Here is a 288,358-nt window from a genome sequence, read left to right as displayed (position 1 = left end):
ACAAGTGGTCTAATTTATTAAGACGTTGAGAGGAGCCCAAGATGAGGAGCTCTGTCTTTTCATCATTGAGACAAAGTTCGTGTTGGGCCATCCAAGCCTGGATTACCAAATATGCATCATTCAGTGCCTTGGTATCCACAAGGTGGTCACCTGTGATGGGGATGAGCATCTGGGTGTCATCAGCATAATTAGTGTAAGAGACACCCAGATAATCAAGAATATCAAAGAGTGTTTTGGTGAACACATTGTAGAGTGTAAATGACACACACGAGCCTTGAGGGACCCCACATTTGATAGGGGCAGGGTCAGAGGCTGCTGATGGGGAGAAAGCCCTCATTTGTCTGTTGCTGAGAAAGGAGCTGATCCACGCAGTGGCTGAATTGGAGAAGTAGGCAGCAGAGCGGAGGTGCTGGAACAGGATTTTGTGATTGACCAGATCGAAGGCTGCAGATAGGTCTAGGAGTAGTAGCAAGGCTAATATCCCATTATCTTTCAGGACTTTGATTTGAGTTTTCAAATCAATCAGAGACGTTTCGGTCCCATGCCTGGGATGGAAGCCAGATTGTCTTAGACCAAGGAGGTTGTTAAGTTAGAAATAGTCTTGGATCTGCAGGTAGGCCGCACAATCAAGTATTTTGAGCATGAACGGGACAGTTGTGATGGGCCTGTAATTAGTTGGAATACTCGGGTCTAAAGAAGGTTTTTTTTTTAACAATGGGATCACCCAAGCATCTTTGAGGCTATCGGGAACAATACCTATTTTAAAGAAGGAGTTGATAAAGGACATTATAAAAGGGGCAAGGTCATGGGCCGATTCCTTGATGATGGAGGCAGGGCAGGAATCACCTTGGCAATTGGAAGGTTTAATTCTATTGATGATAACTTCCACTTCGGCAATGGTGAGTGGAGAGAAGGCAAACGGTTTGATCTTAGGTGAAGGCAAGGGAAGAGTCATTATAGGAGTGGGCTGACGATTATCCAGCTTCAGTCCATTTTGTTTATCTTTAATTTCAGCTTGGAGGGAAGAGATTTTATTCAGTAAGGCAGTTTGGATATTTGCGCACCAATTGCTATCTTTACTACAGGTGTCAGGAGGTGTGGCAGGAGATTCAAGTTCCTTTAGGATCTTGAATAGTTCTTTGGTATTCGAATCTGCTTGCATGATGCAATTATTAAAAGACTCTTTTTTGGCTTGGTAGATGGCTTCTTTGTAGTTAAGGGTGGCTAGGATGAGGCCATCCTTGTGAGCATCTGACTGATGGCTTCTCCAATGATTTTTGGTGCAGCGTTTAGCTTTGCAGAGCACTGCGGTGTAAACCAAGAGTTAAGGTGCGCATGAGGTTTAGGCTTTCTCACTTTAATGGGGCGATAGAATTTAAAGCTAACAACATCGCTTGGTTATAAGTGTCTGCTAGGATGGTAGGATCAGAGCAGGAGTATGTGACCTTGTTAAGTGAGGGGAGTAAAAGAGGGAGTAATTTCTCTTTAGTTATGTCTTTTTGTTTCTAGTAGGGAGGGCTGGAGACATTCTAGGAAGAGGGTGTGAGGCTGTTTCAATCTGAACGGTGATGATATGGTGGTCTGACCATAAGCAGGGTGCATTAGATAGTACATTGATGTTGCAATTGGTATCGGCTAGCCAGTCAAGTGTCCTTCCTTTAATGTGGGTCGGTTCTAGGATGTGCTGAGTGAATCCAAAGTCGGTTAGGGTATTTGCAAGGTCAATGGCGGTAGGGTCATTGAGGTCACAGAATCCCAAATTGAGGTCTCCTAGGAGAATGATTTGTGAGTTAGTTTTGGATTTATCCAGTAATAAGGTAGAGATCTCATCCGCGAAAGAGAAAGCTGGGCCGGGTGGTCTATAAATAAGGTGTAAGGTGGCGGTTTGGTTGGGTGTTAGAGGTAGCTTGACTGAGAGTAATTCCGCAGAATCCAAATTTACATTAGGTACAACTCTTAGGCCAAGTGAGTTTTTGTGGATGAAGGCAATTCCACCCCCTCTAGATAAAGCTGTGTTACGATCGCAGCGTGAAATACTGTGATCTGGAGGTATGGATAGCGATAGTGTAGGTCCAGATGTTGCATGTATCCAAGTCTTGGATATAGCAATAAAGTCAAGATTTTGGGCTGTGATAAGGTCAACAATGTCTAGTGCGTGGGCAGTGACCGATCTGGCATTGATAAGTGCTCCTTTAATCTGAGCAACTTTGTCAGTTGGGTCTGCAGTTTTGGGGTTGTTGATGGTGCTAGGAGTGCATATGGTACGGGGGCTAAGACTGGAAGAGGGGGGTTGGTCATGGTGTGGACAAAAGAGTTAGAGAGCCTGATAGCGTTATAGAACCTAGATCCTAATCTCTTGTTTCTAATCTGGGTGGCACAAGGTTGATTCAGTGTGGTTTTTTTGTGAAGTGTTCTAGCCAGAGAGCAGGGTCATTAAGGTACTGGTTATTGGAGGCATCGTTATGATTGTACTCATTAGCCACTAGCTGGCGGCAACCCATAGTGTGGCAGGATGGAAGCCGTAGCTGATAGTGAGAAGTGGATTGGTGATGCGTATGTGAGAGGCCTGTCCGAAATGGACAGGAGTGAGAGCGGTAGATGGACATAGGTTAATAAGATGCAAGAATGCATAATAGGACGTAGTGTAGTACATGAACCTGGAGAGCCAGAGGACAGCGCATACATCAGAGTCACAACTTAGCGATACTAAAGCTAAAACAGGTGCTGACAACTGTATGCATTTATTAGGTATCAGTAGTGTCCACAATCGAGCTGAGGGTATAGAAAGATGTGCTAGCCAAGATACAACCCAACACAGGCTGGTATAAATTACTAGATATGCTAAAACAGTGGAAACAGGGCGGTTAGGGTACCAAGGCAGTCAATATCTTTGCCACAATAGCCGTAGACTCCAGAATGGTGTTACAAATAAGCTACAACAAGGCGGAAGGTGACAGAGCAGATTACATTGCAGTGACAAAGCACACAAGGCGAAATACAATATCTGATACTAACTGCAGTGACAGACTCAAAGGACACAAAATCAAGGCTAAATACAGGGTCAAATGCAGAATGTAGTATTAAGGGAACTAGGGCTAAATACTGTGTCAGAAGGTAAAAGCAGTGACAATGCACACAACGCTGAGTACAGTGTCTGGTGCTGACTGCAGTGACAGGAACAACGGACATAATATCAGGGCTCAGTACAGAGTCAATGCTAAAAACAATGGCTACGGTGCACAGGGATAAAGTATGGTGCAGCTGCTTAAGCATTGTCATTGTTGAGGTGGGAGAGAGGCAAAGGCAATGGCGGCATTGCAGAATGTGATAAACTAAGCATGACAACAGGGCACATTGCAGGCTAAGCAGGGTAAATAGGGCAGATGCAGCCATTTAAAGACTTATAAGCATGTTACAGATGCAGAAGAGACATTGCAGGTCATGTATACTGCATAATACAATAGGATATTATATAATGCAAACATAACCAGGTAGGTAAGGGCAATTGTCCAGAATCAATGATGAACAAAATGCACCGGCGCGGTGCACACCATGGAGGTAACAAGGGGTAGGTGGGCTAGTTTCTTGGTGTGGGGGAACTGCAGGGTCAAGGGCAAGCTTACCGGGGTGTGGGCAGGGTCCTTGCCCCTGGCCTTGGTCGCCTCCGGACAGGCCTCAGACAGGAAAAGATCCTTAAGGTGAGGATCCTTTGGATGAGGGCCGGCGTTCGCCTGCCGACGCGTGATAAGCCTTCTGTAGGTGGAGATGGCCAAAGGGGGCTCTCATGAACGTTATGTGGTCACCTTCTGAGCAGAGAGTAGGTTGGCGGCCATGTTAGATCAGGAACACCTTGTGTGTTCTAATGGTGGTTCGGTAAAAGCGCTCGAAATGTGGTTTGCAGCTTGAATTTCAGCAAAATATGGAACTTGCGCAGCTCGCATGCAATTGTGGCGTTAGATGAAGCGCTTTTCGGTAGACACTTCTCTATATTTGCAATTTAATGATTATTACTTTATGTGCACTTAACATATATATTTTTTTAACAGACCATACAAACATTGAAAATAATACACCAAAAGAGACATTAAAAATGGACATACTTATGGAAAATTTCAATCTTTTGAAACATTTTGTGGAGGACCACATAAAAGAAAATATTAAATATCATTGTCCCACATGCACCTGTTCCCCCTCTCCATGTCCCAGTCAACTATCCCCAAACCCTTAACACCAAGGAAAACGTTTTGATTAGACTTCCATCCCTTCATCCCCTCCCACCCATCCTCTCCAAACCCCTAATTCCCCTGTATTTGTGTCAGTTTCTGCTTCCCAGTCTCTTTCATAAATTGTATATCTGTAAATAATAAAAAAATATTATGTGTGTTTTAATTCAGTCCTTTTTGTCTTATTTTGTTTAAAAAGGCATTTAAGGTGTCCGTGGACAGCATGCCTGTCCGGGATGTCCATAATTAGCAAAATGGGGGTGTCCTAAGGACACTATACCTGTCCGTACTGTCCGCAAGCAAACCGGACTGTTCTTAGAACATGAGCGGTGTCCGGGATGTACGTAATTAACCAAAATGTGTCCTAAGGACACTATACCTGTTAGTACTATCCACAAGCAAGATGGAAGTGTTCTTAGAACACATTCAGTGTCTGCAATGTCCGTAATTAACCAAAATGCAGGTGTCCTAAGGAAAATATAACTGTCCGTACTGTCCGCAAGCAAGATGGAACTGTTCTTAGAACACACCAGGTGTCTGGAATGTCCGTAATTAACCAAAATGGAGGTGTCCTACGGACACTATACCTGTCCGTACTGTCTGCAAGCAACATAGAACTGTTCTTAGAACACAGCAGGTGTCCGGAATGTTTGCAATTAACCCAAATGGGAGTGTTCTAAGGACACTATACCTGTCCGTACTATCTGCAGAACACCTACGCACATTCGCACCACACCCATAAGTCCCATGAACATTGCACCTTTCCGTAACTGTCCGTCTCACTTGTGTCGCAATTTAAATTAGTTTGAGGACGCGAAGACTGTCCCTAGAACATCTGCGCGCACCGCACAACCGTTCCTGTGCATTTGGTGTCCTGCGGATACCCGTTCCCTTCGTGGACGTCTTCCCAATGTCATCATGTGACCGCACCCACGCTGAGCGTGTGTCCTGATTTGCAGACACTGTCTGGATCCCCGAACATTTTAAAAGTAATTTTTCAGACAATCCATGTATTTTACAGTAAATATTCACCATTGTACATGTCCCAGACAATGACCCTGGCTTTCTATGTACTTTTTGAGCCTTTTTCGGGTGTTCGATCTGTCCGCAGACTGCCCGGCTGTCTGCGGAGCGCGCACCAGCACTCCTATAAAAGGCCTCACCCCAGAGCTGATCTTCATTGTGCTTCTGTCTATTGCAGATTGACATGTGTTGCCTTTGCTGCTCTTACTGAGATTTTCGTATCAACCCTGATGGCATCCGTGGCTGCTGTTGCTACATCTGCCTCAGCACCACCCCAAACCCCTCCACCACCTCCCTAAGGGCCTGCAGAAGGGAACAGGCGTGAGGATGTAGAGGAGGAAGATGAAGAGGTTGACGAGGATGAGGCAGTGGAAGTCCTTACTACCAGTACTTGCTGTGAGTCTTGAGTGTGGTGGTTGTTTACCATTCATGGTGACGTACCAAAAGCATGTGCATACAATGGTGCTGAGTCGTGGGAGGCCTGGTTCATACAGCTTTGGTACAACATCCATGAAGCGACACCTAAGGTTGTTCCACGGTGGGGCCATTCACAACATTCTACCTTGTGATCAACGTAGTAGGTTGAGTTCCTCTACCACATCCTCCGTTTCTGCTCTTGTCACCTCAAGAGACACTCCTGTGGGACAGCGCATCCCTCCAGCTGCCTCACAGGCCATTCACTATGCTGTTGACCCTTACCTTTTGAGGTTCACAATATTGTGTATGTACTACAACCCAGTACTCTGCAGAGGGGAGAATCTTCGAGGTGTTTTTGAGACTGGGTCAAGGAGCACCAGAAGGTCTGCTAGCTACCTAAATAAGGACCGCCCTACATCTTCCTCTCTCCGCCTGCCCTTTCTTATCCTCGTGGTTGGTTTCCCTTCCTTACCCTCCTTTCCCCTCCTCTCCTAGTGTGTTGTGTGTAAAAAAACAAAAAAATATAAAACAACAAAAATCCCCCCCCCCCAAAAAGGCTCTTTTGAGAGCTGCCTTTCACAGTTTAAAAATAGAAGAGGCAAATAAATGGAGCAGGGCCCTGTGCAGTATTTACAAGTCAGCAGAGACTCCGTGGACATTTATTTTTGGGAGTGCTGCCCTAGCAAAAATCATTGCACTTTTCTCTGTGAGGAAGTGGTGGCTCTGAAAAGAGCCTTTTGGTGGTGTTTTATTGTGTTTGAAAATCTTGAAATGGTCAACACCTACTGCAAAATGGATGGCTGTAATTCCAAAAAAGGTTGCAATGCATTTTGTACATTTCTCAGAAAAATCTGATTGCCAGCATAAATAAGATGACTCCATCTCTGCGAAAAATGTATGTGCTACGAAACATAATATTTTAATTGTGAAAAGAGGACATGCCAACATCTCTTAGAAAAGCACAAACAGCCTTATTGACATTGCGCCTCGCTTTCTCCATTTGTGGACCAAATGAAGAAGAATGCAGCCACATTTGTCTCTGCGCAATACGAGAAAAAAATACTTGGGAATTTGGAAACATGTCCATGACCTTCCCAAGTCCTTCTTTCATTGCAAATTGCAAAGAAATTCCAGACACAGGTCCTAAACCGTTCCCTCCACAATGAATTATAATTATGTCTGGATGATGCTGTGTTTCCAAAGTAGCACAGAGAGGTACCAAGTCCAGCCACTTCATTCCAAGCACTCCATGCCAGTGGACTTCCACATGAGGGAATCCAATATCTTCAGCTACTCCACAACATTCTTCCTGCACCTCCAACCAATGTATCCATGAGTCTTCCAAAATCCAGATAATCTGTTTTCTGAAACACACAGCCATAGCTATCTGTTCTTCTCTCAGGAAAAATACTTTCTGACAAACTCTCTCCTTACACAACACACCCAGTAAAGTTTACTGACCAATCCCTTGTTCTGCTCATTTTCATTTGCATGCTTCTCCACCCCAAAATCCCCATATGTAATATGTGATGTCCGCGGACTACAGCCATGTTGGCTCTGAAAAGAGCCTTTGTTTGGTTTTTTGCAGATGCTTGACAGACACCTGCTATTTTGTATATTTTTTTTCTATTTTTTTCTTACTTTACTCCTAAAATCTTCACATAACCTTCTCCAAAGCAACCCTTACATTCCAAAACAGATTGGCATTTCCCATAAAAGATAAGTAAATGCCATATTCTTTAAAATAAACAGTATTACTGGAATCAATATTCTCATTATTACAGAAGAACATATCAGCTCTAAGCATGAAAGTACACATGCCTCAGTTGATTGCACACCTAGCACTGTTTTGCTGAGGACAAAAAACAGAACTATTGTCCAATATTGCCCTAGGTACTAATCCAGAAAAAAATACTTTGGCATTTGGAAGGTTGTTCATTATTGCTTGAACCAAGTGTCCCAAATCTGCCAAAAAAGTAGGGCACTGACACAGGCCAAATGGAAAGCACCATAGTGCAAAACTACCATATGGAGACTGTTCATCCTGCCCATATCTTCACAAACTTGTACAATTCCCTATACATTGCAATCAGGCACAGTGCTCCACACCACCTCCACTCCTTTAACATCAAAATTGTTTGCCACATGCCTGCATTGATCATACTGCTGTAAACCATGCACAAACATATCTCCAAGCACCAACACCCTGACTTACTCCACCTCTGCCTTATTCACTAGACACAGGCTCTTTCAACACAAATGCACAACCTCAACATCTGATTGGCTGATCCCTACAGTCCCCTTTCCATGCTGGATTTGCTGGAAAACCCTGGAAAACCCTGGATGTGGCACGCCCTGTCCACAGGCACGCTGTGTCCGCGGACCGCATAACTCTTAGACAGCCCTTCTACACATTCCACATCTTTCTCTGTGCCATTTGCTCATTGGATACAGCTAAGCAGTCACACAACCATCCACCAATCACATCCAAGACCTCTTCATCTAACTCCATCCTCAGAGTTCAGCACTTCAAATGTACTGTTGATCACTCTGAGTACAAGTCTCATATCATTGGAAAGCACCTACAAACTACTGTACAATTCTCCAAGGATTTTACTAACAGCTGCATACATAGCCACATGCATGAATACAAACTACAGGTATGCATATTTTCTGCACAGCACATGTACAACTCTATGAATGCATATAAACAGAGTAACTGCCACTTAAACTGTATAACCTATAAAATGAACTTACTGTCATTTTTCCCATCTGCTATAATCAACTGTCACTTCCAAACCTGCCTGCTATCTAATTCTGTTTTACACACACAGCTGTCTAAAAAATTATAATATTAGAAGATGGGAGAAATAACAGTATAATTGTAGAAAAACACTTAGTAGTGTGTTATAAAATTACAAACAACCAGGATAAGGTTATGCATCTTCATACACTCAGACAGATAGCTCCCACACCTTCACAAATGCATACATTCCATGCGTTTCGATACAGTTTCTGCCATTTACCTTATAAAAATTGCAACATAAGTATATCATTATTTCTTCTTTCCCCTAACATTCAATAACGCAGCCTTAAGAAACCAATTGAGTTTCATACACTTAGTATTCTACTCATTTACAAAGCATGTTGAACTAACATATGGTAAGTAAATTATAAAGGCTTCACATAGTCAAAGGAAACTGAATGCACACACTATGTTCAGATATCAAACAAGAATACTACTACAAAAACATACAAATCAACCTCTAAATTAACATCAGTGCTCTAAACACACAAAATTACTAACTTCTTTCTTTTACAATTGCCGTGAAGACCACTCTCCGGAAAAGCAGCAGCATCTGAAGTACAAACAACAACTCAGAAGAAACCTGCTCATTCCACACAAAAAGACTAAGTACAATACTACCATAATATTCTTACTGTTACTCAAACACACTGTGGGGTTGATTCATGGAATTTGTGCGCCAAAGAACAGAGATTTGTGCACCATTCTGCCCACAAATCCCCATTTGTTAAACAGGGATTAGCAGGCAGAATGGCGCACAAATCCCCGTTTTTCAGCGCACAAATAACATAACTCAGCCCCTAGAATGTTAGTATTACAGAACAAAGAACTGTTTTAATTCTATACCATTAGATTTAGTATTAGTGCTTCTCCTCACCACTAGCTTACTTTCTACTGTCATCTGAACCCCAGTATAGAAACACACGAAAAAAGAATAGCCTTCCCAACTAGTTGTAGCTGCCCAATGCACAATCACACACCACCACATACATCCTTACCATCATACTCAGACACTCATGCACACAGCACACATACATTGCAGAACAGCCCAACCCATACCTTCTTTTTTTTCAAAAGACCCCAAAGAATGCCTACCAAAAAGCAAGTCCGTAGAAAGCAACGCAGAAGTAGAGCAAATTAAAATAAAAGTGTCCAAAATAAGTATCCATCTCTAGCAGAATTTGGACAAAAAGTTAAAACAAAACAGCTAATACAGTCATTACGCGAAACAAAATAAGCTTTCAGTACAGAAACTTTGCCTCCGCTATCAAAATGTAAAACGAAACAGTAAGTGATTAACAAGAATTCAGCTACCACTACTGCTAACACTGATCCTATAAATCTTGATTTAGTGGCAAGTAACAATTCCCAAAAAAGTATTTTAGCAAAAATGTTCCTCCACAGAGTCCTTCAGAATCTTATAAAAACAGGAGACAAATCATGCACAACCCTTAAAACCTACCGTAGAAAATAAATCTTAGAAGCTTTGATAGACAGTGCAATCCTTCTCAAAAGGAAGTTATTTATTTTAGTGTTAAACAGAATTAAACCACTAACAAAACTAACTACTAAATTACAAAAAAAACTTCTCAATAAACGGAGTGCCAACAAAAATAACTTCTTAAATATCTGTGGAGGTGAATAGAGTCACACCATGAGCACATAATCATATTTAAATGAAGAAGCATACAAACACAAGCAAACAAACACAATTGCAATACGTAGCAGTGGACGAGGGTATGAAAAACTTAATAATACCGTAATGCAACAATTAATACTGCTTACAAAGATATCCCCAGAAAACACAGTATCACCTCTCCATTTGACTGAACCAGAACGTCCAGTATACAAATGGCCAAGCACGTCAATGTGTAACATTGACAAAAATTCTTTCAAATCTTTACGCCGGTTCCTCAATCAGTATGTGAAAGGCAAAGACAAAATCAAAATGAAACTACTACAAAATATGGATTCCTGTCCAGTGTGCAAATACACAGGATTACAAGGACATTTATTAGCCTGCATTTCAGGACCTATTTGCAAAAGCACCTTCTATCATATCAAAATTATATCAACACATCATTCAAATATAAGAAATCTAGTCTATAAACTGTACTATACTAAAATTCCTGCTTCAGCACTACCCAATTTAAATAACAATCTTCTACATGGTACCGCTAAAGACCTACTCGAAGAAATAGAGCATATCCAGAGAAAATATGTTGGAAGTGAAAGCCACTTACAAAATGCATAACTTTACAACAGACTAGCAACAATTGTACAGAAGGCAACCTTCTACTACACACATACAAAAAAGAAATACTAAAAGTACATCCGCTGAAGTACCAAAGCATGTGTGTGTGTGTGTGTGTGTGTTGCTGCAGAAATTTTTATAAAAGTAACACACAAATTATTGTAGACATAACATACAAAATAGAAGACAATGAAGATCCAAATGGTTTGAATTAGCTCTCTACCTTATACCAGAAAACAAATACTAAATAACTGACCCCTTAATACTTTGCAGTTACTGCACTACAAAACTAGACAACAACCAAATTCCTTCACGTGCTATCACAAATCACTTGGAATTATTCCCACTAGCAAAACCCCGGCAACAACTCAATTAATTTGAGAGCATCATAATTCAAACAGTGCACCCATTTCAAGCAATAATACACCTTCAACCAAAACAGCAAAATTGCCTCCCTCTGAATTAGTGAAAGGCATTCATGGCAAAGTAGTTTATTTACCATTAGATCTTAACGAAAATGTGCACATTCTGGGAGTGCAATGTCCAATAGAGCAATCTTTAATTGTCTTAGTAAATGGTGTACCTACAAAAGACAAAAGAATTTGGCAACAACTCGTAGACTTACATAAAGTTAAACAAACCATGCAATATCTAAAAGACAATAATGAATACTACAAAGAAATGAATATTGAAGAAAACTTGAGGGAAACCACTGAAATACTTCAAGAGTTACCAGAAACTGGTCAATTTGAACTTCTAGATCCTGCTACAGTATCCAATATTTTAGACCATTATACAATTCATCCATTACACTCTAATGACACCATAGATGATGCACTACAAACGTACCAAATGCAACAAACCAAAGGATCACCAATCAGCATATGGGAAAAAGTATAGAAGCACGTGCTTTTCCTCTACTCTTTCCTACTGGGAAAGGAGAAAGGTATGATGAGATAACATTCAGATAACAGCATCAGAATACCACTTGTTAAGAATGTATTCTGAAGATCCCAGATTTAGACAAAATGTGGAATACATATTCCACCTACTCTTTGAAAGTGAACTAACAACTCTATGTTACAGAGTTGCACACACATTGAAATCAAGTACCCATTTTCAAAATATGTCAGCTATGCAATTACCACAAAAAGTGCAAGAAAAAGATGAGGTTTTACAATTAAGCATTACAAATCTGTTAGCAAACATGCAAGGTACTAAAGAGTACTGGTTCTGACGTCACAGAGATGTATGTTTTATGATAAGAAACCTTGGCCCACCCACTTGGCTTGTTGCATTAAGTTGTGCAGAATATGCATGGGAAGATTTACATGATTTCCTATGCATATCAAACAAAAACAAAACAAACATAGATATACTAACACCTGGAAAACTTTGCTCTCTAGATCCTGTTAATGTTTCAAGCTATTTCCATCATCGCTTCATTGCTATGCTACACTTTATGTGTAACAAAACTTTTCCTCCCCTCGGAGAAGTGCACCACTTCTTTTGGAGAAAAGTATACCAAGCCAGAGAAGCACCACATATTCACATGCTTTTATGGATTAAAGATGCTCCTAAATTCGTTCAAGACAGTGATGCCACTGTTTTACAGTTTACAGAAAAATATGTCACTTGTGAAATTCCATCAGAAACATCAAATAGTGATCTTCATGCACAAATTGTACAATTTCAATGACACAAATGTGGGTAATATTGTCGTCGCAAACAAAAAAACAAAGGGAATTACTACACCAAATGCTGCTTTGGTTTCCCTAGACCAGTTACAGAAACAGGTGAAGTGAACAGCTTCATGTCTTCAGTTAGACATAGTGTTAAAGGTGAATCACCTAAGAACACATATTACATAAAAGGAACAGAAGAAGCAAAATATATCAATGATTACAATGCAATCATTGCCCTCTTAGGGAATGCAAACATAGATGTGCAGTACATTGCAGAAAATTCCACTGCAGTTGCACAATATGTTACAGCCTACTTAACCAAAGCAGAAAAAACAGAGCTTCAAGACCTCTGGAATGACCTATCATCGGACAAAACACTGGGCCTCATTACGACCCTGGCGCTAATGGGTTAACGGCGCCGTGGGTCTGTTGCCGTAAAAGGCTGCGGCACCGTTAACCCATTAGCGCCTAATTACGAGCCGTTAAAGTAGGGACCCGCAAAGGGACCTTCGCAGTAAGTATGGTACCGTAATTTGCGGTACCGTACTTAGCGTCTCCGCCATTCCCATTATGCCCTATGTGGCAAAAATGGGAATGGGGAAGGGCCATGGGGAAATGGGGAAATACTGCCCCGCCAACCTTGGAATGGGGCGGTATTTCCCCATTTCACCATGGCGGACACGTTACGATACCGGCACCAACCATGATGTTAATAGCGCCATGGTTTAGCGCCGGTATCATAATGAGGGCCACTGTCTCAGAAATTGTAAAGCTTAGGCATAAAAATGCTCTCACATAGAGAATGTGGCTGCTATGAAGCTGCAGATCGTTTAACCGGTACTGCTTTGTATGGAAAATCTGAAAATATAGTATGGCTAAGTCTATACCACATAGCCCAAAACTTCACATATAAAAATAATATAAAACCCAATGAAAATAAAGGTAGATACAGAGTGACAAATTGTGAAGAGAGCTTAGTGAAACTTACCAAAAAAAGCTTAATTAATCATATCAATTGCCATTAAAAACTCCTCAACATAAAGAACTATATTACATGTCCCTGCTACAACATTTTAAACCATGGAGAAAAGAAGAAGAGATACTAGATATCTATGACTCCTATGAAGACACTTTCAAAGTAAGTGAAAGCACTATAACAAATGTAAACTTCATACAGTACAAAACAATGTTGCACAATGAACAGCAACATGAAGAAGAACTCCAGGCCCAACTACATAAGGCCACTCCTGACAGTAGTCAACCTTCTGTAACAGGAAGCCAAGAACCACTAGGACAGCCACTAATAGCAAATGAGGCAGAATTAGCTATGACAGAAGTAGAAAACACCATGTGTCACTATGAAGATGATGCAGAAGACTTAACTATACTATAATCAAAACTGAACAAAGAGCAGCGTACCATTTTTCAAGAAGTTACAAAAGAAATTGCACATGGTGTACAACATGAAAATAAAGAATGTACCTGCCAAAATTACAAACCTATACTACTATACGTTAGTGGTGAAGCTAATTCAGGCAAAACATTCTTAATCAAAATCATCAGCAAGTTCCTTCAACAATTGACAAACATCAAACTGTCAGCTGTGTAACTGCCCCCACAGGTTTAGCTGCCTACAGCATAGGCGGTGTCACTTTATACTGATTACTACTCCTTCCAGCAAAACAAATTAGAATATTACAAACTTTCTACAGAAGCTGCAACAGAACTACGCAGAGTGTTAAAACAAATGAAATTGCTAGTAAAAGATGAAGTGAGCATGCTCTCCAACCTAATGTTGGATTTGATTCACCTCAGATTACAAGAAGTGCTCAAAACAAACTACGAAGAGCTCTTTGGAGGAAACACATTATTGTTTTTGGAGATCTTCTTCAATTAACACCAGTGAAAGGTGAACCTATTTTTAAAACCTTAGGACACAACACATGCGCCAGTATGCAGACCTCACATGCACCAACATTAAAAAAAATATTAGAGTTGGTGTACTATCTCAAGAAGCACAAGCAATATTAAAATCCCGGCACATCCATACACTTTATGGCCATAACTCATGTGCTACTGATGTCATGGAAAAATGAGCACACAAAAATGTTAATTGTATGTCCTTGATGCCAACTCTTGCAAGCTGTTCCAAATTCAATGAAACAATGTTGAAAAAAGAAATGCAACCAATATATGAAATTTGCTCCACAGACAAACTGGACGTACATGGTATGACACTACTCATGTGTCAACAAGCCACAACAAGACTAAATACCTTAGAAAACTCTATCTCCAACACAGCTGGTTTATAGAGAATATTAAAATTATCTTTAAACTGTAGAGTAATGCTTAAACGTAACCTTGACGTGGAGCAAGGACTAGTTAATGGAGCACTTGGTACAGTTGTTGGCTTTCAAACATACCCACGTGACAACAACATTCAGTTTGTCAATATTCTCTTTGACAAACTATCAGAAGTAAAAAAGGATAGGATGCTCAACAGCTCGATTCCTTCTTTTCAAAGAAATGTATGTACGCAGAGAACAATTTTCTATAGCATACGCAGTCACCATTCACAAATCACAATGTATTACCCTAGATAAAACATTGATAGATATTGGGAACACAGTCTTTAGGCATGAGCTACGTAGCACTATCAAGCTTACATACACTTGACAGTCTATTTCTAATCAACTTTGATGCAAGTAAAGTAAACGCTGATATTCCTTGCATTTTAGAAAACAATAGACTACGTTCACTATACACCCCCATCTAAAAACAAAAAGCAAAACGTTGTAAAAGAAAACTATTTCAAACAGAAATGCAACAGATCTCATTGCAAATCCTCCAAAGAGAATAAAATAAGCTAATACTTCATCAATTACTACAACCAAAGAAGAATGTACTACTCAAAGTAACTCAGGTACTTCTTCAAAGAAGCAACACACACTCCGAAGAAATGACTTGGACACAGAACTACCTGGTCCATTCAAATTTTCAAATATAACGGGTGTAAATTGCTACGCAAATGTAGCAATAAATATTCTATTTCAATTGCCACCAATTGTTGACAACATTTACTTACAGAGTACAGACCAATTGTGTTTGCGAATGTTAGTCCTTCATAGAAATACAAGCAACAATCCTGACAACACATATAGTGTTCATGGAATAAGACAAGAATTAGACTTCTGTGCTGGAATGGTGAAATTCACTATAAACTCACAAGAAGATTCACAAGAATTCCTAATGTATTTACTACAAGTACTGGAAAACAAAAACATACCTATAAATGAAATTTTCCAGATTTCATACATGCACTCTGTGCAACAATATGGCACAGGAACAAATCCTTAATGAACATTTTGTGTATTTATCCATACCTAACTTTGAATCCATTTCATTTCAGCAACTTGTACAAAATGCAAACCATGGCAGATTATGTACTACCTGCAATTCAGATAATCGCTCCACCTTACAAATACAAACAAATAGTAAATACGTAATACTAATGCTTTTACGTTACAATGCAGATGGTACCAAAAACAACTGCAAGCTGACTTGATTCACACATCTTGAAGTATCACTTGGTAAGAAAACCTTCACAACAATAGGTATAATCTACCATGCAGGAGCCACAACCAATGCAGGTCTCTATACTGCATATATAAAAAAGAATTGTGAATGGTTCGAATGGAATGATAGTACCATTACTCTAAAGCAAAGATTACCTGCAAATCTCATAAAGACTTATTTAATATTCTTAAAACCAAAATTTAATAACTAATCTGTGTATAAACATTAATAAAACTTCAATTAGAAAACAGTTAGAATACGCCAACAGGTATCTAACTGCCCCAAGATTTTGCAACAACCAAATTGATAAATCAATACCACTAAAATATAATAAGAAATAAACAGTTAGAATACGCCAACAGGTATCTTACTGCCCCAAGATTTTGCAACAACCAAACACATAAATCAATACCACCAATAACTAATCTGTGCATAAACATTAATAAAACTTCAATTAGAAAACTATAAACAGCTACAATACGCCAACAGGTATCTAACTGCCCAAAGATTCTGCAACAACCAAACAGATAAATCAATTCCACTAAATTATAAGAAGAAATAAACTGTTATAATACGCCAACATGTATCTAACTGCCCCAAGAATCTGCAACAACCCAACAGATAGTTTAGCAAAGTGAGAGTATAAATAGAAAACTATAACCAGTGACAAGTCGACAACAAGTATCTACCAATATGCAACAAGCCAACAGATAGAACATTAGCCTGAAAAAACAAGTAAACACTGAAAACAAAGAAAGAAACGTACTGTACAATAACAAAAAAAAGTTTTTTTTTAATCCAACATGGATTTTTTTTTCTCCACAGACCCAATGATTTAAGCAACAAACACAGAAACTGAGCAAATTGCACAGTACAATGGTTTGTAAACTACTAAATATGAGGGTTGAAATAAAGCAGAAATGTCTATTATTCAATGTAATAAGTCTTTATAAACTACCTACACTAACATGATCTTTTCCTTTATCACAGAAATTGAAAAAGAATATATTTGCTCCAGTTAACCACGTCATGAAAAAAAATAAAAATCAAACAGTAAGTATATTATAATAAATACAACTCATAAATACTGTGAACCAAACATCTAACCATACACCACAATACAAAATGTTTACTTCCATGGATATGTTATACTGCAGTGATTGTCACCAAACTCTACAATCTTAATGACATGATGTAGCCAAATATTCACATACAAACTATACAAATCAAACAGTACCCAAACTGTAGTTTTGCAAATATTTGATAGATATTGGATTATATGGGTGTGATCTATGGGTGTGATATGCTGCGGTGGTTGTGGCCATGCACCCAAACATGAATGAGATTTGTGATGGCATCTTTGATGTCAAGGGTGTTAGTCTTTGCAGTGCACACTAGTGGTACGAGTAATGGTTGCTTAGTTTACCATAATTGTCGAATTTCAGGGTTTTTCGGTTTTACCTGTAACCATAACGCCCCTGTAAAAACACTTTCCATTGAATTTCATTTGTTTTTGCTAGTGCAACTTAACCATAACGTCTCTTTAACAATGTTTTTGTTAGTGAATTTCATAGGTTTTTAGTAGGGCACTGAAAGCAGATCGTTCCTTTAGAATTGAGTTTTCTGCAAAGAGGATAGGTATTTGGTACAGCAACATAACCATAACGTCCAGTTAACAATGGTTTGTTACTGATTCCTTGGCTGCCCTCATGATCAACGTGTGGAAAGGGCAAATTGTCTGGTGTATGTATCCATGTGTGCTACCCCGTCCTTTTCTCTTTAGTGTTGGTGTATCGTAGCAATTACAGATGTACATAGTAATTGGTGTTTAGTGTGTCAGTAGGCTCTCTTTTTGTATTAACAGTGCATGATAAATCTGTGCTGCACACTAATGGCCGAGATGACTAGAGATGAGCAATATATACATTTCCTAGGGTGACTGCACCTGGTTGGCGTATGTGCAATCACACTGCGAGTATCCGTAGGACTCCATTAGTGACCGCATCTTTGAAAGCCCTTTTAAGTAGTTGTGGAAGCGCACGTGTTTCTGCATATGTCATCCACTGTATGCCGGTAACACCGCCCCTGTCGTCAGCACTATGGTTTCATGCAGAAGGCTACCACTTTTTAAAAAACTGCTGCCGACTTCGTGGTAGGCTCTGCAAACTTACGAATGTGTGGCTAAAGCACTCCTAACTGTATAACGGCCACTGCTAAACAAGGAACAGCAACCTGCAGTGTGACATGGGCTTGTTAAATGTTGCATTGCTTTGATTTATCTGCTGCTTGCCTTTCCATGACCCGGGAAACACATACATTTTGTCTGCACTCAGCAGTGTGACGGAAAGTATCAAGAGGTTGCTTGCCGGTAGTACAGGTGAAGCAAACATGTAACTGGAAGTGGGACAGTTTTTTGTAAGTCTGCAAATTGACAAAGCTGGTGCACCTTCCTCACGCACATACTAGTGCATGTAAAGGCAAGTAAGGAAACAGCAGAATATGCAGAGCACAAACAATCATAGTGGTGGTTACAAACGCGCTGTTGCTGCATGGGTCGCACACAATAAATGGCTTACTGCTGCATGTAATGAAGCTCTGTTTTGCGTAGTTTTAAAAATTCTTGTATTCCTCAATGTATGTATATCCGTGATTGCTACCCCAAACACTAATGGCGTAGAATAAACTGTTTGTAGTGCATACCACAACACAAGGGACCAATGGGCAGGCTACCGCCCTTCCGACAATTACGTAGGGTACTTTCATGTATAGCATTTGCCACATTTGCTCCGGACAACAAGAGGAGGACTCCTGTAGGGCAGCAGATTGTAAAACAACCTTTGCAAACCATATGCCATGCTACAGACCCTTACTCGCAAAGGGCATTGAATTGTCCATATACTGAAACGCGCTACTGTGCAGAGGGAAGGTACTTGGAAGTGCGTGGGAAATGCTCTTATGGGAGCATTACAATGACTGCCGCCTATGTAGGTGTGGGCCACCCAGTAATTCCATCTCCTGGCACGTCCACTATAACATCCATACAGGTGCTGCCACTTTTGTACCTGACCTTTCCTGCCATTCCATCTGTGGCGTGTGTGAGAACACCATAATAAATGAAAATGAACTGGGAAAGGAAAAATGGTAAATAAAGAAAGCACCTGTCACAGATCACCAAACTGAATTGGAAATGAGTGCATGCAGGGCAGGAGGCGTGGCAGTGTGGTAAACACTGTAGTTCAATCAGTTAAAAGGTAGTCGCTGTACAAAGAGGTTTTTTTACATGTTGCTGAGTGTGTTCAAGAGAGTCTGTGTGCAACAAGTACTACAAAAAAATATCACTACTTTCAAGAAGGGCACCAAGCCAATTTAGATGAGGTGTGCAGACATCGGGATGGCAGGCATAGTAAGATGAACTTTATCGCTGGGGAAAAGTATTCGTACTGTCAAACATCATATTCCCAGGGCCAAGTATGCCATAGGCGCATGTCGAACAAAGGCACAAATATACTTCTTTGCAATGTACCACTCTGTCTGCATTCACTGAACCAATAGGAAATGATGCTGCCACATCAGTGGCTGCATGATGCAATAGAAACTTATGCAAGATATCAGAAACAAACGCATGAACCGGACAAGTGCCTCCTTCATCGCAAACGGCTCTGAAAGTCGTGTAACATGTTATGCAATTTTCCCTCTACAATGAACAACAGTAATGTCGGCATGATTGCGTGTCACCAAAGAGTCACACAGAGAAACCAAAATCAGGCACTTCATTGTAGGTACTCCAGAGCACTATACATGCACATTAGAGATTGCAAAGTTATTATCCACCGCACAGTGTTTTCCATTTACTTTCAGTCAATGTATGTCGGAATCCTGTAAAACCTGCACACTGTGCCTTGTGAAACACACAACCATAACCACACCCTCTGCATTTCTGTCGACAAATACACTGTGTAGCACAGTCCATCCGTTCACACCACACCCACAAACTGTATTGCCCAATCCCATAGCCTATGCAGGCCCATTTCTACGGCCATCATCTTCAAAAGGGGCATATGTTACACGTGCCGCCCTGCAACTATCACAATATTCACAGACTGTTCATGCTGTGCACGTGTGGGAGTGGGTGAATAACTTTCATCCAGGGGAGTAGACGTTCTTAGCTGTGGTAGCTCTTAAAAGAACCTTTGGGCGGGGGGAGGGGGTGTTGTGTGCTTATCTTTTTTTAAAGGTGCTTCCCTAGAAACACTTTTTTTGCGATTTTCATACGTAAATGTGTGTTTTCAACGTCAGCTCACATTCTTACAATAGGGTATTCAGTGCAGTTTGTAGATTGTGAAACGTTTCATTGCCACTGTGCGACAAAGACATGCCATTTGCCTAGAAAAGGTGTATGTATCGCAAACCAATGTTCTCATTCTCACAGGAGAACATCCCAGCAGCACTCAAGAAGTCACACATGCTTCTGTTGATGAGACTCCTTCCAACCTCTGGCTGGCAACCAAAATCATTGGAATACTTCCACACTATTCTCGGGGGTGGACATAAGAAAAGCGCCTTGGCAGTAGGAAAAATGCACTGCACTGCTTTCATCATAATCTTCAGTTGACTAAACACACGGGAACAAGGCATGTAACCCAAAAAGAAGGTTCCAAAGTGCACGATCACAAAATGTACAGTTGCCGAAGAGGCCATGCATCGAAATTCTACAAGCAGTCCACCAACACAGCACGATTCAACACTACACCACAAAGCGTACATTCCCTCCAAACCAAAATGGCCAGTCAAGTCTTCTTGGAGGGCATACGTCACAGATCTTCCACAAAGCCATCACCCACGATGAAAACTGTGCGTCCTGCCATGTTTGCCAGGTGCAGTACACAAAGTAATTGAAAAATTGAATGCTGCCATTTCCTGTGAGGCACGCCCAGAACTCCTGATTGGCCAAAGGCCATAGTCCTATTCCCATTGGCCAACATGGTAAGAAGTGCAAAATGTGCCAGGTGCCTTTCACCAATAACCGCAAGGTACATGCCCTGGGAAAGCAGGAAGAATCCTTCTCCCTATTGGTGCTGTTTCCTGTGACATACACCCTGATCACCTAATTGGCCAAAGGCCATAGTCCCATTTCCATTGGCCAGCGTGCTGAGTACCGCAGAATGTGGCACATGCTTTTCCCAAGTACCACGAGAGCCGCGCCCCAGTAAAGAAGGAGGAGTACTTCGTCCTATTGGCCCGCTTTCTTGTGACGCACACTGAGCACCACCTGATAGGACAATCGCTACAGTCCCATTTCCATAGGCCAGCATGGTGAGAAGCAATGAATGTGGCACATGCGGTTCCCCAAATAAATCGAGGGCCCGTCCGAGTGAAGCAGGAGTCCCTCTTCATATTGCCACACACCCTACGTATCTGATTGGACAATCCCCACAGTTCCATTTTTGTGGCCGCTACCCACAAAATCCCTGGATGTGGCTTTTGTGTCTGCGTGCGGGTGTGGGGGAATAACTTGCAACCAGGGTAGGGGGACTTTGTGGTAAGGGGCGACACTTAAAACAAGCTTCTTGGGTTTTTTCTGTTTTGATGCTTGTACAGAAACACTTTTTTGCTTTTTATTAGCTTTTGTGTTTTCTTGTGCTCACAAATTTTACAGTAAACTCTTCATTCACTGCATCCTGTAAATGAGTAAATATAACTGCATAGCAAATGGGAGACAACAAAATGCAATTTTCTTGGAAAAACGCTGCATTTCCACAACTAATGATGTCATTGTTGCAGAAGAGCTTTTCATGAGAGGCCAAAATAGTAGACATGTTTCTGTTGATGAGACACCTTCCTACGTCTGGCTCGGAACAACATCCATGAGCTGGGGCATACTCTTTGTGGTTTTTTCGATGCAAAAAGCACCTTGCCGGTGGGGAAAACCGTCTGCACAACATCCAGCAATCTCCTCAGTCTACATAACAAATCTAAGCAAGCCAGCTAACCCATATGCATACCGCCGTAATGGATGACAATAACATCTACTACTGGAAAACTGGTGAAGTCTTTGCAAAGTGCATGCATATCGCTGAAATTGCACTCATACACAGCGTTCCACAATGCGTCCACTCCTTCCAAATCACAATTGCCATCAAAGTGTCTTTGCAGGGCATACTTGTGCAGATCTATGACAAAGGGATCACCTAGAGTCAACACAATGCATTTCGCCATGTCAGCCACCTCAGTATAAAGTACAACAGTTTCACCTCCCCTTCCTGTTAACCACACCCACAATACTTGATTGGCTACTCCCCACACTGCCATGGTAATTGGGCAAGGTGGTGTAAAGGGCAGATTTCGGCATGTGCGCCTCGCAAAGTAGCGCAAGGGCCGTACCCCTGTAAGGCTGGAGCAGTCCTTCTTCCCTTTGCACTATCTTCTCTGCAGCTCCACTTCATTGGGTTGCACAGTAAGTAGGTGCACACGCATCCACCATTTGCATCAAAGCTGCCATCATCCAACACTTTCACTCCTGTAGAACACTTGAAATGTGCCGCTACACATTTACAGTATTCCATTCCATTCCATTCCAAAGCACAAACACTACAAAGTTCAATGAAAGTATGCATGATTTCTCCATCCGCACACATCCACATAGACACCCAGGATGTGGCACGTGTAATCATGAAAGTACTGTGTAATCCACTACCTTTTTATGATAGTGAGTGTGGGCTAAACAATATCAAACTTGGTACGGGATGCAGTCTTCCAGCATACATGTAAAAAGGTTTTTTTATGTGTGTGCGAACACGTTTTTTGGTATTTTCTCTTTATATGCGTTCCTGTTAGCCTCTCCTCACATTTTTACCACATTCCGTTCAATGCTTCTTGTGCAGTGTAAAAGAAAATGGCATTGCCAATGGTGCTAAAATAAATGCCATTTCTACGGAACCACTGCATATTTTGCGACCTCATGATCTCATAGTGGGTGGAGAACATGCCAGCAGTCTGCATAAACTCAGACATAATTCTGTTTATAGCACACCTTCCGAACCTCTGGCTGGGGACAAATTACACCTTCATGGACCCATACTCCTCTTGGCAGTATGCATGAGAAAAGGATCTTGGCAGTAGGAAAAATAAGCATCACTGCGGCTATCAACCTCTTCCGGTGACAGATTAATTGTCCACATGTCTTGTACCCCAAATGTAGACCTCCATAGTGCAGCACAACAAAGTCAACATTCGCGACAGACGCCAAATATCAGCACAGACGAACCATCCTGCCGAAACTGCAGTCACTATGACAGGCCCAGAAAGCGTCCACTCCTTCCAACCCAAAATTACCAGCAGCACCTCTTTGCACACAACACCTGTGCAGATGGCGCACAAAGGTATCACTGACGATAAGCAATGTGCATCTCTCCATCTCGACCACCCTGACGACACATTATTGGGAGGAAATGGTACCGCCTCTTCCTGTCATACAAACCCTAAACTCCTATTGGCCTATTTCCCACAATTCCATTTGCCTTTCCACCCTGCTCATAATGGCAGGATGTGCATGAGCGCTTTGCCATATACAATGAGGGCCACGGCCCAGTACAACTCACACAGTATTTCTTCCCATTACACGGTCACTTTTTGCAGCACTTCCCCGTTGTGTACAGCCAAGTTTTCAAACACACATGCACCATTCACATACAAACCCTCTACATTGCACACTGTCATTTCTGTACACCACTCCATATTTACCGTTAAACACTCTCAGTATACGTTCTGTTTGATTGCAAAGCCCCTTCAACAGAAACTTCTGCTAAATAATGCACAATTGCAGCAACAAAAAGATCTTAAGACGCACACAGCACACCTTTGACCATGCACACACCATTGCAGCCCTTTCCACACTCACCACAACACTATACATCCAAGCAAGCAACCATGTGGGCACCTAACATTATGCACAAATGTAACATACAGTATAGCACTTCTACCCAACACGCCCACACCATAAAACACCCATTCACAAACACGTGTCTCACTCTTCAGAATCCACAAACATACCACAGCCTGCACCACCCCTACACATTGACATTCACAAAGTATTGTGCACTGCCAACCTACCCACATTCTGTTTGCAACACTGGCATATAACAGGTTAAATGTGCTCCACAACCATTTCTTACATGACACCTCCCTCTAACCTATGCACAATAAAAAATGAATTACTGCCGTCGGTGTCCTCAAGGCCTAGGCTCTTGAGTGCATGGCTTACGGCCTACGGCCTTCGGCCATGCACCCAATAGTCTAGGCCTTGAACACACCAACAGCAATGTAATGCCACCATGCATGTCACTGTGTCAGCAAGTATGCCAATCCACATGCACACCACTGCCACCAGCACTCCTACCCAACCTGTACACCACCAAGGTGCTATGCAGCAACAAATGGCAACAGTTAACATAACGCCCATGTGGGCAGCTAACATTATCCACAAATGTAAAATACGTAGGTAGTGGCACTTCACCCCAACTCCCCCACACCATAAAACACACATTCACGCAAACAGGGTGCAATTACCAGAATCCACAAACATACCACAGCCTCAACCACCCCTAGGCACTACCATTCACAAAGTAGTGTGTCACTGGAAACATCTGCACAACAGCTTCACAACATGTGGCCTACTTCAATAAATCTACACACAGCAGAGTAACCAACCACATATAGGCTGCACTTCAACCACACTCATTTCCATAATCATATTACGTACACACTGTACCCTGAAGCCACACTACACAACTTCTCACTGCACCATCTCCTGCTGTGCACCAACTACTTTAGTATTTTGCAACTATCACCACAACCATGGAATGCACAATACACACTTTGCAACTCACTTGTGGTGCTGTAGCACGTCATCAATGTGGTTGACACCCATTCTGCTAAGATCACCACCCTGTGCCGCATGCACTGTCAAACCTGCATTGCTCCGCTGGGTATGCTCCTTCCACACATTCCCCACACCATAATGAAACCATGCATGTCAGCATGTCACCAACTACACATACGCACCACTGCTACCAGCACTCCTAACCAACCTCCACACCGCAATGGACATGCACAGCATTACAAGCACCAGTTACCATAATGTATAAACATCACCCCTATGCCCTTTCATTCACATACTATTTTCTTACCCACTTTCACTGAGAAAGTGGTGTGTCACAATATGTTTAAAATATTGCCCATACTGCAAGCATTGTGCACCCAGCACACTATCCAAGCACATATAAGCTGCCCTTCAACCATACCCTCTACCATACTGACAGTATGAAAACACTACACCCATTGCCCACATTGCAATCACTTTTTACTGCAACATCTCCAACCACAGTGCACTGCCATGGAGCTATGCAGCAACACATTGCAACAGTTACCATAATGTACAAACAAAACACTCTCTCCTGCCTCCCTGTGCACTTTCAATCACATACTATGGGCGTACCCACTTCCATTCATTGCAACACTGGCCCTACTGCAACCAATCTGCACACACCACACTATGCAAGCACCACACTCAACTGAATGCAGAGTGAAACATGTGTTCCTGCATTGAGTATGTTGCAGCCCTATGCTCTTCAGTGCATGCCCTACACTTTACGGTCTGTGGCCTTGAGCCATGCACCAAATAGCATACTCCTACAAGAGACCCACCACACCTTCATTCCACCATGCATGCCACCATGTGACCAAATATTGCATTCCATATGCAGCGCACAACCACCCGTGCTCCCATCCAACCTATGTCATGTGCAATTCAGCCCCCTCCTGCAATTGACCCTCCACCACTCACCATGAAAAGAGGTTGCCGCTAACAGCTTGCAGCAGAAGCTATGGGGCCATTACGACAGCTGCCTCCAAACACCATACAAGGTACTCGCCTACATATGTCACATGAACCACTTCTCACACCCCCACCCATTCCCGTTCCCCACCCGTTCCCTCCCTTATTGTCGCCAACATATTTCCCAGAACCTTCCACCGCTGCACTGTCCTCCAATACACCATGGCATCTTTCCCAAAAAAATGTTGATGCACACCACGCTTCCCTCCAGATAACCACCGGCCGCGTCCAAACTTCTTGCGAGCCAATGACACTGCTGTCCATGGAGTGAACAGGGAAATTGGTCTGAGGAGCAGACCCAGATATCACTATTTTTTTTAAATTGCTGGTTGGATTTCCACCAAACACACAAAAGCATGCTTTCTGACCCAAGCCCCCACTCCTGCCGCAAATTTGGTGAAAATCTGCCCAGTCGTCTGGCCTGTAGCCATGTGCAAAGCTTTTCCCCATTCAGTCTATGGAGACCCCCTATAACTCTGCCCCCCCACACGAAACCTCTTTCAGAGCCGGCCATATACTTTTTTTCCAAAGTTTGGTGAGGATTCGTCCAGGGGGAACAAAGTTATAAGCCGCTGAAAAAGTACTCTTCCTATGATTTTAGCAACATATATATATATATATATATATATATATATATATATATATATATATATATATATATATATATATATATATATATATATATTACATGGCCACGGTAGTGGCCATGTAGTTATGGTTAAGTTGCTGTTTCCATAGGAAGAGCACTTTTTGGGTGGCTTATAACTTCGCTCTCCCTGGACGGATCCTCAGCAAACTTTGCAAAAAAGTATGTGGGTCACTCTGAATTTTTTGCAAAGTTTGGTGAGGATTCGTCCAGGGGGGGCAAAGTTATAGGGGGGGTCCCAAAACTTTTTTTTTCCCATAGACTGAATGGGAACAAAATTTTGCTGGCACCTACAGCCCAAACCGCTGGACGGATTTCCACCAAATTTGGACCAGGAGCAGCTGCTTGGTCCCGAAAGCGTGCTTTTGCAAATTTGGTAAAAAGCCGTCCAGTAGTTTTTTTTAAAATGACCAAAAAGTAGGTCAAAAAAAATTAGTGATATCTGTGTTCGGTTCGCGGACGCACTTCCCTGTTCGCTCCGCGGACAGTGTCCTGATTGGCCAATCGTCTTGCGTGATGTTCGCGGACATGCAACGTGTTCACTGATTGGACGGCGTGGAGCGTGAAGCGCGTCAGATTTTACGGTAGCGCCCGCCATCTTGGATTCGCGGACGTCCGCGGACAGCGTGGTGAAACTTTGTTCAAAATGTGTATTTTGTAGAGTGTGTTGGTGTGTAGGAGTGTTTGGGGAGGGTGGGAGTGTATGAGATAGGATGAAAGTTGTGTTTTTTTATGTGTTAAACGTTCTTTTTGTGTTCGATTTGTTTGTGGACATCACGGGTGTTCTGAAATGTTCTAAATAAAATGACTGGGGGGTGTTCTAAGGGCTCAATATGTGTCCGTTTTGTTCGCAAGCAAAGTGAAACTGTTCTAAGAACACTCGCGGTGTCTGGGGGGTGTTCGTAGGGGGTGTCCTGAGGACGCTGTCCGTATTGTTCTCTGTCAAGTTGAATGTTTTCTAAGAACACCCGCGGTGTCCTGAAATGTTCGCAAATAAAAAAAAAAAATGGGGGTGTTCTGAAGACGTTTTTGAGAACACTCCCGGTGTCCTGAAATGTTCGTAGGGGGTGTCCTGAGGACGCTGTCCGTATTGTTCTCTGTCAGGTTGAATGTGTTCTAAAATCACCCGCGGTGTCCTGAAATGTTTGCAAATAAACAAAATGGGGGTGTTCTGAAGATGCGTCTAAGAACACTTGCGGTGTCCGGGGAGTGTTCGTAGGGGGTGTCCTGAGGACGCTGTCCGTATTGTTCTCTGTCAAGTTGAATGTGTCCTAAGAACACTCGCGGTGTCCTGAAATGTTCGCAAATAAACAAAATGGGGGTGTTCTGAAGACGCTTCTAAGAACACTCGCGGTGTCCGGGGAGTGTTCGTAGGGGGTGTCCTGAGGACGCTGTCCGTATTGTTCTCTGTCAAGTTGAATGTGTCCTAAGAACACTCGCGGTGTCCTGAAATGTTCGCAAATAAACAAGATGGTGGTGTTCTGAAGACGCTTCTAAGAACACTCCCGGTGTCCTGGAATGTTCGTAGGGGGTGTCCTGAGGACGCTGTCCGTATTGTTCTCTGTCAAGTTGAATGTGTTCTAAGAACACCCGCGGTGTCCTGAAATGTTCGCAAATAAACAAAATGGGGGTGTTCTGAAGACGCTTCTAAGAACACTCGCGGTGTCCGGGGAGTGTTCGTAGGGGGTGTCCTGAGAACGCAGTCTGTATTGTTCTCTGTCAAGTTGAATGTGTCCTAAGAACACTCGCGATGTCCTGAAATGTTCGCAAATAAACAAGATGGTGGTGTTCTGAAGAAGCTTCTAAGAACACTCCTGGTGTCTGGAATGTTCGTAGGGGGTGTACTGAGGACGCTGTCCGTATTGTTCTCTGTCAAGTTGAATGTGTCCTAAGAACACTCGCAGTGTCCCGAAATGTTCGCAAAAAAAACAAGATGGTGGTGTTCTGAAGACGCTTCTAAGAACACTCGCGGTGTCTGGGGAGTGTTCGTAGGGGGTGTCCTGAGGACGCTGTCCGTATTGTTCTCTGTGAAGTTGAATGTGTTCTAAGAACACCCACGGTGTCCTGAAATGTTCGCAAATAAACAAAATGGGGGTGTTCTGAAGACGTTTTTGAGAACACTCCCAGTATCCTGGAATGTTCGTAGGGGGTGTCCTTAGGACGGTGTCCGTATTGTTCATTGTTAAGTTGAAAGTGTTCTAAGAACTATCGCGTTGTTCTGAAATGTGCGTAGGGGGTGTCCTGAAAACGGTGTCCGTATTGTTCGCTGGCAAGTTCAAAGTGTTCTAAGAACACTCACATTGTTCGCGGACATTAAAAGTTTCCCATAGATCATAGTTGAAATGTTTGACTCTATGGATGTGATATGCTGCGGTGGTTGTCGCCAGGGCATAGAGTCTTGGGTGCATGGCCATTTGGCCATGCACCCAAGACTCTATGCCCTGGCGACAACCACCGCAGCATATAACATTCATATTTGCTTATAACTTTGGGTGAAAAACAAATGTATAAGGAACAAAGGTATTAGATACTATGGATGTGATATGCTGCTATGGTTGTCCTTATTATTGTATACTTACTGTTTGGTCTAGTAATGGGAGTCCATGTTTTTCTTCTTCATTTCTGTGATAAAAGAAAATAGCATGTTAATATTAGTATTTTGTAATGACTTATTACATTGTATAAGCAATATACTTTTATTTTTTTTCGACCCTCATATTTAGTAGAGTACAAAACAGAGTACTGTGCAATTTGCTCAGTTTCTGTATTTGTTGCTAAAATCATTGGGTCTGTGGGAGAAAAAAAAATACATGTTGGATTAAAAAAAAAACCCTTTTTCTGTTATGCTACAATTTATTTGTTTGTTTGTTTTCAGTGTTCACTTGTTGTTTCTGGCTAATGCTTTATACTTTGCTTTGTTGTATTTTTTTTTGAGCAGTAACAGATTCTTCATTTGTTTTGATATTATAAAATTTTGGAGCAGTTAGATACCAATTGGCGTATTCTAACTGTCTATCTTTTTAATATATTTTAGTGGTTTTGATTTATCTATTTGGATATTGTTAAATTTTGGGACAGTTAGATACCAATTGGCGTATTCTAACTGTGTATTTTTTGGCCTAATTTAGTGGTATTCATTTATCTGATTAGTTGTTGTAGAATCTTTGAGCTGTTAGATAGCTTTTGGAGTATTCTAACAGTTTATATTATTTTAACACAAATTTATAATTTTGGGACAGTTAGATACCAATTGGCGTATTCTAACTGTGTATTTTTAGGTCTAATTTAGTGGTATTCATTTATCTGATTAGTTGTTGTAGAATCTTTGAGCAGTTAGATAGCTTTTGGAGTATTCTAACAGTTTATATTTTTTTAACACAAATTTACTTAAAGGTTTAAATACAGTTTATTTATCAAATTTTGGTTTTAAGAACATCAAATAAGCGTTTGTAAGATTTGCTGGTAATCTCTGCTTTAGAGTAATGGTATTATCATTACATTCAAACCATCCACATTTCTTTTTTATATATGCAGTGTAGTGCCCTGAATTGGTTGTGGCTCCTGCGTGGTAGATTATACCTATTGTTGTGAAGGTTTTCTTACCAAGTGATATTTGACCATGTGTGAATCCAGTCAGCTTGCAGTTGTTTTTGGTACCATCTGCATTGTAATGTAGAAGCATTAGTATTACGTATTTACTATGTGTTTGTATTACTAACGTGGAGCGATTATCTGAATTGCAGGTAGAGCATAATCTACCATGGTTTGCATTTTGTACAAGTTGCTGAAATGGAATGGATTCACAATTTGGTATTGATATATATATGAAGCGTTCATTGGGGATTTCTTCTTGTGTCACATTGTTGCAGAGAGTGCATGTATGTTTCCACATGTATGAAATCTGAAAGATTTCATTTATAGGTATGTTTTTGTTTTCCAGTACTTGTAGTAAGTACATTAGAAATTCTTGTGGATCTTCCTGTGAGTTTATAGTGAATTTCACCATTCCAGCACAGTAGTCCAATTGTCGTCTTATTCCAAAAACACTATATGTGTTGTCAGGATTGTTTGCTGCATTTCTGTGAAGTACTAACATTTGCAAACACAATGGTGTACTGTGTAAGTAAATGTTGTCAACAATTGGTGGTAATTGAAATAGAAAATTCATTGCTACATTTGCATAGCAACTTACACCAACTATATTTGAGAATTTAAATGGTCCAGGTAGTTCTGTATCTAACTGCTTTTTTTGGAGTTTGTCTTCCTTCTTTAAAGAAGTACCTGGTTTACTTTCTCTAATTGATTCTTTTTTGTTTGTGGTACTTGATGAAGTATTAGTTTCTTTTACTCTCTTTGGAGGATTTGCAGTGACGTCCTGTTACATTTCTGTTTGATTTAGTTTTCTTTTACGTTTTAGTTTTTGTGGAACAGAATATGTGTTTAGATGGGGAGTGTATAGTGAGCGAAGTCTATTATATTCTAAAATGCAAGGAATATCAGCGTTTACTTTACTTGCATCAAAGTTGATTAGAAATAGACCGTCAAGTGTACATAAGCATGATAGTGCTACGTAGCGCATGCCTACTTTAAAGACTGTGTTACCAATATCTATCATTGCTTTGTCTAGGGTAAGACCTTGTGATTTATGAATCGTGACTGCGTATGCAAGAGTTAGAGAAAATTGTTATCTGCGTACATACATATCTTTGAAGAGAAGGAATCTAGCTGTTGAGCGTCCTATCCGTTTTACTTCTGAAAGTTTGTCAAAGAGTATATTGACAAACTGAATTTTGTTGTCAAGTGGGTATGTTTGAAAGCCAACAACTGTACCCAGTGCTCCATTAACTAGTCCTTGGTCCACGTCAAGGTTACGTTTACGCATTACTCTGCAATTTAAGGATAATTTTAACATCTTTTCTAAGCCTGCTGTGTTTGAGATTGATTTTTCTAAATTATTTAGTCTTGTTGTGGCTTGGTCACACATGGGTAGTGTCATACCATGTACATCTAGTTTGTCTGTGGCGCTAATTTCCATTATTGGTTGCATTTCTTTACTTAACATTATTTCATTGAATTTGAGACAGCTTGCAAGAGTTGGCATTAAGGCCATACAATTGACATTTTTGTGGGCTAATTGTTCCATAACATCTGTAGCACATGCATTATCGCCATAAAGTGCATTAATGTGCTGGGTTTTCAATGTTGCTTCTGCTTCTTTAGAAAGTATACCAACTCTCAAACTTTTTAAAATGTTGCCATTAGTTAGATCTGCAGATTGGTGCATGTTTTCTGTTAATTCTCTGTATTGGAAATGTTGCCAAAGGTTGACATTTCCAAGGCTGCCAACAGTTTTACGGCAGAGTTTGTGCCCTAATGTCTTAAAAATAGGTTCACCTTTTACTGGTGTTAATTGAAGCAGATCTCCAAAAACAATAATGTGTTTTCCTGCCTGCAAAGAGCTCTTCATAGTCTGTTTTGAGTACTTCTTGTAATCTGAGGTGAATCAAAGCTAACATCAGGTTGGAGACCATGCTCACTTCATCTATTAGTAGCATTTTCATTTGTTTCAATACTCTGCGTAATTCCATTGCAGCTTCTGCAGAAAGTTTGTAATAGTCTAATTTGTTCTGGTGTTCTACTGGTAATAGTAGTAATCGGTGTAATGTAACACCACCTATGTTGTAGGCAGCTAAACCTGTGGGGGCAGTGACAACAGCTGACAGTTTATTGTTTGTCAATTGTTGAAGGAACTTACTAATGATTTTGATTATGAATGTTTTGCCAGAACCAGCTTCACCACTGACGTACAGTAGTATAGGTTTATAATTATGGCAGGAACATTCTTTATTTTCATGTTTTACACATTGTGCAATTTGTTTTGTTACTTCTTGAAAAATGCTACTTTTCTCATTGTTTAGTTTTGATTGTGGTATAGTTAAGTCTTCCTTATCTTCATACTGACACATGGTGTTTTCTACTTCTATCATAGCTAATGCTGCCTCATTTGTTATTAGTGGTTCTCCCAGTGGTTCTTGGCTTCCTGTTACAGAAGGTTGACTACTGTCAGGATTATCCTTATCTAGTTGGGCTTGGAGTTCTTCTTCATGTTGCTGTTCATTGTGCAACATTGTTTTGTACTGTGTAAAGTTTACATCAGTTATAGTGCTTTCATTTGCTTTGAAAGCATCCTCATACGAGTCATAGTTATCTAGTAATTGTTCTTCTTTTCTCCATGGTTTGAAGAGTTGTAGCAGGGACATGTAATATACTTCTTTATGTTGAGGAGTCTTCAATGACAATTTGATATGATTAATTAAATTTGGTTTAGTGAGTTTAACTAAGCTGCCTTCACAGTCTGTCACTCTATATTTACCTATTTTTTCATCAGGTTTCATATTATTTTTGTATGTGTAGTTTTGGGCTATTTGGTATAGACACATGTTTTCCAAAGTATTACTTCTGTTTGGGTAGTATGTATCCAATACATTGTTTTTTAAAATGTCTTGGCTGTTTGGATCATGTTTGGCTATTGTTTCTATATCTTCATATGATTTTAGAACTCTTTTTCTAGATTTAGCTGGACCAAGACTTAGCCATACCATATTTTCAGATTTACCATACAATGAAGTACCAGTTAAACGATCAGCTGCTTCATAAGATCCACATTCTCTATGGGTGTGCCCAAGCTGTATAATTTCTGAGATACTGTTTTATCTGATGACAGGTCATTCCAGAGGTCTTGGAGCTCTGTCTTTTCTGCTTTAGTTAAGTGTGCTGTGACATACGTGCAACTGCAGTAGAATTGTCTGCAATGTACTGCACATCTATGTTTCCATTCCATAAGTGGGCAATGATTGCATTATAATCATTGATATATTTTTCTTCTTTTCTTTTTATGTGATATGTATTTTTAGGTGACTTACCTTTAACACTATGTCTAACTGAAGACATGAGGTTGTTTACTTGACCTGTATTTGTAACTGGTCTAGGGAAACCAAATCGGCATTTGGTGTAGTATTTGCCTTTGTTTTTGTATTTGCGACAACAATATTTTCCACATTTGTGTCTTTGAAATTGTAAAATTTGTGCATGAAGATCACTATTTGTGGCTTCTGATGGAATTTCACAAGTGACATATTTTTTCAATAAACTGTAAAACAGTGGCATCACTGTCTTGACCAAATTTAGGAGCATCTTTAATCCATAAAAGCATGTGGATATGTGGTGCTCCTCTGGCTTGGTATTCTTTTCTCCAAAAGAGGTGTTGCACTTCTCCAAGGGGAGGAACAGTTTTATTACAAATAAAATATAGCATAGCAATGAAGCGATGGTGAAAATATCTTGAAACATTAACAGGATCCAAAGAACAATGTTCTCCAGGTGTTAGAATATCTATGTTTGTTTTGTTTTTATTTGATATGCGTAGGAAATCATGTAAATCTTCCCATGCATATTCTGCACAACTTAATGTAACAAACCAAGTGGGTGGGCCAAGGTTTCTGATCATACAACGTACATCTCCATGATGTCGAAACCAGTACTCTTTAGTACCACGCATATTTGCTAATAGATTTGTAATATTTGATTGTAAAACCTCATCCTTTTGTTGCACTTTCTCTAATAATTGTGTAGCTGTCATATTTTGAAAGTGTGATCCTGATTTTAATATGTGTGCAACTCCGTAACATAAAGTTGCTAGTTCACTTTCAAAGAGTAGGTGGAATATGTATTCCACATTTTGTCTAAATCTGGGATCTTCAGAATACATCCGTAATGAGCGGTATTCTGAAGCTGTTATTTGAATAGGTCTATCATCATACCTTCCTCCTTTGCCAGTAGGAAAGAGTAGAGGAAAAGCACGTGCTTCTATACTTGTTTCCCATATACTGATTGGCGATCCTTTTGTTTGACGCATTTGGTAAGTTTCCAGTACATCTTGTACGGTGTCATTACAGTGCAAAGGATGAATTGTATAATGGTCTAAAGTATTTGATATTGTAGCAGGATCTAGTAGCTCAAATTGACGAGCTTCTTGTGTTTCTTGAATTATTTCAGTTGTATCTTTCAAGTTTTCTTCAATATTAATTTCTTTGTAATATTCATTATTCTCTTTAAGATATTGGAAGGCTTGTCTAACTTTATATAAATCTACCAGCTGTTGCCATATTTTTTTGTCTTTTGTAGGTACTCCATTTACTAATATAATTAAAGATTGCTGCATTGGACGTTGCACTCCTAGAGTATGCACATTTTCTTTTAGATTTAATGGTAAATAAACTACTTCTCCACGAATGCCTTTTACCAATTCAGAGGGAGGTAATTTTGCTGTTTTTGGTTGAAGGCATATTATTGCTTGAAATGGGTGTACTGTTTGAATTATGATGCTCTCATATAAATTAAGTTGTTGTAGAGGTTTTGGTACTGGGTATAATTCCAAATTATTTGTGATAGAACGTGAAGGAGTTTGGTTGTTGTCAAGTTTTGTAGTGCAATAACTGCAAAGTAATAAGGGCTCAGTTATTTCATATTTGTTTTCTGCTACAAGGTAGAGAGCTAATTCAAACCATTTAGAATCTTCATTGTCTTCTATGTTGTATGATAGGTCCACAGTTTTTGTGTTACTTTTATAAAAAATTCTACGGCAACATACACATACATGGTTTGGTACTTCAGCTGATGTACTTTTAAATTTTAGTATTTCTTTTTTGTATGTGTTTAGCAAAAGGTTGCCATGTGTAGAATTGTTGCTTAATTGGTTTAAAGCTATTTCATTCTGTAAATGGCTTTCACTTCCAAAATATTTTTTCTGGATATAGTGAATTTCTTCAAGTAGGTCTTTTGCTGTACCATGTAGAAGGATGTTATTTAACTTTGCTAGTGCTAAAGCAGGTCTTTTAGCATAGTACAGTTTATATACTAGATTTCTTATAGTTGAATGATGTGTTGATATCCTTTTGATATCATGGAAAGTGGTTTTACAAGTAGGTCCTGTAATGCAGGCCAATGAATGTCCTTGTAGTCCTGTGTACTTGCGCACTGGACAGGTATCTATATTTTGCAGTAATTTAATTTTGATTTTGTCTTTGCTTTTTACATATTTATTGAGGAATTGGCGTAAACATTTAAAACATTGTTTGGGAATGTTACACATTGACGTGCATGGCCATTTTGTACACTAGACATTCTGATTCAGTTGAATGGAGGGGTAATTCTAAGTTTTTAGGGCATATTTTTGTAAGAAGTACTTCTTGTTCCATTATGGTATTATTGACTTTTTCATAACCTCGACCACTGCTATGTATGGCAATTGTATTCGTTTGCTTTTGTTTGTATGCTTCTTCATTAAAATATGGTTCTGTGCTTGTAGTGTGATTCCATTCACCTCCGCTGATACTTAAGAAGTTCTTTCTGTTGATATGTTGCTTATTGAGAAGTCTTTTTTGTAATTTAGTTATTAGTTTTGTTAGTGGTTTCATTTTGTTTAACAGTAAAATAAATACATTTCTTTTGAGAAGAATTGCACTGTCCATCAATGCTTCTAAGATTAATTTCCTACGATAGGTTTTAAGCTTGAACCTGATTTCTCTCCTGTTTTTATAAGATTTTGAAGGACTTTGTGACGGTATATTTTGGCTAAAATACTTTTCTTGGTATGCTTACTTTGCACTATATTAAAATTTAAAGAAGTAGTTGTATCTGTACTGATAGCTGATTTTCTGTTAATTGTTTTTTGGTTTGTTTTACATTTTGATAGAGGAAGCGAAGTTGTTGTACTTGAAACTTCTTGTGTTTCACTAAATGATTGTATTAGCTGTTTTGTTTCAACTTTTTTTTACAAATTCTGCTAGAGATGGATGCTTATGTTGGACACCTTTATTTTCATTTGCTCTACTTTTGCGTTGCTTTCCACGGACTTGACTTTTGGTAGGCATTCTTTAGGGTCTGTTGAAAAAAATAAAGAAGATATGGGTTGGGGTGTTCTGGAAGGTATGTGTGCTGTGTGCATGAGTGTTTGAGTAAGATGATAAAGATGTATGTAATGGTGTGTGATTGTGCATTGGGAACTAAAACTAGTAGGGATAGGTATTCTTGAATTTATGTGTTACTAAACTGGGGTTCAGATGACAAATAAAAAGTAAGCTAGTGGTGTGGAAAAGTACAAATAGTAAATCTAATGTATACAATTAAAACAGTTGTTTGTTCTATAATATGAAAATTTTAGTGGTTCAGTTGGGTAATTTGTGTGTCCAAAAATAGAAATTTGTGGGCCATTCTGGCTGTAAATCGCTGTTTAAGACATGGACATTTTTGGACAAAATGGTACAAAATCTCTATTTTTAGAAACCGAAATAGCTCGTATTAATGTTATAGTATATTTGATTAATAATATAAATATTATGGTGATATTTTACTTACTTTTTAGTTTTTCTTTCTTCTTCGAATTCGGCTGCTTCTTTTCAGGAAACTGGTCTTCACTGCAATTGTAAAAGCTTCAAATTAGTAACTTTGTTTGTATATAGCACTGTTTTTAATTTAGATATTGATTTTTTTAATTGAAATCCTCAGTGCCTTCTGTAAAACCATTAAACTAATTTATTTACATAAGATACATTGCATCAGTTCAGTACATATGATATGTTCTTAATGAACAAATTGTATTGAATTACTAACTGTAGCAAAAAAAAAATATCTTTACTATGTCTTGTGAAATGTATAATATATTAGTGATTACCACTATTTCTGTAAGTAAACTGTCCTAGGTAATAGCGCCTCAGTGTCATGTCTAATTTAAAGTAATTAAGTAAATAAATAAAAACAAAAAATAGGAAATTGTATAAGTATTTTTATAAAGGTTTAAACATAGATTGTGTTTGCATGCAATTTTGTTTGAATATATGTAGTCTATATATTTAATTTAAAAAATGTTAGTTTAATATGATTTGAGTGTGTGTGTATAAAGAAAGTAAATAGTATAAAGGTTTATAAGTGATAGTTGATTTTAGGAAATTGAAAAAAGTACAGTAAATTCATTTTACAGATTTTACAAGGTAAAAGTCTGTTTGAAAATGTGTTCATCTACTATACAGAAAATATGCATACCTGAAGTTTGTGTTCATGCATATGGATATGCATGGAGCTGCAAGTAGAAATCTTCAAGACTTGTACAGTATTTCTGGTAGATGATGCTTGCCAATGATATGACACTTGTACTCAGAGAGATTCAGAGTACATTTGCAGTGCTGATCTATGATGATGCAGTTAGATGTAGAGGTCTTGAATGTGATTGGTGCATGGTCATGTGATTTTTGAGGTACATCCAATGAGGGAATGGCAGAGAGAGTGTAGTGGAAATAGTAGAAGGGCTGTTCATGTTACGATATGTCCGCGGACATGGCGGTAGTTCGCGGACATCGGGAGTTACATCCGGGGATTTTTGGGTTCAGAAGTCATGCAAATGAGAATAAGCACTGAAAGGGATTGGTCAGGAAAGTTTGGTGGGTGTGTTGTGCCAGGAGAGATTTTCTCAGATACTATTTTTGCTGAGAGAACAAAAGATAGCTATGGCTGTGTGTTTCAGAAAACAGATTGTTTGGATTTTAGGAGATTCGTGGATACATTGGTTGAAGGTGCATGCAGAAAGCTGTGGAGTAGCTGTAGATCTTAGATTCCCACATGTGGAAGTACACTGGCATGGAGTACGTGGAATGAAGTGGTTGGACTTGCTACCTCTCTGTGCTACTTTGGAGACAGAGCAACATCCAGACATAATTGTAATTCATTGTGGAGGGAACAGTTTGGGACATGTGACTGGAATATTTTTGCAATTTGCTATGAAAGAAGGACTTAGGAAGGTTATGGACATGTTTCCTAATTCTCAAGTGATATTTTCACAGATTGCGCAGAGACAAATGTGGCTTTGTTCTTCTTCATTTGGTCCACAAATGGAAAAAGCAAGGCGCAATGTTAATAAGGCTGTTTGTGCCTTTCTAAGAGATTTTGGCATGTCTTCTTTTCACAATGAAAATATTATGTTTTGTAGTACATACATTTTTCGCAGAGATGTAGTCCATCTTACTTATGCTGGCAATCAGATTTTTCTGAGAAATGTACAAAATGCATTGCAACCTTTTATGGAATTACAACAACGATTTTGAAGTAGATGTTAAGCATTTACAATTTTTGACTTACAAACACCACCCAAAGGCTCTTTTCAGAGCCACCACTTCTTTCCAGAGAAAATTACAATGTTTGTGATGGAGTAGCAACCCAATTTTTTTAATGTTTGCAATCTGTCTGTGGACTTCTAAAAAATACAAAGAGTGCTGCTTCATTTATTTTCACTTCTATTTTTTAACTGGGAAAGGCGGCTCTGAAAAGAGCCTTATGTTTTTTGGATTTTTGTAATTTTGTATTTTTTTTGGTTTTTCAGACACAACACACTAGGAGAGGAGGGTAAAGGAGGGTAAAGGGGGGGACACCAACCACAGGGATAAGAAAGGGCGAGCTGAGAGAGGAAGATGTAGAGTGGGTTTTATTTGGGTAGTGAGCAGGTCTTCTCGTGCTCTGAGACAATAGTCTCAAAAGCACTCCGAAGTCGCTCCCCCCTGCAGAGTACTGTGTCACAGTACATACATACAACTGTGACCCTCGAAAGGTAAGGGTCATCAGCATTCTGTATGGCCTGTGAGGCAGCTTGAGGAAGACGCTGTCCCACAGAGGTGGTCCTTGTGGTGACAGGATCAGAAACAGAGGATGAAGTAGAGGAAATCAACCTGCTACGTTCTTCGCAAGGTACAACCCTGCGAATAGCCCCAGAGTGAAATGACCTCAGGTGTCGCTTCATAGTAGTTGTCCCAAAGCTGTACTTACCGTGCTTCCCGCGACTGAGTATCATTTTGCACTCATTGCAGGTATCACGGTTCGCACGAGCCTTAGGAACATTACCATGAATGGTAAACAACCGCCACACCCAAGACTCACGCATAGTGCGGGTAGTAGGGTTTTCCTCTACCTCATTCTCATCATCCTCTTCTTCCTCCTCCGCATCCTCACTCCTGTTCCCCTCTTCAGGCCCTTGGGGAGGTGGTGGTGGTGGAACGGGGTGGGGGTGGTGCTGAAGCAGGTGCAGCACCAAGTGGCAGTTCAGCAGCCAAGGATGCCATCTCGATGATGGTGTAGTATGCAGGTGGCAGCAAAAATCACTGTGTTCTGAAGAATAGCCAGAAACACAATGGGAATAAGCTCTTGGGTGTGGTCTTTTATAGGGGTGCTTGTGCGCGGTCCGCGGACATGCGCACTGTCCACGGACAGATCGAACACAAAAAAAGGATCGGAAAGTTTCAAAAGGTATATAGAAACTCAAGATTGCTATGTGGGACTTGTGCCATGGTGAGATTTTATTGAAAAATATTATGGATTAACTGAAAATGTACTTTTAAATTGTTCGGGGACACGAACAGTGTCCGCATTTCAGGACACACGATGAGCGTGGGCGCGGTCATATGATCCGTTTGCGAACTAGTCCGCGAAGGAAGCGCCTGTCCGCAGGACACCAAGTGCACGGAGATTGGTTAGCGCATGCGCATTGATGTCCTACGGACACTGTTCGGGTTCTGAAGTAATTAAAAGTGTGTCGCACGTGAAACGAACATTTCAGGACACCGCGTGTGTTCTTAGAACAGTTTAAACTTGGTAGCGAACAGTAAGGACAGATATAGTGTTCTTCAGGACACGTGTAATTTCATTTATGTACGAACATTTCAGGACACCAATTGTGTTCTTAGAACAGTTTCAATTGGGTAGCGAACACTACGAACAGGTATAGTGTTCTTCAGGACACCTCCATTTTTGTTTACGTACGAACATTTCAGGACACCAATAGCGTTCTTAGAACAGTTTGAACTTGCTAGCGAACAGTACCGGACAGCTATAGTGTTCTTTAGGACACTTTAATTTTAGTTTGTTTACGGACAATTCAGGACACCGCGTGTGTTCTTAGTACAGTTTCATGTTGCTAGCGAACACTACAAACAGTTGTACTGTTGTTCAGGACACATCATTTTCGTTTATTTACGAACATTTCAGGACACCAATTGTGTTCTTAGGACAGTTTTAAGTTGATAGCGAACATTACGGACAGATATAGTGTTCTTTAGAACACTTTAATTTTTGTTTCTTTACGAACATTTCAGGACACCACGTGTGTTCTTAGAACAGTTTCAACTTGCTAGCGAACAGTACGAACAGGTGTGGTGTTCTTCAGGACACCTCCATTTTCGTTTATGTACGAACATTTCAGAACACTCGCACTGTCCGCGGACACTTTTATTGTTTTTTTTAAAAAAAAACGGAAACTATTCACAATATAATATAAAAATTAAACTTTATTTAACATATAGTAATAATTTATGACAGAGAAGGTGAGGCAGAAACAGAAACAAAAACAGGAGAATGTGGGGTTTCAACATGATTGGTATTAGGTGAAGAAGGGATGGAAATCTCATCAAAACGTTTTGGATTATGGAGAGGGTTTGGGGATAATTGACTGGGATATGGTGAGGAGGGACAAGTACATGTGGGTCAATGGTACGAGGTTTTTGGTTTGAAATGATTTTCTACAAAGGTTTTAAATTATTAAAATTAGCCAACAATACATCCATTTTTTCTTCTATATTGTGAAGACTGTTATCCATAACAGGGTTTTCTGAAGTTTTTTCTATTTTGGTATGCTCTGTACAAAAAAATAATATATATGTTAAATGTATATAAAAAAATAATAAATACATGGTTTATATTATAAAGTGTTTACCATTAGTTTCACTATCTTGTGACATTTCTTCATGTGGGAAATTGTCCTCTATCCATTCCAGAGTACTAGACATTTCTGTGATAAAAAAAAAAAGATAATATATTTTTTAATCTAATACAGAAAGTTTATAAATATATGAGTAAAATGAAGTACACTTACTATTTCTGGTAAGATAAGTCCTATGTATTCAGTGGGTCTGGTCTTGTTCTCAGTTCTGTTGTGTCTATGAGGTAATTATGTTGGAAGCCAATTTATCTTCTTGTGGTATATTCCATTTCAGAACATATTGTATTTAAATGAATGGTTAGTGTGTTACATATATGGGTTACATTTCTTATGTATTACTATATATAATGTGTTTGTGTGCTGCTTTTTGAATTTGTTAAATGTTCCTATATTATGATATAACAATCAAACATACCCCACCACTCCCCCCACAGTTTTTAGGTAGTGGTACTGTTCTCCGAACATGTCCGCGAACATTAAATAAGTTTGCGGATATCAAGTTCATAAGAAGAGATCTAGTCAGTTCCATATGACATGTATATAAAGTCAAAGTCATTATTGTTAATGAAATTCAGTGAAAAAACTTTGTTAAAGGGACGTTATGGTTCCAAGTAAAACCGAAAAACCCTTGAAATACGCCAGTTATGGTAAGCTAAGCAACCATAACTCGCGCCACCACCGTGCACTGCTAAGACTAACACCCAGGACATCAAAGATGACATCATAGGCGTGAGTCTTGGGTGTGGCGGTTATTTACCATTCATGGTAATGTTCCTAAGGCTCGTGCGAACCGTGTTACCTGCAATCAGTGCAAAATGATACTCAGTCGTGGGAAGCACGGTAAGTACAGCTTTGGGACCACTACTATGAAGTGACACCTGAGGCCATTTCACTCTGGGGCTATTCGCAGGGTTGTACCTTGCGAAGAACTTAGCAGGTTGATATCCTCTACTTCATCCTCTGTTTCTGATCCTGTCACCACAAGGACCACCTCTGTGGGGCAGCGTCTTCCTCAAGCTGCCTCACAGGCCATACAGAATGCTGATGACCCTTACCTTTCGAGGGTCACAGTTGTATGTATGTACTGTGACACAGTACTCTGCAGGGGGGAGCGACTTCGTAGTGCTTTTGAGACTATCGTCTCAGAGCACGAGAAGACCTGCTCACTACCCAAATAGAACCCACTCTACATCTTCCTCTCTCAGCTCGCCTTTTCTTATCCCTGTGGTTGGTGCCCCCCCCCTTTACCTTCCTTTCCCCTCCTCTCCTAGTGTGTCATGTATAAAAAACCAAAAAAAATACAAAATATCAAAAATCCAAAAAAAATAAGGCTCTTTTCAGAGCCGCCTTTCACAGTTAAAAAATAGAAGTGAAAATAAATGAAGCAGGGCCCTTTGTATTTTTTAGAAGTCCGCGGACAGTTCGTGAACATTTAAAAAAAATTGGGTTGCTACCCCATCACAAACATTGCAATTTTCTCTGGGAAGAGGTGGTGGCTCTGAAAAGAGCCTTTGGATGGTGTTTGTAAGTCAAAAATTATAAATGCTTAACACCTACTTCAAAATGGTTGTTGTAATTCCAAAAAAGGTCACAATGCATTTTGTACATTTCTCAGAAAAATCTGATTGCCAGCATAAGTAAGATGGACTCCATCTCTGCGAAAAATGTATATACTACGAAACATAATATTTTCATTGTGAAAAGAAGACATGCCAAAATCTCTTAGAAAGGCACAAACAGCCTTATTAACATTGCGCCTTGCTTTTTCCATTTGTGGACCAAATGAAGAAGAACGAAGCCACATTTGTCTCTGCGCAATCCGTGAAAATATCACTTGAGAATTAGCAAACATGTCCATAAACTTCCCAAGTCCTTCTTTCATTGCAAATTGCAAAAAAATTCCAGTCACATGTCCTAAACTGTTCCCTCCACAATGAATTACAATTATGTCTGTATGTTGCTCGGTCTCCAAAGTAGCACAGAGAGGTAGCAAGTCAAACCACTTAATTCCACATACTCCATGCAAGTGTACTTCCACATGTGGGAATCCAAGATCTACAGCTACTCCACAGCTTTCTGCATGCACCTTCAACCAATGTATCCACAAATCTCCCAAAATCCAAACAATCTGTTTTCTGAAACACACAGCCATAGCTATCTTTTGTTCTCTCAGCAAAAAGAGTATCTGAGAAACTCTCTCCTGGCACAACACACCCACTATACTTTCCTGACCAATCCCTTTCAGTGCTTATTCTCATTTGCATGACTTCTGAACCCAAAAATTCCCGGATGTAACTCTCGATGTCCGCGAACTACCGCCATGTCCGCGGACATATCGTAACATGAACAGCTCTTCTACCATTTCCACTTCACTCTCTCTGCCATTCCCTCATTGGATGTAGCTAAAAAATCTCATGACCATGCACCAATCACATTCAAGACCTCTAGATCTAACTGCATCATCATAGATCAGCACTGCAAATGTACTGTGAATCTCTCTGTGTACAAGTGTCATATCATTGGCAAGCACCATCTACCAGAAATACTGTACAAGTCTCCAAGATTTCTACTTGCAGCTCCATGCATATCCATATGCATGAACACAAACTTCCTGTATGCATGTTTTCTGTACAGTAGATGAACACATTTTCAAACAGACTTTTAGCTTGTGTAATCTGTAAAATTAATTTACTGTATTTTTTTCAATATCATAAAATCAACTATCACTTATAAACCTTTATACTATTTACTTTCTTTATACACACACACTCAAATCATGTTAAACTAACATTTTTTAAATGAAATATATGTAGACTACATATATTCAAACAAAATTGCATGCAAGCACAATCTATGTTTAAATCTTTAAAAAAATACTTATACAATTTCATATTTTTTTGTTTTTATTTATTTATTTACTTAATTACTTTAATTTAGACATGACATTGGGGCGCTATTACCTAGAACAGCTTACTTACAGAAATAGTGGTATTCACTGGTATATTATAAATTTCACAAGACATAGTAAAGATATTTATTTTTGGTACAGTTAGTCATTCAATGCAATTTTTTCATTAAGAACATATCATATGTACTGAACTGATGCAATGTATCTTATGTAAATAAATTAGTTTAATGGTTTTAAAGAAGGCACTGAGGATTTCAATTAAAAAAATCAATATCTAAATTAAAAACAGCGCTATATACAAACAAAGTTACTAATTTGAAACTTTTACAATTGCAGTGAAGACCAGTCTACTGAAAAGAAGCAGCCGGATTCGAAGAACAAAGTAGAACTAAGAAGTTACCTGTTAATTTAAGAAAAAAAGTAAGTAGAATATCACCATAATATTTGTATTATTAATCAAACATACTATAACATTAATACAAGCTATTTTGGTGCCTAAAAATAGAGATTGTGTACCATTTTGTCCAAAAATCTCCATGTCTTAAACAGCGATTTACAGCCAGAATGGCCCACAAATTCCTATTTTTGGACACACAAATTACCCAACTGAACCGCTACAATTTTCATATTATAGAACAAACAACTGTTTTAATTGGATAGATTAGATTTACTATTTGTGCTTTTCCAGACCACTAGCTTACTTTTTTTTTGTCATCTGAACCCCAGTTTAGTAACACATAAATTCAAGAATACCTATCCCTACTAGTTGTAGTTCCCAATGCACAATCACACACCATTACATACATCTTTATCATCTACTCAAACACTCATGCACACAGCACAGATACATTCCAGAACACCCTAACCCATATCTTCTTTATTTTTTTCAACAGACCCAAAAGAATGCCTACCAAAAGTCAAGTCCGTAGAAAGCAACGCAAACATAGAGCAAATGAAAATAAAAGTGTCCAACATAAGCATCCATCTCTAGCAGAATTTGTAAATAAAGTTGAAACAAAACAGCTAATACAGTCATTTAGTGAAACACAAGAAGTTTCAAGTACAAAAACGTTGCCTCCTCTATCAAAATGTAAAACAAACCAAAAAACAATTAACAGAAAATCAGCTATCACTACAGATAAAACTGCTTCTTCAAATTTTAATATAGTGCAAAGTAAGCATACCAAGAAAAGTATTTTAGCCAAAATGTACCGTCACAAAGTCCTTCAAAATCTTATAAAAACAGGAGAGAAATCAGGTTCAATGCTTAAAACCTATCGTAGGAAATTAATCTTAGAAGCGTTGATGGACAGTGCAATTCTTCTGAAAAGAAAGTTATTTATTTTACTGTTAAACAAAATGAAACCACTAACAAAACTAATAACTAAATTACAAAAAAGACTTCTCAATAAGCGAAATGTCAACAGAAAGAACTTCTTAAGTATCTGCGGAGGTGAATGGAATCACACTACGAGCACAGAACCATATTTTAATGAAAAAGCGTACAAACAAAAGCAAACAAATAAAATTGCCATACATAGCAGTGGTCGAAGTTATGAAAAAGTGAATAATACCATAATGGAACAATTAGTACTCCTTACAAAAATATGCCCTGAAAACTTAGAATTACCCCTCCATTCAACTGAATCAGAACGTCCAGTGTACAAATGGCCATGCACGTCAATGTGTAACATTCCCAAACAATGTTTCAAATCTTTACGCCAATTCCTCAATAAATATGTAAAAAGCAAAGACAAAATCAAAATTAAATTACTGCAAAATATGGATACCTGTCCAGTGCGCAAGTACACAGGACTACAAGGACATTCATTGGCCTGCATTACAGGACCTACTTGTAAAACCATTTTCCATGATATCAAAAGGATATCAAAACATCATTCAACTATAAGAAATCTAGTCTATAAACTGTACTATGCTAAAAGTCCTGCTTTAGCACTAGCAAAGTTCAATAACATCCTTCTACATGGTACAGCAAAAGACCTACTTGAAGAAATTCACTATATCCAGAAAAAATATTTTGGAAGTGAAAGCCATTTACAGAATGAAATAGCTTTAAATCAATTAAGCAACAATTTTATACATGGCAACTTTTTGCTAAACTCATACAAAAAAGAAATACTAAACTTTAAAAGTACATCAGCTGAAGTACCAAACCATGTATGTGTATGTTGCCGTAGAACTTTTTATAAAAGTAACACAAAAACTGTGGACCTATCATACAAAATAGAAGACAATGAAGATTCTAAATGGTTTGAATTAGCTCTCTACCTTGTAGCAGAAAATAAATACGAAATAACTGAGCCCTTAATACTTTGCAGTTACTGCACTACAAAACTTGACAACAACCAAACTCCTTCATGTGCTATCACAAATAATTTGGAATTATACCCAGTACCAAAACCCCTACAACAACTTAATTTATATGAGAGCATCATAATTCAAACAGTACACCCATTTCAAGCAATAATACGCCTTCAACCAAAAACAGCAAAATTACCTCCCTCTGAATTGGTAAAAGGCGTTTGTGGAAAAGTAGTTTATTTACCATTAGATCTAAAAGAAAATGTGCATACTCTAGGAGTGCAACGTCCAATGCAGCAATCTTTAATTATCTTAGAAAATGGAGTACCTAAAAAAAAAAAAATATGGCAACAGCTGGTAGATTTATATAAAGTTAGACAAGCCTTCCAATATCTTAAAGAGAATAATGAATATTACAAAGAAATTAATATTGAAGAAAACTTGAAAGATACAACTGAAATAATTCAAGCAACACAAGAAGCTGGTCAATTTGAGCTACTAGATCCTGCTACAATATCAAATACTTTAGACCATTATACAATTCATCCTTTGCACTGTAATGACACCGTAGAAGATGTACTGGAAACTTACCAAATGCGTCAAACAAAAGGATCGCCAATCAGCATATGGGAAAAAAGTATAGAAGCACGTGCTTTTCCTCTACTCTTTCCTACTGGCAAAGGAGGAAGGTATGATGATAGACCTATTCAAATATCCGCTTCAGAATACCGCTCATTATGTATTCTGAAGATCCCAGGTTTAGACAAAATGTGGAATACATATTCCACCTACTCTTTGAAAGTGAACCAGCAACTGTATGTTACGGAGTTGCACACATATTAAAATCAGCATCACACTTTCAAAATATGACAGCTACACAATTATTAGAAAAAGTGCAACAAAAGCATGAGGTTTTACAATGAAATATTACAAATCTATTAGCAAATATGCGTGGAACTAAAGAGTACTGGTTTCGACGTCATGGAGATGTACGTTGTATGATCAGAAACCTTGGCCCACCCACTTGCTTTGTTACATTAAGTTGTGCAAAATATGCATGGGAAGATTTACATGATTTCCTACGCATATCAAATAAAAACAAAACAAACATAGATATACTAACACCTGGAGAACTTTGTTCTTTGGATCCTGTTAATGTTTCAAGATATTTTCACCATCGCTTCATTGCTATGCAACATTTTATTTGTAATAAAACTGTTCCTCCCCTTGGAGAAGTGCAACACTTCTTTTGGAGAAAAGAATACCAAGCCAGAGGAGCACCACATATCCACATGCTTTTATGGATTAAAGATGCTCCTAAATTTGGTCATGACAGTGATGCCACTGTTTTACAGTTTATTGAAAAATATGTCACTTGTGAAATTCCATCAGAAGAAATAAATAGTGATCTTCATGCACAAATTTGACAATTTCAAAGAGACAAATGTGGAAAATATTGTCGTCACAAATACAAAAACAAAGGGAAATACTACACCAAATGCCGATTTGGTTTCCCTAGACCAGTTACAAATGCAGGTCAAGTGAACAACCTCATGTCTTAAGTTAGACATAGTGTTAAAGGTAAGTCACCTAAAAATACATGTTACATAAAAAGAAAAGAAGAAGACAAATATATCAATGATTATAATGCAATCATTGCCCACTTATGGAATGCAAACATAGATGTGCAGTACATTGCAGACAATTCTACTGCAGTTGCACGATATGTCACAGCATACTTAACTAAAGCAGAAAAGACAGAGCTCCAAGACCTCTGGAATGACCTGTCATCAGATAAAACAGTATCTCAGAAATTATACAGCTTGGCATAAAAATGCTCACCCATAGAGAATGTGGATCATATGAAGCAGCTGATCGTTTAACTGGTATTGCATTGTATGGTAAATCTGAAAATATAGTATGGCTAAGTCTTGGTCCAGCTAAATCTAGAAAAAGAGTTCTAAAATCATATGAAGATATAGAAACAATAGCCAAACATGATCCCAACAGCCAAGACATTTTAAAAAACAATTTAATGGACACATACTACCCAAACAGAAGTAATACTTTGGAAAACATGTGTCTATACCACATAGCCCAAAACTACACATACAAAAATAATATGAAACCTGATGAAAAAAAAGGTAAATATAGAGTAACAAACTGTGAAGGCAGCTTAGTTAAACTCACTAAACCAAATGTAATTAATCATATCAAATTGTCATTAAAGACTCCTCAACATAAAGAAGTATATTACATGTCCCTGCTACAACTCTTCAAACCATGGAGAAAAGAAGAACAATTACTAGATAACTATGACTCATATGAGGATGCTTTCAAAGCAAATGAAAGCACTATAACTGATGTAAACTTTACACAGTACAAAACAATGTTGCACAATGAACAGCAACACGAAGAAGAACTTCAAGCCCCACTAGATAAGGACATTCCTAACAGTAGTCAACCTTCTGTAACAGGAAGCCAAGAACCACTGGGAGAACCACTAATAATAAATGAGGCAGAATTAGCTATGATAGAAGTAGAAAACACCATGGGGGTAATTCATAGAATTCAGTGCACAAGTGGCGCACGCGTGTGGCGCACAGTGTTCGCGTGCGAATCCCTGCCCCAGCCGCGTGCGCTAAAATCCATTTCCGCGCACAGCGTATTCATGGATTCCAGCCACCAAAACCAGCCGTGGCGCACAGTGGCGCAGCGACCCTGCAGCAGCGCCAGTTACGCCCCCAAGAACGCCTCTCGCGCAGGGAAAAGCCATCAATATACCCAATCCAGCGCAAAGGGCTGCGCTAACCCTGTACTAGCACGGCAAGTGGGCTACGTGTATCACTGGGGTGCGCGGGAAGTACCTCACGCGATTGGCCCCGTGCGAGCAGGGTACGCGTATTTCAGGGGTGCGCGGGAAGTTCCACACGCGATTTCCGTAGGGTACGCGTATCTCAGGGGTGCGCAGGAATTTCCACACGCGATTGGGCCCGTGCGAGCAGGGTACGCGTATCTCAGGGGTGCGCAGGAAGTGCCACAGGCGATTTCAGCAGGGTACGTGTATTTCAGGGGTGCGCGGGAATTTCCACACACGATTGGGGGTACGCGTATCTCAGGGGTGCGCACGAAGTGCCACACGCGATTTCAGCAGGGTACGTGTATTTCAGGGGTGCGGGGGAATTTCCACACGCGATTGGTGGTACGCGTATCTCAGGGGTGTGCGGGAAGTGCCACACGCGATTTCCGCAGGGTACGCATATCTCAAGGGTGCGCGGGAATTTCCACATGTGATTGGGCCCGTGCGAGCAGGGTACGCGTATCTCAGGGGTGCGCAGGAAGTGCCACACGCGATTTCAGCAGGGTACGTGTTTTCCAGGGGTTGCGCGGGAAGTTCCACACGCGATTCCATCAGGGTACGTGTATTACAGTGGTGCGCAGGGAGCACCACACGTGAATTGCACGTGTGGGTCCTCCCAGGTGTTCCCTCTACACCCTCCACGGCACCTGCAGGTGGCTCACACCACAGGGGCCAACCCTGCACATGTCCTGCAGGCACACCATCCACCATGGCCATGACCTCCAGCCAACCCACATGTCAACTTGCACTACTGCCTACCAACGCATGTCCCCCTGCACCCCCAGTCACCAGGGACAGCCTCCACCAGGCCCCCACCCATGTCTCCCACCACCCCCACCCCCCAGCAGTGCAGGTGCACCCACCACCAGGCCCCCACCCATGTCTCCCAGCACCCCCACCCCCCAGCCACCAGGGGCAGCCTCCACCAGGCCCCACCCATGTCTCCCAGCACCCCCACCCCCCAGCACTGTGGGGTACCTGCCAGCAGGCCCCCACCCATGTCCAACTCATGTTCCCCACCACCCCCACCCCCCAGCACCGTGGGGCACCTGCCAGCAGGCCCCCACCCATGTCCAACTCATGTTCCCCACCACCCCCAGCCCCCAGCACTGTGGGGCACCTGCCAGCAGGCCCCCACCCATGTCCAACGCATGTTCCCCACCACCCCCACCCCCCAGCAGTGCAGGGGCAGCCACCACCAGGCCCCCACCCATGTCTCCTAGCACCCCCACCCCCCAGCCACCAGGGGCAGCCTCCACCAGGCCCCCACCCATGTCTCCCACCACCCCCACCCCCCCAGTCACCAGGGACAGCCTCCACCAGGCCCCCACCCATGTCTCCCACCACCCCCACCCCCCAGCAGTGCAGGTGCACCCACCACCAGGCCCCCACCCATGTCTCCCAGCACCCCCACCCCCCAGCCACCAGGGGCAGCCTCCACCAGGCCCCACCCATGTCTCCCAGCACCCCCACCCCCCAGCACTGTGGGGTACCTGCCAGCAGGCCCCCACCCATGTCCAACTCATGTTCCCCACCACCCCCACCCCCCAGCACCGTGGGGCACCTGCCAGCAGGCCCCCACCCATGTCCAACTCATGTTCCCCACCACCCCCAGCCCCCAGCACTGTGGGGCACCTGCCAGCAGGCCCCCACCCATGTCCAACGCATGTTCCCCACCACCCCCACCCCCCAGCAGTGCAGGGGCAGCCACCACCAGGCCCCCACCCATGTCTCCTAGCACCCCCACCCCCCAGCCACCAGGGGCAGCCTCCACCAGGCCCCCACCCATGTCTCCCACCACCCCCACCCCCCCAGTCACCAGGGGCAGCCTCCACCAGGCCCCCACCCATGTCTCCCACCACCCCCACCCCCCAGCAGTGCAGGGGCACCCACCACCAGGCCCCCACCCATGTCTCCCAGCACCCCCACCCCCCAGCCACAAGGGGCAGCCTCCACCAGGCCCCACCCATGTCTCCCAGCACCCCCACCCCCCAGCACTGTGGGGCACCTGCCAGCAGGCCCCCACCCATGTCCAACTCATGTTCCCCACCACCCCCACCCCCCAGCACCGTGGGGCACCTGCCAGCAGGCCCCCACCCATGTCCAACTCATGTTCCTCACCACCCCCACCCCCCAGCACTGTAGGGCACCTGCCAGCAGGCCCCCACCCATGTCCAGCTCATGTTCCCCACCACCCCCACCCCCCAGCCACCAGGGGCAGCCTCCACCAGGCCCCCACCCATGTCTCCCAGCACCCCCACCCCCCCAGTCACCAGGGGCAGCCTCCACCAGGCCCCCACCCATGTCTCCCACCACCCCCACCCCCGACAGTCACCAGGGGCAGCCTCCACCAGGCCCCCACCCATGTCTCCCATCACCCCCACCCCCCCAGTCACCAGGGGCAGCCTTCACCAGGCCCCCACCTATGTCTCCCACCACCCCCACCCCCCAGCAGTGCAGGGGCAGCCTCCACCAGGCCCCCACCCATGTCTCACACCACCCCCACCCCCCAGCCACCAGGGGCAGCCTCCAAAAGGCCCCCACCCATGTCTCCCACCACCCCCACCCCCAGTCACCAGGGGCAGCCTCCACCAGGCCCCCACCCATGTCTCCCACCACCCCCACCCCCCAGCAGTGCAGGGGCACCCACCACCAGGCCCCCACCCATGTCTCCCACCACCCCCACCCCCCAGCAGTGCAGGGGCAGCCTCCACCAGGCCCCCACCCATGTCTCCCAGCACCCCCACACCCCAGCACTGTGGGGCACCTGCCAGCAGGCCCCCACCCATGTCCAACTCATGTTCCCCAACACCCCCACCCCCCAGCACTGTGGGGCACCTGCCAGCAGGCCCCACCCATGTCCAACGCATGTTCCCCACCACCCCCACCCCCCAGCAGTGCAGGGGCAGCCACCACCAGGCCCCCACCCATGTCTCACACCACCCCCACCCCCAGCCACCAGGGGCAGCCTCCACCAGGCCCCCACCCATGTCTCCCACCACCCCCACCCCCCCAGTCACCAGGGGCAGCCTCCACCAGGCCCCCACCCATGTCTCCCACCACCCCACCCCCCCAGACACTAGGGGCAGCCTCCACCAGGCCCCCACCCATCTCTCCCACCACCCCCACCCCCCCAGTCACCAGGGGCAGCCTCCACCAGGCCCCCACCCATGTCTCCCACCACCCCCACCCCCCAGCAGTGCAGGGGCAGCCTCCACCAGGCCCCCACCCATGTCTCACACCACCCCCACCCCCCAGCCACCAGGGGCAGCCTCCACCAGGCCCCCACCCATGTCTCCCACCACCCCCACCCCCAGTCACCAGGGGCAGCCTCCACCAGGTCCCCACCCATGTCTCCCACCATCCCCACCCCCCAGCAGTGCAGGGGCACCCACCACCAGGCCCCCACCCATGTCTCCCACCACCCCCACCCCCCAGCAGTGCAGGGACAGCCTCTACCAGGCCCCCACCCATGTCTCCCAGCACCCCCACCCCCCAGCACTGTGGGGCACCTGCCAGCAGGCCCCCACCCATGTCCAACTCATGTTCCCCACCACCCCCACCCCCCAGCACTGTGGGGCACCTGCCAGCAGGCCCAACCCAGGTCCAACGCATGTTCCCCACCACCCCCACCCCCCAGCAGTGCAGGGGGAGCCACCACCAGGCCCCCACCCATGTCTCACACCACCCCCACCCCCCAGCCACCAGGGGCAGCCTCCACCAGGCCCCCACCCATGTCTCCCACCACCCCCACCCCCCCAGTCACCAGGGGCAGCCTCCACCAGGCCCCCACCCATGTCTCCCACCACCCCCACCCCTCCAGTCACCAGGGGCAGCCTCCACCAGGCCCCCACCCATGTCTCCCACAACCCCCACCCCCCCAGTCACCAGGGGCAGCCTCCACCAGGCCCCCACCCATGTCTCCCACCACCCCCACCCCCCAGCAGTGCAGGGGCACCCACCACCAGGCCCCCACCCATGTCTCCCAGCACCCCCACCCCCAGCCACCAGGGGCAGCCTCCACCAGGCCCCCACCCATGTCTCCCAGCACCCCCACCCCCCCAGTCACCAGGGGCAGCCTCCACCAGGCCCCCACCCATGTCTCCCACCACCCCCACCCCCCCAGTCACCAGGGGCAGCCTCCACCAGACCCCCACCCATGTCTCCCACCACCCCCACCCCCCAGCAGTGCAGGGGCAGCCTCCACCAGGCCCCCACCCATGTCTCACACCACCCCCACCCCCCAGCCACCATGGGCAGCCTCCACCAGGCCCCCACCCATGTCTCCCAGCACCCCCACCCCCAGCACTGTGGGGCACCTGCTAGCAGGCCCCCACCCATGTCCAACTCATGTTCCCCACCACCCCCACCCCCCAGCACCGTGGGGCACCTGCCAGCAGGCCCCCACCCATGTCCAACTCATGTTCCTCACCACCCCTACCCCCCAGCACTGTGGGGCACCTGCCAGCAGGCCCCCACCCATGTCCAGCTCATGTTCCCCACCACCCCCACCCCCCAGCACTGTGGGGCACCTGCCAGCAGGCCCCCACCCATGCCCAGCGCATGTTCCCCACCACCCCCACCCCCCAGCAGTGCAGGGGCAGCCACCACCAGGCCCCCACCCATGTCTCCCAGCACCCCCACCCCCAGCCACCAGGGGCAGCCTCCACCAGGCCCCCACCCATGTCTCCCAGCACCCCCACCCCCCAGTCACCAGGGGCAGCCTCCACCAGGCCCCCACCCATGTCTCCCACCACCCCCACCCCCCAATCACCAGGGGCAGCCTCCACCAGGCCCCCACCCATGTCTCCCACCACCCCCACCCCCCCAGTCACCAGGGGCAGCCTCCAGCAGGCCCCCACCCATGTCTCCCACCAGCCCCACCCCCCAGCAGTGCAGGGGCAGCCTCCACCAGGCCCCCACCAATGTCTCACACCACCCCCACCCCCCAGCCACCAGGGGCAGCCTCCACCAGGCCCCCACCCATGTCTCCCACCACCCCCACCCCCAGTCACCAGGGGCAGCCTCCACCAGGCCCCCACCCATGTCTCCCACCACCCCCACCCCCCAGCAGTGCAGGGGCACCCACCACCAGGCCCCCACCCATGTCGAAAGCACCACCTCCACCCCCCAGCAGTGCAGGGGCAGCCTCCACCAGGCCCCCACCCATGTCTCCCAGCACCCCCACACCCCAGCACTGTGGGGCACCTGCCAGCAGGCCCCCACCCATGTCCAACTCATGTTCCCCAACACCCCCACCCCCCAGCACTGTGGGGCACCTTCCAGCAGGCCCCACCCATGTCTAATGCATGTTCCCCACCACCCCCACCCCCCAGCAGTGCAGGGGCAGCCACCACCAGGCCCCCACCCATGTCTCACACCACCCCCACCCCCAGCCACCAGGGGCAGCCTCCACCAGGCCCCCACCCATGTCTCCCACCACCCCCACCCCCCCAGTCACCAGGGGCAGCCTCCACCAGGCCCCCACCCATGTCTCCCACCACCCCACCCCCCCAGACACCAGGGGCAGCCTCCACCAGGGCCCCACCCATCTCTCCCACCACCCCCACCCCCCCAGTCACCAGGGGCAGCCTCCACCAGGCCCCCACCCATGTCTCCCACCACCCCCACCCCCCAGCAGTGCAGGGGCAGCCTCCACCAGGCCCCCACCCATGTCTCACACCACCCCCACCCCCCAGCCACCAGGGGCAGCCTCCACCAGGCCCCCACCCATGTCTCCCACCACCCCCACCCCCCAGTCACCAGGGGCAGCCTCCACCAGGTCCCCACCCATGTCTCCCACCACCCCCACCCCCCAGCAGTGCAGGGGCACCCACCACCAGGCCCCCACCCATGTCTCCCAACACCCCCACCCCCCAGCAGTGCAGGGGCAGCCTCTACCAGGCCCCCACCCATGTCTCCCAGCATCCCCACCCCCCAGCACTGTGAGGCACCTGCCAGCAGGCCCCCACCCATGTCCAACTCATGTTCCCCACGCCCCCCCCACCCCCCAGCACTGTGGGGCACCTGCCAGCAGGCCCCACCCATGTCCAACGCATGTTCCCCACCACCCCCACCCCCCAGCAGTGCAGGGGCAGCCACCACCAGGCCCCCACCCATGTCTCACACCACCCCCACCCCCCAGCCACCAGGGGCAGCCTCCACCAGGCCCCCACCCATGTCTCCCACCACCCCCACCCTCCCAGTCACCAGGGGCAGCCTCCACCAGGCCCCCACCCATGTCTCCCACCACCCCCACCCCTCCAGTCACAAGGGGCAGCCTCCACCAGGCCCCCACCCATGTCTCCCAGCACCCCCACCCCCCCCAGTCACCAGGGGCAGCCTCCACCGGGCCCCCACCCATGTCTCCCACCACCCCCACCCCCCCAGTCACCAGGGGCAGCCTCCACCAGACCCCCACCCATGTCTCCCAATTAACCCCCACCCACCAGCAGTGTAGGGGCAGCCTCCACCAGGCCCCCACCCATGTCTCACACCACCCCCACCCCCCAGCCACCAGGGGCAGCCTCCACCAGGCCCCCACCCATGTCTCCCACCACCCCCACCCCCCAGTCACCAGGGGCAGCCTCCACCAGGCCCCCACCCATGTCTCCCACCACCCCCACCCCCCAGCAGTGCAGGGGCACCCACCACCAGGCCCCCACCCATGTCTCCCACCACCCCCACCCCCTTGCAGTGCAGGGGCAGCCTCCACCAGGCCCCCACCCATGTCTCCCAGCACCCCCACTCCCCAGCACTGGGGGGCACCTGCCAGCAGGCCCCCACCCATGTCTCCCAGCACCCCCACCCCCCCAGTCACCACGAGCAGCCTCCACCAGGCTCCCACCCATGTCTCCCACCACCCCCACCCCCCAGTCACCAGGGGCAGCCTCCACCAGGCCCCCACCCATGTCTCCCACCACCCACACCCCCCAGCAGTGCAGGGGAAGCCTCCACCAGGCCCCCACCCATGTCTCACACCACCCCCACGCTCCAGCCACCAGGGGCAGCCTCCACCAGGCCCCACCCATGTCTCCCACCACCCCCACCCCCTAGTCACCAGGGGCAGCCTCCACCAGGCCCCCACCCATGTCTCCCAGCACCCCCACCCCCCAGCACTGTGGGGCACCTGCCAGCAGGTCCCCACCCATGTCCATCTGATGTTCCCCACCACCCCCACCCCCCAGCACTGTGGGGGACCTGCCAGCAGGCCCCCACCCATGTCCAACGCATGTTCCCCACCACCCCCACCCCCCAGCAGTGCAGGGGCAGCCACCACCAGGCCCCCACCCATGTCTCCCAGCACCCCCACCCCCAAGCCACCAGGGGCAGTCTCCACCAGGCCCCCACCCATGTCTCCCACCACCCCCACCCCCCCAGTCACCAGGGGCAGCCTCCACCAGGCCCCCACCCATGTCTCCCACCACCCCCACCCCCAGCACTGTGGGGCACCTGCCAGCAGGCCCCACCCATGTCCAACGCATGTTCCCCACCACCCCCACCCCCCAGCAGTGCAGGGGCAGCCTCCACCAGGCCCCCACCCATGTCTCACACCACCCCCACCCCCCAGCCACCAGGGGCAGCCTCCACCAGGCCCCCACCCATGTCTCCCACCACCCCCACCCCCCCAGTCACCAGGGGCAGCCTCCACCAGGCCCCCACCCATGTCTCCCACCACCCCCACCCCCCAGCAGTGCAGGGGCACCCACCACCAGGCCCCCACCCATGTCTCCCACCACCCCCACCCCCCAGCCACCAGGGGCAGCCTCCACCAGGCCCCCACCCATGTCTCCCAGCACCCCCACACCCAGCACTGTGGGGCACCTGTCAGCAGGCCCCCACCCATGTCCAACTCATGTTCCCCACCACCCCCACCCCCCAGCACCGTGGGGCACCTGCCAGCAGGCCCCCACCCATGTCCAACTGATGTTCCCCACCACCCCCACCCCCAGCACTGTGGGGCACCTGCCAGCAGGCCCCCACCCATGTCCAACGCATTTTCCCCACCACCCCCACCGCCCAGCAGTGCAGGGGCAGCCACCACCAGGCCCCCACCCATGTCTCCCAGCACCCCCACCCCCCAGCCACCAGGGGCAGCCTCCACCAGGCCCCCACTCATGTCTCCCACCACCCCCACCACCCCAGTCACCAGGGGCAGCCTCCACCAGGCCCCCACCCATGTCTCCCACCACCCCCACCCCCCAGCAGTGCAGGGGCACCCACCACCAGGCCCCCACCCATGTCTCCCAGCACCCCCACCCCCCAGCACTGTGGGGCACCTGCCAGCAGGCCCCCACCCATGTGCAACTCATGTTCCCCAGCTAACATGTCATCACAATCTAGATCCCTGGTCCCTATGGTCAGCCTCCAAATGCAAAACCTGAGTATTGCATCCACCCACTCATAATTTGCAATTACATCACAGAACACCAATTGCAAGTTCCGAAACAAACACATTTCCCTCACATACACCCAATGGGTGTCAGTGAATCTCAAAACACATATCATGAAATGCATGAAACCAATGAGATACCACACATTGAAGTTCACCAAAAAAAATATGTATTAAAGGAAACATAAATAGAATAAAAAATGAAGAAACAGAAACGTGACTGTACAAAAATGAAAAGAAGCATGTCCGTTAAAAAAAGCAAAACCAAAAATAAAATTCCAAAGTAATGTTGTCCAAAGTCAATGTCCACAAAACAAAATCCAATGGGAAATAAAAAAGAAAGCCATTGCTCCATGGTTAAAAAGTGAAAAAAAAATACAATCCAACTGTGAACTATGTACATGGGAACAAGCCACGGTCCATTATCCCAACAAAATAAAGGAAACCTATCTAACTACACTAACTAATAAAATAAACTATATACAAAAATGTGGCCAATGTCCGAAAGGTCCAAATAAAATAAAAACAAAAATGAAACCTAACACTGCCTACATAACTATGTACAAGGGCAGCGGGCTAGTTTCACGGCTCACTTGTGGATGTCCCGGGCCAGGGCATCATCGAACTCCTCCTCAATGTCCCGGAGGCGGTCCTCCTCAATGGCCCCGAGGGTCCGCAGGGCCGTCGACGTCTCCACCTCCAAACCCCTGCGGATTGCCTCGAGGCACTCGGCCTGCCTCAGGGCCCTCCGCATGGAGTTCTCCGCCCTGACCATTGTGAGCCGTGCCTCTTCCGCCCGCTGCCGCTCCGCATCTATGGCGTGGCCCAACCGCTGCCACACGGAAGACACTCTCTGTCCTGGGTCCTCCTGCCCTCCGGCCGATGCCTGCCCCTCCGATGTTGAAGGCCCAGAGCCTTCATGGCTCCCACCACGTTGCTGCTGCTGCTGTGCCTCTGCCCGTGCACTGCCTCCTGCTGCCTGCACATCCTCCGCCGGCTGGGGTGCAGTCGTAGATGTGGCCACCCCTGCTGGACGTCCGACTCCCGACTGTGGCAGGGATGCCTCCTCCACCAGCCTGGCCGCACCGTCAGAGGCAGCTCCACAGGGCACCCAGGTGACTGATGGGTGGGAAGATGGCACAGAGGACGACTGGCGCGTAGCGGGTCCAGTTGAGGAGGCGGTCGGAGCAAGCCCCATCAGACGGAGGAATTCGGCCTGGGTGACCTGTCCCAGCAGGCTGACGTGGTCAACGAGCCATTCGAGATGACGTGCAGTCTCTTCATGAAAAGACTGCAGGCACCTCGCATGGCCCGTTGACGCAACGCCACACCAGCCAGAACAGGCTCAACCCGGACCTGGGTAGCCACGTCTGCAGGCAGAGGAAGGCCAGTTGACGTGAGCTCATCCCCTGCCTGAAAACGGGTCTGGACATAGGCATCCCTGCTGGTGCAAGATGATGCAGGGACAGGATCAGGGACAGGATTGCACACAGGCACCTCTGCGGCGGCCTGTGCTGCCTCCTGTCCCTGGTCCTGCACTGCACCACTAGTACCAGTGGGATCCCCACCTCCAGACCCCGTCTCTGGTGCTTGCACGGCCTCCTCCTCCACCAAACCCCCCACCAACCTGGATGACTCCGTGCCATCTTCCCCTATTGGGCCCTGTGGGGTCCCAGCTGCCCCTTCTGCTGCCGATGAGTCCAACTCCAACCTCTGCCTCTTGGACCTCCCCCCGGCAGCTGCGGCCTGGGACGCGGCACCGGACTCCTCACTCCCCGACGAGATGACAACATGGGAGGGGAGCCGGGCCTTGCGTCTCCGGCTGGCGGTGGGATCACCGCCGCTGTGCTCCACAGCACCTTCTCCGCCCTCTTCATCAGTTGACGCTGCAGACAGGGAGAAACAAAACACAGGCATCAGGGCACTGTACAATGGACACATACACACATGACAGTTGTACATGAGTGGCATTGGCAAACCTCAGACATGTCATCACAATCCCCAACACACATGTCATTACAACTCGCACACATGAGCCATACCACAGCCATATCGCAACTGCCACCACCATCCATACACATACAACAGCATGAGCAGCCAAAGGTGAGCCAGACATCACATGCAACACAGGAAGTGCACCACACATGTACACACACCATCACACTTGCATGCATGTGTACACCTCTGCCAAGTGTCGCAGTGTTCAGACGGGCATCCATGTCACATCTGCCAATCAGGCTTCCACATACCGCTGTCACATGCATCCATGTTGCATCACTGTTGCACTCTTGTCAAATACACACACATGCACATGTACACAGTGCTGATACATGCAGCCAAAAACAACATACATGCGTGACATCACGGACATGTCTACTTACATACACATTCATCCAAACATGTGTGCCCACACAACTGCATTTGCCATGCAACCCTACACACACAAGCACCATCCATGTCTCACACATTACAGCCCTCGCATGTGTCAGCCCCACGGCCCTGTACACCCCCACCCATACTCGACCCCATACAAACAGATGTGCAACCTGCACACTACTGAATAATCACCACACGCACTGCTCACAATCAGGATGCATGTACACTCACCTCTCGACTCCAGACGGGTCTGCTTCTCAAGGACCTGGACGTGGAGCGCTGGGGATATGCGTTCCAGGACCCTCATCTGTTCTTCCGACAAGTGGCCCCGGCGCCCCTTGGCATCCGCTGCCTTCAAGAGGCGCCGGGCCTTGTTCAGGGTCCTGGACCTGAAGTCCTCCCAGCGCTTCTTGACATGTTGTAAGTCGCGGACTGCCACCCCCTCCGCGTTGATGGCAGTCACGATGTCAGTCCAGATCTGAGTCCGTCCTTCCTTGTCGGCGCGGGAACTTCTGAAGAGGGCATCATACTGCCCCAGGACTTGCTCCACCAGGACACCAACTTCGGTGGCACTGAAGCTGGTGCCCCTCTGCCTCTCTGGCAGGGGGTTGTCAGTGGTCCCAGATGGTGTTTGCCCCGACATGACAACCCCAGAGGCAGGAGTGGGTGGGCAACTGGGTCCTGGGGCTGGGCTGTGGAGCGATGGAATCCCAGTCGGGAGTCTTCGGTTCCAGCAGGGGTGGTCACAGCAACAGCACCCCTGGCTGATGTGCAGGCAGCAAATGGCAGGGCACGTGGGCAGCAGGCAGTCAGGCAGCAGCAGATGGCAGGTGGGAGCGTGCTCGGGGCTCTGTGGGGCAGTAGTTCGGCCTTCTGGGCAGAAGCGTGGTCTTCCGTGTGCTTACGCGTGGCCAGCTTGATACGGAGTGATTTGGCACGTGAAAAATCTGCACGTCAGCGTGTAATTCGAGGAAAGGCCCTTAGCGCGTAAGCGCGTCTGCACACATACGCATTTTCATTGGACAGAAGGCCCCTCAAGCGCAAGCGCCCTGTGACGTGACGCGTACAGACGTGCATGGGCATTTCAGCGCGCGTGAAAAACTGCACGTCCGCGTGTAATACGAGGAAAGGGCCCATGCGCGTAAGCGCGCGTGGAAAACTGCACGTCCGCGTGTAATACGAGGAAAGGCCCTTAGCGCGTATGCACGGCAGCACGCATATGCGATTTCATTGGACCAAAGGCCCTTAGCGCGTGAGCGCGTCTGTGATGTAACGCCCGCAGGTGTTTCCCTCATTGCACGTGATGACAGAACACACGTGGATTTCCACCAATCGCATGTGGAAGTTCCCGGCACCCCGGAACACACGTACCCAGGCTAATCGCGTGTGGAACTTCCCGCGCACCCCGAAACACGCGTACCCAGGCAAGTTGCGTGTACGCTCACTCCCCTCCGATCACACGCGATGACACTCGGACCGTATCCGAATACGGGAAACCCGCGCACGGCAAAAGACGTGCACAGGTGTCAACGCGTCCGCCCACACGAAGGCAGGCGGAGCCGTCCCCGCGCACAGCATAAAAGTGCGCGCAAACAACAAACGCGTATATACAGCTACGATGAATGCCCCATTTGTCGCTGCACTGATCGTGGGACACCGCAGGAGGAGGAGAATAGCCAGGGCATGCATGTTCGCACCACGGACAAGCCTTTTTGGGATGCCTGACGACCAGGTCTATGGCAGGTATAGGTTTCCACCCCATATCACCCTAGACCTGGTCAGGGAGTGGGAAGATGACCTCACATCCCCCACCCTTTGCTCCCAAGCATTGAGCCCCTTGGAGAAGCTGCTCAATGTCCTGCAATTTTTGGCCACTGGGTCATTTCAGTGGACCACTGCCATAGTGGGGGGGGTCTCACAGGCCATGCAGTCACGCTGCCTACACCAGGTACTGGCAATCATGACAGCGCGCCCCTCAGTCCGCAGGCACATATACATGCCCAGAACACCCGCAGAAAGGCAGGCCGTTGTCCTGGATTTTTTCAGGGTGGCACACTTGCCCAAAGTGCTTGGTGCCATAGATTGCACCCATGTGGCCCTACGTCCACCTAGGGCCATTGAGCACATCTACCGAAACCGCAAGCACTGGCATTCCATCAATGTACAGGTGGTATGTGATGCAAAGGGAATCATCACCTCTGTCTATGCAAACTACCCTGGCTCCACCCATGACAGTTTCATATACAGAATGTCCGCCCTGAGCCGGGCCCTGGAAGCTGGGCAGCATGGCGACACATGGCTCCTAGGTCCGTACAAATGCCCTTGCACATGCATGCAAGTCACACACAGACAAATATCCAAACCCTAATAATCTCAACTATTATCACCTCCCCAGGGGACAGTGCCTACCCTCTGAGCAACCACATGATGACGACAATCCGGAACCCCACCACACAACCCCAGGTAAGATACAACGCCGCCCATATTGCAACCAGGGGCATAGTGGAGCGCACATTCGGAGTGCTCAAGTCACGTTTCCGCTCCCTTGACCGCTCTGGTGGGCAACTACTCTATGCACCACCAGTAGTGTGCAGGATCATTGTGGCAGCATGTGTCCTGCACAATGTTGCAACACGGCAGGGCGTCCCGGTGGACATGGTGGTGCCCCCACATCCCCAACCACAGGCACAGGCACTGCCCATGGGAGGGGACAGGGCACGTGGCGAGGAAGCCCGGACCCAGCTTGTGGCCACATTTTTCACCTAAACTCCCACCCCTGCGGAGTGCACACAGGCCTGGCACATACCAGGTGACAATCGATGATGACAAAGAGACAGTCAACTGTCACAACCCTACCACGCTGAGATACTTGCCATGGAAGTGCCACATCATCTGCATCCCTAGCTACTTAAACACAAGCTATCCTGTGTGACCAAAAGGCACACATATGACATATGACATGATATGGGCCATACACAAGTATTCCAAGGCGCAATGAGGCAGGGGGGGGGAACAAGGGAACACAGAGAACGGTACTACTAGGCCAGGTGTCATTGAGATCGTGCAAGTGCAGGGGTAGGGGGAATGGGAAAAGTGCAAGGGGAAGGGTGGGGGGAGTCCAGTACAGGGGAAGTAGCCCAAAATAATAATACATAGGTCGCCTGGTGGCAACTACAAAGGTAAGTGCAGACAAGTGCTGGGAAGGGAGGGCTGTAGGGATAGAGAGACAGTACTGCAGTGCAGGGGTTGCCAGGGAGGCAGTGCAAGTGGAGAGTGGCTGGGCCAGGGACCGAGGTCGGTGAGAGTGGCCCAGTTGCAGCTCCTGTGCAGTTCCAGTGGAGAATTCTGCAAGGGAGAGGCAGACAGTAAGCAGAAGCAAAGAGGAAGGTCTTGAGGTGCTTCCAGAACTGGAGATGGTTGCCCTCAAGTTCAAGTCAGGCCGGAAGTCTGTTCCAGGGGGAGGGCCCTGCTGCGGAGAGAAATCTACCCCCAGCTAGTTGCTCTGAGAAGCGGATGACCCGGACATGCAATGTGTGCATCACACACACCTGCAAAACAGGCCATGGCCATCACTGTCATGTCACTCAAACCCTCCCAAACATCAACATGACATGGCAAGCAATACCCATACACCAATGCAGTAACGATAAGGTACACATTGCTATGTCCTAAATGTACAGTGGCATCGGACACTGCTGCCTGACCCGGAATCAGATGAAATGACAGACCAACAAAATCTCCCACCCAAAATAAGTCATTTCCAAATGCATTACAACAGTCGTAGACGTAACATCACAATGAATGCCTGTCTACATGCACATTATGCATTGCAAAATCAACACTGCAGCTCATGTGTGCAGTGACCTACTCCTGCATCACACTGCTCAGCGCACAGCACAGTGAACAGCCATTGTGTGTGATGCACACCCTGAGCATCACATCTAAGTGACAGACCACGTCAAACATCAAATTAGGCATGTAGTGGATCCATGATCGGTCATAGAACATGTGCTGCCGGGACACAGTGGGCACCAGAAAGCAAACAGTGTACACGTGGATATGCAAGGGTGGGAGTACATGTAGTGCATCAGAGTGCAAGTGTGTGGTTCTGCAAGGACATGCACTCCACATATGCATGTGCACTCAAGTGACCATCAGTGTTCCCTACACATCACATGTGAACATCCACCATGTGTACACCCCAGCATGTCAAACCACAACTATCCCCTCGCACCTGAAAGGAAAACACAACACATGAACAGGCATTGATCAGCAGAACACAACATGTACATAGGATACCACCATTACTATGTCAGAGTTCCCATCACACTGCAGGGCAAGGCAACTATCAACAACAACCCCCCCCTCCCTCACAAATGACCATGACCCACTGAACAACTGCACCTGGGTCATGGAGCCTCCAAACCTCAATTCCACCTGGCCACAGGATCACCTTTACCCTTCGTCACCATCTCCCACCTTGTGTGTAAAAAGATGCCTGAACCCTCAGAATCCACACTCATTTCTAAAATCACAAAATCCAAGGCATAAAAACAAACCCGAACACCCTCCAGTAGATGACTTGACGTAGCAGTACCTCACAAAGGCCAAGTACTACCACAATGATGAAACAACCAAGGTAGCACAGCAAAACAATGTCACGACAGGATGTGAGACATGTGTGGTACATGACATAGGATGATGCACCATGAATGGATGTGTACTGTCACAGGTCCCCTGTACAGGCGCGGGAGTGTCACGAAACAACCACCCCACCATGTCGCGGGTGCCTGCAAGGTCAAACTCACACAGGCCCCTGAGACCCTGGTGGGGAATGAGGTTCAGGGATATGCAGTCGGGACAGGTGTTGACACACTGGATGACTGGAATGAGTGGCAGGAGAGGGGAGGAGGAATGACACATGAAACTAGGGAATGCACGAAAATGTACAACCTGCATGAACACATACACAATCCAAACAAACTTGGACATCTTTGTCATGGCCTTCTGTAGTCCAGGCTCAGGAGTGGTACGAACCAACCACCCCCTCTAGGGTTTTGGCGCCTGCAAGTTCGGGGCTTACACAGGCATCCGCAACCCCAGTGGCGAAAGAGGGTCAGGGAACGTTGCTTGGATAGGCACGGGAAGCAGGAACACCGGTTAGAGGGTACAGGTTTCAAAATTGCATAGGATCACGGGTGATTAGGGAGAAAAAAACATACCAAATTGAACCACACATACATCCATGCATCAGTACACTCCCCAGCAAGCCTATGCAGAGCAGTTCGTAAGAAAAACAACAAGACACTTAGCTCTGGTTTTGAGTGCTGGCCTCCTGCCTGGGCACTCTCAGGTCCGGTTACAGGAGCACTGCAATGCTGCAAAGAGAGCCACAGTCAACAACCTGTACGTGCCAATTACACAAAAACACAAAACCAAACATGCCCCATAGCAACAAACTACTCTACAAACAGACAATCTGTGGTTGATGCTTCGTACCCATATATAACATCACCCCTGTGACGGGTCATACACAGTCAATGCAGTAAGGCAGCCGCTGGTGGTGCGTGGCAAATGGAACACCAATGTGTCACAATTCACACAACATGCAATGTTCCCTGGGTAAGCAGACAGACCCATATAGCAAGCCATGACTACAGAGCAAGTTGCGTACCACCATGACCGAAACAAATTTGGCAGTGCATTTATCATGAAGTACGTGGAAAAGAGACATGCACTGCACCCGAGTATGTCCCTTGCTGTATGTCCCTGTGAGCTGCCCCTTTCCATGTCTCGGAAGGCTACATGGTTGATACAAGTGCCTCAATGGACCTTGGTGTACCGAAGGGTATGTGCCACTGCCCCTGCATGTGTCCCAGACAACCCTACTATCAACAGCCATCAGTCCACAAACACATCTGAGCTGCATTGTGTGCTTCAACACCAATATTCGTCTAAGCTCACCCTCAGTGCTGTGACTAAGCCTGCATGTGAAACTCGCCTGGTGCAAGCTTTGCTGTGTCGTGGCCCCCCTGTGATGCTCACCTTGCCTGGAGTTCCTTGGAACATGTCAGCAGTTCTAGGATGTGGGTCTGCAATCACTGTGCCTCTGCTTGTGCACACATGTGCATGTGGGCACCAACAAACGGGTCCAGAATTCTGTCGTCCAATGGGCCATGTCTGCTGGCAAAGGTGCTCTGGAGGCTCATCCCCCTGCAGAAAGGGCATGAAACACATGATTAATGCTTCAAAGTCATCTGTGTGTGTCTCATCAGGCATCTCATTACTTGACCATGTCAGAGAGTCACATCACAAATCACACCATCAGTCCGTCTTTCACCTCCAAAGTGTGGAACACTATCTACAGCATGAATTGCAACAAGCACATGTACAGGAAAGATATGAAACATACTACACAATGCATAGCAATCAATGTCCACATTAATCATGACACACCCCATCTAGCAAAAGCTGAACAGTGGACAATGACACCTAAATCATCCCCACTAGGGGTGTCAACACAAGTCACACAGCACCAGACATGCCACAGATATGACAGTCCAAAGCCCTTGTGTAAAATGCTGTAACACCGAACCATCCTTGCGAGCCCATGGATAAGGGAGGCAGGAGTGGCATATGTGAGTCAAGGACCCCAAGCAGCAAACACATACACAAGACAACCATGAAGGGCCCAGCTGGAACAGACAGTGGATGCCTTCAAAAGCCACAAAGCACTGCACCGTCACATGAAAGCACAATAGACTAGCAATTTTAAACTAACTCAACTATTAACTAATTACACTAACTATGGGAAACCTACATTACCTATTTAAACTAACTATCAAACAGAAACTTAACTAACTAAACTGAAAGAAAAATCAAATATAGCCACATACGACCCGGGGGGAGGGGAGGCACCCAGTAGGGGGGAGGTACAGGGTGCTGCTCAACATCCACATGCTACGATGCTGAGCCAAAAAAAAAATCCTCCATGGGCTCAACGCCTGCACAGCATGACCTATGTGGGAGATATATGGTCATCCGAGTCTGGCTCATCCTGGAAAGGAGGACGTGGCACAGTAGCCTGGCCACCCCTAGCCGCAGCTTGCCCCTCGTCGGCAGCAAGTCTGCCGGACGGGTGAGCCTGGTTCTGTGTGGCGATGTGACGTAGGTCTGCATGCAGAACCTCACGTGATACACGTGCTTCCTCTTGCAAGGTAGCACGTGTAACACGGAGTTCCTCCTGCAAGGCCTGGCTGGACAACCGCTGCACCTCCCGGCAAGCCTGTAGCTCAGCCGAGATGGTACGCTCAAGCTGTGCAAACCTCTCCTCTGCCTGCTGCCTCTGGGACATCATAAGGACACCCAGAGTAGATCTGAGGGAAGCATACTCCTCCCTCAGGGCATCCATGTGCGCCTCTGCGTGAGCAGCAATTGCTTGACGCAGAGACGACATTTCAGCCTGGCGTGCCCTGTCTGAGGCCGCCATGCCCAGCCTGAGCGAGCGGGCCGTGGACCGTGCCGCCTGCTGCTGGAGAAGCACCTGCCTAGCAGTGGGGAGCACAGATCGGGCCACACGCTCCATGCTCTCAGCGATGTTCTCCATTGCTGCCCCCTGCCGTTCGGAATTGGCAGTCATGTCTTGCTCCCACTCAGTATACAGCGGTTGCACGCGGCAACCGCGTTGCCGGGCTTGACCCCTGCGGGACCCAAGGACCGGGGGTCCTCGCTGTGTTGGCACCGCCTGCGGCTGCACGACTACATGCCCCTGTTGACGTGATGTCCCAGGCACATCAGTGACTGGTGTGGAGGGTGACCCTGCGTCCCGATCCACCACGGGCGGAGGAACCAAGACTGTCTGATCCCTCAGTGCAGGTGTCGCAGACAGAGGAGTGTCCACATCAGAATCACTCACCCCTGACACATGGACTTGATGCTCATCCAACTCAACATGGACGTCAGAGTCGTCATGAAGGCTGGACTCATAGGCAGCCAGAGACAAGATGGACTGCAGCACTTGGGGGTTTTTGTGGCCTACCACCCCACGACCCCCACTAGTGCCGGGTTGATGTGGTGTTACCAACCCTGTGTCTGGCATGACAACACCATCCTCCGCCTCCATTGCGTCATCACCTGAAAAATAGAGAGAAAAAGGTCAATACACATGTCAGAAGCACACGACACACACACACACACCGACAGCAAAGGCATCCGGCAGACATGTGACACACAACATATGACCTGGCATGCATGCTGGGTCTACTTTGAATAGCTTCTGTGATCAGACCTTTTGAAAGGTGGCAGTTTCCATGGAAGTGGGTCTATGCAGTGCAGAAAATGTGTACGCCACTCACTACCTACATGTACAAGCACTACATGGTGTGTGCCAGGAAATGTGAAGGCAGTGCAATGTCAAATTCAGACATCACGTGCATTGTGCATTCAATGTGTACCATGTCTAGAAGCCAAGCATCCCTCCACCCCAGTACCAAAGCAGGGATGCCTAGCATGGTATGAAAAGGCTGACCATACACCTGTGTATTGACAGGCAGTGTTGACTGGCATCAACAGCTTAATGTGATTCAAATTACAACACTGCAAATGATGCTGGGACAGTGGGCAGGACACATGATGGAAACTCCGGAGGCCGCCCACGTGTGAAGAAGACACAACAAGAGTTGGACAGAGTCATTGGCCATTGAACAGGCTGAGGCCTGTGAGCCACACAGATTGTCAGAGCCTAAACATGTGTGCAATGCAGGACTGAGCCACAGTTGACATGGGAAGGCTGATGAGATGGCAGGCAATGTATGTAACCAAGGACTCATATTACAGTGATCATCCAGTCAAGGACACATAGGAGCATGCGTGCAATGCACATGGAGCATGAATGGGCACTCATGTCCCTGTGGGACATCTGACCCATGCACAGTACAAGTGAGATACCCTGCATCGAGTACTAAGGCTGTACCACAAGGCATATGTCTGGCAGATTCTACGCTGGAAGTTAGCATCTACACAGGACACATGAACAAGAAAGTACACATTGGCAAGATCGAAGCAGACCAGTGCAAAGGTGGAACTGGGGTGCAGAGTGGCGGAGGAGGGGCAAGGGAGCATGCCTACATGGAGTCCCGCATGCAGGCAGAGGAGACATGCATGACGGTAGCATTGCATTACTTACACATCAGAACCATGTACACGTCACATGTAGCAGCAATCATGCACAACACATCTCACAAGTGAAACACACACGTCCTCAACAAACACGCATCAACACTCACTGGACTGGGCATCAAAGTCCAGCATCTCTCCCACTCCTTCGACCAATTCAGGTGGTATGAACTCTGCAACGAGAGCCTCATGCGGAGTGAGTTCTTCCTCCTCTGGTGCAGGCCCACCGCCAGTCACCAGAGTCAAGTTGTAATTTGAGGCACGCTTGGCCTTAGTGCTGCGCTTGATGTCATTCCAACGCTTTTTGCACTCCTGCGCCGTGCGCACCTCATGGCCGAATGAACTGACATGTTCCGCAACATGCTTCCAGTGGGTGTCACGTTGGGCAGCCGTAGTCTGACTATTGGCACCCACTAGCATGTCACGGCTGTGGCTCCGCACGTAGTCCACGAGGAAGTCCAGTTCCTGCTTACAGAAAGGCTTCTTCCTCGACGTGCAGGAGGTCGTGGCTGTGTGTGGGGTCCCAGCCTGTGCTGCAGGTGCAACCTTCCTCCTCTTGGACTGTGGCGCAGACCCTGGCTGGCTAATGCCGCCCTGACCAGTATGGCCAGTGGGTTCGGTGGACTGAGCCAAGGGAGTGGCAGGTGGAGGGATGACCAAAGGCCTGACTTGTGTCAGTGGCAGCTGGGTGCCCACTAATGGACCCTGCGCAGCAACATCAGCTGTGGCAGGGTCATTGACCGCAACGGTCCTGGTTGGCAGACTCACAACCGGGGTGCTGTTGGGTGCATCTGCCCCTGCACTTGCCAACACCCGGCTGTTCGGGGCAGCAGATGACATGACTGCCCCAGGGACACGTGTCTTGGTCTGAGCAGCCCGGCCTGCCCCTATGGTTTCCCCCCTGGCCTGTTGGAGATCTACCAAGGGCTCTTCAAGTGCCAACGCAGCCTGCGCTGGCAGACCCTGAGCCTGGGTGGCAGTGTCCACAGCTGCACCTGCAGCTACCACTACCCTTGGGCCCGTGGCAGTCGATGGAACGGACTGCCGGGTCATATGGGTGCCAGTGACAGATGCAGGAGCTGCATCCCCCGGAACCATAGGGGGTGGTGGCATGGCTGCACCGACACATGGCACAACATTGTGCTCAAGTGGCGCACCCCTGCCTCTTCCCCCTCTGTGGCTGCCCTGGACACCCTGGAGTCCCCCTACTCCCTGGTCACCACGGCCACGTCCCCGACCACGCCTGCCACGAGGAGTACGCCCAGCTGAGGCGCCCCTCACCTTTGGTGGCCTCCCAACCATGGCACAGATGTAGTAGTGCTGGCACAGATGGAGGGGTGCCAATGGGAGGTGTACACCACAATTGACCTGGGCAATTGGGGTGAAGGGGGTGGGAAGCAAGATGTTAACAGCCCCCTGCACCTGCAAGGCTGTATGTGACCCCGGTGATGTGGTGACGGGTCACGCAACGCTCAGGCTCCCCAAAACTGCAGTAAAACCGTGCACGCAACCCTGCAGCCTACGTGCGTGGATTCACCCTCCCGCAGTACGCGGTGGCACCCAGTAACACGAATAACGCGCACGCGTGGGACACGCAGGCTACTATGACATCGAAAATGCGTGCGATACACAGGGGCACCCGCAGTGGGAAAAAGAGCGTGTGCGACTCACAGTCTGACTAGCGCGATGCAGAAAAACACGCGTAGCCTATACCCCCGCCAAAAGAAGAGATACGTCCTTGATAGCTGTGAAGTTGTGATGGCGCGCGAAACAACAGGAAGCAGCAACACACGTCGGTCTCCACGAAAGGCACGTACAGCGAACTGCTGGGCCCGCTCACCTTTAACCCGTGCTGAGGGAAACGCACGCGCGCGTCACGTCACTTACGCGCATGGGCCCTTTCCTCGTATTACATGCGGACGTGCAGTTTTTCATGCACGCTTAGGCGCATGGGCCCTTTCCTCGTATTACACGCGGATGTGCAGTTTCCATGCGCGCTTACGCGCATGGGCCCTTTCCTCGTATTACACGCGGACGTGCAGTTTTTCACGCGCGCTGAAATGCCCATGCACGTCTGTACGCGTCACGTCACAGGGGCGCTTGCGCTTGAGGGGCCTTCTGTCCAATGAAAATGCGTATGCGTGCAGACGCGCTTACGCGCTAAGGGCCTTTCCTCGAATTACACGCTGACGTGCAAATTTTTCACGTGCCAAATCACTCGGTATCAAGCTGGCCATGCGTAAGCACACGGAAGACCACGCTCCTGCCCAGAAGGCCGAACTACTGCCCCCCAGAGCCCCGAGCACGCTCCCACCTGCCATCTGCTGCTGCCTGACTGCCTGCTGCCCACGTGCCCTGCCATTTGCTGCCTGCACATCAGCCAGGGGTGCTGTTGCTGTGACCACCCCTGCTGGAACCGAAGACTCCCGACTGGGATTCCATCGCTCCACAGCCCAGCCCCACGACCCAGTTGACCACCCACTCCTGCCTTTGGGGTTGTCATGTCGGGGCAAACACCATCTGGGATCACTGACAACCCCCGGACAGAGAGGCAGAGGGGCACCAGCTTCAGTGCCACCGAAGTTGGTGTCCTGGTGGAGCAAGTCCTGGGGCAGTATGATGCCCTCTTCAGAAGTTCCTGCGCCGACAAGGAAGGACGGACTCGGATCTGGACTGACATCGTGACTGCCATCAACGCGGAGGGGGTGGCAGTCCGCGACTTACAACATGTCAAGAAGCGCTGGGAGGACTTCAGGTCCAGGACCCTGAACAAGGCCCGGCGCCTCTTGAAGGCAGCGGATGCCAAGGGGCACCGGGGCCACTTGTCGGAAGAACAACTGAGGGTCCTGGAACGCATATCCCCAGCGCTCCACGTCCAGGTCCTTGAGAAGCAGACCCGTCTGGAGTCGAGCGGTGAGTGTACATGCATCCTGATTGTGAGCAGTGCGTGTGGTGATTATTCAGTAGTGTGCAGGTTGCACATCTGTTTGTATGGGGTCAAGTATGGGTGGGGGTGTACAGGGCCGTGGGGCTGACACATGCGAGGGCTGTAATGTGTGAGACATGGATGGTGCTTGTGTGTGTAGACTTGCATGCCAAATGCAGTTGTGTGGGCACACATGTTTGGATGAATGTGTATGTAAGTAGACATGTCCGTGATGTCACGCATCTATGTTGTTTTTGGCTGCATGTATCAGTACTGTGTACATGTGCATGTGTGTGTATTTGACAAGGGTGCAACAGTGATGCAACATGGATGCATGTGACAGCGGTATGTGGAAGCCTGATTGGCAGATGTGACATGGATGCCCGTCTGAACACTGCGACACTTGGCAGAGGTGTACATTTGCATGCAAGTGTGGTGGTGTGTGTACATGTGTGGCGCACTTCCTGTGTTGCATGTGATGTCTGGCTCACCTTTGGCTGCTCATGCTGTTATATGTGTATGGATGGTGGTGGAAGTTGCGATATGGCTGTGGTATGGCTCATGTGTGCGAGTTGTAATGACATGTGTGTTGGGGATTGTGATGACATGTCTGAGGTTTGCCAATGCCACTCATGTACAACTGTCATGTGTGTATGTGTCCATTGTACAGTGCCCTGATGCCTGTGTTTTGTTTCTCCCTGTCTGCAGCGTCAACTGATGAAGAGGGCGGAGAAGGTGCTGTGGAGCACAGCGGCGGGGATCCCACCGCCAGCCGGAGACGCAAGGCCCGGCTCCCCTCCCATGTTGTCATCTCGTCGGGGAGTGAGGAGTCCGGTGTCACGTCCCAGGCCGCAGCTGCCGGGGGAGGTCCAAGAGGCGGAGGTTGGAGTTGGACTCCTCGGCAGCAGAAGGGGCAGCTGGGACCCCACAGGGCCCAACAGGGGAAGATGGCACGGAGTCATCCAGGTTGGTGGGGGGTTTGTTGGAGGAGGAGGCCGTGCAAGCACAAGAGACGGGGTCTGGAGGTGGGGATCCCACTGGTGCTAGTGGTGCAGTGCAGGACCAGGGACAGGAGGCAGCACAGGCCACCGCAGAGGTGCCTGTGTGCAATCCTGTCCCTGATCCTGTCCCTGCATCATCTTGCACCAGCAGGGATGCCTACGTCCAGACCCGTTTTCAGGCAGGGGATGAGCTCACGTCAACTGGCCTTCCTCTGCCTGCGGACGTGGCTATCCAGGTCCGGGTTGAGCCTGTCCTGGCTGGTGTGGTGTTGCGTCAACGGGCCATGCGAGGTGACCTGCAGTCTTTTCATGAAGAGACTGCAAGTCATCTCGAATGGCTCGTTGACAACGTCAGCCTGCTGGGACAGGTCACCCAGGCCGGATTCCTCCGTCTGATGGGGCTTGCTCCGACCCCCTCCTCAACTGGACCCCCTACGCGCCAGTCGTCCTCTGTGCCATCTTCCCACCCATCAGTCACCTGGGTGCCCTGTGGAGCTGCCTCTGACGGTGCAGCTAGGCTGGTGGAGGAGGCATCCCTGTCACAGTCGGGAGTCAGACGTCCAGCAGGGGTGGCCACATCAACGACTGCACCCCAGCCGGCGGAGGATGTGCAGGCAGCAGGAGGCAGTGCACGGGCAGAGGCACAGCAGCAGCATCAACGTGGTGGGAGCCATGAAGGCTCGGGGCCTTCAACATCGGAGGGGCAGGCATCGGCCGGAGGGCAGGAGGACCCAGGACAGAGAGTGTCTTCCGTGTGGCAGCGGTTGGGCCACGCCATAAATGCGGAGCGGCAGCGGGCAGAAGAGGCACGGCTCACAATGGTCAGGGTGGAGAACTCCATGCGGAGGGCCCTGAGGCGGGCCGAGTGCCTCGAGGCAATCTGCAGGGGTTTGGAGGTGGAGACGTCGACGGCCCTGCGGACCCTCGGGGCCATGGAGGAGGACCGCCTCCGGGACATTGAGGAGGAGTTTGATGATGCCCTGGCACGGGACATCCACAAGTGAGCCGTGAAACTAGCCCGCTGCCCTTGTACATAGTTATGTAGGTAGTGTTAGGTTTCATTTTTGTTTTTATTTTATTTGGACGATTCGGACATTGGCCACATTTTTGTATATAGTTTATTTTATTAGTTAGTGTAGTTAGATAGGTTTCCTTTATTTTGTTGGGATAATGGACCCTGGCTTGTTCCCATGTACATAGTTCACAGTTGGATTGTATTTTTTTTCACTTTTTAACCATGGAGCAATGGCTTTCTTTTTTATTTCCCATTGGATTTTGTTTTGTGAACATTGACTTTGGACAACATTACTTTGGAATTTTATTTTTGGTTTTGCTTTTTTTAACGGACATGCTTCTTTTCATTTTTGTACATTCGCATTTCTGTTTCTTCATTTTTTACTCTATTTATGTTTCCTTTAATACATATTTTTTTTGGTGAACTTCAATGTGTGGTATCTCATTGATTTCATGCATTTCATGATATGTGTTTTGAGATTCACTGACACCCATTGGGTGTATGTGAGGGAAATGTGTTTGTTTCGGAACTTGCAATTGGTGTTCTGTGATGTAATTGCAAATTATGAGTGGGTGGATGCAATACTCGGGTGGGTGTTTTGCATTTGGAGGCTGACCATAGGGACCAGGGATCTAGATTGTGATGACATGTTGGCTGGGGAACATGAGTTGCACATGGGTGGGGGCCTGCTGGCAGGTGCCCCACAGTGCTGGGGGGTGGGGGTGGTGGGGAACATGAGTTGGACATGGGTGGGGGCCTGCTGGCAGGTGCCCCACGGTGCTGGGGGGTGGGGGTGGTGGGGAACATGAGTTGGACATGGGTGGGGGCCTGCTGGCAGGTGCCCCACAGTGCTGGGGGGTGGGGGTGCTGGGAGACATGGGTGGGGGCCTGGTGGAGGCTGCCCCTGGTGGCTGGGGGGTGGGGGTGCTGGGACACATGGGTGGGGGCCTGGTGTTGGGTGCCCCTGCACTGCTGGGGGGTGGGGGTGGTGGGAGACATGGGTGGGGGCCTGGTGGAGGCTGCCCCTGGTGACTGGGGGGTGGGGGTGGTGGGAGACATGGGTGGGGGCCTGGTGGAGGCTGCCCCTGGTGGCTGGGGGGTGGGGGTGGTGTGAGACATGGGTGGGGGCCTGGTGGAGGCTGCACCTGCACTGCTGGGGGGTGGGGGTGGTGGGGAACATGCGTTGGATATGGGTGGGGCCTGCTGGCAGGTGCCCCACAGTGCTGGGGGGTGGGGGTGGTGGGAGACATGGGTGTGGGACTGGTGGAGGCTGCCCCTGGTGACTAGGGGGGGTGGGGGTGCTGGGAGACATGGGTGGGGGCCTGGTGGAGGCTGCCCCTGGTGGCTGGTGGGTGGGGGTGCTGGGAGACATGGGTGGGGGCATGGTGGTGGCTGCCCCTGCACTGCTGGGGGGTGGGGGTGGTGGGGAACATGCATTGGACATGGGTGGGGCCTGCTGGCAGGTGCCCCACAGTGCTGGGGGGTGGGGGTGGTGGGGAACATGAGTTGGACATGGGTGGGGGCTTGCTGGCAGGTGCCCCACAGTGCTGGGGGGTGGGGGTGGTGGGAGACATGGGTGGGGGCCCGGTGGAGGCTGCCCCTGCACTGCTGGGGGTGGGGGGGGTGGGAGACATGGGTGGGGGCCTGGTGGTGGGTGCCCCTGCACTGCTGGGGGGTGGGGTGGTGGGAGACATGGGTGGGGGCCTGGTGGAGGCTGCCCCTGGTGACTGGGGGTGGGGGTGGTGGGAGACATGGGTGGGGGCCTGGTGGAGGCTGCCCCTGGTGGCTGGGGGGTGGGGGTGGTGTGAGACATGGGTGGGGGCCTGGTGGAGGCTGCCCCTGCACTGCTGGGGGGTGGGGGTGGTGGGAGACATGGTTGGGGGCCTGGTGGAGGCTGCCCCTGGTGACTGGGGGGGTGGGGGGTGGTGGGAGACATGGGTGGCGGCTTGGTGGAGGCTGCCCCTGGTGACTGGGGGGGGTGGGGGTGCTAGGAGACATGGTTGGGGGCCTGGTGGAGGCTGCCCCTGGTGGCTGGGGGTTGGGGGTGCTGGGAGACATGGGTAGGGGCCTGGTGGTGGGTGCCCCTTCACTGCTGGGGGGTGGGGGGTGGCTGCCCCTGGTGACTGGGGGGTGGGGGTGCTGGGAGACATGGGTGGGGGCCTGGTGGAGGCTGCCCCTGCACTGCTGGGGGGTGGGGGTGGTGGGGAACATGAGTTGGACATGGGTGGGGGCCTGCTGGCACGTGCCCCACAGTGCTGGGGGGTGGGGGTGGTGGGGAACATGAGTTGGACATGGGTGGGGGCCTGCTGGCAGGTGTCCCACAGTGCTGGGGGGTGGGGGTGGTGGGGAACATGAGTTGGACATGGGTGGGGGCCTGCTGGCAGGTGCCCCACAGTGCTGGGGGGTGGGGTGGTGGGAGACATGGGTGGGGGCCTGGTGGTGGGTGCCCCTGCACTGCTGGGGGGTGGGGGTGGTGGGGAACATGAGTTGGACATGGGTGGGGGCCTGCTGGCAGGTGCCCCACAGTGCTGGGGGGTGGGGGTGGTGGGGAACATGAGTTGGACATGGGTGGGGGCCTGCTGGCAGGTGCCCCACAGTGCTGGGGGGTGGGGGTGGTGGGGAACATGAGTTGGCATGGATGGGGGCCTGCTGGCAGGTGCCCCACAGTGCTGGGGGGTGGGGGTGGTGGGAGACATGGGTGGGGGCCTGGTGGAGGCTGCCCCTGCACTGCTGGGGGGTGGGGGTGGTGGGAGACATGGGTGGGGGCCTGGTGGAGGCTGCCCCTGCACTTCTGGGGGGTGGGGGTGGTGGGAGACATGGGTGGGGGCCTGGTGGAGGCTGCCCCTGGTGGCTGGGTGGTGGGGGTGCTGGGAGACATGGGTGGGGGCCTGGTGGAGGCTGCCCCTGCACTGCTGGGGGGTGGGGGGGTGGGAGACATGGTTGGGGGCCTGGTGGAGGCTGCCCCTGGTGACTGGGGGGGTGGGGGGTGGTGGGAGACATGGGTGGGGGCTTGGTGGAGGCTGCCCCTGGTGACTGGGGGGGTGGGGGTGCTAGGAGACATGGTTGGGGGCCTGGTGGAGGCTGCCCCTGGTGGCTGGGGGTTGGGGGTGCTGGGAGACATGGGTAGGGGCCTGGTGGTGGGTGCCCCTTCACTGCTGGGGGTGGGGGGTGGCTGCCCCTGGTGACTGGGGGGTGGGGGTGCTGGGAGACATGGGTGGGGGCCTGGTGGAGGCTGCCCCTGCACTGCTGGGGGGTGGGGGTGGTGGGGAACATGAGTTGGACATGGGTGGGGGCCTGCTGGCAGGTGCCCCACAGTGCTGGGGGGTGGGGGTGGTGGGGAACATGAGTTGGCATGGAAGGGGGCCTGCTGGCAGGTGCCCCACAGTGCTGGGGGGTGGGGGTGGTGGGAGACATGGGTGGGGGCCTGGTGGAGGCTGCCCCTGCACTGCTGGGGGGTGGGGGTGGTGGGAGACATGGGTGGGGGCCTGGTGGAGGCTGCCCATGCACTTCTGGGGGGTGGGGGTGGTGGGAGACATGGGTGGGGGCCTGGTGGAGGCTGCCCCTGGTGGCTGGGTGGTGGGGGTGCTGGGAGACATGGGTGGGGGCCTGGTGGAGGCTGCCCCTGCACTGCTGGGGGGTGGGGGGGTGGGAGACATGGGTGGGGGCCTGGTGGAGGCTGCCCCTGGGGAGTGGGGGGTGGGGGTGGTGGGAGACATGGGTGGGGGCTTGGTGGAGGCTGCCCCTGGTGGCTGGGGGGTGGGGGTGGTGGGATACATGGGTGGGGCCTGCTGGCAGGTGCCCCACAGTGCTGGGGGTTGGGGGTGGTGGGGAACATGAGTTGGACATGGGTGGGGGCCTGCTGGCAGGTGCCCCACAGTGCTGGGGGGTGGGGGTGGTGGGGAACATGAGTTGGACATGGGTGGGGGCCTGCTGGCAGGTGCCCCACAGTGCTGGGGGGTGGGGGTGGTGGGAGACATGGGTGGGGGCCTGGTGGAGGCTGCCCCTGAACTGCTGGGGGGTGGGGGTGGTGGGAGACATGGGTGGGGGCCTGGTGGAGGCTGCCCCTGCACTGCTGGGGGGTGGGGGTGGTGGGAGACATGGGTGGGGGCCTGGTGGAGGCTGCCCCTGGTGGCTGGGGGGTGGGGGTGCTGGGAGACATGGGTGTGGGCCTGGTGGTGGGTGCCCCTGCACTGCTGGGGGGTGGGGGGGTGGGGAACATGAGTTGGACATGGGTGGGGGCCTGGTGGTGGGTGCCCCTGGTGGCTGGGGGTGCAGGGGGACATGCATTGGTGGGCAGTAGTGCAAGTTGACATGTGGGTTGGCTGGTGGGCATGGCCATGGTGGATGGGGTGCCTGCAGGACATGTGCTGGGTAGGCCCCTGTGGTGTGAGCCACCTGCAGGGGCCGTGGAGGGTGTAGAGGGAACACCGGGAGGACCCACACGTGCAATTCACGTGTGCTGCTCCCGACGCACCCCTGTAATTCACGTACCCTGATGAGATCGCGTGTGGAACTTCCCGCGCACCCCTGGAATACACGTACCCCGCTCAATCGCGTGTGTAACTTCCCGCGTACCCCCGAAATACACGTACCCCGCTCAATCGCGTGTGTAACTTCCCGCGCGCCCCCGAAATACACGTAACCCGCTCAATCGCGTGTGTGACTTCCCGCGCACCCCTGTAATACACGTACCCCGCTCAATCGCGTGTGTGACTTCCCGCGCACCCTCGAAATACACGTACCCTGCTCAATCGCGTGTGTAACTTCCCGCGCGCCCCCGAAATACACGTACCCTGCTCAATCGCGTGTGTAACTTCCCGCGCGCCCCCGAAATACACATACCCCGCTCAATCGCGTGTGTAACTTCCTGCGCACCCCCGAAATACACGTACCCCGCTCAATCGCGTGTGTAACTTCCTGTGCGCCCCCGAAATACACGTTCCCCGCTCAATCGCGTGTGTAACTTCCCGCGCGCCCCCGAAATACACGTACCCCGCTCAATCGCGTGTGTAACTTCCCGCGCGCCCCCAAAATCACGTACCCCGCTTGCACAGGCCCAATTGCTGTATGTTGCCACTTTTGTGATGCGCTGGGACTCTACCGCCTGCCTTCGTGTGGCGGACGTGTTTCAGCTTGTGCGTGTCTTTGGCTGTGCATGGCTTTGCCCTATTTGATTCCATGAATACGTGTGGTTCGAGTGCGTGTGGGCGTTCCGTCTGCTTCCCTGCAGTACATCCCCAGTTACGCCCTTATTTTCGCGCGTTGTGCCCCATTCCGCGTGTTACGCCCCGTGTCCCGCCCACTTTCTGGTATATGCGCCGAGGTTGTGCGCTTTCACTGTGCGCGTCGCGCACGCCTTTCGGGATGTTGCAGTGACTTGTGCGCCATGCACGGGTTTGGCGCACATCCCAAGGTGTACACGCGCAGGGACTTCCATGAATCGCACGTTTTTTTCTGCTTGCGCCTGCTTGCGCCTGCTTGCGCGAAGATTTTCGGCGCACGTTTGTTCCATGAATCGGCCCCCATGTGTCAGTATGAGGATAAAGAAGACTTAACTATGCTACAATCAAAACTAAACAATGAGCAAAGTAGCATTTTTCAAGAAGTAACAAAACAAATTGCACATGGTGTCAAACATGAAAATAAAGAAGGTTCCTGCCATAATTATAAACTTATACTACTGTACGTCAGTGGTGAAGCTGGTTCTGGCAAAACATTCCTAATCAAAATCATTAGTAAGTTCCTTCAACAATTGACAAACAACAAACTGTCAGCTGTTGTCACTTCCCCCACAGGTTTAGCTGCCTACAACACAGGTGGTGTTACATTACACCGATTACTACTATTACCAGTAGAACACCAGAACAAATTAGACTATTACAAACTTTCTGCAGAAGCTGCAATGGAATTACGCAGAGTATTGAAACAAATGAAAATGCTACTAATAGATGAAGTGAGCATGGTCTCCAACCTGATGTTAGCTTTGATTCACCTCAGATTACAAGAAGTACTCAAAACAGACTATGAAGAGCTCTTTGCAGGCAGGAAAACACATTATTGTTTTTGGAGATCTGCTTCAATTAACACCAGTAAAAGGTGAACCTATTTTTAAAACATTAGGGCACAAACTCTGCCGTAAAACTGTTGGCAGCATTGGAAATGTCAACCTTTGGCAACATTTCCAATACAGAGAATTAACAGAAATCATGCGGCAATCTGCAGATCTCACTTATGCCAACATTTTAAAAAGTATCAGAGTTGGTATACTTTCTAAAGAAGCAGAAGCAATATTGAAAACCCGGCACATTAATGCACTTTATGGCGATAATGCATGTGCTACAGATGTTATGGAACAATTAGCCCACAAAAATGTCAATTGTATGGCCTTAATGCCAACTCTTGCAAGCTGTTTCAAATTCAATGAAATCATGCTAAGTAAAGAAATGCAACCAATCATGGAAATTAGCGCCACAGACAAAATAGATGTACATGGTATGACACTAACCATGTATGACCAAGCCACAACAAGACTAAATAGTTTAGAAAAATCAATCTCAAACATAGCAGGCTTAGAAAAGATATTAAAATTATCCTTAAATTGCAGAGTAATGCTTAAACGTAACCTTGACGTGGACCAAGGACTAGTTAATGGAGCACTGGGTACAGTTGTTGGCTTTCAAACATACCCACGCACAAAAAAATTCAGTTTGTCAATATACTCTTTGACAAACTTTCAGAAGTAAAAAGGATAGGACGCTCAACAGCTAGATTCCTTCTCTTCAAAGATATGTATGTACGCAGAGAACAATTTTCTCTAACTCTTGCATACGCAGTCACGATTCATAAATCACAAGGGCCCTCATTACGACCCTTGCGGAAATCAACCGACCGGACCGCCATAGCGTAAATAGCGTTTCCGCCATTGCACGATGGAGCAAAGTGCGGCTCATTCCGACCCATCGGGCACGAGCACCACGCCATGGAGGAAGTGCAAAGTCCGCGATGGCGGAAATGACCCCAAAACGGCCCACACCGCCGCCGTACGGCGCCCTAGGTGCAATACCGCCACCCATCTCAGCAGACACCGCAGTGAGCGCCAACCGGAAAGTACGGTGACCGTAAATATACGGAAACGGAAGTAAAAGCATGGTCCCGGAATGGGAAACATCACGCCGTACACCTATAAAACCACAAAATCCACACAACCATAAAAAATACTACCCTGAGACACATCCCAACCCGTCATCCACCCTAGTGAAACCAAGAAAAATGGGAAAAGTAGCGAAGAAAGCGTGCGACCGCAAGCGGCAGGTCCACTTCTCCCGTGAGGAACTCACGGTGCTCACGGAGACCCTCCAGGAGAATGCTGCCGTCGTCTTCTCCACGCAAATGACCAGGACGGCACTTGCGAACAAGAAGGCCATATGGGCCCTGGTGGCACAGCGTGTAAGTGCGGTGGGGACTGCACCCCGCAACCCACAGCAATGCAGAAAGCGATGGGACGACCTGCGGATACGCCTCCGTAGCATACTTTCTGCCAACCGCAACATTGCCACAGCTACCGGGGGAGGATCGGAATCACCCATCAAGTTGACCCCTGGGAAGAAATCTGTGCCTCCACCATTGGAATGGAGAGCATAGAGGGAGTCGGAGGGATGGAGAAAGGAGTGCAGACATCCGAAGATTCAGGTAGGTGTCCCAAATAAAACAATGCCAAAACCACAATGTCCAATCATGTGAAGTACCACGTGCCCACATAGTGCAACAGGAACACATGTCCAGGAGAACGTCCACATACATAGGCCTGATAGCACACTTTAAAACTCACATCAAATACATAAATAATTAAAAATCCTAAAAACACCCTCTACACGTGCAGCAGGCACACCCTAACTGCAGGCTGCCAAACAACTGCACCCTCACTCCACACACAAATGAAACCACCTCCAAAGCCCCGACCCAAATCACCCTCAGGTACCACCCCAATGCATGTGATACATTGCCATTCCAATTCCCACAGACCCATTAATAACGCTCGCCCTCCTTTACTCCACCACAGGGTCCGATCCAAACGACGAGCTCCAGGACACCCCTACCAGCACACCTGCAAAGAGGGCCAAGACCAACGGCCAAAGACCCTCCACCTCAGCTGCACGCATCAAGACACGGCAGCAGCACAAATCAAGTGACAGCACACAGGAGGGAACTCCAACAGGCACCCCAGCAGCCAGCATGCCCACAACACCACCACCACAGGTCCCCCCAATGGATGCCACAGTAGGCACTGCTTCTGGTGGCAGCAGCACCATAGGTGATACTGCATTAATGGCAGCATGCTCCGACACAGAAAACGGGGATGTCGAAGTTAGATCCATCCATGACCTGTCTCAATCCCCCTGTCTGTTCCATCCCGTACACCATGAGGATACCACGCAGGGGCACCCACAAGACGACGACTGGCCATCCCCCACAAGCCCTGTGGCAAGGCAACATGAGGTGATCAGCCCCTCTGTGACACCACCGCAAATGGCCATGGCCCAGCAGAGGCAACAGTCCCTCGACCAGGTAATCGTGCAACAGCAGCAACTGGCCACGCTCCTCAAGGACCATGCCGATGAATGTGGGGGCACTAAGGCAGACATAGAAACATCAACTGAGACACTTAGGGCAGAAATGGAGAGAAGTACAGAGACACTAAGGGCACAAATGGAGAGTAGCACCGAGAGCCTGAGAGTACAATTGGAGAGAAGCACCGAGAGCCTGAGGGGGGAACTGCATGCGACGTCCAAAGACGTATGTGCCGAACTTGCCGCAGTGCGCCGTGTGCTCACTGAGCTCTCACAAACCCTTAGGGACATGCATGGACGTGAGCAGGCAGAGACATCATCCGTTGCAAGTTCCGTCCAGGGCAGCCCCCAACGTAGATCTGGGAGGAACCTGCGCTCCACAGGCAGGGGTGCCCCTGATACCCGCAGAGGGGGCTTGCAATAGCGACAGCCCACTGACAATGAGCATCTTTGGACACTGGTGTTCGGGGGGGAGGTAGGAGGGTGGAGGGGGTGTGTTGGGCTCACTTGGGTGGCGGGTCGATAGGGTGTTTAACATGATATCACATATGCCATAAACAATGCACGATCATCCAATGAGATGTGTGGACATTGATCTTTGTGTACGAGGCCATTATAGGCGTACAGTCCATATTGTGCATGTTCCAGACACACACAGTGCCACGAGTCCCGTGTCCATGTATCAGCCACCAGGCGTGAGTGCTAGAAGCATGCATCTATGAGATGCTGACGAATGTCACGGCCCTCCTGTGCCTCGCAGACTCCTTGAGGTGCTGCCACATCCCCACCCTCATCATGACCATCATCAGGTGCTTGCAGTTCTGCGTCAGGGGGCATGGGCACATTTCTACGTACGCACATGTTGTGGAGCATGACACATGCCATGACCATCTTGGCAACCTTCACATGGCGGTACAGGAGTGCCCCGCCAGACCCGCTGAGGCAGCGGAAACGAGTCTTCAGTAGGCCGAATGCCTGTTCTATGACTCCTCATGCTGGTCCCGTGGGTTCCGGACTGGTGTGAGGAGCCATCTCTTCAGTGGATACCCGGCATCACCTGTATGTGGACAAGAAAGGAATATTGAGGAATGCCATTGCTACGTACGCACCCCCCCCTTCCTGCCAGGTCATTGCCGCATCACATACCCCACATCATCATGCATGAAATGAGACTCACCGAGTAGCCAGGATCTGTTCCCTGCGTGTCGATCCATGTAGCGTGGTATTGTAGAGTTCCTCAAGACCATAGAATCATGGGTTGATCCAAGGAATCTGGCACAACAATGTGTAATGATCCTGTTGGAGTCACACACCATTTGTACATTCAGGGAATGAAATTGTTTTCGGTTGCGGTACTGGGCCTCCATGGCATGTGGGACGACCAATTCCACATGGGTGCAGTCGATGGCACCAATGCAACCCGGTATGCCGGCAAGTGCATGGAATCCCACTTTTGTGTTGGTAATTTCCTGCTCCGAGCGTGGTAGAGAGATGTAGTCGTCTGCGTGCTTCAGGAGGGCATCGAGCACTTGCAATAGTGTCCGTGAGAACAGTGGCTGTGATATGCCATGCAACTGTCCGACTGTGTGCTGGTAGGTGCCTGTGGCCAGGAAGTGGAGAACAGACACCACCTTCAGTAGGGGTGGGATGGCGGTTGGGCTATCTATCATGCTGACAAGGTCAGCCTGTGTCATGTCCTCAATGGCGGTTATGGTGTCCCGGTCCAAACGGTAGAGGGTGTGGATCTGCTCATCAGTGAGGTTGAACGGATGTGCTCGGAGGCGTGGGATTGCGGGCTGCCTGCGTGGTGGTAGTGGCTGTGCTGGCGGCCCTTGCTGGCCCTGCCTTGGCCTCCTCCTCCTCCTGCGTCTCTGCCGTGCGGCCGGTTGTAGTTGGTGTTCGTCTTCTTCTTGAAGTTGGAGTACTTGCAGTGCTATCAGGTCCCCCAGGGCCAACATGGCTAGTCCTGCCGGTAGCATTTCGGAGTGGGTGTGGTTGTGGGAGGAGACTGGGTGTGCAATTTATGTGTTTTCAGGCTGTATGGCCTCCACCTGTGGTGATTCATTCCACCTGTGCAAGCTGCACCCCCCTTTGGGCGAGCACGTCCCGCACACAACGCTGCAATTCGACGAATGGCATCTTGCTATTGCAATCATGTATTTGTACCCGATGGCAGTGTAACATTGGTTGATATTTTCATTCGGCTATGGTCCCATTGTTTCACATACAATCTTTGCAGTCGCGAACAGACTTGTGAAGGGTCAGTGGAACGTAGTACTCGAGTAACGGTGGACCCTCATGCAACACTGTACCGAGCTTCACCGACGGGCGGGGCGTTCCATTTGTGAGTGAAGGCAGTTGCCATTTTCACACACAGCCGCACTAGATGGATTAATTTGTGGTTTCAAGCGGCCACAGATGCCTTTTTGACGTGATTTTGCAAATGAGGAATTCGAAGGGCGGCGCTTTCGGTTTTCAGCTAGCGGCGAGGAGATGCCTACAGGTCTGACTGCAAATATAACGTTCTATTGTTCAATGTCCTTGGGACAGGGGCCATGGCGAGGATGCAATGATTGATATGAATAGTTTGGGATGCGCAATAGCGACGTGGGCGATGAGGCCGGACGTTCCCAAATACATGTTACTTCACAACACTGGAATAACGGGCTGGGGCACAGTGGATTTTGCAGGCTGCATAACGCACAGACTCAATGGAAATTTCACATGTTATGTGAGTATGGAAACAGGCGTTTTCATTACGGGATGAGGGAATGATGTATGGATGCATGGACAGATGATTTGATACAGAGTTTGCCATGTACAGGGCTTCTTGGAATCTATCCGCCTCCCCTGCGCTATGTGATGCAGGGCTGCCATAGTGGGACCATCGTCTATCTGGCCTTGTTGAGCCCTCCCTTTCTCGACGCGCCTTCAGACACTTGTGTCTATGCACGTTACCAATCCCATCAGATGGATTCTGTTTTAACAGACGCATGCACAGGTACACTCGTTTGTGATAGTGTTTTCACCTCGATATAGATAGTTATGATTCGCAAGTGGTTTTTGGGTGGTGATGATCCTTTGGAGTGGGCTAGCATGCATATGGCTGTGGATTTGATGTGATCATTGAAGTGAGTAATTCAAATGTAGTTCTGATGGCCATACTATTCTTTTTCATTTCATTTGGTTGACAGGTATCTCCTCCCCTTTTGCCACTGCCATCTGTATGCCACTCCTGCAGATGGATTTTACTCCCGACACCTGCTGCTTCGTGTTAATCAGTGGAGCAGCATTACGATCTTATGGGACGATCGCCAATGGGCCACATGCCCTTACGCAGTACTAGTGGCTAGGAGCAACATTTCGGCCTTTCAGCTGGACTAGTGCCTCCCTATTGGGACGGCCCTGCGGTTCTAGGCGCTTCCATGTTGCCTTTTCGTACGGGAATGTAGCCCCTGTGTACCATGAAGGAACAGGGCGTCACACAAGAAGTAGCTGGTCATTTATTGCGGATGCAGCCCACAATAATGAAATATATTTTGGAGTTCATGGCCTAATGGCTGTATGGGCTTGGTGAATTTGTTGTGCATTAAATTTCTATTCTGATATGAACCGTGTAGCGTTCTTCTTTGCGAGTGATGTGGCATATTCCTATTTGGGGAGCGATGTATTGTGAGGAGATCTGCATTGGGTTCCAGCTTCGGAGTATAGTTGCGTGGTACTGTGCTGGGCGCGTTTGCCTACGAAGCCCAGTGAGGTCAGGGATAAGGGCTGCCATTATGACTGTTTTGATGATGTCATGCTCAGGGGCGGGGGATTAGCTTTTGTGTAACAGATGCCGGTCAGCCAGTTGGATTGGTGGAATGATGTGATTATCGGAATATTGCTGGTCACAGGTGCCTGTGTTTGCGTGCGTTTCTTGGTGGGAGACTGAGGTCATGTCCATTTGTATAGCTTCTGTATTCGTGCCATCTGTGCCCTGCAGCTCCCATTGGGCCCTCTTGTTATTCATTTGTTCGTTGGCAGGCATGGATGACTAGTACATTTCACTGGTTGCATTGTGTGACTTCATTGCACCTACGGGGGGTTGTACAATGTGGCCAGGGAGCGGTGTACAAGCACTCAGTAGGGCCGTTTACGGTTGGTTCGCGATGCCGTACTTCTCACCATGGCGGAATGGTACTTTCCGCCGTGCTTGATGGCGTTAGGTGCATGTCCGCTAGGGTCGGAATTCGCGTACCGTTGCGCCATGGTGGTAATTACGGTTTGGCATGGCGCGCGCGCGCGTACTTGGTGCAGTTAGCGTTGGCGTTCACTACGGTGTCGCTAATGGCATCGTACTTTGCGGTGACGGGTCATGATCGCACCGAGCGCTATTCGATGGCGGTATTGCATTTCCGCCATCGTTTTTCGATTTCCGCCAGGGTCGTAATGAGGCCCAAGGTCTTACCCTAGACAAAGCAATGATAGATATTGGTAACACAGTCTTTAAAGAAGGCATGAGCTATGCAGCACTGTCACGCTTACGTACACTTGACGGGCTATTTCTAATCAACTTTGATGCAAGTAAAATAAACTCTGATATTCCTTGCATTTTAGAATACAATAGACTTCGCTCACTATACACCCCCCACCTAAACACATATTCTGTTCCACAAAAAGTAAAACGTTATAAAAGAAAAATAAATCAAACAGAAATGCAACAGGATGTCACTGCAAATCCTCCAAAGAGAGTAAAAGAAACTAATACTTCATCAAGTACCACAAGCAAAAAAGAATCAATTAGGGAAAGTAAACCAAGTACTTCTTTAAAGAAGGAAGACCAACTCCAAAAAAAGCAGTTAGATACAGAACTACTTGGACCATTTAAATTCTCAAATTTAGTTGGTGTAAGTTGCTACGCAAATGTAGCTATGAATATTCTATTTCAATTACCACCAATTGTTGACAACATTTACTTACACAATACAGACCCATTGTGTTTGCAAATGTTAGTACTTCACAGAAATGCAGCGAACAATCCTGACAAACACGTATAGTGTTTTTGGAATAAGACAACAATTGGACTACTGTGCTGGAATGGTGAAATTCACTATAAATTCACAGGAAGATCCACAAGAATTTCTAATGTACTTGCTACAAGTACTGGAATACAAAAACATACCTATAAATTAAATCTTTCAGATTTCATACATGTGGAAACATACATGCACTCTCTGCAACAATGTGACATAAGAAGAAATCCCCAATGAACGCTTCATATATATATCAATACCAAATTGTGAATCCATTCCATTTCAGCGACTTGTACAAAATGCAAACCATGGTAGATTATGCTCTACCTGCAATTCAGATAATCGCTCCACGTTAGTAATACAAACACATAGTAAATACATAATACTAATGCTTCTATGTTACAATGCAGATGGTACCAAAAACAGCTGCAAGCTGACTGGATTCACACATGATCAAATATCACTTGGTAAGAAAACCTTCACAACAATAGGTATAATCTACCACGCAGGAGCCACAACCAATTCAGGGCACTACACTGCATATATAAAAAAGAAATGTGGATGGTTTGAATGTACTGATAGTACCATTACTCTAAAGCAGAGATTACCAGGAAATCTTACAAACGCTTATTTGATGTTCTTAAAACCAAAATTTCATAACTAAACTGTATTTAAACCCTAAGTAAACTTGCGTTAAAAAAATATAAACTGTTAGAATACTCCAAAAGCTATCTAACTGCTCAATGATTCTACAACAACTAATCAGATAAATAAATACCACTAAATTAGACCAAAAAATAGACAGTTAGAATATGCCAATTGGTATCTAACTGCTCCAAACTTTTATAATATCAAAACAAATAAATAATATGTTACTGCTCCAAAAAATACAAGCCAAAGTATAAAGCATTAGCCAGAAACAACAAGTGAACACTGAAAACAAACAAACAAATAAACTGTAGCATAACAGAAAAAGGTTTTTTTTTAATCCAACATGGATTTTTTTTTCTCCCACAGACCCAATGATTTTAGCAACAAATACAGAAACTGAGCAAATTGCACAGTACTCTGATTTGTAATCTACTAAATATGAGGGTCCAAAAAAAAAAAAAGTATATTGATTATACAATGTAATAAGTCATTACAAAATACTAATACTAACATGCTATTTTCTTTTATCACAGAAATGAAGAAGAAAAACATGGACTCCCATTACTAGACCAAACAGTAAGTATACAATAATAAGGACAACCATAGCAGCATATCACATCCATAGTATCTGATACCTTTGTTCCTTATACATTTGTTTTTCACCCAAAGTTATAAGCAAATATGAATGTGACATGCTGCGGTGGTTATTGCCAGGCCCAAGACTCTAAGCCCTGGCAACAACCACCACAGCATATCACATCCATAGAGTCAAACATTTCAACTATGGTCTATGGAAACTTTTAATGTCCGCGGACATTATGAGTGTTCTTAGAACACTTTCAACTTGCCAGCGAATAATACGGACAGTGTTTTCAGGACACCCCCTACGAACATTTCAGAACTACGCGATAGTTCTTTGAACACTTTCAACTTTACAACGAACAATACGGACAGTGTCCTCAGGACACCCCCATTTTGTTTATTTGCGAACATTTCAGGACACTGCAAGTGTTCTTAGAACACATTCAACTTGCCAGCGAACAATACGGACTATGCCTTCAGGACACCCCCTACGAACATTCCAGGACACCGCGAGTGTTCTTAGAAATGTCTTCAGAACACCCCCATTTTGTTTATTTGCGAAAATTTCAGGACACCGTGAGTGTTCTTAGAACACATTCAACTTGACAACGAACAATACGGACAGTGTCCTCAGAACACCCCCATTTCGTTTATTTGCGAACATGTCAGGACACCATGAGTGTTCTAAGAACACATTCAACTTGACAGAGAACAATACGGACAATGTCCTCAGGACACCCCCATTTTGTTTATTTGCGAACATTTCAGGACACTGCGTGTGTTCTTAGAACACATTCAACTTGCCAGTGAACAATACGGACTACGCCTTCAGGACACTCCCTACAAACATTCCAGGACACCGGGAGTGTTCTTAGAATCGTCTTCAGAACACCACCATCTTGTTTATTTGCGAACATTTCAGGACACCGCGAGTGTTCTTAGAACACATTCAACTTGACAACGAACAATACGGACAGTGTCCTCAGAACACCCCCATTTCGTTTATTTGCAAACATTTCTGGACACCATGAGTGTTCTAAGAACACATTCAACTTGACAGAGAACAATACGGACAGCGTCCTCAGGACACCCCCATTTTGTTTATTTGCGAACATTTCAGGACACTGCGAGTGTTCTTAGAACACATTCAACTTGACAGAGAACAATACGGACAGCGTCCTCAGGACACCCCCATTTTGTTTATTTGCGAACATTTCAGGACACCGCGAGTGTTCTTAGAACACATTCAACTTGTTAGCCACAACCCCATTCATATTTGCGAACATTTCAGGACACAGCGAGTGTTCGACAATGTCTTCAGAACACCCCCATTTTGTGTATTTGCGAACAATTCAGGACACCGCGAGTGTTCTTAGAACATATTCAACTTGACAACAAACAATATGGACAGTGTCCTCAGGACACCCCCATTTTCTTAATTTGCGAACATTTCAGGACACTGCGAGTGTTCTTAGAACAGTTTCAGTTTGCTTGCGAACAAAACAGACACATATTGAGTCCTCAGAACACCCCCCATTCAGTTTATTTAGAACATTTCAGAACACCTGTGATGTCCGCAGACAAATCGAACACAAAAAGAACATCTAACACATAAAAAACACAACCTTCTTCCTATCTCATACACTCCCACCCTCCCCAAACACTCCTACACACCAACACACTCTACTAAATACAAATTTTGAACAAAGTTTCACCGCGCTGTCCGCGGACGACCGTGAATCCAAGATGGCGGGCACTACCAAAAATCTGACGCACTTCACGCTCCACGTAGTCCAATCAGCGAACACGTTGCATGTCCGCAAACATCACGTAAGCCGATTGGCCAATCAGGACACTGTCCGCGGAGCGACCAGGGAAGTGTGTCCGCGGACCGAACACAGATATCATTAATTTTTTTTTACCTACTTTTTGGTCATTTTTTAAAAAAACTACTGGACGGATTTTCACCAAATTTGCAAAATCAAGCTTTCGGGACCAAGCCGCTGCTCCAGGTCCAAATTTGGTGAAAATCCGTCCAGCGGTTTGGGCTGTAGACGCGAGCAAACATTTTTTCCCATTCAGTCTATGGGAAAAAAAAAGTTTTGGGACCCACCTATAAATTTGCCCCCCCTGGACGAATCCTCACCAAACTTTGCAAAAGAATTCAGAGTGACCCAAATACTATTTTTGCAAAGTTTGGTGAGGATCCATCCAGGGAGAGCGAAGTTATAAGCCGCCCAAAAAGTGCTCTTCCTATGGAAACAGCAACTTAACCATAACTAGATGTCCACTACCGTGGCCATATAATATATATATATATATATATTCAGTGAAAAAAACTTTTTTAAAGGGACTTTATGGTTAAGTTGCGCTACTAAAACCTATGAAATTCAGTGAAAAATACTTTGTTTAAAGGGATGTTATGGTTCTAAGTAAAACCGAAAACCCCCAGAAATTCACCAGTTATGGTAAGCCAAGCAACCATAACTCGCACCACCACTGTGCACTGCTAAGACTAACACCCAGGACGTCAAAGATGACATCACAAATTTCATTGATGACATCACTGATGACATCACAGTTCTGGTTCCCTCTTTTTTTGTGCATTGACATATGTAGGGCAGGTGGTTTTCTTCATTAACAGCCAGCAACTAAACATGCAAACAGTATTATGTTTGTAGATCTTACCTTTCTCATATGTTGTTACAATGCTTTCCTTAGGGTGCAGGCACATCATATGATATATATACAAAGGAGAAGAATGAAGCCTGAAACACAGCAATCATTTTTGTGCATGAAGTTAATTAGTGAGTTTATGAACACTGTCTGGTAATAGTGTTGTTTTTTTTGCTTACTTTACTTTCCCTGCACATATTCATATTTGTATGTATTGTAGTCTCGTTATGGTTTGGGTGTAGTAGAACAATTATGCAGTAAGGGAGGCATTGTTAGGTACTTATTACATGTTTCACACTATCCAAAACTCACTTACTGAATTTCATAGGTTTTTAGTAGCGCAACTTATCCATAACGTCCCTTTAACAAAGTTTTTTACTGAATTTCATAGGTTTTTATTAGTGCAACTTAACCATAAAGTCACTTTAACACATTTTTTTTACTGAATTTCATAGTTTTTTATTAGTGCACCATAACCATAACGTCCTTTTCAATGGAGGAAGACCACTAGCATTCTAGGTTCTCAAAGTGGGAACCCGGGGTGGTAAAAAAAAGGTTTTTCTTCCCAAACTAGGACGCCGCAGGCAGACGTCCCGGTGTAGGAAGGAAAATCTTTTACCAAGATGGACACCAGGGAAAGGGAAGGCAGGGTGTATAAAGAGAACACAACAGGGCATCGGCGGGGGGTTGGGAAGACCAGGAGAGAGACACGGGGCATGAGCAGGGGGTGGAAAGAATGGAGACACGGGGCATGAGCGGGAAAGAAGGGAGACACGGGGCATGAGCGGGGGGTGGGGGTGAACAGGGGAGAAATGGGCCTTGAGCGGGGGGAAAAGGAGGGAGACAGACACGGAGCATGAGCGGGGGTGGGGGTGAACAGGAGAGACACGGGGCATGAGCGGGGGTAGGGCAAGGAGGGGCCCCCACCCCCGCTCATGCCCTGTGTCTGCCCTGTTCCAACAGTGCAGACATGGGGCATGAGCGGGGGGTGGGGAGGGAAAGAAGGAAGACACGGGGCATGAGCGGGGAGTGGGGTGTGAAAGGAAGAACCGGGGCATGAGCGGGGGGTGGGGGGGAAGAAGGGAGACACGTGGCATGAGCGGGGGTGGAGGAACAAGAGGTCAACAAGGGGCATCATAGGAGGGGGGACAAGAGGAAGACACGGGGCATGAGCGGTGGTGGGGGGCAACAGGAGACAGACACGGGGCATTAGCGGGGGGTGGGGGACGACAGGAGAGAGACACAAAGCATGAGCAGGGTGTGGGGGGCAACAGGAGACAGACACCGGGCATGAGCGGGTAGGTTGGGCCAACAGGAGAGAGACAAGGGGCATGAGCGGGGGTTGGGGAGAACAGGAGACAGACACGGGGCATGAGCGGGGGGTGGGGAGAACAGGAGGCAGACACGGGGCATGAGTGGGGGGTGGGGGGAACAGGAGACAGACACGGGGCATGAGCGGGGGGTGGGGGTGAACAGGGGAGACATGGGCCATGAGCAGGGGAAAAGGAGGGAGACAGACATGGAGCATGAGCGGGGGTGGGGGTGAACAGGAGAGACATGGGGCATGAGCAGGGGTAGGGCAAGTTGGGGCCCCCACCTCCGCTCATGCCCTGTGTCTGCCCTGTTCCAACAGTGCAGACACGAGGCATGAGCGGGGGGTGGGGAGGGAAAGAAAGGAGACACGGGGCATGAGCGGGGGGCAACAGTAGAGAGACACGGGCATGAGCGGGTGGGGGAACAGGAGACAGACACGGGGCATGAGCGGGGGGTGGGGGGTACAGAAGACAGACACGGGCATGAGTGGGGGGCAATAGGAGAGAGATGCGGGGGGTGGGGGGAACAGGAGACAGACACGGGGCATGAGCAGGGGGTGGGGGAAACAACAGAGACAGACATGGGGCATGAGCGGGGGGTGGGGGAACAGGAGACAGAAACGGGGCATGAGTGGGGTGTGGGGGCCAACAGGAGACAGACACAGGGCATGAGCGGGGGGTGGGGGGAACAGGAGACAGACACAGGGCATGAGCAGGGGGTGGGGGCCAACAGGAGACAGACACAGGGCATGAGCGGGGGGTGGGGACAACAGGAGACAGACACGGGGCATGAGCGGGGGTGGAGAGAACAGGAGACAGACACGGGGCATGATCGGGGGGCAGGGGCAACAGGAGACAGACACGGGGCATCAGCGGGGGGTGGGGGGATACAGGAGACAGATACAGGGCATGAGCGGGGGGGAGGGGATAACAGGAGACAGAAACGGGGAATGAGCGGGGGTGGGGGGCAACAGGAGAGAGGCACAGGGCATGAGCAGGGGGTGGGGGGCAACAGGAGACAGACACGGAGCATGAGCGGGGGGTGGGGGGGTACAGGAGACAGACACAGGGCATGGGTGGGGGGCAACAGGAGACAGACACGGGGCACGAGCGGGGGGTAGGGGGCAACAGGAGAGGGAGTCACGGGGCATGAGCGGGTGGGGGGAACAGGTGACAGACACGGGGCATGAGCGGGGGGTGGGGCACAACAGGAGAGAGACACGGGGCATGAGCAGGTGGGGGAACAGGAGACAGACACGGGGCATGAGCGAGGAGTGGTGGGACAGGAGGAAGACACGGGGCATGAGCGGGGGTGAGGGGAACAAGAGGTCAACAAGGGGCATCATAGGAGGGGGGACAAGAGGAAGACACGGGGCATGAGCGGTGGTGGGGGGCAACAGGCGACAGACACAGGGCATGAGCGGGGGGTGGGGGGCAACAGGAGAGAGACACGGGGCATGAGCGCAGGGTGGGGTGCAACAGGAGACAGACACGGGGCATGAGCGGGGGGTGGGAGGAACATGAGACAGACACGGGGCATGAGCGGGGGGTGGGGGGAACAGAAGACAGACACGGGGCAATGCAAAGGTGTTTATAGCAATGCAGTGCTTAATGAAATATTTGCTAAATTATAGTTCTTCCAAAGATCTCTGACATTTTTCTGCAAACATTATAATGACAATCCTGTGTGGATGCTGTGCATGAAAAATAAATGCACATGTGATGTCATCAGTGATGTCATCAATGACATTTGTGATGTCATCTTTGATGTCCTGGGTGTTAGTCTTAGCAGTGCACGGTGGTGGCGCGAGTCATGGTTGCTTAGCTTACCATAACTGGCACATTTCTGCGGTTTTTCAGTTTTACTTGGTACCATAACCTCCCTTTAACAAAGTTTTTTTCACTGAATTTCATAGGTTTTTAGTAGCGTAACTTTACCATAATGTCCCTTTAACAAAGTTTTTTTCACTGAATTTCATAGGTTTTTAGTAGCACAACTTAACCATAACGTCCCTTTAACAAAGTTCTTTTTACTGAATATAGATATAGACAATATAAATGTTATAAATGTTCACTAAGACTCCCTTAGCTTATATACATATCACATAGAAATACTGAACCTCCTGCCCCACTAGTAATTTTGATGCCCGTGGACAGTGCACATGTCTGCGGATGGGCACGATCACCATCAACACTGCAAAAACTCAGGGGGTATCTTACATTATTGTATCATACAATAATAACACCAAACATGTTCAAAAAGCACCACATAAATACATTACATTCAATAATAAATAATTGGAAACTGTATATGTAACGCACCAACCTTCCAATTACATAACATATGCAACATAATGCAATATAGCAAAACAAAATAATTATGCCTCCAACAGAATTACCTCACACAAACTGCACAGCAAAAATCACCAGCACACGTACCCAGCAGTAACACCAAAATTTAGCAACAAACTAGTGAGTAGACAACATTTATTTTATATATTTATAAACTTTTTGTATTAGGGACAGTAAAAACAATATATATATATATATATATTCAGTAAAAAAACGTTCTTAAAGGGACGTTATGGTTCAAAGTAAAACCGAAAATCCCCTGAAATTCGGCAGTTATGGTAAGATAAGCAACCATAACTCGCGCCACCGTGCACTGCTAACACTAACACCCACCCATTTTTATTACTCTACCTTCTCTGTATATGCTCATATTTGTATACATTATACTCACTCTCCTTTCCTTTGGGTGCAGTCACATCATGTGATACACATGCATATGGTAAGTAGCAGCTTTGAAACAGAGCAATCGTTTCTCTGCATAAAGACAATCAGTTAGGTTATGAACTCTTTCTGCTACTACTTCTGCTTTTTTGTTTACTTCACTGTCCCTGTATATACTCATATTTGTATGTGTTGTTGTCTCTTTGTGTTTTGTCTGTAAGAATTATGTAGTAAGTGGGTTTAATTATCTACTTATTACATGTTTCACAGTATGCAAAACTCTAATAAGAAAGCAGTTATCATTTCACTAGTCAACATGGCAAGATTATGAATATGGCACCTTCATCTTGTATGTTGCACACACTGCCTATGTTTCTGCATGAGTAGCTTAGTATACTGGATAGAACTTCATAATAGAATGCTATTTATATCAATGCATTGCTTAATGCACTAATTAGCTCATGATATTTATCCGAATGATCCTTGACAGATTTTGGTCAGCATTATAAGAACCCCTTGTACAGAGTTTTTATGAAAAGTAAATGCACATGTGATGTCATCAATGACATTTGTGATGTCATCTTTGATGTCCTGGATGTTAGTGTTAGCAGTGCACGGTGGCGCGAGTTATGGTTGCTTATCTTACCATAACTGCCGAATTTCAGGGGTTTTTCGGTTTTACTTTGAACCATATCGTCCCTTTAACAAAGTTTTTTCACTGAATTTCATAGGTTTTTAGTAATGCAATTTAACAATAATGTCCCTTTAACAAAGTTTTTTTACTGAATTTCATAGGTTTTTAGTAGCAAAACTTAACCATAACGTCCCTTTAACAAAGTTTTTTTACTGAATTTCATAGGTTTTTAGTAGCGCAACGTAACCAGAACGTCCTTTTCAATGGAGGAAGACCACTAGCATTCTAGGTTCTCAAAGTGGGAACCCGGAGTGGTAAAAAAAAGATTTTTCTTCCCAAACTATGACGCCGCAGGCAGGCGTCCCGGTGTAGGAAGGAAAATCTTTTACCAAGATGGGCACCAGGGAAAGGGAAGGCAGGGTGTATAAAGAGAACACAACAGGGCATCAGCGGGGGGTCGGGAAGACCAGGAGAGAGACACGGGGCATGAGCAGGGGGTGGAAAGAATGGAGACACGGGGCATGAGCGGGAAAGAAGGGAGACACGGGGCATGAGAGGGGGGTGGGGGTGAACAGGGGAGACATGGGCCATGAGCGGCGGGTAAAGGAGGGAGACAGACACGGAGCATGAGCGGGGGTGGGGGTGAACAGGAGAGACACGGGGCATGAGCAGGGGTAGGGCAAGGTGGGGCCCCCACCCCCGCTCATGCCCTGTGTCTGCCCTGTTCCAACAGTGCAGACACGCAGACACGGGGCATAAGCAGGGGGTGGGAAGGGAAAGAAGGGAGACACAGGGCATGAGCGGGGGGTGGGTGGAACAAGAGGTCAACAAGGGGCATCATAGGAGGGGGGGACAAGAGGAAGACACGGGGAATGAGCAGGGGGTGGGAGGGAACAGGAGTAAGACACAGGGCATCAGCGAGGTGTGGGGTGGACAGGAAGAAGACTCAGGGCATGAGCGGGGGTATAGGAACAAGAGGTCAACAAGGGGCATCAACGGAGGGGGGACAAGAGGAAGACACGGGGCATGAGCGGTGGTGGGGGCAACAGGAGACAGACACGGGGCATGAGCGGGGGTTGGGGGGCAACAGGAGAGAGACACAAGGCATGAGCGGGAAAGAAGGGAGACACGGGGCATGAGCGGGGGGTGGGGGTGAACAGGGGAGACATGGGCCATGAGCGGCGGGTAAAGGAGGGAGACAGACACGGAGCATGAGCGGGGGTGGGGGTGAACAGGAGAGACACGGGGCATGAGCAGGGGTAGGGCAAGGTGGGGCCCCCACCCCCGCTCATGCCCTGTGTCTGCCCTGTTCCAACAGTGCAGACACGCAGACACGGGGCATAAGCGGGGGGTGGGAAGGGAAAGAAGGGAGACACAGGGCATGAGCGGGGGGTGGGTGGAACAAGAGGTCAACAAGGGGCATCATAGGAGGGGGGACAAGAGGAAGACACGGGGAATGAGCAGGGGGTGGGAGGGAACAGGAGTAAGACACAGGGCATCAGCGAGGTGTGGGGTGGACAGGAAGAAGACTCAGGGCATGAGCGGGGGTATAGGAACAAGAGGTCAACAAGGGGCATCAACGGAGGGGGGACAAGAGGAAGACACGGGGCATGAGCGGTGGTGGGGGCAACAGGAGACAGACACGGGGCATGAGCGGGGGTTGGGGGGCAACAGGAGAGAGACACAAGGCATGAGCAGGGTGTAGGGGGCAACAGGAGACAGACACAGGGCATGAGCAGGTAGGTGGGGCCAACAGGAGAGAGACACGGGGCATTAGCGGGGGTTGGGGAGAACAGGAGACAGACACGGGGCATCAGCGTGGGGGTGGGGAGAACAGGAGGCAGACACGGGGCATGAGCGGGGGGTGGGGGGAACAGGAGACAGATACGGGGCATGAGCGGGGGTGGGGAGAACAGGAGACAGACACGGGGCATGAGGGGGTGGTGGGGGGCAACAGGAGACAGACACGGGGCATGAGCGGGAGGTGGGGGGCAACAGGAGAGAGACACGGGACATGAGTGGGGGGTGGGGGGGTACAGGAGATAGACATGGGGCATGGGTGGGGGCAACAGGAGACAGACAAGGGGCATGAGCGGGGGGTGGGGGGAACAGAAGACAGACACGGGCATGAGCGGGGGGTGGGGGGCAACAGGAGAGACACGGGGCATGAGCGGGGGGTGGGGGGGTACAAGAGACAGACACGGGGCATGAGCAGGGGGTGGGGGGCAACAGGAGAGAGACATGGGGCATGAGTGGGGGGGCAACAGTAGAGAGACACGGGCATGAGCGGGTAGGGGGAACAGGAGACAGACACGGGGCATGAGCGGGGGGTGGGGGGTACAGGAGACAGACACGGGCATGAGTGGGGGGCAATAGGAGAGAGATACAGGGGGTGGGGGGAACAGGAGACAGACACGGGGCATGAGCAGGGGGTGGGGGAAACAACAGAGACAGACATGGGGCATGAGCGGGGGGTGGGGGAACAGGAGACAGAAACGGGGCATGAGTGGGGTGTGGGGGGCAACAGGAGACAGACACGGGGCATGAGCGGGGGGTGGGGGCCAACAGGAGACAGACACAGGGCATGAGCGAGGGGTGGGGGGAACAAGAGACAGACACGGGGCATGAGCGGGGGGTGGAGAGAACAGGAGACAGACACGGGGCATGATCGGCGGGCGGGGGCAGCAGGAGACAGACATGGGGCATGAGCGGGGGGTGGGGGAACAGGAGACAGACACAGGGCATGAACGGGGCATGGGGGGAACAACAGACACGGGGCATGAGCGGGGGTGGGAGGAACAGTAGACAGACATGGGGCATGAGCGGGGGGTGGGGAGAACAGGAGACAGACACAGGGCATGAGCAGGGGGATGGGGGGGGCAACAAGAGAGAGACACGGGGCATGATCGGGTGGGGGAACAGGAGACAGACACGGGGCATGAGCGGGGGTGGGGTTGAACAGGGGAGACACGGGCCATGAGCGGGGGAAAAGGAGGGAGACAGACATGGAGCATGAGCAGGGGTGAACAGGAGAGACACGGGGCATGAGCGGGGGTAGCGCAAGGTGGGGCAGCCACCCCCGCTCATGCCCCGTGTCTGCCCTTTTCCGACAGTGCAGACACGGGGCATGAGCAGGGGTTGGGAGGGAAAGAAGGGAGACACGGGGCACGAGCGGGGAGTGGGGGGAAGGAAGATATGGGCATGAGCAGGGGGTGGGGGGGAAGAAGGGTGTCACGGGGCATGAGCGGGGGGTGGGTGGAACAAGAGGTCAACAAGGGGCATCATAGGATGGGGGACAAGAGGAAGACACGGGGCATGAGCAGGGGGTGGGAGTGAACAGGAGGAAGACACAGGGCATCAGCGAGGAGTGGGGGGACAGGAAGAAGACACGGGGCATGAGCGGGGGGTGGGGTGAACAAGAGGTCAACAAGGGACATCATAGGAGGGGGGACAAGAGGAAGACACGGGGCATGAGCGGTGGTGGGGGGCAACAGGAGAGAAACACGGGGCATGAGCGGGGGGTGGGGGAAGGGAGAAAGACACACGGGGCATGAGCGGGGGGAGGGAGAGAGACACACGGGGCATGAGCAGGGGGTGGGGGGACGGGGAGAAACACCCGGGACATGAGCATGGGTGGGGGGAGGGACGAGAGACACACGAGGCATGAGCGGGGGTGGGGGGAGGGGAGAGACACGGGGCATGAGTGGGTGGTGGGGTGGAGGGAGAGAGACACACGGGGCAAGAGCGGGGGTGGGGGTGAACAGGGGAGACAAGGGCCATGAGGGTGGGAAAAGGAGGGAGACAGACACGGAGCATGATCGAGGTGGGGGTGAACAGGAGAGACACGGGGCATGAGCGGGGGTAGAGCAAGGTGGGGCCCCCACCCTCGCTCATGCGCCGTGTCTGCCTTGTTCCAACAGGGCAGACACGGGGCATGAGCAGGGGGTGGGGTTGGAAAGAAGGGAGACACAGGGCATGAGCGGGGGTGGGTGGAACAAGAGGTCAACAAGGGGCATCATAGGAGGGGGGACAAGAGGAAGACATGGGGCATGAGCAGGGGGTGCGAGGGAACAGGAGGAAGACACAGGGCATCAGCGAGGAGTGGGGGGACAGGAGGAAGACACGGGGCATGAGCGGGTGGTGGGGGGAACAAGAGGTCATCAAGGGGTATCATAGGAGGGGGGAACAAGAGGAAGACATGAGGCATGAGTGGTGGTGGGGGGCAACAGGAGAGAGACACGGGGCATGAGCGGGGGATGGGGGAGTACAGGAGACAGACACGGGGCATGAGCGGGGGAAGGTGGGAACAGGAGACAGGCACGGGGCATGAGCGGGGTGTGAGGGGAACAGGAGACATGCATGGGGCATGAGCGGGGGGTGGGGGGAACAACATAGAGACACGGGGCATGAGCGGGGGTGGGGGGCAATAGGAGACAGACACGGGGCATGAGCGGGAGGTGGGGCCAACAGGAGAAAGAAACGGGGCATGAGCGGGGGTTGGGGGGCAACAGGAGAGGGAGACACGGGGCATGAGCGGGGGTGGGTGGAACAGAGACAGATACAGGGCATGAGCGGGGGGGTGGGGAGAACAGGAGACAGAAATGGGGCATGAGCGGGGGGTGGGGGGCAACAGGAGAGAGACACGGGACATGAGCAGGGGGTGGGGGGCAACAGGAGACAGACACGGGGCATGAGCGGGGGGTGGGGGGGTACAGGAGAAAGACACAGGGCATGGGTGGGGGCAACAGGAGACAGACACGGGGCACGAGCGGGAGGTGGGGGGCAACAGGAGAGGGAGACACGGAGCATGAGCGGGTGGGGGGAACAGGAGACATACACGGGGCATGAGCGGGAGGTGGGGGGCAACAGGAGAGAAACAGGGCATGAGCGGGGGGTGGGGGGGTACAGGAGACAGACACGGGGCATGAGCAGGGGGTGGGGGGCAACAGGAGACAGACACGGGGCATGAGCGGGAGGTGGGGGGCAACAGGAGAGAAACGGGGCATGAGCGGGGGGTGGGGGGGTACAGGAGACAGACACGGGGCATGAGCAGGGGGTGGGGGGCAACAGGAGAGAGATACAGGGCATGAGCGGGGGGTGGGGAGAACAGGAGACAGAAACGGGGCATGAGCGGGGGGTGGGGGGCAACAGGAGAGAGACACGGGGCATGAGCGGGGGCGGGGGGTACAGGAGACAGACACAGGGCATGGGTGGGGGGCAACAGGAGACAGACACGGGGCACGAGCAGGGGGTGGGGGGCAACAGGAGAGGGAGACACAGGCCATGAGCGGGGGTGGGGGGAACAGGAGACAGATACAGGGCATGAGCGGGGGGGAGGGGAGAACAGGAGACAGAAACGGGGCATGAGCGGGGGGTGGGGGGCAACAGGAGACAGACACGGGGCATGAGAGGGGTGTGTGGGGGTACAGGAGACAGACACAGGGCATGGGTGGGGGGCAACAGGAGACAGACACGAGGCACGAGCAAGGGGTGGGGGGCAACAGGAGAAGGAGACACGGGGCATGAGCGGGTGGGGGGAACAGGAGACAGACACAGGGCATGAGCGGGGGTGGGGCACAACAGGAGAGAGACACGGGGCATGAGCAGGTGGGGGAACAGGAGACAGACACGGGGCATGAGCGAGGAGTGGTGGGACAGGTTGAAGACACGGGGCATGAGCGGGGGGTGGGGGGAACAAGAGGTCAACAAGGGGCATCATAGGAGGGGGGACAAGAGGAAGACACGGGGCATGAGCAGTGGTAGGGGCAACAGGAGAGATACACGGGCATGAGCGGGGTTGGGGGGTACAGGAGACAGACACGGGGCATGAGCAGGGGATGGGGGACAACTGGAGAGAGACAAGGGGCATGAGCGGGGGGTGGGGCACAACAGGAGACAGACACGGGGCATGAGCGGGGGGTGGGGCCAACAGGAGAGAGACACGGGGCATGAGCGGGGGGGCGGGGAGAACAGGAGACAGACATGGGGAATGAGCAGGGGGTGGGGGGTGGGGGGAACAGGAGACAGATACGGGGAATGAGCGGGGGGTAGGGAGAACAGGAGACAGACACGGGGCATGAAAAGGGGAGTGGGGGGCAATAGGAGAAAGACACGGTGCATGAGCGGGGAGTGGGGGGCAACAGGAGAGAGACATGGGGCATGGGTGTGGGGCAACAGGAGACAAACACTGGGCATGAGTGGGGGGGGTACAGGAGACAGACACGGGGCATGAGCAGGGGGTGGGGGGCAACAGGAGAGAGACACGGGGCATGAGCGGGTGGGGGGAACAGGAGACAGACACAGGGCATGAGCGGGGGGCAACAGGAGAGAGACACGGGGCATAAGCAGGTGGGGGAACAGGAGACAGACACGGGGCATGAGCGGGGGGTGGGAGGGTACAGGAGAGAAACGGGGCATGAGCGGGGGCTGGGGGGGTACAGGAGACAGACACGGGGCATGTGCAGGGGGTGGGGGGCAACAGGAGAGACACATGGGGCATGAGCGGGTGGGGGGAACAGGAGACAGGCATGGGGCATCAGCGGGGGGGCAACAGGAGAGAGACACAGGGCATGAGTGGGTGGGGGAACAGGAGACAGACACGGGGCATGAGCGTGGGGTGGGGGGTACAGGAGACAGACACGGGGCATGAGGGGGTTGGGGGAGGGAGAGAGACACACGGGGCATGAGCGGGGGTGGGTGGAGGGAGAGAGACACACGGGGCATGAGCGGGGGGTGGGGGAGGGAGAGAGACACACGGGGTATGAGCGGGGGGTGGGGTGGAGGGAGAGAAATACACGGGGCATGAGCGTGGGTGGGGGGGAGGGAGAGAGACACACGGGGCATGAGCGGGGGTGGGGGGAGGGAGAGAGACACACGCGGCATGAGCAGGGGGTGGGGGAGAGACACACGGGGCATGAGCGGGGGTGGGTGGGAGGGGAGAGACACAGGGCATGAGCGGGGGATGGGGGGAGGGAGAGAGACACACGGGGCATGAGCGGGGGTGGGGGGCAACAGGAGAGAGACATGGGGCATGGGTGTGGGGCAACAGGAGACAAACACTGGGCATGAGTGGGGGGGGTACAGGAGACAGACACGGGGCATGAGCAGGGGGTGGGGGGCAACAGGAGAGAGACACGGGGCATGAGCGGGTGGGGGGAACAGGAGACAGACACAGGGCATGAGCGGGGGGCAACAGGAGAGAGACACGGGGCATAAGCAGGTGGGGGAACAGGAGACAGACACGGGGCATGAGCAGGGGGTGGGAGGGTACAGGAGAGAAACGGGGCATGAGCGGGGGCTGGGGGGGTACAGGAGACAGACACGGGGCATGAGCAGGGGGTGGGGGGCAACAGGAGAGACACATGGGGCATGAGCGGGTGGGGGGAACAGGAGACAGGCATGGGGCATCAGCGGGGGGGCAACAGGAGAGAGACACAGGGCATGAGTGGGTGGGGGAACAGGAGACAGACACGGGGCATGAGCGTGGGGTGGGGGGTACAGGAGACAGACACGGGGCATGAGGGGGTTGGGGGAGGGAGAGAGACACACGGGGCATGAGCGGGGGTGGGTGGAGGGAGAGAGACACACGGGGCATGAGCGGGGGGTGGGGGAGGGAGAGAGACACACGGGGTATGAGCGGGGGGTGGGGTGGAGGGAGAGAAATACACGGGGCATGAGCGTGGGTGGGGGGGAGGGAGAGAGACACACGGGGCATGAGCGGGGGTGGGGGGAGGGAGAGAGACACACGCGGCATGAGCAGGGGGTGGGGGAGAGACACACGGGGCATGAGCGGGGGTGGGTGGGAGGGGAGAGACACAGGGCATGAGCGGGGGATGGGGGGAGGGAGAGAGACACACGGGGCATCAGCGGGGGTGTCGGTGAACAGGGGAGACACGGGCCATGAGGGGGGGAAAAGGAGGGAGACAGACACGGAGCATGAGCGGGGGTGGGGGTGAACAGGAGAGACACGGGGCATGAGCAGGGGTAGGGCAAGGTGGGGCCCCCACCCCCGCTCATGCGCCGTCTCTGCCCTGCTCCAACAGTGCAGACATGGGGCATGAGCGGGGGGTGGGGAGGAAAGAAGGGAGACACGGGGCATGAGCGGGGGGTGGGTGGAACAAGAGGTCAACAAGGGGCATCATAGGAGGGGGGACAAGAGGAAGACACGGGGCATGAGCAGGGGCTGGGAGGGAACAGGAGGAAGACTCAGGGCATCATTGAGGAGTGGGGGGACAGGAGGAAGACACGGGGCATGAGCGGGGGGTGGGGGGAACAAGAGGTCAACAAGGGGCATCATAGGAGGGGGGACAAGAGGAAGACACGGGGCATGAGCGGTGGTGGGGGGCAACAGGAGAGAGACACGGGGCATGAGCAGGGGTGGGGGCGTACAGGAGACAGACATGGGGCATGAACGGGTGGGGGAACAGGAGACAGACACGGGGCATGAGCGGGGGTGGGGAGAACAGGAGACATACACGGGGCATGAACGGGGTTGGGGGCAACAGGAGACAGACACGGGGCATGAGCGGGGTGTGGGGGGAAGATGAGACAGATACGGGGCATAAGCAGGGGGTGGGGGGAACAGGAGTCAGACATGGGGCATGAGCAGGGGGAACAGAAGACAGACACGGGGTATGAGTGGGGGGTGGGGGGAGACAGACACGGGGCATGAGCGGGGGTTGGGGGCAACAGGAGACAGACACGGGGCATGAGTGGGTGGTGGGGAGAACAGGAGACAGACACGTGGCATGAGCGTGGGGTGGGAGGAAGAGGAGACAGATACGGGGCATAAGCAGGGGGTGGGGAGAACAGGAGACAGACACGGGGCATGAGCAGGGGGAACAGAAGACAGACACGGGGCATGAGCGGGGGTGGGGGGAGACAGACATGGGGCATGAGTGAGGGGTGGGGGACAACAAGAGACAGACACAGGGCATGAGCGGGGGGTGGGGGGGAGGGAGATACACTGGGCATGAGCGGGGGGGAGGGAGGGAGACACGGGGCAGGGGGTCGGGGGGAGGGGAGAGACACACGGGCATGAGCAGGGGGTGGGGGGAGGGAGAGAGACACACGGGGCATGAGCGGGGGTGAGGGGAGGTAGAGAGACACACGGGGCATGAGCGGGGGGGAGGGAGAGAGACACACAGGGTATGAGCGGGGGGTGGGGGGAGGGAGAGAAACACACGGGGCATGAGCGTGGGTGGGGGGAGAGAGAGAGACACATGGGGCATGAGCAGGGGTGGAGGGGAGGGAGAGAGACACACGCAGCATGAGCAGGGGTTGGGGGAGAGACAAACGGGGCATGAGCGGGGGTGGGTAGGAGGGGAGAGACACGGGGCATGAGCTGGGGGTGGGGGGAGGGAGAGAGACACATGGGGCATGAGCGGGGGTGGGGTGAACAGGGGAGACACGGACCATGAGGGGGGAAAAGGAGGGAGACAGACACGAAGAATGAGCGGGGGTGGGGGTGAACAGGAGAGACACGGGGCATGAGCAGGGGTAGGGCAAGGTGGGGCCCCCACCCCTGCTCATGCGCCGTGTCTGCCCTTCTCCAACAGTGCAGACACGGGGCATGAGCGGGGGGTGGGGGGGAAAGAAGGGAGACACAGGGCATGAGCAACTTAACAGCAACTTAACCATAACTAGATGGCCACTACCGTGGCCATGTAATATATATATATATATATATATATATATATATATATATTCAGTGAAAAAAACTTTTTTAAAGGGACTTTATGGTTAAGTTGCGCTACTAAAACCTATGAAATTCATTGAAAAATACTTTGTTTAAAGGGACGTTATGGTTCTAAGTAAAACCGAAACCCCCCAGAAATTCACCAGTTATGGTAAGCCAAGCAACCATAACTCGCACCACCACCGTGCACTGCTAAGACTAACACCCAGGACGTCAAAGATGACATCACAAATTTTATTGATGACATCACTGATGACATCACAGTTCTGGTTCCCTCTTTTTTTGTGCATTGACATATGTAGGGCAGGTGGTTTTCTTCATTAACAGCCAGCAACTAAACATGCAAACAGTATTATGTTTGTAGATCTTACCTTTCTCATATGTTCTTACACTGCTTTCCTTAGGGTGCAGGCACATCATATGATATATATACAAAGGAGAAGAACGAAGCCTGAAACACAGCAATCATTTTTGTGCATGAAGTTAATTAGTGAGTTTATGAACACTGTCTGGTAATAGTGTTGTTTTTTTTTGCTTACTTTACTTTCCCTGCACATACTCATATTTGTATGTATTGTAGTCTCGTTATGGTTTGGGTGTAGTAGAACAAGTATGCAGTAAGGGAGGCATTGTTAGGTACTTATTACATGTTTCACACTATCCAAAACTCACTTACTGAATTTCATAGGTTTTTAGTAGCGCAACTTATCCATAACGTCCCTTTAACAAAGTTTTTTACTGAATTTCATAGGTTTTTATTAATGCAACTTAACCATAACGTCCTTTTCAATGGAGGAAGACCACTAGCATTCTAGGTTCTCAAAGTGGGAACCCGGGGTGGTAAAAAAAAGGTTTTTCTTCCTAAACTAGGACGCCGCAGGCAGACGTCCCGGTATAGGAAGGAAAATCTTTTACCAAGATGGACACCAGGGAAAGGGAAGGCAGGGTGTATAAAGAGAACACAACAGGGCATCGGCGGGGGGTTGGGAAGACCAGGAGAGAGACACGGGGCATGAGCAGGGGGTGGAAAGAATGGAGACACGGGGCATGAGCGGGGTGTGGGGAGAACAGGAGACAGACACCGGACATGAGCGGGGGGGTGGGGAGAATAGGAGGCAGACACGGGGCATGAGTGGGGGGTGGGGGGAACAGGAGACAGACACGGGGCATGAGCGGGGGGTGGGGGTGAACAGGGGAGACATGGGCCATGAGCAGGGGAAAAGGAGGGAGACAGACATGGAGCATGAGTGGGGGTGGGGGTGAACAGGAGAGACACGGGGCATGAGCAGGGGTAGGGCAAGTTGGGGCCCCCACCTCCGCTCATGCCCTGTGTCTGCCCTGTTCCAACAGTGCAGACACGAGGCATGAGCAGGGGGTGGGGAGGGAAAGAAGGGAGACACGGGGCATGAGCGGGGAGTGGGAGGAACAAGAGGTCAACAAGGGGCATCATAGGAGGGGGGACAAGAGGAAGACACAGGGCATGAGCGGTGGTGGGGGCAACAGGAGACAGACACAGGGCATGAGCGGTGGTGGGGGCAACAGGAGACAGACACAGGGCATGAGCGGGGGGTGGGGGGCAACAGGAGAGAGACACGAGGCATGAGCGGGGTGTGGGGGGCAACAGGAGACAGACACGGGGCATGAGCAGGTAGGTGGGGCCAACCGGAGAGAGACACGGGGCATGAGCGGGGGTTGGGGAGAACAGGAGACAGACACGGGGCATGAGCGGGGGGGTGGGGAGAACAGGAGGCAGACATGGGGCATGAGCGGGGGGTGGGGGGAACAGGAGACAGATACGGGGCATGAGTTGGGGGGTGGGGGGAACAGGAGACAGACACGGGGCATGAGCGGGGTGGTGGGGGGCAACAGGAGACAGACACAGGGCATGAGCGCAGGGTGGGGGGCAACAGGGGAGAGACACGGGGCATGAGCAGGGGGTGGGGGGTACAGGAGACAGACATGGGGCATGGGTGGGGGCAACAGGAGACAGACAAGGGGCATGAGCGGGGGGTGGGAGGAACAGGAGACAGACACGGGGCATGAGCGGGGGGTGGGGGGAACAGAAGACAGACACGGGGCATGGGGCAATGCAAAGGTGTTTATAGCAATGCAGTGCTTAATGAAATATTTGCTAAATTATAGTTCTTCAAAGATCTCTGACATTGTTCTGCAAACATTATAATGACAATCCTGTGTGGATGCTGTGCATGAAAACTAAATGCACATGTGATGTCATCAGTGATGTCATCAATGACATTTGTGATGTCATCTTTGATGTCCTGGGTGTTAGTCTTAGCAGTGCACGGTGGTGGTGCGAGTCATGGTTGCTTATCTTACCATAACTGGAACATTTCTGGGGTTTTTCGGTTTTACTTGGTACCATAACCTCCCTTTAACAAAGTTTTTTTCACTGAATTTCATAGGTTTTTAGTAGCGCAACTTAACCATAACGTCCCTTTAACAAAGTTCTTTTTACTGAATATAGATATAGACAATATAAATGTTATAAATGTTTACTAAGACTCCCTTAGCTTATATACATATCACATAGAAATACTGAACCTCCTGCCCCACTAGTAATTTTGATGCCCGCGGACAGTGCACATGTCTGCGGATGGGCACGATCACCATCAACACTGCAAAAACTCAGGGGGTATCTTACATTATTGTATCATACAATAATAACACCAAACATGTTCAAAAAGCACCACATAAATACATTACATTCAATAATAAATAAGTGGAAACTGTATATGTAACACACCAACCTTCCAATTACATAACATATGCAACATAATGCAATATATCAAAACAAAATAATTATGCCTCCAACAGAATTACCTCACACAAACTGCACAGCAAAAATCACCAGCACACGTACCCCGCAGTAACACCAAAATTTAGCAACAAACTAGTGAGTAGACAACATTTATTTTATATATTTATAAACTTTCTGTATTAGGTACAGTAAAAACAATATATATATATATATATATATATATATATATATATATATATATTCAGTAAAAAAACTTTGTTAAAGGGACGTGTTATGGTTAAGTTGCGCTACTAAAAACCTATGAAACTCAGTGAAAAAATGTTCTTAAAGGGACGTTATGGTTCAAAGTAAAACCGAAAATCCCCTGAAATTCGGCAGTTATGGTAAGATAAGCAACCATAACTCGCGCCACCGTGCACTGCTAACACTAACACCCACCCATTTTATTACTCTACCTTCTCTGTATATGCTCATATTTGTATACATTATACTCACTCTCCTTTCCTTTGGGTGCAGTCACATCATGTGATACACATACATATGGTAAGTAGCAGCTTTGAAACAGCAATCGTTTCTCTGCATAAAGACAATCAGTTAGTTTATGAACTCTTTCTGCTACTACTTCTGCTTTTTTGTTTACTTCACTGTCCCTGTATATACTCATATTTGTATGTGTTGTTGTCTCTTTGTGTTTTGTCTGTAATAATTATGTATTAGGTGGGTTTAATTATCTACTTATTACATGTTTCACAGTATGCAAAACTCTAATAAGAAAGCAGTTATCATTTCACTAGTCAACACGGAAAGATTATGAATATGGCACCTACAACTTGTATGTTGCACACACTGCCTATGTTTCTGCATGAGTAGCTTAGTATACTGGATAGAACTTCATAATAGAATGCTATTTATATCAATGCATTGCTTAATGCACTAATTAGCTCATGATATTTATCCGTATGATCCTTGACAGTTTTTGGTCAGCATTATAAGAACCCTTGTACAGAGATTTTATGAAAAGTAAATGCACATGTGATGTCATCAGTGATGTCATCAATGACATTTGTGATGTCATCTTTGATGTCCTGGATGTTAGTGTTAGCAGTGCACGGTGGCGCGAGTTATGGTTGCTTATCTTACCATAACTGCCGAATTTCAGGGGTTTTTCGGTTTTACTTTGAACCATAACGTCCCTTTAACAAAGTTTTTTCACTGAATTTCATAGGTTTTTAGTAGTGCAACTTAACCATAACGTCCCTTTAACAAAGTTTTTTTACTGAATTTCATAGGTTTTTAGTAGCGAAACTTAACCATAAAGTCCCTTTAACAAAGTTTTTTTACTGAATTTCATAGGTTTTTAGTAGCACAACTTATCCATAACGTCCCTTTAACAAAGTTTTTTACTGAATTTCATAGGTTTTTATTAGTGCAACTTAACCATAAAGTCACTTTAACACATTTTTTTTTACTGAATTTCATAGTTTTTTATTAGTGCAACGTAACCAGAACGTCCTTTTCAATGGAGGAAGACCACTAGCATTCTAGGTTCTCAAAGTGGGAACCCGGGGTGGTAAAAAAAAGATTTTTCTTCCCAAACTAGGACGCCGCAGGCAGGCGTCCCGGTGTAGGAAGGAAAATCTTTTACCAAGATGGGCACTAGGGAAAGGGAAGGCAGGGTGTATAAAGAGAACACAACAGGGCATCGGCAGGGGGTCGGGAAGACCAGGAGAGAGACACGGGGCACGACCAGGGGGTGGAAAGAATGGAGACACGGGGCATGAGCGGGAAAGAAGGGAGACACGGGGCATGAGCGGGGGGTGGGGGTGAACAGGGGAGACATGGGCCATGAGCGGGGGGAAAAGGAGGGAGACAGACACGGAGCATGAGCGGGGGTGGGGGTGAACAGGAGAGACACGGGGCATGAGCGGGGGTAGGGCAAGGTGGGGCCCCCACCCCCCGCTCATGCCCTGTGTCTGCCCTGTTCCAACAGTGCAGACACGCAGACACGGGGCATGAGCGGGGGTGGGAAGGGAAAGAAGGGAGACACAGGGCATGAGCGGGGGGTGGGTGGAGCAAGAGGTCAACAAGGGGCATCATAGGAGGGGGGACAAGAGGAAGACACGGGGCATGAGCAGGGGGTGGGAGGGAACAGGAGTAAGACACAGGGCATCAGCGAGGAGTGGGGTGGACAGGAGAAAGACTCAGGGCATGAGCGGGGGTGGAGGAACAAGAGGTCAACAAGGGGCATCAACGGAGGGGGGACAAGAGGAAGACACGGGGCATGAGCGGTGGTGGGGGCAACAGGAGACAGACACGGGGCATGAGTGGGGGGTGGGGGGCAACAGGAGAGAGACACAAGGCATGAGCGGGGTGTGGGGGGCAATAGGAGACAGACACAGGGCATGAGCGGGTAGGTGGGGCCAACAGGAGAGAGACACGGGTCATGAGCGGGGGTTGGGGAGAACAGGAGACAGACACGGGGCATGAGCGTGGGGGTGGGGAGAACAGGAGGCAGACATGGGGCATGAGCGGGGGGTGGGGGCGACAGGAGACAGACACGGGGCATGAGCGGGAGGTGGGGGGCCACACGAGAGAGACACGAGGCATGAGTAGGGGGTGGGGGGTACAGGAGATAGACATGGGGCATGGGTGGGGGCAACAGGAGACAGACACGGGGCATGAGCGGGGGGTGAGGGGAACAGGAGACAGACACGGGGCATGAGCGGGGGGTGGGGGGAACAGAAGACAGACACGGGCATGGGCGGGGGGTGGGGGGCAACAGGAGAGACACGGGGCATGAGCGGGGGATGGGGGGGTACAGGAGACAGACACGGGGCATGAGCAGGGGGTGGGGGGCAACAGGAGAGAGACATGGGGCATGAGCGGGGGGGCAACAGTAGAGAGACACGGGCATGAGCGGGTGGGGGGAACAGGAGACAGACACGGGGCATGAGCGGGGGGTGGGGGGTACAGGAGACAGACACGGGCATGAGTGGGGGGCAATAGGAGAGAGATGTGGGGGGTGGGGGGAACAGGAGACAGACACGGGGCATGAGCAGGGGGTGGGGGAAACAGCAGAGACAGACATGGGGCATGAGCGGGGTGTGGGGGAACAGGAGACAGAAACGGGGCATGAGTGGGGTGTGGGGGCCAACAGGAGACAGACACAGGGCATGAGCGGGGGGTGGGGGGAACAGGAGACAGACACAGGGCATGAGCAGGGGGTGGGGGCCAACAGGAGACAGACACAGGGCATGAGCGGGGGGTGGGGAGAACAGGAGACAGACACGGGGCATGAGCGGGGGTGGAGAGAACATGAGACAGACACGGGGCATGATCGGGGGGCGGGGGCAACAGGAGACAGACACGGGGCATCAGCGGGGGGTGGGGGGTTACAGGAGACAGATACAGGGCATGAGCGGGGGGGAGGGGAGAACAGGAGACAGAAACGGGGAATGAGCGGTGAGTGGGGGGCAACAGGAGAGAGGCACAGGGCATGAGCAGGGGGTGGGGGGCAACAGGAGACAGACACGGAGCATGAGCGGGGGGTGGGGGGGTACAGGAGACAGACACAGGGCATGGGTGGGGGGCAACAGGAGACAGACACGGGGCACGAGCGGGGGGTGGGGGGCAACAGGAGAGGGAGTCACGGGGCATGAGCGGGTGGGGGAACAGGAGACAGACACGGGGCATGAGCGGGGGGTGGGGCACAACAGGAGAGAGACACGGGGCATGAGCAGGTGGGGGAACAGGAGACAGACACGGGGCATGAGCGAGGAGTGGTGGGACAGGAGGAAGACACGGGGCATGAGCGGGGGTGAGGGGAACAAGAGGTCAACAAGGGGCATCATAGGAGGGGGGGACAAGAGGAAGACACGGGGCATGAGCGGTGGTGGGGGCAACAGGAGAGATACACGGGCATGAGCGGGGTTGGGGGGTACAGGAGACAGACACGGGGCATGAGCAGGGGGTGGGGGACAACAGGAGAGAGACACGGGGCATGAGCGGGGGGTGGGGCACAACAGGAGACAGACACGGGGCATGAGCAGGGGGTGGGGCCAACAGGAGAGAGACACGGGGCATGAGTGGGGGGGTGGGGAGAACAGGAGACAGACACGGGGAATGAGCGGGGGGTGGGGGGTGGGGGGAACAGGAGACAGATACGGGGAATGAGCGGGGAGTAGGGAGAACAGTAGACAGACACGGGGCATGAGCAGGGGGGTGGGGGGCAATAGGAGACAGACACGGTGCATGAGCGGGGAGTGAGGGGCAACAGGAGAGAGACATGGGGCATGGGTGTGGGGCAACAGGAGACAGACACGGGGCATGAGAGGGGGATGGGGGGGGTACAGGGGACAGACACTGGGCATGAGCGGGTGGGGGGAACAGGAGACAGACACAGGGCATGAGCGGGGGGGCAATAGGAGAGAGACACGGGGCATAAGCAGGTGGGGGAACAGGAGACAGAAACGGGGCATGAGCGGGGGGTGGGGGGGTACAGGAGTAAGACACAGGGCATCAGCGAGGAGTGGGGTGGACAGGAGAAAGACTCGGGGCATGAGCGGGTGTGGGGGAACAGGAGACAGGCACAGGGCATCAGCGGGGGGGCAACAGGAAAGAGACACAGGGCATGAGTGGGTGGGGGGAACAGGAGACAGACACGGGGCATGAGTGTGGGGTGGGGGGGTACAGGAGACAGACACGGGGCATGAGGGGGGTGGGGGAGGGAGAGAGACACACGGGGCATGAGCGGGGGTGGGGGGAGGGAGAGAGACTCACGGGGCATGAGCGGGGGGGGGAGGGAGAGAGACACACGGGGTATGAGCGGGGGTTGGGGGGGAGGGGGAGAAACATACGGGGTGTGAGCGTGGGTGGGGGGGAAGGAGAGAGACACGGGGCATGAGCGGGTGTAGGGCAAGGTGGGGCCCCCACCCCCGCTCATGCGCCGTGTCTGCCCTGCTCCAACAGTGCAGACACGGGGCATGAGCGGGGGCTGGGGGGGAAAGAAGGGAGACACGGGGCATGAGCGGGGGGTGGGTGGAACAAGAGGTCAACAAGGGGCATCATAGGAGGGGGGACAAGAGGAAGACACGGGGCATGAGCAGGGGCTGGGAGGGAACAGGAGGAAGACTCAGGGCATCAGCGAGGAGTGGGCGGGACAGGAGGAAGACACGGGGCATGAGCGGGGGGTGGGGGGAACAAGAGGTCAACAAGGGGCATCATAGGAGGGGGGACAAGAGGAAGACACGGGGCATGAGCGGTGGTGGGGGGCAACAGGAGAGAGACACGGGCATGAGCAGGGGTGGGGGCGTACAGGAGACAGACACGGGGTATGAGCGGGTGGGGGAACAGGAGACAGACACGGGGCATGAGCGGGGGTGGGGGCAACAGGAGACAGACACGGGGCATGAGCGGGGGGTGGGGGGGAAAGAAGGGAGACACGGGGCACGAGCGGGGAGTGGGGGGAAGGAAGATATGGGCATGAGCAGGTGGTGGGGGGAAGAAGGGAGTCACAGGGCATGAGCGGGGGTTGGGTGGAACAAGAGGTCAACAAGGGGCATCATAGGAGGGGGGACAAGAGGAAGACACGGGGCATGAGCAGGGGGTGGAAGTGAACAGGAGGAAGACACAAGAAGACACGGGGCATGAGCGGGAGGTGGGGGGAACAAGAGGTCAACAAGGGGCATCATAGGAGGGGGGACAAGAGGAAGACACGGGGCATGAGCGGTGGTGGGGGGCAACAGGAGAGAAACACTGGGCATGAGCGGGGGGTGGGGGGAGGGAGAAAGACACACGGGGCATGAGCGGGGGGTGGGGGGACAGGGAGTAACACCCGGGACATGAGTATGGGTGAAGGGAGGGAGAGAGACACACGGGGCATGTGCGGGGGTGGGGGGAGGGGAGAGACACGGGGCATGAGTGGGTGGTGGGGTGGAGGGAGAGAGACACACGGGGCAAGAGCGGGGGTGGGGGTGAACAGGGGAGACAAGGGCCATGAGGGGGGAAAAGGAGGGAGACAGGCACGGAGCATGAGCGGGGGTGGGGGTGAACAGGAGAGACACGGGGCATGAGCGGGGGTAGAGCAAGGTGGGGCCCCCACCCCCGCTCATGCGCCGTGTCTGCCCTGCTCCAACAGTGCAGACACGGGGCATGAGCGGGAGGTGGGGGTGGAAAGAAGCGAGACACGGGGCATGAGCGGGGGTGGGTGTGGGTGGAACAAGAGGTCAACAAGGGGCATCATAGGAGGGGGGACAAGAGGAAGACACGGGGCGCGAGCAGGGGGTGCGAGGGAACAGGAGGAAGACACAGGGCATCAGCGAGGAGTGGGGGGACAGGAGGAAGACACGGGGATGAGCGGGTGGTGGGGGGAACAAGAGGTCATCAAGGGGTATCATAGGAGGGGGGAACAAGAGGAAGACATGAGGCATGAGTGGTGGTGGGGGGCAACAGGAGAGAGACACGGGGCATTGAGCGGGGGTGGGGGAGTACAGGAGACAGACACGGGGCATGAGCGGGGGGTGGGGGCAACAGGAGAGAGTCACAGGGCATGAGCGGGGGAAAGGGGGAACAGGAGACAGACACAGGGCATGAGCGGGGTGTGAGGGGAACAGGAGACATGCATGGGGCATGAGCGGGGGTGGGGGGAACAACAGAGAGACACGGGGCATGAGTGGGGGTGGGGGGCAACAGGAGACAGACACGGGGCATGAGCGGGAGGTGGGGCCAACAGGAGACAGACACGGGGCATGAGCGGGGCGGTGGGGAGAACAGGAGACAGACACGGGGCATGAGCGGGGGTGGGGGAACAGGAGACAGATACAGGGCATGAGCGGGGGGTGGGGAGAACAGGAGACAGAAATGGGGCATGAGCGGGGGGTGGGGGGCAACAGGAGAGAGACACGGGGCATGAGCAGGGGGTGGGGTGCAACAGGAGACAGACACGGGGCATGAGGGGTGGGTGGGGGGGCACAGGAGACAGACACAGGGCATGGGTGGGGGGGCAACAGGAGACAGACACGGGGCACGAGCGGGGGTTGGGGGCAACAGGAGAGGGAGACACGGGGCATGAGCGGGGGTGGGTGGAACAGGAGACAGATACAGGGCATGAGCGGGGGGGTGGGGAGAACAGGAGACAGAAACGGGGCACGGTTGGGGGGTGGGGGGCAACAGGAGAGAGACACGGGGCTAGAGCAGGGGGTGGGGGGCAACAGGAGACAGACACGGGGCATGAGCGGGGGGTGGGGGGGTACAGGAGACAGACACAGGGCATGGGTGGGGGGCAACAGGAGACAGACACGGGGCACGAGCGGGGGGTGGGGGGCAACAGGAGAGGGAGACACGGGGCATGAGCGGGTGGGGGGAACAGGAGAGAGACACGGGGCATGAGCGGGGGGTGGGGCACAACAGGAGAGAGACACGGGGCATGAGCAGGTGGGGGAATAGGAGACAGACACGGGGCATGAGCGGGGTGGTGGGGGGCAACAGGAGACAGACACGGGGCATGAGCGGGAGGTGGGGGGCAACAGGAGAGAAACGGGGCATGAGCAGGGGGTGGGGGGCAACAGGAGAGAGATACAGGGCATGAGCAGGGGGTGGGGAGAACAGGAGACAGAAACGGGGCATGAGCGGGGGGTGGGGGGCAACAGGAGAGAGATACAGGGCATGAGCAGGGGGTGGGGAGAACAGGAGACAGAAACGGGGCATGAGCGGGGGGTGGGGGGCAACAGGAGAGAGACACGGGGCATGAGCAGGGGGTGGGGGCAACAGGAGACAGAAACGGGGAATGAGCGGGGGGTGGGGGGCAACAGGAGAGAGGCACAGGGCATGAGCAGGGGGTGGGGGGCAACAGGAGACAGACACGGAGCATGAGCGGGGTGTGGGGGGGTACAGGAGACAGACACAGGACATGGGTGGGGGGCAACAGGAGACAGACACGGGGCACGAGCGGGGGTGGGGGGCAACAGGAGAGGGAGTCACGGGGCATGAGAGGGTGGGGGGAACAGGAGACAGACACGGGGCATGAGCGGGGGGTAGGGCACAACAGGAGAGAGACACGGGGCATGAGCAGGTGGGGGAACAGGAGACAGACACGGGGCGTGAGCGAGGAGTGGTGGGACAGGAGGAAGACACGGGGCATGAGCGGGGGGTGAGGGGAACAAGAGGTCAACAAGGGGCATCATAGGAGGGGGGGACAAGAGGAAGACACGGGGCATGAGCGGTGGTGGGGGCAACAGGAGAGATACACGGGGCATGAGCGGGGGGTGGGGCACAACAGGAGACAGACACGGGGCATGAGCGGGGGGTGGGGCACAACAGGAGACAGACACGGGGCATGAGCAGGGGGTGGGGCCAACAGGAGAGAGACACGGGGCATGAGCGGGGGGGTGGGGAGAACAGGAGACAGACACGGGGAATGAGCGGGGGGTGGGGGGTGGGGGGAACAGGAGACAGATACGGGGAATGAGCGGGGAGTAGGGAGAACAGTAGACAGACACGGGGCATGAGCAGGGGGGTGGGGGGCAATAGGAGACAGACACGGTGCATGAGCGGGGAGTGAGGGGCAACAGGAGAGAGACACGGGGCATGGGTGTGGGGCAACAGGAGACAGACACGGGGCATGAGAGGGGGATGGGGGGGTACAGGGGACAGACACTGGGCATGAGCGGGTGGGGGGAACAGGAGACAGACACAGGGCATGAGCGGGGGGGCAATAGGAGAGAGACACGGGGCATAAGCAGGTGGGGGAACAGGAGACAGAAACGGGGCATGAGCGGGGGGTAGGGGGGTACAGGAGACAGACACGGGGCATGAGCAGGGGGTGGGGGGCAACAGGAGAGAGACACGGGGCATGAGCGGGTGGGGGGAACAGGAGACAGGCACAGGGCATCAGCGGGGGGGCAACAGGAAAGAGACACAGGGCATGAGTGGGTGGGGGGAACAGGAGACAGACACGGGGCATGAGTGTGGGGTGGGGGGGTACAGGAGACAGACACGGGGCATGAGGGGGGTGGGGGAGGGAGAGAGACACACGGGGCATGAGCGGGGGTGGGGGGAGGGAGAGAGACACACGGGGCATGAGCGGGGGTGGGGGGAGGGAGAAAGACACACGGGGTATGAGCGGGGGTTGGGGGAGAGGGAGAAACATACGGGGTGTGAGCGTGGATGGGGGGGAAGGAGAGAGACACGCGGGGCATGAGCGGGGGTGGGGGGGAGGGAGAGAGACACATGCGGCATGAGCAGGGGGTGGGGGAGAGACACACGGGGCATGAGCGGGGGTGGGTGGGAGGGGAGAGACACGGGGCATGAGCGGGGGGTGGGGGAGGGAGAGAGACACACGGGGCATGAGCGGGGGTGGGGGTGAACAGGGGAGACACGGGCCATGAGGGGGGGAAAAGGAGGGAGACAGACACGGAGCATGAGCGGGGGTGGGGGTGAACAGGAGAGACACGGGGCATGAGCGGGTGTAGGGCAAGGTGGGGACCCCACCCCCGCTCATGCGCCGTGTCTGCCCTGCTCCAACAGTGCAGACACGGGGCATGAGCGGGGGTGGGGGGGAAAGAAGGGAGACACGCGGCATGAGCGGGGGGTGGGTGGGAACAGGAGGAAGACTCAGGGCATCAGCGAGGAGTGGGCGGGACAGGAGGAAGACACGGGGCATGAGCGGGGGGTGGGGGGAACAAGAGGTCAACAAGGGGCATCATAGGAGGGGGGACAAGAGGAAGACACGGGGCATGAGCAGGGGCTGGGAGGGAACAGGAGGAAGACTCAGGGCATCAGCGAGGAGTGGGCGGGACAGGAGGAAGACACGGGGCATGAGCGGGGGGTGGGGGGAACAAGAGGTCAACAAGGGGCATCATAGGAGGGGGGACAAGAGGAAGACACGGGCATGAGCGGTGGTGGGGGGCAACAGGAGAGAGACACGGGCATGAGCAGGGGTGGGGCGTACAGGAGACAGACACGGGGTATGAGCGGGTGGGGGAACAGGAGACAGACACGGGGCATGAGCGGGGGTGGGGGCCACAGGAGACAGACACGGGGCATGAGCGGGGGGTGGGGAGAACAGGAGACAGACACGGGGCATGAGCGGGGGGGTGGGGTCAACAGGAGACAGACACGGAGCATGAGCGGGGGGTGGGGGGAAGAAGAGACAGATACGGGGCATAAGCAGGGGGTGGGGAGAACAGGAGTCAGACACGGGGCATGAGAAGGGGGAACAGAAGACAGACACGGGTATGAGTGGGGGGTGGGGGGAGACAGACACGGGGCATGAGCGGGGGTGGGGGGCAACAGGAGACAGACACGGGCATGAGCAGGTGGTGGGGAGAACAGGAGACAGACACGGGGCATGAGCGGGGCGTGGGAGGAAGAGGAGACATATACGGGGCATAAGCAGGGGGTGGGGAGAACAGGAGACAGACACGGGGCATGAGCAGGGGGAACAGAAGACAGACACGGGGCATGAGCGGGGGTGGGGGGAGACAGACATGGGGCATGAGCGAGAGGTGGGGGACAACAGGAGACAGACACGGGGCATGAGCGGGGGGTGGGGGAGAGGGAGAGAGATACACTGGGCATGAGCGGGGGGTGGGGGTGGGAGAGAGACACGGTGCAGGGGGTGGGGGGGAGGGGAGAGACACACGGGGCATGAGCGGGGGGTGGGGGGAGGGAGAGAGACACACGGGGCATGAGCGGGGGTGGGGGAGGGAGAGAGACACACGGGGCATGAGCGGGGGGAGGGAGAGAGACACACGGGGTATGAGCGGGGGGTGGGGGGAGGGAGAGAAACACACGGGGCATGAGCGTGGGTGGGGGGGAGGCCGAGAGACACACGGGGCATGAGCAGGGGTGGGGGGAGAGAGACACACGCGGCATGAGCAGGGGGTGGGGGAGAGACACACGGGGCATGAGCGGGGGTGGGTGGGAGGGGAGAGACACGGGGCATGTGCAGGGGTGGGGGGCAACAGGAGAGAGACACAGGGCATGAGCAGGGGGTGGGGGGCAACAGGAGACAGACACGGGGCATGAGCGGGGGGTGGGGGGGTACAGGAGACAGACACAGGGCATGGGTGGGGGGCAACAGGAGACAGACACGGGGCACGAGCAAGGGGTGGGGGGCAACAGGAGAGGGAGACACGGGGCATGAGCGGTTGGGGGGAACAGGAGACAGACACGGGGCATGAGCGGGGGGTGGGGCACAGCATGAGAGAGACACGGGGCATGAGCAGGTGGGGGAACAGGAGACAGACACGGGGCATGAGCGAGGAGTGGTGGGACAGGAGGAAGACACGGGGCATGAGCGGGGGGTGGGGGGAACAAGAGGTTAGCAAGGGGCATCATAGGAGGGGGGGACAAGAGGAAGACACGGGGCATGAGAGGTGGTGGGGGCAACAGGAGAGATACACGGGCATGAGCGGGGTTGGGGGGGTACAGGAGACAGACACGGGGCATGAGCAGGGGGTGGGGGACAACAGGAGAGAGACACGGGGCATGAGCGGGGGGTGGGGCACAACAGGAGACAGACACGGGGCATGAGCGGGGGGTGGGGCCAACAGGAGAGAGACACGGGGCATGAGCGGGGGTGGGGGGAACAGGAGACAGATACAGGGCATGAGCGGGGGGGAGGGGAGAACAGGAGACAGAAACGGGGAATGAGCGGGGGGTGGGGGGCAACAGGAGAGAGGCACAGGGCATGAGCAGGGGGTGGGGGGCAACAGGAGACAGACACGGAGCATGAGCGGGGGGTGGGGGGGTACAGGAGACAGACACAGGACATGGGTGGGGGGCAACAGGAGACAGACACGGGGCACGAGCGGGGGTGGGGGGCAACAGGAGAGGGAGTCACGGGGCATGAGCGGGTGGGGGGAACAGGAGACAGACACGGGGCATGAGCGGGGGGTAGGGCACAACAGGAGAGAGACACGGGGCATGAGCAGGTGGGGGAACAGGAGACAGACACGGGGCGTGAGCGAGGAGTGGTGGGACAGGAGGAAGACACGGGGCATGAGCGGGGGGTGAGGGGAACAAGAGGTCAACAAGGGGCATCATAGGAGGGGGGACAAGAGGAAGACACGGGGCATGAGCGGTGGTGAGGGCAACAGGAGAGATACACGGGGCATGAGCGGGGGGTGGGGCACCACAGGAGACAGACACGGGGCATGAGCGGGGGGTGGGGCACAACAGGAGACAGACACGGGGCATGAGCAGGGGGTGGGGCCAACAGGAGAGAGACACGGGGCATGAGCGGGGGGGTGGGGAGAACAGGAGACAGACACGGGGAATGAGCGGGGGGTGGGGGGTGGGGGGAACAGGAGACAGATACGGGGAATGAGCGGGGAGTAGGGAGAACAATAGACAGACACGGGGCATGAGCAGGGGGGTGGGGGGCAATAGGAGACAGACACGGTGCATGAGCGGGGAGTGAGGGGCAACAGGAGAGAGACACGGGGCATGGGTGTGGGGCAACAGGAGACAGACACGGGGCATGAGAGGGGGATGGGGGGTACAGGGGACAGACACTGGGCATGAGCGGGTGGGGGGAACAGGAGACAGACACAGGGCATGAGCGGGGGGGCAATAGGAGAGAGACACGGGGCATAAGCAGGTGGGGGAACAGGAGACAGAAACGGGGCATGAGCGGGGGGTAGGGGGGTACAGGAGACAGACACGGGGCATGAGCAGGGGGTGGGGGGCAACAGGAGAGAGACACGGGGCATGAGCGGGTGGGGGGAACAGGAGACAGGCACAGGGCATCAGCGGGGGGGCAACAGGAAAGAGACACAGGGCATGAGTGGGTGGGGGGAACAGGAGACAGACACGGGGCATGAGTGTGGGGTGGGGGGGGTACAGGAGACAGACACGGGGCATGAGGGGGGTGGGGGAGGGAGAGAGACACACGGGGCATGAGCGGGGGTGGGGGGAGGGAGAGAGACACACGGGGCATGAGCGGGGGGTGGGGGGAGGGAGAAAGACACACGGGGTATGAGCGGGGGTTGGGGGAGAGGGAGAAACATACGGGGTGTGAGGGTGGGTGGGGGGGAAGGAGAGAGACACGCGGGGCATGAGCGGGGGTGGGGGGGAGGGAGAGAGACACATGCGGCATGAGCAGGGGGTGGGGGAGAGACACACGGGGCATGAGCGGGGGTGGGTGGGAGTGGAGAGACACGGGGCATGAGCGGGGGTGGGGGAGGGAGAGAGACACCCGGGGCATGAGCGGGGGTGGGGGTGAACAGGGGAGACACGGGCCATGAGGGGGGGAAAAGGAGGGAGACAGACACGGAGCATGAGCGGGGTGGGGGTGAACAGGAGAGACACGGGGCATGAGCGGGTGTAGGGCAAGGTGGGGACCCCACCCCCGCTCATGAACCGTGTCTGCCCTGCTCCAACAGTGCAGACACGGGGCATGAGCGGGGGGTGGGGGGGAAAGAAGGGAGACACGGGGCATGAGCGGGGGGTGGGTGGAACAAGAGGTCAACAAGGGGCATCATAGGAGGGGGGACAAGAGGAAGACACGGGGCATGAGCAGGGTCTGGGAGGAAACAGGAGGAAGACTCAGGGCATCAGCGAGGAGTGGGCGGGACAGGAGGAAGACACGGGGCATGAGCGGGGGGTGGGGGGAACAAGAGGTCAACAAGGGGCATCATAGGAGGGGGGACAAGAGGAAGACACGGGGCATGAGCGGTGGTGGGGGGCAACAGGAGAGAGACACGGGCATGAGCAGGGGTGGGGCGTAAAGGAGACAGACACGGGGTATGAGCGGGTGGGGGAACAGGAGACAGACACGGGGCATGAGCGGGGGTGGGGGCCACAGGAGACAGACACGGGGCATGAGCGGGGGGTGGGGAGAACAGGAGACAGACACGGGGCATGAGCGGGGGGGTGGGGTCAACAGGAGACAGACACGGAGCATGAGCGGGGGGTGGGGGGAAGAGGAGACAGATACGGGGCATAAGCAGGGGGTGGGGAGAACAGGAGTCAGACACGGGGCATGAGAAGGGGGAACAGAAGACAGACACGGGGTATGAGTGGGGGGTGGGGGGAGACAGACACGGGGCATGAGCGGGGGTGGGGGGCAACAGGAGACAGACACGGGCATGAGCAGGTGGTGGGGAGAACAGGAGACAGACACGGGGCATGAGCGGGGCGTGGGAGGAAGAGGAGACATATACGGGGCATAAGCAGGGGGTGGGGAGAACAGGAGACAGACACGGGGCATGAGCAGGGGGAACAGAAGACAGACACGGGGCATGAGCGGGGGTGGGGGGAGACAGACATGGGGCATGAGCGAGAGGTGGGGGACAACAGGAGACAGACACAGGGCATGAGCGGGGGGTGTGGGAGAGGGAGAGAGATACACTGGGCATGAGCGGGGGGTGGGGGTGGGAGAGAGACACGGTGCAGGGGGTGGGGGGGAGGGGAGAGACACACGGGGCATGAGCGGGGGGTGGGGGGAGGGAGAGAGACACACGGGGCATGAGCGGGGGTGGGGGAGGGAGAGAGACACACGGGGCATGAGCGGGGGGAGGGAGAGAGACACACGGGGTATGAGCGGGAGGGTGGGGGGGAGGGAGAGAAACACACGGGGCATGAGCGTGGGTGGGGGGGAGGCCGAGAGACACACGGGGCATGAGCAGGGGTGGGGGGAGAGAGACACACGCGGCATGAGCAGGGGGTGGGGGAGAGACACACGGGGCATGAGCGGGGGTGGGTGGGAGGGGAGAGACACGGGGCATGTGCAGGGGTGGGGGGCAACAGGAGAGAGACACAGGGCATGAGCAGGGGGTGGGGGGCAACAGGAGACAGACACAGGGCATGAGCGGGGGGTGGGGGGGTACAGGAGACAGACACAGGGCATGGGTGGGGGGCAACAGGAGACAGACACGGGGCACGAGCAAGGGGTGGGGGGCAACAGGAGAGGGAGACACGGGGCATGAGCGGTTGGGGGGAACAGGAGACAGACACGGGGCATGAGCGGGCGGTGGGGCACAGCATGAGAGAGACACGGGGCATGAGCAGGTGGGGGAACAGGAGACAGACACGGGGCATGAGCGAGGAGTGGTGGGACAGGAGGAAGACACGGGGCATGAGCGGGGGGTGGGGGGAACAAGAGGTTAGCAAGGGGCATCATAGGAGGGGGGGACAAGAGGAAGACACGGGGCATGAGAGGTGGTGGGGGCAACAGGAGAGATACACGGGCATGAGCGGGGTTGGGGGGGTACAGGAGACAGACACGGGGCATGAGCAGGGGGTGGGGGACAACAGGAGAGAGACACGGGGCATGAGCGGGGGGTGGGGCACAACAGGAGACAGACACGGGGCATGAGCGGGGGGTGGGGCCAACAGGAGAGAGACACGGGGCATGAGCGGGGGGGTGGGGAGAACAGGAGACAGACACGGGGAATGAGCGGGGGGTGGGGGGAACAGGAGACAGATACGGGGAATGAGCAGGGGGTAGGGAGAACAGTAGACAGACACGGGGCATGAGCAGCGGGGTGGGGGGCAACAGGAGACAGACACGGGGCATGAGTGGGGGATGGGGGGGTACAGGAGACAGACACTGGGCATGAGCAGGGGGTGGGGGGCAACAGGAGAGAGACACGGGGCATGAGCGGGTGGGGGGAACAGGAGACAGACACAGGGCAAGAGCGGGGGGCAACAGGAGAGAGACACGGGGCATAAGCAGGTGGGGGAACTGGAGACAGACACAGGGCATGAGCGGGGGGTGGGAGGGTACATGAGAGAAACGGGGCATGAGCGGGGGGTGGGGGGGTACAGGAGACAGACACGGGGCATGAGCAGGGGGTGGGGGGCAACAGGAGAGAGACACGGGGCATGAGCGGGTGGGGGGAACAGGAGACAGGCACGGGGCATCAGCGGGGGAGCAACAGGAGAGAGACACAGGGCATGAGTGGGTGGGGGGAACAGGAGACAGACACGGGGCATGAGCGTGGGGTGGGGGGGTACAGGAGACAGACACGGGGCATGAGGTGGGTGGGGGGAGGGAGAGAGACACACGGGGCATGGGCGGGGGTGGGGGGAGGGAGAGAGACACACGGGGCATGAGCGGGGGGTGGGGGGAGGGAGAGAGAAACATGGGGTATGAGCGGGGGGTGGGGGGGAGGCAGAGAAACACACCGCGCAAGAGCGTGGGTGGGGGGAAGGAGAGAGACACATGGGGCATGAGCGGGGGTGGGGGGGAGGGAGAGAGACACACGCGGCATGAGCAGGGGGTGGGGGAGAGACACACGGGGCATGAGCGGGGGTGGGTGGGAGGGGAGAGACACGGGGCATGAGCGGGGGGTGGGGGGAGGGAGAGAGAAACACGGGGCATGAGCGGGGTGGGGATGAACAGGGGAGACACGGGCCATGAGGGGGGGGAAAGGAGGGAGACAGACACGGAGCATGAGCAGGGGTGGGGGGGAAAGAAGGGAGACACGGGGCATGAGCGGGGGGTAGGTGGAACAAGAGTTCAACAAGGGGCATCATAGGAGGGTGGACAAGAGGAAGACACGGGGCATGAGCAGGGGCTGGGAGGGAACAGGAGGAAGACTCAGGGCATCAGCGAGGAGTGGGGGGGACAAGAGGAAGACACGGGGCATGAGCGGGGGGTGGGGGGAACAAGAGGTCAACAAGGGGCATCATAGGAGGGGGGACAAGAGGAAGACACGGGGCATGAGCGGTGGTGGGGGGCAACAGGAGAGAGACACGGGGCATGAGCGGGGGTGGGGGCGTACAGGAGACAGACACGGGGCATGAGCGGGTGGGGGAACAGGAGACAGTCACGGGGCATGAGCGGGGGTGGGGGGCAACAGGAGACAGACACGGGGCATGGCGGGGGGTGGGGAGAACAGGAGACAGACACGGGGCATGAGCGGGGGGGTGGGGGGCAACAGGAGACAGACACGGGGCATGAGCGGGGGGTGGGGGGAAGAGGAGACAGATACGGGGCATAAGCAGGGGGTGGGGAGAACAGGAGTCAGACACGGGGCATGAGCAGGGGGAACAGAAGACAGACACAGGGCATGAGTGGGTGGTGGGGGGAGACAGACACGGGGCATGAGCGGGGGTGGGGGGCAACAGGAGACAGACACGGGGCATGGGCGGGTGGTGGGGAGAACAGGAGACAGACACAGGGCATGAGCGAGGGGTGGGAGGAAGAGGAGACAGATACAGGGCTAAGCAGGTGGTGGGGAGAACAGGAGACAGACACGGGACATGAGCAGGGGGAACAGAAGACAGACATGGGGCATGAGCGGGGGTCGGGGGAGACAGACATGGGGCATGAGCGAGGGGTGGGGGACAACAGGAGACAGACACAGGGCATGAGCGGGGGGTGGGGGGGAGGGAGAGAGATACACTGGGCATGAGCGGGGGGTGTGGGGAGGGAGAGAGACACGGGGCATGGGGTGGGGGGGAGGGGAGAGACACACAGGGCATGAGCAGGGGGTGGGGGGAGGGAGAGAGACACACGGGGCAGGAGCAGGGGTGGGGGGAGGGAGAGAGACACACGGGGCATGAGCGGGGGGTAGGGGGAGGGAGAGAGACACACGGGGTATGAGCGGAGGGTGGGGGGGGAGAGAAACACACGGGGCATGAGCGTGGGTGGGGGGAGGGAGAGAGACACACGGGGCATGAGCAGGGGTGGGGGGGAGGGAGAGAGACACACGCGGCATGAGCAGGGGGTGGGGGAGAGACACACGGGGCATGAGTGGGGGTGGGAGGGGAGAGACACGGGGCATGAGCGGGGGGTGGGGGGAGGGAGAGAGACACACGGGGCATGAGCGGGGGTGGGGTGAACAGGGGAGACACAGACCATGAGGGGGGGAAAAGGAGGGAGACAGACACGGAGCATGAGCGGGGCTGGGGGTGAACAGGAGAGACACGGGGCATGAGCGGGGGAAGGGCAAGGTGGGGCCCCCACCCCCGCTCATGCGCCGTGTCTGCCCTTCTCCAACAGTGCAGACACGGGGCATGAGCGGGGGGTGGGGGGAAAGAAGGGAGACACGGGGCATGAGCGGGGGGTGGGTGGAACAAGAGGTCAACAAGGGGCATCATAGGAGGGGGGACAAGAGGAAGACACGGGGCATGAGCAGGGGCTGGGAGGGAACAGGAGGAAGACACATGGCATCAGCGAGGAGTGGGGGGACAGGAGGAAGACACAGGGCATGAGCGGGGGTGGGGGGAACAAGAGGTCAACAAGGGGCATCATAGGAGGGGGGACAAGAGGAAGACACGGGGCATGAGCGGTGGTGGGGGGCAACAGGAGAGAGACACGGGGCATGAGCGGGGGTGGGGGCGTACAGGAGACAGACACGGGGCATGAGCGGGTGGGGGAACAGGAGACAGTCACGGGGCATGAGCGGGGGTGGGGGGCAACAGGAGACAGACACGGGGCATGGCGGGGGGTGGGGAGAACAGGAGACAGACACGGGGCATGAGCGGGGGGGTGGGGGGCAACAGGAGACAGACACGGGGCATGAGCGGGGGGTGGGGGGAAGAGGAGACAGATACGGGGCATAAGCAGGGGGTGGGGAGAACAGGAGTCAGACACGGGGCATGAGCAGGGGGAACAGAAGACAGACACAGGGCATGAGTGGGTGGTGGGGGGAGACAGACACGGGGCATGAGCGGGGGTGGGGGGCAACAGGAGACAGACACGGGGCATGGGCGGGTGGTGGGGAGAACAGGAGACAGACACAGGGCATGAGCGAGGGGTGGGAGGAAGAGGAGACAGATACAGGGCTAAGCAGGTGGTGGGGAGAACAGGAGACAGACACGGGACATGAGCAGGGGGAACAGAAGACAGACATGGGGCATGAGCGGGGGTCGGGGGAGACAGACATGGGGCATGAGCGAGGGGTGGGGGACAACAGGAGACAGACACGGGGCATGGGCGGGTGGTGGGGAGAACAGGAGACAGACACAGGGCATGAGCGAGGGGTGGGAGGAAGAGGAGACAGATACAGGGCTAAGCAGGTGGTGGGGAGAACAGGAGACAGACACGGGACATGAGCAGGGGGAACAGAAGACAGACATGGGGCATGAGCGGGGGTCGGGGGAGACAGACATGGGGCATGAGCGGGGGGTGGGGGGGAGGGAGAGAGATACACTGGGCATGAGCGGGGGGTGTGGGGAGGGAGAGAGACACGGGGCATGGGGTGGGGGGGAGGGGAGAGACACACAGGGCATGAGCAGGGGGTGGGGGGAGGGAGAGAGACACACGGGGCAGGAGCGGGGGTGGGGGGAGGGAGAGAGACACACGGGGCATGAGCGGGGGGTAGGGGGAGGGAGAGAGACACACGGGGTATGAGCGGAGGGTGGGGGGGGAGAGAAACACACGGGGCATGAGCGTGGGTGGGGGGAGGGAGAGAGACACACGGGGCATGAGCAGGGGTGGGGGGGAGGGAGAGAGACACACGCGGCATGAGCAGGGGGTGGGGGAGAGACACACGGGGCATGAGTGGGGGTGGGAGGGGAGAGACACGGGGCATGAGCGGGGGGTGGGGGGAGGGAGAGAGACACACGGGGCATGAGCGGGGGTGGGGTGAACAGGGGAGACACAGACCATGAGGGGGGGAAAAGGAGGGAGACAGACACGGAGCATGAGCGGGGCTGGGGGTGAACAGGAGAGACACGGGGCATGAGCGGGGGAAGGGCAAGGTGGGGCCCCCACCCCCGCTCATGCGCCGTGTCTGCCCTTCTCCAACAGTGCAGACACGGGGCATGAGCGGGGGGTGGGGGGGAAAGAAGGGAGACACGGGGCATGAGCGGGGGGTGGGTGGAACAAGAGGTCAACAAGGGGCATCATAGGAGGGGGGACAAGAGGAAGACACGGGGCATGAGCAGGGGCTGGGAGGGAACAGGAGGAAGACACATGGCATCAGCGAGGAGTGGGGGGACAGGAGGAAGACACAGGGCATGAGCGGGGGTGGGGGGAACAAGAGGTCAACAAGGGGCATCATAGGAGGGGGGACAAGAGGAAGATATGGGGCATGAGCGTTGGGTGGGGGGCAACAGGATAGAGACACGGGGCATGAGCGGGGGTGGGGGGAACAGGAGACAGACACGGGGCATGAGCAGGGGGGGTGGGGGGAACAGGAGACAGACACGGGGCTTGAACGGGGGTGGAGGGAACAAGAGGTCAACAAGGGGCATCATAGGAAGGGGGACAAGAGGAAGACACGGGGCATGAGCGGTGGTGGGGGGCAACAGGAGAGAGACACGGGGCATGAGCGGGGGGTGGGGTCGTACAGGAGACAGACACAGGGCAAGAGCGGTGGGTGGGGGGCAACAGGAGAGAGACACGGGGCATGAGCGGGGGTGGGGGGAACAAGAGACAGACAAGGGGCATGAGCAGGGGGGCTGGGGGGAACAGAAGACAGACACGGTGCTTGAACAGGGGGTGGAGGGAACAGGAGACAGATACGGGGCATGAGCGGGGGGTCGGGAGAACAGGAAACAGAAACGGGGCATGAGCGGTGGGTGGGGGGCAACAGGAGAGAGACACGGGGCATGAGCGGGGGGTGGGGGGGCAACAGGAGACAGACACGGGGCATGAGCGAGGGGTGGGGGGGTACAGGAAACAGACATGGGGCATGGGTGGGGGGCAACAGGAGACAGACACGGGGCATGAGCGGGGGGTGGGGGGAACAGGAGACAGACATGGGGCATTAGCGGGGGGTGGGGGGCAACAGGAGAGAGACACGGGTCATGAGTGGGTGGGGGGAACAGGAGACAGACACAGGGCATGAGCGGGGGTGGGGGGAACAACAGAGACAGACACAGGGCATGAGCAGGGGGTGGGGGGTACAGGAGACAGACACGGGGTATGAGCTGGGGTGGGGGCAATAGGAGAGAGACACAGGGCATGAGCGGGGGGTGGGAGGAACAGGAGACAGACACAGGGCATGAGCGGGGGGTGGGGGAACAACAGAGTCAGACACGGGGCATGAGCAGGGGGTGGGGGGCAACAGGAGACAGAAACGGGGCATGAGGGGGGTTGGGGGGCAACAGGAGACAAACACGGGGCATGAGCAGGGGGGAACAGGAGACAGACACGGGGCATGAGTGGGGGGTGGGGAGAACAGGAGACAGACACGGGGCATGAGCGGGGGAGGGGGCAACAGGAGACAGATGCGCGGCATGAGCGGGGGTTGGGGGGAACAACAGAGACAGACACGGAGCATGAGCAGGGGGTGGGGGGAAGCAGGAGACAGACACGGGGCATGAGTGGGGGGTGGGGAGAACAGGAGACAGACACGGGGCATGAGCGGGGGAGGGAGCCAACAGGAGACATATGCATGGCATGAGCGGGGGGTGGGGGGAACAACAGAGACAGACACAGGGCTTGAGCGGGGGGTGCGGGGCAACAGGAGACAGACACGGGGCATGAGAGGGTGGTGGGGGGCAACAGGAGACAGACATGGGGCATCAGCGGGGGGTGGGGAGAACAGGAGACAGACGCGGGGCATGAGCGGGGGGTGGGGGGCAACAAGACGGAGCCACGGGCATGAGCGGGTGGGGGGAACAGGAGACAGACACGGGGAATGAGCGGTTGGGGGCAACAGGAGACAGACACGGGGCATAAGTGGAGGGTGGGAGGGTACAGGAGAGAAACGGGGCATGAGCGGGCGGTGGGGGGCAACAGGAGAGAGACACGGGGCATGAGCGGGTGGGGGGAACAGGAGACAGGCATGGGGCATCAGCGGGGGGGCATCAGGAGAGAGACACAGGGCATGAGTGGGTGGGGGGAACAGGAGACAGACACCGGGCATGAGCGTGGGGTGGGAGGGCTACAGGAGACAGACACGGGGCATGAGCGTGGGGTGGGGGGCAACAGGAGAGAGACACGGGGGGAGGGGGACCAGGAGACAGACACAGGGCATGAGCGGGGGGTAGGGTGAACAACAGAGACAGACACGGGGCGTGAGCAGAGGGTGGGGGGCAACAGGAGACAGACACGGGGCATGAGCGGGGGTGGGGGGCAACAGGAGACAGATACGGGGCATGAGCGGGGGGTGGGGGGAACAGGAGACAGACATGGGGCATGAGTGGGGGGTGGGTGAACAGTAGACAGACACGAGGCATGAGCGGGGCGTGGGGGAAACAACAGACATGGGGCATGAGCAGGGGGTAGGGAGAACAGGAGACAGACACGGGGCATGAGCGGGGGTGGGGGGCAACAGGAGACAGACACTGGGCATGAGCAGGGGGTGGGAGGAACAGGAGACAGAGACGGGTCATGAGGGGGCTGGGGAGAACAGGAGACAGACACGGGGCATGAGCTGGTGGGGGGAACAGGAGACAGACACGGGGCATGAGCGGGGGTGGGGGGCAACAGGAGACAGACACGGGGCATGAGCAGGGGGTGGGGGGAAGAGGAGACAGATACGGGGCTTAAGCAGGGGGTGGGGAGAACAGGAGACAGACACGGGGCATGAGCGGGGGGAACAGAAGACAGACACGGGGCATGAGCGGGGGTGGGGGGAGACCGACACGGGCATGAGCGAGGGGTGGGGGGCAACAGGAGACAGACACAGGGCATGAGCGGGGGGTGAGGGGGAGGGTGAGAGATACACTGGGGATGAGCGGGGGGTGGGGGGGAGGGAGAGAGACACGGGGCAGGAGGTGGGGGGGAGGGGAGAGACACACGGGGCATGAGCGGGTGTGGGGTGAGGGAGAGAGACACATGGGGCATGAGCGGGGGGTGGGGGGAGGGAGAGAGACACACGGGGCATGAGCGGGGGGTGGGGGGAGGGAGAGAGACACAAGGGGTATGAGCGAGGGGTGGGGGGTGGGGGGAGGGAGAGAAACACACGGGGCATGAGCGTGGGTGGGGGGGAGTGGGAGAGAGACACGGGGCATGAGCGGGGGGTGGGGGGAGGGAGAGAGACACACGGGGCATGAGTGGGGGTGGGGGTGAACAGGGGAGACACGGGCCACGAGGGGGGGAAAAGGAGGGAGACAGACACGGAGCATGAGTGGGGGTGGGGGTGAACAGGAGAGACACGGGGCATGAGCGGGGGTAGGGCAAGGTGGGGCCCCCACCCCAGCTCATGCGCCGTGTCTGCCCTGCTCCAACAGTGCAGACACGGGGCATGAGCGGGGGGTGGGGGGGAAAGAAGGGAGACACGGGGCATGAGCAGGGGGTGGGTGGAACAAGAGGTCAACAAGGGGCATTATAGGAGGGGGGACAAGAGGAAGACACGGGGCATGAGCAGGGGCTGGGAGGGAACAGAAGGAAGACACAGGGCATCAGCGAGGAGTGGGGGGGACAGGAGGAAGACACAGGGCATGAGCGGGGGGTGGGGGGAACAAGAGGTCAACAAGGGGCATCACAGGAGGGGGGACAAGAGAAAGACACGGGGCATGAGCGGTGGGTGGGGGGCAACAGGAGAGAGACACGGGGCATGAGCGGGGGGTGGGGCGAACAGGAGACAGACACGTGGCATGAGCAGAGGGGTTGGGGGGAACAGGAGACAGGCACGGGGCTTGAATGGGGGTGGAGGGAACAGGAGACAGATACGGGGCATGAGCGGGGGGTGGGGAGAACAGGAGACAGAAACGGGGCATGAGTGGGGGGTGGGGGGCAAGAGGAGAGAGACACAGTGCATGAGCGGGGGATGGGGGGGTAACAGGAGACAGACACAGGGCATGAGCGAGGGGTGGGGGGTACAGGAAACAGACATGGGGCATGGGTGGGGGGCAACAGGAGACAGACACGGGCCATGAGCGGGGGGTGGGGGGAACAGGAGACAGACATGGGGCATTAGCGTGGGGTGGGGCGAACATAAGACAGACACGGGGCATGAGCGGGGGGTGGCGGGCAACAGGAGAGAGACACACGGCATGAGCGGGGGGTGGGGGGTACAGAAGACAGACACGGGGCATGAGCAGGGGGTGGGGGGCAACAGGAGAGAGACACAGGGCATGAGCGGGGGCTGGGGGGGTACATGAGACAGACACGGGGCATGAGCAGGGGGTGGGGGGCAATAGGAGAGAGACACGGGGCATGAGCGGGTGGGGGAACAGAAGACAGACACGGGGCATGAACAGGGGGTGGGGGGTACAGGAGACAGACACAGGGTATGAGCGGGGGTGGGGGCAACAGGAGAGAGACAAGGGGCATTAACAGTGGGTGGGGTGACAGGAGACAGACACGGGGCAAGAGCGGGGGGTGGGGGAACAACAGAGACATACACGGGGCATGAGCAGGGTGTGGGGGGCAATAGGAGAGAGACACAGGGCATGAGCGGGGGTGGGGGTATACAGGAGACAGACACGGGGCATGAGCGGGGGGCAACAGGAGAGAGACACAGTGCATGAGCAGGTGGGGGGAACAGGAGACAGACACGGGCATGAGTGAGGGGTGGGAGGTACAGGAGACAGACAAGGGGCATGAGCAGGGGGTGGGGGCCTTAGGAGAGAGACACGGGGCATGAGCGGGTGGGGGAACAGAAGACAGACACGGGGCATGAACAGGGGGTGGGAGGTGCAGGAGACAGACACAGGGTATGAGCGGGGGTGGGGGCAACAGGAGAGAGACAAGGGGCATTAACAGTGGGTGGGGTGACAGGAGACAGACACGGGGCAAGAGCGGGGGGTGGGGGAACAACAGAGACATACACGGGGCATGAGCGGGGTGTGGGGGGCAATAGGAGAGAGACACAGGGCATGAGCGGGGGTGGGGGTATACAGGAGACAGACACGGGGCATGAGCGGGGCGGGCAACAGGAGAGAGACACAGTGCATGAGCAGGTGGGAGGAACAGGAGACAGACACAGGCATGAGTGAGGGGTGGGAGGTACAGGAGACAGACACGGGGCATGAGCGGGGGTTGGGGGGCAACAGGAGAGAGACACAGGGCATGAGCGGGGGGTGGGAGCAACAGGAGACAGACACAGGGCATGAGCGGGGGGTGGGGGCAACACGAGACAGACACGGGCATGAGTGAGGGGTGGGGGGGTACAGGAGATAGACACGGGGCATGAGCGGTTGGTGGGGGGAACAGGAGACAGACAAGGGGCATGAGCAGGGGGGATGGGGGAACAGGAGACAGATACGGGGCATGAGCGGGGGTGGGGAGAGCAGGAGACAGAAACGGGGCATGAGCGGTGGGTGGGGGGCAACAGGAGAGAGACACGGGGCATGAGCGGGGTGTGGGAGGGCAACAGGAGACAGACACAGGGCATGAGCGAGGGGTGGGGGGGTACAGGAAACAGACATGGGGCATGGGTGGGGGGCAACAGGAGACAGACACGGGGCATGAGCGGGGGGTGGGGGGAACAGGAGACAGACATGGGGCATTAGCGGGGGGTGGGGGAACAGAAGACAGACACGGGGCATGAGCGGGGGGTGGCGGGCAACAGGAGAGAGACACGGGGCATGAGCCGGGGGTGGGGGGTACAGGAGACAGACACAGGGCATGAGCAGGGGGTGGGGGGCAACAGGAGAGAGACACAGGGCATGAGCGGGGGGTGGGGGGTACATGAGTCAGACACGGGGCATGAGCAGGGGGTGGGGGGCAACAGGAGAGAGACATGGGTCATGAGCGGGTGGGGGGAACAGGAGACAGACACGGGGCATGAGCAGGGGGTGGGGGGTACAGGAGACAGACACGGGGTATGAGTGGGGGTGGGGGCAACAGGAGAGAGACACGGGGCATGAGCAGGGGGTGGGGGGAACAGGAGACAGACATGGGGCATTAGCAGGGGGTGGGGGAACAGAAGACAGACACGGGGCATGAGCGGGGGGTGGGGGCAACACGAGACAGACACGGCCATGAGTGAGGGGTCGGGGGGTACAGGAGATAGATACGGGGTGAGAGCGATTGGTGGGGGCAACAGGAGAGAGACACAGGGCATGAGCGGTGGGTGGGGGGAACAGGAGACAGACAAGGGGCATGAGCAGGGGGGGTGGGGGGAACAGGAGAGAGACACGGGGCATGAGCGGGGGGTGGGGGGGCAACAGGAGACAGACACGGGGCATGAGCGAGGGGTGGGGGGGTACAGGAAACAGACATGGGGCATGGGTGGGGGGCAACAGGAGACAGACACGGGGCATGAGCGGGGGGTGGGGGGAACAGGAGACAGACATGGGGCATTAGCGGGGTGTGGGGGAACAGAAGACAGACACGGGGCATGAGCGGGGGTTGGCGGGCAACAGGAGAGAGACACGGGGCATGAGCCGGGGGTGGGGGGTACAGGAGACAGACACAGGGCATGAGCAGGGGGTGGGGGCAACAGGAGAGAGACACAGGGCATGAGCGCGGGGTGGGGGGGTACATGAGACAGACACGGGGCATGAGCAGGGGGTGGGGGGCAACAGGAGAGAGACATGGGTCATGAGCGGGTGGGGGGAACAGGAGACAGACACGGGGTATGAGTGGGGGTGGGGGCAACAGGAGAGAGACACGGGGCATGAGCAGGGGGTGGGGGGAACAGGAGACAGACATGGGGCATTAGCGGGGGGTGGGGGAACAGCAGACAGACACGGGGCATGAGCGGGGGTTGGCGGGCAACAGGAGACAGACACGGGGCATGAGCCGGGGGTGGGGGGCAACAGGAGAGAGACACAGGGCATGAGCGCGGGGTGGGGGGGTACATGAGACAGACACGGGGCATGAGCAGGGGGTGGGGGGCAACAGGAGAGAGACATGGGTCATGAGCGGGTGGGGGAAACAGGAGACAGACACGGGGCATGAGCAGGGGGTGGGGGGTACAGGAGACAGACACGGGGTATGAGTGGGGGTGGGGGCAACAGGAGACAGACACGGGGCAAGAGCGGGGGGTTGGGGGAACAACAGAGACATACACGGGGCATGAGCGGGGTGTGGGGGGCAATAGGAGAGAGACACAGGGCATGAGCATGGGTGGGGGGTACAGGAGACAGACACGGGGCATCAGCGGGGGGGCAACAGGAGAGAGACACGGTGCATGAGCAGGTGGGGGTACAGGAGACAGACACGGGGCATGAGCAGGGGTTGGGGGGCAACAGGAGAGAGACACAGGGCATGAGCGGGGGGTGGGAGGAACAGGAGACAGACACGGGGCATGAGCGGGGGAGGGGGGCAACAGGAGACAGATGCGTGGCATGAGCGGGGGGTGGGGGGAACAACAGAGACAGACACGGGGCATGAGCGGGGGTACGGGGCAACAGGAGACAGACACGGGGCATGAGCGGGGTGGTGGGGGGCAACAGCAGACAGATATGGGGCATGAGCGGGGGGTGGGGAGAACAGGAGACAGACACAGGGCATGAGCGGGGGAGGGGGGCAACAGGAGACAGATGCGTGGCATGAGCGGGGGGTGGGGGGAACAACAGAGACAGACACGGGGCATGAGCGGGGGTACGGGGCAACAGGAGACAGACGCGGGGCATGAGCGGGGGGGGTGGGGGGCAACAAGACGGAGCCACGGGGCATGAGCGGGTGGGGGGAACAGGAGACAGACACGGGGAATGATCGGATGGGGGCAACAGGAGACAGACACGGGGCATGAGCGGGGGGTGGGAGGGTACAGGAGAGAAACGGGGCATGAGCAGGGATGGGGGGGTACAGGAGACAGACACAGGGCATGAGCAGGGGGTGGGGGGCAACAGGAGAGAGACACGGGGCATGAGCGGGTGGGGGGAACAGGAGGCAGGCACGGGGCATCAGCGGGGGGGCATCAGGAGAGAGACACGGGGCATGAGTGGGTGGGGGGAACAGGAGACAGACACGGGGCATGAGCGTGGGGTGGGGGGCTACAGGAGACAGACACGGGGCATGAGTGTGGGGTGGGGGGCAACAGGAGAGAGACACGGGGGAGGGGGAACAGGAGACAGACACAGGGCATGAGCGGGGGGTGGGGTGAACAACAGAGACAGACACGGGGCGTGAGCGGGGGGTGGGGAACAACAGGAGACAGACACGGGGCATGAGCGGAGGTGGGGGGCAACAGGAGACAGACACGGGGCATGAGCGGGGGGTGGGGGGAACAGGAGACAGACATGGGGCATGAGTGGGGGGTGGGGGAACAGTAGACAGACAAGGGGCATGAGCGTGGCGTGGGGGAACAACAGACATGGGGCATGAGCAGGGGGTGGGGAGAACAGGAGACAGACACGGGGCATGAGCAGGGGGTGGGGGGCAACAGGAGACAGACACTGGGCATGAGCAGGGGGTGGGAGGAACAGGAGACAGACACGGGTCATGAAGGGGTGGGGAGAACAGGAGACAGAAACGGGGCATGAGCGGGGGAGTGGGGAGCAACAAGAGAGAGACATGGGGCATTAGCGGGTGGGGGGAACAGGAGACAGACACGGGGCATGAGCGGGTGGGGGAACAGTAGACAGACACGGGGCATGAGCGGGTGGGGGGAACAGGAGACAGACACGGAGGCATGAGCGTGGGTGGGGAGAACAGGAGACAGACACGGGGCATGAGCGGGTGGTGGGGGGCAACAGGAGACAGACACGGGGCATGAGCAGGGGGTGGGGGGAAGAGGAGACAGATACGGGGCATAAGCAGGGGGTGGGGAGAACAGTAGACAGACACGGGGCATGAGCGGGGGGAACAGAAGACAGACACGGGGCATGAGCGGGGGGTGGGGGGAGACCGACACGGGGCATGAGCGAGGGGTTGGGGGCAACAGGAGACAGACACAGGGCATGAGCGGGGGCTGGGGGGAGGGAGAGAGATACACTGGGCATGAGCGGGGGGTGGGGGGAAGGGAGAGAGACACGGGGCAGGAGGTGGGGGGAGGGGAGAGACACACGGGGCATGAGCGGGGGTGGGGTGAGGTAGAGAGACACACGGGGCATGAGCAGGGGGTGGGGGGAGGGAGAGAGACACATGGGGCATGAGCGGGGGGTGGGGGGAGGGAGAGAGACACATGGGGTATGAGCGGGGGGTGGGGAGGAGGGAGAGAAACACACGGGGCATGAGCGTGGGTGGGGGGGAGTGAGAGAGAGACACGGGGCATGAGCGGGGGTGGGGGGAGGGAGAGAGACACACGGGGCATGAGCGGGGGTGGGGGTGAACAGGGGAGACAATGGCCATGAGGGGGGGGAAAGGAGGGAGACAGACACGGAGCATGAGTGGGGGTGGGGGTGAACAGGAGAGACACGGGGCATGAGCGGGGGTAGGGCAAGGTGCCCCTACCCCCGCTCATGCGCCGTGTCTGCCCTGCTCCAACAGTGCAGACACGGGGCATGAGCGGGGGGTGGGGGGGAAAGAAGGGAGACACGGGGCATGAGCGGGGGGTGGGTGGAACAAGAGGTCAACAAGGGGCATCATAGGAGGGGGGACTAGAGGAAGACACGGGGCATGAGCAGGGGCTGGGAGGGAACAGGAGGAAGACACAGGGCATCAGCGAGGAGTGGAGGGGACAGGAGGAAGACACAGGGCATGAGCTGGGGGTGGGTGGAACAAGAGGTCAACAAGGGGCATCATAGGAGGGGGGACAAGAGGAAGACACGGGGCATGAGCGGTGGGTGGGGGGCAACAGGAGAGAGACACGGGGCATGAGCGGGGGGTGGGGGGAACAGGAGACAGACACAGGGCATGAGCAGGGGTGGAGGGAACAGGAGACAGATACGGGGCATGAGCGGGGGGTGGGGAGAACAGGAGACAGAAACGGGGCATGAGCGGGGGGGTGGGGGGCAACAGGAGAGAGACACAGGGCATGAGCAGGGGGTGGGGGGGCAACAGGAGACAGACACAGGGCATGAGCGAGGGGTGGGGGGTACAGGAAACAGACATGGGGCATGGGTGGGGGCAACAGGAGACAGACACGGGGCATGAGCGGGGGGTGGGGGGAACAGGAGACAGACATGGGGCATTTACGGGGGGTGGGGGAACAGAAGACAGACATGGGTCATGAGCGGGGGTGGCGGGCAACAGGAGAGAGACACGGGGCATGAGCCGGGGGTTGGGGGGTACAGGAGACAGACACGGGGCATGAGCTGGGGGTGGGGGCGTACAGGAGAAAGACACAGGGCAAGAGCGGTGGGTGGGGGGCAACAGGAGAGAGACACGGGGCATGAGCGGGGGGTGGGGGGAACAGGAGACAGACAAGGGGCATGAGCAGGGGGGCTGGGGGGAACAGGAGACAGACACGGGGCTTGAAGGGGGGTGGAGGGAACAGGAGACAGATACAGGGCATGAGCGGGGGGTGGGGAGAACAGGAGACAGAAACGGGGCATGAGCGGTGGGTGGGGGGCAACAGGAGAGAGACATGGGGCATGAGCGGGGGGTGGGGGGGCAACAGGAGACAGACACGGGGCATGAGCGAGGGGTGGGGGGGTACAGGAAACAGACATGGGGCATGGGTGGGGGGCAACAGGAGACAGACACGGGGCATGAGCGGGGGGTGGGGGGAACAGGAGACAGACATGGGGCATTTGCGGGGGGTGGGGGAACAGAAGACAGACACGGGGCATGAGCGGGGGGTGGCGGGCAACAGGAGAGAGACACGGGGCATGAGCCGGGGGGTGGGGCGTACAGGAGACAGACACGGGGCATGAACAGGGGTTGGGGGGCAACAGGAGAGAGACACAGGGCATGAGCGGGGGTGGGGGGTACCTGAGACAGACACGGGGCATGAGCAGGGGGTGGGGGGCAACAGGAGAGCGACACAGGTCATGAGCGGGTGGGGTGAACAGGAGACAGACACGGGGCATGAGCAGGGGGTGGGGGGTACAGGAGACAGACACGGGGTATGAGCGGGGGTGGGGGCAACAGGAGAGAGACACAGGGCATGAGCAGGGGGTGGGGTGACAGGAGACAGACACGGGGCAAGAGCGGGGGGTGGGGGGAACAACAGAGACATACTCGGGGCATGAGCAGGGTGTGGGGGGCAATAGGAGGGAGACACAGGGCATGAGCAGGGGTGGGGGGTACAGGAGACAGACACGGGGCATGAGCGGGGGGGCAACAGGAGAGAAACACGGTGCATGAGCAGGTGGGGGAACAGGAGACATACACAGGCATGAGTGAGGAGTGGGGGGTATAGGAGACAGACACGGGGCTTGAGCAGGGGTTGGGGGGCAACAGGAGAGAGACACAGGGCATGAGCGGGGGGTGGGAGGAACAGGAGACAGACACAGGGCATGAGCGGGTGTTGGGGGGAACAACAGAGACAGACACGGGGCATGAGCAGGGGGTGGGGGGCAACAGGAGACAGAAACAGGGCATGAGCGGGGGGTGGGGGGGCAACAGGAGACAGACACAGGGCATGAGCGAGGGGTGGGGGGTACAGGAAACAGACATGGGGCATGGGTGGGGGCAACAGGAGACAGACACGGGGCATGAGCGGGGGGTGGGGGGAACAGGAGACAGACATGGGGCATTTGCGGGGGGTGGGGGAACAGAAGACAGACATGGGGCATGAGCGGGGGGTGGCGGGCAACAGGAGAGAGACACGGGGCATGAGCCGGGGGGTGAGGGGTACAGGAGACAGACACGGGGCATGAGCTGGGGGTGGGGGCGTACAGGAGAAAGACACAGGGCAAGAGCGGTGGGTGGGGGGCAACATGAGAGAGACACGGGGCATGAGCGGGGGGTGGGGGGAACAGGAGACAGACAAGGGGCATGAGCAGGGGGGCTGGGGGGAACAGGAGACAGACACGGGGCTTGAACGGGGGTGGAGGGAACAGGAGACAGATACAGGGCATGAGCAGGGGGTGGGGAGAACAGGAGACAGAAACGGGGCATGAGCGGTGGGTGGGGGGCAACAGGAGAGAGACATGGGGCATGAGCGGGGGGTGGGGGTGCAACAGGAGACAGACACGGGGCATGAGCGAGGGGTGGGGAGGTACAGGAAACAGACATGGGGCATGGGTGGGGGGCAACAGGAGACAGACACGGGGCATGAGCGGGGGGTGGGGGGAACAGGAGACAGACATGGGGCATTTGCGGGGAGTGGGGGAACAGAAGACAGACACGGGGCATGAGCGGGGGGTGGCGGGCAACAGGAGAGAGACACGGGGCATGAGCCGGGGGGTGGGGCGTACAGGAGACAGACACGGGGCATGAACAGAGGTTGGGGGGCAACAGGAGAGAGACACAGGGCATGAGCGGGGGTGGGGGGTACCTGAGACAGACACGGGGCATGAGCAGGGGGTGGGGGGCAACAGGAGAGCGACACGGGTCATGAGCGGGTGGGGTGAACAGGAGACAGACACAGGGCATGAGCAGGGGGTGGGGGTACAGGAGACAGACACGGGGTATGAGCGGGGGTGGGGGCAACAGGAGAGAGACACGGGGCAAGAGCAGGGGGTGGGGTGACAGGAGACAGACACGGGGCAAGAGCGGGGGGTGGGGGGAACAACAGAGACATACTCGGGGCATGAGCAGGGTGTGGGGGGCAATAGGAGGGAGACACAGGGCATGAGCAGGGGTGGGGGGATACAGGAGACAGACACGGGGCATGAGCGGGGGGGCAACAGGAGAGAAACACGGTGCATGAGCAGGTGGGGGAACAGGAGACATACACGGGCATGAGTGAGGGGTGGGGGGTATAGGAGACAGACACGGGGCATGAGCCGGGGTTGGGGGGCAACAGGAGAGAGACACAGGGCATGAGCGGGGGCTAGGGGCAACAGTAGACAAACACGGGGCATGAGCGGGGGGTGGGGGGAACAGGAGACAGACAGGGGGCATGAGTGGGGAGAACAGGAGACAGACACGGGGCATGAGCGGGGGAGGGGGCAACAGGAGACCGATGCGGGGCATAAGAGGAGGGTGGGAGGAACAACAGAGACAGACATGGGGCATGAGCGGGGGGTGGGGGGCAACAGGAGACAGACACGGGGCATGAGTGGGGGGTGGGGAGAACAGGAGACAGACACGGGGCATGAGCGGGGGTGGGGGGAACAACAGAGACAGACACGGGGCATGAGCGGGGGGTGGGGAGAACAGGAGACAGACGCGGGGCATGAGTGGGGGGTGGGGGGCAACAAGACGGAGCCACGGGGCATGAGCGGGTGGGGGGAACAGGAGACAGACACGGGGAATGAGCGGTTGGGGGCAACAGGAGACAGACACGGGGCATGAGCGGGGGGTGGGAGGAACAACAGAGACAGACACGGGGCATGAGCGGGGGGTGGGGGGGCAACAGGAGACAGACACGGGGCATGAGTGGGGGGTGGCGAGAACAGGAGACAGACACAGGGCATGAGCGGGGGGGGGCAACAGGAGACAGATGCGTGGCATGAGCGGGGGGTGGGGGGAACAACAGAGACAGACACAGGGCATGAGCGGGGGCTAGGGGCAACAGTAGACAAACACGGGGCATGAGCGGGGGGTGGGGGGAACAGGAGACAGACAGGGGGCATGAGTGGGGAGAACAGGAGACAGACACGGGGCATGAGCGGGGGAGGGGGCAACAGGAGACCGATGCGGGGCATAAGAGGAGGGTGGGAGGAACAACAGAGACAGACACGGGGCATGAGCGGGGGGTGGGGGGCAACAGGAGACAGACACGGGGCATGAGTGGGGGGTGGGGAGAACAGGAGACAGATGCTTGGCATGAGCGGGGGTGGGGGGAACAACAGAGACAGACACGGGGCATGAGCGGGGGGTGGGGAGAACAGGAGACAGACGCGGGGCATGAGTGGGGGGGTGGGGGGCAACAAGACGGAGCCACGGGGCATGAGCGGGTGGGGGGAACAGGAGACAGACACGGGGAATGAGCGGTTGGGGGCAACAGGAGACAGACACGGGGCATGAGCGGGGGGTGGGAGGAACAACAGAGACAGACACGGGGCATGAGCGGGGGGTGGGGGGGCAACAGGAGACAGACACGGGGCATGAGTGGGGGGTGGCGAGAACAGGAGACAGACACAGGGCATGAGCGGGGGGGCAACAGGAGACAGATGCGTGGCATGAGCGGGGGGTGGGGGGAACAACAGAGACAGACACGGGGCATGAGCGGGGGGTGCGGGGCAACAGGAGACAGACACGGGGCATGAGCGGGGTGGTGGTGGGCAACAGGAGACAGACATGGGGCATGAGAGGGGGGTGGGGAGAACAGGAGACAGACGCGGGGCATGAGTGGGGGGGGTGGGGGGCAACAAGACAGAGCCACGGGGCATGAGCGGGTGGGGGGAACAGGAGACAGACACGGGGAATGAGCGGTTGGGGGCAACAGGAGACAGACACGGGGCATGAGCGGGGGGTGGGAGGGTACAGGAGAGAAACGGGGCATGAGCGGGGGGTGGGGGGGTACAGGAGACAGACACAGGGCATGAGCAGGGCGTGGGGGGCAACAGGAGAGAGACACGGGGCATGAGCGGGTGGGGGAACAGGAGACAGGCACGGGGCATCAGCGGGGGGGCATCAGGAGAGAGACACGGGCATGAGTGGGTGGGGGGAACAGGAGAGAGACACGGGGCATGAGCGGGGGGTGGGGTGAACAACAGAGACGACACGGGGCGTGAGCGGGGGGTGGGGGGCAACAGGAGACAGACACGGGGCATGAGCGGGGGTGGGGGACAACAGGAGACAGACACGGGGCATGAGCGGGGGGTGGGGGGAACAGGAGACAGATATGGGGCATGAGTGGGGGTGGGGAGAACAGGAGAAAGACACGGGGCATGAGCGGGGGGTGGGGTGCAACAGGAGACAGACACTGGGCATGAGCAGGGGGTGGGAGGAACAGGAGACAGACACGGGTCATGAGGGGGTGGGGAGAATAGGAGACAGACACGGGGCATGAGTGGGAGGTGGGGGGCAACAGGAGAGAGACACAGGGCATGAGCTGGGGGTGGGGGGTAACAGGAGACAGACACGGGGCATGAGCGAGGGGTGGGGGGTACAGGAAACAGACATGGGGCATGGGTGGGGGGCAACAGGAGACAGACACGGGGCATGAACGAGGGGTGGGGGGAACAGGAGACAGACATGGGGCATTAGCGGGGGGTGGGGGGAACAGAAGACAGACACGGGGCATGAGCGGGGGGTGGCGGGCAAAAGGAGAGAGACACGGGGCATGAGCGGGGGGTGGGGGGTACAGAAGACAGACACGGGGCATGAGCAGGGGGTGGGGGCAACAGGAGAGAGACAAAGGGCATGAGCAGGGGGTGGGAGGTACAGGAGACAGACACAGGGTATGAGCGGGGGTGGGGGCAACAGGAGAGAGACATGGGGCATTAGCAGGGGGTGGGGTGACAGGAGACAGACACGGGGCAAGAGCGGGGGTGGGGGTGTACAGGAGACAGACACGGGGCATGAGCGGGGGGGTACATGAGACAGACACGGGGCATGAGCAGGGGGTGGGGGGCAATAGGATAGAGACACGGGGCATGAGCGGGTGGGTGAACAGGAGACAGACACGGGGCATGAGCAGGGGGTGGGATGTACAGGAGACAGACACAGGGTATGAGCGGGGGTGGGGGCAACAGGAGAGAGACACGGGGCATTAGCAGGGGGTGGGGTGACAGGAGACAGACACGGGGCAAGAGCGGGGGGTGGGGGAACAACAGAGACATACACATGGGGTGACAGGAGAGAGACACAGGGCATGAGCGGGGGGTGGGTGGAACAGGAGACAGACACAGGGCATGAGCGGGGGGTGGGGGGAACAACAGAGACAGACACGGGGCATGAGCAGGGGGTGGGGGCAACAGGAGACAAACACGGGGCATGAGCGAGGGGTGGGGGGTACAGGAAACAGACATGGGGCATGGGTGGGGGGCAACACGAGACAGACACGGGGCATGAGCGAGGGGGGGCGGGCAACAGAGAGAGACACGGGGCATGAGCGGGGGCTGGGGGGTACAGAAGACAGACACGGGGCATGAGCAGGGGGTGGGGGGCAACAGGAGAGAGACACAGGGGATGAGCGGGGGGTGGGGGGGTACATGAGACAGACACGGGGCATGAGCAGGGGGTGGGGGGCAACAGGAGAGAGACACGGGGCATGAGCAGGGGTGGGGTGACAGGAGACAGACACGGGGCAAGAGCGGGTGGTGGGGGGAACAACAGAGACATACACGGGGCATGAGCGGGGTGTGGGGGGCAATAGGAGAGAGACACAGGGCATGAGCGGGGGTGGGGGGGTACAGGATACAGACACGGGGCATGAGCGGGGGTGGGGGCAACAGGAGAGAGACACGGTGCATGAGCAGGTGGGGGGAACAGGAGACAGACACGGGCATGAGTGAGGGGTGGGGGAGTACAGGAGACAGACATGGAGCATGAGCGGGGGTTGGGGGGCAACAGGAGAGAGACACAGGGCATGAGCGGGGGGTGGGAGGAACAGGAAACAGACACAGGGCATGAGCGGGGGGTGGGGGGAACAACCAAGACAGACACGGGGCATGAGCAGGGGGTGGGGGGCAACACAAGACAAACACGGGGCATGAGCGGGGGTGGGGGGAACATGAGACAGACACGGGGCATGAGTGGGGGGTGGGGAGAACAGGAGACAGACACGGGGCATGAGCGGGGGAGGGGGGCAACAGGAGACAGATGCGGGGCATGAGCGGGGGGTGGGGGGAACAACAGAGACAGACACGGGGCATGAGCGGGGGGTGGGGGGCAACAGGAGACCGACACGGGGCATGAGCGGGGTGGTGGGGGGCAACAGGAGACAGACATGGGGCATGAGCGGGGGGTGGGGAGAACAGGAGACAGACACGGGGCATGAGTGGGGGCGTGGGGGGCAACAAGACAGAGACACGGGGCATGAGCGGGTGGGGGGAACAGGAGACAGACACGGGGAATTAGCAGTTGGGGGCAACAGGAGACAGACACGGGGCATGAAAGGGGGGTGGGGGGCAACAGGAGAGACACGGGGCATGAGCGGTGGGTGGGGGGAACAGGAGACAGACACAGGGCATGAGCGGGGGTGGGGAAAAGAGGAGACAGATATGGGGCATGAGCGGGGGATGGGGAGAACAGTAGACATACACGGGGCATGAGCGGGGGGTAGGGGGAGGGAGAGAGACACACGGGGCATGAGCGGGTGTAGGGGGGAGGGGGAGAGACAAATGGGGCATGAGCAGGGGGTGGGGGGGAGGGAGAGAGACACACGGGGCATGAGCAGGGGGTGGGGGCAACAGGAGACAGACACGGGGCATGAGCGGGGGGTAGGGGGCAACAGGAGACAAACACGGGGCATGAGCGAGGGGTGGGGGGTACAGGAAACAGACATGGGGCATGGGTGGGGGGCAACACGAGACAGACACGGGGCATGAGCGGAGGGTGGGGGGAACAGGAGACAGACATGGGGCATTAGCGGGGGCTGGGGGGAACAGAAGACAGACACGGGGCATGAGCGGGGGGTGGCGGGCAACAGAGAGAGACATGGGGCATGAGCAGGGGGTGGGGTGACAGGAGACAGACAAGGGGCAAGAGCGGGTGGTGGGGGGAACAACAGAGACATACACGGGGCATGAGCGGGGTGTGGGGGGCAATAGGAGAGAGACACAGGGCATGAGCGGGGGTGGGGGGGTACAGGATACAGACACGGCGCATGAGCGGGGGTGGGGGCAACAGGAGAGAGACACGGTGCATGAGCAGGTGGGGGGAACAGGAGACAGACACGGGCATGAGTGAGGGGTGGGGGAGTACAGGAGACAGACACGGGGCATGAGCGGGGGTTGGGGGGCAACAGGAGAGAGACACAGGGCATGAGTGGGGGGTGGCAGGAACAGGAGACAGACACAGGGCATGAGCGGGGGGTGGGGGGAACAACAGAGACAGACACGGGGCATGAGCAGGGGGTGGGGGGCAACAGAAGACAGACACGGGGCATGAGCAGGGGATAGGGGGCAACAGGAGACAAACACGGGGCATGAGCGGGGGGTGAGGGGAACAGGAGACAGACACGGGGCATGAGTGGGGGGTGGGGAGAACAGGAGACAGACACGGGGCATGAGCGGGGGAGGGGGGCAACAGGAGACAGATGCGGGGCATGAGCGGGGGGTGGGGGGAACAACAGAGACAGACACGGGGCATGAGCGGGGGTTGGGGGGCAACAGGAGACCGACACGGGGCATGAGCGGGGTGGTGGGGGGCAACAGGAGACAGACATGGGGCATGAGCGGGGGGTGGGGAGAACAGGAGACAGACACGGGGCATGAGTGGGGGAGTAGGGGGCAACAAGACAGAGACACGGGGCATGAGCGGGTGGGGGGAACAGGAGACAGACACGGGGAATGAGCGGTTAGGGGCAACAGGAGACAGACACGGGGCATGAGCAGGGGGTGGGGGGCAACAGGAGAGACACGGGGCATGAGCGGTGGGTGGGGGGAACAGGAGACAGACACAGGGCATGAGCGGGGGGTGGGGAGAACAGGAGACAGAAATGGGGCATGAGGGGGGAGGTGTGGGGGGCAACAGGAGACAGACAGGGGGCATGAGCGGGGGTGGGGAAAAGAGGAGACAGATAATATGGGGCATGAGCGGGGGTGGGGAGAACAGTAGACCGACACGGGGCATGAGCGGGGGTAGGGGGGAGGGAGAGAGACACACGGGGCATGAGCGGGTGTAGGTGGGAGGGGGAGAGACAAATGGGGCATGAGCAGGGGGTGGGGGGGAGGGAAGAGACACACAGGGCATGAGCCGGGGTTCTGGGGAAGGAGAGAGACACACGGGGCATGAGCGGGGTGGGGGGGAGGGAAGCGACACACGGGGCATGAGCGGGGGTGGGGGGGAGGGAAGAGACACACGGGGGATGAGTGGGGGGTGGGGGGAGGGAGAGAGACACACGGGGCAGGGCGGGGGGTGGGGGAGAGGGAAGAGACACACGGGGCATGAGCATGGGGTGGGGGAGGGAAGAGACACACGGGGCATGAGCGGGGGTGGGGGGAGGGAAGAGACATGGGGCATGAGCAGGGGGTGGGGGGAGCAGGAGACAGACGCAGGGCATGAGCATGGGGTGGGGAGAACAGGAGACAGACACGGGGCATGAGCGGGGGTGTGGGGGACAACAGGAGACAGACACGGGGCATGAGCGGGGGGTGGGGGAAGAGGAGACAGATACGGGGCATGAGCAGGGGGTGGGGAGAACAGTCGACAGACACGGGGCATGAGCGGGAGGCGGGCGCAACAGGAGACAGACACGGGGCATGAGCGAGGGGTGGGGGGTACAGGAAACAGACATGGGGCATGGGTGGGGGGCAACAGTAGACAGACACGGGGCACGAGCGGGGGGTGGGTAGAACAGGAGACAGACACGGGGCATGAGTGGGGGGTGGGGGGAAGAGGAGACTGATACGGGGCATAAGCAGGGGGTGGGGAGAACAGGAGACAGACATGGGGCATGAGCAGGGGGAACAGAAGACATACACGGGGCATGAGTGGGGGATGGGGGGAGACCAACACGGGGCATGAGCGAGGGGAGGGGGGCAACAGGAGACAGACACAGGGCATGAGCGGGGGTGGGGGGGGGGGAGAGAGATACACTGGGCATGAGCGGGGGGTGGGGGGAGGGAGAGAGACACACGGGGCATGAGCGGGGGGTGGGGGGAGGGAGAGAGACACACGGGGTATGAGCGGAGGGTGGGGGGGAGGGAGAGAAACACACGGGGCATGAGCGTGGGTGGGGGGGAGGGAGAGAGAATCACAGGGCATGAGCGGGGGTGGGCCGGAGCGAGAGAGAGACACGGGGCATGAGCGGGGGGTGTGGGGAGGGAGAGAGACACACGGGGCATGAGCGGGGGTGGGGGTGAACAAGGAAGACACGGGCCATGAGGGGGGGAAAAGGAGGGAGCCAGACACGGAGCATGAGTGGGGGTGGGGGTGAACAGGAGAGACACGGGGCATGAGCGGGGGTAGGGCAAGGTGCGGCCCCCACCCCCGCTCATGCGCCGTGTCTGCCCTGCTCCAACAGTGCAGATACGGGGCATGAGCGGGGGGGGAAGAAGGAAGACACGGGGCATGAGCGGGGGTGTGGGTGGAACAAGAGATCAACAAGGGGCATCATAGGAGGGTGGACAAGAGGAAGACACGGGGCATGAGCAGGGGCTGGGAGGGAACAGAAGGAAGACACAGGGCATCAGCGAGGAGTGGGGGGGACAGGAGGAAGACAAAGGGCATGAGCGGGGGGTGGGGGGAACAAGAGGTCAACAAGGGGCATCATAGGAGGGGGTACAAGAAGAAGACACGGGGCATGAGCGGTGGGTGGGGGGGCAACAGGAGAGAGACACGGGGCATGAGCGTGGTGTGGGGGGAACAGGAGACAGACACGGGGCATGAGCAGGGGGTGTGGGGTGAACAGGAGACAGACACAGGGCTTGAACAGGGGTGGAGGGAACAGGAGACTGATACGGGGCATGAGCGGGCGGTGGGGGGAACAGGAGACAGAAACGGGGCATGAGCGGGGGTGGGGGGCAACAGGAGAGAGACACAGGGCATGAGCGGGGGGTGGGGGGGCAACAGGAGACAGACACGGGGCATGAGTGAGGGGTGGGGGGTACAGGAGACAGACATGGGGCATGGGTGGGGGGCAACAGGAGACAGACACGGGGCATGAGCGGGGGGTGGGGGGAACAGGAGACAGACATGGGGCATTAGCGGGGGGTGGGGGGAACATAAGACAGACACGGGGTATGAGCGGGGGGTGGCAGGCAACAGGAGAGATACACGGGGCATGAGCGGGGGGTGGGGGGTACAGAAGACAGACACAGGGCATGAGCAGGGGGTGGGGGCAACAGGAGAGAGACACAGGGCATGAGCGGGGGCTGGGGGGGTACATGAGACAGACACGGGGCATGAGCAGGGGGTGGGGGGCAATAGGAGAGAGACACGGGGCATGAGCAGGTGGGGGAACAGGAGACAGACACAGGGCATGAGCAGGGGGTGGGGGGTACAGGAGACAGACACGGGGTATGAGCAGGGGTGGGGGCAACAGGAGAGAGACATGGGGCATTATCAGGGGGTGGGGTGACAGGAGACAGACACGGGGCAAGAGCGGGGGGTGGGGGGAACAACAGAGACATACACGGGGCATGAGCGGGGTGTGGGGGTCAATAGGAAAGAGACACAGGGCATTAGCAGGGGTGGGGGGTACAGGAGACAGACACGGGGCATGAGCGGGGGGGCAACAGGAGAGAGACACGGTGCATGAGCAGGTGGGGTGAACAGGAGACAGACACGGGGCATGAGCGGGGGTTGGGGGGCAACCGGAGAGAGACACAGGGCATGAGCGGGGGCTGGGAGGAACAGGAGACAGACACAGGGCATTAGCGGGGGATGGGGGGAACAACAGAGACAGACACGGGGCATGTGCAGGGGGTGGGGGCAACAGGAGACAGACACGGGGCATGAGCGGGGGGTAGGGGGCAACAGGAGACAAACACGGGGCATGAGCGAGGGGTGGGGGGGTACAGGAAACAGATATGGGGCATGGGTGGGGGGCAACAGGAGACAGACACGGGGCATGAGCGGGGTTGGGGGAACAGGAGACAGACATGGGGCATTAGCGGGGGGTGGGGGGAACAGAAGACAGACACGGGGCATGAACGGGGGGTGGCGGGCAACAGAGAGAGACACAGGGCATGAGCGGGGGGTGGGGGGTACAGAAGACAGACACGGGGCATGAGCAGGGGGTGGGGGGCCACAGGAGAGAGACACAGGGCATGAGCGGGGGGTGGGGGGGTACATGAGACAGACACGGGGCATGAGCAGGGGGTGGGGGGCAACAGGAGAGAGACACGGGTCATGAGCGGGTGGGGGAACAGGAGACAGACACGGGGCATGAGCAGGGGGTGGGGGGTACAGGAGACAGACACGGGGTATGAGCGGGGGTGGGGGCAACAGGAGAGAGACACTGGGCATGAGCAGGCGGTGGGGTGACAGGAGACAGACACGGGGCAAGAGCGGGGGGTGGGGGGAACAACAGAGACATACACGGGGCATGAGCAGGGTGTGGGGGCAATAGGAGAGAGACACAGGGCATGAACGGGGGTGGGGGGCTACAGGATACAGACATGGGGCATGAGCGGGGGTGGGGGCAACAGGAGAGAGACAAGGTGCATGAGCAGGTGGGGGGAACAGGAGACAGACACGGGGCATGAGCGGGGGTTGGGGGGCAACAGGAGAGAGACACAGGGCATGAGCGGGGGGTGGGAGGAACAGGAGACAGACACAGGGTATGGGCGGGGGGTGGGGGGAACAACAGAGACAGACACGGGGCATGAGCAGGGGGTGGGGGGCAACAGGAGACAGACACGGGGCATGAGCAGGGGATAGGGGGCAACAGGAGACAAACATGGGGCGTGAGCGGGGGGTGGGGGGAACAGGAGACATACACGGGGCATGAGTAGGGGGTGCGGAGAACAGGAGACAGACACGGGGCATGAGCGGGGGAGGTGGGCAACAGGAGACAGATGCGGGGCATGAGCAGGGGGTGGGGGGAACAACAGGGACAGACACGGGGCTTGAGCAGGGGGTGGGGGGCAACAGGAGACAGACACGGGGCGTGAGCGGGGTGGTGGGGGGCAACAGGAGACAGACATGGGGCATGAGCGGGGGGTGGGGAGAACAGGAGACAGACACGGGGCATGAGTGAGGGGGTGGGGGGCAACAAGACAGTGACACGGGGCATGAGCGGGTGGGGGAACAGGAGACAGACACAGGGAATGAGCGGTTGGGGGCACAGGAGACAGACACGGGGCATGAGCGGGGGGTGGGGGGCAACAGGACAGACAGGGGGCATGAGCGGGTGTGGGGGTAAGAGGAGACAGATATGGGGCATGAGCGGGGTGTGGGGAGAACAGTAGACAGACATGGGGCATGAGCAGGGGATAGGGGGAGGGAGAGAGACACACGGGGAATGAGCGGGTGTAGGGGGGAGGGGGAGAGACACACGGGGCATGAGCAGGAGGTGGGGGGGAGGGAAGAGACACATGGGGCATGAGCGGGGGTTCTTGTGAAGGAGAGAGACACACGGGGCATGAGCGGGGGTGGGGGGGAGGGAAGCGACACACGGGGCATGAGCGGGGGGTGGGGGGGAGGTAAGAGGCACACGGGGCATGAGCGGGGGGTGGGGGGGAGGGAAGAGACATGGGGCATGAGCAGGGGTGGGGGGAACAGGAGACAGACGTGGGGCATGAGCAAGGGGTGGGGAGAACAGGAGACAGACACGGGGCATGAGCGGGGGCGTGGGGGGCAACAGGAGACAGACACAGGGCATGAGCGGGGGGGTGGGGGGAAGAGGAGACAGATAAGGGGCATGAACAGGGGGTGGGGAGAACAGTCGACAGACACGGGGCATGAGCGGGAGGTGGGGGGCAACAGGAGACAGACACGGGGCATGAGCGGGGGGTGGGGAGAACAGGAGACAGACACGGGGCATGAGTGGGGGGCAACAGGAGACAGACACGGGGCATGAGTGGGGTGGTGGGGGCAACAGGAGAGACACGGGGCATGAGCGGGGGTGGGGGGAACAGGAGACAGACACGGGGCATGAGCCGGGGGTGGGGGGCAACAGGAGACAGACACAGAGCATGAGCGGGGGGGTGGGGGGAGGGAGAGAGACACACGGGGCATGAGCGGGGGGTGGGGGGAGGGAGAGAGACACATGGGGCATGAGTGGGGGGTGGGGGGAGGGAAGAGACACACGGGGCATGAGCGGGGGGTGGGGGGGAAGGAAGAGACACACGGGGCATGAGCAGGGGGTGGGGGGGAGGGAGAGAGACACACAGGGCATGAGCGGGAGGTGGGGGGAGGGAAGAGACACACAGGGCATGAGCGGGGGGGAGGGAAGAGACACACGGGGCATGGGTGGGGGGTGGGGGGGAGGGAGAGAGACACACAGGGCATGAGCGGGGGGTGGGGGGAGGGAGAGAGACACACGAGGCATGAGCGGGGGGTGGGGGGTTTGTATGTCAGGAGACAAACAAAAACACGGACATGAGTTTGTGCGGCAGATCCCGCTCCTCGGCCCTCCGCTGGCCACCGTGTGCGAATGCGTGAGCGGGGGGCTGGAGGAACAGGGGAGACACGGAGCATGAGTGGGGGTGGGGGGGACAGGAAGGACACACGGAGCATGAGCGGGGGTGGGAGGGACAGAAAGGACACACGGGGCATGAGCGGGGGTGGGAGGAACAGAAGACAGACACGCTCCTGCTGACCTGACACAGCCTCTCATGCGGCAAAGAAAGATGGCGGGCGTCTCTGAAGCCAGATGCACTGCACGCTTTCACCGCATCCAATGAGAGAGCATGTCAGATGTCCGCAGACATCATGCAAGCTGCTTGCCTAATCACCGTCCTGTCCGCAGAGCGAACAGGGAAGTGGGTCCGCGAAGCAAACACAGATATCACAACATTTTTTCGACCTACTTTTTGGTCATTTAAAAAAATAACTACTGGACGGATTTTCACCAAATTTGCAAAAGCATGCTTTCGGGACCAAACCTCTGCTCCTGGTCCACATTTGGTGAAAATCCGTCCAGCGGTTTGGCTGTAGGCGTGAGGAAAACCAGAAATTTTGGGACCCCCCATATAACTTTTCCTCCCCTGAACGAATCCTCACCAAACTTTGCAAAAAAAAATTAGACTGGGCCATATACTTTTTTTGCAAAGTTTGGTGAGGATTCGTCCAGAGGGGGCGAAGTTATAAGCCGCCAAAAAAGTGCTCTTCCTATGGAGACACCAACTTAACCATAACTACACTGCCACTATCGTGGCAGTGTAATATATATATATATATATTCTATTCAGTAAAAAAACTTCGTTAAAGGGACGATATGGTTAAGTTGCGCTACTAAAAACCTATGCAATTCAGTGAAAAAACTTTGTTAAAGGGACGTTATGGTTAAGTTGCGCTACTAAAAACCTTTGAAATTCAGTGAAAAAACTTTGTTAAAGGGAAGTTATGGGTAACTTTTGCTACTAAAAACCTATGAAATTCAGTAAAAAAAACTTTGTTAAAGGGACGTTATGTTTAAGTTGCGCTACTAAAAACCTATGAAATTCAGTGAAAAAACTTTGTTAGAGGGACGTTATGGTTCAAAGTAAAACCAAAAAACCCCTGAAATTCGGCAGTTATGGTAAGATAAGCAACCATAACTCGCGCCACCGTGCACTGCTAACACTAACACCCAGGACATCAAAGATGACATCACAAACGCCCTAATAAATAAAATGAATATTTTTAATGAAGATCGGCTGGTGAGACTAATTTATGTTTTTTAAAACAGGTATGTCCTCCCGTACTGTGAATGCCACGATTTTCAAACCCCAGCCGATGGATTTTTTAACTGCCAGGTGCAGCTACTTCTAAACAACTTCATGAACCTCACCATTTTATGGGACAATCGCCAAGGACCAATATGCCCTTACGCGGTACTAGCGGCTAGCAGCAACACACCAACCATTATGGTGGTCTAATGCCTCGTTGTTGGAACAGCCTTCCGATTATCAATGCCACCATAGTGCTTCTTTTATCATAAACCAACACCCTGTGTACCGCAAAGGAATAGCGCGTGACTCAAGATGAACTTTTGCGGATCAACAGCAAAGACAAATGCAAATCGCTGAATATTCTCTAAACATTTGATGTCAAATAAAAGTACTTTATGAAAGGTACAATCTTGCTGTTTGCTTTTAAATCACAGTTTCATATTCCGAATTGTTGCGCGCTGTGTTGTGAGATGATCTGTGTTGTTTTCCAGGTTCTGTGTAAAGTCGCGTAGGACTGGAGACGACTGGGCGCATTTGGCTACGCACCCTGTACCGTCACGGAGAGAGACGGGGAATATGAATGCTTTGATAATGTCAGGCTTAGGGGCGGGAGATATGATTTAGTGTCGCAAAAGCAGGTCAGCCAGGTCGATGGGGCAAGTGATACGATTATCACATAATGTCGACGCACAGCAGCCTGATTTATCGTTTGTTTAGTGGACAAAAAGTCGGGTAAGGGCCATAAGAAATTGTAATGTCAACGGACATAAGGAGGGTTCTTAGAACACTTTCAACCTGACAACGAACAATACGAACAGCGTTCTCAGAACACCCCCATTTTGTTTAATTGCAAACATTACCTCCACGTCCACTCTTCCTCCTCCCAGTACTTACTTCATGAGGCCCTGCCTCCGACACAGGACCTTCTTCTATTTCTTTAAATTCCTATAACTCCTCCCCCACATCCACATCACTCAGTTTCATATTACCAAGCCGGAGCATGGGACCTTCCCTGCATGGAGGGTGAGGAGGGTCGTCAGTACTGTGACGAGGAAGAGTAGGACTAGGAGTAATGAAGATTACTGGTAAGTAATCAGAGCATTTCAGGACAACGCAAGTGTTCTTAGAACACATTCAACTTGCCAGAGTACAATTGGACAGCGTCCTCAGGACACCCCCATTTTGTTTATGTACGAACATTTATGGACACCGCGAGTGTTCTTAACTCAATTTTAGCTTGCTTGCGAACAAAACGTACACATACTCCGTCCTCAGAACACCCCACCATTTAGTTTATATAGAACATTTCAGAACAGCTGTGTTGTCCGCAGACAAATCGAACACAACAAAAGTGTCTAGCATATAAAAAAAACAGAACATTGAACCTAACTTACACTCCCCCACCCTCCCCAAACACTCTTACACACCAACACACTCCACTAAATACAATTTTTAATCCAAGTTTCACCGTGCTGTCCGCGGTCGTCCGCGAATGCAAGATGGCGGGCGCCACAGAAAATCTGACGCGCTTCACGCACCACGCCATCCAATCAGCGAACACATCGGGTGTCCGCGGGCATCGCGCAAGCTGCTCGGCCAATCAAGGCACTGTCCGCAGAGCGAACAGGGAAGTCCATCCGCGAAGCGAACGGAGATATCACTAATTTTTTTGCCTTACATTTTGGTACTTTTAAAAAAAACTACTGGACGGATTTACACCAAATTTGCAAAAGCACGCTTTCGGGACCAAGCCCCCGCTCCTGCCGCAAATTTGGTGTAAATCCATCCAGCGGTTTGGGCTGTAGGCGTGCGCAAAGTTTTTTCCCATTATGTCTATGGGAAAAAACAAAAGTTTTGGGACCCCCCCTATAAATTTGCCCCCCGGACCAAACCTCTCAACCTTTGCAAAAATAATTCTGAGTGGGCCATATACTTTTTTTGCAAAGTTTGGTGAGGATTCGTCCAGAGGGAGCGAAGTTATAAGCCACCCAAAAAATGCTCTTCCTATGGAAACACCAATTTAACCATAACTACATGGACGCTACCGCGTCCATGTAATATATTTCTTTTTACACAGAAATGTCTACTACTTGGGAATGACTGGACGAAAATTTTCCTTGAGATGAAATAAGTGAACTCAAATACCTCAGGGAGACTAGAGGTAATCTTTAGGTGGACCACTTTAGAACAGCCTTTTTCAGAGTAGTAATACTCACAATATAATTTGTTCAAAGGGTCACTTGCTTTCCTATACCCACTCGTGTCTTCCACACTAGAATGTCTCTATTTGTATTAAATTCCAACATACAACTTCCAACTTCTTTCTTTTGTATCAAAAAGTATCAATTTATTTCATATTCTATAAAACACAGTAAAAAATATATATCACATTTTACATATCATATAATTCAACAATATTCTAGCAATCATTTTGTGATTTGTACACCAACCGAGCAACACATCAAGAACAATTTGTTTGGTACTCAAATTCATTGGTTAATGTTTCGTACATGGAAACATTTCTCATCAAAGATCTATTGTATCACTCCATCTCTATTCATGGTGCTTCACACAAGTCTCCATACCCTCTCACACTTCGTGCATCCGTCACTCATTTACTCGTTTCATTCAACATTCATCATAGACCCAACATGTTTCTTTCCTTACATCTTTATACATTTGGATAGGAAATTCATCTAGGGTGAGTAACACACAAATTTGTAATGTGCACACTGGTCTTGTCTTTTCAATTTCTTAAGGGGATGGTCAACTGTTCCAAACCCTTTCTTCTTTCTGCTAGGAAAATAAAACACTGAATAGGTATCTTGTGTATAGATGTGTAAGCTCACAAGTTGATCAAAGGTATTCATTTTCTTACATCTGTCTGTCAGTCCACCGATAATATCTAATGATATCTCTTCGTCTACTCGACCTGATCTCGTAATCTATGCAGCCTGATGTTATATGATTGGTGATTAGGCTATCCAGAGCCTTTTCTTCCTCTACACCTCGGGTTATCTGTCGGTTTTAAACGACAGCAGGTGGCAAACCTCTCCTTTAATCTTAGAGTCCCACTATCTGCAATATCTTGGGTACTCTACGGCTGGGCGCTCCGTAAGTACAGAGTCATTGCAGCTCCTCGCGGCTGTGCTGTCTTCCACCAGACTCCTACAATGGCGAGTGCTCTCTGATCTGTCCGTACGTCGACTGGCTACATGAAATAAGTGAAAAGATTGATACTAATGAAAGATACTACACTTCGCGATATAAACAAATTATTACCCATTACTTTATGTGTACTTACCATTTTTTTAAACACACCATACAGACATTAAAAATAATACAGAAACAGACCTTAGAAAATCATCTGCAACGAACGCAGCAAAAAATGGATCTATGAAAAGAATAGTGCACTCAGAAATATTATTTTCCCAAGTGTTCGGGCATGTGCTTCTAAGCATACGTTGATCAATCGTACAAACATTTCCTATGCACCTTACCGTAATTGTCCTCATTTTTACACATGCAAAATCAGGCACTAGGGCATGGCCATCTTGTGATAATCTTATCCGTTGCCGCATCACCCAAGGTGGACTGCCCTGGCGGCACTAATTGATATGCCCCGCCCTTGAGGCTGACATCACCAAACCTAGTGATATTCTCCACCTATCTCTAGAACATTACTATACAGCGTAGTAAAACGCACCCAATCATCACATTTGCGATAACGTTACTTGACGCAGAACCCGGAATATCAACACATATCATCTCACAACACAGCACGTCCCAATTTTGAATATAAAACCATACTTTTAAAGGAAATAGCAAAACTGTACAATTTGTAAAGTACTTTTATTTCACAATAAACGCTCCGAGAACATCCAGCAATTGCCATATTCAACCAAATACATAATTGTTTTCTTCAATCTCGATTCACAAATGTTCATCATGAGTCACGTGTTGTCCCTTTTGGGTATAACAAGCACATTGGACGCACTGTGAATCGCAAGGCTTTGGCATGTCTTGAGCCCTGACAAAATGTGCTTGTATGAGAATGTCCGAGCAAACACTGCTGAAACCCCTTCCGGCCACGTTGCGGACCCTGACCCCAATGACCGCAGTTATATATTAGAGGCCTATGATTGGCACACGTGTGTTTGTACTATCCCACTTTCGATCACTAGCAAGATGAACAGTATGGGCGTCTTGCCACCTTACAAACACAGACACATAGTAAATACATAATAGTAATGCTTTCACGTTAGAATACAGATTGTACCAAAAACAACTGCAAGCTAACTGGATTTACACATGGTAAACTATCACTTGGTAAAAAACCTTCACAACAGTAGGTATAATCTACCACGCAGGACCCACAACCAATGCACGTCACTACACTGCATATATAGAAAAGAGCTGTGGATGGGTCGAATATAATGATACCAACATTACTGTAAAACAGAGAATGAGAAAGTCTGTGACCTACCTCAATAAACCACACCCTACATCTTCTTTTTTCCACCTGCTGAGGACAAAAAACAAAACTATGGTCTCACATTGCCCTAGGTACTAAACCAAATAACCTTGACATTTGCAAGTATGTTCATTACTGCCTGAACCAAATATTCCAAATCTGCCAACAAAGCAGGGGCCCACATGCAAAGTACCACAGTGTAAAACAACTACATGTGGAATGTTTACCCTGCCCATATCGCTACAAACTTGAACAATTTCCTGCACATTAAAACCAGGCACAGTGCTCCACACCAGCTCAACTCCTTTAAAATCAAAATTGTTTGCCACATTCCTACATTTAGCATACTACTCCAAACCATGCACAAACATATCTCCAACCACCAACACCCTGATTTTCTCCACTTCTACCATCTTCACTACACACAGCATCTTTCAACTCAAAACACAACCTCAACATCTGATTGGCTGATCCCTACAGTCCCCTTTCCATGCTGCATTTGCTGAGAAACCCCGGATGTGGCACACCCTGCCCGCGGACACCCGCTCTTTCCGATGAGGAACTGGCTAGTGAGCGTAGTCTTCCCCTTTACTCGTAAGTATATTCTACTTCTCGTGGATGTAACTAGAATAACAAGAAGAGAATTAATAGAGGGTCTTACAGGAAGGAATATCAGAAGGTAAAAGTGAATGAAGGTACCTTTCCGGGATGTAGATTTGCTGAACGAGAGAGAAGAGAGATAGGAAGTCTTGCTGTTGGTAAACACGCTCGATTCCTTTAATAAACAGAGTAAGAGAAAGGAGAGGTTTCAAGTGGCAGTTAGAAAGCTCTACTCTATTACTACTCTATTGAGGATTCCATTTACCTAAGTTGGTAAAGACACTTTCCGTGACTTGAGGTGAAAGAGTTGTGGGTAATGTAGTCTTGTACCAAGGATCCTCGTTAGCAGCGAGGAATGCTACCTGAAAAGGCGAAGAGTTATTGCCGGCTAAATAGCAGCAAGACACAAACCTGATCTCCGATAAATTACGAAACCTACTTGAAAAGGGTCTCGGGTTATGCTATGAGCGGGAAGAATCGCGTCTATGCTCAGTGGGCGCGTAGGAGGGAACTACCTGCAATACAAAGGAAACGGGAGGTAAGGAAAGTGGAAAGTTGCAGAAAGGTAAGGATTCGCTAGAGAGTTCGTAAGCTATCCGATTACTCAGGTAACGTGGCTACAGTAAGCAGTAGCAATGCACTGCTGTCCCGGCTTCTGGTTCAGATGAGCTGTTTCCGGGTAAGAGGGAGGAGCCTCCTGTCATTGAGATGCGCCATCTTGGGAGAACGATACGCCATCTTGGGTGTAGCGCGATATATTGACGAGATGTGACGCCAGCGGTGCCAAATCGACCAGGTCCGCCGGCGATTCATAACATCTTCATTCAAGCACACACACAGATAATATCATTACAAAGGCTCCCAGCTCAAACAGCACCCCTGCTTCTATATGAAATCCTAATCCTTTATTTCCCACACCTTCACAAATGCATATATTATTTCTTCTACCTCTTACCATCCAATAACATACCATTAAAAAAATAAGTATGCTCTATACGTTTACTATTATACTCATTTGTAAAACATATTCAACTAACAGATTCTAAATAAAATATACAGGATGCACATAGGCAAAGGAAAGTGCATATGCATTCTATGCTGAGTTGTAAGAAAACACTACTACTACAAAAACAAAAAAAACAATGTCTACATTAACAAAAGTGCTAAAAAAACACATATTCACTAACTTCTTTCTTTTACAATTGCAGTGAAGACCACTCTCCTGAAAAGCAGCAGCATCTGAAGTGAGAACGACTTCGAAGAAACCTACTCTTTCCATACAAAAGAGTAAGTACAATACTAACATAATGTTCTAACTGTTACTCAAACACACTAGCATTTTAGTATTGTAGAACAAAGAAGTGTATTAACCCTTTCCCATTAGATGTAGTATTAGCGCTTCCTTTACCAGTTGCATACTTTATATTGTCATCTCAAGCCCACTATAATAACACACAAATACAAGAATAACCTTCCCAACTTGATGTAGCTGCCCATTGCCCAACAACACACCTCCACAATCATCCTTACGATCATACTCAGACACTCATGCACAAAAGCATGCATACAATGCACAACAGCCCAACCCACACTGTCTTTCTTTCTCCAACAAACCCTAAAGAATGCCTACCAAAAATCAACTCCGTAGAAAGCAATGCAGAAGTAGAGCAAATCAAAATAAAAGTGTCCAAAATAATCATCCATCTCTAGCAGATTTTGTCAAAAAGTGCAAACAAAACAGCTAATACAGTCATTAAGTTATGTTATGTTATGTTACTTTGCATTTATATAGCGCCTTATGTACCATTGGTATGGTCTGAAGGCGCTGGTAGGTTGAACGCCCTTGGGAACTGAAGTTCACGTCAGTAGAGGGAGTAGAGAGAGCCAAAGGTGCGTGTGAGCACCGGATATGTGTGCAGCTGGTGTGGCATTAGTGTAATAGCTGCTTCTTAGCGGTAGGTGTGGTGGATGAGAGATCAAGAGTATGTGTTTGTTCTGGCAGGATTTATCCAGACCAATTGTGGCTGCATTAGGCCTGAGGAGAACGCCTGGCTGGGGGTGTGTAACCAGCAGTGTTTAGTGAGAGTGATGGGGAGTATGAGGCATATGTTGGTATGAGAATAGCTATACCGAATGGTGTCATAGTATCTCTGTGTTCTCGTTGAATGGTAGTGTAGAGAAGAGAGTAAGCGTGGTGGTGTGACATGGTGGGTTACATGCTCTTTCAAACTTCCATGCATTCCAACCATTCCATGTAAGTCGCGCAATTCTATGCGCTCCAATCCGTTCCATGCACTTCAGTCTGCTCCATGCACTCCAGTCCGCTCCATGCACTCCAGTCCGCTCCACGCACTCCAGTCTGCTCCATGCACTCCAATCCGCTCCACACAATCCAATCCGCTCCATGCACTTGAATCCGTTCCATGCATTTGAATCTGTTCCATATACTCCGATCCGTTCCGTGTATATCTACGTTGTTTTATTCACCCGACCCACGTATTTCACCCATCCCATCTACATATTTCCCATACTTTTCACATATTACACCAGTACCTTCCACATATTTCATCCAATCCATCCACATATTTCGCTCGTTCCATCCACATACGTCACCCGTTCCATCCACATACATCACCCGTTCCATCCACATACGTCACCCATTGCATCAACATACGTCACCCGTTCCATCCACATACATCACCCGTTCCAACCACATACGTCACCCGTTCCATCCAGATACGTCACCCGTTGCATCCACATACATCACTCGTTGTATTCCATCCACATACGTCACCCATTCCATCCACATACTCACCCATTCCATCTGCTCTACGCACTCAATGGCTCTATGTACTCATCCGCTCTACGCACTCATCCGCTCTTCGCACTCATCCGCTCTTCGCACTCATCTGCTCTAGGCACTCATCTGCTCTAGGCACTCATCCGCTCTACATGCTCTATGTACTCATCTGCTTTACGCATTCATCCGCCCTATGCAGTCATCTGCTCTATACACTCGTCTGCTTTATGCTATCTCACGCTCTACGCATTCACCCGCTCTACACACTCACCCACTCTATGCACCCACCCACTCTCATGCACTCACCCGCTCTCACGCACCCCTCCGCTCTCACGCACCCCTCCGCTCTTACGCATTCATTCGCTCTTATGCACTTGTCTGCTCCATACACTCGTCCGCTCTACCGATTAGTATGTTCTACGCATTCATCCACTCTACACACTCCTCCATTCTTACACATTTCTCCGTTCTACACACTCTTCCGCTCTGCGCACTCTACCGCTATGCGCACTCATCCACTCTGCGCACTCTACTGCTCTACGCACTCTACCGCTCTGCGTGCCAATCCGCTCAGCGCACTCATCCGATCCCGGCACTCATCCACTCTATGCACTTGTTCTTTCTATGCAGTCATCAGCTATATACACTCTTCTGCTCTACAAAGTCATTCGCTCATACGCACTCATCTGCTCTATACGCTCATCCGCTCTAAACACTCATCCGTTCTATACACTCATCTGCTCTATACACTCATCGGCTCTATACTCTCCTCTGCTCTATACACTCATCCGCTCTGCACATTCATCTGTTCTAATGCACTCCTGCATTCTACATACTCCTCTGCACTTACGCACTCATCCTCTACACACTCATCGGCTCTACACCCCATCCGCTCAACACACTCATCCGCACAACATTCTCATGCGTTCTATACACTCATCCGATCTACTCACTCATCTGCTCAACGCATTTGTCCGCTCAGCGCGCTCATCCGTTCCACGCGCTTCATCCATTATAACGATTTCATCCACTCCATTCACTTTGTTTATTCATCATGCATTATCGATTTCAGGCCTTGTCACTTGTCATATGCACTGGATCGGTTCCGTGCTCTCTATCTGTTTCATGCACTACACTTGTCTCATGTACTTGAATCGTCTATTCTATATTTTCCATTTATGCCATGCATTCATAAGTCGGTGTAATCTGTCTGTGTACTCGTTAGTCTCTTGTATTCATCTTTCCATCCTCTTCTCTTTATTCATTTCGCCCATTTTGTTCATTTTGTCCATTGCACTCATTACATCCATTTCAGTAATTTGAACCTGAAAGCAAGCGTCCCCAAACAGCACGATCCTCCCCGCAATGAGAGACAATGAAGGACTCTCCCAAAATGGGAATAAGGCCAGGACAGAGTGCGGGTGAGCGTAAATGGGAGTTTATCAATCAGAATTGGGCATGCAAAGAACTCTGCAAACTCCGAGAGCGCTCTGTCTGACAATAGCAAAGACAGGCGTATATATTTACAAAAAACGTCATCAAAACCTACATACTATAGGGGGCACAAGTTCATTGGGATTGGGTGGCGACGACTAACTATAGGTGCTGCTGCGGTGTGGTTGGTCTTGGCTGGAGGACGTCACTGGTCACCCTCGTGGGTTGGGCTGGGCCTGGCAGGTCGGCTTGAGTTCATCCGGGCGGTGTTGGTGTGCTGAGGCGGCCTGTGGCAGAGATGAATGCCTTTCCTGACTTACTTGCCCTCTGCCATGCACCCCGCAGTCATTCAGTCATTTACAGTTCTATTCTCTTTTAGTAAATCTTTCAATAGGTTAAGGCAACACAGGAGGAATGCACCTTGTGAGGGGTCTGGAGATAATATATCGAGGCCTGGTTACTTGTGATCTGTTGACCGGGACCGTAGGTCGAGGGGCTAAGCTTCGGGGACTGGGGCGGGTGGTACAGGTCTTTCTGCCTTGTTAGAAGTGGTTATAGATGTTTCGCTGTGTGTCGTCAAAGTGTTGGGTGTCCTGGTTGCACAGGGCCATAAGTCTGAGACAGTCCGGTGGGTTGTGGGGTTTACAAGGGGACGCTTGAGTTTAAACTAAGGTTTACTGCTATGCTGTAAATGATGCAGGTGGCTGGCCGCGGCCTTGGGTGCTGCAGTGGTGTTACAAGTCTTTGAAGCGGCTCCAGTCAGGTCGGGGGAGGCGTGATAGCGCAGAGCGGAGCTCTGTTCTCATGTCTTGGCAGCCTTCTGAGGGAGGGAGGGGGATACATCGAGACCTTGTACGCTTTCACAAAGGTATCTCCCTCGTGTGTTGCCAAATATAGGTAAAGACATCGCAAACATTTGAATACTTTCTATAATACTTATTTAAAATCACTTCAAAACATGCATTTAACCTTGGCTGGGTGCGTTTCCATTATACCCAGTCCGAGCACCATTTTTGTACATTATATTCTAGCAGCTACAGTGTTTTAGTTACATGCATATACATTTGCAGTAAATGAGGTAGTGGTTAGATCAGTGGAGTACATAGAAAACGATCCGCCCCTGTACGTGACGGTGGTAGCATATGAGGGGCTCAGACATTCACACATGATAAGTGCACTCTTGTGCATTCTTGACATGAGTTCATAGTATAGTTGCATCCGCTTTCTCGCGTACTCTAGCAGCATTAGTTTTAGTTATGGCGCGAAACCATGTGAGGTAGGCTGCCCAGTGATACACGCAACGAACAGATCCCTGGAGCGTCCCTTTATCATTAGCATCCACCTGCAATGGTGCGGGCTCGCTATAGCTTATATCATGGGAGCATACTCTCTCATTTTAATACATTCTACAGGCGTGTATATTTTGTGGAAGAAAGAAATAATGCAAGAGGACTTGACATTCATATATACATATATATGTAAAGACTGTCTGCCATCAGAGGACCATTTTGCTGTTCATTTCACTGTTCAGGCCTGCTGGCTGGGTCATGCTGATAGTGATGGTACACTGCGGGAGGTGAACTGTTACAATGTTAGCGTATTTCGCTAGCTCATGTCCGTCTTGTTCGTGGGAACGTGCTCGCAGCGGATCTGCCAGGGTGCTGCGACAACAGGGATGTTCTCCAAGGGTGGGGGCCGCGCTACAGTGCGCTGAGCTCACACCATCTTTACCGGGCAGAGAATGGTTTTTGGGCCTAACTAAATTTGTGTTGTAATCAATACATGTGGGCATTCGATACATGCGGGCAATGTCTCCAGTGGGTGAGCCCTCCACCACCTGGGCCCGGGTGGCATGAGGGAACGCCCAATGGGCCATAGCCCTCACCTGGGGAAGAAACGCAGGCGAGAGGGGTCTCCTGGACCAGTCCTCCCCTACATTTCCCCCCTTTCGTTACTAAAGTAACGAATTCTTTAACTCCTCTATCCTCCTACACTCTGCTTCGTCCATCACCGCCTCATCCCATGCAGGAGTTCCTTTGATAGGCATCCATGCTCTGCACACCCCCCTTAAACTCTCACCTCTCCTGGCGTATTCATCTGGAGTACACGTAAGATATATGCACCCACCATCTCCTTCCAAATCTACCCACACTTCCTCGTACCATTCTAGTATGCGGGGCTCTTTGATGGTGGTGTGCCAAAGCTTATCTACAATATCCTTGTCATGGTACATGGGCACCAGTTGGTACCTTGGTGTGTTGTCTACCCCTGTTTGTACTTGTGCTTCTTGCACCGTTTTTATTGTACCGTGTGAGTTGCCCATTGTCACCATCATCATTGCACCATTTGGTACTGCGTTAGCACAGACTCGAAGACCCACCTGGCATAGGCAGAAAATCAATAGGAGGAACACCACAGCTGGCATCAAAAATTTCATTGTTGTTCCAAGCCATGAGGGGACCCAGGAGAAGAGGTTACCGAACCATGTACTATCTTCTGCTCCGCCTTCCATCTTCATTTTTTCTCCTAGGTTGTGGACTGCTTCGATCACATGGGACAGGGAGCCGTTTTCTGCGTCTTCAGAAGGTACGAAAGTGCAGCAGGCACTTCCTATTTTTCGGCAAACACCGCCGTCCATCGCCGTCAACAGGTCCAGGACATACCTGTTTTGCATGGTCATCAGTCGCAAGGCTCTTAGTTCGACCTTTATTATGTTAAAACCTTCTTCAGTGTCGTTCGCCAGCTGAATTAATTCCCAGCGTGTTATCTGGAGCCATTTTGCGTTAGCCCTTGCTTGGACACTTGATACGAGCGAGGCAAAGAATGTTTCTGCTGAGCTGAATAATCGATATTTGTCTGGGATCTGGGCCAATAGTTCTGATGATGCCTTCGATATATAGTTTGATGCTCGTCTGTTGCGGGTCAGCACCTCTTCCTTGCTTCCAGAAGACAGGACATACATTCGTGGTTCTGCAGTTGGTTGGCCCACACTCTGTTGTGTGCGTTCCTGTGTCCTTTTGCTTCCATCGATGTGGCTTTCTGGTATCACCATTAGAGCTGAGTGCAGAGCGGCCATTGAGCAGCTGCCACTCCACGACGGGGGGAGGTGTAGGTATGCCTGGTTTCCACATACCCAATACGTGTCCATAAGGGCCGCAGTCCCTTTTCTTAGGTCTGGGATAGTGAGGGTTTTGTTGCACTTCTTGTTCGTCCCCATGGACGTTCTCCCCTCTCCTTTGAAACATAGTTCATAGTCTATTTCATTCTGCAACTTGAAAGGCATTTCAATTGGCGTGACCCAGGTTAATTTTGAAATGTGTTCTCTCCATACGGGTGTGCATGTTTCTTTTATCCATTGCAATTTCTCCGGTGCCACACCCCTCAGTGCTTCAGCTTTACACATTACTTCTTCATTCTTCCACTTGTTATCAGAAAAAAGTGTCCCTTCGATTGCAAAAAATGGTTCTTTCAGACATACAACCCCTGTCGGTTTTGGGTAGCACGTTTTCTCGTTCTGCAGCATTTGAAAAGTCACTTCATGTGCCTGGAAAGTGTTCTTAATTCTGCACAACGTGAGATGAAGGAGACATTGGGCATCTATAATCGGCAACTCTTTGGGTAACAGTACTTTGGGTGTACCTGATGCGTGAGGGATGAGGGAGCAAACATAACAGCTCTCGTTTGTTGTTTGTTTAGCTGTGGCACTCATATCTGCATACCACTTATTTGTTTGGTGGGGGTGTCGTGGGTCTTCCATCTTATCTAGGCCTAGCCCATAGTACTCATCATACTTCCTCCTCCCTGCTTCCCTCTTCCGTCTATTGTTCTTATTCCTCATATTCTTCCCGATTCCCTGGGCACGAGACAAACTAGACCCCCCTTTCTCATTCCCGCCCCCCTTCACCCAGTCATCATATAATATTTCATGTGTTTCTCTCATTCTTTGATTCTCTATGGTCGTGGGGGCAGGTTGGCTGGTGGGGGTATTATACAACCATGATATGGCAGAGGGATTTCGGTCGTTTAAACTGTGAGCATTGTAATTAGACATCTCAGGTGGGGACAGTGTGTTGTTTTGTCTTTCACTTTTTGGCCCTCCATCGTGTGAGATGACAACATTGGGTGACGTAGTATAGTAGCCCCACACAAGTTTAGTTCCATCCCATATCAAAAAATCACCTTCCCTTGTAGTTGCGTTGACACTTGCAGTTGTATTGGTCCCAATAGTTGTGTTGCTCCCTCCCCCCTCGTTCATCTCGATAGAGATGACCGCTATGAACCAGTATGTAACCAGACCAAATAATAATGTAAAAAACAATATAATGCACGCAGATAGTCCACATTCATACGAATATATACATTTCACAGTTAACCATTCTCTAATTCTAGTAAATTTATCCGTTGCAGGCCGCCCGTTAGATGCCATGGAAGCTCCTGTTTTAAGATATAAAAGTGCATTGAGTGCATACATGTAAACATTTTTGTTGGCACCATCAGTGCCAATATACATGTGACGGGGAATGGAAGCGGGTGGGGATGCGGGGAGGGGTATTCACAGACAAGGGTGTATACACGCTCATAGTTTGGCATTCCATTTAATATATGTATATGATATATTCATACTCAACAAGATCAAAGTTAAAACAAAATTTTCCCCTTTTTTTTTTTTTTTTTTTTTTTTGCATCTTTATCAGTTGTGCATTTCTTCAAATTCAGTACCAGCACATACACGCAAGTTCATATTCAGTCATTCTGCTCAGTTGCAGCGTTTGCTGTTGTCTGTGCCTCCCCATCTACCTCCTCTTGTACGTTGCTATATGCCTTCCGTACATCGGTCAAGTGCACCCAGTACCTCAACCCTTTGACCTTTACCGCTGTAGGCGTGCAAAATATTACTTCATATGGGCCATGGAATCGTGGGGCATTCCACCGATGCACAAAACTTCTGACATATATCCAGTCGCCTGGCGTTAGCTGTAGTTGTTGCTCTGGCTCCGTGACAGCGCCTGTTACATTTCCCTCTTCTCTAGTGAAGGGTGGGGACAATTGCTTTGCTATCACGCGCGCTGCCCTTGTCAGTTTCTTTAAATAGTCTGTGAACTCATCTCCCAATATCGCGGCGCTTCTGTGAGCGTCTGAGTGTTCGCGCAGTGGTGAATGTGCTGTGTTCATCCGTCTCCCAGTCACGATCTCGTGCGGGGACAAATGGTGGTCTTTGCTTGGCTGGTTTCGCAACTCAAATAGCGCAAGCGGTAGGCAGTAAATCCAATTCTTTTTTAATGAGAAGCATAGTTTTGATAACCTGCCCTTCAACAGTCCGTTCATCTTTTCCACTACGCCATTACTTTGAGGATGATAAATTGAGCATAATTTATGTTTTATTCCCAGCAATGTAGTCACTTCCTTAAAAAGCTCATTCACAAAATGAGTGCCATTGTCTGAGCGGATCACGTCACAAATTCCCCAGCGCGGGAATACTTCCCTTACTAGGAACTTGGCGGCGCTCTTGGCATCGGGTCGCGCGCAGGGTCCTGCTTCCACCCACCTTGAAAATGGGCACACGACCACAATCATGTACCGTGCACCATGACACCTTTCCCCCATGTCTGCGTAATCTATGTGTAGTTCCTTGAATGGGCCAATGGGTTTAGGGATTGTTCCCCGGAGAGTGCGTAATGTCATCCCTGAATTGTATATTTGGCATGTTGTACATTCCATTGCCAATCGAGACACATGCTCCTGAAGACAGGGCACGAACCATTCTTCCTGTATTTCTGCTGCGATGTGTTGTTTGGTGTTATGTGCAGGGAAGTGTAGCTGTTGAAATGCAATCTCTAGTAGCTGAATTGGCATTACCACCTTCCCCGAGTTATTTTGCCTCCACAGCAGGTCTGTTCCTGACTTGCTGCACCCTCGCTTTGTCCACAATAGTTTTTCCTCTGCACTGGCTCCTTCCTGTAATTCTATTATTTGTGGTATGGGCATGATATTATATCCCTCTGGGGGCTCTTCGTTTGTTTTGTCCTTAAGCATGTACTCACCTGTGTCATTTTTCTGAAAATAGGAAGCCTCCTTGGCGGCCGCGTCCGCTGCCGCGTTCCCTAAAGACACAACATCTGTGTTGGACGTATGTGCTTGGCACTTTACTATTGCTACTGCAGTGGGGTTTTGCAGGGCCTCAATTAACTCTTTTAACAATTCTGCATGCTGGACAGGTGTTCCATCTGCCCTCCTAAAGCCCCTCCGCCCCCATCTTGCTAGGCCTCCATGTACTGTCGTTGTCATGTAAGCTGAGTCTGTGTATATCGTCACTGCACAACCCTTTGCTGCATGTAGTGCTTCTATGAGTGCAATCAGTTCTGCTGCCTGCGCGGAGTAATGTGATGGGAGACGATATTGTACCAGTGTTTCATACTCACCGTCTTCTAACCTCACCACTGCCATGCCAACGTGTTTTTCTCCCGTGTCCGCGTCAATTGATGCGGACCCATCCACAAAGTACACTTCCCCTTCGCTTAGAGCGTTCTCACACACCACTGTCTCCTCCCCGCTTCCTCCTGTGTAGGTTGCGCAATCGTGGTTCTGCATGTCTTCGAGCGTGCACGCTTCTGTAATGAATGTGGCGGGGTTCACTGTCTTGCATCTTACTATATTGATGTTGGCACTGGACAGTATAACCTCGTAGGCGGTCGCCCGCTGTGTGGTCAGTGTGCTTTTTGATCTCTCGAGTATTGCAAATAATGAATGTTCCACAAACAATGTCACAGGGCAACCCATTACTATTGTGGCACTTTTCTCAATCGCGAACGCGGCTGCAGCGAGTGATTGCTCGCACGCGAAATGGCCCTGCATCACAGCATCTAAAGTGCCACTATAGTAAGCCAATGGCTTGTGTCCCAAAGATGTTTTTTGTGTCAGGACTGCTGTCATCAGTGTTTCCTTGCAGTGTGAGAATAGGTAAAACTCGCGTCCATAATCAGGGTTTGCGAGTACTGGGGCACTTGAAATCAACTCTTTTAGTGTTTGGAAGGAGGAACTCATCTCTTCTGTCCGTTCCATCTTCCTGTTCTCCTGTTGGGCCACCTTTAATGCTTGTAATAAGGGCCTGGTGTATGCCGCATAATCTAATATCCATGCTCGGCAATAATTGCACATTCCCAAAAATTTCTGCATGTCTTTTACTGTTGTGGGTTCTTGTACTGATCTTATGGCTTCTACCCTGTCTGGTATTATTCTTTTCCCATCTCTTGAAATCAGCTGCCCTAGGTACAGGACCTCTGTCAGACAGTACTGTAGCTTTCCCTTGTCCACTTTGTACCCCTTGTTGGCCAGCAAGGTCAACAATGTTACGGAATCTGCTCTGCATGTCTTTTCGTTTCGTGCGCAAACTAGCAAATCGTCTACGTACTGAATAATGGTGCTCTCAACTGATAGGTTTCCTAGGTCTTCATGTAATACACGATTGAAGATGCTCGGGCTCTCGCAGTAACCCTGTGGTAATCTGCAATGCTCATACCTTTTACCCCCCAGTGTGAAGGCGGTAAGGTATCTACTCTCTTCAGCCAGGGGTATAGAGAAAAATGCATTTTTCAAATCCACTACTGTGAAATGTGATGCCTCTTTCGGGATGCTGCATAGTATTGATGCGGGGTTCGGGACTAGAGGGAACTCCTTCTGAATTACATCATTGAGGGGGCATAGGTCTTGTATCATCCTCCACGACCCCCCTTTTGCTTTTTTGATCGGATAAATGCAAGTATTACATGGGGAGTTTGAAGGCACTATTATCCCTAGTGCTAGTAGGGCATTTATTGTCTCTTTTATCCCTTCTTCAGCTTCACGAGACAGAGGATACTGTTTAACTCGTGGTAAAATTGCTCCTTGCTTTAGCTTTATTACCACAGGCTGTACCCCATGCAACAGTCCCACATCATGGGGGCCTGTCGTCCATAAGCTGTTTGGTACGAGCCTCATGTCGTCATCAGAAAACGACGGTGGTGCTCCTACCACCGTCATCAATTGGACGGGAGTCTCCCTTGCTTGTATTAAAATATCACAGGGCATCGCTATTTCCATCACTATTTCACCATCCCCTTCTGAGTCTGAGAAGAGATCCTCATCTGTTACCTCTCGCAGGGCGATGTTGGCGTTTGTGCATAGCACTGTGCGCCACTCACACCCTTCCTCGTCCTCTCCGATCACAGCTATTCTTTTTGCTGACACTTGCACAGCGTGCAAATCTAACGATACCACTGATCCTGGTGCTGCGTTGGGGCATACTATGGGGCGGTAGAGGAACTCCGCCGGGATCCTCCAGTCCATGCTTCTCAGCTCGGGAATTATGAGGGCCAGAGTCTTCAGCCCTTTGATAAACATTTCCTCATTTTGTGGCAGTCCTCGTATTTCCTGCGTGGTTGTGTAGGCTTGCACTACCAACATTGCACGCAAGGGGCATATCCCGGGTGTGGAACACACTATCCCTCTCTCGGTAAATGATATGGTCATGTTGAGTTTACTCAGGAGATCCCTCCCTAGCAAGTTAATTGGGGAATGTTCGTAATACAATAAGGGTGCCTTCACAGTCTTACCCCCCACTGTTACATCCAAAGCTTCTGTATAAGGAACTTCAACTACAGCCCTAGAGAACCCCTGCGTCTCTAATTTCCTGTTAGATAACGGGAATCGGCCCTCTCTGATACATGATTTCTCCGCTCCCGAATCAACCATGAATATAAATTGCTTGTCTCCTATCTGCGCCCCTACCAATGGTTCCTCTGCTGCATTGTAGGTGGTGGATAGAACTGGACACGCAAGTGTTCTCTGTGGGCTGTCCTATGCGGGGTATCTCGTCGCCCCTCCCTCATTAAAGACATTTCCGGAAACTACCGACATGCCGCTGTAAGGCGCTGGCGCGGGGGCCCCGTTTGCTGTTGTCGCGAAAGGGTTACCTGGCGTGTATTGCATGCTGTCATTGTTTTGGGGGTGGTTCTGTGTCCTATACTGGTGTCCTTGTTGCTGGCCCGTGGTACCCTGGCCAGGGTTCCTTAGCTGCTGTTGTCCCATTGGGAGACCGTATGGGCTTCCCGGGTGTGGATGACCATAAGCCTCCCCCTCCTGGAACCCATTGTTTTGTCTACTTCTGCATTCCCTGGAGTAATGTCCCCATCTTCCACAGTTCCAGCAACTCCCTTTGGGGCCCCTGGGACCCTGCCATCCATTTCCTCCCATTCCTCCATACCCCTGTCCGCCTCCTCTCCGGCCCCTGTACCCACCTCGTCCCCCTCGAGGGGTCCACTCTTGCCACTGCGGGCTTCCACCTTGCTCTTGCTCAGTCCACTGCCGCTGTGCTGGTCCTGCCCAATTAGTTGCCACCCTTCCTTGGAGTGCTATCAGCCCCTCCTCCTCCTCATCTCCCTCCCTACTGTGTGGGAGCGCGGCTACTGCTGCTGCAACCTTCACTAACTTTGACTGTACTAACTTCGCCTCGTCTGCCAATCTTTTCTGCGCCACCTCCTTCTCCCTCTCCTTTATTCTTTTACAATGGTGTACTATTATGCTTTGAATTTCTGGCCATCCTTTTGCTTCAATACCTGCTATCTTGTCAAGCGCCTTCTGCACTTCCTTTGGGAGCCCTCTCTTTATAATAAAATAAAATAAAGATGTCGATTGATACCAGGGCGTGCCCGTTTCTGCTCTCCACATCTCTTGGACCCGGAAAATATAATCCATAGCCTCTTCCCCGTCATTCATTGTACACTGCATCACTGACTGCAAGTCCGGTGTGTCTGGGAATGTTTCGCGTAAGGCATCCCACACCCTGGCACGCACCGTGTTAAATGATGCCCCATCATGGCGGTCACAGTCTAACGTTACTCCCGGGAAACCGGCCTTAACCCATACCCTTTCAGCCTGGTCACCTACCGCTGATACGAGTAGACTTTTCACATCTCCTATGGCTAGGGGTACCCCGGCAGTATGTTTCTCAAAGGCATATATCCACTTACTTGCCCCTCCTGACAACGGGGGCAATAGCTTTAATAAATTGGCTTTATCCATCTGTGCCCATGGGATATAGTTAGGCCTCCCTCCTCCCCTGTGTATCAACGGGAGCTGTAGCCTTCCTTTTGTCGTTCCGTCCGGACCCGTTTGAGCTGTTGATGTCCCCAGTGATGCCATTTTTCCCACTCTGTTCCTTAGTCGGCCCGTCCACTCATCATCCAGGGTTCCCAGCGAACACGTACCTTCCTCCCCCTCGCTTCCCCCTCCTATTGCCATACTCAACCTGTTGCTTTCTTCTACCTCGTCCCTTATATCACACAGCAACTCCTCTCTAAGTCCCCCCCGCCTTTCCTCGCTTGCACCATCTCCCTCTCCGGACCGTGCTTCTATTATTCGCGTTGGTTCTTCCTCAATTCTGAACAAAATCTCGCCATTTTTCCACCCCTCTTCAGGCTTTCGATTTTCACCTAGCGCTCTGGACGTGCGCCCTGATCTAGTTGCATCTAGTGCTGTCCGTTCGCATATGTCTTTTATCCTCGAGAGCTCATCCTTTGCTATCGTCAGTCTTGATTCTAAATCATCTGTGAGCTTCTCTATATCCACCCTTTGTGCGCCTGCCTGGGCTCGCTCCCTCGTGCTTTCGTATGGCGGAGGTGCCGTGGGCCGGAGGGGTGTAGTATCTCTCGGGGGAGGTATGTAAGTGGGATCACTGTACCCCTCTGCGGGCACAGGCTTCTTTATTATCGGGTACAAGCTTATTACCTCTACTGGTGGCGCTACACTTGAGCCTTCTTTGACATCTCTTTGTATTAGCAGTGGATTGTCTGTGGTGGACGGGAGATCAGTATTTAGTACTGGTGTCTTAGGCGGTGGTATCCTTTAGCTCGGTCACCCATTGGTCATGATATTTTTTAATCCGCTCCACGTATCCCGGGAGATTCTTACAAATATGTGATAAGGGTGTTTCAGCCCCCATCTCTGTGCCCTCCTAGTGCTGATGTGCCTCGTGTGTTTGCAACTACAATGTAACTGTCGTATCAATATTATTCTTTATATATTACCTCACATTCAATGCTGGGTCCCTTTGGGCTCTCCCCCTCCCTGACTGCACAATACAAAACTGGCCGTGCACAATGTCTATTATGTTCTTTTTGAGGGGCACAAACAAGAGCAACCCATCCTTTGGTTTGACAATGTCAGACTGGAAATCAAAAAGGTACTCACTCACTCCACTATATTGGCGTTTTCTGAAGAGAGAAAAAACTTTTATCCGACCACACTTATTATGACCATTTAACTATTATGCACTTCCAATCGTTCACACATTCACAACGTCAAAATCTCCTCTAGCACATACGAGGTGCACACACCTCTTGGCACCATTCACCATTCAAGCTGCCCTCCCTTTCCTCCCTAGCCGGCTGTCCCTAATCGCCTTATTTGAGTATCTAGATGCGCATATATATATATATATAGATATTAACCTGTTTTCCCCTCCTTCTAATAGGACTTTGTTTCTCTTACTGTCTCCCCAAGTCTGTGCTAATCACAGTTCTTTATTCTCCCCCCTACCCTTAAGAAAAGGAAAAAAGTAATAGCGGTCACTAATGTACTCTCAGTGTCCCCTTTTGCTGAACACTTTTATTTTATACTCCACTTCTTCATATATTCCCAGTACTAGTTAAGATAGCACTATGCGGCGCCGCCTTCCACCCCCTTTCGGAGCTAGGTTCCCGTCACTTTTATCTCTTATTCATCTCTTAATCCTAATGGCCATGTGCAAAGAAAAAGCAAGGAAATTTTAAGATGATCTTTAGTAGATCTGCGTACCCCCTCTTCGTTTCCTGTCCTACACTTCACTCCCCACTCCCCTTAAGATCGCTCGCACTCAGTACTCACGTGCCCGTCTTGAACCGATACTCTCCGAAACTGGGTCCGTCCAGGCAGTGTCGCCGTCAGCTCAACAGTCAGCCCCGGCTCCGGCGAGCGGTACTCAAAGGGGATTTTTCAACCGGGATCCCGTACCCCCTCTCTATTGAGTGCACACTTCTTAGTGTACCGGTCGCCGTTGGCGGGCCGCCTCCCGGAGCCGGCTCACCGTGCGTATCCCTTTTCGACCGGAGATTCTCGTGCCAAACGGGGACGGTTAGAAGGAGTTTAGGAAGAAATAAAAATCACGCTATCGGGGTCACCACTGAAAGCAAGCGTCCCCAAACAGCACGATCCTCCCCGCAATGAGAGACAATGAAGGACTCTCCCAAAATGGGAATAAGGCCAGGACAGAGTGCGGGTGAGCGTAAATGGGAGTTTATCAATCAGAATTGGGCATGCAAAGAACTCTGCAAACTCCGAGAGCGCTCTGTCTGACAATAGCAAAGACAGGCGTATATATTTACAAAAAACGTCATCAAAACCTACATACTATAGGGGGCACAAGTTCATTGGGATTGGGTGGCGACGAATAACTATAGGTGCTGCTGCGGTGTGGTTGGTCTTGGCTGGAGGACGTCACTGGTCACCCTCGTGGGTTGGGCTGGGCCTGGCAGGTCGGCTTGAGTTCATCCGGGCGGTGTTGGTGTGCTGAGGCGGCCTGTGGCAGAGATGAATGCCTTTCCTGACTTACTTGCCCTCTGCCATGCACCCCGCAGTCATTCAGTCATTTACAGTTCTATTCTCTTTTAGTAAATCTTTCAATAGGTTAAGGCAACACAGGAGGAATGCACCTTGTGAGGGGTCTGGAGATAATATATCGAGGCCTGGTTACTTGTGATCTGTTGACCGGGACCGTAGGTCGAGGGGCTAAGCTTCGGGGACTGGGGCGGGTGGTACAGGTCTTTCTGCCTTGTTAGAAGTGGTTATAGATGTTTCGCTGTGTGTCGTCAAAGTGTTGGGTGTCCTGGTTGCACAGGGCCATAAGTCTGAGACAGTCCGGTGGGTTGTGGGGTTTACAAGGGGACGCTTGAGTTTAAACTAAGGTTTACTGCTATGCTGTAAATGATGCAGGTGGCTGGCCGCGGCCTTGGGTGCTGCAGTGGGGTTACAAGTCTTTGAAGCGGCTCCAGTCAGGTCGGGGGAGGCGTGATAGCGCAGAGCGGGGCTCTGTTCTCATGTCTTGGCAGCCTTCTGAGGGAGGGAGGGGGATACATCGAGACCTTGTACGCTTTCACAAAGGTATCTCCCTCGTGTGTTGCCAAATATAGGTAAAGACATCGCAAACATTTGAATACTTTCTATAATACTTATTTAAAATCACTTCAAAACATGCATTTAACCTTGGCTGGGTGCGTTTCCATTATACCCAGTCCGAGCACCATTTTTGTACATTATATTCTAGCAGCTACAGTGTTTTAGTTACATGCATATACATTTGCAGTAAATGAGGTAGTGGTTAGATCAGTGGAGTACATAGAAAACGATCCGCCCCTGTACGTGACGGTGGTAGCATATGAGGGGCTCAGACATTCACACATGATAAGTGCACTCTTGTGCATTCTTGACATGAGTTCATAGTATAGTTGCATCCGCTTTCTCGCGTACTCTAGCAGCATTAGTTTTAGTTATGGCGCGAATCCATGTGAGGTAGGCTGCCCAGTGATACACGCAACGAACAGATCCCTGGAGCGTCCCTTTATCATTAGCATCCACCTGCAATGGTGCGGGCTCGCTATAGCTTATATCATGGGAGCATACTCTCTCATTTTAATACATTCTACAGGCGTGCATATTTTGTGGAAGAAAGAAATAATGCAAGAGGACTTGACATTCATATATACATATATATGTAAAGACTGTCTGCCATCAGAGGACCATTTTGCTGTTCATTTCACTGTTCAGGCCTGCTGGCTGGGTCATGCTGATAGTGATGGTACACTGCGGGAGGTGAACTGTTACAATGTTAGCGTATTTCGCTAGCTCATGTCCGTCTTGTTCGTGGGAACGTGCTCGCAGCGGATCTGCCAGGGTGCTGCGGCAACAGGGATGTTCTCCAAGGGTGGGGGCCGCGCTACAGTGCGCTGAGCTCACACCATCTTTACCGGGCATAGAATGGTTTTTGGGCCTAACTAAATTTGTGTTGTAATCAATACATGTGGGCATTCGATACATGCGGGCAATGTCTCCAGTGGGTGAGCCCTCCACCACCTGGGCCCGGGTGGCATGAGGGAACGCCCAATGGGCCATAGCCCTCACCTGGGGAAGAAACGCAGGCGAGAGGGGTCTCCTGTTTTCGTACGGTTTATTCTTTTTATCCACTTCACAGCTTTGATCTACTTTACTCATTCTATTCTGTTTGTCCTTTTAGTTTACATTAGCGGTTATTAGTTGTTGCTTTCTCGCATGGATCTTGATGTTGTATTGTTATTTGTCTTATTGTTATTCAAGTTCTAGTAGTTTGTTGGGTTGGTGTGATTGAGATGCTGTTATGCAGTGTGGGTTAGTTTGCGTACGGGTTGGTTTTAGGGGAAGAGCCAAGTTTTCAGTAGTTTGCGGAAAGACATTAGATTTTCAGTTAGGTGGATGTGGGGTGGGAGTGCGTTCCACAGCGTGGGGGCCAAGGCTGAGAATGATGATCCGCCTAACCTGACTGAGTTTGTTTTAGGAATGACTAGGAGGCCGGCTGAGCTTGATCTTAGAGTACGTGGAGGGTGATAGGGTTTTAGCTTGTCTTGAAGATATTGAGGTCCGGTTTTATGCAATGCTCGATGAGAAATGCATAAGGTTTTGAAAGTCACCCTTTGGGCCACTGGAAGCCAGTGCAGAGTTTTTAGGGCTGGGGAGATGTGGTCTCTCGGGCCGAGCACTAGTAGTAGTTTGGCTGCAGCGTTTTGTGCTCTTTGAAGTTTATTCAGTTGGTAAGCGTGGACTCTGAGGTAGAGCAGGTTAGCGTAGTCCAGTCTTGATATAACAATTGATTGGACCGCAGAGAGTCTGTTGGGAAAGGAGAGATATGGAAAGATGCGCCTAAGAGTTGTAAGGTGGTAGTGGCAGGACTTTGAGACGTTGTTGACTTGGCGCAAGAGTGTTAGGTCAGAGTCAAGGGTGCATCCAAAGTTTTTTACTGAGTTAGAGGGAGTCAGTGAGTTGTCCATGGCAGATGGCCAGGGTAGTGGGTGAGGAAGAAGTTCAGAGTTGCCACATACCATGATTTCAGTTTTGGAGGGGTTTAACAAGAGGTGGCGTTGGGTCATCCAGAGCTCTATGTCGAGGAGGCAGGAGGCGAGGTCAGGTCGGCGGTTGGGTTTTGAGTTCAAGAGTTTTAGAATTATTTGAGTGTCATCAGCGTAGTTGTAACACAGGATGTTGTGTGAACGAATTATTGGTGGGAGGGTGATCAAGTAGAGATTGAACAGGAGGACAGATAGGGATGCTCCTTGTGGAACTCCCGTGTTGACTGGTCAGGCTTGGGAGGAATAGGTGGAGAATATAAATATTTGGCACCTATCTTTGAGGAATGAAGCTATCCATTTGAGAGCGGTTCACAAATTCCTATGGAGTGCAGGCGGTCAAGGAGGATTGAGTGATTGATTGTGTCGAAGGCTGTGGATAGGTCGAGAAGGATTAATGCGGTGCATCCCGCAGAGTCTGCAGTGATTTTAAGGTCATCTCAGATTGAGGTTAGGGTGGTTTCAGTTCTGTGTCGGGCTCTGAAACCTAATTGTGCCTGATATAGGAGATTGTTGGCTTCGACAAAGGCATTTAATTGGTTGTAGGCGGTTATGTTGCAAATTTGGCAAGGAACCTGGTGTTTGAAATGGGGTGGTAGTTTTTGGGCTCTAGAGGGTCGAGGGAAGGTTTTTTTATTAGAGGTTTGACATGAACCGGTTTGAATGCATCGGGAAAGATACCCGAGGAAAGGGAGTCATTTATGATGGATCTTGCGTGGGTTCTTTGAGGGTTGTGGCCGGGCAAGGGTCTAGCGGAGAGCCAGATGGTTTGCGGGCAGAGTGAAGTTTGAGAAATTGGTCGGGTGATATTGGACTAAAGGAGTCGAAAGTTGGTTGCGCAGTGGTCGCAGGCGGTGGGTTGGCCGGTATGGGGGAGGGTTGCCTGGTGGATGTAAGAGAGCCAGTTTGGTGGTTAGGGCATTTGTTCTTTCGAGAGCCATGGCGTAAAAGTAGAGAGAGAGTGAGTCACACAGTGATTGTGAGGGGGTCGGGACGGTGGTAGTGCATGCCGGTTTGGTGAATTTGTTGATGATTTTGTGAAGTTCTTTGCTGGGGTTTTTGCAGTTTAGGATTCGGGAGTTGTAGTGGGCTTTTTTTGCTTTCCGGATTTCGGCCTTGTACTGATGAAGGTGTCGGGCCAAGGTGGCTCTGCTCTCTTGGGTTTTGGTTTTCTGCCATTTGCGTTCTAGGTATTTATATAGTTGTTTAGTGGTCTTCAAATCAGGTGTGAACCATCTAGGGAACAGGCCACGGTGGGCTGATGGTTTGCAAGAGGGTGTGAGCCGCACTAGTGAGGTGTTGAGCCATGAGTCGAAGGCGTCGGGGGTTAGTTCTTTATTGAGTTGGCAGGTAGGTGGAGGAGACTTAAGGAGTGCGTTGCCTAGCTCAGGAACGATTATTAGTTTTTTCCAGCATTTGTGTAGATTCAGAGGTTCGAGTTCGAGTACGGTAAGCGGGTCGGGTGAGCGAATGGCGAATGAAACAATGAAGTGATCAGACCAGATGATAGGGGTGGGGGGGTTTAGATGTATCCAGTTGTGGGAGCTAAAGATGGCATCAAGGGTGTGTCCTTTATAGTGAGTCGGGCCGTTTATGTGAGATTGGTTGTTAATCACATCTAGACCATCAACCAGATAGTGTGTCATAGGGTTGGTGGGGATGTCGAGCCATATGTTGAAATCTCCAAGAAGGGTGAGGTTGGGATGGTTTAGTTGAAGGGTGGCAATCGAGTTGCAGAGGTTGTTTGAGAATTGTCTATCGTAGCCAGGGGGTCTGTAGATTATTAGGAAACTGTGAGAGAATGACGGGGAGAGGGATAGTTTAACGAGGAGTGATTCGCAGGAATGAATGGAAGGTTGATTGTCGATGATTGAGGCGTGGAAGTGAGACTTGAAGACGAATGCTATTCCCCCTCCTCTAGAGGGTTGGTTCAGTGGGATGAGGGAGTGGTCAGGGGGGAAGGCTTCATTGGCAATTGGGGCGAAGTTGTCAGAGAACCAAGTTTCGGTGATGAAAACCAGTTCTGCTTTGTCAGAAACAAGGAGGTCAAAGATGCTGTATCTGTTTTTTGCTTCGGATCGGGCATTAAATAGGATGCAATTCACTTCGGTAGGTGAGGTTGGTGTCGGAACTGCAGCGGGGGGGTTAGGGGAAAAGGGGGAGGAAACTGGAGAGGGAGAAGGGTGGGGTGGTTGATGATCAATGGGAAAAGTGGGCGAGCAGAAATGTTGGCGGGTTTCGGGTGGGAGTGGATGGATGCGTGTGTTAGGGTGATTGGGTTTGACATGGGGGATTTGAAGGTGGGGTGTGGGCGGTTAGGAGTTTCAGTTGCGGTTGGTGAGAAAACGAGGGAGAGGGGTTTCAGGAAGGGTGAAGCAAGGGGAGATGGTGGTGATTGGGGAATGAGGTGGTGGGTCGAGATAGGGGAGGCGATGAGTGCTGAGAGATTGAGGGGGATCAGGTATGTTTCCTCTTTAGTGTCTTTGTTGCGATTGGTGTGTGTGAGAGGGTAGTGGGGTCAGAAGAGGAGAGGGATGAGGTTTCTGTTCTTGCTAGTGCTAGGCTTGCGGTTTTCAGGGAGGGGAAGAGGTGTGGTTGGGGGGATGATGGTGGGGGGGTTAGTGGGAAAAGTGGGGGGTGCATGATTGCAGGGCAGGGAGTGCCCGGTATGATAGTGAGGGGAGCGGGCATGATCAACGTAGGTTGGTCGGTGGTGGAGTTCGGGTGAGCAGTGATTTTAGGGTGTTTGGCTCGCCATCGTGCCCTTCTGGCTTGGTGTTTGGAAAGGGGATGGGTAGGGGATGTGAAGGAGGGTGGGATGATTTGGGAAGGGGTAAATGGGAGGCAAGGCTGACCGGAGAGTGGAGGCAGTCCGCGGTGGTTGTTTCCGGCCGACCCTGGTGGATTGGGTCTAGTCATGGTTAGTATGTGCTATTAGGTGTAGTTTCAGGTGCAACTTACACTTTATGTTGGACTTTATAAGTTTGGCTATATCACTGGGTGAGTTTAGTCTTGGTTTCTGGGTTCCACTAAGCAGGGTGATATTATTCACTTATTCTAGGTTTTAGTGTACAAATTTTAACAAGGATGTAGATATTAGGCTGTTTTGAAGTGTAACTACACCTTAGGATATGCTGTTAAGGGGGCCTATTTAGTTGCAACTACAGCACAGTTACGCTGTCGGGTAGACTTTCTTCTAGCAAGCTGGAATACAGGTCAGCTATTAGGGAGAAATTGAATGTAGCAACACCACAGGTATGCTTTTAGGTGGACAATCGCGTGCAATTTAGGAGGACTTTCTAATTGTAGTTCTAAATTCAATCAGGACACACTATTAGGCACACTTCTAGATTCAAGCAGGGGACGCTAGAGAGCCACTTCTAAATTTGAGTTTTGTACAGATAGGATATTAGGGATGCTTCTATATTCAACTAATCACTCAACGCTAATGGGCACACTTTTGTGCAGAGAGGGATATTATGTACACAGAGAGGATATTGGGTACACTTCCAAGTTCAATTTGCACAGAGAGGGTATTAGGGAACTTCTGAATTCAACTGGGGCACGATTATTAGGCACACTTCTAAATTCATGCAAGGTGCGCTATTAGGTCTACTTCTAAATTTGGCTTTGCACAGAGAGCATATTAGGGACACTTCTAAATTCAACTTTGGACAGGGGGGATATTTAGGCACACTTCTTATTTCAATTTTTCACAGAGGGGATATTAGGCTATTAGGCACACTTCTAGATTCTGCATTACACAGAGATGATATTAGGCACACTTCTATATTAAACTCTGCACAGAAGGGATATTTAGTTTAGGCGCGCTTCAAACTTCATGTTTTGCACTTGAAGTTTCTAAAATTTCTAAATTCACACTTCAAATTTTGCACAGAGAGGATATTAGGCACAATTCTAAATTCACCAGGGCACGCTATTAGGCACACTTCTAAATTCAACCAGGGCACGCTATTAGGCACACTTCTAGATTAAACTATGCACAGAGAGGCTATTAGGGAATACTAGTCAGTTGAACTAGAGCATCCAATTGGGTATGCTTCTAAATTAATCTTTGTACAGAGAGGATATGTGAGGATATTAGGGACACTTTGTCAGTTCAAATAGGGCATTCTATTAGGCACACTTCTAAATTCATCCAGGGCACGCTATTAGGCACACTTCTTTATTAAACTATGCACAGAGAGACTATTAGGGACACTAGTCAGTTCAACTAAAGCGCGCTATTAGGCACACTTCTAAATTCAACCAGGGCACGCTATTAGGCAAACTTCTGACTTCAACTTTGTACAGCGAGGCTATTAGGCGCACTTCTAAATTCAACTTTGCATAGAGGGGATATTTAGGCGCACTTATAGATTCAACTTCACAAAGAGAGGAAATTAGGCACAGTTCTAAATTCAGCTTTACACAGAGAGGAAATTAGGCACACTTCTAAATTCAAGTAGGGCACAATATTAGGCACACTTCTAAATTCAACCAGGGCACACTATTAGGTACACTTATAAATAATGCACAGAGAGACTATTAGGGACACTTCTAAATTCAAGTAGGGCCCGCTATTAGGCACAGTTCTAAATTAAACTATGCACAGAGAGACTATTAGGGACACTTTGTCAGTTCAACTAGGGCACCCTATTAGGCAAACTTCTAAATTCAACTAGGTCACGCTATTAGACACACTTCTAAATTAGACTATGCACATAGAGACTATTAGGGACAAAGTCAGTTAAACTAGGGCACGCTATTAGGCACACTTCTGACTTCACTTTGTACAGAGAGGCTATTAGGCACACTTCTAATTCAACTTTGCACAGAGGGGATATTTAGGCGAACTTCTAGATTCAGGTCTTGCACAGAGAGGATATTAGGCACACTTCTATATTAACTTTACACAGAGAGGAAATTAGGCACAGTTCTAAATTCAGCTTTACACAGAGAGGATATTAGGGAAACTTTGTCAGTTCAACTGGGGCACGCTATTAGGCACACTTCTAAATTCAACAGGGCACGCTATTAGGCACACTTCTAAATTAAACTATGCACAGAGAGACTATTAGGGACACTTTGTCAGTTCAAATAGGGCACGCTATTAGGCACACTTCCAAATTCAACCAGGGCATGCTATTAGGCACACTTCTAAATTCAACCAGTGCACGCTATTAGGCACACTTCTAAATTAAGCTATGCACAGAGAGACTATTAGGGACTCTAGTCAGTGCAACTAGGGCACCCTATTAGGCACACTTCTAACTTCAGCTTTTTGCAGAGAGGCTATTAGGCACTCTTCTAAATTCAAGTAGGCACGCTATTAGGCACACTTCTAAATTCAACTTTGCACAGAGAGGGTACCTGGCACACTTCTAAATTCAACTTTGCACAGAGAGGCTATTAGGCACACTTCTAAATTCAAGTAGGCACGCTAATAGACACACTTCTAAATTCAACTTTACAAGGAGTGGCTATCAGGCATAATTCTAAAATCAACTTTACACACAGAGGATATCCGGCACACTTCTAAATTCAAGTCATGCATAGAGAGGCTATTAGGCACAGTTCTAAATTCAACTTTACATAGAGAGGAAACTTGGGACACTTCTAAATTCAACTTTTCACAGAGATGATACTTGGTACTCTTCTAAATTCAACTTTGCACATAGAGGATACTTGGCATACTTCTAAATTCAACTTTGCATGGAGAGGCTATTAGGCACACTTCTAAATTCAGGTAGGCACGCTATTAGGCACACTTCTAAATTCAACTTTACACAGAGTGGCTATTAGGCACAATTCTAAAATCAACTTTGCACAGAGAGGTTATTAGGGATACTAGTCAGTTCAACCAGGGCACGCTATTAGGCACACTTCTGACTTCAACTTTGTACAGAGAGGCTATTAGGGACACTTCTAATTCAACTTTGCACAGAGGGGATATTTAGGCACACTTCTAGATTCAGGTCTTGCACAGAGAGGCTATTAGGCACACCTCTAAATTAAACTTTACACAGAGAGGAAATTAGGCACAGTTCTAAATTCAGCTTTATACAGAGAGGATATTAGGCACACTTCTAAATTCAACCAGGCCATGCTATTAGGCACACTTCTAAATTAAACTATGCACAGAGAGACTATTAGGGACACTTTGTCAGTTCAACTAGGGCTCGCTATTGGGCACACTTCTAAGTTCAAGTGAAAATAACAAGCTTCCAGTACAGAAACTTTCCCTCCTCTATCAAAATGTAAAACAAAACAAAAAGTGATTACCAAGACTTCAGCTACCACTACTGCTAATGCTGCACCTATAAATCTTGATATAGTAGCAACTACCCATACCAAAAAAAATATTTTTCAAAAAATGTTCCGCCGCAGAGTTCTTCAGAACCTTATATAGAAATCATGGACAACCCTTAAAACCTACCGTAGAAAAGTAATCCTAAAATCTCTCATAGACAGTGCAATCCTTCTCAAAAGAAAGTTATTTATTTTATTTTTAAACAGAATGAAACCACTAACAGAACAAACTACTAAATTACGAAAAACACTTCTGAATAATCTGAATATCAACAGAAATAGCTTCTTAAACATCTGTGGATGTGAATGGAGTCACACCACGAGCACAGAACCATATTTTAATGAAGAAGCATATAAACAAAAGCAAACAAACCCAATGGCCATACATTGCAGTGTACGAGGGTATGAAAAACTTAATAACACCATTATGGAACAAGAAACTCTGCTCACAAAAATATCTGCAGAAAACTGAGTATCACCTCTCCATTCTAATAAACCAAAACGCCCAGTCTACAAATGGCCGTGCACATCAATGTGTAACATTGCCAAAAAATCTTTCAAATCTTTACGCCACTTCCTCAATCAGTATGTAAAAAGCAAAGACAAAATCAAAATGAAACTACTACAAAATATGGATGCCTGTCCAGTGCGCAAGTACACAGGACTTAAAGGACATTCATTAGCCTGCATGTCAGGACCTATTTGCAAAAGCACCTTCCATCATATCAAAATGATATCAACACATCATTGAACTATAAAAATCTAGTCCATAATCTCTACTATGCTAAAATTCCTGCTTTAGAACTAGTCAATTTAAATACCAATCTTCTACATGGTACAGTCAAACAACTACTCGATGAAATAGAGCATACCCAGAGAAAATATTTTGGAAGTAAATGCCACTTACAAAATGCATTAGCTTTACAACAAACTAGCAACTACTGTACAAATAGCAACCTTCTATTAAAAGCATACAAAAAAGAAATACTAAAGTTTAAAAGTACCTCCGCTGAAGTACCAAACCATGTGTGTGTGTTGCCGCAGGACTTTTTATAAAAGAAGGACAAAAACTGTAGACATAGCGTACAAAATAGAAGACAATGAAGATTCCAAATGCTTCCAATTAGCTCTCTACCTTATAGCAGAAAATAAATACAAAATTACTGACCCTTTAATACTTTGCAATTACTGCACTGCAAAACTTGACAACAACCAAACACCTTCACGTGCTTGGACAAATAACTTGGAATTATTCCCACTACCAAAATCTCGGCAACAACTAAATTTATATGACAGCATCATAATTCAAACAGTGCACACATTTCAAGCAATAATACGCTTTCAACAAAAACAGTCCTATAACGCAGTCCTATTACAAATTCTACAATCTTAACTGCACAGCCTAACCAAAACTTCACATACAAACTCTACAAATGAAACAGTACACAATATTTTGAGTTCTGGATATTTTATGGATGTTTTATTTAATGGGTGTGTTATACTGTGGTGGTTGTGGCCAGGGCATAGACTCTTGGGTGCATGGTCTACGGCCTACAGCCTTCGGCCATGCACCCAAGACTCTAGGCCCTGGCCACAACCACCGCAGAATAACACACCTATACTACCAAACATTTTAACTGTGGTATGTGGGCTGCTTATAGGGGATATTAATTGCAATCAATCCTCTACTAACAACACAAAACCAACATCATACTAAAGTTAAATAGCCAGTAGTGCATTTATTATGTCCTGGGACATCTGCGAAGACTGCAGACATGGCGAACACATCAGGGGCACCTGCCACCTAAATAAATACAGTATTTGACCCATCTCTTACTCCCCAACTCTCCCCAAGCACTTCTGCACACCAACACACTCCTCAAAATTGCATTTTTCCTCTGTTCGCTGACACGCTGTCGGCGGATCCAAGATGGCGGGTGCATCGAAACAATGTGATGCACCTCACGCCTCACCCCAGCCAATCGGCGAACACGTTGCATGTCCGCGGACATGATGCAAGTCTATTAGCCAATCGGTGTGCTGTCCGCGGAGCAAACAGGGAAGCGTGTCCACCGAGTGGACATAGATATCACAAATTGTTTTGCCTTACGTTTTGGTCATTTAAAAAAAAACTACTGGATGGATATACAACACGTTAACAAGAGCACGCTTTCGCGACTAAGCAACCGCTCTTGCTGCAAATTTGGTGGAAATTCATCCAGCGGTTTGAGCTGTAGGCGTGCACAAAGTTTTTTCCCATTATGTCTAATTTTGGGACCCCCTATAACTTTGCCCCCTGGACCAAACCTCACCACAATTTCGCAAAAAAATTCAAACGGGGCCATATACTTTTTTGCAAAGTTTGGTGAGGATTGTCTAGGGCAGCGAAGTTATAAGCCATCCAAAAAGTGTTCTTTATAATTTGAAAATCATTTGATTAAGAGTTTATTTAATTGATTTAAAAACAAAACAGCGACAACAATACAACAGAGGCAGGACACTGTGGGGCAAGTTCTGTTACAACACGTTTACACTTAAATTTTTGCCCAATAGCGCTCTGCCTTTTCACACAGCTGGTGCTTAAGGGCACTAGCTGGCTAGGCTCCACAATATTATAACAACACGTATAGCCCTGCAGTCTGCAATATGTACTAAACACACATGGGGAATACTGAAAGAGCCCAAGCACTCACAACCTTGCTGCATTTGTAAAAATGTTTTATTTAGGTAAAAAGTGCATCACACCTAAAAGATAAAAACAATAGTTCGCCATTCCGGGCAGTCCAGATGGCTAACAAACTCAACCATCCGTGTGAAAAACAACATGTGTTCCGCTCAAACCACAAGCTTCTTCAGGCAAGTAGATCCCTTAGATGAGTTTGTTTTTATATATATATATATATATATATATATATATATATATATATATATATATATATATATATTCAAGGCAAAAACATTAGTTGCAGGGACGTTAGGGTGAGAACTTAACGCAATAAAAGCCCTGAAATTCAGCTAAAGCCAATTTAAATTTGCAGCCCTGTTGCACAGCCTATGACCACAATGATGAGATCACAGATGACATCACAGATGACATCACTAAAAACATTACAAAATCAATTGACATTAATCATGGCCTTCAGCCATGGTCAGTGTGCATGGCTAAATATATTTTAACTCATGAATGGGTACTACTCATGGCCTTCAGTTATGGACAGTGGCCACTATCTTCACCCATGTGCACTAAATATTTTAAAAGACTAACAGGCTACCAACCATAGATTATGGCCTTTACCAGTGGATACAGCTTTCATCTGTGTCCACTGTATATTATATACACTGATCAGGCACTCGCCATGGACTTTAGCACGATACTAGCCAGTGGCTACAATCTTTGGCTGTGCCCACTATATATTAACATATAAATGGGCCACTGTCCATGGCCCTTGAGCCTAGAGCATTTTGTAGATCTTTTTGGCCATGTCCACTGTATATTAAAAAAAAAAAAAATGCAATAAGTTATGGCCTTCGGCTGTGCCCACTGTATATTGTATACATTAAGCAGCTACAAGCCATGGTCTCCAACACAATACTAGCCAGTGGCTAAGGCCTTTGGCTGTGCCGACTTGATATTCTAACATATTAATGTGCACTAGGTATGGCATTTAGCCCTGGCCACTCTTTACAGCTTTAAATGTTGCCCACTATATATTTTAAAACAGTGATGGGCTACTAAGCAATGCTTTTAACCATGCACATTGGTATTTTTTAACACTAACCGACTAATAGCTATGTCCTTTGGGGCTGACCAGTGACTCATGCCTTTGTCATGGCCAAGTACACGGCCTAAATTGTTATAAGTTTATTAAAATTTTCATGAGCTAACTAAAAAATGAAGGTATGTCTAATTCCATTTTTGGTTGAATCAGTTATGTGACATGTATTGATGTGGTATTTATAATTTGCCGGTAGACAAATGTTTCTCGGCACGACAAGGCAAGAAGGGGGAAACAAGGGGAGGACAAAATAACTATCTTACTAGGCCTTGTGTCATTCAAATGACATAACTGCGGGAAATAGGGAAGGGGAGAAGTGCCAGGGGAAGGGGGAAGTGCAGTTAACTCACAAGTGTAACCAGTGGGTGGCTCATGAGTCCAGACAGAGGGAACTGTAGGGTTGCAGATACAGACCCTTAAGTGCTGGGGAGCCCGGAGGCAGTGCAAGGCCAACTGGATATGCAGGACCCTGGGCCCAAGTTCAGAGGGTGACCAGGTGACCAGTGCATGGAGCAGTCAGGTGCAACAACAGAGAGGAAGAAAGAAAGCGAAAGCTAAAAGGAATGTTGTGAGTTCCTTCCGGAACCGTAGGTGGTTCTGCTCAATTTTGAGATAGGCAGGGAGGCTATTCCAGAGGGAGGCCCCAGCAGAGGATATAGATCTGCCCCAAAATCTCTACTTGTAGACACAACTGACCCTCAGAGAGTTGGAGGTCGATGAGCGGAGAGCTCGAGAAGGAAGATGTTTTGGGAGAGAAAGTTGGAGGTAGAATGGTTCTATGCCCAGAAAGCCTTGTGGATGATGCAGAGGGTCATAAACTGGTCTCTGAAGCCATGAGGAGCCAGTGAAGAGATTTCAGAGCTTGAGTGATACGATCCCTGGACTTGAGGCCAAGGACAAGTCTTGCAGTCCTGTTCTGAATAAGTTGTAAAGGTCGAAGAGTAGAGGCAGGAATATTTAGAAAGAGGATGTTTCAATAGTCCTGCCAAGCGAGGACCAGACCTCTGGAGACAGTGCGATCTGGGGAAACATGAGAAAAGGAAGACTACCTATGAGGAGTGGTACTGGATAGTTTTACTGCTTATAGACTTCAGAGATGTGAGGAGAGAAGGAGAGGGTGGAGATGTCACCAAGGTTCTTAGCCTCACAAGAAGGAGCAGGAAGAGGGCCCATATATATACAATGTAATTAGTGTTGTCACCAGTGATGGCATCAGTGATGGCATCAGTGATGTGATCTGTGATGTTATCATTGTGATCATAGGCTGCACAACATGGGAATGAAGTTAAGGTGGCTTTAGGTGAATTTCAGGGGTTTTGTTGCATTAAGTGCTCACTTCAACATCCCTGCAACTAAAGTTGTTTCCCTGAATTTCAAGGGATTTGTTATTCCATAGATAATTAACCTTAATAATACAGACAATTGGGCTAATAAAAACAATGTATCATGCGTACAAAGTAAAATAAAAAGCAAGTGTGCACCCATATTCCCCCAAATAACCCTATTCTTAAAAATGTTACTTTCCATATTAACTTAACTTTTAAAAGTTTTTGCAATGATATGTACTGTTTACAAATCCAAGCTTATTAAAGTGTTACAGTAACTGTGTACACAGCGTACACTCAATATATCTTAAAACAAATGTTTACAACACAACTGCCCACATACATATGTACATATGATTTGTTTTTAAATAGTTTTATAGCCGTGTCTACACAAGGTGGTTCATCTAAAAAATGCTGCAGCTGTGTCAAGAGAAGGCCCAATGTTCCATTGATGTGGCTATGCGGCTTTGTGCCTCTTTCTACGGGCCAATCACATTTTGAGCTCTTATGTTGCATAGCCGCGCAAACATACGTGCCAATGGCACAGGCGATTATTCCAAAGCCATCCTGCTGCATCCATGTGTGTAAATTCAAGTGATAGCACGTTGAATTACATCAACGCGTCTATGCATTCACTTGAGTCACCCTAGAGCCAATCATATTACATGGCTTTGCCATATTAGGCTTTGCGCCTATGCTTCTTTGTTAGCCGCACCCAAAGACCATCTAATTGCACGCTCAGATTCATTGATGCGGCTACGCCCACGCCATATCATGACATCCGCACATACAATACTGTCCAATCACCAGGCACAGAAATCTTTAGCCGAGAATAATCACCACATCCACAAAAAAGAATCAGATTTATCATTGCTTTCTGTACTTGCTAGTGAAAGGGTTTCTGACTAACTGCAAGCACCTCTGGCACTTTACCACTTAAATTCTTAATCCTTTTACCCAGTTTACCCCTAATCCTGTTTTAATTTGTCCTGTGATTTGTTCAGTTTGTCTATTTTTTGTTTTACTTATATTTGTTTAGCTTTTTCATTTTTAGAGGCATTGTCTTTTTCGTGTTGGCATTTCAATTATTTTACATCTTTCTCCCTGGTTGGAAATTCCAACATGTCCAACCACAAGAGTTTCAGCAGTGATGATGACATTATTGTTTGGCTTCCGAATCCATCACAACCGAGGAAGAAGCCAGAGTGGGTACTTTGCACAATCTGCAACAAAACTCTATGCCGTGGGCCATCCAATATTCCTTCTCAAAGACTGTGAGCATCTATTATGATTAATCATCTAGTGCAAGTCCACTAGGATAATGTTGATGATGAGTATCGAAAAGCATACAAACATCATATAAAAAAAAAGCATATATCCCATTTCTTGCATCGACGGGCACCAGCACCACCTGCAGCACCAGTACCTTCATTGACCAGTGCAACAACATGACCAACTGGAAATAAAGCCTCAACTTCAACAGTGGTGCCAACTACACACACTCTTGTTTTACCAACTCTCCATGATGCACGTTATGTGTAAAAGATGCCTCAAATGGGTAGTTGAGGGAGATGCATCAGTAGGGCAATGGCAGAAGAAAATCGCTGAACCTCAGATTACCTGTCATTTTTAGTTCAATTTTGTTCCCCCTTTTTCTAAAAATACAAAAACAAATAAATGTTGCTTTTTATTTTAATTCCCTTTTTTATATGTTTCATCCTTATGTGTTTTCCTCCCCTATTCCACCCCCTCTTTTCACCCCCGCAAAATGGCCCTTTTAAGGGCGACCTTTTAATTTTATAATTAAAACAATATACATATAGATACAATTGAACACAAACTTCAAACATATATTACAATATCTATTGTAATTTATTTTATGCAGTTGCAGTCAGCAAAATCCCCCAATTGTTTGTAGCCGCAGTTACACTGCTAAACGTGAACAGTTTAGCCGCAAATAAAAGCACCCCTGTGATTCCTCACTTTAGCCGGGTAAGCAAAATCCTGTAATTCATTGGCTGATGCTGTAGCCGCGGCTACAAAAAATACTATTACAAAAATATTCAACTCTCTGTCTGTACATATCTGCATTATAGATTTAGAAATGACATTGATCAAATAACTTACCAAATACCTTTATTCATGTGTGTTTCTTTCTTCCATATTAGTAATGTAGTTTATGACAAAATAAAAACAAAATGATTTTTATATTTATACATTTTTTTTTCTAATGGTGCAAAGTCAATACTGATTGTATTCCCAGTACACAACCATTACCAGGTTGCACTCATTAATCATACTATAGAGGAACAAAACTTCTTGTTGGAGGGGAAAAAAAAAACCTTCTCAGTTATTTTAATTATTTAACAATAATTATATATGCATATACAATGCATACACTATCTCACTCTCTACAAGTATATGTATATAATAACATGTACAATTAAAATGTAAATCATTTTACAAAATAAACATTGTAACAAAAAAACACCCTTCAGAAAATAACACTTTCAAAAACTAAGAGCTACTACAGTGCAGTATAGGAAAAGAGATGCAGTATTATAACTTCAACTATACAATCCATTTATTTAACAGCAAAGTCTAAAAAGATGTGCCCAAAACATCAACAGTTCATTCACCAAACAAGCCATTTCACTACAATGAAATATGTTAAAATGCTGTAGAACCATTATTTAATATGGAATTATGACAAATTCACAGATTGATTTATGGAACTTTAACCAGGAAACCAAGAATACAACCTGTCTTCCGTATTACAAATAAATAAATGAAGACATGCCAACAGTGTAACATTATTTTGAGTATTCATCTTTTTAAAGTATAGTCATACCAATATTTCACATAATAGGTAGACAATAAAATGTTTTTTGTGTAAACATATTAACACTTAGGAAAATCTACACTGCAACCCTAACACATGTTATTTCCATACTTTGTATAAAATCTTTGTGAATCCTTTGTTTGGCCACGTACAAGCATGAGAAGTAGATAATGATATTTTATAATGTACACATCATATTTAAATTTCTTAAAAACTAAGAATTGTTTTTTTAAACTTCCATTTGCACTGCTAGTTGTACACAGTGTGCAATACTTGTTTTACTACATAAATATATGCATTCTAAATTATAATATAATAATGATATCTACATTGCTATTTGATAACTTCATCCATAATTTGGTGTGCATCCTTTTTTAGCCACCTACACACCTGAAAAGCGAAAGACAATTTTCTCAAACCTGCCATACAACATAGAACAACCTGCACAGTGTAATGACTGAATACCTTGGACAACTTTTCTGAAAACTTCACACTGCATGCAGAAGTTGTGTGTACATTTAACAAACTAACCTTCTTGGCAAGGTATTTTAATGTTTTATTTCATTAAGAATACTTTTTAAAAAACATTGTGGGTTACTTATTTTCACCACTGATACACATGATAAGTAAATACAGTATGCCTAAATTGTTCCCTAAAACTCTTATAAGTAGTTACATTTTATTTATATTTTAAACATTGTACTATATGGTGAATGTATCTACAACCAACTGTTTACTTTTTTCATATGTAAACAGTGATGCCTTTCTGCACTCCCTCACACTCAAAATAATGTACATGGAACCATTTATGAAACCTAGCATCTACAGGGAACACATGTACATATTAAAATATACAGGCCCTCATTACGACCCTGGCGGAAATCGCGGTGCAAAATGCACCATGGAGCACGGCGGAAAGCTGCCGATAGCGCCATGGGGGATGGCGGATTTTCCGCCCCATTCCGACCTTGGCGGGGCGGTAAATCCCCATTCCCCATTTTACCCTTCCCCATTCCCATTTTTGCCCCATAGGGTATAATGGGAGTGGGGAAGGCGTTAATTACGCCACCGTAAAATACGGTGGCGTAATTAACAACAAGGTCCCGTAGCGCCATGGATTTCTCCGCCCGGATAAAACAGGCGGAAAACGCTCCATGGCGCTACGGGAACTCGTAGTGGGGCGGACGGGTCCGCCGCGAATAACGCTGGCGTAAACCCACTCCGCCAGGGTCCTAATGAGGCCCACAGTGTTTTACACAAAAAAACAGAAGTAGAAAATTGCAGAATGCTATTTTCTCTTCTAGTTCATATACTCTGAATATTACCTCTACATTTATTTTGTACTATTTTTGAAAGAACATCCTACTAACAATCCATCTCCACCTTTATATAAAACACTCATTACCCTATTCTTCAAACGTTTATTTTGCATGTTTATATTCACAAATATCATTACACATATATTTCAAAACTTTGCTTCTAACAACATTAAGTAAGCATTCTTTAAACCCTTTGTGATCTAACTTGATGTGTGACTATAGAGTCATTACAAACAAGCCAATCTATTTAGGCTGTTGCTCGGTGTCCTTATATTTCACCATGCACGCCTCTTTGGTCTGGGCACAGTTGTTAGACCGCACGATCCACACATTACAGGTCACACAAAAAGGGCACACACAGAGGTGTTAACGAAGCCCTGCTTCAGTCATAATTCAATAAAATCCCTTTCAGTGACGGATTGTGCCAAAAGTAAAGGTTTTATTCTCAGCCAGGTGGGAGTAAAGGGATCCAAGGATGTCAATTTTTACCAAAATGGCCCTGTCTTCTTTGTTTGCCATTTTAATGTTTCTTTTCATTTCTTGTTCCTTCCGCTGACATCCAGGGTGGAAAATTCCTTTGTGTGATTTTTGTCTTCGGAGGTAGTCCCCTAGACTCCCCGCCCAGGCTCCAGTCTGTCTGTAAGAGCAGGAAGTGAGGGAGGAGTCCAAAACTCCCCAGTCCTTTGTCTCACGCCCTGCTTGAATGGGGACAAATCCCAGTGGGGGGCTGGCTGTCCTGATTGGACAACCAGACCACCCCTTCTTGTAAAATGCAGGGAGAGAATGCAGAGGTTGTGCTGTAGTTCCTGATAAATACTGCGAACCCGGAAGCTGAAGATATGTTGACCACTGGAACTTAAACCAAAGAGGGTGATGAAGGACAAGCAGTGGAAATGATTTCCAGCGACCAGAGACCCTGCTGTGTAACCAGAGCCTGCTGTAACCCTTCCCTCTAATCGACCTGGACCCTCTTCTAACTCTAAAGGGAAGTACTTACCTGTTTGCCCAGTTTTCCTAAGGGACTCTGACTTTTGCTACTAAAGAGCATATTCTGACACTGCCTCTTGGTCACTAGTCCTAGTGACCCCCCTTTTGCCACTGAGATCACTCATGCTCCAAGAATAAAGGAAAGACTGTCAAGGGATTGGGACTTCTGCCTAGAAAAGAAAATAAGTGTTTTAAAAGTGACTTACTTGTAAAGAGTTGGTTGGTAACTGTAATTCTAAGAGTGAACAGTTACAAAAGTTCTTATTGATCTTGAATATGTGATGCACTATTCTTAAAAGTATGGTTAGCATATTTTCTTCCTTAGCCACTGTTTTGCCAGTCTAATTGAAAGTAGATATGAAGGTAGTTTAGGTTGTGCCTCTTCCCAAAAGTAAAGTGTTGGTATCACTAGAATAGTCCTTTGAAGATAATTGTATGAGTGTCCCCCAACTGGGTCTTGCTTCCCCTGACTTGGTGCTAGCCTGTCCTTAATAAGTCTGCATTAGGTTGTTGCCTACTTAGAATACCTATTCAGTAAAGTGTAACATTGGGTTTTACTTTCCCCCCTCCATTGTGAGGTTAAACAAAGTATGTGGGTTTTACTTACCTTGTGTTAGCTGTGTGACATCCAAAATAAGTTACAAGAGTTACTGCTTACCTCAATCTAGGGTTCCCTGGTTTGAAAAGAATCTGCAAGTGTATATTACATCATTAGGTTTTACTTACCTAGTATAACTGTGTGTTATAACAAAAGTAGTTATGGGTTTTTTCTGCACCTAGAAAAAGTGTTTCACTATTCACCAAAAGTATATTGTCCAGTTGACTGCTTATGTGATTTGTTACTGAGAGTCCTTGTACAACTGGTAGGGTATAACGCCCTTGCATTACTGAATGTAATTGTAAAAAAGTAGCCATTAGTTTTTACTCCCCAAGAATAGGCTTCATCTATACTAAATGTGTATGGAAAGGTTTTGACTTCCCTAGAACTACTGTTAGGTGTTCTAAATAAGGGCTATACTTGGTTCTGTGTACTTTCAAGTATAGTGTTGTGTTTCTATACTGTGATTGCATATAATGTGTTAGTACCTACTTACCCCTAGATTTAGCTGGGCCTACTTGTATTTACATAAATCCTTTATTTTTACATGCATAGTGTTTCAGTGTTTCTTTGGATCATTTGTATTACAATTTCATTTGTACTGATTCTACAGCCCTCTCTCCCTCCTAAGATACGCCTGGCTACTCTGTCTGTGCTACCATATACTCAGGTGGTAAGGCCTTATACTAAGAAGGAGTCTTGTACTACCTCAGCTGAATGGTTTTACTAAGCCCTTAGTTGGACTTCAGAAAAACTGTCCTAACAGTGACACATTTCTTCAGACTTCTTTACCACACTGTGGTTCGAGCCATAAGTACCCTGTCTGGTTTTTTATTGGTTTAATTTCTTTATCTGATCTTTTCTGACTGTAATCCAGTTTCATTGTATGAATCTACACACGTGACCAGTGACCATGACCAGTGATGTTTCACCCTCGAAATCACTATGCCTATATAAATAACTTTCAAAAAGAAATGAAACACTGACACCGGAAAATATATAGCCACAGAAACAGAGCTGCTAGTACCGGTTATCTGTCGTCCTTTGTAGCCGTTGATATAGCCGCGAATATCAGAAAAATAGCTGAAAAAATAAATGCTTTTCTGCCCCCCTGCACCTCACCAAGTGCCCCCTCCTCTGTGCCAGCTCCCCCACTCCCCAGATGGCCTCCTCACCTCCTCTTCCCTTTCCCTTTCCCCCACAATGCACACTGTTTCTGTGACGCAGTTTGCTTTCAGATGTCGACTATTTGGAGCTATAGCCGAGACTACGGAAAGATTTGTGCTGCAAACTCAATCCCTAGAGCCACTCCCACTCCAAAATATCACTTGGTACACTATAGCCTCATGTTTTTGGATCTGAAAATAACTTTATTCCTGCAATCATTTTCCCATATCCTCGGCTACATCTGCAGATATCGCTCACATCGAGAGAAAAACAAGATGGCAGTCTTCATTTCTTAAAAAACCTGGTTTTGGGTAAATACCCTAAATATCACTATCTATTTTTGGGAAGGGGCACAACCTTCTCCATCAAATATTTAAATAACTAGTGACAGAAAACCCCCAAACCAGGCATGGATCACAAGTCAAAGCTTCGTGCCTAAGTTGTTTCAGACCTGGTTCAAATCCTTCCAACGGTTGGGGCTGTGCACTTTGGCAAACATTTTACTTGTTTGTCTATAGGAAAGTGAATGGAAAGTAGGCCGCACTTTTGATTTTATTTTCTATGCTTAATAACTTCTTTATGAAAATATGCAGTCTGGGGGGCACGCGTGTCTTTAATCATTTTCGAAATTTCCCCCAAAACTGTTACTCAAATCAAAAGTTATTAATGATATAATTTTGACAGGTTACTATGTGTCTCTGACTCACCTTAACTATAAGGCCCTGATAATTTAATTAAAACACACCATCTGCAATAATACCTAAACAGAAAACAGTGCAAAAACTCAACTCTGTATACGGATTACAGAATATGCAAGATAGCAAGATGCAGTACTCTGGTTATTGAGTCAGGGGAAGAAAAGGCAATAGAAAACACAGTGTTATTTGGAAAGGAAATGTTATTATTCAAGTGACCTAGTCAATCTCTAAGGCCCAAAAAGGGCCCAGGAAGGCAGTTATTTAGCAATAATACATTTGCTTTGTCTTGGTGGTTCTACAACAGGGAGATCAAGTGTCATAGCATAGTGCTGGCGGTTCAACTCAGGCTGAAATGCAGCAGTCACTGTAGTCCATATGGCAGGCAGATGTCAATCAGACTGAACGTTGCTGTGGATAGAAGCAATGCTCAAGCGTTGCAAATCGTGGAGATCACCAGCTTTGGTTCGACAAGGGACAGACTGTCAGGATGCACAAGACAAGTCTATTTGATGCTGTGCTTGAAGGTCATTGTTTGGGAAGAACACCAAGATAACTTTGATCGTCAACTTGATCGGCAACAAGGAGGCTGGAGGAATGAATACTGGTTCAAGCGTTGGTGCAATGATTCTTCTTTGTTCGAGCCAAGATATTCATATGCTTCAGCTGACAAGTTGTGGTGGCAAACTTGTTTGAATGTAAGGTACTGTGGTTTGACTGTCGGCGAGTGCCAAAGGCAGCCCTGGGGGGACCTGTTGGTTGAAACAGGATCAAACAGTCTCGAATCATGTCTAGCAGCAGTTCAACAGTGAAAGTGCAGGAATCCTAATTGTCTTCGATTTCAGGAGCTGTTACTTCAAATCCAATTTCTGAGGGGCAAGTGTAGACCTTTTTATCGGGCTCCCAAAAACGGTACAGGTTGTCAAATGCCTAAAGGGAGTTTTCAGCACAGGGAGATGCTGCGTACCAGTGTGGGTAGCAGAGGAGCAGGTCTTGCTCCTGCAGCATGTTACCCCCAATGTGCCCTGGAAATGGTTAGGGATTAGAGCTTGCATCTGCTTGAATTACCTGTCTTCACCTCATAAACGGAGGACTTTGGAAAATACTGCTCTCCCAACAGGGTCCAAATTAAATATTATTCAACGGTTGATGTCCAGTGGTGATTTATAAAGGAGTGGGATACCCCATCTTTTAAAGGCAAATGACTACATATGATTAGATAAAAGCATGCCTGCCTTGCAGGTCTAATCCCTGTTCCTGGAGCAAGTGGACTTTGCTTCCGACATAACACTCAAAGTGCCTTCTTGCAAAGGAAGTGGAGGGGAGAGGAAGGCAGTGAGATAGAGAGAAAACAAGATGTTGGAACCTTTCTCCAATTGGTCTGAGCTCCCTATGTCTACATTAACCCATCCTCCTTTCCTTGACATTAGCATCAAATGACTTTTTGGTATGCTATAACCTGGTGTGAGACTAGTTGTTTTGTGGAAATTATGCCATTTTATTCCAGTCCCAGGACAGCTTCTTGCTGAGGGGATGACTCACTGTAGGGGGTGTTACCTCCTCTCACCAGGGATCAAACAGAGGAAACCACCAGGGCTACAGTCTTACTGTGAGCAGCTGAGACAGTCTGGAAGTGGCATAGAATCCAATTGACCCCTCCATTGCTGAGCTGAGCTCACACCGATGACACATGTGTGGTACCAAAGTGAGGTGGCTTGGATAGTCATGTTAGATGCTAGCCACCATAATTCAATCTCAGGTATTGCTTATTTTTACAGTTTAACTTGCCAACTGGATAGTAATTCACATAAAATGTTGGTTTTGGAACAGATGTGCAAATCTTATATGCAACCCCTGTGCTGCAAAGAATTAGCTGCCACTGCAGCTGTAATGAGTGCACCTGCGACCTGAACCTGATCTGTGCCACTAGAGATCAGGTGCTTCAAATAAGGCTATGGATTCAGCAGGGCACAGGTGTACACTATGCTTATGGGAAGAAGATTATAAAATGGAAACCTGATTGGCAGGTTACTCTTTTTCGATGTGGAATCACCCACATAATTGAAAAAAATAATACAAATTTAAAAAGTCAGGGCTTCTACATCCTCTCCAGATGGTAATTCATCATAATGGCCTCCTAATTTTATAATACCTACATCCTGCTCAGATCAGAGGATCTGCTTGTCTAGTCACAGTAATAGCTATTTGAAAGATGGCGTGTGGGTTGTATCTCAGGCCCTTTGTTCTAATTCACTGGTAAGAATACAGGGGTGCAGGATGTTTTTCTTTGTGAGGCCTACTTGCCTACTTCCCCTACTATCCAACTCTGCTACCACCTTACACTACACACATACCCAAATACCCACAGACAAATTCCAAAGTCACATCTATCAATACATCAACCCTAATAGAACCATAACTAAGCCCTCCTCTTTGGCACTATAACGTTATACCACATTGGTGGCTAACCAGACCCAAAGTTATGAAGTCTATCAGATCTTGAGCTCGTCCTTTATCTTACCAAGCCACATACAGCTAAACCACCAAAAGAATTTTAAGGTCACTAAATAAGACCATATACTTTAGGGTGCATCTCAAACTGCACTGTACCTGGATGTTCTTTCGTCGGTATTCCTATGACGTAAATTGCATAAACTGTACTTTATGTGGTCAGTCGTTCAACAGCAGAGCCATTGCCTGAAACCACAAATACAGCAACATACACGACCAAGCTCATGACAGCAGAACTATTCTCATAAATCCATTGTCTTGAAATGTAAATGACCTGACTATATTGAGCTGAGCTGTTCCCCTAAATCACATGTACTGCACAATACACAATCAGGCTTTGCACAACAGAGATATGCTCCTAAATCATACATACCACACTGTACCAATGGGAGCCCACATGGCAAAAGCAGGCGACTCTGGCTATCCTCAGTTCTCGTAGATGCTGACACCTTTCTGGAGTCCTACAATGAGGCACCTATAAAGACCAGGCTGTGTTTAGAGTTTGACTTTGGCCTACTGAAGCGATGGTTTCTTCATCAGATGGAAGGCACCCTAATTTACAAGCCAACCAATTGGGGCAAGATTGTCGTGGGGTGTCCCATGCTGCACAATATGTGCATTAGGAGACATGTTCCCCTGCACCCGGATGTCAAAATCACACATTCCAGGGCCACTTGCCACCACAGAGTGAACACAATGAATGCACGAATGGATGTCTATATGCCAAGAAATTATGAGGAATTTCTTTTGACAATTGATTACACATACCGGACAGATTCTATATAGTCACATAGTACATTTATCACACCCACTTAAACATGACTGTCCTCGCATCTTTTCAGTTGTTAATGTGATTTGTATACAAAAAACACAAATGCCCTTCCTCCACCCTCAATCCCTAACACTCATGCCCTCTGTGGTAAGTTAGCCTGTTAGACATAGGAGTCACGAGGACATATTTCAAAGATGATTTTTACTTTGTCTTGTCTGAATATTTCACCTTCTCTGTCTCAGGTAGGCCTCAGACTTAGTCAGCCATGTTTGGTATGTCATTTCGTTGAGCCCCTTGTGGGGTAACTGGTTTCTAAACCCCTCTTGGTTTTTAAGCCCTGCTCAGCTCTGGCAGTAGCTTGGTTCCCTCAACCCTTCCAAGGTTACTTTTATGGTCAGCTTTGCATGGGCTACAGGCCTGCTCAGCCCTGCTCGGTAGCTTCATTCACTGAATCCCACCTGGGGTACTTGTCCTGCATTGGCTACCTGCCTGCTTCAGCACTGCACAATAGCTGCTTTCTCCCAACCTCTCCTGGGGTACTCTTAATACTCAGTCCTGTGTGGGCAATGGGCCTGTGAAGCCCTGTCTGGTAGTGTGATTCACTCAATCCCTCCTGGAGTATTTTTATGTTCACCTCTATGTGTGCTATGGGCACGTTTAGCCCAGCTCTGTAGTTTTGCTTTCCTCAACCCCTCCTGGGGTATTCATGTGTATCCCAGTGTGGGCTCTGCTGTGGCTTCACTGCGCTAAGCACAATCTCTGTACAACACTGCATACCATACTTCCAACTGTGGTGTGTCTCTGTGGTTTTGACTTCTCTGGCCAGTGCATTTCCATGATTCAGACCTTTTTGTGGTCTGTGCAGTTGCGTCTTTCTTATCAGTAGGCTGTTCCTGGATGGACAGGCTCTGGACGTCTCTTTTGCCAGACGTCAAACCGCTGCTCCTGGCAAGACCTTTTTCCTTCTCGTGTGACGGTACCAGGTTCTCTGCCTGTCCCCAAGTGACTGTGTACCGCTGACGTCCTCCACTATGCACCCACCACGTGAACAACATGGTTCTTGTTTCTTCCTGTGAAAGATGGGCTCCCTCCTCTGCCTTTTCAAGCAACCCTGCATTTCTCATGATCTGGCTGTTTCTCTCTCATGTTGCGGGCATTCAGTTTCTCCCTTGAAGGCAAGCGCAGGTACCATTGGTCCCGGTCTTCATCCGAAGGCAGTAACGAGTATGGGTCAGAAACGAAGCAATCCACGATAAAGAGGCCCTGTATAGGATATAGACATACCTGGAAGTGGGATGGAAATGTATTTAATCATTCTTTGTCTCAGGGGGCCAGTCACCCCGAGTGAGATCTCGCATGATACAGCCCCTGGGCAGGGTTTTGCATAGCTGACTTACCTCCCTAGGCCCAAACGGGGTGGCTCCCCCTTGGGGGGAAGTGAATGATTCTGTGGATTTGTCAAACCGCCCTCACCTCCCTATACAAAGTGAAGACACTTGGAACCTACCTAGCATCCTCTCTTGATACCGATGCACATAATAACATTGTTAGAAATTCACAATATCATCTGAGACTTCTGAGATAGATTAAGCCTTTTGTCTCTGATCAAATCTGTCTGCCATGACTCGAGCCACTATTTTGGATATGATTGACTATTGTAATGCTCTTTTGGCCGGTGCTGGTGGAGGTGGTATTCACAAACTTCAGGTTGTGGAGAACGAATGCAGTTCAGATTGTGAAAATCATCTCTCACAGAGCTCACATCTCAGAATCCAGTAAAGAATTACGCTGGCTGTCTGTATCTGCCAGATTGCCATTTAATATGAATACTTTGGCACACAAGTGCCTTTTGCAACAAAGTTCCTACTTATCTTAAGGAAAGCTTAGTTAATTATGAGCCTAGGAGAGTACTGTTCTCTAGCAACACTGGGCTTCCCAGAGCCTGGCACATGAATCATATCGGCCATTCTTTCCCAGTTCAGGCATCTAAGGCCCAGAACTCTCTGCATATGTATTTACATCAGGAAAAGAACCAGCTTCTATTCTGAAAACTCCTGAAAACGTATTTATTTGAATAATTGATTCAATTCTGTTACTGCAGTCATCTTCTCACCTTGTCTCCTGTATTTTGTGTTGTAATTTGTGTGTTTGTGTGCACTCTGATGCATGAGGGCTATGGTGTGAAAGAAATAAGTAAATAAATAAATAAATAAACTCAATCCCCAACACCCATGTCCTCCATCCACCCTTAATCCCCAACATTCATGCCCTCCCTCAACCAGCTAACTGCAACATACATGCCCTTCCTCCTCTCTCAATTCCCAATGGCATTTCGGAGTCTGGCAATTTCGGTAATTTTCTTTGCCAGAAGACACCGTTGGTGTGTGTGTGGTGGTGTGTAGCGACCGCTAACAGGGACTCCCTGGTGTGACCCTTCTCTGAGTGTAATGGTGTAGAGCTGACTGACTCCAGTCCACACATGTATTGCATTGTAAGGAGGGGTGTCTTCTGCTTATTCTCCTGGACAGCTCACAACACCTCGGCAAGCTGAGCACCCATGCTCTATGACCCACCACACGATTTGTCACAGTCTACTCAGTTAGGTGGCAGGACTGATGTGCCATTTGCCTGGTTATTCTCCTTTCGTCCACTTGCAAAACATCCTGCATTGCCTCTGCATGCTGTAGCGTGAGCTCTGTGAGCTGTTCCATCCTCTGCTGCAGCTGTTCCATTCTTGTAGGCCTCTCCCAGGTGGCAGATAAAGCACCAATGGGAAGGTTATCAAGGTTGCAAACAGGTGAGGGGATCTGTGTGACATCACTGTAGCTGATTGATATACGTCATGATCTGAAGCCTCATCATCATAATTGTGTACAGTGTGATCAACCTATATATGCAACTGCGGGTCATGAGTAACAGGGGTTTCGGGAGGAGTCGTCAAGGGTACAAAGGATTCTAAAATTGTCCAAACCAATTACTGTAAGTCAAATGCGATGCTTATTCAGTGTCAATTGGGTATTGCCAGCCATAGGTACAAGCTTACCTCATACAGTAGAACCCTTGCAAGAAATTACCCATTTAAATATACAGAAGCCATTAATTAGTTTGGACAGGTGAGGCAGAAAAAGTTTGACCGAAATTAACAATAAAATCCCTAACAGTACATCCTTAAGCATTGGAGGGCATGGCTTTAATGCATCATTGCAGACCTGTACACTTCACCTTGACTGCCCAGGTGTTACATGCCACCCATCTAATGGTTAATTCCTCAAAACATAATGGTACTTGACAAAGCAGCTCTCTGGTCCTGTGCTTCTTGTTAGGTTTACATTGTCATCAGCATTTTGTAGCTTACTGCTATTTGCCTATAGCTGCCCCCTATTGCTCAAATGCAGTTGTCCATGCTGCTGCAGTTCTTAGTCACTGTGGGTCACTGAGATACTGAGTTATTGTGCACTGAGAACCCACCAACCTTGCTACTTGCATTCCGAGATTCTCAGAAGCGTGGGTTAGGGGGTCAGGAGCACAGCAGTTGGTGGCTGTTGTACTTTGCAAATTGACTATTTTTTACTTAGAGCAGTGGGCTAGTGAATATGGTTGTTAAAGTGTAGTTTTGGTAATAATTAAGTGGAGATCAGTCGTCAAAATGGGAGAAACCAGTTGGAAATTAGAACGGAAATAGGACCATTAAAAATCCAATACCCATAGAGCTCAATGTAGCTAGGATGGTTAAGTTCACTATCCCACCACAACCTTGTTAGCCCACTTACATAGAAAGTAAAGTATCTTAGTGGTCTTAACAATCCCTCACACTTGTCTACATGCACTAGAAACCTTAATTGTCACAAGACTAATGTGGCAATATAGTCTATCATTGTAACTGAATGCAGCTCAAAAACTGCAGCTGCAAAGTGTTGCGGGGTGAGGGGAATGGACTGTGTGGTGAGTGTAAAGGCATGGCAAACAGAAGGGTCTCAGACTTTGGGGTCTTCTTATATAAAATACTTAATTAAGCAGGTGAAACCAAAACAGGGATTAAAGAATAAAAGAATGTGTTCAAACATAAATGTTTTAGAAGTACAGCCCTGTGTGAATATTGCAAACTGAAGATGTACTTCACCTATGAAGTACACATGTCCCCCAAAGTACTAAAACACGGGCCTCATCACGAGTTTGGCTGTATTCCCGGCTGTAATACTGCCGACTGTAATAGCCCTAGCACTGACCGGTCCGGTGGTATTACCACTGGATGACGGTTTGGGCCTTAACAGTAAATCCCCATTCCTGATTGGGTCCATTGGATCCAATGAGGAATTTTTGGTGTAATACTGCGGGCTAATACAGCCGGCTGTAACACAGCCGAAAACAGGGATTTTCACCTCCAGAAAAAAGCTGGAGGTAAAACAGCCGATTTAGCGCCCAACTCGTGATAGGGACAGCCCTTAAATGCAGCGGTAATACCGTTACCACCGCATTTAAGAGCTACTGCCCAACTTGTGATGAGGCCCGTAAAATAAACTTGCCTGTCCTATACAAATAAGGTTTTCCTGAAACAAAAGTTTGTTGCAAATGAGTTGTCAGAATAGTTAAATCAAATGGTCCAAGGAAGAATAGAAAATTAATGTCCTTCCCTTGGGTGAAAACTATTGAGGGTAGAATATCTAAATTAAAGTCCTTCCCTAAATAACACAAGTCCAACAATTCAAAAGAGGTTTTCTTTTATGGTTTCTTCAGATAGGCAAACAATAGGGCTGCTTACACGTAGCAATTAAACTGGGACCTCTAGTTGCCTTCTAGGTGCAGGGACTCTTTATGTATTTATTTATTTTTCATTTGTATCGCTCACCAAGCCCCAGAACCATCTAGGCGCATATCTAAAGAAAGTTGTTACAGTAGTTGTTTGCAATGGTGAAAGGTTACAAACGTTACATTGTTGGCTTGCATATGTATTCAGTTACGGACATTGCTTACATAGATTGCAGACAGTATATGCATAGATTACAGTCTGTAGTTGTATTGATCACATCGTACATTAGGCTGTGATCTATATATTGTAGCATTGGGTTTTTATTTTAATCATACAACCTGCATTCTGTTACATTATCTTTGTACATTGACTGGGGATAGAGAGTAGGTTGGTTGGGGATGTTTTATGAATATCAAAGAGGAAGTAGGGGGGGAGGTGCAGGCAGGTACATTTTCTATTAATCCTTGGCATAGAGCAAGGTTTTGAGACCTTTGCGGAAGGACCAGTGAGAGGGGTCAGATCTTAATGACAAAGTCCTGGAGTTCCATTGTTTATCCGCTATCACTGAGAAGCTGGAGCCTCCAGCTTTTTGTCATCTGAATCTAGGGATGGTAAGTAGGTGGGAGTAGGCTCAGAAGGTGGTTCTGTCAGGCTGGGCTTTGGATATTTGTCTGGAAAGGTAGATCTGGGCAGAGTTTGAGAGGCATTTATGAGTTAATGATATGGTTTTGAATGTGATGCAGTACCAAACTGGCAACCAATGGATATTACGGCTGGCTAAGGAAATATGTTCTTTTTTGAGGATGTTGAGGGCTGCCCTGATTGCATTATTTTGAATTATTTGTAGCTTGTTGATGTTTTGGGCATTGGACCCTGCATAGAGGGAATTACAGTAATTGATTCTTGATAAGATGACTGCTCTGGCCAGGGTTATACAGTTGTATGTGGTAAGGAAGGGTCTGCTGGCAGTGATCAGCTTGGAGGTGTAGGCTGCTGCTGAGGCAATGGAGTTGACTTGCTTTGTGATGGATAGTGTTGAGTTTAGGTAAACACCTAGAGTTTTTACCTCATTTTAAACCGTGATGATGTTGCCGTCAATATTGAAGGATTTGTAGGACTGAGGTAGTTTGTTTAGTCTAGAAAGATTTCTAATGCTGAGTAGTTTGTTTTTTTCCTTATTGAGACAAAGCTCATGTTGAGCAATTCAGGGTTGGGTGGTTAGGTACATTTTGTTCAGTGATTTAGTGTCTGTGTCGTGGTTTCCTGAAATTGGTAGGAGAATTTTTTGTCATCTGTGTAATTCATATATACGTGATTCCAATTAGTCAGAAAGGTTGAACAGTGGCTTTGTGTACACGTTGTATAATGTTGGAGAGACACATGAACCTTGGAGGACTCTGTAGGTAACTGGGACAGGGATGACTGCTGCAGAGGTATGATATGATATGTTATGGCATTTATAACACGCCTATGCACAAGTGTTTCAAGGCTCGATGAGGAAAGGGAAGGGGAACAGTGGGAAGACAGAGAAAACAATCTTACTAGGCTTGGCAGCACTGAGACCGCGCAAGTGCAGGGGAGGGGGGAAAGGGAACGTGTGCGGGGGAAAAAGGGAGGGGGCAGTGCAGTACATAGGATTGTTAGGGAGAATTCTCTGTTTAGGCTGAATTTCCTAACCTAGTGAGTCCCCCAGCAGCTTTGCTGGATTTCTGGAGTTTGTTTTTTTCCATCCTGCCAAGAGTGAGACTCTTTTCCTCCCACTCTTGGACATGAATGTGTGTAATTCCTTTGAATGTCAATGTGTTCTATGGGCTATGGGGTCTTTTACTCCATAGGGTCTCATATGTTTTTCTATGTGTGTTACACCGCACCCTACGTGCCGTAACACTGGGGCGTCCTAGCGGACCTCCACCATAGACTCCATACCCGGGGACTGACTACTGTCTCCCCGGGCATGTAAAGTCACCATTGGCTTTACTAGACCTAAATTTACTAACAGAACTAGTACAAACCATCTTATTGTGGACAAACTAGTAGGGGTAATTCGATTACTCCTGGATCTGTTATTCGAGAGGGCACTGTCCCATCCCCCCTCGGCGAGTTTTGGCTGGTGGCAGTGGAAACTACTTGTTATGTTCGACCCCGAATATAACCCTATGGGATTATTCCCATTGTTGGGGATTGATACTTTTTCTCGTTAATATCCAACATACCCCCGGTCTACTTATCTTAAATAAGTCTATCGGATGGTATTTTCTGCCAGAACTCGGTTTTTAAAATGGCGTCTGTGTTCGTCTCTGTGACTCCTAAACCAAAGGTCGAGCCCTTTGTTCCACTTTTGGCGGGCCTCTGTACAGAGACCCTCCAAAGTGGTGCCATTCTGTCTGGGTTACCAAAGGGGTGTGGGAGGGGGTTTAGTCACCCTGGACCAAGTTGCCTTGCCAACTCCGGTCGCACTCTGGTGTGATTGGCCCAAGTGGTGAGCCTCCCCGCTCACCACTTAGCGTGTGTTGATTGACAGCTAGGCTGAATGAATGGGGGTTTTCTGCATAAAAGCAGGGCTTTTGGGACTGGATCTTCAGAAGTCGCCACAGGACCTAAGAATCCGACGAGGGTAAAGCTGAGCCGACCTGCAACGACGACACCTCTGGTGGAGCCCTGCTGAACCGACTCACCACCTCCCGACGACAGAGAAGATCTCCCTGCCGGAGAGTCTCTTCCCCTGACTGGTGGGAACAACCAGTCCCCTTTGCTTTTTCTTCGCCTCAGGACGCAGTGGTCGAATTGCCCGTGCAGAGCACCTCGGCAACCGGATAGCCACTACCCCTGTACCGCGACCAATAGGTGGTGCCTTGTGACGGAGCACTCCGCGGCTGGTCTCTTCCCTGGTGGTGCACCGGACTTCACTTTTCTTCGACGACGAGATCACCTCTACTCTTGGTAAAGACCTGACGTGCATCCACCACCAGGAACAACTGCCCCCGCCGGAGCTGTCTCTCCACAATGAAGGTACTGTGTCGCCTGGCTTCCCTTGTTGCCGGATCGAGTGAGGTGTCTTAATCCTCTCCTTTCCGTTGGGTCGCCTCCAAGCTTTTTCTCACTCATTGTTCTGAACTGGTTCAATCTTCCAATAACACTTTGCTACACAGACTCGAACGCATTTCCACAAAGAGACTTTTTGGGACAAACCGCCTTGCCTCTCTCCGAGTGGGCCTGGCCTCTGAACTTTATGATCTATTGTGGTTCTTGTCTTCTTGCCTTGCATTTTTCCCGTGAAGTATTGAACTGTGTTGATTTTGTAACCTGCTCATTTTTCTCTCCCGTCCTAACTGATATTAGAGTGCCATCTAGGTTGAGGCATACACCTCTGTCTGCAAATAAGTGATGCCGGTAGAACCTAGACTTGTCGAAATATTGTTAGGGGGATTGATCGTTTCTTCTTCGTAGAGTAATTGTCATTGAAGTGTTTGCCGTGATAGTGCCAGAGTGTTTTCCATAGATGTTCCGTTAGAAATAAATACCTTTATATCTTTACACTGAAGCCTTGTTGCATGTTTGCTTGTCTTACTGTGAAGAATTGCCCTATATTGCATACTCCACATACTGCTTAACTCTTCTTGAGAGAAGTCTGACTGCTCACCCACAGCTACCAAGTGAATCTGTGTGGTGCAGACTGCTACCAAGTGGGTTTACTGCCAAACACCTGTAGTCCTAAATCTTTTGCAGTGGTCCCAGAGGGAACTGCACAGGTTTCCGCCTAACACTGGTGTACAGCGGTGGGATTTGTATCGAGTATACAGTTTAGAGTGCTTTTCGACACTTTAGGATAACTAACCACAAAGCTTAGCACTAAAAAGCAACTTTCAAAAACATGTCTACGATGGAAACTTACAGTCAAGAATCCTTGTCGGGTGAAAATACTGAGAGTCTGCTAGCTCTCTGTAGGCAAGAGAATCTTTCTCTAAGGGGCAAGAAGTTAGAACTAATAGAGAGATTGCTGGCAAACCAAATTCTGGGTACTGGTTCAGAGGAACCAATTTCTCCAGCAAATGTAGATAACAGTGATGGTGTTGATCTAAATCGTAATTCTGATGATAGCGATGAAGAGGCTGACGAGGACGGAGAGGCTAACGAACCTGTCTCCCCTGCTCCTCTACCTGCCTTACCAGCTGTGCCTACGGGGCCCATACCAGGTCCCACAAGTAACCCTGCTTATTTTGAACTAGAAAAAATGAAGCTCGAATTAGAATACAAACGGTCCTTGGCTCAATCTGAACGAAACCAAGAGCTCGAGTTCAGACGGATGAATGCCCAGGCTGAGCAGAAGCAAGCTGAGTTAAGACTCAGGGAAATAGAACTTAATCACGAGTTAGAGATGAAAAAGTTGTCTATGGAAAATGCTTCTCTCTCCTCTGGTTCCTCTAGGAGCTCCAGTCCCAAAAGACCCTGGATGCCGAAGGAATTAGTGGGTATGTATGAACCGAGATTGGATGTGTTGGATTGGTTAAAACTGTTTGAATACAATCATGGGCTCCAGGACATCACCGGGAACGATTTACTTCCCTGGTTGTTCTCTAGGCTCCCTCCTGATGCGACTGATGTGGTAATGGAATTGGGGGAGGCGGATAAGACGGATTACGAAAGTGTGAAACTAGCTTTGATAGCTAGATTCGGGAAGACCCCTTCCCAGTATCTTAAGAGGTTTAAAACCCTCAAAAAGCATGATGGTACTCCTTGGGCTACCTGGGTGAGTGAAGGGTTGAAAAACTTAGAGGGATGGATTAAGGGTTACAAAGTGAACACTTATGAGGGTATGAAGAATCTTTTTATGTTGGAGTCGATTTATGATGACTGTTCTCCTGAGCTCAGACAGCACTTGGCTGATTCGAAGGAATTGGATTCCCGGACGCTAGCTAGGGCTGCTGACTTGTGGGTTGCCAACAGGGCTACTAATAAGGATTCTGGGGAAACTCAGAAAAAGTATGAGGGAAAACAGCCAAAAAAAAAACTCAAAAAAGAATTTGAATAACTCAAATTCCAAAGAGGGCCCCAAACAAACCCAGAAGGGTAATCCACCGGGAAAACAGCAGCAGAATAGTGTCTTCTGGTGCCAAACCGGAAGGAGGCCAGAACAAGCCACCATTCCAGAAAGCATTCGGAAAATGCTTTGTTTGTGGCTGGACTGACCACGTGAAAGGAGATCCCAGATGTAAGGGTAAACCTTCAGGGGTCCAGCTTGTCTCCTTAGCCTTCGCTCCAGAGGAGGAAGTCCAAATGGCAAGTGGAAACTTTCTGCTGCTAGCTGATGAACCCATTGGAGTCTCAGCCAGCGTTTCTTTAGTATCTCTGGGGTTGTGGCAACAACAGAATTTAGATGTCTATAATTCTATCCCCGATAATACTAAAGAGTATTATAAGGACAGTGTCCAGGTGAATGGTCAGGAGACTCCTGCCATTAGGGACACTGGGGCCAGCATAACTGTGGTAGATAAATCGTTTTTTCAGGCTGAGGATGTTGCTAAGGCACCCAAACGCCTCACCAAGTTAGCTGGAGGGCCTGTGCAGATGCTTCCCCAATTACCAGTTCTCATCCAGTGTAACGACATGACTGTGAAGATACCTGTCAGCATACAGAGTGAGGTACCAGGACGCGTACGGTTGGGTAACGATTTGAAAACTCTCAGAGTTGTATCGCATACTCCCAGACCTCCTAGTAAACGGTTACAGGAGCTAACCAGACCCGCAAGAGAGAGAGGACCATGCGCGGTACTCTCCAGGAGATGATGAAGAAAGAAATCACTCCTGCTCCACTGGAATTATCGGCCGCTGTCTCAAGGAAAACAGAAGCGAAAGGGAAACCTAAGACTTCTGCCCCGAAACCAGCAGCCGGCATTTCAGTGCAGCCAACACGGACTTCCCCGCGGTTGTCCAAAGTTACACTCGTAACTCCACCTTCAGCTGAGGCTGAGAGGGAGGTACAACCCTGTGTGGTAGAATTAGACTCTGAGGAAGAGCTAATGGAAGGCCAGGAACTCATTGGAGATCTGGATCCTGTTGACCATCCTGAGCTGCAGTCTTTACTGGCAGAAGGTGGACCCAGCAGGGCAGACTTCAGTAAGGGACAGAGAGAATGTCCAACTCTCGAAGGTCTTCGCCACCAGGCAGAAGCTCAGGCTGAAGGGCAAGAGCCTGGGAAATACAGGTTGCACTGGGAAGATGGCCTCTTCTACAGTGAACCGACCGAGTCTGCACCTGGAGACTACAAACGACTTGTCGTACCCCAAGAGAACAGACCACAGTTCTTGCAGTTAGCCCACGAGATTCCTTTGGCTGGTCACTTGAGTTTCAAGAAGACTAAGGAAAGGCTCTCTCTCTACTTCTATTGGCCAAAGATGGGGGCCGAAGTGGAAAAACACTGCAGTAGCTGCCACACCTGCCAGACCTCTGGTAAGGTTGGCTCCAAGAATGTGGCACCTTTAGTGCCTCTCCCAGTTGTGGGAGTCCCATTTGAGAGAGTAGGGATTGACATTGTTGGTCCCCTTGATCCTCCAACCTCCTCAGGCAACAGGTTTATACTTGTTGTAGTAGACCATGCTACTAGGTATCCTGAGGCAATTCCTATGAGGACTGTTACAGCTCCGGCTGTGGCTAAGGCCATCCTTGGTATTTTTACTAGGGTCGGGTTTCCTAAGGAAGTAATCTCTGACAGGGGGTCAAACTTTATGTCCCACTACATGAAAGCCATGTGGAAAACCTGCGGAGTTACTTACAAGTTCTCAACAGCTTACCACCCCCAAACCAATGGGTTGGTAGAACGGTTCAACCGGACCATGAAGAGCATGATAGGTGCTTTAGAAGAACCCCTTAAGCGTAAGTGGGACCTTCTACTGCCATGCCTTCTCTTTGCTTATAGAGAAGTCCTTCAGGAGGGAGTCGGTTACTCTCCCTTCGAACTTCTCTATGGTCATCCCGTCAGAGGTCCATTGGCCCTGATTAAGGAGGGGTTGGAGAGTGCTCCTTCCCCCAAGCCAGTCAGAGTGACTGACTACGTGATAGGTCTCCGGAGGAGAATGTCGCACATGATGACGGAAGCAAGCGATAACTTGAAAGCTGGACAAGCATTGGTCAAGCACTGGCACGATCAAAAGGCTAACATGGTTGAGTTCGCTCAAGACCAGCTCATTCTCGTTATGATCCCCACAAGGCAGAGGGCCTTGCAAGACAAGTGGATGGGACCCTTCATAGTTGTGGGTAAACTCAGAGAGGTCAACTATCTGGTGGACTTGGGCAATCCCAAGGAGGCTCCGACAGTCTTTGACACCAACCGACTCAAAGCGTATGTCTCAAGACCCGATGTAGGAGCGTTGCTTCTAGCATCATCCGAGGAAGAAGAAGAGAGTGAAGCTCTTCCGGATCTCCTCAGAGGCTTACCTTTAGACGAAAAAATTGAAGGAGTAAATCTCTCCTCCAATCTGACAACCGAGCAACAAGAAGAGTGCAAATCTATGTTGAATCAGTTTGCCTCTCTGTTCTCGCTTTCACCAGGCTTGACCCCTTGGGGCCAGCACGACATACTCACTGGTGACTGTCTGCCGGTCAAAAGCAGAGGATACAGAATGTCATAAAACGTACAAACCCACATCAAAGGTGAGGTCAGCAAGGTGCTCGATCTCGGGGTAATAGAGCCCTCTACTAGTCCATGGTCTAGCCCAGTTGTGTTAGTACCAAAGGCCGGATCTAAAGAACTTAGATTCTGCGTGGATTATAGAGCTCTTAATGCAGTCACCAAGACTGATGCCCACCCTTTGCCCAGAACAGATGAGTTGGTGGATAAACTTGGCGCCGCCAAGTTCCTCAGCACATTTGACTTGACGTCAGGCTATTGGCAAATAGCCCTGACAGACCATGCCAAGGAGAAAACTGCATTTTCTACCCCCGTTGGCTTATACCAGTTTAAGGTAATGCCTTTCGGACTAAAGAATGCACCTGCTACATTTCAACGGATGGTAAACCAGGTTCTGAATGGGATGGAGGACTTCTGCATGGCATACTTGGATGACATCGAAGTGTTCAGCAATTCCTGGGAAGAACATGTAACCAACCTGAGAGATGTTTTGCAGGCTCTTGGACGAGCCAATCTGACCATCAAGGCAAGTAAATGCCAAATTGGACAGAGTAAGGTAGTCTATCTTGGACTTGAGGTAGGAGGTGGAGAAATAAGGCCTTTGCTCAGTAAGATTGAAGCTGTGCAAAATTGGACAACACCTTCTACTCAAACCCAAGTGAGAGCCTTCCTAGGTCTCACTGGGTACTACAGGAATTTCATAGAGAACTATGGGACCATAGCTTCTCCACTGAATGTCATCTCCTCGCCCAAATTTCCTAAAAAGGTTAGATGGAACAAGGAGTGCAATCAGGCTTTTGAAAACCTGAAAAAGGCTCTTTGCCAAGCCCCAGTACTCAGAGCTCCTGATTACCGGCAACACTTCATTGTGCAGACGGATGCTTCAAATGTAGGAATAGGTGCCGTACTCAGTCAACTGGATGGGAAAGGTAGGGAGCACCCCGTTTGCTTCATCAGCCGCAAGCTGAAGGATCCTGAAACAAGGTGGGCAACAATCGAAAGAGAGTGCTTTGCTATCGTGTGGGCTCTGAAGAAGTTTAGGCCGTACTTGTATGGTTCTACTTTTGTCATTCAGACTGACCACCAACCCTTGAGATGATTAATGCAAATGAAAGGGGAAAACCCAAAACTATTGAGATGGTCGATCTGCCTGCAAGGGTTTGATTTCACCATTGAGCACAGGTCAGGGTGTCACCACCAAAATGCTGATGGTCTCTCTAGGATGTATGTCATCAACTAGAGGTATGAGATTCATTCAGGAGTGGATTAAATCCTCCTGTCCCTTAGTCTGGGAGGGGGGGCGAGTGTTAGGGAGAATTCTCTGTTTAGGCTGAATTTCCTAACCTAGTGAGTCCCCCAGCAGCTTTGCTGGATTTCTGGAGTTTGTTTTTTTCCATCCTGCCAAGAGTGAGACTCTTTTCCTCCCACTCTTGGACATGAATGTGTGTAATTCCTTTGAATGTCAATGGCCCTCATTACGACCCTGGCGGAAATCGAAAAACGATAGCGGAAATGTAATACCGCCATCGAATACCGCTCGGTGCGATTATGACCCGTCACCGTAAAGTACGATGCCATTAGCGACACCGTAGTGAACGCCAACGCTAACTGCACCAAGTACGCGCACGCGCGCCATGCAAAACCGTAATTACCACCATGGCGCAACGGTACGCGAATTCTGACCCTAGCGGACATCTACTTAACGCCATCAAGCATGGCGGAAAGTACCATTCCGCCATGGTGAGAATTACGGCATCGTGAACCAACCGTAAATGGCCCTACTGAGTGCCTGTACACCACTCCCTGCCCACATTGCACAACTCCTCGTAGGTGCAATGAAGTTACACAATGCAACCAGTGAAATGTACAAGTCACCCATGCATGCCAACGAACAAATGAATGTAGGGGCTCCAAGTGCCTTGTGAGTGGCCATCCATATTTGGCATGCCACCATTGCCGTACTGATGCAGCACAGGCATGTGAAGGTTCAAGTACAGCAATATGAACTGAAATATGAGACAAAACAACAACAGGCCCCCATCGCTTGACACCAGTGTAAGGCAACATTCAAAGCAGTATCCTGAGGGAGACTGCACCAGCCCTGTACTCTTGCCAGTAAACAAACCAACCATCAGCATAAGCATGTACCACACAAGTTGGCAGAGTGACTGAGCAGCCAGGCTCATCTCAAGAGGGGCCTATGGGAGCTGCAGGGCACAGATGGCACGAATACAGAAGCTATTCCAATGGACATGACCTCAGTCTCCCTCCAAGAAACGCACGCAAACACAGGCACCTGCGACCAGCCATTTTCTGATAATCACATCATTCCACCAATCCACCTGGCTGACCGGCATCTGTTACACAAAAGCCAATCCCCCGCCCCTGAGCATGACATCATTAAAACAGTCATAATGGCAGCCCCTATCCCTGACCTTACTGGGCTTCGTAGGCAAACGCGGCCAGTACAGTACCACGCAACTATACTCAGAAGCCGGAACCCAATGCAGATCTTCTCACAATACATCGCTCCACAAATAGGAATATGCTACATTACTTGCAAAGAATAACGCTACACGGTTAATATCAGAATAAAATTTAATGCACATCAAATTCACCAAGCCCATACAGCTATTAGGTCATAAACCCCAAAATATTTTTCATTACTGTGGGCTGCATCCGCAATAAATGACCAGCTTCTCCTAGTGTGACGCCCTGTTCCATCATGGTACACAGGGGCTACATTTACGTTCAAAAAGGCAACATGGAAGCGCCTAGAACCGCAGGGCCGTCCCATTAGGTAGGCACTAGTCCAGCTGAAAGGTTGATATGTTGCTCCTAGCCACTAGTACTGCGTAAGGGCATGTGGCCCATTGGCGATCGTCCCATAAGATCGTAATGGTGCTCCACTGATTAACTCGAAGCAGCAGGTGTCGGGAGTAAAAGCCATCTGCAGGAGTGGCATACAGATGGCAGCGGCAAAAGGGGAGGAGATACCTGTCACCCAAATGAAATGAAAAAGAATAGTATGGGCATCAGAACTTCATTTGTATCACTCACTTCAATGATCACACTAAATCTACAGCCATATGCATGCTAGCCCACTCAAAAGGATTATTTCCACCCAAAAATCACTTGCGAATCATAACTATATAAATCGAGGTGAAAACACTATTACAAACGAGTGTTTGTGTGCATGCGTCTGTTAAAACAGAATCCATTAGATGGGATTAGAAACGTGCATAGACACAAGTGTTGGAAGGCGCGTCGAGACAGGGAGGGTTCAACAAGGGCAGATAGACGATGGTCCCACTATGGCAGCTCTGCATCACATAGCGCAGGGGAAGGGGATAGATTCCAAAAAGCCATGTACATGGCAAACTCTCAATTAAATCATCTGTCCATGCATCCATACATCATTCCCTCATCCCGGTATAAAAACGCCTGATTATTTACTCACATAACATTTGAAATTTCCATTGAGTCTGTGCGTAATGCAGTCTGCAAAATCCACTGTGCTCCAGGCCGGAATTCTAGTGTTGTGAAGTAACATGTATTTGGGAACGTCCTGCCTTATCGTCCACTACGCTATTGCGCATCCCATACTATTCATATCAATCATTGCATTCTCGCCATGGCCCCTGTCCCAAGGACATTAAACAATTGAACGTTATATTTGCAGTCAGACCTGTGGGCGTCTCCTCGCCGCTAGCTGAAAACCGAAAGCGCTGTCCTTCGAATTCCTCATTTGCAACATCACGTCGAACAGGCATCTGTGACCGCTTGAAATCACAAATTCATCCATGTAGTGCGGCAGTGTGTGAAAATGGCAACTGGCTTCACTCACTAATGGGACGCCCCGCCCGTCGGTGAACCTCGGTACAGTGCTCGCCCAAAGGGGATTGCAGCTGGCACAGGTGGAATGAATCACCACAGGTGGAGGCTATACAGCCTGAAAACACATAAATTGCACACCCAACCCCCTCCCACAACCACACCCACTCCAAAATGCTACCGGCAGGACTAGCAATGTTGGCCCTGGGGGACCTGATAGCACTGCAAGTACTCCAACTTCAAGAAGAAGACGAACACCAACTACTCCACAACCGGCCGCACAGAGGAGACGCAGGAGGAGGAGGAGAGCAAGGCAGGGCCAGCAAGGCCCACCAGCACAGCCACTACCACCACGCAGGCAGGCCGCAATCCCACGCCTCCGAGCTCATCCGTTCAACCTCACTGCTGAGCAGATCCACACCCTCTACCGTTTGGACCGGGACACCATAACCGCCATTGTGGACATGAAACACGCTGACCTTGTCAGCATGATAGATAGCCCAACCGCCATCCCAACCCTACTGAAGGTGGTGTCTGTACTCCACTTCCTGGCCACAGGCACCTACCAGCACACAGTCGGACAGTTGCTTGGCATTTCACAGCCACTGTTCTCACGGACACTATTGCAAGTGCTCGATGCCCTCCTGAAGCACGCAGACGACTACATCTCTTTACCACGCTCGGAGCAGGAGATTACAAACACAAAAGTGGGATTCCATGCACTTGCCGGCATACCGGGTTGCATTGGTGCCATCGACTGCACCCATGTGGAATTGGTTGTCCCACATGCCATGGAGGTCCAGTACCGCAACCGGAAACAATATCATTCTCTTAATGTACAAATGGTGTGTGACTCCAACAGGATCTTTACACATTGTTGTGCCCGATTTCCTGGATCAACCCATGATTCTATGGTGTTGAGGAACTCTACAATACCACGCTACATGGAGCGACACGCAGGGAACAGATCCTGGCTACTCGGTGAGTCTCATTTCATGCATGATAATGTGGGGTATGTGATGCGGCAATGACCTGGCAGGAAGGGGGGGGGATGCGTACGTAGCAATGTCATTCCACAAACATCCTTTATTGTCCACATACAGGTGATGCCGGGTATCCACTGAAGAGATGGCTCCTTACACCACTCCGGAACCCACAGAACCAGCATGAGGAGGACTACAACCATGCCCACTCACGTACCCGTGTAGTCATAGAACAGGCATTCGGCCTACTGAAGGCTCGTTTCCGCTGCCTCAGCAGGTCTGGCGGGGCACTCCTGTACCGCCATGAGAAGGTTGCAAAGATGGTCATGGCATGTGTCATGCTACACAACATGTGCGTACGTCGAAATGTGCCCATGCCCCCTGACGCAGAACTGCAAGCACCTGAAGATGGTCATGATGAGGGTGGGGATGTGGCAGCACCTCAAGGAGTCCGCGAGCCACAGGAGGCCCGTGAAATTCGTCAGAATATCATAGATTCATGCTTCTAGCACTCACGCCTGGTGGCTGATACATGGACACGGTACTTGTGGCACTGTGTGTGTCTGGAACATGCACAATGTGGACTGTACTCCTATAAAGGCCTCGTACACAAAGATCAATGTCCACACATCTCATTGGATGATTATGAAATGTTTATAGCATATGTGAAATTATATTACACACCCCATCGACCCGCCACCCAAGTAAGCCCAACACCCCCTCTCCACCCTCCTACCTCCCCCCCGAACACCAGTGTCCAAAGATGCTCATTGTCAGTGGGCAGACGCTATTGCAAGCCCCCTCTCCGGGTATCAGGGGCACCCCTGCCTGTGGAGCGCAGGTTCCTCCCAGATGTACGTTGGGGGCTGCCCTGGACGGAACTTGCAACGGATGATGTCTCGGCCTGCTCACGTCCATGCATGTCCCTAAGGGTTTGTGAGAGCTCAGTGAGCACACGGCCCACAGCGGCAAGTTCACCACATACGTCTTTGGACGTCGCATGCAGTTCCCCCCTCAGGCTCTCGGTGCTTCTCTCCATTTGTACCCTTAGTGTCTCTGTACTTCTCTCCATTTGTACCCTTAGTGTCTCTGTACTTCGCTCAATTTGTGCCCTAAGTGTCTCAGTAGATGTTTCTATGGCTGCCTTAGAACCCCCACATTCATCAGCATGCTCCTTGAGGAGCGTGGCCAGTTGCTGCTGTTGCACGATCACCTGGTCGAGGGACTGTTGCCTCTGCTGGGCCATGCCCATTTGCGGTGGTGTCACAGAGGGGCTTATCACCTCATGTTGCCTTGCCACAGGGCTTGTGGGGGATGGCCAGTCGTCGTCTTGTGGGTGCCCCTGCGTGGTATCCTCATGGTGTATGGGATGAAACAAACAGGGGGATTGGGACAGGTCATGGATGGGTCCTACATCGACAGCACCGTTGTCTGTGTCGGAGCATGCTGGCATTAATGCAGTGTCACCTATGGTGCTGCTGCCACCAGAAGCAGTGCCTTCTGTGGCATCCATTGGGGGGACCTGTGGTGCTGCTGGTGTGGGCATGCTGGCTGCTGGGGTGCCTGTTGAAGTCCCCTCCTGTGTGCTGCCACTTGATTTGTGCTGCTGCCGTGTCTTGATCCGTGCAGCTGAGGTGGAGGGTCTTTGGCCGTTGGTCTTGGCCCTCTTTGCAGGTGTGCTGGTAGGGGTGTCCTGAAGCTCGTCGTTTGTATCGGACCCTGTGGTGGAGTAAAGGAGGGCGAGCGTTATTTATGGGTCTGTGGAAATTGGAATGGCAATGTATCACATGCATTGGGGTGGTACCTGAGGGTGATTTGGGTCAGGGCCTTGGAGGTGGTTTCATTTTTGTGTGGAATGAGGATGCAGTTGTTTTGCAGCCTGCAGTTAGGGTGTGCATGCTGCACGTGTAGAGGGTGTTTTTGGGATTTTTGATTATTAATGTATTTAATGTGAGTTTTAAAGTGCGCTATCAGGCCAATGTATGTGGACGTTCTCCTGGACATGTGTTTCTGTTGCACTATGTGGACACATGGTACTTCACATGATTGGACATTGTGGATTTAGCATTGTTTTATTTGGCCCACCTACCTGATTCTTCGGATGTCTGCACTCCTTTCTCCATCCCTCCGACTCCCTCTATACTCTCCATTCCAATGGTGGAGGCGCAGATTTCTTCCGAGGGGGTCAACTTGATGGGTGATTCCGATCCTCCCCCGGTAGCTGTGGCAATGTTACGGTTGGCTGATAGTATGCTCCGTACGCGTATCCGCAAGTCGTCCCATCGCTTTCTGCATTGCTGTGGGTTGCGGGGTGCGGTCCCCACCGCACTTACCCGCTGTGCCACCAGGGCCCATATGGCCTTCTTGTTCGCAAGTGCCGTCCTGGTCATTTGCGTCGACAAGACGATGGCAGCATTCTCCTGGAGGGTCTCTGTGAGCACGGTGAGTTCCTCATGGGAGAAGTGGACCTGCCGCTTGCGGTCGCACGCTTTTTTAGCAACTTTTCCCATTTTGATTGTTTTAACTAGGGTGGCTAACGGGTTGGGATGTGTCTCAGGGTCGGATTTTTGATGGTTGTGTTGGGATTCTGATTTTATAGGTGTACGGCGTGCTGTTTCCCGTTCCGGCCCCATGTTTTTACTTCCGTTTCCGTATATTTAAGGTCACCGTATTTTGCCATTACCGCTCATTACGGTGACCGCTATGATGGGTGGCGGAATTGTACCTAGGGCGCCGTACGACGGCAGTGAGGGGCGTTTTGGGGAAATTTCCGCCATCGCAGACTTTGCACTTCCGCCATGGCGTAATGCTCGTGCCCGATGGGTCAGAATTAGCCGCACTTTACTCCATCGTGCAATGGCGGAAACGCTATTTACGCTATGGCGGTCAGGTCAGTTACTTTCCGCCGGGGTCGTAATGAGGGCCAATGTGTTCTATGGGCTATGGGGTCTTTTACTCCATAGGGTCTCATATGTTTTTCTATGTGTGTTACACCGCACTCTACGTGCCGTAACACTGGGGCGTCCTAGCGGACCTCCACCATAGACTCCATACCCGGGGACTGACTACTGTCTCCCCGGTCATGTAAAGTCACCATTGGCTTTACTAGACCTAAATTTACTAACAGAACTAGTACAAACCATCTTATTGTGGACATACTAGTAGGGGTAATTCGATTACTCCTGGATCTGTTATTCGAGGGGGCACTGTCCCGTCCCCCCTCGGCGAGTTTTGGCTGGTGGCAGTGGAAACTACTTGTTATGTTCGACCCCGAATATAACCCTATGGGATTTTTCCCATTGTTGGGGATTGATACTTTTTCCCGTTAATCTCTAACATACCCCCGGTCTACTTATCTTAAATAAGTCTATCGGATGGTATTTTCTGCCAGAACTCGGTTTTTAAAATGGCGTCTGTGTTCGTCTCTGTGACTCCTAAACCAAAGGTCGAGCCCTTTGTTCCACTTTTGGCGGGCCTCTGTACAGAGACCCTCCAAAGTGGTGCCATTCTGTCTGGGTTACAACAGTGGTGTGGGAGGGGGTTTAGACACCCTGGACCGAGTTGCCTTGCCAACTCCGGTCGCACTCTGGTGTGATTGGCCCAAGTGGTGAGCCTCCCCGCTCACCACTTAGCGTGTGTTGATTGACAGCTAGGCTGAATGAATGGGGGTTTTCTGCATAAAAGCAGGGCTTTTGGGACTGGATCTTCAGAAGTCGCCACAGGACCTAAGAATCCGATGAGGGTAAAGCTGAGCCGACCTGCAACGACGTCACCTCCGGTGGAGCCCTGCTGAACCGACTCACCACCTCCCGAAGACAGAGGAGATCTCCCTGCCGGAGAGTCTCTTCCCCTGACTGGTGGGAACAACCAGTCCCCTTTGCTTTTTCTTCACCTCAGAACGCAGTGGTCGAATCGCCCGTGCAGAGCACTTCGGCAACCGGATAGCCACTACCCCTGTACCGCGACCAAAAGGTGGTGCCTTGTGACGTAGCACACCGCGGCTGGTCTCTTCCCTGGTGGTGCACCGGACTTCACTTTTCTTCGATGACGAGATCACCTCTATTCTTGGTAAAGACCCGACGTGCATCCACCACCAGGAACAACTGCCCCCGCCGGAGCTGTCTCTCCCCAATCAAGGTACTGTGTCCGCCTGGCTTCCCTTGTTGCCGGATCGAGTGAGGTGTCTTAATCCTCTTCTTTCCGTTGGGTCGCCTCCAAGCTTTTTCTCACTAATTGTTCTGAACTGGTTCAATCTTCCAATAACACTTTGCTACACAGACTCGAACGCATTTTCACAAAGAGACTTTTTGGGACAAACCGCCTTGCCTCTCTCCGAGTGGGCCTGGCCTCTGAACTTTATGATCTATTGTGGTTCTTGTCTTCTTGCCTTGCATTTTTCCCGTGAAGTATTGAACTGTGTTGATTTTGTAACCTGCTCATTTTTCTCTCCCGTCCTAACTGATATTAGAGTGCCATCTAGGTTGAGGCATACACCTCTGTCTGCAAATAAGTGATGCCGGTAGAACCTAGACTTGTCGAAATATTGTTAGGGGGATTGATCATTTCTTCTTCGTAGAGTAATTGTCATTGAAGTGTTTGCCGTGATAGTGCCAGAGTGTTTTCCATAGATGTTCCGTTAGAAATAAATACCTTTATATCTTTACACTGAAGCCTTGTTGCATGTTTGCTTGTCTTACTGTGAAGAATTGCCCTATATTGCATACTCCACATACTGCTTAACTCTTCTTGAGAGAAGTCTGACTGCTCACCCACAGCTACCAAGTGAATCTGTGTGGTGCAGACTGCTACCAAGTGGGTTTACTGCCAAACACCTGTAGTCCTAAATCTTTTGCAGTGGTCCCAGAGGGAACTGCACAAGTTTCCGCCTAACACTGGTGTACAGCGGTGGGATTTGTATCGAGTATACAGTTTAGAGTGCTTTTCGACACTTTAGGATAACTAACCACAAAGCTTAGCACTAAAAAGCAACTTTCAAAAACATGTCTACGATGGAAACTTACAGTCAAGAATCCTTGTCGGGTGAAAATACTGAGAGTCTGCAAGCTCTCTGTAGGCAAGAGAATCTTTCTCTAAGGGGCAAGAAGTTAGAACTAATAGAGAGATTGCTGGCGAACCAAATTCTGGGTACTGGTTCAGAGGAACCAATTTCTCCAGCAAATGTAGATAACAGTGATGGTGTTGATCTAAATCGTAATTCTGATGATAGCGATGAAGAGGCTGACGAGGACGGAGAGGCTAACAAACCTGTCTCCCCTGCTCCTCTACCTGCCTTACCAGCTGTGCCTACGGGGCCCATACCAGGTCCCACAAGTAACCCTGCTTATTTTGAACTAGAAAAAATGAAGCTCGAATTAGAATACAAACGGTTCTTGGCTCAATCTGAATGAAACCAAGAGCTCGAGTTCAGACGGATGAATGCCCAGGCTGAGTAGAAGCAAGCTGAGTTAAGACTCAGGGAAATAGAACTTAATCACGAGTTAGAGATGAAAAAGTTGTCTATGGAAAATGATTCTCTCTCCTCTGGTTCCTCTAGGAGCTCCTGTCCCAAAAGACCCTGGATGCCGAAGGAATTAGTGGGTATGTATGAACCGAGATTGGATGTGTTGGATTGGTTAAAACTGTTTGAATACAATCATGGGCTCCAGGACATCACCGGGAACGATTTACTTCCCTGGTTGTTCTCTAGGCTCCCTCCTGATGCGACCGATGTGGTAATGGAATTGGGGGAGGTGGATAAGACGGATTACGAAAGTGTGAAACTAGCTTTGATAGCTAGATTCGGGAAGACCCCTTCCCAGTATCTTAAGAGGTTTAGAACCCTCAAAAAGCATGATGGTACCCCTTGGGCTACCTGGGTGAATGAAGGGTTGAAAAACTTAGAGGGATGGATTAAGGGTTACAAAGTGAACACTTATGAGGGTATGAAGAATCTTTTTATGTTGGAGTCGATTTATGATGACTGTTCTCCTGAGCTCAGACAGCACTTGGCTGATTCGAAGGAATTGGATTCCCGGACGCTAGCTAGGGCTGCTGACTTGTGGGTTGCCAACAGGTCTAGTAATAAAGATTCTGGGGAAACTCAGAAAAAGGATGAGGGAAAACAGCCTAAAAAAGACTCAAAAGAGAATTTGAATAACTCAAATTCCAAAGAGGGCCCCAAACAAACCCAGAAGGGTAATCCACCGGGAAAACTGCAGCAGAATAGTGTCTTCTGGTGCCAAACCGGAAGGAGGCCAGAACAAGCCACAATTCCAGAAAGCATTCGGAAAATGCTTTGTTTGTGGCTCGACTGACCACGTGAAAGGAGATCCCAGATGTAAGGGTAAACCTTCAGGGGTCCAGCTTGTCTCCTTAGCCTTCGCTCCAGAGGAGGAAGTCCAAATGGCAAGTGGAAACTTTCTGCTGCTAGCTGATGAACCCATTGGAGTCTCAGCCAGCGTTTCTTTAGTATCTCTGGGGTTGTGGCAACAACAGAATTTAGATGTCTATAATTCTATCCCCGATAATACTAAAGAGTATTATAAGGACAGTGTCCAGGTGAATGGTCAGGAGACTCCTGCCATTAGGGACACTGGGGCCAGCATAACTGTGGTAGATAAATCGTTTTTTCAGGCTGAGGATGTTGCTAAGGCACCCAAACGCCTCACCAAGTTAGCTGGAGGGCCTGTGCAGATGCTTCCCCAATTACCAGTTCTCATCCAGTGTAACGACATGACTGTGAAGATACCTGTCAGCATACAGAGTGAGGTACCAGGACGCGTACGGTTGGGTAACGATTTGAAAACTCTCGGAGTTGTATCGCATACTCCCAGACCTCCTAGTAAACGGTTACAGGAGCTAACCAGACCCGCAAGAGAGAGGACCATGCGCGGTACTCTCCAGGAGATGATGAAGAAAGAAATCACTCCTGCTCCACTGGAATTATCGGCCGCTGTCTCAAGGAAAACAGAAGCGAAAGGGAAACCTAAGACTTCTGCCCCGAAACCAGCAGCCGGCATTTCAGTGCAGCCAACACGGACTTCCCCGCGGTTGTCCAAAGTTACACCCGTAACTGCACCTTCAGATGAGGCTGAGAGGGAGGTACAACCCTGTGTGGTAGAATTAGACTCTGAGGAAGAGCTAATGGAAGGCCAGGAACTCATTGGAGATCTGGATCCTGTTGACCATCCTGAGCTGCAGTCTTTACTGGCAGAAGGTGGACCCAGCAGGGCAGACTTCAGTAAGGGACAGAGAGAATGTCCAACTCTCGAAGGTCTTCGCCACCAGGCAGAAGCTCAGGCTGAAGGGCAAGAGCCTGGGAAATACAGGTTGCACTGGGAAGATGGCCTCTTCTACAGTGAACCGACCGAGTCTGCACCTGGAGACTACAAACGACTTGTCGTACCCCAAGAGAACAGACCACAGTTCTTGCAGTTAGCCCACGAGATTCCTTTGGCTGGTCACTTGAGTTTCAAGAAGACTAAGGAAAGGCTCTCTCTCTACTTCTATTGGCCAAAGATGGGGGCCGAAGTGGAAAAACACTGCAGTAGCTGCCACACCTGCCAGACCTCTGGTAAGGTTGGCTCCAAGAATGTGGCATCTTTAGTGCCTCTCCCAGTTGTGGGAGTCCCATTTGAGAGAGTAGGGATTGACATTGTTGGTCCCCTTGATCCTCCAACCTCCTCAGGCAACAGGTTTATACTTGTTGTAGTAGACCATGCTACTAGGTATCCTGAGGCAATTCCTATGAGGACTGTTACAGCTCCGGCTGTGGCTAAGGCCATCCTTGGTATTTTTACTAGGGTCGGGTTTCCTAAGGAAGTAATCTCTGACAGGGGGTCAAACTTTATGTCCCACTACATGAAAGCCATGTGGAAAACCTGCGGAGTTACTTACAAGTTCTCAACAGCTTACCACCCCCAAACCAATGGGTTGGTAGAACGGTTCAACCGGACCATGAAGAGCATGATAGGTGCTTTAGAAGAACCCCTTAAGCGTAAGTGGGACCTTCTACTGCCATGCCTTCTCTTTGCTTATAGAGAAGTCCTTCAGGAGGGAGTCGGTTACTCTCCCTTCGAACTTCTCTATGGTCATCCCGTCAGAGGTCCATTGGCCCTGATTAAGGAGGGGTTGGAGAGTGCTCCTTCCCCCAAGCCAGTCAGAGTGACTGACTACGTGATAGGTCTCCGGAGGAGAATGTCGCACATGATGACGGAAGCAAGCGATAACTTGAAAGCTGGACAAGCATTGGTCAAGCACTGGCACGATCAAAAGGCTAACATGGTTGAGTTCGCTCAAGACCAGCTCATTCTCGTTATGATCCCCACAAGGCAGAGGGCCTTGCAAGACAAGTGGATGGGACCCTTCATAGTTGTGGGTAAACTCAGAGAGGTCAACTATCTGGTGGACTTGGGCAATCCCAAGGAGGCTCCGACAGTCTTTGACACCAACCGACTCAAAGCGTATGTCTCAAGACCCGATGTAGGAGCGTTGCTTCTAGCATCATCCGAGGAAGAAGAAGAGAGTGAAGCTCTTCCGGATCTCCTCAGAGGCTTACCTTTAGACGAAAAAATTGAAGGAGTAAATCTCTCCTCCAATCTGACACCCGAGCAACAAGAAGAGTGCAAATCTATGTTGAATCAGTTTGCCTCTCTGTTCTCGCTTTCACCAGGCTTCACCCCTTGGGGCCAGCACGACATACTCACTGGTGACTGTCTGCCGGTCAAAAACAGAGGATACAGAATGTCATAAAACGTACAAACCCACATCAAAGGTGAGGTCAGCAAGGTGCTCGATCTCGGGGTAATAGAGCCCTCTACTAGTCCATGGTCTAGCCCAGTTGTGTTAGTACCAAAGGCCGGATCTAAAGAACTTAGATTCTGCGTGGATTATAGAGCTCTTAATGCAGTCACCAAGACTGATGCCCACCCTTTGCCCAGAACAGATGAGTTGGTGGATAAACTTGGCGCCGCCAAGTTCCTCAGCACATTTGACTTGACGTCAGGCTATTGGCAAATAGCCCTGACAGACCATGCCAAGGAGAAAACTGCATTTTCTACCCCCGTTGGCTTATACCAGTTTAAGGTAATGCCTTTTGGACTAAAGAATGCTCCTGCTACATTTCAACGGATGGTAAACCAGGTTCTGAATGGGATGGAGGACTTCTGCATGGCATACTTGGATGACATCGCAGTGTTCAGCAATTCCTGGGAAGAACATGTAACCAACCTGAGAGATGTTTTGCAGGCTCTTGGACGAGCCAATCTGACCATCAAGGCGAGTAAATGCCAAATTGGACAGTGTAAGGTAGTCTATCTTGGACTTGAGGTAGGAGGTGGAGAAATAAGTCCTTTGCTCAGTAAGATTTAAGCTGTGCAAAATTGGACAACACCTACTACTCAAACCCAAGTGAGAGCCTTCCTAGGTCTCACTGGGTACTACAGGAATTTCATAGAGAACTATGGGACCATAGCTTCTCCACTGAATGTCATCTCCTCGCCCAAATTTCCTAAAAAGGTTAGATGGAACAAGGAGTGCAATCAGGCTTTTGAAAACCTGAAAAAGGCTCTTTGCCAAGCCCCAGTACTCAGAGCTCCTGATTACCGCCAACACTTCATTGTGCAGACGGATGCTTCAAATGTAGGAATAGGTGCCGTACTCAGTCAACTGGATGGGAAAGGTAGGGAGCACCCCGTTTGCTTCATCAGCCGCAAGCTGAAGGATCCTGAAACAAGGTGGGCAACAATCGAAAGAGAGTGCTTTGCTATCGTGTGGGCTCTGAAGAAGTTTAGGCCGTACTTGTATGGTTCTACTTTTGTCATTCAGACTGACCACCAACCCTTGAGATGATTAATGCAAATGAAAGGGGAAAACCCAAAACTATTGAGATGGTCGATCTGCCTGCAAGGGTTTGATTTCACCATTGAGCACAGGTCAGGGTGTCACCACCAAAATGCTGATGGTCTCTCTAGGATGTATGTCATCAACTAGAGGTATGAGATTCATCCAGGAGTGGATTAAATCCTCCTGTCCCTTAGTCTGGGGGGGGGCGAGTGTTAGGGAGAATTCTCTGTTTAGGCTGAATTTCCTAACCTAGTGAGTCCCCCAGCAGCTTTGCTGGATTTCTGGAGTTTGTTTTTTTCCATCCTGCCAAGAGTGAGACTCTTTTCCTCCCACTCTTGGACATGAATGTGTGTAATTCCTTTGAATGTCAATGTGTTCTATGGGCTATGGGGTCTTTTACTCCATAGGGTCTCATATGTTTTTCTATGTGTGTTACACCGCACTCTACGTGCCGTAACACTGGGGCGTCCTAGCGGACCTCCACCATAGACTCCATACCCGGGGACTGACTACTGTCTCCCCGGTCATGTAAAGTCACCATTGGCTTTACTAGACCTAAATTTACTAACAGAACTAGTACAAACCATCTTATTGTGGACATACTAGTAGGGGTAATTCGATTACTCCTGGATCTGTTATTCGAGGGGGCACTGTCCCGTCCCCCCTCGGCGAGTTTTGGCTGGTGGCAGTGGAAACTACTTGTTATGTTCGACCCCGAATATAACCCTATGGGATTTTTCCCATTGTTGGGGATTGATACTTTTTCTCGTTAATCTCTAACATACCCCCGGTCTACTTATTTTAAATAAGTCTATCGGATGGTATTTTCTGCCAGAACTCGGTTTTTAAAATGGCGTCTGTGTTCGTCTCTGTGACTCCTAAACCAAAGGTCGAGCCCTTCGTTCCACTTTTGGCGGGCCTCTGTACAGAGACCCTCCAAAGTGGTGCCATTCTGTCTGGGTTACAACAGTGGTGTGGGAGGGGGTTTAGACACCCTGGACCGAGTTGCCTTGCCAACTCCGGTCGCACTCTGGTGTGATTGGCCCAAGTGGTGAGCCTCCCCGCTCACCACTTAGCGTGTGTTGATTGACAGCTAGGCTGAATGAATGGGGGTTTTCTGCATAAAAGCAGGGCTTTTGGGACTGGATCTTCAGAAGTCGCCACAGGACCTAAGAATCCGATGAGGGTAAAGCTGAGCCGACCTGCAACGATGTCACCTCCGGTTGAGCCCTGCTGAACCGACTCACCACCTCCCGACGACAGAGGAGATCTCCCTGCCGGAGAGTCTCTTCCCCTGACTGGTGGGAACAACCAGTCCCCTTTGCTTTTTCTTCACCTCAGGACGCAGTGGTCGAATCGCCCGTGCAGAGCACTTCGGCAACCGGATAGCCACTACCCCTGTACCGCGACCAAAAGGTGGTGCCTTGTGACGTAGCACACCGCGGCTGGTCTCTTCCCTGGTGGTGCACCGGACTTCACTTTTCTTCGATGACGAGATCACTTCTACTCTTGGTAAAGACCCGACGTGCATCCACCACCAGGAACAACTGCCCCCGCCGGAGCTGTCTCTCCACAATCAAGGTACTGTGTCCGCCTGGCTTCCCTTGTTGCCGGATCGAGTGAGGTGTCTTAATCCTCTCCTTTCCGTTGGGTCGCCTCCAAGCTTTTTCTCACGCATTGTTCTGAACTGGTTCAATCTTCCAATAACACTTTGCTACACAGACTCAAACGCATTTCCACAAAGGGACTTTTTGGGACAAACCGCCTTGCCTCTCTCCGAGTGGGCCTGGCCTCTGAACTTTATGATCAATTGTGGTTCTTGTCTTCTTGCCTTGCATTTTTCCCGTGAAGTATTGAACTGTGTTGATTTCGTAACCTGCTCATTTTTCTCTCCCGTCCTAACTGATATTAGAGTGCCATCTAGGTTGAGGCATACACCTCTGTCTGCAAATAAGTGATGCTGATAGAACCTAGACTTGTCGAAATATTGTTAGGGGGATTGATCGTTTCTTCTTCGTAGAGTAATTGTCATTGAAGTGTTTGCCGTGATAGTGCCAGAGTGTTTTCCATAGATGTTCCGTTATAAATAAATACCTTTATATCTTTACACTGAAGCCTTGTTGCATGTTTGCTTGTCTTACTGTGAAGAATTGCCCTATATTGTATACTTCACATACTGCTTAACTCTTCTTGAGAGAGGTCTGACTGCTCAGCCACAGCTACCAAGTGAATCTGTGTGGTGCAGACTGCTACCAAGTGGGTTTACTGCCAAACACCTGTAGTCCTAAATCTTTTGCAGTGGTCCCAGAGGGAACTGCACAGGTTTCCGCCTAACAAGGATCAACAGTAATACATACATAGAATAAATAAACAATAGGTAAGAAGTGTGGCCAGCTTGTAGGAAGTGCAGGGGTAAGTGCAGACATCAAGAGTCAAGAGCTGGTGCGGGCTGTGGGGATTTAGAAACAGCCCCCAATTGCAGGGCTTACCCAGGAGGCAGTGCACATGTGGAGCTGGTGGAGGAGGGGACTTGGGTCCAAGATCCGAGGGTAACCAGGTGACCATTGCAGTTTCAGTCAGGAGTTCAGCAGGGGAGAGGAGGAGAGAACGAGAATCTCAGTCTTACTGGCATTAAAGCAGAGATCATCAGAGGCACTCAACTCCTTGATAGTGGACAGACGGTCAGAGATGAGAGTAGGAGAAGAGGTGGCAGAAGGGAGCCTGAAAATGAGCTGAGTTTCATCCGCATAGCACTGAAAGTTTGGGTAGAGAGTGGCAATGCAGTGGGCAAGAAGTGCCAGATATTGATTGAACAGCCATGGAGAGAGGTAGACCCCTGGGGAACACCACAGGTAGAGATAGAGATTGAGGAGAGGAAGAGCCCAAGTTGGACCGGGGAGGGTCAATCCGAGTGGATAGAGGTCAGCCAGGCCAGGGCCTGATTGGTGATACCCAGGTTACCACGGAGATGGTTGAGCAGGATGGCATGGTTGACCATGTCAAAGGCAGAAGAGTGATCAAGTAAGATGAGGACAGAGGGGATATTGCAGTCAAGGTTTGAGAGCAGGACTTCACAGATGTTCAGGATAGCAGTTTACATGCTTCTGGAAGTTATGAAGCCAGACTGATGGTTGTGGAGACAACCAACCCATTCAGTGTGAAGATTGAGCTGAGAGATGGCCAGCTTTTCTGGGAGTTTGCCCAGGAAAGGAAAGATGGAGATTGGGCGGTAGTTAGCAGGCTGGAGGGGTCGGCTGAGGGTTTCTTAAGAAGAGGGTGCACAAGGGAGTGCTTCGGGGGGAAGGGAAGACTCCAGTAACAAAGGAGTGCTTGCAGAAGTCGGCCAAAGCAGGGGCCAGGGTGTCAATGTGGTCCTTGATGGTGTTGAAGGAACAGGGGAGAATCTGTTTTGATGAGACTTTCATAGAACAGACTTGTCTAGATAACACATCTGGGGAGAACATGGGAAAGGCAGGAAAGGAGGGGGAGGGGTGACTACAGAAGGACCAGAGGAAGAGCATGAAGTAGAGGAAGGAAGAGTAGAGGAAGAGAGGGAGGACAAGATTTCCTGACTTTTAGAGATGAAATGAGACGCCATGGCCATGCAGAGTGAAGGGAGGGGCCAGAAGAGGTAGAGATTGCAGCAGGATTGGCCAGCTCCTTGCAGATTTTAAAGAGTTTTTCCGAGTTGCTGGATGCTGCAGAGACACAGGCTTGGATGAGGGCTCTCTTCTTGGTGCGGACAGAGAGCTGGTATTGCCTTTGAAGAAGGCAGCAGGCCAGTTTGTAAGAGGGTGTACAGGAAGCATGCCATTTTCTCTCAGCCACCCTGCACTTGTGTTTAAGGGTGACGAGGTCTGAGTCATACCAGGAGTTGCCCTTGGCTTTGGGCTTCAAGCGGATCCTCATGACAGGGGCAAGAACATCAAGAGTATCAGATACAGCAGAGTGGAGCATAGAGAGGGCTGTGCCAGGGTGGGAGTCAGTCGAAGGGGGGGGGGAGAAAGTTGCAGCAAAAGCCTCAACTGACACATGCTTCATGGATCGGATAACCGAGAAGGTAGGTGGCAGTGCTGGAGATGGCTTGCCTCCGGGGTGGAGAGAGTGAGGTGGGAGCAAAGAAGAAATTGATCACTCCAGGAGAGAGGAGTGGTGAGAAGGAATATCTGTAGAGTTCGGAACATCCAGGGTGTGCCCTGCAGAGTGAGTCGGGTCAGAGAGGAAGATAGAAAGTAAGAGAGAGTTGCAGAGGTAGTGAAAGAGTCCAGTGGAAGGACTGGAAGCATCCAGGTGGATGTTAAAGTCTCCAAGAAGTAGGAATAGAGTGGTTGAGACCAGGAGGGAAGAGGAGAGGTCCACCCAGTCAGAGAGGAAGGAGGAGATCTGACCAGGTGGCCGATAGATGGTAGCCACAGTAAGGGAATGGCTAGGAGAGAGAGAGATCATGCAGACGAGGCATTCGACAGAGGAGTATGCCTGTGTAGGAATGACAGAGGCAGGAATCCACACAGGGAAGATCAGGGTTACACCCCCTCCAGATCATTTGGACCTGGGCACGCAGAGGTTCTTGTAACCATCCAGGAGCAGTGTGTAAAAGCTCATGACAGAGATGGCCATGAACCATGTCTCAGTGAGACCAAGGACATTGAGATCAAGTTCTTCAAGGAGGTGGCAGATGTCAGAGGAGTGTTTGACAAATGAGCGAGAGTTGAGAGTGGCAATATGGAGAAGGTTTCCATCCTTGAAAGACTTCTGAGGAGGGGTACTAATCAGAGGTACGCCGTGCGGAGGTGTAGAAGAATCCTGCGGAGTGCAGAAGAGGAAGGAGGAGAGGGCAAGGGAGCCAAGGAGGAAATAGGTGGGGATGCAAGGAAGCCATCGAGGGAAGGGAAGGGACAGCACGAGAAGATAAGAAATTGATGAGACGCAGAAAGCATCTGTCAAAGAGGAGAAGTGTGGCCTGAGGGCCTTGGACCTAGACAGTACCATTCAGATAAACATTAACAATGTTATTAGAGGAGTGGAAGGAGGCCAGGAGTCCCTTCCACCGGGTGCAACCATTAATGGTAGAAGAATTGAAAGGAGAAAGCACAGAGACCATATGAAGAGACCATAGGTCTGTTGAGGAAACGACAAAGAGGATGTCGGTGAGAGTTTGCCTGGAGGAAGCACTGGTATAGGTGTCAGTGATAGGGAGGCCTGGGTTGGAACCAGGGTGTCCTTTTTAAACTTCTTCATACCAGATATAGTGTGGAGAGCAGGATAGTCAATAGAGAAGCAGTTAGACAAGATAGGAGAGACAGAGAGCACCAAAAATGTGGAATCAAGGCCCTGGAGGTTCAGAGCAAACTCACTCACCTGTGGTACGCGGAGAGAAGAGGAAGGGGGTTTGAGGGGGTTTAAGGGCGGGGAGAACACTGGGGAAGGACACAGGGAGGGGCCCAAGCAGACAAGACAAGGAGAGATGAGATAATAGTGGAAAATTTAACAAAACGCCAAGCGCTCAAACAAATAGTAGAACAGTTTGTTACATGAATGCTTTGCTAAGAAGGCAAAACCAAATACAACACTACTTTCACAATGCAATTTAGATAGCTGAGAAAAAAAATAAAAAACACACCTAGGTCTGAGAGTTCTGTATAGTGGGAAAAAGGCCTAGGTTTCACAATGCAATTTTTTAAAAAATGTTATTTTTACTTTCACTATGCAATTTAATTACCTGAGAAAAAACACACCTAGTTCTGAGAGTCCTGTATAGTGGGAAAAAAGGCCTAGGTTTCACAATTCAATTTTTAAATACATCCAATAACCGTAGTGTTATCTCAGAGTGGCACAGGCTAATAATCACAGTATTTATTCTAGTATAGGTAATGTTGCTATGTGGCACGGTATTCTGGATGGAGTGATGGCTCTATTCCTAACCCGGGCATCTCCTACCTTACTAGTCACTGCTACTTGATGGCTGGCCACTGGCTTCCCCTGCTGACACCTGCAGACACTATCTGGAGCCACCTCAGTAGGAGCAACCTTTTGCCTAGGGGCCCTTAGTCACAGGGGCTGCACAGGCAGAGGGCTGCCCTGGGAGGGACCTTTAAGTGTACCAATGTGTCCTCTCAAGGGAGGTGGGTGGATTGGGAAGTGGGAAAAGGCAGAGGAAGGGAGAATAAAAGGAGGAAGGGGGTCAGCGGAGCAGGCGAGGATGCCAGGGCCATAGGGGGGCTCAAAGGTATTTTTAAAAATGTGGAATCAAGGCCCTGGAGGTTCAGAGCAAACTCACTCACCTGAGGTACGCCTCGTAGAAGTGGCATGCTCACGGTAATTGCAGTCAACTGGGCCGGCACAGAGGGACAACATGGCCTATCAGGGAAGGTTGGCATGCTGGGAGTTGGGAGGAGGCAGGGGAAGGCAGAAGAAATGAAGAAGGGGCTCTGGGGAGCAGGCGAGGATGCAGGGGCCAAAGGTGGGCTCAAAAGTATTGTTTTTTATTTGGAATCTAGGCCCAGGAGGGTTGGAACAAACTCACTCACCTGGGGTACGCCTGGTAGAAGTGACATTCTCACAGTGATTGCTGGGTGGAGAAAACTCTCATGGTGCGATTGGATACAAAGGATTCAATACATTTTATGGCATCAGTTGAGAAGTGGGCAGATGGGGCAAGGTGTTGCCATAGCATATTGCGGTTGACTAGGACCAAAGCTGCTTGAGAGGTCGAGAAGGCAGCAAATTGCCAATCCTCCCTTGTCTTTAATTAGGTCCATTTGAATTTTGAGGTCCAGGTGGGTGGTTTACGTGCCGTGACCAGGGCAGAAGCCTGATTGGTGAGGCCTAGATGGTTGTGGGTTTCTATGTGTTTTTTAATTCGTAAGTATGCCACTCTGTTGAGTATTTTCAGCAGGAAGGGTACTGTTGTGATAGGTCGGTAGTTGGTTGGGACATTTGGGTCCAGTGTACATTTTTTGAGCAACGGAAGTACCCAGGCTTCTTTCAAGTTTTCAGGTACATTGCTGGAGGAGAAAGAGCTGTTAATCAAAGTAGTGATGAACAGGGCACGCTTATTGGCACAGTCTTTGATGAGAGAGGCTAGGCATATATCTCCTAGGCATCTTGAGGGCTTTAGTCACTTGATGATTTTTGTGGTGTATTCCGTGGTGACAGGGATGAATTCAAATCTTGGAATGGATGTGGGTGGAGAAGGGAGTAGGTCTGGGGCAAGGTAGATGGGATGAGTTTCGTAGTTTTGGCTTTGATTTTATTGTGGAGTAGGGCGACTTTGTCAAAAAGGGCATTTTGGATGTTTGCTCACCAAGGAAGATCCTTATTGCAGTGGTCTGGGGATGGGGCTGGTGATTTGAGCTCTCGTAATATAGTCAAGAGCTCTCTTGTGCCTGAGTTTGCATTTTCAATTCTCATGTTGTATGATTTGCCCTTTGATTGGATGGTACCTTCCTTGTATTCAGAGGCAAAAGTATTGAAATGCAATTTTTTAGCAAGGGTATGTGTTTTTTCCAGGTGCTATCTGCAATTCTTTTAGCAGTGCATAGGTCTTTGAGGGCTATAGGTTTGGCTTTGCGGTTGCCCAAGGAAGCATCTTTGTTATTGGCCGACTAGATGGTTTGGTTGTAGAGTGTCTCTACACTCTCCTTCTCTCCTCACATATCTGACGTCTCTAAGAAGTCACACTACCAGATGCACCTCCTCAGAGGTATTCTTCCTTTCCTCTCCTTCCCCCAGAAGCTCACTCTCTCCCGAGCCCTGGTTCTCTCGAAGCTGGACTACTGTAACAGCCTCTATCTTAATCTGCCTGCCTCCACACTTCGCCCTCTGCAACTCATCCAGAACAGAACTGTGAGACTTGTCCTTGGCCTCAAGCCCAGGGACCGTATCTCTCCAGGACTGAAATCTCTACACTGGCTCGCAGTGGCTGCGAGGATTAAGTTCAAAACCCTCTGCATTATCCACAAGGCCTTCTGGGGCCTGGGGCCAAAATACCTTCAACTCTCTCTTCCTAAATATCTTCCTTCCCGAGCCCTTCGCTCATCCGTCTCCAACTCCCTCAGGGTCAGCCGCTTCTCAAAGCAACGAGCTGGGGGTAGATCTCTCTCCGCGGAAGGGCCCTCCCTCTGGAACAGCCTTCCTGCCTCCCAGAAACTTGAGGAGAACCATCTCCTGTTCCGGAAGCACCTCAAAACCTTCCTCTTTGCTTCTGCTTTCTCTGTCCCTCTCCCCTGCTAAATTCTACACTGAAATTGCACTGAATCTGCAACTGGGCCACTCTCACCGACCTCGGTCCTGGGCCCAGCCACTCTCCACTTGCACTGCCTCCCTGGCATCCCCTGCACTGCGGGACTATCTCTGTATCCCTACAGCCCCCCCTTCCCAGCACTTGTCTGCACTTTCCTTGCACTTGCCACCAGCTGGCCCTATTTATTTATTTATTTATTTTTATTCTACTTACTTGTACTGCACTTCCCCCTCCCCTTCCCCTTGCACTTTTCCCTTCCCCTACCCCTGCACTTGCGCGGTCTGAATGATACCTGGCCTAGTAGGATCGTTGTCTGTCTTCCCCTTGTTCCCCCCTCCCTGCCTCGTCGCGCCTTGAAACACTTGTGTATAGGCGCGTTACAAATGCCATATCATATGATATCATAGCGTTGGAGTCAAAAGCGGTGTTTCTATGAGTAGTTAGAGGTAGTAGCAAGGGGAGCATGTTGTCTCGGGTAATGTTCCAGTGGTTTCTGTAGGGTGCCGGCCGGGGAGAGTTGAAGTGGGGCATTGGGCTTGGTTGCTGCGCTAATAGTGAATAGAATGATATTGTTGTCAGACCACGGGCATGGGTTGTTGGCTAGTATGTTGGTGCAGCAGTTGATGTTTGCTAGCCAGTCCAGTATACACCCTTTATCATATGTAGGGTTGGTGATATGGTGGCTGGAGCCTTGTGCTTCAGTGGTATTGTCAAGAGAGTCGCCTGGGTGTCTGAAGGCTCATTTCGAAACAAATTAAAATCTCCCATAATGACGATTTTTTACAAGGGTTTGGTGTTCGTTGCAAGGAATAATGCAATGCCTTCCTCAAAAGTTGTCCCAGTTCCTGGGGATCTGTAAATAAGGTGAAGAGTGAGGGTAGAAGAGGCAGATAAGGAGATTATGAATGAGATTAGTTCTCCCGAGGGGAAGGCTTGATGAGTAGTTTCTCTCAATCTGAGAATATTTTTGGTGATGAGTGCCACTCCACCTCCTTTGGAGGTTGTTCTGTCTTTCCTTAAGATGGTGTAGCCCTCAGGGATTGCCATGAAGAGGGTGGGTCCAGCTTCTGGGTGTAGTCAGGTTTCAGTGATGGCAAGGAAGTCAAGGTCGTTAGTGGTAACAAGGTCAGCGATGTCCAAGGCATCTGCCAGAAGGGATCTGGCATTGATATGGACACCTTTGATGTGTTTTTTTGTAGGATCTGTTTGCATCTTATCAATGGAGTTGGTTGAGCTGGGGTTAGGTTTTGTTAGTTTTTTTCTTTTCAAATGTTGTTTTTGTGGTTGGAGGTTGATTCGTTTTTTTCTGGATGTGTGTGGTTCTATGAGACTGTTGGTCACCGGCAGTGGGCTAATGTTAGTGGCATCATTAGGGGACGGGTACGTTTTCTGGACATTAAGAGGGTCTTTGTTCTGTAGGTGCGAGGTAATGAGATGACTGATGATTATTTTGGAATTGGGGTTAGGTGGAAGGCTAGGTGTTTATTTCTGTGTTCAAGGGAGTACAGTTGCATGCGGCAGGAGATGTAAGGGGCTGAGGGCTCGTTTCTAGGCTCAAGAAGGTCGGGCATATTCTGAATAGCGGTGGTAGTGTGTGTAGTCATTGGCAGATTAGTGGGCAAGGGGAAAGGAGGCGGCTTGGGAAGGAAGTGTGATGGTCAAATGTCATGTGATTCAGGGAGCATGCATGCCATTTGCAGTGGGCGTAGGTGTTTGGGCTAGGGTGTGGGGTGTGGATGGTGGCTGTCAGGACCAGCTAATTGGGCTATTTGGGTCAGGGTTTCTTTGGTTTGGTGAGCAGGACTGGTCATAGTATGTTCTCTTTTGTTAGTATGTGAGGGGTGATAGTGGCCTTGTAGTGTGGGGATCCTACCTATGTGTGGTGGCCAAGTGGGGGTTAGTCAAGGGGATAGTAAAACTCTATTCAGTTATATGATGAGTGTTGGCTGGGGTATTAATGACCAGTAGCGATTGTACCTAGGTTTGCACGTGCAAGGGCTGGTCACCAGGAGACCGTCAGGTGTCAGCTAGTGGTTGGAGGTAATGCCTGGGTATTTGGGGTGGGCTAGAAGGGCCAGTAACAAGTATAGAAGCAACATCTACAATTGACTGTCTGCACTGAATGGTATCTGTATGGCTAATAACACATAGTAAAGCACGCCTAGATTTGACTTGTAGCTGTATGGCTAATAACACATAGTAAGGCACACCTAGATTTGACTGGTATATGTATGGCTAGTAACACATAGTAAAGCAGACCTAGATTTGCATGATAGTTTTATGGCTAATAACGACATGCAAGAGCACGCTTAGATTTGGGTGGATGCTGTAGGGCTTGTAGCACATCGAGAAACTGGGTATACTGACCATGGAAGGCACATCTGGATTTGCAGGCTAGACTGTGAATATGAGATGTGGTGTGCCTGATAATGGCAGAAGTACAAGGTATACAGTGAGTTATTAGGGTTCTGTGACAATAGATTCAGGTTAGCGTGAGCGTTTTCCAACCAGGTGAGTGATTCAGCTATAATAGTTGGAGGTTTATGGGAAGCAAGAAGTATTCAATGTATATGTTGAAGGTGCATTGGACAGAATAATGTGCAAGCTGCATGTGGCTTGACTTTACTAGTATGGGGGATAGTATATATGTGTGCAGCATAAGGTGGCTGTGGGGGAGGGTCCCACGTGGCCTGTTGTCCTACTTGGGATAAGCAGTTCCAGTCTTAGCAAGAGGTTGCAAAGTTTTCCAGCGGTAAATGCACTGAGGTGTCTTCCGCGGCAAGGGAAGCTAGCAGCGTTGGGGCGTGGAGCTCCTTCATGCTCTGACTGGCTCAGACAGGAGCATTAGCAAAGGGGCCTTTTCAGGAGGGGCTGATTTACTCCTGCCGGCAACACCATTGGCTGCTATGAGGAGCGCTCCAGCCAATCAGATCAGCATTAACCTGCCTTGGTGTTGAAATTGTTGTGGACAGATCGGGTAGCCATCTTCAAGGGTGCGAGCACTTTGGAAAGCAAATGACAAATAAAAAATGACGTTGCCTCATTCGCTGTGTTATTCGAGGTGGAGTATGGTGCAATTTCAGAGTGTAGCCCTAATAATAATTTTTTGTGCACACATGAAACATTTTCTATATTCATACCTGCTGGGCCAGAAGGTTGTAAATCCTTGTGAAGACTTGTGAAGTGACGGGGCTCTCTGCATCCCACATAGGCTGAGCTCTGGCTTCAAGTGGCGATGAAAAGTGAGAAAGGTGCTCAGGGCCTTTGCAGGAGGGGCTGGCTTACGCCTGCCGTCGATACCATTGGCTGTATGAGGACCGCTCCAGCCAATCAGAACAGCATTAAGCTGCCTTGGCTTTGAAATTGTTGTGGACAGATCTCTTAGATGAGAGATCAGCTTGGTCTTCACTTTGGATCTCTAGCTTTGTGCTTTGAGTGTTTATTACCTCTCTCTCTCCCGGGGTGACTCCTCTTTCCTTCAGGAGTGTATTGTCTTTACCTCCTTCTCTCGTTCTTCTCTCCCCACCCCTCTGGAGACCTTGATTGTTGCTGCTCTCGTCTCCAGGGGATCTTTGTTTTTCCCTTCTTCTCCTCAGGGGCCTTGCTTCTGTTCTGGTATCTCTCTACCAGGAATTTAGGAAGGTTTCGCCTTAGCCTCTTATCAGACCTCTCAGGTGGGTCAGCTCTTTTACATTTCTGGCTACAGGGGTACTCTCCTTCCCCCTGGGTCAATCAGCTTCATCAACCTCTTCTTAGGCTTCTCAGGCAGTTCAGCTCACCCTTTTGCCTTAGCTGGACTGCGGAGGTACTCTCCTTCTTCTCCTTCAGTAAGCTGGTCTCCTTAACCTCTTTTTAGGTTTCTCAGGCAAGTCAGCTCTTCCACCCTGTTGGCTTAGGTAGGCTTCTTGGGTACTCTCCTTCTTTCTCATGGGCCAATCAGTTTCCTCCAGGACCTTCATGCTGCTTTCATGCAGGCAGCTTCCAGGCAGTGCTCCAGGGTATTCCAGGCTCCTCACAAAAGCAGTAGCTCCTCCTTCAGGATACAGCACCTCTTCATGCAGCATCGTCTGGAGACAAGTACAGAGAACCTCTCCCTGACTGAGACACGTTCAGAATGAGCTGGCTCTACTTTTATAGCTAAACTCTTTCCCATCCTGTAGACTGCTGATTGGAGGAAAGCCCTGCTTACTGGATGGGATAGCAGGGTGTTTCCACTCTGGTCCTCCTGTGTTAGGCTCTCTTTCTATGGGTCATTTGGGCTTCTATTGCTGCAATTGTATTTTTGCTTTCTTTATTTCCTTTATTTATTATTCTATTATACCAGGCCTCTTTAAAATATTATTTCTCTGGTCCTTTTGCTATGGTTCTTATTTTAGTAATTTAAGTAGATACTTACATTTCGCCAGGTACCTCTATGGGTATTTGAAACCAGGTCCCCCCATAGGCTTTATGGTGTTCCAAACATCTGGACTTCTTCTGGCACTGTTGAAGGAAAAGATTAGGGCCTTTCCTTTGAGGTCCCGCTGTGTCTCTCTATCATCTTCTCTCATGAACTTCCATCCCTCAGAGCGGAGCATGCCGCCGCCCCGGCTCCCGGTGTTCCAGCACAGACACTACAAAACACGATCGATAGGACTGCTCAGGGTTACCTCCTGTGGGTAGCCCAAATCTGTTATCACACCGAGAAACCACACAGGTTAATAATTTCTAAAATTCAAGTGCACCAACATGTGTTGCCCTCGTCTCGTTCTTGCCCTTCCAAACAAGGTCCCGTTAAGTCCTTGTCAGGGAGTGACGGGCAGGCAGAAAAGAAAAACTTGCCCTATCAATAGTCATAGACTGCCATGTCTATTGTTGCAAAAGAGAATGTTTTTTTGCTAAAAGGTGCATGCCAACCCAAAAACTAGGCATGTGTCGTCTGCTGTTCAAATGAATTATTTAGAGTTTTGTTTTGGATTCTATGTCTAGCAGGAGCAGTTTAAAACAAAAAAAAGAGAATTGAATGAGAAGAATGGTTAAAATTGTCCTCTTGTCTGGTGCTAAATGTGAGTTTCTGCGTACACCATTCGGGAGGACTCACTGCTGTGTGATTTGTTTGCAGTTTTTTAGATTTTTTTCAGTTAGTAGAGTAAAACCCCACCTAACCAACAGAGAATCCTACAAATCGTTAGGTCACTCTGTCTGATGTCCGTGATGGCTCTCTATCCTTGTTTCTTAGAGAGAAGTGAAAGCAACCCTATTCTGTGTAGTTATCTCGCTAGACTGGGTTGTTTATGAGCCGATCGGTTTCAGTGGACTTGTGTAGATGTTCCACTTTCTTCAGGGCTATAAAAAGGCACCAGACTGCATGCCTTGTCTTTTTTCATTAAAGCATGTCTGTGGTTATTTCTAATGTGCCCACCTGTGGGGATGACAAGAGTGGTGGGGGCAAGAGATACATGTTCTGGTTAGAGTATCTATATAAGCTGCCAATCTGCTGTGGTATGCATCATACAAAAGGAGAGAGGCTTACCCCATCCTTGATTACACTAAATTCCTTGACTTTGCATGGAGTTAGTGGTGGGAATGGTCGCAGGATGCCTGGATTATTGGCATTCCTTGTTACCTAGGGGCCAAAGATCAATCATCAGCCAAAGTGTACATACATTGTGTTGGAAGGCAAGGGTTCAATCATTTCATAAACATTTTTGACTTTGTAAAAACCAGTTATGCTTATGTTAAGTGTGCCATGCTGGACAGCTGTAGGGTATTTTGTGTAGATTTGGGGTCTGACGGTACTACCGCCAAAATAATGGTAATTTGGTGATGACTACTCCTTGCATTTAGATTGGGTCTGGCCTTACTTCCTTTCAGTGAGCATTCCTTATTCCTTATTACATTATATACGATCATTTAGTGTGGTATACTTTTTTGTTGGTGGTATAATTTCTTTTGTTTTATTTGTGGCACCAACATATAAAACCCCCTTCTTTTATTGAGACTGTTTGTGTGATCTCTAGAGGCCTCAGACCTACATTATTCAGAAACACCACATTTTCATATAGAGTGCCACCTATGGCTGTTATCACTGATTTATCTACACCAGTGAACTATGTTTCCATAAAGTATTCACAATTACATGCGGTATTATCACTAATTTATTTACATTAGTGAATTATGTTTCCATAGGCCTCTTTTTGCTGATTCATGTACGCCCAGCAAGGACTATTGTGTTGTAACCACACACACACCTGAGTGGAATCACGCACACAACTATTTATGATTACTAAGTCTTACTTTTAGACAACTTATTCTTTCTGTTGTTTTATCTATATGGGAAAAATGACAAATGTACTACCTCAAAATCTTGCCCCATATCACAAGTGCTATTCCAGATGCACTAAGAAAAGAGAAAGACAAAAACACACTACACATCTGCCTTCATGTATTTTTGTGTTTTATAAACAGTTGCATTTCAGAACACCATTTTACCTTGTTTTTTTTTTACAGAAATGAACAGATAAATGTACAGCAGCAGAACGAGATTCACTTTGCAGCATCTGTAACAAAGAGAATAAGGAAAACATGCAGCAAAAAAACAATATTCACTTTGCAACATTATAAAGTGTCAATTAAACACAGGGGATTCCTTTTTTTCTACTCTGCCTGCCTGATATATATTAGGTCATTCGTACAGCAATCACAATAATCTCCATTCACTTTGATAATTACCAGTTATCTGTAGTTCTCCCACACGCAATCTCCCTTGGCTCGTGACCTCTGATGAATGGGCCCGGGGTTTTCTTTTTAAAGTGCACAGCGAGAACATGCAGTTCAATCTGCAATCTGCAGTTCTCAAGCCGGTGTCAAGTGACCAGGAACTCCCAGTCTCTGAAGGTCAGCAGTGCAGCTGGAACAACTCCTCCCAGCAGACCAGCAAAGGCGACCTCACAGCAGCTCCGCAAAAGTGAACTCACTATAATTCTGTCAGAGCTCGTCCAGCAAAGCTCTGTTGCTTACGCAGCCTGTCTTCAGATATCCTTCCTTCCAATCATATTAAATGAAAGTGTATTAGGTTGCCACCCCTGTTTCACAAACAATGGGATCTTCATACTGTAATAACTGTTTCTGTTTCTGTTTCCTGCTGCCTTTCCGTCCTTCACATTTCAGTGCAGCCAGAGAAAATCAGAGAAAAATGCACGTTTAAAAAGGACTCTCAGAGCACATCTCTTCGGCCTCCTTTTTCTACATGGAGAGCATATCATAATGTTATTTAGTTAGAATGAGTGTTAGTATTGGTTAATTAAGTCAGTCAATTAGATAGCTAATGTATTCTCCTGTGAATGAAGCATTTCAAATAAGAAAGAAAAAAATATCTATTATGCTTTTAAATCTGTAACCTGTCTTCATTTGCATATCCATATGTTACACTGGCAACATCGGGCCGGCTATATGTGTGCCACATTATAGCAATAATGTGATCCCATGCAGTGGCGCTGCACTCCAAAATACCATAAATTATGCTACATACCCTCATTTTTCTGAGAATTTGGCAATGGTCCATGCCACAATTGGAAGAAACTCAACTTGCTCCTTTTCTTAAAATGCATGTGTATTGGGATATCTTTCATTCCCTGTTGTAGCTATCATGAGCAATATCTTCACCTTTACAGGCAAAACAATTAACCATCCTCCCATTATGAGCACTATAACAGCTAAACCCACCATAGAATGTTCCCCCCAGGTTCTCCAATTAAATTTTTCCACTTATATTATACCCAGGTTACTGACTGTGATATTGTTTTTTCTTAAATTCATTTTCACTACATGCTTTTCTTAAGAACTCCACATCCGGGTCTATTGGAAATGTATCCCTTTGAAGAAATTCAATATGTTCTACTTGGCTTTCCCAAATATCGTTTGTAACGTGAAATAATGTTAAACCTCCAATTGAAACAATTGTGTCCTTCGGAACCTGTAAGTAAAACACATTATATTTCACCTGTTTGACGACAAATGTTCCATGATTTAAATGAATCACTGTTGGATTCTTCATACAGGTGCTGACCAACTATTTACCTTTGACCATTTTAGCTTGTGCCAACTCTTCACCCCCCATATTGCTAATAACTACTTCACACCCTCCTGATATACTTGGGTCAGATTTCAAAGCACAAATAGCGTCTGTAGCATCAGTAACAAACGGTTTACCAGGACACATGTAATTTTGTTCTTTAAATTTTACACAGGTTTCCAAATTTGGGATCAAGTAAACCTCAGGCTCCCATGACTGAAATGCCACCACGTCTGGGGTCTTGATCTTAATAAACTTATCTTCTTGCCAAAATCCCACATTGTGACCCACTTAGTTTGATAAATAAGTTCAGGAGCAATGTATGGGATGCATAATAAAAACCCTATTTCCAACCTTTCCAAATCCACATATAAGGGCATTGCATTGCCCATTTCAAATGCAATTTTCACTTGTATCATATCAATCTCCCTTCTGGTCAACATTTCTATCATTTGATGAATAATATCCTGTGAAACGAAGTACAATGGTATATGTCCTCGAATCAATTGTGAAATTGCTGTTTGAACTTCTCTCATGTAATTCGTCAACAGTCTATCAACAGGACTCATTATATTCAGTATTTCACTTAATGTTCGGTTGTGCCTAGTAATGAACATTGTCCAGGCTTAACAGCTCAGGCAGTCTTGATTCTATTAAAGACAAGGAGGCAAGCATTATGCTTTAACTTCTTTAATTACTGCTCCCACAGCAATTCAACAAAACACATTTTTTTAAATTTTTTTTAAACTTGGTAACACTGTTTTACACTTCCATGCCCTGGAAGCTTCCGTAAACATAGGGGTAACATAGTTTTCAAAAAATAGCATAAAAAATGATATCAAATCGTTTTGAACTACTAATGTCCACAATCCTCTGTGCCTCTGTAGTCCTGCACCAGTCCCTTTGCCCAATGAGGGCTCACCCCTGTCCATAAGAAGGGCTCTGACTGCTCTCCAATCCTATTTCTTTGGCTAGCGACCAATGTTCTTAACTCAAACTCCTCAGTCAACATAACTAACAACCATGGGAATGCAGTCCTTCCTCTCGCCAAACTTTGGCGTAAGCTACTGCAGTAGAACTTTCCCAGAAGAACTCCAAAATGCGGGAACACTGAAGACTTATTCATGTCTGCTTCGGGTCTTCCCCTGCAATTAATGGAAGACGAGAACGTAAGGGTGGGTCTTTGCTCAACACAATACAACAGTACAGTTCATGCTTTGTCAAGACCCACGAGGGTGGGATATAATGCTCGCCTCCTTGTCTTTAATAGAATCAAGACTGCCTGAGCTGTTAAGCCTGGACAATCTTCATTCTATGACAAGACGGAGGCGAGCATTATGCTTGTTCAAAGTCATTAATAACTCTATTAGCAATCTGTGAGACAGGTTTAAAATAGAAAGTCTTAAAGTTACGTTCATTAGACCAATCAGCTGACTTCATAGTGTCTTGCAAGGATACTCCTGACGCAAATGCGCAGGATGCCATTGCGCCTCTCGCGGAGTGCGCCCCAAACCGTGACAAGTATATTCCTGCCCACTACATCACTTCTCTAACCCATCTCGCTATGGTGGCTGTCGCTACTGCGTGAAAAGGCTTCCTACGTGCAATGAGCAACTGCGTCACACCTCTGGGCCTCAACGCTGCCGTAGCTGCTTCATAGTCCTTGATGCACTGCGCTACGCAAAGCTTAGCATTACCTGGGAAATAGGGATATGAAATAACTGCAGAGTCCGACTTCGTTCTATTCGCTATGGAGAAGGCCACGCCATCTGGGTAGAATATTTTTCTGTCTATTTCTAATGCCTTCACATCCGATACTCGTCTACACGCTATGAGACATAGGAGCATGGCTAGCTTCCCTGGCAGTTGAGAGCGAGAAAGGTCTTTATTATCTGGCCAGGACACGAACAACTGAAACAATGAGCGTACGTCCCATAGTACAGAGTATTTAGGTTCTGGTGGTTTCTTTAGCTTCACTCCTTTCAGAAGTCTAATCACTGCTGGGTGCTCCCCTATCGGGTGTCCCTCCACCTTGTCGTGACCTGCCGATATGGCTGATCTGTAAACTCCTAAAGTTCTGTAAGCGCAGCCCTCGCTAAACCTTAGTGCTAGAAAGTTCAACATGTGAACTAGAGGGGCTGAAACGGGATCCACACCGACGGATGTGCAGTACGACGACCATCGATCCCAAGCGGAACCGTAGCTCCTAATGGTGGAAGGCACCCATGAACTTCTAATACAGTCCGCAGCGAGCTGCGAAATGCCTGACAACTCCCAACGTTGCCCGAAACCCTGCACGCTAGCAAGGTCAGTGTACCCTCTGCTATGAGCGGGTGAGCGTGCCCGACTGGGCTCAGCAGGAGATCCGCTTCATCACTCTCGGGAAATCCGTAGAAAGTTCCATCACTACTGGAAACCACGGTTGGGACTTCCACAATGGGACTACAAGAACCAGCTCTGCTCGGTCTCTCCTCGTCTGTGCCAACACTCGCGTCAACATGATAAATAGATGGAAGGCGTATAGCACTCCTTCCGTCCACTTCTGGAGAAAGGCGTCTGTCCCCGCTGCTTCTGGGTCTATCCTCCAGCTGTAAAACTTGGGCAACTGTGCGTTGAGCCTGGAGGCGAACAGGTCCAGGTTCAATCGGCCCCATAGATTCTGGAGCTTGTTGAAAATGGAAGGGAATAGCCTCCAATCGCTGGAGTCTACCAGATATCAAGAATTCCAGTCTGCTATCTCGTTCTGAGTGCCTGGTAATTATTCTGCTGATACTGATATGTGTTGGCGCAGGCAATGATGCCAGAAATCCTTTGCTAACTCTGCTAACATTCTGGAAGATGTTCCCCCTAACTTGTTTATATAACGGACTGCTGAAATATTGTCCATCTTGAGAAGGACACAGCAGTTCACTCGGTCCTTGGTGAATGCTTTCACTGCAAAAGAACCCACTAACAACTCTAGGCAGTTTATGAGGAGCTTGAGCTCTTCTTGGGACCATTTTCCTCCTGTTTGGAGACTTCCGCAGCGTGCCCCCCAGCCTGCTCTGCTGGCGTCTGATTCCACTACTAACTCTGGAGAGTCCCCGAAAATCGCTCTGCCGTTCCAGGCTTCCATATTCTGTAACCACCACTGTAGCTCTGTCATGGCTTCCTGATCTAGCGAAACTAGCTGGTGGTAATTCAGCCCCTCGCGGAGGTGTCTGATCTTTAACCGCTGCAGGGCCCTGTAGTGCAAAGGGCCTGGAAAGATTGCCTGAATGGATGCTGCAAGTAGAGCCACTATACGGGCTAGATTGCGAAGCGAAATAACTTTCCTCGCTATAACCCCTCTGAGCTCCTTCCGAATCGCTCGCACTTTGTGAGCTGGTAATTCTAGAACTGCCTTCTTGGTATCTATCACAAATCCTAAGAACTCTATCCTCTGCGCAGGGTACAGATCTGACTTCTCGGAATTGATGATGAAACCGAGAGATGTCACTAGCGTGGACACCCATTCTGCTTGGACCCGCAGCTGCGCTGCGCTCTGACCTAGAATCAATATATCGTCTAGGTAAATGATAATCCTTATCCCCCGCTCGCGGATAGCTGCTGCTACTGGGCGCATGAGCTTGGTGAAGGCCCACAGAGCGGAGGCCAGACCGAAGGGTAGGCAAGTGAACCTCCACACCTCGGCACCCCACAGGAAACGCAGATATCTCCAATACTGAGCTGCTATCGGAACTGTGAGGTAGGCATCCTTGAGATCCAGGCGGACTAGCCAATCCCCTGTCCTGAGAAGATCTCGAAGAAGATGAATACCCTCCATCTTGAAATGCCTGTAAACTACCCATTCGTTCAGGCTCTTTAAATTTATTACGGGTCTCACTTTCTCTCCTCTGAGCACTAGGAACATGTTGCTGATAAAGCCTGTATCCTGCAGTAGCTCTCTTTCTATTGCTCCTTTGGCGGCTAGGATCTGTAGTTCGCTGAAGAGCTGGGCCCTTTCGCTCTGAGATTTGAACATCGGAACTGGGGTACGCGCTTGGATGGGAGTACCTTTGAACTCTAGATGCATACCAGATACTGTCTGCAGAACCCACGCATCGCTGGAGAGCTCGCACCAAGCCTGCCCAAACTCTGCTGTCCTGCCCCCTATTTTGTAGGGAATTGGCGTAGTACTCACTGATAGGAGCACCTTGCTGCCTGAAAGCTCCTCTCCCCCTTCTGTTCCTAGGGAAACGGCTCCTTGTTGGGAAAAAATTGTCCTGCTGCCTAGATTCCCAGTATTGGGACCTTTGATTCTGAGGTCTTCTTTTGGAGATGGAGCGACCGGACGCTCGACCTCTCTGGTGCCCGGTCCCGGAAAAAACACGGCTGAGGAAGATCCTTCTGATGGAGCTCTGTGCCTTCTCTAGGGCAGGGTAAGTCCCAACAAACTGATTCATGTCTTTCGCGAATGCGTCCCCGAACATCATTCCCTTCGCTCCTTCGCCTGCCTCGTACGAAGCCAGATCACTCAGCTTACTGTCAATTTTTAGTAGTACTCCGCGCCTTCTCTCTGAAGAGAGTGCGCAGTTTGCATTTCCTAGCAAGCAGACAGCACGTTGGGCCCAGTTTGCTAGAACCTGGGGGTCAACTGGTGATCCTGTGTCAATGGCTCTCTCGGCCAAGTCCATGATCTTCGCGAGGGGTCCAGCGAGATCTAGTACCTTATCCTGGCACCCTCGCCAAGCCCTGTCATAATCCTTTCCTAACATCCTTTTTGGTTTTTGTCATAAAGGTGACCATTTTTGGATCTAGGTCCGGAGTGTCTGTGACCTTGCCTGGCAGCTCTGGTCTGGGACATTCTGCTTGCATTTTTTACCTTACTTCTCGGTCGAGAGGCTTCCTCATGTGGAGAGTCATATACTGGGCGACTCTGGGTGAAGGCACTCAGTCTGTTGATCTAGGATGCCTGATCGCCTCTGGATCAAACATATCTCCCAATGGTTCCTCTTCCGGGAGTTGATCCTGTGCTCCAGGCTGACGAGGGGAGACCTCCTCGTCACCGCTCTCATCGTCTGGTGTATAACCGGCATCCTCCTTTTCACCTAAATTATACACCCCTGGGGCAGGGGGTCGAGAGCCTGGCACTGTTGCCCTTTTCAGAAATGCTTCTTTTAGTCTGCTGACCGGGTCAACTGGCTCTTGAGGTGTTAATTCTACCTCTTCTGGACTGCTCGGGGGCGTCATAGAGTGTCCGCTCTGCCGAGCCTTCTTACAGCCCTTCTGCTCAACCCCAGGATTGGGGTGTCTCCCTGAGGTCCCCTCGCCAGGGCTAAGCACCCTCCTCTTCCTGGACTGGTCCTGTTCTGCTTTCTGTTTATTAAGTATAGCCTCCAAATGATCGAGTCTTTGGGTGAGGGGGGGGACTTCTTCGGATATTGCCTGGGACAATGAATCCCCTAGTACCCTTTTGAAACTCAAGCTGAGGTCCTGGTCTCCTCTACCCACTCATCTGAAGTCCACTCTGGAGATGTGGATCTGGATCTGGGTTCTTTGTACTGTGCCACACTGGAATGGGACCTCAGAGTACACTATATTTTCCTGTATAGTGTAAAGGAACACAATCTCCTTTTTTTTTATACCCAGCTGAATGTAGAACACTCCAAATAGCCCAGACGACTCTCCTAGAACTTATCGTTCTACCGTTAGAACTCTTTAGCAGAGCTCCGTATTGCACGTCACTTCGTTCGCTCTCTCCTTCGTACTACGCAGTTTGAGCTGCGCGCGAAGGCTGATGGGCGTGCCCGCCCTCCCACCGGGTCCTAAAGCCCGCAGGGAAAGGCCGCTCGACACACTCGCAAGAGTCGAGCTGAGGAGGCGGGGCCGGGGGCCTAATGCGAGCGCGATCGCCCGCGGCTCCGGCCCCGGCTCCTCGAAGGTGCGGAAACCGAAAAACAAGCCTTGGTGACACTAAAGAGGAAAAAAGAAAATGCAGCGTTTAATTTATATCTTTGACACCAATAATGGCTAAACGCTAGTGCTACTAATAATAAAGTAGGTCAGGAAAGCGTGCCGCGCCTTTTAAATAAATCACAGTATGATCACACAATGAAGAGCAACACTCATGAGGCACTTATCTTATGGGAGCAGCAACAAAGAAAGAGGATTGGAGAGCAGTCGTAGCCTTTCTTATGGACAGGGGTGAGCCCTCATTGGGCAAAGGACTGGTGCAGGACTACAGAGGCACAGAGGATTGTGGTCATTAGTAGTTCAAAACGATTTGATATCATTTTTTATGCTATTTTTTGAAAACTATGTTACCCCTATGTTTACAGAAGCTTCCAGGGCATGGAAGCGTAAAACAGTGTTACCAAGTTTAAAAAAAAATTTTAAAAATGAGTTTTGTTGAATTGCTGTGGGAGCAGTAAATGAAGAAGTTAAAGCATAATGCTCGCCTCCGTCTTGTCATAGAATCAATTTAGTTGCCCATTGAATCACATCTGCTTGTTCATTCAATATGACCGCAGTTTCATTTATGAACCTTACTTGTTCATCTAATCCCCCTCTAATTCCATCTAAGGTTTTTTGTATTATTTCTAGGTCAACACTCAGTTGTTGTGCTTTAGTACTCAGCGTCCCTACTGAAATGGCATTGGCTGTTGACATTGTGGTACCTATTATGGCTCAAATTATAGACATCACCAATGAGACTGCAAGCGTTACTGCTCCTCTTTTTCCTCTCCTTTTCTTTATGTCTGCTGAATTAAAATGTTTTCTCCAATTGCATCAACATATCTCTTATTGACTGCTTAGCGTCCTCTTTTCTTAGTTCCAGCCACGCCTTAGTTTGCTCAGCTTTAATTTCAGTATTGTTAAAATGTTTTTCCATCAGAGTATCAGGATTCAAGGGTAAATAAATGTTCTGGAAAATCATCCTACTATCACTAATGATGAATCCTGGTGCTTCTTCTACCGCAATACCAGATGCTGGTCCCGGCTCAATGACAACCTGTGCTTCTAAAGTTTTGAAGTTCCCTCCGAATGTCATCATGATTATCCATATTGTTGGCGTCATCATCAATGCTGCTTGCTTTGTAGCCTTGGTCTTCGCCCCCTTCCGGGGCTTCTCCGGAATCCGTCCGCGTGGGCTCCAGGACTCCATTTTCTCCCGTGTCCTCCGGTCCCATGACCTCCAAGTCAAAATGTGTTAATCAATAATCTAAATCAAATAGAAAAAAACAAATTAAGTACATAGCACAATACTAACTTCACCCTTTTGCCAAAAATAAAACTATATATATGTCCACTTAGTTGCCAACAGGCAACTGAGTATGACTGAGAATTATGTGGTGGCAGATAACAGTACTAATGGAAACACAGACCATATACTTTTCAATGCTACGTAAATGGTGTGACCACAAATTGATCAGTGATGAGGAATACTGGTATCTAAAAAACCCATTTCCGGTCACCCCATTAATGTATTTTAATCCTAAAATTCATAAGAGTCTTGTAGACCCTCCGGGTCGTCCCATAGTATCCTCAGTGGGAAGCCTCCTCGAAAATACCTTGAAATTCTTAGACCGTTTCTTGCAGCCATGTGTGATCAGCCTATGTTCACATATACGAGATACCTCAGATCTGCTTATGAAACTACATGACATCAATTGGGAACCAGGGTACTTGCTGGTATCCTTAGATGTGGTTTCATTGTACACTTCTATTAAACATGAGGCAGGCATTCAGGAATGTAAATTTTATCTAGACACGAGATCCATCAGTTACAAACAACATAACAATATGCTTTTGGAAAGGTTGTGGTTTTGTTTAGAACATAATTATTTTTTGCACGAGACCTTTATATATAAGCAAACCTAAGGCACGGCCATGGGGTCCTGCATGGCACCAACCCACGCCAACCTATATATGGGGTGGTGGGAGTCAAAGATAGCATGGGCTGAAGAAAAAGAAAAATTTACCAAACATATAGTGGTCTGGTACCGCTTTATAGATGACCTTTTTTTTAAATGGGATGGGACTGAAGATCTATTACTCTCCTATGTCAATATACTCAATGAGAACGATTTGAATCTTGAACTCACATCTGTTGTTAACAAAAAGGAATTGGTCTTTCTAGATGTTAGATTTACTGTTGTGAATAACACACTGACCACTAAACTCTTTTGTAAAGAAACTAGCTCTAACTCTACGCTTCATGCCCAGAGCCATCACCCCACAACACTCAAGAACTCTATCCCCTATGGAGAGTTCTTGAGAGCGAAGAGAGCCTGTAGCACAGAATTAAATTACAATGAAGAAGCCCGACATAGAGGCCAAATATTTGTTAATCGTGGTTACAAAAGGAAGGTAGTAGCTGATTGCTTTGATAAAGCAAAACAGATCAATAGAACTGATCTGTTTAAAAAGCAAGGAATTGAGAATAAGGAGGATATCAGATTTATCACTAATTTCAACCATCAGGCTAACAACATCAAAAAGATAATGAGAAAACATTGGAAGGTACTTCTATCAGCTCCAGACCTTACCGAAGTACTAGGTACTGGCCCCAGTGTCGCTTATCGCAAAGCCCCTACTCTCAAAACCATTCTATCCCCTAGCATGGTCATCACAGACACTAACATGAGTGAAAGTCATTTCATGACACAAGAGGTTGGCGGGTTCTGCAAATGTGCTTCCTGTAAAATGTGTAATTTTGTCTCAAAGAAACCATTTATAAGTTGTAATGGTCTGAAATGGAGACATAAACATAAAATCACCTGTACCACAAAATTTGTAGTTTATGCAATCACATGTGAGTGTGGGTTACACTATATTAGATCAACCATAGGAGCCCTTAAATTGCAAATACTATAACATTACAGAGCTATCAAAAACAGGGACCTCACTAATCCCCTAACGGGGCACTTTATTGAAAAACATAAAGGTGATGTCAATGATATGACATTCGTGGGGCTTGCCCATATCCCAGTACATAAAAGACTGGGGAATCGAGAGCTAAAACTGCGGCAGTTAGAAGCCGCATTAATCTGTAAATTTGACACACTGAGACCCCTGGGACTAAACATTGACCCGGAAATGTTTGTGTTTTTTACAATAACTGCATATGATGACATTTGTGGATATACACTGCTGCACCTATATGCTCTTTAGCTAATGGATGCTATTATGTATACCTATGTGATATATTTGACTCTATGATGATGCACTGGCACTTTATTAAGAAATAGTCGTCCTCTGAGTTGGGAGTCATTGCTGCAGTTTATGCACCACGCACTTTCCGGTTTTGCTGCTGATTGGGGCTACTATGTATACTTATGTGACATGTCGTGACTGTATGATGATACACTGTCACTTTAATAAGAGTTTTCGTCCTCCAAGTGGGGAGTCATTGCTGCTACATATGCACCATGCATTTTCCGGTTTGCTGTTAACCTGGGCATTTATTTGCACTTGTGAGTTTAAACCAGTTGAGATCCATGAAAACTATTACAGTTTGCGTTACTCGTGTATAATTAGCTTGTAGTATTTTCAAGCAACGTTACGTGTATAGGAAGGTCATGTGACATAATTTGAGTGAACAGAGGAATGCGCTGCACTTTTCTCTAGCTTCAGTTAAGGGCACTCCGTACTATGGAGTGCAATGGTTTGTGGTTTTCATTATGGAGGATGAAACCAAACCATTTAATGATGTTTTAGCGCACTGGCGCTCATAAACACATCATTACTGTTTTTAATGTTTTGTCAAGAAATAGGATATGGCACTGGTATGCGCCTTCTCTCGCGCTTCCTATTAATCTTCCATCATAGCATTTGCTAATATGGGATTAGCGTTAACCGAAATTTGGCACTTTGAACTCTTTCAAAGATGGCCGCAATTTTGTAAGTTTATTACTATAGCAATATGCGATCACATGATCGGGTACTCAAAAGCAAATGGGAGGAGCCTAATACTGATGCTGACCTGCTTCCTGTTTTATAAAAGAAATGTGTTTTCACGTATTTGGGAAGAAAAAAGCCTGAGGAAGCTTGGTAATCAAGCAGAACGCGTGGCGGTTTCCACCCTGGTGGGGTGAGTGTTCTTTTTAACCTGAATGTCAGCAAGGGAGGCATGGTTAATATGTCTACCCCTTTGAAGCCATTAGGCAGTGTTGGTTGCATGAGATTCTTTGAAATGCAATAAAAGACGTTTTTTTGAGCAAGCGGTTTGGTCGTGTGTGCAGGGTTTATTTTCTACATGGTGTTGTTGTTTTTTTTTTGAAGTGCTACAACTTTCCTTCACACATGTGTATTTTTGCGTATATATATATATATATATATATATATATATATATATATATATATATATATATATATACATATGTCACAGTGTTTGTGTTCCATTACAATAATCAATCAACCCTATTTTATTTCTCTGCCGTTGCCCTATGACTAAACTCATTTATTTTCTTTCATGTATTCAAGTGGCTTTATCTGTTTCTACAAGCTCAAGTCTTCTTACCTCATGTTTGGGGTGCCATGGCTTAATTTGATTTACATGAACAAACTGTTCTGTTACTGTTCCACCTTCAGTTTTCAATATTTTGTATACCAAGGGAGAGATCTTATCTCTAATTCTAAATGCCCCTGCCAGGCTGCCAGAAATTTGGAATTTTTCTGTTTAACTTTTCGAAAATGAAATTTATACACCTGATCACCCACACAATACTCTTTCACTGATGTCTTTTTATCGTAATATGACTTTGCACTGTCAGAAGCTCTTTCTAGATTTCGCTGTACAAAAGCAAATGCATGTTGTAAATGCTTCCTCAGCTCATCCATGTATTCATGAACTGTAGATGTGCTTACAAGTGTCTGCTCATGTGTTCTGTATAGTAAGTGTTGCGTTAACACCATTTTCCTACCAGTCAAAACCTCATGGGGGCTAATACCTGTTGCTTTGACAGGGGTTGATCTGATTGCCATCAAAACCAATGGTAAACGTAAATCCCAGCTGGAACCTGCTTCTGCTACAAACTTCTTTAATATGTCCACAACAGACCTATTACAGAGTTCAACTCCCCCAGAAGAAGCAGCTCGATATGCAATGTGTAATTTTCTTTTCACTCCCAGTATTTGCCATACCTTACTCTTTAGAGCGCTTGTGAAATGACTTCCCCTGTCTGATTCTATTCATTGTGGTAACCCAAATCTTGAAAACACATGATTCACCAGTAATGTAGCTGCTGTTTGCGCACTACAATCTGGTGCAGGAATAAACTCAATCTATTTTGACATCAAACACACCACACACAAAATATAACGGTTCCCCCTGCTCGACCTCTTTACAGGCCCTACATAGTCTATTTGCAAATATGACCATGGAAGAGTTAAGCCTCTTTTCATTAATTGGGCTCTATGCATTGGTGAAGCGGGTTTAAATTGGGCACATACTAGACATCCTCTAGTATATAATTCCACATCCTGGGACATATGTGGCCAGTAAGCATAATCTTTTAGTATCTCCAATGTTTTTTGTGAACCTCTGTGGCCTGCAGTTATCGCATCATGTGCATGGTGCAGCATTAGCCCTCTGAATGAACGGGGCACCACCCACTGTTTTTGTCCTGTTATGGACTCTCTAATCATGAGCCCATCCTGTAGTCTAATTTATTTTTTTTATTCTTTAATAGTACTCTTAACTCTTCTTTTCCCACACAATCATTTTCTGTTAAATGGTTTTGTTCAGGGTCTATCAAATGATTGTAATATATTCCCAAAATTGGATCATCCTTTTGTGCCTTATTCAGATCTTGATCTGGTGTATCATAACTCCACTGTACCACTGGTTGTTCTATCTCCTTTGGTGCTTTAGAGCGTGTTACTGCATCAATTTGTATTTCACCCAGTGAGTGTTCAATAGGTAGCAATTCTCCCATTACAGCCCCAATTTTAGCCAGGTGATCTGCCTTATCATTTCCTTCCTTATCCTCTCCTGGAGTTTTTAAATGCCCACAAATGTTCCTCCAGTATATTGTTACATCATTCTCAGACACCAATTTGTCTATGGCTTGTATCATTTTTCCATGTTTAAGTGGTTTTTTGTTGTATGTAATCATGCCTCTCGCTTTCCAGACAGGTAAATATTCCACAAAGCTATTTCGTGCATAGTCAGAATCAGTCACCAGGACAATTTCACTAAATTTATTATCAACTACAGTAGAAATTGCTTTATAAATGGCTGCCAATTCCGCTACTTGACTGCTCCTAGCTCCAATACTCATCCCTATACTGGGGACGCCTTCACATTTCAACCAGACATTTCCTATTCCTGACACTAATTGTTTATTACTGTCATTTTCAATGTGAAAAGTACAACCATCAACATATACAGTTGGCAAATCCTTGCATGTCTTTTCATCAAAAGCTTTGTGTGGTGATTGCTTAAAATCCTGTAAACTAGATTCCACTTCTACTTCGCTTGATATGTGTTCAGCTGCACAGTCATGTAGATCTGCTAAACCTTGAGCAACTGGGCTTTTTTTATTTTGGCCATATCTCACTTCTACAGGAAAACCCTGCAATGCCAGCGTCCATGAAGTGATTCTGGACTGTGCTAGATTACCTGACCTAATTCTTTTACTCTCTAAAAACTGCAAAGGTTGATGATTTGTCTCAATAATCACCTTTACTCCCTGAACAATGGGGCGGAAATGTTGTAGCGCCCACACAGTGGTCAATAGGGCCTTTTCACATTCATTGAATTTAATTTCAACTTGAGAAAACGCCTTACTTGCATAGGCAATGGTTTTGTGATTCAAATCATGTTTTTGTGATAACACTGCTGACATACAATGTTCAGAGAAACCTATTTCTATAAAGAAATCCCTATCCTTTATGGGGTATGCTAAACATGGTGTTTTTACAAGACATTCCTTTAATTTAGCCACTGCCTCAGGCAGCTCTTTTTCCCACTTCAACGGTGTATTCAGCTTTAGCAGTTTACTCAATGGTTGAGTAATGTCAGCATAATTTTCAATGAACTTCCTTTTATAGCCTGTCATTCCTAATAAACTTTTTACACTTTCACATTTTTAGGGTCTCTTAGTTTTTGTATGACTTCTATTTTCTTCTTTTGTGGGTTTAGTCCATGTTCAGTCACTTCATGGCCTAGAAAATTCACTTTTTTCTTGCACCATTGTGCTTTTTGTAAAGATACTTTGGCGCCTGCTTTCTGTAATTGGCCAAGAAAATGTCTTATTTAATCAAAGTGGTTTTTCAAGCTCTCATTTTTATCAGGACATCATCTACATAAACTATGGTACCTCTTTCCGCTGCATCAGGCATGGCCTTTCTCAAAAATATTCCAAATTCACTCCCACTGTTGAAATACCCAAATGGAACTCTAACCCATGCGTATTGAGTCTTATCAAATGAAAATGAAAATACATTCTGAATCTCCTCTGCCAATGGGACGCACCAATATCCAGAGGTGAGATCTAACGTGGTAAACACTTTTGAACCATGTACCTGAGCTAGGCCTTGATCAATGAATGGCAGTGGCCATCTGGATACTGGCACACTTTTATTTAACTCCCTCAAATCTGCACATAGATGCCATTGACCATTTGGCTTCAACTCACCTAAAATAGGTGTGTTGAATGTGCTATGAATAGGCCTGATAATTCCCAGAGACTCCAAATTTTTAATAATCTCTGCCAATGACTCTAAACATGCCAGTGGTAATCTATACTGGCGCACAAATGCTGGGCTTCTACTACACCCTTCCGGTAGCATGGACACATGCAAATCAGTTAAACCGCAATCATAAGCATCTTTTGCAAATACATCTTTAAACTCCATAAATATCTTCCTCAGTTCATTTCTATCCTCATCGCTGTCACATGCATCCCCTGATAAAATCTGCTCCTCTACCATTTTGGAAAATTCTGGAAAATCTTCCAGTAGAAGAATCTCTGTGCTTTCCTCTAACTGTGTGGCTGTGTCTCTCTGTAAAGCTGCCACTTTTAAATATTTTGGCATATCAGCTTCCACTTCAATGGGCTGATTTTCTGTTTCATTTTCATTTAAGTTAAATGTTATGCAATCCTCTTGATGACAGCACACTTTCTCATTTGAATCATAAGGGTACACAGAATGAATTCTAAATATTCCTTTGGACTGAGACTCCAGGTATTCCGGCAACTCACCCCTGGCTTCCACGTACTTTTCAGGGATATTTCCAATCACCATGTTATTTAGATCTGCAGTATAATGTGATTTTTGTATGGCCATTCCTAATGAGGAGTTTTCCTTTAAATGAATATCTTGACAACCTTTATTATTCACCATAATTTTTACAGACCCTTCACCAATATCTATCAATGGAATGTATTCATAACCCAGGCCTTGCTGTTTTATGGATTCATTTAAGCACACAAATGCATCAGAATCTTTCATCTGCTGTCCATTTTTGCATTTCAGTGTTATTGCAACCTGTTTGGTTAATGCAGGGATAATAGTATCCTTCCTCAGCTGTAATTCAATTGCATATGGGACCAGCTGTGCGCAATGATAAGCTCTTCTTTTATCTTCATATTCAGGTGCCGGCCCACCTAGGCGTGACCATATTTTTTGATTAAGGAAATCTAACACCATGCACATTCTGTGCATTATATCATTGCCCATGTAAAAGTCATTTTGTGTCCCACTCACTATCCAAACATTATGGTGAATTGTCTTTTGTCCAATATTAATTTAATTTTCAGCATACATCTTCCTGCAATTCGGTTTTCAAAGTCTGGACTGTCCAAACCAGAGACATATTGGTTGTTACTTCTAAATTTCGGGATCTCCTCCCTCTCCATTATTTTTTGCAATAGTCTCTCATTAATGAAACTTCTTTCCTGTTCAAGTGCTAAAGTGGCTTTTGTTGTTTTAGAATAATCATTTATACCAATGTGAACCCATGGTTGCTCATCTTCCATGTTTATTTCAGCAAGAGTGGTGGTGTGTTTTTCTGAATCTGCTTTATGAGCAGTATTCTGTTTACATGTCTTCTCTTTTAAATAAAAACGTAATGTGTGCTCATCTATGGCAGTTTGCCATTTTTTCCTTGGGTCCAACTATATTTGTACAGGTAGTTTTTCATTTTCACTATGCATTTTGCTTGACACATTAATATAACAGTGACGCTAGGGATGCAGCTATTCTGGAGATATACCTCCACTGCATCATTTGTTTTGGCAACGGTGTGACATTCATTTATATTGCTGTTTTGTGATTTTAGTTTCTTAGGTCTCAATGGTTTTTTGGTTAAGGACCACAGTACTCCATTCACCCTCTCTATGAGAGGAGACAATCTTTTTCAGGCAATCTGTTCCCATCAGAAATGGAATTTCACAAATGGATGTGACCAATACCTCCTGTTTCATTCTGTGTTTACCTATCTTTATGTCAACCTCGGTGACGCCTATAATAGGCACTTCCCCCGTTAAAATTATGCACTGGACCTTGATTTTCCTTCACTGTGATCTGATTCTGTGGGGATCTCCCTTCATTGACACTCCTTACCAATTCTTTAGACATAATTGTGGCCTGTGCGCCAGTGTCAATCATTGCAAATGTATTGCATTTTTCTTCTACAGTGATGGGAGCATAATACCGGTCTTCAACTTCCACTAACACACATAAGAAGTGGACATTTTTACTGATTTCAGGGCTCACCTTTCTCAGGCCTTTTTCACTTTTGGCTAAGCACATTGGTAAATGGAATGACATGTTTCCCTCCTTTTTGCCCATTTCTGCGTGGGAGACTTTATTCATTTCTCCATGTTCAGAGGTTTTTTGGAGTGTGGTCACTGTTCGCCCATCCATACAGGTATCATCAGAGGTCACACTACGATCCTCCAACTGAACATGTGTAACAGCATCATTTGGCAACTTGTCATTGTCTAACCCTGTGCATTTGTGATTATTTAGTATGGTACCAGTCCTTTTAACTTCTTCAAAAATGTGTGGCTCAAAGAATTCTTCAGGTGATTGACCTGTACCCTCATTTTGAGTATTTCTTTTTTCTGCCTGTGTTTGGTCATTGTTTTGATTGCCCAGGAAAGGAATCATAGCATCCCCAGTTACTCCCTGTTCACTGGTATTCCCCATGCATGAGTCATTTTTCTTAAATCTGTCTCTTTGTTCTTTTGGAATTTCAGGTTTTCCTTTTTCATTTGTACAAATCTTCAATGGTTGATTTAGCTCTAGGTTAAACCGTACCTCTCTTTTAGATGTATTTGCAATTTCTGTCACATGTTCATTTACTGGTACTTTCACTTTTAAATCATTAGGCATCTCAGAGTCATTATGCATAATTACATCAGAGCAATCTGTCTTTTTGGCACTGCAGGTATTATAAGTACATAGTCATTTTTCAGAAACCACCCAGTCATTGCTATTGCTTTCTGCCCCCTCCGTTGATGATGTTTTTGTGCTGTACAGAGCTTTCCTATTTGCTCAGCTAACATTTTCACTTGGGCCTCGAGACACTAGAATCTTTCCATCTCCCTGGAATCTTGTCTCAGTGGCCTAGATCGATATTGGTTGTTTTCCCCCTGATTGGGTCTATTCTGATACCTCTCAGGGGAATTATTTCTATTGGGATGGTTCCTGAACTCTTGATTCATATGGGAGGGGAATGGGGTGCACCCATCCTTTGGTTGTAGTCCCCTGGTTGGAAATCATTGTACTGAAGTGGAGCGGAATTCATATTCTGTCTCATGTCCTGTCACTCATGTTGTGGGTACTGGCCCCTATGTTGATTCCCATTATCAGTAAATCGATCCATCATTTCTTTGATCCTAATTTTGTCTCTGGTTATTGTTCATAAATGACATATCAGGCCGAGGGCTGATGTAGCTTTCCTTATTACAAGGATCATGTGATTGAAACATTGGTACAGGAAGTGATGATCTTTTTTGATTGACCCTTTGTTCAGGTGTCAAGTTATTTTTACCTGGACTTTGAGCAGACTCAAGGGACATTTTGGCTGACCTGATTTCCATCACTGTTGCTGAGGGTTCTTTAGATTTTTGTCTAGTATCTTTCATTTTATCACTTTCTCTACCCTGACAATAAAGTACTTCATATAGTTTTGTGCTTTGGTGCACAATCCACTCAAGGGACTTGTCACAATCAAATTCACGGACCAGTTGTGATATAATGTCTTTCTGTAGCCCATAGAAGTAGGCAGTTTTAAACTCATTAGAGTTGGGGTCAAAAGATACATCAAAACGAGAAAATGCCCTTTTTAAGTCTTGTAAAAACTTGCGAGGGGATGTATTAGGCCCAGCAGTGATTGTGTTAGCAACTTTATTTGCCTCCTGCAATGACTGGAAAGGAGAAAAATGATGCCTAATCTGTTTTTCAAACTCTGCCCATGCCATATTCTGATGCACATTCAATCCCCTTATGATACTGGCCGTGGGAGCATCTAAAGTTAAATGAAAATACTGCCTGTATTGTTCCTTAGGTATCTGGAGGGCTTTAAAAATGTCATGAACTGCTTCTAAGTGATCCTCTATGCAGCATTCCCCTCCCTTTTTAAATGGTTTGATCAGGGCTTTGATGGATTTCATTATCTTTATGGGGCTACTTGTTGCAATGCATGGAATTGCACTACTTGGTGACTCAACCCTGGTTCCAGGTGTATGGGATTGGTGGCGGCCCCCAATGGGAGTATCAAAGCTCCCAAGGGCACTGCAACCAAGTTCAGTCACTGGCGCAGTCACTGGGGCACTAGCTCTTTGGGTAGAAATAGAATTCACCTCAACTCCATTGAATGCGGTGCCCTGCCGTCTATCCTGGGACCTGGGAATGCACATTTGTTGTTCCAAATCCTTACACTTCTTAAGTAGCCTGTCTGCCTCGTTTTGCAAGTAATTGCTTTCATCACTCATTTTATTAATAACCTCCAGCATGTCGCACATTTGCATTTGGCATTCATTGAATTCTTTGTTTCTCATGTCTCTTTTTTGAAGTATTTTAACCATTTCCTGTTCTGCATTTTGGAGATCACTTTCTTTTTCAAAATGTTCTTTTTGTAAGACCTGCATTTCTGAAACCATCTCATCTTTATCTTTTCTAATGTGGTCCACTAATGCTTTTAAGTGTACCAATTCTTGTTCATTGTCCTCAAATTGTTTCTTGTTTTTGGGCAATTGAATATCAAAATCTCTGCATTTTACCTGCATATCTTTTTGACATCCTTCTAATTCTGCTCTTAATATCTCCTCCTTTTTACTTGCCCCATCTAGGTCAGCTTTTATCCTGTTAATCAGCTTAGAATCATTTTCTTGCATTCGCAGGGACCTATTCAAGATAAACCAAATCTTACCGCATAGCTGTATCAGACAATCTTTCTCTGCATGTTTATCAGCTGCATTTAACAACCTTAGGAGGCAGACCTGAATTATGCTGCTTTCTGCAAAAATATTGTCTAGTTTTTCTTTCTGCACTACACCCTGAATGCGGTCATGCCATTCTGTGGCACTGTTCGATGACCATGTTCCATGTGCATATAACTTTGCCTCTAAATATTGCACTAGTTCTGAGAATGTGGCTTCCATTTGAAACATTCTAAAATTTGTTTTTAGTGACATACTGCTATTATGAAATGGGTTCCCTTTAATGTACAGATGGCAGTGTGAGACACACTTGCCACGCCCAGTAGGTGCTCTATGATCACTTTCTCAGCATGCAACACACCATAAATATGTAGGTTATTTTGTGTAGATTTGGGGTCTGGTGGTATTTTACTACCGCCAAAATAATGGTAATTTGGTGATGACTACTCCTTGTATTTAGATTCGGTCTGGCCTTACTTTCAGTGAGCATTCCTTATTACATTATATACGATCATTTAGTGTGGTATACTTTTTTGTGGGTGGTATTTTGGTAAGCATAATGTCTTTGTTTTATTTGTGGCCCCAACATACAAAACCCCCTTCTTTTGTTGCGACTGTTTGTGTGATCTCTAGAGGCCTCAGACCTACATTATTCAGAAACACCACATTTTCATATAGAGTGCCACCTATGTCTGTTATCACTGATTTATCTACACCAGTGAACTAGGTTTCCATAAAGTATTCACAATTACATGCGGTATTATCACTAATTTATTTACATTAGTGAATTATGTTTCCATAGGCCTCTTTTTGCTGATTCGTGTACGCCCAGCAAGGACTATTGTATTGTATTCCAATCAGAAACCACACACACACACACACACACCTGAGTGTAATCACGCACACAACTATTTATGATTACTAAGTCTTACTTTTAGACAACTTATTCTTCTGTTGTTTTATCCATATGGGAAAAATGACAAATGTACTACCTCAAAATCTTCCCCATATCACAAGTGCTATTCCAGATGCACTAAGAAAAGAGAAAGACAAAAACACACTACACGTCTGCCTTCATGTATTTTTGTGTTTTATAAACAGTTGCATTTCAGAACACCATTTTACCTTGTTTTTTTTTTACAGAAATGAACAGAAAAATGTACAGCAGCAGAACGAGATTCACTTTGCATCATCTGTAACAAAGAGAATAAGGAAAACATGCAGCAAAAAAACAATATTCACTTTGCAACATTATAAAGTGTCAATTAAACACAGGGGATTCCTTTTTTTTCTACTCTGCCTGCCTGATATATATTAGGTCATTCGTACAGCAATCACAATAATCTCCATTCACTTTGATAATTACCAGTAATCTGTAGTTCTCCCACACGCAATCTCCCTTGGCTCGTGACCTCTGATGAATGGGCCCGGGGTTTTCTTTTTAAAGTGCACAGCGAGAACATGCAGTTCAATCTGCAATCTGCAGTTCTCAAGCCGGTGTCAAGTGACCTGGAACCCCCAGTCTCTAAAGGTCAGCAGTGCATCTGGAACAACTCCTCCCAGCAGCCCAGCAAAGGCGACCTCACAGCAGCTCCGCAAAAGTGAACTCACTATAATTCTGTCAGAGCTCGTCCAGCAAAGCTCTGTTGCTTACGCAGCCTGTCTTCAGATATCCTTCCTTCCAATCATATTAATTGAAAGTGTATTAGGTTGCCACCCCTGTTTCACAAACAATGGGATCTTCATACTGTAATAACTGTTTTTGTTTCCTGCTGCTTTTCCGTCCTTCACATTTCAGTGCAGCCAGAGAAAATCAGAGAAAAATGCACGTTTAAAAATGACTCTCAGACCACATCTCTTCGGCCTCCTTTTTCTACATGGAGAGCACATTATAATGTTATTTAGTTAGAATTAGTGTTAGTATTGGTTAATTAAGTCAGTCAATTAGATAGCTAATGTGTTCTCCTGTGAATGAGGCATTTCAAATAAGAAAGAAAAAAAAACCTATTATTCTTTTAAATCTGTAACCTGTCTTCATTTGCATATCCATATGTTACACTGGCAACATCGGGCTGGTTATTTGTGTGCCACGTTATAGCAATAATGTGATCCCATGCAGTGGCACTGCACTCCAAAATACCATAAATTATACTACACAGCGTAGTCTCATTCTGAAATACATATGCTCAACAACAATATTTTATGAATGGAAATCATTTTCGCTCTTGTTCATTCTGTTTAATGCGCTCCAACGCGTGCGCATCTCTCTGTCTCAACCCCGGGTGCCGGGGAGTGAGAGGGTGCGCACAAAGCAGAACAAACATCTCACCTTCTGCAATGGCGTGAAGCGTCTGCAGGGTATGGCGAGCTGCGTGTAGTTTCAGAACGCGGCCGCTCGATAGTTAGTATGTATCATTTTTGCCATGACGTTCAGAGCGTCACGTGTGCACAAACAAAGATGGCGGCCCGGTCGCTGAGTGGAGGCCGCCATCTATGAGTGTCCTATGGTATCTGTAAATTCAATGTCCGCATTATAGTGATCACATCCGAATCGTCCAGTTTTGGACCCCCCAGGTGTCATCATTGTTAAATAAAATAAATAAATAAAGTAAAGGTGATTATTGAGCGATCAACTGTTGTTAGTACAGTCCGTACATCAATTGCATTCATTTTGTATAAAGTTGATCAGAAATATGCACACATTAAGCAAAATACATTGCAGCAGCTCCCAACTGTTTTCAGTTCACATAGTGTGTTTAAGAGGTATAGCTATGTTACGTAAAACACGTGTCACAAGGTTGCTAGAAACCAGGAAGTCAATGTATATGGGTGTGATAGTAACGCTCAGAGTAACGCATCATGCAGAATGGTGGATGAGCCCTCAGTTACCATTTGATGTTCACTTGTGCATTTCTTAAAACAATATACATATGTGTGATGACATTCTCCACGCTAATCACATGTGCACATTATTGCAAACATGCAATATTGTGATCATAGATTACACAGATTATAAATTATAGAAGCCAAATGTCCATTAGAAGTTCGGCAGTAGTGTTGTGTGCCATAGGGTCCCAACTCATGTGGTCTGATATCATGGGCTGAAGAACTTTTTTCACATTGTTGCCAGTATTTGCCAACTTGTAGGTTCATTCAGACCTGTTATGTCTGTTTTCAGATGGAATATCCATAGTTATTCCCTTCTGTAAAGGAGATTCTGAATGTTGCCTCCCCTTCTTGGTATTGAGATCTTTTCGATGATTGACCAAGTAAAGTCTGATGGTTCATGCTGTTTGGATATGAAATGTTCCACCATCGGTACAGTCAGTTTCTTAGTGCGTATATATGATCTGTGATCCGCAAGTCTGGTCTTGATGGAACGTGTGGGCATGCCCACATAGCGTTTTTGACAGGGACATGTAATGATGTATATGACGTTACTGCTGTTGCAGTTAGTCAGGTTCTTTTGATTCCATGGGTAGTGCCATCCTATATCGCTGCTTGTAGTTCTTTTTTGGCACAGGCACTGCATGTACCACAAGCTGTATGTCCCACCACAGGATTTTGATTCCACAAGGTGTCCGGTTTAGGTTCAATTTCTTTATAGGTGTGAACGAGAGAGTCCCGTAAATTCCACCTCCTTTTCATGACAAAACTTGCATTATCAAGGGTATGTTCTCCTACATTGAGGATAGGCCACAGTTTGAGAACTTCTTTTTTAATTTTATTTGCTTGGGGGGATAAACTAAATATCGCTGTTATTATTTTGTTGGTATCCTTCTGTCTGCCGTGATGTTCCAGGGTCACATCCCTTGGTATATTATTGGCTCTCTTACAAGCTTGCTTCACTCAACGTTTGGGATATCCTCGATTCAGTAGTTGCCAGCTGATTGGATTGTCGGTCATAGAGGTTTCAGCAATTTCTACGATACCTCCGAAATTGACCAAATGGTAGTTTGTTTTTGAGGCTGGCCGGGTGGTATTGATATTGATATTGATATTTTATTTCTATCACACTCGTACACAAGTGTTTCGGAGCGCGACAAGGCAAGGAAGGGGAACAGGGCAGAACAAAACAGCGATCTTACTAGGTCCAGTGACATTGAGTACACGCAAGTGCATGGGAGAGGGGGAGGGGAAAAGTGCATGGAAGGGGGAGAAGTGGAAAGTGCGAAGCAGAGGAGAAACAGATAAATAACAATACATAATTAATAAAGTCAACAAACAGTGGTAATGCAGCCAGAAATTTGCAAGTGCTAGGTTTAAGGCAGCAGACAGGGTAGGTCTGATAAGTGCAGGAAGAAAAAGGGGGAGCTGTATGGGTACAGATACAGACCCAGTGCAAGGGGTGGCCTGGAAGCAGTGTGGGAGGGTGGCAGGGTGAGCAGGTACCTGGGCCCGGAGGACAGAGGGTGGCCAGGTGCACGGTGCCAAGAGAGAACACATCAGCAGGGGAGAGGGGGAGCGAAGGCAGAAGAAAAGAGGAAGGTCTTAAGGTGCTTCTGGAACCAGAGATGGTTCTCCTCAAGTTTTAGAGTGGCAGGGAGGCTGTTCCAGAGGGAGGCCCCAGCCGAAGACAGAAATCTACCCCCAGCTTGTTTCTTTGAAAAATGACTGACCCTGAGGGACTTGGAGGTAGAGAAACGAAGAGCTCGAGAGGGGAGGTATTTGCGGACGGATAGCTGAAGGTATTTTGGACCCAGGCCCCAGAAAGCCTTGTGGACAATGCAGAGGGTTTTGAATTTAATCCTTGCATCCACTGGCAGCCAATGGATAGATTTCAGAGCTGGAAAGATACGATTACAGGGCTTGAGGCCAAGGACATGTCTTGCAGTCCTGTACTGGATTAGTTGCATAGGGCGAAGAGTACAGGCAGGTAGATTTAGAAAGAGACTGTTACAATAGTCCAAGCTAGAGAGAACCAGAGCTTGGGATACCATGAGCTTCTGGGGCAAGGAGAGGAAAGGCAGAGTACCTCTGAGGAGGTGCATTAGGATATTTCACTCTTTAGAGACCTCAGAGATGTGGGCGGAGAAGGAACGGGTGGTGTGAACCCCGAGGTTCTTAGCCTCGCAGGTGGGGGTAGGAGGAGGGCCAAGGGAGGCTGGCCAGAGAGTGAGGGGAAAGGATGGTGAAGGTGTGCCGATGAGGAGGATCTCTGTATTGCTGGCATTCAGCAATATCCAAGATTGGATCAGTAATATGGGATGACACTCCTTAGTATATATTCACATTTTATTAGCCAAATTTAGTATATAGAAAAACATTTTTCACAGGTAAAAAATTCATAAAAAACATCTCATATCGACATTCATAGCCACATACCAAACTCATTCATACAATCGCACAAAATACCAACACCCATAATATTTCATTTCTCATTAGGTTTGGAGAATACAACTTCATTGCATATATTACACAGTAGACCCAGTCCCTAAGATTAGGTGTCATGGTCTGTGCAGGAAAACCTGCCAATTTGAGAGTGATTGAAGTGAGACGCGGCTACCGTGCGGAACGCAGTGAATGGGAAATCAAGCAAGCCATTTCTTACGCTGCAGGTTGCAGTGGTAAAACAACGACGGTTTGTCTGAAGCTGTACCATGGGCACATGTTCAGTACTTGCACTGAGTCCAGTGGAGGATTAATATCTTATATTCCGTTCACCTTTCCTCGACTTGGAACTTGGTGATTGGTCACGGGCCCTTACATACTAAGAATCTGGGCGAAGAACTTTTGCTTTGCCTCACATCCTGAGGAAGGTCTCCGACCGAAACACGTGTCGACGTTTTTCTGTGTAACAAATATCTGTCCTAAAAAATCTGGTGTGAGATACACCATGACACCTAATCTTAGAGACTGGGTCTACTGTGTAATATATGCAATGAAGTTGTATACTCCAAACCCAATGAGAAATTACATATTATGGGTGTTGGTATTTTGTGCGATTGTATGAATGAGTTTGGTATGTGGCTATGAATGTCGATATGAGATGTTTTTTATGAATTTTTACCTGTGAAAAATGTTTTTCTATATACAAAATTTGGCTAATAAAATGTGAATATATACTAAGGAGTGTCATCCCATATTACTGATCCAATCTTGGATATTGCTGTATTATACCTGAAGGATCAGGGTTTAAGCGCAGGTCTACCCCTTTATTTTTCCCTTGTTGGTATTCAGACAAAGATCATTGGCGGTGCACCAATCTTGAATGGCAGTTAGGCAATCAGAGATGAGAAAGGGAGAGAAGGTGGCAGAGGGCAGCCTGAAAATGAATTGAGTGTTGTCAGCGCAGCACTGGAAATTAAAGCAAAAAAGTGGCAATGCAGAGGGCGAGAGTTGCCAGGTATTGGTTGAAAAGCCAGGGTGAGAGGTCAGACCCCTGGGGAACACCACAGGTAGAGAGGAAGATAGATGATAGGACGGAACCAAGTTGGACCTGGGAGGGCTGATCTGAGAGGAAAGAGGTCAGCCAGGCCAGAGCCTGATCAGTGATACCCAGGTTTTCACAAAGACGGATGAGCAGGATGGTATGGTTGACCGTGTCGAAGGCAGAAGAGAGATCGAGGAGGATGAGGACAGAGGGAATGTTTGAGTCAAGGTTGGAGAGAAGATCTTCACGGATGTTCAGGAGAGCAGTTTCCGTGCTTCTGGCAGCTATGAAGCCAAACTGGTGGTCATGGAGACAGCCAACAGAATTGGAATGAAGGTTAAGCTCAGAGATGGCCAACTTTTCCAGGAGTTTGCCCAGAAAGGGAGTAATGGAAATTGGTTGATAGTTAGCTGGACAAGAAGGATCAGCTGTGGGTTTCTTGAGAAGAGGATACACAAAGGAGTGCTTCAGAGGGGAGTGGAAGGATCCCGAGGCAAAGGAGTGGTTGCAAAAATCAGCAATGGCCGGAGCGAGGGTGTCAATGTGGTCCTTGATGGTTTTAGAGAAACTAGCCTGTTTTGACAAGGCTTTCATAGATCGGACTTGTCTAGCAACCTTGTCAGGGGAGAAAAGAGGAAAGGACGAGAAGGAGGAGGGGGGTGGCTAAAGTAGGGTCAGCAAGCACAGATGGAGAGGGAAGAGGAGGGGTGTGGGTGGAGAGGGTGGACAGGATGTCCTGGGTTGTTGAAATGAAGTGAGAGCCAAGGGCATTGCAAAGAGCCTGTGAGGCAACAGGAGGTGTAGAGACTGCAGCAGGGCTGGACAGCTCCTTGCAGATTTTAAAGAGTTTGGCCGAGTTGGTAGATGCCACAGAGACACGAGTTTGAATGTGGACTCTCTTCTTGGTGAGGACAGAGAGTCGGTATTGCCTTATAACAGACGACAGGCCAGTTTCTCAGAGGATGAAGAGGAAGTACTCCATTTCCTCGCAGCCACCCTACACTTATGTTTAAGTGTAGCTAGGTCAGAGTCATACCAGGAATTGCACTTGGCTTTGGACTTCAAACGGATCCTCATGACAGGGGCAAGAGCATCAAGCCTATCAGAAATTGAAGAGTACAGCAGAGACAGGGCTGTGTCAGGATGTGAGACAGGCAAAGGTGGAGGGGGGATAGAAAGTGGCGGCAAAAGCCTCAACTAACACACGCTTCATGGGCCGGATGCCCGAGAAGGTAGTTGGCAGTGTTGGGGTAGGCTTGGCTTGGGGGGAAGAGAGGGAGAGATGAGAGGAGAGGAGTGGTCATAGGGATGCAGAGAGGGAGGTCATAGGAGATCAAGACATCGAGTGTTTGCCCTGCATAGTGAGTCAGGCCAGAGGGAAGGATGGACAGGGAGATAGAGTCACAGAGGTCACGGAAGAGTACAGAGGAGGAGCAAGGAGAGTGTAAATGTATATTGAGGTCACCGAGGAGGAGGAGTTGAGTGGTAGAGGCCAGGAGGGAGGAGGAGAGGTCTGCCCACTCAGAGAGAAAAGAGGTGATTTGACCAGGAGGCCAGTAGATGGTAACCACAGTAAGAGAATGGGTAGGCGGGAGAGAAAGCCTACAGACAAGGCATTCAAAAGAGGAGTAGGTCTGAGTGGGAATGACAGAGGCAGGAATCCACTCAGGAAAGATCAGGGCTACCTCCCCACCGGACTGGGAGGATCTGGGTACTGAGAATATCTTGTAGCCATCAGGGAGGAGAGTGTCAAAGCTTGTGACAGAGCTGGCCGTGAACCATGTCTCAGTAAGACCAAGGACATCAAGGTATAGTACTTCAAGGAGGTGGCAGATGTCAGAGGAGTGTTTGACAGCAGAGCGGGAGTTGAGAGTGGCAATATGAAGAAGGTTGTCAGCCTTAAAGACCTTCCGTGGAGGGGTACAGATCAGAGGTACGCCCTGCGGAGGAGAAATTGCCCTAGGAGGGGCAGAGGAGGAGGAGGAGAGAGAGGGCAAGGTAGCCAATGGGGGAGAGGAGGGGATAGCAGATGAGAGGAAATTGATGAGGCAAGGGAAGCGCCTATCAAAGAGGAGGAGATTGGCCTGAGGGCCTTGGACCATGACAGTGCTATTTAGGTAGACATTAATGATGATGACTTTAGAGGAGTTGAAGGAAGCCATGAGAACTTCCCACCGAGTGCCACCATTAATGGGAGAGGAGGCCAGAGCACAGAGACCATATGAGGATTACATAGATCTGGCGAAGGAATGACAAAGAGGATGTCGTTGAGGGTCTGTCTGGCGGAAGCATTGGAGTAGGTGTCAAGCGATAGGAAGACCAGGGTTAGAGGCCAAATATCCTTTTTGAACTTCTTCCTGCCAGACTTAGTGAGAAGGGAAGGATAGTCAATGGTGAAGCAGTTGGAAAAGATAGGCGAAACAGAAAGCGCCATTGGGGTGCAAGCGAGGAGAGGATGGAGATACTGGGGGGGGCTAAGGCAGGTAGGTGTGGGACAAAAGAGAGTGGTGAGGTCACTGGGCTGGCAAGTTACAGAGAAGAAAGAGTATACAAGCAAAATACAGAGAATTTATCAATGGGCAGCAAGATTTGACTTTTTAGCACAAAGCAAAAACAGCAAGATTCGATTTTTAGCACAAAGCAAAAACAGCAAGATTTTACTTTTTAGAACAAAGCAAAAGCAGCAAGATTTGACTTTTTAGAACAAAGCAAATACAGCAAGATTATGCTAACTGTTAAATGTCAGGAGTGAGTTCCTGCCTGATGGTTTGTTGAAGACTGTGCTCACAATCATCTTGTTCCTAACTTCCAGGTTGAGGTCCAGGAAGTGTACGATGCTCTTACTGAGTGTTTCACAAGAGATGGATTCCCATCTGTTCCTCCATGCGTCCTGAGCTGTGCCATTGTTGCTGCCATTGCGCTCCAGCAGGAAGTGTCACTAGTGTTAGGCAGAATTGAATGATGGAGTACCCTCTCGGACCACTACACACAATTAGGACTACAGGTGTTAGCCAAACCAACCTTTGCTATATGTCTGTACCACACAGTTTTTGGTAGCGATCTGAGCAGCCAGGCTTATCTCAAGAGTGAATGTGAGCAGTACAAGTAGTTACAAAGAGGACTTTCATTCACAGTAGTTCAATTAAACGCTTATACTCAAGGATTCTTGGTAAAAACACTTAGTAATTTATTACACAATCATTTAGAAAACAGTTCACTAGAAGAAGGCAACTTAATATTATAAACCAATACACTTCAATACAGAATTCTGAGGTTTTGAGACAGTTTGAGCTCCCCGAAATAGGATCCAAATGGCAGTTCAGTTACTTAGAAAGAAGCAAAAGGCACAAGGTAAGTAAAATAGATCATATATACTTTTTAGACAATGGAAATAGTTTCAGTTCACCAGAAGAGTCAATTCAAGTCAATAGGCCAAAGTCAATGGGCTAGTGTTCTAGATAGGAAAGAGCAGTTTTGGGATCAAACGGTAAAGTCTTTGCAAAACTTCTTAGAAGTAGTTTAGGCGAAGAAGAATCATATGCCAGGTCACAAGCGGATTAGGCCTGAAACTTGGGAAAGTTTCACAAACTTTCATCGCAAGAGTAGTGGCATTCTCTCAATCGGGTTGTCACAGTACTGTTGTATGAAGAAACAAATGCTGCTGAAGTCATGGTTCCTGGCAGGTCCTGCAGATCTCTCTGTTCCTGAGCCTCAGTCATGGGGAATAGAGGGAGGATGTTGGGAGACGTCGGGGGACTCCTGCACTGCACAGGATTGTTGAAGAACGCAAACAAGATGGAGTCACTTCAGTTCCAGTAGCTGTAGATTCAAGAACACAAATGGTGTCCCTCTCCCTGGTTAATCCTAACCAGCCTTGAGAATGGTATCCAGGTGTCTTATGAGTTGATTGGTCCCACCAACTCAAAGGAAGAAGCTGTTCTTGAAGGAGCTTCTCTGTCAAATGGAGTTTTGCGATTCGGACCTGCAGCAGGGCTTCACCGGGCAAACCAATGTTCAAGGAGTTGCAGCAGCTGTCCTCTTCCAGCTCGTCTTCAGTTTTTTCATTCCATTGGTCGACTCTGCCTTCCAGTCCTGGAGACTCATCTTTTAAACAGTTTTCTCCCTTTCAATCCAGACTAGCTGTCATTCACCCAGCAGGGTGGCTGTCCTTGCTGGACAGTCAGCCAGCCAATCACACCAGAGTGTATTTGGTTCTCCTAGGAGACCAAGCGCAGGTTGTTACGGGCACCTCCCTCACTTCCTACCCACCCCAGACACTTAGACACCAGAGGCGGTCTTCAGCCCTGAACCCCACCAAAGGCACACGAACAAAGGGACCAAACCTGGTTTGGCGCACAGAGGCAAACACTAGAAGGACCTTTCCATAAAGAAACGGCTAAAAAAGAAGGCTGTGACCCGTTTAAACAAAGGGGCTTAAAGCACCATCTTGAAAAACATGTCTCACGTGATTTTTAGCTACCAGTGTTCGTGGTCGGGAAAAATCATGGTAGTTCGTTGTAAAACCACTGCTACCAGCCTTTTCAAAAGGAAAGGGTAGCATTTGACTGCCACATGAGTATTTAGAAACAGGGGATTCTATGTAACCCCTCCAGCACACCATTGTAAGATGGTGTGTGCTGGGTCTAGGAATTTGAAAAGACTGGTAAGGTCAATTTCACTTTACATTCTCTGGGAAACAGTAGTTTATCCCAGAGAAGGTATTTAAACCTTTGGGAAGTCTAAAAGACATCCCTGTGTCACTGCACTGGGGGTGCGGTGTAACACAAATAAAATAATAAAATGCCTATGGAGTTGTCTAAAACTCTATAACCAAAAGAAATAAACACAGAAAACAAACATAATTAAAAAGTAAAAAGTCCCAAAGTTCAGCAAAAGAGCTGGGGGTCTCTAAGGTAGAGAGGATTTAGTACATTTTGAGAATTTTCCCTAACAACTACCATCTGCAGGCAGATGCCGGGTAAGCCTCTTGTGTGGATCATGGAACTGTGATTCACCACATACCCCCAATATTTCCCTTTGGCCCCTTTCTTGATTTTTCCTTGGGGGTTTGAATTCAGTAGTTTTGGACCATCTTCACATGTGGTCCTCTAACTTCCTTCTTCTTTCTGGTTCTTCCTTTCCCAATTTCTATGATGAGTCCTTAAAGATGGAAATTGGGGAATACTTCTTGATAGACTGGATATCAACTCTTCTCCTCTTGATGTTACCGGGGCATTGGTATTTATTTGTGCTTGTGCATTCTTGGTCCCCTTTTGCTAAACCCAATCTTTAATCCAGCGGTGATGATACGGGAAGTTACTTCCTGTAAGTACATCTTCTGGTAGACCAGGAGTTATTAATGCTTACATTTTCCAACTCTGCCCCTTTGTCTGTATGGGGATGATGGCAGTATTGTACCGTTCTATTTTCCCATGGACACAGGTGATCATTTTTGTGCTTTCACTCAACAGGATGTCGGTAGGAGTTCACTCTGTTGGCTAACTAGGCTTTCCTTATCCAGCTTTGCCAACAGAGTGGTTTAAAAGAGCCTTATTGGAACATAATATGTGTTTCTGCCAGTATAGCAACACTTCCCTCCTTTCTTCGGATGTTTCTTGGACATTTTATGAGGTGGCTTTCCAGACTTTGGGTGCTCACCTTTCCAGGGTCTATTAGTCGGGAAACGGAAAATTCATCTGATGTGATTAAAGCTGGCATGATCATCTTGACAGGTAAATCAAGGGGGCTCTTTTTCATCTGGGTTTCTTTCAAGCAGCTTTTTAGTGGCGTCGCTGTCAGTCTTAAATTCTCTGGGTAAAGCCTCTTCTGCTGAGAAATAGTTTTTAAAGGAAAACATGAGTATAAATATCCTGCTTTTCCACAGGAGAGGTGCAGGTATAGTCTACTGACTTCTTGGGGTCCTTCTTGACCAAGTTGGCATCATCCAGATATTCCATTGGTATGGTTGGCACTTGCATAACAGGACACTATACCACCTCATATTCTATGGCTTCAGTTGATTCAATGGAAGATATCTCTTCCTGGGGTATAGATGCAATTTCTCTGCTAATTACCTGTATCAAGGGCCTTGATTTGGCAGGAAATGTGGGTTTATGCAAGAACGTATCTCCTGGTGGGAAAGGTGTGTAAGATGTTCCCTATGATTGTTTTCCTGGTTATCCTCTGTGGTTCTGGTTCCTTTTGGGAGGCACACAGGAGTGGAGTCAATGTAGATGGTATCATAGTTGAGATAATCAAGGACTTCCCCTCTTTGAATCCTTACTGGATGAGGAGGAAAATACAGGACCAGTAGGCACAGCTTGCTGTGGTTTATGACTTGTGTTATTCCCAACACAATCCTAATCCCTTTCCTCTTCCTGGCACGTTTGTAGGTGTAAGGAACCCACAGTGGTTGGATGGTATATTCACTTCCATTTCAGTGAAGATCGGGAGCCGGTCTCGGCCAGGGATACAACAATAATCTTGGGGACTATGAGGAATGTAACTGTTTCCTTCTACATTGGTTCTACTTGGAAGGAAGGCTTTTGGACTAATAGTTTGGATCCTAAGTCCTAGATGGGTTGGTGGGCTTGGGGGAGGCCTTACTTCCAGAGGGCAGTTAGATGGCATAGTCCTAAGGGTTCCCTAATGGAAGCTAATATTTGTGGAGCAGGCTCTATTTCTGGCCAGGAGAATCCCACTCTGGCACCATGTGTGATGAGTGTGATGTGAATAGAAGGGTCTCAGACTTTGGGGGCTTCTTAAGGATAATACTTAATGAAATAGGTGTAACCAAAACAGGGTTCAAAGAATGAAGCAAAGTGTTTAAACATAAACGATGTAGTAGTTCATCCCTGTGTGAATAACGCCTATTAAAGGTGTACTCCACCTATGAAGTAAAAAGGTGCCCCAAAGTATTGAACCCCCTAAAAGAAACGTGCCTGTCATAACTAATCTGTTAACTTAGAATAACATTTTCCTGAATCACTTTGGGGGCTTCTTAAGGATAACACTGTTTTAAGTAAGTGTAACCACAACTGGGTTTAAAGAATAAAGCAAGGGGTTTAAACATAAATGATGTAGAGTTCCATCCCTGAGTGAATATCGCAAACTAAAGGTGTACTTTACGTATGAAGTAAAAAGGTGCCCTAAAGCATTAAACCCCCTCAAAGTAAACTTGCCTGTCATAACTAATCTTTTAACTAAAAAATAAAGTTTTCCTGAATCAAAGGTTCCTTGAAAGTGATTTGCAGGGATACACGCCTTCCACCTGGATCAATTGGTTTCCTCCAGACTCTTCAGGCATCATCCAGGTAGGCAGGTACTGCTCCAGTGTAGTTCAGGATCCTTCACCCAGGCAGCAACTCATCCTTCAGGATATAGGTCCATCTCATGCAGCAGCATCTAGAGATAAGCACGGGGAACCTGTCCCTGGGTGAAACACGTTCAGAATGAGCTGGCTCTGCTTTTATAGCCAGACTCCTCCTCATCCTGTATGCTTCTGATCTCCGGAAAGCCCTGCTTACAGGATTGGCTAGCAGGGAGTTTCCACTCTGCTACTCCTGTGTTAGGCCCTCTTTCTTTGCGCAAGTTATGCTTCCATTACTTCACTTGTATTTTCACTTTCATTATTTCCTTTTATTTATTCTTCTATTATCCTGGGCCTCTTTCAACTATTATTTGTCTTGTCCTTAGGCTCAAGTTCATATTTTGTTAATTTAGATATATCCTTACATTTCACCCAGGATCTTCTATGTGGATTTCAAACCAGGTCCTCCCATAGGCCGTATGGAGTCCCAAACATCCAGGTCTTCTCCTGGTGCTGTCGAAAGAACACACTGGGGCCTTTCCTCTGAGTTCCTGCAGTGTCTCTCTTTCAACTTCACTCATCGACTTCCATCCCTCAGAGGCGAGCATGCTGCAAGCCCAGCTTCCGGTGTTCCAGCACAGGCAAGACAAGAGGAGGATGCCCATCCATACCTCCACTCATTATGAGCTGCACCACTGCTGCTGCAGTCTGCTGCAGTGGGTAGTGTCACTACCACCCCCAGGCAGTCCTGGGTAAGTCTCTTGGGAGGATCTCAGCACCGCAATTCACCACAACTGAGAGACACAATGGGCAATCCACCTGGCACAGCTAACAGTCCCTGTAGCCTGTAAAAAGTATATGTTCCTTATAAAACTGTTAAGCTCATAAAGGTTCCATGGTATCACTGTCAGCATTCAGTCTGAAAGTACTTAGTGACTTCTGAAACATACTCACATTGCCATAGCTGTACCAGCCCTGGTTACCACAGCTGTTTTACCCCATCAAGCTCCAGTATGCTTTGGCTCTGGGGTTCACCTCAAAGATGAGCCTGCTTCTGAATCATCTGTATTACTCAGTACAAAGCACGTATCGTCTGCTAAGACACAGATCATTGAGGACTCATCAGTCCTATTCATCTCACATCTGATGGTGATACTGAGGAACCCATGCCTTTACCTGATAACGAGTTAATTGTGACCCTAGGAAACGCTAAGTGAAACATGTATACTGCACACAAAGGCTGATTCAAAGTTGGGAGCTCTGTGGAAACCAACTTTCAATGATTAGGTCAGTGCTTGACCTCTTGAATGGGAATTTGCATAACTCAAGAATCAAGTCACTGGAAGGCAAGGTTGAGATGTTAAATTTTGTAATTGGAAACAAATTGACCACACCAAGAAATGACTATTCAGGATGTAACGAAAAGGTCAGAAGGTTGACACCAACCAGTCATAGTATCTGCCTCTACTGCTCCACTAAGATTAGCAACCTCAGCACCTTTAACAGAGGCCATGACAGGAAAATTGTGGCCACCAATAGGCCAATAAAGCACTTAGATGAAAAACCAGGAGGTTCCCAAAAATAAAATCTGACCTATGTGACACCTAGTGGAATGCGGCTGAGGTATAGCACAACTAGTGCACCTAATACACTTGATGAATTTGTCACAATATTTGGCATCATGTAAGTGAACTCAGATGATCCTCAAAGGGATTGGTTATGATCTTAAATTCTTGCTCATAAACTCACACACTTGGTTGGTGCTGCCCTTTGCCCCTCTCTCCCTTCACTTCATCGGCTGCCAGCAGCAGCCCCACTGGTTGTTATCCTACAGTTGGGTGGGTTGGAAACGGTAAAATAAAGTTGCTTACCAAGGAGTGTGTGGTGATCACCTGCAGGTGCCCCTCCAAAGTTATTAACATCTTTATGAGGATTTCTCCTTTTGGCTACAAGCCTCGGTATGGAATATTTTGCAACAACTCCATCCATGTGGCTATGGGTTGCTCACCGGTCTACTGCCGACTGTTAAATATGGCACATGGAGGGCCTATATTAGTGATCATTGAGGAGACTACTCTAGCTGCAAATGGGATCCAGCATGTTCCTCACATCCAATTGCATAGACAAGCTATAACCGAGGGCAACAAAAACATACTTCTCTATTGATCTCCCTCTCCCTGTATGGATCAAGTGGATTGACTTATCCCCTGCAGTTACACAGACACACTAGGAGACCATCAAACGTGTAGGCTGGCAATTGGAGACAAGGCAGACATTTCTGAGGATACCACTTTAGATGCCATTGGCTCTCTGGAAAATGCCTCACAGAATATTGCTGGCCTGAAAGCAAAGATGGTGTGCATACATTTCTCAAGTTGACTTAATATTGTTCCATTGTCTGGAGATTCTCTTTTGATTCAGTGTGTACTGGGTAATATATATAACAACCACATGGTCTGGCAGTTCCTGCCCCATTCTTTTGGGAACCGTGCATGATCACAGGCTGAGTAAGGATTTCTAGTAGACAGCAAACTTGGTTTCACCAAAGGTGCAGAGCTGCTAAGTGTCCCTTATAATGGCATTTACGAATAAGAATCCAGCAACAATGGGAGTCACCAGGAGACAAGCACAGAAGCACTAAAGTCACACTATACAGGACAATAAAGGATTGCATGACCAACAATTATGGACTTGCATGTGGGAAGTCTATGGGCCTCATTACGAGTCCAGCGTTAACCGAGGCGGTAAAACCGCCTGGTTAACGCCGGACTCGTATTACCATTCCGCCTCCGTGATTCCCAGAATTACCGGGGCATTACAACCCCAGTTTTCCGGGAATCACGGAGGCGGAATCGTGTAAATCCCCATTCCCATTGAGTCCTATGGGACTCGATGGAAATGGGGATCATGCAAACACTGGCAGCATCTCGTAATGCTGCCGGTGTTTCCTCGTCCGTCTGCATGCGGGAGGTGTTAAACCCGCCAGGTCAGACCTGGCGGGAACATCACCTCCCGCCTGCAGGGGTCGGACTCAGGCGGGCCGGAAACAACGGTGGCGGCGGGTTTACCGCCACCGTTATTTCCGGACCGCCTGGGCCGTAATGAGGCCCTATGTCTCACAGTATTCTAAATATCTTTGTCAATTAGTTGCTTCAGGCCTCAATAGAAAGCAATACACTTGCACTTGCTATGACTGGTATAACCACTAAGCAGCCATTTGTTGCTGTTTAGCCAGTGATTTGCTGGACACTGAAGTAACACTTTTCTACACTCTGTGATCCGTTGCTGATAGTATCTCTTAAGAAGTGGTCAGGAGGGCTATAAGAGGATCATGACTTGACATAACCCATGGGCCAGATGGAGTTCCGAGCACTCTTTATAAACGTTCTGTGGACGTTTGGGTACCTCTATTGTTTTCAAACATTTCCAGATTATGTTAAACACCTGAAGACTGCAGAATACCTGGCACATATTGAATATTATATATTTTTTTTATTTTTAAGGGAACGTAGTGGATCCAAACTGCTATATGCCTATTGCCTTCAGCAGCATTTCGTTAAATCTACTATGTCGGTGTTTAGTAGTCAGACACTAAAAATGGCTGGATTAGAGTAAAAGTGTGTCTGATTCTCAGCTGGTCTTTCAGAAGCGCCTAGGTATGATTGAAGAGTCCGAAAATCATTTCCATGGGTATAGTATGCACAGCACAAATAGATTTTTAATTACTCTTATTCAACGATACTAAATCTTTATGCCAAACAAGTTTATTTGTTCTGTACATTCTCAAAAAAGGATGTATTCAAATATGTACATAGATTACTTATCCACCGGATGCAGAATATCCCTAGGTGTCACGACCCTCGCCCAAAACCCCCTCTGGCAAACCCGTTGGCCAGGTGGAGTCAGGATCCGGGCCTCTAGAGCCTGGCATCCTCTTCAAAGGCCCTCATGCGGCCAGTCCTGGTGCCTATGGCGCCAGGCTCATACACCATGAAAAACAATGTGCTTGGGAATTATTTTATTGTATTGTCAGCCAACATGGAGGCATACACATAGCTTGGTTCCTAAGAACCAAGCTATGCGGTCTAGTGTTTTGGGTGTGGTAGCCTAGGGACTACTTTACCTGGACTATTTTGTTGGGGCTATTTAAACCACACCCGAGCAAGACAACACGCTTTGCGTTACTTTGCAGAACAAGTACAACGACAGCAGCGTAGCCACTCTGCCTAGGTCCACTATTGCAGCAAGCATAGATTTAATGTCTATGAGCACAGTTTCCATGCCATGATTCTTTCGAAAACCAGATTGTCTACCGGACAGAATGCCTTTCTCTTCAACTAATGTATTGTATTGTGAGCAGGCAATGCTGACGATGATTTTCAAAATAAAAGGCACGCTGGCTATCGGGCGATAGTTTAAAGGGTCTTTCGGATCCAACCCCACTTTTTTCAAAGGGGGGTGATCCAGACCCCCTTGATGCCTTCAGGATCAGCCCCTTCCAAGAAGGAGCGGTTAACAATGGAAATAATAGGAGTTTCTGTACTCAGAAAAAACTCCTTAAGCATGGTTGCAGGGAATATATCTCCCTTAGAGGTGGTAGGTTTTAATTTGTCCACAGTCAACAGTACATCCTCAACTGTAACCTGCCTGAAGGAAAAAGCCTTGTCCTCATAATTCTCGTTGCCATGGACGGTCTGATTTTGTACAGTAGAGGAAGTACCACCCATATAGTAATTAATAGGGTTAGATGCTATAGTCATTTGATGTTGCCTGACCTTAAGTATAAAATAGTCCTGGATTTTTTGACACCATGCATCATTTACCTTTACAGGAAGTTCCTGAACTTTCCCTTTTAGCTCACCTAGTATATTAAAAAGATCTGTGGTGCTGGATCTAGCTCCCAATATTTTCTCCTCCAAAGTTTCTTTTTTTGGCTAACAGGATAACATTCCTGTAATGTCTGGCTGCCTCGCCTCTTTGTAAAGGGACAAGGTGTTTTTGTTGGGAAATTTCCACCGGCTTCTTTCGGCAGCCCCTCTAATGTGTCGAGCTGCTAAGACATCTGAGAAAAACCAGGGACGTGCTCTTGGGTGTGTATCTTTCCTTCCGTAGCTGACTTTAAGTGGAGCTAGCTTATCATAGGCCTGGTTCAGAATACTGCGCAATTGTGATGTGTAGGAGTCCAGCGAGCTGGATTAGTCAATTGCTGAGACTAAAGGCAAACATATGAGAGTAAATGCCTCATGGGTGACCTTACTGGTACATCTACGCATTGTAGATTTGGTGCGTGCACCAGCTTTCCTTACCATGAGATCTGGTATAAGGAATTAAAAAAAGATCAAATGGTGGTCAGACCAGCAACAGGTCAACTGGTTTCAAGACAATATCCAGTCTAGCATATTCCCCCTTCATGAGTAGCCATGCTGACACACAGTTTAAAGCCCAGATTTGCCATGAGATTCAACAAGGAGCATGCCTCAAGATCAGTGCTATTGTTAGCCCATAGATTGAACTCCACTGCCACTTTACATGGAGTTAAGGGTTTGATAAGGGGACCCAGAAATGCCAAGAGTTGCTCACGAAACTCAGGCTGGGCAATCGGGGCCGATAAAGTATTAATATGCTGAGGGTAGTAGTAGTTAATTAATGGAAATCGTCAAAGCTACTTCTAGATAGCATAGGGTTTCAAGACAGTTACATTAATAATAGTCAGTATCTGAAACACTGAAACAATGTCAATCTGTTTCGCATAATTGAAGTAAGCAGCAATTGCAATGCTAAAGCTCTTGGACAAAATGCCGTAAAAATACAAACACATATTTTCGAATTTCGAATGTGTTTTGCTGTTTTGCTATTTCTGATTTAGCAAAAACGATCAAAAAAAAGAAGATAGCATAGTGTAAAATAACTTCGCACATCTCAGAAGCCCACCCATTTTTGAGAGGTTACAAAGAGAACAACGTTAGCAAAAACGTGTTGCATTATCCAGTCACACCGTTCACACAGCGTGCTTTATACACATAATGGATAATACATAAAAGGGTATTCAGGACTGCATTAGCATTGAATCACGGTTGCGTTCAATCGCAGAGGTGTCAAAGCATACCGTACTGAGAAACAGGCTTTCGAAATTGACATTTGAAGTGAATCTCAAGTAATTCAGCTGACTCCTGATACAGGCCCAAAAGACGCCTGCAATAACGCCACAGCCACCATTTTGTAAATTGAAATGATGAATTCTCAGGTGTCTAGTGAATGCTTTGCTTACATCATATGTATGTCTTGCAAAGAAAGGATATGCAAAACGACTGAAGAATTTCCACAAAGAACAATACTGAACAGAACGATCGCTTCAGGGACGCACTTTGCCACCATGCTGTAATTCCTGTCACCCGGAGATAGGTATGACTACAGATGTGACTACACCACACCTCAGCTTTTGTTCTGCTCATACTGAGTTGAAAATGTTGATGCTCTGTCAAAATGTAGTTCATTAGAGCGATAGATCTGGGCATTATCTGTGCTTGAGTAATATTGAAAAGGATTGCAGGTATAATATGTTTTGAGTGACAGCACACAGAGTGTGGATAATAAAAGCTTTACGCCTTCAGGTAGTGAATTTACTGGTGCGCTATAGCACCACTGACTATAGAGGAATACGTTTGTGAGAGTATGATGGTTAAATTCAAATGGAAATACCATCAGTTGAAGACTGCATTAGAAACCTATCCTACACACCTCCTGGATTGTGGTAAAAGAAAACAAGCTATGCCTGAATTTATTGAGATATTTTACGCCTACTACAAAAGGGACCAAAATATTAAATGTTTCCAAATTTGAAAATGTGCACCTTTATGGTGCACGTAATATAGGCAACCAAGTTGACAGTTTTTTATTTTTTAAATGAATTATTATTTTTTTAAAGACATGGGGCCTCATTACATGCTTGCCGGTCCAGAAACAAGGGTGCCGGTAAGCTCACTGGCACCCTTGTTTCTGGAGCCGATGTGCCCAAAAGGTCTGACCCTGCCAGGCGCAGCAGCCACGGTAGGCAGGCTTGTCACATGAGCACCGGCACCATTGGTGCCGGTGCGCCCGTGTCCCCACGTGTCCTTTAGGACTCTATGGGACTTTGGATTAACAAATGTACTGGCACCTGACTTCCCGGCCGCTGGACTTGTAATAGCCCGGTGGCACTGGGAAGTCAGACGCGGGTACATTTTTACGGGTCTGGCGGCAAGCCGCCTGGAGCACTGGCAGGTTTACCTGGAGTGGGAAATAGCAAGTTTGTAAACATGCTAAAACCCAAAGTGAATCTACGATCAGATTTTTTCCTACACATTTATTTTTAACTTCATATGTCTCTCTGAAAATCCAGTATTCTTCAGTAATCGTAAAACCGTAAATGTAATGAGGAAAGGAAAGGAAATTAATTAGGTGGTGGGAAGTGGGAAGCTGAGAAGGGCAGTAATATACACTGTATACTGTGATACTTGCTTCATTAAGGAAGACATGTTTATTGTCCAAAGCCATAGCACATGAAGCGACAAAATAGTGGAAGAAGCGTTGGCATTGACCGTGCATGAAGTTTCATCCTGCTGATTTGCTTCAATGAGGAGTAATGTTGTTTTTAATAAAAAAATGGGAGAGTCCTTGGGTGCAGGGCAGTGCCACCAGAAAGTCCAGTAGGCCTAAAGCAGTGTCGGTCACATGTCAAGCTTTCATGTTGTAGACTCAGACATTCCTTAAAGTTCCTTAAATTCCTTAAGGATTGCAACATTATGAGCTCTGCACTTGAGAAATGCATAACATATATCTACAGTAAGAGGGATATGGGTGCAGCGAGCGCGATCCATGTCACAACACGGATGTTTGCAAGGCTGGTTTCAGTAACATAGCAGCTTCCAATGGAAATATGAATGAATTTCTAATGCCCTGAGACCAACCAAAGTAGTCAAAGGTGCTGAAGTGTAGTTTTAGAAACTCCCAAGAGAATGTCATTTCCACCTTCCACATGCAAAATCGTCAAAGCATCCATAACTGAATGAAATAAACTTTCAGGAATTAAAGGTTTAATCTTTCGGAAAAGGGAAAGTTGGTAACTAGCTCTATTCATGATATGATATTTTATGGATCACTGGGAATCTAACCAGAAAGCAAGACATTTTGCAGTTGGCATAAGGGTGGGAAAATACCCTCCTTTTTAAAAAGGGCCAGCGAACATTCTTCCCAACCTCATGGGGCAAACAGAATCAGTGTGTTGCGTTAACTGAAGGTATTGTTTTCTAGTGCCTTCCACTTCCCCATATTGGACAAAAACGATTACAAATATCTTCAGCCGATAAAACACAGAAATACAATTGAGTGTCACCTGCATGTTGAAGGATGGTAATATCAAACTTGGAAACACGTTCTCACAATGGTTCAGCATAGAGATTAAACAAAGCAGGGGACACAATTGAACTGAGAGTGTATTTGCAAGAGGCATGGATTTGACAAGTTCGAATAGACCGGACTAGGACACATTGAGACCTAGGAGGTAGAAAGTAACAGAACCATTTAACTAATTGTACTATCAAAACATTCTGAGATGTCAGAAAGGATAACACTACTTAATTATTAATAGTATTAAACGTGGCTGATAAGTCCAGTCAAACTAATAGGAATGCATCGCCCACTAGTCATTCCGACACTATGGTCCTGATATACAGATTTGTAGGCGCTGAATATTGATTTTGCACACTAATCAGTGATCAAAAATCCCTCCATCGATTCATGGAACTGACTTTGTGTGCCTTTCCGTGGCTTCGCGCAGGCCCATCATGTCTTTGCTTGAAGTCAGGTGTCATGCGCAAGACTCCACGCAAAGTGTGGGATAGGCCTACGCATGGAAATAAATAGGGGACGGAACATGCATATTACCCATTCCCAAAGTAGAATGAGGAAAAATGGGGGCATGTTGAGGGACCACGCGCCCCTTCAATTGCAAAAATAACCACATTTATGGATTTCACTGTGCAACATCACATCGGGAAAGGTCACGTGCAAACAACCTGATCTCACTGCCACATGATAGTACACGCAAAGTACAATGCACGTACTATGTTCAAAGGAAACAACGCATGTAAAGAATGCAATGCACACCATTCTAATGTCGGTCAGCCACAATGAATGCAAGAATACTGGGAGCCATTGCAGTTGGGCACAGAAGGGGGAGGAGGATGCAGCGACCCCATATTTTCTCAACATGCACCATGCTGTTTGGGATGACGGACAACCAGGTGTATGCTTTGTACCAGTTCCCACCCCATGTCATACTAGGATGACAGGGTATGAGAAGAAGACCTAGCATCCCCCACCATCTGATCCCATGCCCGCACCCCCTGGAAAAGGTGCTGACAGCACTCATGTTCATAGCCACAGGCTCCGTTCAGTGCACCACAGCTATTGTTGGTGGCATATCTCAAATAACACAATCCCGCTGTCTCCACTATATATTAGCCTGCATAACATCATGTGCGACTGTGTGTAGGCACATATACATGCTGTGCATACTACAGGAAAGGCAGAGAGTGTTTGAGGGGTTCTTTGCGGTAGCACACTTCCCACATGTACTTTGAGCCACTGATTGTACACATGTTGCACTACATCCCCCAAACCCCGATTGCCAGAGCACATATACTGCAACCAGAAGCATTGGCATTTCATCAATGTGCAGGTCCTCTGTGATGCAGAGAGAGTCATCATGCAAGTCAACACAAATGTTCCAGGAAGCACCCATGAAAGTTACATCTACCACCAGTCACAACTCTGCCAGGCCCTGTCATCGGAAATTTCCAACAACAGCTGGCTCCTATGTGAGTGTCAACTGTCACACGTGAACAACTGACCATGACAATAAATGGCAATAACAAACATCAACACATTTGCAGGGGACAGTGCCTACCCGTTATCAAGATTCCTGCACACACTATTCAGGAATCCGGCAACACCCGTTGAGGGAAGATACAATGCAGCACATATAGCAACTAGGGCCATGGTGGAGTGCACATTCAGGGTGCTGAACTCATGTTTCTGCTCCCTCGACCACTTTGGTGGGGTATTGCTGGCTCATTTAGTGGTTGAGTTGGATGAGCATTCAGGGTCCACCTTTAGGAGGAGGACAGGGTGATTTTAAGATACAGCACAATACTTACAACAATACTTAATACACTAAATATCCATTGATGTCCATAAAACAATGCTTTAGCATATGTTTGTGTAAGTAAATGATGTTCAGGTTACAGGTAAGTAGACTATGTACATTGTCATTTTATAATTCAAGGTCAACCTCTTAGGGTCATCGCCAATGTCCAAAATCAAAAGGGTTAAAATTGCACTGTTAGTCCTGCATGGGCTCAATTAGAGACAAGCTCAACCAGGAGCTAGTCTCTAATAGGAAACCAATATGTTATCGGCTAAACGGGATACTGGTCCTGATGCTTCAACTGCCCACAATGTTAAGAATAAGACAAATGCAAAAAAAATATTTCCAAATTATCCAGAGGCTTCTAGGAAGGAATTAGAGTACAGAGAAATACCATAACTGCAAATATTTGGTTGTTTATTACGAAATAGCTTTCAATGTTTGTCAGTCAATGGTGGTCGATACAATTATTCGTCCACAATATTTGTGTTAATAAGGACGATCTGCAAGCAAGTACCTATTTAGAAGAGCAAAAGCAAAAGATCCCTAGGTGGAGAGATGATAAACAGCAGACTTTATGGAGGTAGACGTGATGTCCTGTTTTCCGGAATGAACAGCTGTAGACTAGTCACTACAGTTCAGTATAATGAGCAATTTCTGCGCCCGTGCAGTTAAATCACAGTTACATGTTTGATGGTTTTTATTTCTTGGTACCAAACCTTTGATTATGTCCAGTGCTCCATCCTCTTCATGCCAGGCCTGTGCAAAGAGGAAGAGCAATACTTTGTTGGGAGCATATTGCCCTTCGTGCTTTCAACCTGACTGCTCTCAATGGGCCAAGGAGAGGAAACAGTTTTTCTTCTGACCCCTCTGGTTATTTGAGTAGTCCTGTGTCCATGCAGACTGACATAGCCTCTTTGACGTACCAGTCTTCACAAGATGCAGTCAAGCAGCGCTTCCACATGGTCCTCTTTGAGTTGGAATTTTGTTCTTTGGATTTCTCTCAAAGCTCAACATCTATTATTCAATAAAGTACAGATGCAGATTCTCTAATGAAATAATGCAGTTGGGAGATTGGTAACATTGAACTCTAAATAAGGTTTTGTCCTGCTGTCTATTCAAACCCAGATATCACACAGTGTTTTCACTTAGATGTTGATTCCAGCCAAGATATACTTGCTAAGTGAAATGGTGTTGCTTGCTTGCTGGTTGGAATGCCATGATGCGGTATGGAGTGTAAAGTGAGCAAGCATCACTGTTAGAATGTAGTGTTCTTAGAATGTATGCATGTCTACTTTTCTTGGGTTCTTTTGTGCTGCAGATGGAAACCAGCAGCCTGGGTTGTGGCTGGGTTTTGCTGTGCTGGGGGTACTTATATAGAGCTTATAATAAAGCCTCATAAGAAGTCTAGTCATGCTCCTTACATAACATTGGCGACGAGGAATCCACAGTTGGACCCCTGACCAGAAGCCAAAGTGTCTGATTTGCAGTTTTGCCGCTCCGTTTTGAACATAGTAGTGGCCAACGAGAAATCGGAACTCAGCTCCTGACTGCTGTTCCAGTATCAAATCTCCCAAGTAAGTGCCACTGCTGCGTCCCAGAGCTCTGCCGAGCCCTTGCAGGACGGTGTATCCCTGAACGCGTAAACCTGCATGGTTAAAACAGCCATCCGCACTAGGATGCTCCATATAGCCGCTGTTCGCCGGACCCCATGCAGTGGACAACGAGCCCCGTGTCAGCACATGTGTGTGAAGCGCAATTACAATAAGGAAAACCTCAACCTTGAAAGGTTTCCAGAGCCGCAGCTATCGCCTGTTTCTCGCAGTGCTGAGCCGCGTGTGCACCCCATCGGCCTCAGGAGAAAGTCTTGCCGACGCATGCGCAAAGGATTATTAAAGGAAGCTTCCTCTTCAGCTACCGTAAGGCACCTAACTGAAGCCCATGAACCCATCGTAACAGAAGA

This window comes from Ambystoma mexicanum, chromosome 7q (assembly GCF_040938575.1).
Source record: "Ambystoma mexicanum isolate Mex_15411 chromosome 7q, UKY_AmexF1_1, whole genome shotgun sequence".
In the NCBI taxonomy this organism is placed as follows: domain Eukaryota; kingdom Metazoa; phylum Chordata; class Amphibia; order Caudata; family Ambystomatidae; genus Ambystoma; species Ambystoma mexicanum.
The sequence above is the reverse complement of the archived record's forward strand: the minus strand, read 5'-3'. Positions refer to the sequence as shown.